General features: G+C 53.9%; 10 protein-coding genes, 2 long non-coding RNA genes and 1 pseudogene across 33 annotated transcripts in view; 4 read left to right on the top strand and 9 right to left on the bottom strand.

Moving 5' to 3' along the window:
• Positions 1–15,376, top strand: part of LOC131505647 (ATPase family AAA domain-containing protein 3) — a 23,472-nt gene extending 8,096 nt beyond the window's left edge. Inside the window, exons 8-16 of one of the 2 annotated variants that reach the window (XM_058719445.1) lie at positions 2,026–2,181; positions 2,842–2,898; positions 3,127–3,252; positions 3,455–3,579; positions 4,559–4,610; positions 4,958–5,028; positions 5,833–6,000; positions 7,354–7,462; positions 14,566–15,374. In XM_058719445.1, coding sequence (XP_058575428.1) covers positions 2,026–2,181; positions 2,842–2,898; positions 3,127–3,252; positions 3,455–3,579; positions 4,559–4,610; positions 4,958–5,028; positions 5,833–6,000; positions 7,354–7,462; positions 14,566–14,709 — 1,008 coding nt within the window. In that variant the 3' untranslated portion in view covers positions 14,710–15,374. Of the gene's footprint in view, positions 1–2,025; positions 2,182–2,841; positions 2,899–3,126; positions 3,253–3,454; positions 3,580–4,558; positions 4,611–4,957; positions 5,029–5,832; positions 6,001–7,353; positions 7,463–14,565 lie in introns of both variants that reach the window. The other variant, XM_058719446.1, reaches the window with a different exon arrangement.
• TMEM240 (transmembrane protein 240) lies at positions 7,999–22,029 on the bottom strand. 2 transcript variants are annotated; one of them, XR_009258501.1, is made up of 5 exons: positions 21,746–22,029; positions 21,279–21,385; positions 16,776–16,984; positions 16,014–16,264; positions 7,999–8,840 (listed from the first exon to the last, which is right to left on the bottom strand). XR_009258501.1 is itself a non-coding variant. In XM_058719449.1 (4 exons), exons 1-4 carry the CDS (start codon positions 21,800–21,802, stop codon positions 16,116–16,118), a joined length of 522 nt encoding a protein of 173 aa, XP_058575432.1. In that variant the 5' UTR covers positions 21,803–22,029; the 3' UTR covers positions 15,508–16,115. The 2 variants fall into 2 exon arrangements, 1 of the variants encoding a protein (XP_058575432.1); XM_058719449.1 differs by lacking the exon at positions 7,999–8,840 and having other exon boundaries at positions 15,508–16,264.
• Positions 22,030–22,896: 867 nt separating this feature from the next.
• SSU72 (SSU72 homolog, RNA polymerase II CTD phosphatase) lies at positions 22,897–49,206 on the bottom strand. Its single transcript, XM_058719448.1, has 5 exons — positions 49,031–49,206; positions 39,557–39,700; positions 25,591–25,730; positions 24,885–25,003; positions 22,897–23,401 (listed from the first exon to the last, which is right to left on the bottom strand). The coding sequence occupies exons 1-5, from the start codon at positions 49,108–49,110 to the stop codon at positions 23,300–23,302; spliced, it is 585 nt and encodes a 194-aa protein (XP_058575431.1). The 5' UTR covers positions 49,111–49,206; the 3' UTR covers positions 22,897–23,299.
• Positions 49,207–56,396: 7,190 nt separating this feature from the next.
• Positions 56,397–58,558, bottom strand: FNDC10 (fibronectin type III domain containing 10). The gene has a single exon (XM_058719444.1). The coding sequence runs from the start codon at positions 58,441–58,443 to the stop codon at positions 57,745–57,747; it is 699 nt and encodes a 232-aa protein (XP_058575427.1). The 5' UTR covers positions 58,444–58,558; the 3' UTR covers positions 56,397–57,744.
• Positions 58,559–62,746: 4,188 nt separating this feature from the next.
• On the bottom strand, positions 62,747–67,149 carry LOC131505644 (uncharacterized). The gene is made up of 2 exons (XR_009258500.1): positions 65,604–67,149; positions 62,747–63,143 (listed from the first exon to the last, which is right to left on the bottom strand). It is a non-coding gene; the product is annotated as an uncharacterized LOC131505644 (long non-coding RNA).
• A 6,235-nt stretch (positions 67,150–73,384) lies between these two features.
• Positions 73,385–85,602, top strand: MIB2 (MIB E3 ubiquitin protein ligase 2). Of its 3 annotated transcripts, XM_058719425.1 has the most exons (21): positions 73,385–73,691; positions 74,675–74,828; positions 78,686–78,816; positions 79,011–79,280; positions 79,471–79,642; positions 80,412–80,518; positions 80,604–80,798; positions 80,956–81,098; positions 81,205–81,312; positions 82,227–82,331; positions 82,408–82,570; positions 82,654–82,787; positions 82,885–83,033; positions 83,136–83,292; positions 83,399–83,559; positions 83,656–83,782; positions 83,860–84,093; positions 84,523–84,701; positions 84,824–85,011; positions 85,093–85,158; positions 85,235–85,602. In XM_058719425.1, the coding sequence occupies exons 4-21, from the start codon at positions 79,034–79,036 to the stop codon at positions 85,471–85,473; spliced, it is 2,874 nt and encodes a 957-aa protein (XP_058575408.1). In that variant the 5' UTR covers positions 73,385–73,691; positions 74,675–74,828; positions 78,686–78,816; positions 79,011–79,033; the 3' UTR covers positions 85,474–85,602. The 3 variants fall into 3 exon arrangements, with proteins under 3 accessions (XP_058575408.1, XP_058575407.1, XP_058575410.1); XM_058719424.1 differs by lacking the exon at positions 78,686–78,816; XM_058719427.1 differs by lacking the exons at positions 78,686–78,816; positions 81,205–81,312.
• An 830-nt stretch (positions 85,603–86,432) lies between these two features.
• MMP23B (matrix metallopeptidase 23B) lies at positions 86,433–89,583 on the top strand. 2 transcript variants are annotated; one of them, XM_058719443.1, is made up of 8 exons: positions 86,433–87,383; positions 87,809–87,879; positions 87,957–88,096; positions 88,162–88,329; positions 88,705–88,869; positions 88,947–89,057; positions 89,152–89,278; positions 89,364–89,583. In XM_058719443.1, exons 1-8 carry the CDS (start codon positions 87,225–87,227, stop codon positions 89,536–89,538), a joined length of 1,116 nt encoding a protein of 371 aa, XP_058575426.1. In that variant the 5' UTR covers positions 86,433–87,224; the 3' UTR covers positions 89,539–89,583. The 2 variants fall into 2 exon arrangements, with proteins under 2 accessions (XP_058575426.1, XP_058575425.1); XM_058719442.1 differs by having other exon boundaries at positions 86,445–87,383; positions 87,740–87,879.
• A 675-nt stretch (positions 89,584–90,258) lies between these two features.
• Positions 90,259–109,360, bottom strand: LOC131505640 (cyclin-dependent kinase 11B). 4 transcript variants are annotated; one of them, XM_058719428.1, is made up of 20 exons: positions 109,243–109,360; positions 108,600–108,723; positions 107,677–107,792; positions 106,536–106,663; positions 104,395–104,533; positions 96,450–96,586; positions 95,810–95,932; positions 95,396–95,491; positions 95,149–95,313; positions 94,792–94,857; positions 93,974–94,149; positions 93,456–93,546; positions 92,419–92,540; positions 92,095–92,200; positions 91,631–91,752; positions 91,442–91,549; positions 91,252–91,368; positions 90,995–91,143; positions 90,706–90,895; positions 90,259–90,612 (listed from the first exon to the last, which is right to left on the bottom strand). In XM_058719428.1, the coding sequence occupies exons 2-20, from the start codon at positions 108,708–108,710 to the stop codon at positions 90,520–90,522; spliced, it is 2,355 nt and encodes a 784-aa protein (XP_058575411.1). In that variant the 5' UTR covers positions 108,711–108,723; positions 109,243–109,360; the 3' UTR covers positions 90,259–90,519. The 4 variants fall into 4 exon arrangements, with proteins under 4 accessions (XP_058575411.1, XP_058575412.1, XP_058575413.1 ...); XM_058719429.1 differs by having other exon boundaries at positions 93,974–94,143; XM_058719430.1 differs by lacking the exon at positions 109,243–109,360 and adding an exon at positions 108,481–108,527 and having other exon boundaries at positions 108,600–108,724.
• On the bottom strand, positions 98,921–100,995 carry LOC131505643 (CDAN1-interacting nuclease 1-like; annotated as a pseudogene).
• A 584-nt stretch (positions 109,361–109,944) lies between the features above and the next one.
• On the bottom strand, positions 109,945–138,134 carry SLC35E2B (solute carrier family 35 member E2B). Of its 9 annotated transcripts, XM_058719437.1 has the most exons (11): positions 137,018–138,131; positions 134,279–134,395; positions 130,516–130,607; positions 124,742–125,179; positions 124,371–124,506; positions 123,796–123,923; positions 121,407–121,527; positions 119,522–119,575; positions 118,942–119,014; positions 116,218–116,363; positions 109,945–114,121 (listed from the first exon to the last, which is right to left on the bottom strand). In XM_058719437.1, the coding sequence occupies exons 4-11, from the start codon at positions 125,061–125,063 to the stop codon at positions 113,884–113,886; spliced, it is 1,218 nt and encodes a 405-aa protein (XP_058575420.1). In that variant the 5' UTR covers positions 125,064–125,179; positions 130,516–130,607; positions 134,279–134,395; positions 137,018–138,131; the 3' UTR covers positions 109,945–113,883. The 9 variants fall into 9 exon arrangements, with proteins under 9 accessions (XP_058575420.1, XP_058575416.1, XP_058575415.1 ...); XM_058719433.1 differs by lacking the exon at positions 130,516–130,607 and having other exon boundaries at positions 134,279–134,404; XM_058719432.1 differs by lacking the exon at positions 130,516–130,607.
• Positions 138,135–139,635: 1,501 nt separating this feature from the next.
• On the top strand, positions 139,636–144,458 carry LOC131505638 (uncharacterized). The gene is made up of 2 exons (XR_009258499.1): positions 139,636–143,758; positions 143,797–144,458. It is a non-coding gene; the product is annotated as an uncharacterized LOC131505638 (long non-coding RNA).
• Positions 143,462–176,464, bottom strand: NADK (NAD kinase). Of its 4 annotated transcripts, XM_058719419.1 has the most exons (13): positions 175,162–175,315; positions 164,831–164,890; positions 156,467–156,685; positions 154,886–154,969; positions 149,958–150,087; positions 148,871–148,979; positions 148,626–148,711; positions 147,724–147,826; positions 147,230–147,384; positions 146,906–147,005; positions 146,670–146,827; positions 145,848–145,930; positions 143,462–145,472 (listed from the first exon to the last, which is right to left on the bottom strand). In XM_058719419.1, exons 3-13 carry the CDS (start codon positions 156,643–156,645, stop codon positions 145,274–145,276), a joined length of 1,386 nt encoding a protein of 461 aa, XP_058575402.1. In that variant the 5' UTR covers positions 156,646–156,685; positions 164,831–164,890; positions 175,162–175,315; the 3' UTR covers positions 143,462–145,273. The 4 variants fall into 4 exon arrangements, with proteins under 4 accessions (XP_058575402.1, XP_058575400.1, XP_058575401.1 ...); XM_058719417.1 differs by lacking the exons at positions 164,831–164,890; positions 175,162–175,315 and adding an exon at positions 176,312–176,464; XM_058719418.1 differs by lacking the exon at positions 164,831–164,890.
• A 3,431-nt stretch (positions 176,465–179,895) lies between these two features.
• GNB1 (G protein subunit beta 1) lies at positions 179,896–270,767 on the bottom strand. 3 transcript variants are annotated; one of them, XM_058719421.1, is made up of 12 exons: positions 270,578–270,766; positions 228,771–228,819; positions 212,850–212,952; positions 207,189–207,227; positions 205,332–205,438; positions 200,416–200,479; positions 199,318–199,480; positions 187,288–187,354; positions 185,188–185,389; positions 184,107–184,323; positions 181,865–181,980; positions 179,896–181,620 (listed from the first exon to the last, which is right to left on the bottom strand). In XM_058719421.1, exons 3-11 carry the CDS (start codon positions 212,904–212,906, stop codon positions 181,874–181,876), a joined length of 1,023 nt encoding a protein of 340 aa, XP_058575404.1. In that variant the 5' UTR covers positions 212,907–212,952; positions 228,771–228,819; positions 270,578–270,766; the 3' UTR covers positions 179,896–181,620; positions 181,865–181,873. The 3 variants fall into 3 exon arrangements, with proteins under 3 accessions (XP_058575404.1, XP_058575406.1, XP_058575405.1); XM_058719423.1 differs by lacking the exon at positions 228,771–228,819 and having other exon boundaries at positions 270,578–270,767; XM_058719422.1 differs by lacking the exons at positions 228,771–228,819; positions 270,578–270,766 and adding an exon at positions 216,994–217,123.
• Positions 270,768–277,407: the final 6,640 nt, after the last annotated feature.

Here is a 277,407-nt window from a genome sequence, read left to right as displayed (position 1 = left end):
CAGAGCTGCTTAGTCCTGCAACAGCCTCAGCGTGGAGTGCTCACGCTCACGGTTGAAGGTTATGGAGGGGAGCCCGGGTGGCTCGGTCCGTTAAGTGTCTGACTCTCGGTTTCGACTCAGGTCACGATCTCACGATTTCATGAGTTCGAACCTCACGTTGGGCTCTGTGTTCACAGTGCAGAGTCTGCTTGGGATTCTCTCTCTCTCCACTCCTTCTCCACTCATGCTGTCTCTACCTCTCTCAAAATAAATAAACTTAGTTCCAAATCTTGGGAACTTGTTTGCTAGCTTATTTTTCTGAACTAGGCCATTGAACGGTGAGCATCGCAGGAGTGAAGGGGCTAATGAACCCGCCTGAAAAACCGAGGTCCTGTCACTGGAGTTTGTAAAATGCGTGGTGGCTTTTTACCCCCTAGAGCACGTCTGCCTTCTTCCTCATAACCCTGGGTCCTGCTTTTGTGGCATGACCTTGTTTGTGGCTGGTCAGAGGCCCTTGGGGCCGGTTTGAGCAGAGCCCCAGCAAAGCAGTGAGACCCTTTGAGTGAAAAACATGTGGTTTGCTTCCCCACCAGCAAACCTGGTGCTGCTCTCTGTTTTTGTTTGTTTTTTTTAATAAGAAAAGTTTTTCTTGGGGCGCCTGGGTGGCTTGGTCAGTTAAGCGTCTGACTTCGGCTCAGGTCATGATCTCGCGGTCCGTGAGTTCGAGCCCCGCGTCGGGCTCTGTGCTGACAGCTCAGAGCCTGGAGCCTGCTTCAGATTCTGTGTCTCCCTCTCTCTCTGGCCCTCCCCCATTCATGCTCTGTCTCTCTCTGTCTCAAAAATAAATAAACGTTAAAAAAAAAATTTAAGAAAAAAAAAAAAGAAAAGTTTTTCTTCAATGTTTATTTTTGAGAGAGCAGGGGAGGGGCACAGAGAGAGGGAGGGAGGGAGGGAGACACAGAATCCGAAGCTGTCAGCACAGAGCCCGCTGGGGGGCTTAAACCCACAAACTGTGAGATCGTGACCTGAGCCGAACTCAGATACTTAATAGACTGAGCTACCCAGGTGCCCCTTTATTTTACATTTTTTAAAGTTTATTTATTTTGAGAGAGAGAGTGGGACACGGGGAGAGAAGTTGACTGAACCACCCAGGCGCCCCTCCCTGGAGTGTTTTAAAGTGAATTAAGGGCATTCTGATTCCTCTTGCGGTGTGAGTACCCCGTGCACTCAGATCTCTCCAGATCTACCCAGCTGCTGTAGACACCTGTGGTTAGTGACTGAGTCTCGCGTGCATCTCAGTCCAGAATCCCTGTCGGGCTGGGGTGGTGCAGTGGGCTGGCAGGCAGTCCGGGTCTGCCCACTGGCAGGGCTCCTTGGCTGGGAATCTGGGCACATGAAGGAATCTGTGGGAAAATGTCCCTTGCATTTACTTTCCAAACAAGCTGGGTAAACGCGCAGAGGGCTGGTTGCTGGAGAAGGCTGGAAGACATCAAAGGTTGCTGGGTTTGGGAGCCGCGGGCTGCCCTGGGGCCGGCCCAGCCCTCCCCCCCGCTCCCCTCCGGCCCTTGTTTCTGTCACTGCGGTTGCCATCTGGTCTCCTGGAACCTCATTCATGTGGTCTCAGAGTCCTCGCTGCCCCTGTGGTAGCCAAGCTGTTGGTCTTGTGGGGAAGAGCTTTTAATTTCCAGGAGCCTCTTGTAGGTCTTGGTCGTGTGCCCTGTAATTGTGGTCCCACCACAATGTTTGGACTGTCCCCCACGAGCCTGAGGGTTCCTCTCTTTACGGTTGGGGTTCCTGTCGCCTGGAAGCACCTCTAGTCCGGCCGGAATGTGTTCTCCAGTAGCTTTGTGAGAAAGAGTGCTTGCGATAAGCTTTTTGGTATCTTTTGCGTCTGGAGATATCTACAGTCTCGTGTAATTGAGGATTTGGGCTTGGGGCTGCTCCTGTATGACCCTTGCCATCACCTAGCACGGGACGGGATGAGGAGGGCGCGTTGCTGGCTGCCGAACAGGTGGTGGGTGCCACTCACCTTCTGCCCTGCTCTAGGTGGCCGGGCTGACACTGCTGGCCGTGGGGGTCTACTCTGCCAAGAACGCCACATCTGTTGCTGGACGGTACATTGAGGCCCGGCTGGGGAAGCCGTCCCTGGTGAGGGAGACGTCTCGGATCACAGTGCTTGAGGCCCTGAGGCACCCCATGCAGGTAACTGTGGGTCTGGTCCTCACTGGGCGTGTCCTGCCCGAATCCTTCTGGTGTTTCAGCCAAGTTACGAACGTGCGTCTTCATTTCCCCCTTTTACCCAAACACCATCCATCCTTTCTTGCACGTTGGATTTGCTTGTGGCTTTTTCCTCTTTGATGCTATCCTAGGGGCCCGTCCACATCAGCACTGGGAAGACCCTCACCCTGGTTTGTCGGTTGCCTCTATGTGTCTGTTGATGTGACTGCCCCCTGGGTAGATTTTGGGTCATTTACAAAATCCTCGGCTTCCTGCATGCCATCATCCTAGGAGAGAAGTTGCTGGAAGCAGTACTGTGTCAGCTTCCTCCCCCAAGGGGTCCAGGCTTCTGCCTGGTGCAGTGTCACTCCTTCCGTGGGCTGTGGCTGGACGTCCACGGCAGTCGCCCGTGTGCAGTGTGCGACTACGGAAATAAAGGTCAATGAGGAATCTGTAAGTTGCCTGGCCCAGTCCCACGGTTGGCTCTGTGTGCCCGCCTTCCAGAGCGAGGCCCAGCCTGTGTGTCCTGGACCGAGGGGTGCCACGGCAGTTCTGTTTCCGTGTGGTGGCCTAGCTGCTCCCGGTGCCCCGTGGCTGTCATGGGCTCTGCCGATGACCCTGACCGTCCCCCGTGTCCCCCCGTAGGTCAGCAGGCGCCTCCTTGGTAAGCCCCAGGACGCACTGGAGGGCGTCGTCCTCAGTGTAAGTGGTGCCGCCCACGGGGGCCGGGACAGGCGTCGGGGTGGGAGGTGCCCTTCTGCCCGCAGAGCTCTTCTCCCCCCCCACCGGATCGGGCTGCTTTTCTTTCCTAAAGTAGAATTTGCTGCCTGAGGCCCAGCCTGGGATAAGCTGCCTCCTGGGGCCAGCCCAGGGGCTCAGGAGGCACACGCTAGCTGCAGAGCCAGTCCCAACTGCCCCGTTCCCTGGCAGCCCAGCCTGGAAGCGCGCGTGCGAGACATTGCCATTGCGACAAGGAACACCAAGAAGAACCGAAGCCTCTATAGGAACATTCTGATGTATGGGCCTCCTGGCACCGGCAAGACGCTGTTTGCCAAGGTGAGGGCACACGGCGGCACAGGTGCGCGGGGTGCCGTGCTGCGGCTCTGGGGAGTGGGTGCAGGGCATCAGGAGCCACGTGGTGGGGCCAGCTTTCCAGGCGAGGGGCATCCCCAGGGCCACTGGGCAGTGGGGCCCGAGCACGGTCTGTGCAGGCTTTGGGGGGGACGAGAGTAAACACGCTTTGCCCTTTCTTGCCCAGAAACTCGCGCTGCACTCGGGCATGGACTATGCCATCATGACAGGTGGGGATGTGGCCCCCATGGGGCGGGATGGCGTGACTGCTATGCACAAGGTCTTCGACTGGGCCAGCACCAGCCGGCGAGGGTGAGCCGGGTCCCTTCTGGGGTGGCCCTCCATGTGCATGCGTTTGCGTGGCCTGGGTTCCTGGCACCACTGGGCTGCAGATGGCTGGGTGGGAGGGGGTGTCAGTGACTTTCCCCACAGTCTGTTCCTGTGGGCGTGCACAAGGCGGGAACAGCTCTGTGGTCTGGGGTGGGGGTCTGAGGGAGAAATTCACCCCAGGTATAGATTCCTGGGGGCCTGTGCTCCTCTCAGGAGTCTCTGACTTTAAAGAGGGGCTGACTTTAAAAACACTGGAGAAAAAAGGGCGCCTGGGTGGCTCAGTCGGTTGAGCGTCCGACTTCAGCTCAGGTCACGATCTCACGGTTTGTGGGTTTGAGTCCTGTGTCAGCCTCCAAGCTGTCAGCACAGAAGCCTGCTTGGGATTCTGTGTCTTTCTCTCTCTCTGCCCCTCCCCTGCTCATGCTGTGTCTGTCTGTCTGTCTCTCTCTCTCTCTCTCTCTCTCTCTCTCTCTCTCTCAAAAATAAAATGGGTGGGGTGTCTGGGTGGCTCAGTCGGTTAAGCGTCTGGCTTCGGCTCAGGTCATGATCTCACGGTTTGTGGGTTTGAGCCCTGCATGGGGCTCTGTGCTGACAGCTCAGAGCCTGCGGCCTGCTTTGGATTCTGCATCTCCCTCTCTCTCTGCCCCTCCCCCAGCTCGTGCTGTGTGTTTTTCTGTCTCTCAAGTGATAAACGTTAAAAAAATTTTAAAAACTGCAACACTGAAGATCAGGGGCTGCCAGCACTGGTATTTAATTTAGTGCCAAATTAGCATGTTTGGCACAGTCCGGTCGCTGTCCTGCCATGCTGGCACGCAGCATGCCCCTGTTGGGTCTGGAGTCCCAGACTCTGCTGAGAGCAGCCTGTGCTTCTGGTTCGGTTTCCGTGTGCACAGCCCCTTAGCGTTCCGGCTGGGCGGCCTCACCCATCCTCGTTCAGTCCTAAATTCCCCTCCCCTCACAGCCTCCTGCTCTTCGTGGATGAAGCAGATGCCTTCCTCAGGAAGCGAGCGACTGTGAGTATTCCGGAAGCTTCTGTGTGGCCTGCTGTGTCCAGCTGGCCATAGGTGAGCGAGCAGTCAGGGGTGGCGTGTCCAGTGGCCGCATCTGTGCCTTGTGGGGAAGTTGCTGTCCCCCCCCACCCCGCCCCGACTGAGTCTGACCCAAACCTCGTCCTCGGCTGCACTTTCTTCATAAATCTGGCCTGAAAAGCAGGAGTTACATGTGTGGCATTTTTAGAGTCTTTCCTTGAAATTCAGGGTCATGGAGACACTGGCACGTGTGGCTCCTGGAGGGATGGAGTGGGGCCTGTGTTTAGCTTCCCCCTGGAAGCCTTTGCCTGATGCCGGGACTTTTTCTGCAGGAGAAGATAAGCGAGGACCTCAGGGCCACCCTGAATGCATTCCTGCACCGGACAGGGCAGCACAGCAGCAAGTGAGGGCCACCTTCTGGTGCGAGGCCCCTTCACAGAGGGAAACTGGGGCTCCGCTTGAGCTCATAGGGCTGCTGTGGGGCAGGGCGGGCACAGGGCAATGGGAAGGGCCCGTGGGGGTGCAGAGGGGGTGCACCTTTTTTGCACCCTTGTGGGGCCTTCTGAGAGGACGCGCTGGGGTCTCAGGAGGGCTGGGCGGCAAGTCCGCATGCACAGGGCGCGGCACTGGGCGTCTCTGGCTGCTCTCCCGTGATGGGCCATCAGGGTGGTCACCCCACGACTAGGTGTCCTAGGGTGCAGGTTGCCCTGGGAAAGGGCTCACTCCTTACGAGTCCTCTAATCCTGCTCTCCTCCATTGTCAAGGCCCCAAGTCAGCTGTGTGGCCACCAAATCATGTGCATCCTCCTTGCCTGCTGTGGCTGTTGCCTGCAGAGACCCCTGACCCTGCTCAGGCCCCCTAAGAGTCTGGTCTGGTACCTGCAGAGTTGGCGCTTCCGCTCAACCAGCTAAACCCCAAACCCTGCAACTCAGGTTGGGGGAGGGTGTGCAGAGATCTGTATGGTACCCCAGGGTCCCTGTGCTTCCTGCGCACAGCAAGGCTTACATGGCCACCCCATCGCGCTGGCCCATCGGTCAGGGAGGTGTTGGAGGGAGGGATGGGTGGTAGAGGGCAATGCTGGGTCTGGGTTTTTCTGGGTTAAAAAGCTGCCAGATAGGTCCTGTTAGAAAATAGTCCTGTGTGGGTTGAAGAGGCCCCCTATCCCAGGGGCAAGCCCCTCAGCCCCTGCTGTCTCTACTGGCTTCAGGTTCATGCTGGTTCTGGCCAGCAACCAGCCCGAGCAGTTTGACTGGGCCGTCAACGACCGCATCGACGAGATGGTCCGCTTCGATCTGCCGCGGCAGGAAGAGCGGGAACGCCTGGTGAGGATGTATTTTGACAAGTATGTTCTGAAGCCAGCCACAGAAGGAAAGCAGTAAGTGTCCTGATGGCCTGGGTGTGTGGGGCCCTCCGTACCCCACCAGCCTCTGGCCCAGGTGCCACACCCAGTCCTAACCCTGTGGTTTTACCTGGGGCTCAGATGTGCTCACTTGCTGGCCCTGTGCTTCCGTCCCACTCTTTGCCAGGCTTTTGACTCAGCGGCCCATTGTCACGAACTAGCTAGCACCTCCATCCTTTCCTGCTAGGTGAAGCGTCTTTTAACGATGTGGGGCTTTTGAGGAATCTAGGCTGCAGTCCTGCCCTGGGAAGTGCGGGGCCGTGACAGTGGTTCCCAGACCTTGGCTGAGCTCTGCTCACTGAGGCTGTTGGTGGCCGTCCTGGACATGGGCTCCCTGCTCACCCTGACTCCCGGGAGCCTGGGGCGCCTCACCAGCACGCAGCAAGGCCCCCATTCTGCAGAAGTCACCGGGCGATGGGGGCGCCCTCCACATTCTGTCCGGGCCACTCTCTCCCTCACTGCTCTCTGTCCACAGTGCTCCAGATACGTGAGGGCTGGTCTATTTTTAACTATCCCCAGGGAGCCAGACCTCGCAGCAGCATTGACCTGAATCCTTCCTGTCGCTGGTGGCAGTGAGAGCTGTCTTCTGTTCTGGGACGGGCTTTGCCTGCCCCTGCTGTCCCCCTGCCCCCTTGAATTCCATTATCTGGGCCTCCTTTCTCCCGTGTGCCCGGATGGCCCCAGTACCCCCCACCCTCCCAATCGTCTATTCTAGCCTGACTGACACCGAATGTGGTCTGAGTTCCTGAGGCCTCTTTTTCCATGAGTGTTTGACTCTCCTCCTGTGAGCTCATCTCCTGGGTCTTCAGCCAGACCTGACTAGGAAGGGGTCCGCACATGAACCAAAGCAGTGACATGTCACTCTAACCTGGAGGTGTTGGCTTTTCTCCCTTTGATTTCCCACGTGCTTCCCACGCCTGACAGGGCGTGGCTGCTGTGCTGCTAGTTTGGGCGCTGATGGAGGTCTGAGGGAGAAGGATGCGGTCCCTGCCTCCGAGCCTGGTGGTGGCGCTGTGTGCGAGGCTCCGAGAGCCCCTCTGCTTTGGCACATCCTGACCAGCCCTCCACCTGTCTCTGGAGTGGTCATGCACTGCTGTCCGTACACAGCCCCACACGGACCCCACCTGGGCTCCAGAAGGGAGGGAGGTGCCCAGCGGGTAGAAAGGGCAGGAACCAGGAGCAGATATAGGGCTTCCCAGTACAGGCTCCTGCGCCTGGCAGATACCCAGTCCTCCTTTCGCGTAGGAGCCGAGGGGTGGTCCCAGACCCCCAGTGTCACCCTGGGCCCCTCAGGCCCCCAGGGCGTCATGTGGGAATTGCTCTCCCCAGGCGCTTGAAGCTGGCTCAGTTTGACTACGGGAAGAAGTGCTCAGAGATCGCACACCTGACGGAGGGCATGTCGGGTCGGGAGATCTCCCAGCTTGCCGTGGCATGGCAGGTGAGTTGGGGACATGCACCCTGCAGGCGTGAGCCCAACTGGTTGGGAGACACTGAGTCACCTGAAGGCAGCCCGTGCAGGCCCCTGCCCCCCTAGGGTGCTTCTGTTGAAGGATTTTCTGCACACAGATGTCACGCCCTGCTCTACTTTGCAGCCACCACCTGCTTCTGTCCCCACTGCAGGGAGCGTGTGGAGAGGTGTCCCTGGCTTCCCACGTTACGGCCTACCTTATCGTCATCGTGGTTTTGGTCTAAATCAGATAGGGCTCTGAAATCGGTTGGGGCTCCCTGGAAATGAGCCAAGTGTCACATCGGCATCAAGGTCCCACAGACTCAGGCTCAGGCACCACTGGAGTTGGGACACGGTCTCAAGCCTAGCGCGTTTGGGGCAGGTGACTCTACAGATGGTCGGGGAGACCGCGGGGGCATATGGAACTTCCCATAAGTGGTCTGTGAGCTCATCGCAGGGCGTGTGAGATGAGCCAGGGGGTGAATCTGACCTGATAAGGGTTGGGCGTCTCCTTGCCAGCACTGTGCCAGATGGAGACTGCTGGTGTTGAGGATGTTGTCCGCTCCATACAGAATCGGGTTTGCTGTGGGGTCTCGAGGGCGGCATAGAGAATGCGAGTTGACTTTAGCCTTGTGCTGTGCTGTGACCCAGGGCACACAGCCCAGAGTGGTTCTTGGCATTACCCAATACCTGCTTCCTCTTCTGAAGTGCCCACAAGCCCCCCGCCCAGGACAGGGAAGCCATTTGACCCCCAAGGGTCCTGGGTGCAGCCATCTAGAAAGCATTTGCAGCTTGGTGATTGCTGAGGAGAAAAGCTTTATCGGGTGCAGGGTGCTCAGTGGCTCCTGTCTGCAGCCGCCCTTGGCTTTGTGCCGCCATCACTGCCTCCATGGGGCCCGCAGTCAAATCTGACTGAGGCTGCGTGACAGTCTGGTCGCTAGAAATGTGACAGTGCTTTTAAATGGATGTGTATTATGTTAATTAAATAGACATCTACTGTGACTCGAACACAGCAGCTTGGAGACACAGGAGCCTGTATTAGGATGAGCCGGGTTATGCCCAGCTCCAGACTGTAGACTCTGCTCCTACGTGTGATCGGGCAGCCAGGCGTTCTGCTCCAGCCGTCCTCACTCAGGACCCAGGCCTGACGAGGGTGGCTCCGTTTCCACAACCAACAGAGTGGAGGATAGGATGTCTGTCAGCTTCGGCTGCTGTGACGGTGCCACAGCCCAGAGGGCTTAAACACGGACGTGTATTCCTCAAGGTCCGGAAGGCAGGAAGGCCCGGACGAGGGTGCCAGTATGGTGGAGTTCTAATGGCAGCCCCCTTTCTGCCTTTCAGACGCTTGTTTTCTCGCGGTTTCCTCCTCCTGTGGCAGAAACAGAGATCTGTCGCATGAGCCTGCTGGTCCTGTAGAATCAGGGCCCCACCCCTACGGCCTCCTCTGACGTTGCCTACTTCCTCAGAGGGCCCACCTCTAACCACAGCTGCTCTGGGGGTCAGGGCTTCGCCGTATGAACGTGGGACGCGTCTGTCTCTGACTGCAAACCGTGCCCTGCAGTCCGTGCCCACGGTTTCCACCAAGAACCCGCACGCCTCCCTTCTCTTTACGTCACATGTCACCTGCCCACGTGAGGTGACAGGTCTGCGTGCCTGGTGGATGGAGAACCGGGGAGACCTCCGGTCTGACCCCTGACCGCTGCAGGAGGCAGTGAGTAGGTGCTGAAGCCCACAGGGTGCCCTCCCTGGGGGATCTGGTACCTCACCAGAGCGCGTCCAAGTCATTGACTGGTCAGCCCAGCCCAGCATGTGTCCGGGAGTCCTGTCGTGCTCATGGGAGAGGAGAGTGAACCAGGGTGCTTCGGGCCTCGGCATCTGGGAGGGGTGTGGTGGCCTTGCTGGTGTGCCCTCTGGCTCAGGGTGCTTGTGGGGCTTGTCCTGCCCGCCTCCCCCTGCTTCCAGGCTGGACTTGTTCCCCGAAGCCCACGTTACTTCTGTTTGTTTGTTTTGTGGGAGAGCAGGGGAGAGGGGCAGAGAGAGAATCTTCAGCAGGGTCCACGCTCAGCGCAGAGCCTGGCCCAGGGCTCAATCCCGTGACCCTGAGATCGTGACCTGAGCCGAAATCTGCAGTCGGATCCTCAACTGACTGAGCCTCCCTCCCGCCCCCGTCCTGGCACCCCCGCCCACGTTGTTAGTATGATGATGTTGTCGGTGGGGTCCGTGCTGCCTGTTAGTACACTGGAGTCCTCTGGCGTGTGAATTTGCTGCCTTTTCTTTTTTTTTTTAACCAAAATTTGCCACTTTAACCATTTTTAGGTGCACGACTCAGTGATACTAAGCACATTCACGTTGCCGTGCAGCCGTCCCCACTGTCCGCATCCGGAACATTTTCACCTTCCCAAGCCAAAATGCCATCCCATTAAACACCAACCCCACCCCTTTCCCCAGGCCGTGGCACCCGCTCTCTCCGAACGTGACCGCTCTAGATCCCACATGTGAGGGGAGTCACGCACGATTTGTCGTTTTGTGACGGACTGCCCTCGGTGTGATGTCCTCGAGGTCCGTCCGTGCCGGACCAGGTGCCAGCATTTCCTTTTCAGGGCGGAGTGGTGATCTGCCGAGTGGGCCGGTCTCATTCTGTTCGTCCGCTCATCCCCCGAGACGGACGCCGGGTGACTTCCACCTCTCGTCTGTTGTGAATAGTAACTGCTGTGAACATGGGTGTGCAGGGGTCTCCGTGGAGCCCCCCTCTTCACCCCTTTGAGCGTACACCCCGAAGTGGAGCTCTCGGATCACATGATGATACCGTTTTTAGTTTCGGGCGAGCTGACAGGCCATTTCCACAGCGGCCGCAGTTTCCCGTTGCCACCAGCTGTGCAGCGGGCTCCGGTCCCTCGCCCCGCTCACCCGCACTTGTTTTCTCGAGGTTGGATAGCAGCCGTCTTGGGGGATGTGAAGTGTCTCCTTGTAACGTGGATTGCATTTCCCTGCTGGTTAGTGACAGCATCTTGTGTGCTTTCTGGCCAAGCATGTGTCTTCTTGGAGCAGTGTCTATATGGATAGACACTGTATGGATAGTCCTTTGCCCAGTTTCGAATCGGGTTGTTTTTTGTTGATTTTTAGCAGTTTCGTATTCCGGATACTAACCTTTCATCAGCTGTGTGATTTACAAAGATTTCTTGACCTTCAGTGGGCTGCCTTCTTTACTCCATCGATAGTGTCCTTCGATGCACACAAGGTTTGAGTTTTGATGAAGTCCGGTTCGTGTTTGTTACCTATGCTGGCCGTGTCATAGCCGAGAAATCATCAGTAAATCCAGTGTCTGCAAGCTTCCCCCATGCTTTCGTCTAGTAGTTTTGTACTTCGAGATCTTACATTTAGGTATTTGATTCATCTGGAGTTAAGTTTTGTGTGTGCTGTTATTTAGGGGTCCAACTTTATTTGCATGTGGACGTCCTGTGTCCCAGCATCATTTGTTGAGGACTGTCCTCTCCCCATTAGAATGTGCGTGGCACCCTTGTTGAAAACCATCTCGCCCCACATGTGAAGGTTTCTTTCTGGGCTCTCAGTCCTACTTCATCTGTCTAGATGACCGTCCTCAGCACTACTCTGATTGTGTTACCGTGGCTCTGTAGTAGATTTTCTTTTTAAGTGTATTTATTTATTTTGAGAGAGAGTGCACGCAAGCAGGGGAAGGGCGGGGGGGGCGGGTAGAGAATCCCAAGCAGACTCTGGGCTGTGAGCACACAGCCCAACACGGGGCTCAAACCCATGAACCCGTGAGATCATGACCTGAGCTGAAGTCAAGAGTCAGATGTTCAACCAACTGAGCCACCTAGGTGCCCCCGTAGTGGGTTTAAAAATCAGGAAATTTGAGACTTGAAAATCTGTTCCTATTCAAGACTGTTTTGGCCGATCAGCCTCCCTTGAGATTCTGTATGAATTTCAGGATGGATTTTGATTTCTGCCAAAAACACCATGGGATTTCTGATAGGGATTATATGATTCTGTGGATCCACTTTGGGTAGGTAGGACTGACATAACTCACATGTCATGACGCATGATGCACATGTCTTCCTAACTTTGGTGTCTTTAATTTCTTTCCTTTCGGCAGTGTTTTGCAGTTCTGAAGATACCACTCTTTGGCCTTCTTGGTTAAGTTACTTTCCTGCGTATTTGATTCTTTCTGATGCTGTTGTAAATGGAATTTTCTAATTTCCTTTCCAGATTGTTCATTATGATATAGAAAGACATAGAAAGACAAATGGTTTTTGTGTGTTAATTTTGTTTCCTGCAAACTTCCTGAATGCATTATTCTTAACAACTTCCGGGAGGAGATCTTTAAGATTTACTACATATGAGATTATATTGTCTGCAAACAGATAATTTTACTTTTTCCGTGTCAAACTGGATCCTTTTTATTTCTTTTTCTTGCCTAATTCCTCTGGCAGGGACTCCCAGTACCGTGCTGAATAGAAGTGGTGGGAGCGGGTGTCCCGGTCTTGTTCCTGACCTCAGACGAAAGCTGTCAGCCTTTCACCATTGATAATATATTTGCTGTGGGGGTTTCATATATGACCTTTAGACCGTTAGGGAAAATCTTCTCTGTTCCTGGTTGGTTGAGTGCTTTCACCAAGGAGGGGTGTTGAGCTTTGTCAAATGCGTCTTCTGCATCAATTTGAGATGATCGTGTGGGTTTTGTCCTTTATTCTGTTTGTGTGGTGTGACACGTTGATTGATTTTCCTCTTTTGGGTCATCCATGCATTCCAGAAGTAAATCCCCTCAACCTGCTACTGAATCTGGTTTGCAGGTATTTTATTGAAGAATTTTGTATCAATATTCATAGAGGGTATTGGTCTGTAGTTTTATTGTGGTATTTTTATCTGCTTCTACTGTCCGGGTTATGCTGGCCTCAGAACGAATTAGGAAGTGTTCCTTCCTCTTCGGTTTTTTGGCAAAGTGTGAGAAGGATCCGTTTCATAAGCGTTGGGCAGAATTCACTGGTGAAGCCGTTGAGTCCAGGATTTTGCTTGCTTGCTTGCTTGCTTTCTTTCTTTCTTTCTTTCTTTCTTTCCTTTTCTTTTTTCTTTTCTTTTCTTTTTTCTTTTCTTTCTTTTTTTCTTCCTTTCTTTTTCTTTCTCTTTCTTTCTTTCTCTCTCTCTCTCTCTTTCTTTCCTTCTTCTTTCTTTTTCTCTCTCTCTCTCTTCTTTCCTTCCTTCCTCCCTCCCTCCCTCCCTTCCTTCCTTTCTTTCATGAAGGTTCCTGTTTCAGTAATTTCCTGCTCACAGGAAAGTTGCAAGGGTAGCGCGGAGCCTCCCCCACCGTGTATGAGTGACCCCTCTTGACCCCTCTCCCGAGGCACGTTTGCCACGTCAGTGTTGACTCCACTCGGACTTCGTCTTTTCCAGGACCCCATCCACAGTCCCCCGTCTCATTCGGTTGCCCTGTGTCCTCAGGCTCCTCCAGGCCATGACAGCTCACAGATAGATGTTTCTGGCTACTGATGGTCCTGACAGTTTTGAGGAGTGCTGGTCAGGCGTTACATAGATTCCCCTTCGGATGTTTTTCTCACAATTAGACCAAGATTGTGGGTTTGGGGAGAAGACCCCAGCGATGAGGTGTCCTCCTGGTCATGGCCTCCGGTCTGGGGGCACCTAGTGCCGTACAACATCACAGGGATGTTGACCTGGTTAGAGTGGTGCCCGCCAGGGTTCTCCATGCAGAGTTACTGCTTCCCCCTTTCCTCGGAAGCCCATCGCCAAGTGTAGCCATCTCTCAGCAGGGGCCCAGCCCCCCTTGGGCAGCTGTGGGATTCCGAGAGGGGCTGCTGCACTCCCTCTACCTTCCCACCAGGGAAGCTTCCAGCCACTTCCAGGCCCTGACCCACGTGGGCCCCTAGGCCGGTGTGCTCCCCTGGCGGTCCCTCTTGCCTCTCCTTCACTGCTTTTCTGAGCCTGTGTGCTCCCCCTGCAGCCCCCTGGCTCCATGGTTGGCCACGGGGTCCTGAGGGTGGCCGTGTCCTAAGGGTAGGGCCGGCCTGTGTGAACAAAGTGACCGGCCATCTCAGATGGCAGGGACTTTCTCACAGTGCCCAACATGGGCCGAGGCCACTCAGGTAGCTGGAGAGAGACAGGTGAACTGGCTCTGGCCCCCCTGCCCGGCGAATGCTGAGGCCGTCTGCACAGCCACCTCGGTCAGAGTGACAGGCTGGGTGACAGGAAGCAGGTGAGACAGTGAGTCACCTGGGAGGGGTGGCGGCCTGGCCGTAGGTGACCTGCCTGGTAGCCGAGGCACGTGGACCACCCTGGGGCCTGATCTGATCGGCACACTTCGGTGCTTCCACCCGTGCGCGTGGCCCGGTTCGGGGCTGAGGAGCCCTGGGCAGCGGGGGCTCGTGAGAGACGGAGCCTAGTGTGCTTTGGGGGTGGTTGGGCCTGGTGGGATACTCTCTGACCAGGTTGGGATCGCTGGGGGCTCCTGGGGAGCGCTCTGCCTAGGGGCCCTGCCCTCCCTCCGGTGTCACAGTGGCGCGTGTGCCCTGGCCCTGAAGCCAGCTCCGGTCTCGGGTAGAGGCCCTCCAGGCCTGTGATGGGGGCGCTGAGCTGCTTCCTGACAGCTGGCCTCAGACCTTCTATTTTTAGAAAGCCATTGAGAAACTCAGTGATGTGAGAACGTGGCACTGGTGCCAACTGGGGATGTGGGCAGGGCCGCGGGCATCGCGGGGACGGCAGCTGCCGCGGTTGTGGGTTCCCTCGTGAGCACGCACGTGTGGGGGGGCACGCTTGCACGCGCAGGGAAGCAAGGCGTGGGCCGTGGGCCCGTGGGCCCGTGTGTGTTGTGAGGCCAGGCCCTTCCTGAGACGGAGCACGGGCCCAAGGTTGAGGGTAGTGGGCTTGGCCCCCGCCCCACAGGAGGCCATCAGATTCTCCAGGGTGGGGCCAGCCTGGCTGCCTCGTCCCTGGGTCTGGCCCTGGCCTGCAGGGCGGGCCGTTCCTGGGGGCTGGTGGGAGCCGAAAGCCTGAGGCTGGGCGACCCTTTTCCCCTCGGGCAGACCCTCGGGGTGCCCCACATCCGTACTCTCTTTCCCCGCCAGGCCATGGCATACGCCTCTGAGGATGGAGCCCTCACTGAGGCCATGGTGGATGCCCGGGTCCAGGATGCCATCCAGCAGCACCAGCAGAAGATACAGTGGCTGAAGGCTGAGGGAGCCGGGCCTGAGGGTGGCCAGGCCGCGTGAGCGGCCCTGGTACCTGGGGCACGCGAGCCAGGTGGCTTTGCCGGGAAGAGGCCCCAAGATGCCCGCCTCCCCCTGTGGCGGGCCTACACAGCCGCCCACCTCAGCACTTTTAAGTACTTCCCCAGTCGGGGCCAGGACAGCATTGAAGGCCTCTCCTTGGGACCGGCCGCAGCTGCGGCGTCTCTGTGGCGGGGCCGGCTCCTCTCTCTGCCGGGCCGGGGCCGCCCCCTGCCCCTCCAGGACACAACTGGGAGACGGGAGTCCCCAAGCTGGGCTGAGTGGGGGAGAAGCCACTGTCCCCGTGCCCAGGGACAGTGTCCAAGCTGCCTAAGCTCCCGTGGCCAGCTGCCGCATCTGTGACCGGCAGTACAGGGGGCCTGGCTGAGAGAGCTGGGCCCGCATGGGGGGCTTGACCCTGCCCAGGCCCACCCAGCAGGCGAGGGGTGAGCAGAGTAGGCCCCCGTGCTGCCTGGTGGGAGTCGCTCTCCCCTGTGCTAGGGAGGAGGACGTACCCTGCGCACGTCTGACTGTGATACACCCCGGGGGTAAGAACTAGCTGCCAGCAACTGGTGGGGTTGCCCACGAGGCCCAAGACCCCCTGGCCAGGACCATCGTGGGGGGCGCTGCCCTAGTCCACAGGATCTGCAGCTCTCCCCCCATTGGGTGGGGGTCTTTTTATCCAGAATCTAATAAAAACTCTGACAGGATACCTCACAACGTGTGTATCTCATGGCTGATTTCAACGGGCAGGGGCTTGAAGGGGGTCACAGGTTCAGAAATGAAAGAAGAGGCAGAGGCTGGAGCTTTCTGGAGAATTTACTGACCAGCAGGGGTAGGGGTCACAGTGAGGCGCCCGACCGGGGATGCCCTGGGCAGGGTGGCCGCACTTGCCACAGTGGGGCTCAGGGGCCTTATTGCTGCTAGGCCGGGGCCTCCCCCAGACCCCTGTCTCCCGCCCCCCACCCCCAGTGCGGCCCGCGGACGCACACGCCCCATGCACATGCTCCCGTGTGCAGACGTGGGCGCGGCCGGGGGCCGGCCCCCTTCCCCCTTCCCTGTCAAGACCCTCTCCCGGCTTCGCTTCCCTCTGCCGGAACTGGCCCCGAGGAGCAGCCGGGTTTAAGTAACAGACGTGGTCCCAGCCCAGGCGCAAGTGAGACTGCAGTGCGCGGGGGCGAGCAGGTGGTCCCGGCCGCCCGTACAGGTGCGCGCGCCCTATGCGGCCGGACAGCCGGGGTTCTGTCCCCAGGCCGGCAGCCTGCCCCGCCCCGACCCCCTTTTATAAAAAGAAGAGGAGACAGCACCTTCCGCTGGACACGCCCGGCGGGCGCCCTGGCCCGGGGCGGCCGTCCAGTCCCATGTGCGTGGGCGCGTTGGCCGAAGGCCCCGCGAGTCCTGCGCGCGGCTCAGAGGTGCCGCGGGCTCGGGTGGCCGTTGTGGTAGAGTTTCTGCTTCACGTGCACCATGTTGCCGGCCGCCTCCTCGAAGGGCCTGTGCGGCCGCCGGCCCAGCTCCCGCAGACTGCACAACTTGGGCAGCCAGGTCCACGAGCCGTCTGCGGGGCAGGGGCGGTGTCAGAACGCGGTCGGGTCGGAGGCCCGCACCCGGGAGAGGCGCGGCGGGTTGGGAGCGCGGGGCGGAGCCAGGCATAGACGCAGAGGGTGAGTGGGCGGGGTCCTTTCGGGGGCGTGGCCGGGGCGGGGCGCGGGCGGGGTCTCCTGAGGGGCGTGACCGGCCTGGGGTATGACCTGGGCGGGGCGCGGCTGAGAGAGGGCGGGGTCTTCGTGAGGACGTGACCGGGCTGGGGATATGACCTGGGCGGGGCGCGGCTGAGGCAGGGCGGTGCCCCGTGGGGGCGTGGCCGGACGGTGGGCGGGGGCGTGGCCGGGCGAGGGAGAAGATGGGGGCGGGGTCTTGGCCGGGGCGAGGCCAGGGAGGGCTCGGTGGGCGTGGTCTGTCGGGGGCGGGGCGCCGTCGGGCGGAGCCGGAGAGGGCGGAGTGGGCGTGGTCTCGTGGCCGTTGGGGTGGAGGCGGGGTCGCGGGGGGGTGGGGCCGCCCTCACTCACCGTAGCGCCGGCCGGCCCTCCAGGCGCGCACGGCGCAGTGCAGGACGCCGTCCATCCACACCAGGAACCAGCTGATGCAGAAGCCGAGCAGCAGCCCCAGCATGAGGTCGATCTCCTGCTTGGTGACGTTGTCTGTCACGAAGTAGTTCTCGGAGGCGTCCACCACCGACTGGTCCCCGTCGTAAGGGATTACGTAGTGGATGTGGTGCCTGGGGGCGGCAGGGCGGGCTGGCACCTCTCCCGCGGGGCGGGCAGCGACCCCGGCGGTAAGCGGCACCCATTCGCCCCGCTGGTCTTAAGAAGCAGCCCTTGTGCGGAGCTGAGGTCAGGAGGGGGCCAGCGGACTCGCCCAGGGCCCAGTCACCCGGCCGGAGGTTGCCCAGCGGGTGGAAGTGTGCGAGGCCAGGGGTCAGAGTGAAGCCCCGCGCCTGGCCAGGGATGTGCCTGCCCCTCGTATCACCCTCCTTCCTCCTGCCCCGGGGCTCAGAGGCAACCCTGTGGGGGTCGCGGGAACACAGCGCAGGTGAACAAGCTGTTCCAGTGCGAAGGCCCCGGTCACGGTGTCCCCATCTGGTGGCAGGGTCACAGCCCACTTGAGGGGGCCTGCTGGTTCCTAGAGGTCCATTCTTTTGTCCTCCCCTCCCACTGGCTATGTCCTTTCATTACCTTCTCTGCGGAGAGCCTAGTGGGTCAGCCCTGCTCTGGGCCTCTGGTCTTCCTTCTCCACCCTTTGCGGGCACCTCCCTTTCCTCAGTTCTCTGTGCCGGAGGGGAGGCTCCCGGGGCTCTGCCGGGTGTCCATCTCCCCCCCCTTTCCTGGGGGAGCTCTCCTGCCGGTGTCCCCTCGGAGCCGCACGTCTCTGCCCTGCTCGGCTGCTCCTGGGATGTTCCAGCTGTCCGGGGCTCCCTCCCACGTGTTCCATCGTCCACCAAGGTCTGTGCGGTGTTTCTCAGCCCCCCTTCCCTCAACTGGCCAGGCCCCGGGCCGCTGAGCCCTCTGAACTGCAGCCCTGCTTACCTCTGCGGAACTCTGAACTCTCCCCACAAGGCTCTCTCCAGCCTCGGGCCTGTCTGGATTCCCTCCTCCTCCAAGAAGCCCTCGGGGCTCCCGAGGTCCTGGGTCAGGCAGCTCTATCCTGGAGATAAGCACCCAGGACGACCCAGGCCCGTCCCCACTCCCACCTCTGCTTCGGCCTGCAGGAGAGCCCAGGAGAGGGACCGTGGGGCCCACCCTTGGCCCCTGTCATCCTCACCGGCTGCAGCCCTCTCTCTTGCCTGGCAGTGCAGGGACCACTCTGGGGCCCTTCTGCCCAGGAGGCCACCTCTCCCGGTGGCCCTCCTCCTCGAGCCCCTCTGCTGGTCTCCAACTCTCCAGCCCCACCCCCCTGAAGTCCCCGCTGCCCCCCACGTCTGTTCTGAGCTCTAGCTGCCTGTGTGGCGTCTCCACGTGGGATCTACAGACACCTCAAACTCACACCTAAAAATAGCTCCTCCCTCCCCAAACCCCTCCCCATCCTCCCCTCAGTTACTGGCACCTCCGCCTGGTCTTCAGCCAACACAGGTCCCTGTTCCCCACCCCAGCCTCTCGACTGGCCACATTTGCTGCCCCCCAGAGGGACGGTCTCGAAACCAGAAACCGCACCGCTCTTCCCTGATCACAGGTCCCTGCTGCTCCTTCCCTGCTGATGTCCCTGCACCAGCGGCAGCCACACAGTGCCCTCCTCCCGGCAGCAGCCCAGCAGGGATGGCAGCGGGCAGGCCTCTGCTCACACCCCTTCCTGCTCCTCCTGGGAACTCCTGGAGGCCATCCCGCTCCGCATGTCCCGAGTGGTCCCACCTCGGCCACAGCCCCACGGAGCAGCAGGGGCCACCAGCCCGGAGTCAGTCAGCAAGGACGGCCCTGCTCCTCTGTTGACAGTTTGTCAGGAGCCACCATGAGTCACCAATAAGTGGCGGAAGACTGTTAATCACCACCCGGAACGTGCAGCCGCTGCCGGTTGCCCAGGAGCAGACTCATGACCCTTTCGAGGTGCCCGTCACTTGGGACGCATCGGGCCGGGCAGGCTGCACCGGGGCTGTTAACAGGGAGCGGCACGGTCGCCTTCTGCTCTACCCAGCCTTCTGGGTAGACCCCAGAAGACCCCCGGCAGGGCCTTCCTCAGCATGCTGCCTCGTGCCCCTGGACACGCAGCCGGCCAAGGCGGGGAGCTTGAAGACCAAGCTGCCACGGAAGCCAGAGACGCCCCCGGTGCCCTGGGGCCGGGTGAGGCCAGGGCCCCAACCAGCCCTGGTGGTTCGGGACCTCCAGGGGGTCGGAGGTCACAACCTGTGCCCCCAGCCCTGGCCTGGGCTCTGCGGTTCCTCCCTGCCCCTTACCCTCCTCCTTCCTCCAAGTCAGGCCCCTGGGGACAGGGGCTCGGGTCTCCCGTGTGCCCACGCGTTTTCACGATGTGTACACACATGGGTCTTGTCTGGGCCACGCATGCTGCCTGTGTCTGCCTGCGGTCCGATGCATGTTGTGTATACACGCCGGCCACATGCACAGGACGTGGCGTGTATACGGGGGTTCAGGCCACGAGCTCCGCTGTGCATGTGCATGCTTGCCCGGGCACGAGCACGGTGCGTATCACATGGACGTGCGCATGCACTCAGTTTTGCACACAGCCATCCTCTGTAGGTGTGCGGCCTGCTCACTGCACACGGGGAGTCCGCCGTGGCGGCTCGTGTGCGCGGTTTACACACGGATCCCTCGCGTGCAAAACTGTTCTCTGCAGACACGTTTGCTGCGCCCACACGGAGCACCCGCTTTGCCGCACTGTATGATCCGCACGTGCCGCGCGTCCACATACATGGCGTCCACACGTACCACGCCGTACACTGAATTTACATATCCCGTATGAGGTGATGTGTACACAGCACACACGTGGACATGCGCACCCGGAAACTGCGGCGGGTGTGACTCTCCGTGTCTTCTGCACCCACAGACACGCTGACCTGCACGCACGGGACCAGGAGCTCCAGCCGCACCTCCGTGGGCACTCGCTTTACCTGAGTCCGGACGCTACGTGTGACGCGCACACACACCCTGGGCAGATACGCTCGGAAAGCAAAGCCCGTCTGCCCAGACGGGCCCTCGGCGGGAGGTCACAGGCACTTACACGCTGGTCATAACACAATGGCCCACACACACACGTAAAATGTGCATTCCTGACGTTTATGGAGCTCGGAGCCCGGGCCTCACGGGGCGCCCACTGCCAGCCACCGGGAGGGTCTCAAGACCGCCCCGGTTTATACCCACTCGTGGCCGTGGCTGTCTTAGGAGGTGGCGGGGCTGACCTTGTGCCTTTCCTTAGCCTGGGGCCGCGTGCACCGGGAAGGAACACAGGGATCTCTGGGAAAGAGCAGCCACCCGCCCAGCAAACGCTTCTGACGGTTCTTGGCCAGCACCCGTGAGGGTCATTCACACGCCCCTCTCTACCTTCCTGGACGTCTGTGTTCTGCTTTCCACACACCGGTCTGCACCCACGGGCACGTGGCATGCATAGTGAGGCATGAAACTATCCTCTCGTACACAACCCCCCACACCCACTGTGTGCGCACACAGGTCCGTGGAGCAGAAGTACAGGACAAGGGTGAGGAACACAGAGTCTGGGCCCACGCCCCTCGTCCCTTACTAGCTGTGTGACCTTGGGCGAGTCTCTACCCACCCAAGCATCTTTCTGCTTTTTTTGGCCCCGGCAAGAGGGCTTCCTGTGGGGATGGCGTGCATGCGAATGTGTACGTGTGCTATGTGTACGCACATGTATATGCACAGACAGTACACATATGCGCGTCTCATGAGAAGATGTTTATTTTGTACATGGACGTACAAACATGCATGGCCAGGAAGACTCCATTACTCATGTGCACAGAATGGGGGCGTTCACACGGTGGATGTGGGGGCCTGGGCTCTCCCATCCCTCTCTGAATGACCTTGAGCAAGCCACACCCAGCTCTCCCCCAGTCCCTCCTCTGTTTAAGGAGAGGGTGGGACCAGATGGTCTGCCCACCTTGACCTTCTGCACTTCCCCGTACCTGGCTCGCAGGAAAGTTCACGAACATTAGTGCAGGGCCCGGGGAGGATGGTGTACTCTGTGGGCACGGCCGTGCGCAGGATCCTTCCTGACACACAGGACTGGACTGTCGCCCTCCTGGCTTCCAGGCCCTGGACCCGGAGGCCCAGGGCCCATTCCGCTCATCGCCCTGGCACAGGCCCTTTCTCTAAAGGCATTTTGGGAGGGGGTCCTGACTACCCGGGCATGCTCCCCCTGCTGGAAAGCGATTGGCCAATCCCCAGGTGCCCAGCGGAGGCTGGTTAGTCCTTCCCCCCCGCGGGCCTAGCGCAGTCCTGCGGCCAGGCCCGCTTGGGGCTCGCCTGCGCCCCAGTGGGCCCTGCCGCCGCCGCCGCCGCCGCCGCCGCCGCACATGTGTGATCACGCGTGTGCCCAACCGGGCGCGGACTCACCGGCCACAGTTGCAGTGGCAGACGCGGTCCTCGCCCCGCAGGTGCGGGAGGATGTAGTTGTGGAATCGGTCCAGCAGTGCGTTCATGTCCATCAAGCACGCGATGGCCTGGAAGAGCCCATGACCGGTCAGCGCCGAGGAGCGGGGCCTGGCCGGGGCCCCGGGGCGGGGGTTGGGGGACAGGGGTGCGGCGCGCTGAGGGTGGGGGAGCGCAGGCCAGGGGTAGGGGTGCCCGGGGTAGCCCCAGAATCGGGGAGCTCAGGGCAGTCGGGATGGGGAGCGCAGGCCGGGAAGGGGGAGCTCGGCGCAGCCCGGGATGGGGAGCGCAGGCCGGGGATGGGGAGCGCGGGGCAGCCCGGGAGGGGAGCGCAGGCCGCGCGGGCCGGTAAACAAGGCGCGGGAGGTGGGGGGAGGCGGCGCGCGGGCGCGGGAGGCGGGCGCGGGCGCACGGGAAGCCCCTCCGCTCACCATCACGATCGACGCCCCCAGAATCATGAAGATCATGGTGTTCGCGCTCATGGACATCGGGCGGGGCCGGGCCGGGCCGGAGCGCCGCCCCCCGGCCCCGGCGCCCCCCCGGCCCCGGCCCGATGCTGGGCCCCCGCCGCCTCCGCAGAGGTCAGCCCGCCGCGCACCCGCCGGGGAGGAGGCGCGGGGCGGGGCGGGCAGGGGACGCGGCCGCTCCCGGGGTCGCTCGGCCGCCCGGCCGCCGCGCTCGCCGCGCCCGCGCGCTCCGCTCCGCCCTCGGCCTCCTCCCTCCGCGCGCTCGGCGCCGCTCCGGCCTCCGCTGCCTGCCCGCCCTCCGCGCCCGCCTCCCGGGAGGGGCCGCGCCGCCCGCCCCGCCCCGCCCCGCGCCGTCGGCCGGACCCCTCCCCGGGGACCGCAGGGCGGGATCTCGTCCCCGTCTGGCCTGCCCCGACCAGACCGGTCGTTCCTGGGGAGGGCCCTGCGCCCTCCCGGACCCTCCGCCCCAGCGCTCAACCGAAGACCCCTCCTCCCGGGTCGCGGGGCCGCAGGCAGGTTGGTTGGCACCCGGCTTCCTCCAGCAAGTACCTGCCTTTGGTGGAGCGCCCGCCCTGCAGGGCCGCTGGGGAGCTGCCAGGGAGGTCACTCCAAAGCCATGGCCACATGGCCCAGCAAAGACCAAAAGGGTGCCCCACAGTGGCGGCAGGGCCAGCCTCAGGCCCATCTTCCCTGAGGAGTCTGCACCAGGCACCGGGACCGGGCACCTCGAAAACCCAGGCCAGTGTCTGTGGCTCTGCTCAGAGTGCCCGGGGATGCTGGGGGTCCGGGAGAGAGTCCCTGCGCCAAGGCCGCACCCACAGCCCCCAGAAGGGCACTGCCGGTGTGGGAGCCCCTACCACCTCCCCATGGTGACCTGAGGTCTTCCACAGATATGGGGGTCAGGAGGATCACGAGGAAATAAGGCTTCTTGGGGACAACTATCTGAGCCCCAGGAGGTGCCACAGGGAGGGCTCCATTCTTCCAGCAGTCCCTGTGGGTAGCAGGACCTCAGGGTCCCACCAGAAGTCAGGCTGCGGTCCACGGGTCCCAGAGCACCCCCTGTCCCGCCCCCCCACCCCCCGGCAGGCCAGGTGGGCAACTGAGGACAAAGCAAAGGCAGCAGCATCTATTTATTGGACGATTGCAGGTTCTCTCCTAGTGAGACAGAGTGCACGGCTTCATTCAGGTTATCTGCACATTCCAGCAAGTCTGGGGGGCACGGGGGAGGAACCACAATGAGAGCCACAAATGTATGGGGAAAATGTACTATAAACCGTTGTTCACATTTTTGGTTAAAGAAAGAAAACTTCCTAATTGACATCCCACTCATAAGGAGAAGTGGGAAAGAAAAGAATTTGGTTTAATCTGGTGTCTGTGTATCTTCTCATTTTGTATGTACAGTTCATTGGGCACTGCTGCTGTCCGCCAGCAGAATACCTTAAAGTAAAAACAGGTATCAGGGAGGAAAAGTATTAACAAAAGGAAGCTCAGAAAGTCGGCTTCAGGAGGGCGGGCGGCTCAGTAGAAGCAGACCGTGTGCAGGAAGGCTCGGCCGCTCTTCTCCTCGAATTCCTGTAGCAGCTCGTCGATCTCGTTCTCCATGTCCTCTGTGTGCTGAATCTGGGGGGAGGCACAGGCCGCCTGAGCGGGTGCGGAGGTGGGCGATGGCCTCGGGAGTGGGGGGGCGGTGCCGGGCACCCAGCCGCCCGTGCCCCGACCCAGTGCTGACCTGTGCTCTGGAGACTCGCTGGCACCCACCCCCGCGGGGGCCTGAGAACAGAGGGTTCGGGCAGTCCCCGGCCTCCGCCTGCTGTAGCCCACCCGGGAAGGGGCCGGGCTCTGACCCCAGGAGGCCTGCCCACTGATGTCCCAAGTACACGGACTGGGGACCTTCGCCGCCTCCGCTGTCCCCGTTCCGTAAAGGCTCGGTCACTTGCCCAAAGCCAGCCCGTGCTCTGCAGCGGTGGCGTCACGTGCACGGCAGGGTGTTGGGACATCTGTGGCGTCCCACCCCCGCCCGCCACTATGGTCCCTCCCAGTTGTGAGAGCCAGAGCTGTTAGCAGAGAAGGCCAGACGTCCCCTGGTGGAGACCCTTCCTGGAAGAAATAGGTGCTGTTGGCGGACGGCCCAAGGGTGGCCCGGGGCCGGCGCGGGCCGCACAGTGGCCGAGGCCGCTCACCGGCCCAAGCCTCGGCCTGTAAGCAGCGCCTCTCTGACACGAAGAGACCCCCTGTACCTCGCCTCTCGTCGGGTGACCCAAATGGAAAGCGCACGCGCAGCTTCTGGGCCATGCGCTCCCCTTCAGCCCTTTGTCTCGCACGATGGCCATGCTGGGAACAGAGGCTGGCTGTGTGGAACAAGACACCAGGGCCCGGGCCCTCACAGCAAAACATTCCGGGCCTGCCTGTCTCTGGCTTCTTGGTTAAGCCACACGTTTCCCTCATTTCGGCCACTCCTAGCCAGCTGACCTAAACGCAGAGCTTGTGGGCAGAGGACAGGACGAGGCGCATGGGTTTCTGCTTGGGTCAGTCCTTTTGTCACATCTGAGAGGGAAGGTCTTGCTCTGAGCACAGCTGCACAGTGGCTGCAAAAGTCCCTGGGGTTTTCCACTCAAGGGAGGTTTGCCCAGGGCCGCTCGGGCAGGCCAAGGATTGACAGGTCCTGAGGGTCAAGAGAGGAGGACCCACCGCGTCCACAGAGCTCTGACGGCACCTCTGAGGGCCCCAGGCTCCCTTCGACGTCAGCCGGGTTTCGGCAGACAGGTCTTGGTGGGCACGCACGGCCATCTCCGCGGAAGCCGGACGTGGAGCAGGGCACCGCGCCTCCATCAACCCAACGAAAGGCACAGAGGCAAGTTCTTAAGCCAGAGCCATGTGGTTGATCCACAGATCTGTGGGCGCCTCTGCACCTACTTTAACATTTGAAAATAACCCGAACGTGAATCCGAATCACGTGATAGCCACCTTCCTGGTAAAACCCGTGTGTCAGGAGAAGGTGGCCCTGGTCAAGTCCCTCTGGCAGAGACTGCTCCTTGGGGCCCTGGGTCAGGCAGACCTGGGCTCCTGGGCCAGAGCAGGGGACAGGAGGGCACAGGGTACTCACACACTGGCACAGCTCGCAGATGAGGAACGCCCCCAGCGTGGCCTCTTCGTGGTTATCCTGGATGTCCACGTTGATCACGTGCACCGGCTGGCAGGTCTCCTGCTCTCTGGAGTTCAGATCTAACAGGGACGAGACACAGCGGTCAGAGGCTTCAGAACCAGAGTGTGAGGGGGCCGACACGCTCCCTGCCTCTGGCCTCTGGGTAACAAGCCAGGCCCGAGCACTTGCACGCCAGACATGGGGTGACTCAAGGAGACCCGGCGACGGTCATCCTCAACGAGCTGGCCACGTGGTCCCACTCACCGAGCACCAGGCCCCTGGTTCCTCTGCTTCGCACATGCTCGTCATGTGCCCAAAAGACTTAAAACCCGCACCATGCCGTCAGCCAACACACAGGTGGGTCTGCTCTGACGAACGTGGCCACCCGAAGGCCGCCACCTCCCGCCCCCACCCCCACCCTCGGCATGCAGGCTGGGGGCCGAGGAGGAGGGAGGGCCCCATCCACCCCACCACGGCCTTGACCGCTCTCCCCTGCCCACAGGAGCCACAGGAACCCCGCGCCACGCCCCGGGCCGGGAAGCGCGAGCCGGGCGCAGGGCAGCCTGGCCGTCCGGGGACCGGCTCTGCTTCACAGCCAGGGGCGCCCCCGAGGCCGTGACGGGCAGACGGCCAGCAGGTGTGCGGCGCGCCCAGCCTGCATCCTTACCCTCCACCACCTGGTCGTACACCCTCTCTTCGCAGGTGAGGATCAGATCGAACAGGTCTCTGCAGTTCTGGAACCTTTCTGGCCGGGGCTTGATTCTCTTGTTTCTGTCCAACATATGTAAAATGCCGTTCTGCGTATAGCTAAGCGCCGGAGTCAAGGAAGCTTAAAGACTTGTAGTAAAGCTGGGAGCGCCTACAGCCCAGCCCAGCACCTCGGCGTCTGCAACAGCAGAGCTGCTGGACCCCTTCCCGGCAGGTGCATCAGAGCCACGGAGGGGCTGAGGCCATTTTAGGGTGGACCAGGCCAGTCCCTGGAGCCCTGCGGAAGACAAGCCGGGTGGGGGACGCGCTTGCCCTACACCCGGCAGCCCTTCAGACCAACCTTTTCTAGAGAGCAGAGACCTAGTGTCTACAACCTGCTTTTTGACTCATCCCCCGGCAACTCTGTAATCACTCACACTGAGCACAGCCCTTCAGCAAAGACAAAGCCAGTCCCAGGTCTGGCTCAGTTGCTGCAGTTTAAAAAAAAAAAAAGTCTGGAAACCCACCAGAGAAAGGGAAGCATGGAGGAGGCTGGGGGGTGGGGGGAAGCAGGGGGCCAACTGAAAATAGAAGGTGGTCCAGGCCCCGCAGGAGGGGCAAGCACCTCACGTGGGACCCTCGAGACAGGGCCACACCCGACCCAACCCAGTGACCCCAGGGATAGGGTTCACCACCTCAAGAGACAGGGACAAAGTCCCCAAAGATGAGGTCCATGGTTATCACTAAAGGGCATTCCAGACCGCTGGGAATAAGCATCTTTAATTCTGTTTACGAGACAGATTAGCTGCTGGAGGACTTCTGAGTGATACATTTTAGGGCTCCCCCAGATTTTAAGTTAGGGCAATTTAATCTCCTATTACTCAAAATACATTTCCTACCTCTTTGGATAGTGGAAAGAGCTTCTAGAACATCTGTGAGTGGCCCGTGTCGAGTTTTACATTGAAAAGACACCAGTCAGCTGCCAGACCACCGAACCCCCGTGTGCGCCCCTGGGCTGGGCCCGCAGCCCCTCCTGCCCCCCCCCCCCCCCCCCCCCAGCCGGCTGTGCTGCCACTCGGAGGCCTTTCAGCACCCGGCCCTTCACACGCTCGGCACCGAAGTCCAGCGTAAAGAAACGGCTTCAGGAAGGCCCACACGCTGGTGCAGGGCGGACAGAGGCGGCTCAGGCGACCGGGGCGGCCCGTGGTCTCGCTCCCCCGCACCCCTGCTGGCAGGGTGAAGACCACAGCGCCCGACCGTGTCCTGTGTGTCGTCAGACACACACCTGTCTCGGGCGAGGCCGAGGCTTGAGGCTCCCAGCCCCTGGGGACAGGTGGCCACCAGGCGCTCAGGGAAGGCCCCTCATTGGGGCCTGCAGCGCTCAGGCCTCGTGAAACCGTTCCTCCTTTACTTCAGCCTCAATTACTTACAGAGAAGAGGAACAGATGAAATGATTCCTGTAAGGAGAAAAATGCCTCGTTCAGGGATCAAACCCTAACCTTCATTAGTGTCCAAGGGAAGAGTGACGGTGGCCTTTCTGGACCGTTTCCTGGCAAACACCAGAGATGCAAGGCTGGGTTGGGCAGGAGCCTCTGAAGACTGACCACAAACCCACCTGCTTCTCCAAGTCACAGTGGCCCGGGACAGGGACAGAGACAGGATGTGGAGGAGCAGAGAGAGGCCCCGCTGAAAAACTTATCTGGGCACAGCGAGGCCAAAGCAGAGGTCAGCAGAGGGCCCTGCTTCTGGAAGGAGGCAGCACCGTCAGAACCCCCATGACACACGGTTCTCCTGTGGCTGGCAGCGACGGGGGCCCGGAAGCGGCCACCAGCTTAGTAAGGGGCCGGCCAACTCCCAGAGGCATCTCCAAGGATGGGACAGCAGCAGGCCAGAGTCTCGCCCTCAGAAGGGACGAGCTCCCTTGTCCAGCTGGGGAACGGGTTCCCGGGGGGGTGGGGACATGGGACGTGGCATGCGGGCTGCCACTCTCCCCAGCACCCTGACCGGAAGCGCCCTGGGATAAATGGGGAGGCTCCTAATGAAGCTTCCGCCTCCAAGTGAACCCTGAGATCTTTCTAGAAGGCCAAGTTGCTGGGGATGAAGCCGGTTACGCCCTCTCGCTCTTGTGGCACAATGCGGACCCGCAGCGAGGTTCCCACCTGCCGAGCAGCGTGGTGTGACGCGAGGAGCCACCGCACACTCCCGGCTGACGGCCTTGTTGCCTCACTCTTGGCCTTCAGAAGGCAGTTGTCTTCACCGCTCTCGCCTGCAACAGGTGAAGGCAGCAGGTTCCCCGCCCCCCCCCCCCCCCCCGCCTTCCCCCCGGGGAAGGACCTGGTGTTCTGGTCACATCACAGGAAGTACAAAAGGAAGGGTCGTCTTCAAACACTCTGGGGTCTCAACTAGCAGACGACTTAGACCTCGCCAGCACCAGCGCATAGCACGTGCTCAAAGCTGTTATGTAAACCTCAGCAAGCAGGCCAAACGAGACTCAGGGGAAGCCCATGGGATACAGGATGGGAGACTGTCCCCAGAAAGAGAGCAAGGCGATGAGGGAAGGAACAGGGAAGCCACGATAACTCGTCTTCTCTGCAAAGTTGAAATGCGCACGGCAAAACACTGCAGAGACCACACCAAGCCCGGAGGGAGCCCCGGGGGCCTGGGGCCAGCCTTGCCTCAAGGGGCCGCCCTTTGAGGGATCTAGGCTCTCCCTGAGAGCAGAGCCACACGGCTCTCGTTCTGATTCAAAGCAACTTTTCCAATGCTAGGTTTAACCTAAAGAGGTTTAGCCGAACTCTTTTCTCTCTCCAGTGATTTCCCAAAGACGAGGGCTTCCACAGCCATTTTGTGGACGTGTACCCTGGGCCCCCCGAGTTAGACCCTCACAGCCCCAGGGGAAGCACAACTTGCTGTCCCGTGAGGAGGGTGAGGGAGGGGATGGAGGGAGCCAGGGACTGCCACAGAGCAAGGCCTGTGCCCCTTGGAGCACCTGCGGAACCTTGGCTCAAACAGAGAGGTTTCCATGAAGGACGGAGGGAAGGCGGAGGTTTACGCTAAAGACAAGTGACAGGAGATGAGCCATCTGCAGAGCTCGCACAGGAAAGGCGCCGCGGGAGCACGAGGGCCTGACGCTCGCTCACCAAGGCCACAGACTTCCCAGGGGAGCCTCACGCTCCACACCCTCACCAGGCTGCCACCAGGCACCAGTGTCCCTGCTCCCCAGCCGAACAGAGGCTCTTGCCAAGGATGGGGAAGCACAGCCCAAGCCTCGTTTCCCCACAAATGTCACCAACCAAACGTAATCAAGACAAACCCTGGTGAGAGGCGGGGCATGCTGGCCCCACAGTGCCCGTGGATCCCAGAGGCTAGCAACCAGGCCAAGTCAGAACCTTCACCTTGGGGCGGGGGGGGGGGGGGGGGGGGGGCGGGGCCTGGGCCAGTATACCCAGGCAGGGGTGCACTGGGCTCCCCTTCCACCCCCCGTGGGGGTTAGCACACCCCAGGCGGCTGGATCAGGCCCTGGTTCCACTGCTCAGGCTGTGTTAACAGAGGACGCCCCGCTGAGACGATGGGTGACCAGACCCCTGTCAACACCTGCTCCGGTCCCCAACACTACCATACTTAGTTTAGGTCTTTCCACTTGCTGGCCTTGGATGCAAACCCAAACCCTCCATAGTTAAGGCTCCCCAAGCGTGGGCCACACCTAGAGAACCTGCTCATCTTTTTAAATCCTGCATCTAGGGTTGATTATATGCAAACATAAGATACGGAGCAAGAATTTTCAAGTGGGGACCCAAGTCCTCTCTGGGGAAAGACCCTCAAGGGCAGCTCAGCTCAGAAATGCCCAAGCACCGCACCCCCCCCCACCCCACCGCAGGGTCTGGGCCACCACAGGTGCTCAGCATGGGGGTGGGTGACGGTGAGGAAAAGGCCCACCGCCTGGCTGAGCCCAGGTCCATGCTCCCAAGCCGGAAGACAGCCAGCCACGCCCCAGGAGAGGACTGGGGCTTCTGAAAACCCCCTGAAAGGCACGGGGACAGAGCACAGTGTTGAAGTCAGCAGGGCCATGCTTCCAGGAAGCCCAGGGTACTATCCCGACCCCAAATCCACCACGAGGGACAACTCCCTGGCCCAGGAAGTTAGAACTCCCAGTCGGCGGCCCTCTTCTCTGCTGTCCTCAAGAACCCCCTGGGCGCCCCTCCTGCCCCCAGGGACTTTCCTTTGGAGTGTGTGACCTGTCAGAAGTGGGGAGAGGCGTCCGGGCGCCCCCACCGTGCAGCTGGAGCCTCTCAGGTGCCTGCTCCCCTCAACGCACCTAGGGAACAGGCAGGGAATGAGCCTCCCCACCCATCTCAGAGAGCATTCAAGAGCTCAGTTCAAATTCAGGATTATGTGGTGGCATTTCTGCCTTCAACTTAAAATCAGCACCAACTGAGGCCTGTGGCCAGCGAGGTCTCGCATTTGCTGAATGCACGGGCTGGTGCCCTCCCTGCCCCGGGAGCCACAGTGACGTGGCTGTCAGCCTCACACACCCAGGGCCAGACGCCGCAGGGTTTCCCTGGATCCTAGATAACATTAGAACAAAACCTCCAGGGTTTAGTTTAAGGCCTCATTCAAAACACAAACCCAAGAGCCGAAGCAGGTCAGGAGCACTTCTGTCTCTGTGGGGAGCCCTCAGGGTAACTTAATGTTCAATGACCATGTCCACAAACAGAATACTGAGCACCGGGTCCTGCAGACACACAGGTGGCAACGGGGGGGCTGTACACACAGCACCCCCCAGAGAACACAGCTCCCAAGAACCCACCAGGAGAGGTCACTGGCACTGTTCTTAGGAACAGGTGTTACTTACGTGAAAGATAAAGAAAACGAGAACAGGCCTCTGCGGTAGCACGTTCTGAGTGTGGGGACCAGAGGCCTCCCGGGAGGCCCAACCTGCAACCCCACAGTGCAAACGCGCTAAGTGGGGACACGGGACAGCAGGGCACACGGCAGGTGCACCAAAGCGGAGGCGCCCGCAAGGCTCAGAATCCCACAGCCGCGGCAGGGTCGCCCTTGCTGGGCTCAACCTGCAGAGCGCGTGGAGAGACCTGCGTCAGTAGTCACACTGAGTGTGCCAGCCGCGGAGACATTTACGCCCGGCTCCCGGGGCACACGAGTCAGAGCGTCCGTGAGTACAGCTGGCACCTGCCAGGCGAGCTCACCCGGCATACATGGGCCACCGCAGCCCAGGGGCACCAATGGCCTCCCCACAACTCACTGGGGAAGTTTCCAGTTTGGGGGGGGTGGGGCGGTGCGGCTCACATCCTGTTGGTTTACTCAGCGCAGAAGGGTGCCGTCGGAACTACCCTGGCACTCGGCTTCTGGAGCGGCTGCCACCCCACACCCCTGCACAAAGAGGCAGCAGACACTACGGAGGGAAGGGTTACATCCTCTCGTTTCTTCAAAGGAAACACCCCCTTTAAAGGGGGCGTACAAAATGCAGCACTGGCATGACAATTCTTCCATCCTGCGGGCCACGCCACCTCCTCAGAAACCTGGAGGTGGGGGCAGTGAGGTCACTGACCACCCCCCCCCCCCCCCCCCCCGCCCAGGCTGCTCCCGGCTTTAGCGAACGCGTGGGCCTCACCCCTGGCCACCTAGAGTCGGCTTCAAGTAAACAGACGACAAAGGTCCACCGTAACACGCTGTCCAGCATGATCAAACCTTAGCGCTTCGTAGGAGGCTTTTACGTAATAAAGAGATGACGGGGGCGCCTAGGTCAGTCGGTTGAGGGTCCAACTCTTGGTTTCAGCTCAGGTCATGATCTCACAGTTCGGCAGATCAAGCCCTACGTCAGGCTCTGCACTGCCAGCACAGAGCCTGCTTGGGATTCCCTCTCTGCCCCTCCCTGCTTGCCTTCTCTCTCTCTCTTAATAAATACACAGGAGAGAAGAGAAGAGAAGAGAAGAGAAGAGAAGAGAAGAGAAGAGAAGAGAAGAGAAGAGAAGAGAAGAGAAGAGAAGAGAAGAGAAGAGAAGAGAAGAGAAGAGAAGAGAGAAGAGAAGAGAAAAGAGAAGACGAGACGAGACCACTTGTCCAAACAGGTTAAACCACTGCATCCACTTAAATTTGAGGAAGTTCAGAAAACAAATTTAAATAACTTGGCCAGATAAATAAAATTACAGTGGGAAAAATATCTTCAGTCTTTGTGAGTGTGTGTGTTTTAACAGTAGGCTCCAAGCCCTACGAGGGGCTGGACCCTGTGACCCGAGATGGAGTCACATGCTCCACCGACCCAGCCGGCCAGGCACAGACACATACCTACCCCCAGCTGCTTAATTTTATACACATTTCAACCTCAACGCAAAAAGCTGAGCCCTAGGATGGAACATTTTAGTGAAAGTTAACTTACTTTTTGAACCTTTTTTAAGAAAAAGTTTTAAAATTATGAATTAGACTATCATCACGTCTAGTTTACATAAATGGTTCCAAACTGGACTAAATCCCAGGTGTGCCGTGGAGACAGGAGGGCTGAGCCCAGCAGCACGAACAGCAGACACCCTGCTCTCTGGGCCGCCTGTGTTGACCACCTACATCCGTGACACGCGGGGCTTTGCCATCAGAAGGCAGCGTCCCACAGGCTGAGCAAGGGCTGTTACTCTCGACGGCTGACACTTCCGTGAATGAGTACAAGGAGAAGTAAAACGATCCCTCTTCCTCACTGAAACTCTAGTTAGTGAGCTAAGAAAAAAAATAGTTGAGGGTGGCTGGGTGGCTCAGTCGGTGGAGCGTCCGACTTGGGCTCAGATAACGAGCTCATGGTTTGGGAGTTCAGGCCCCGCGTTGGGCTTGCCGCAGGCAGTGCAGAGCCTGGATTCGCTCTCTCCCTCTCTCAAAACCAAACATTTAAAAAAAAAACAAAACAAAACAAAACAAAAACAACCCTTGTTTTATCACAAAATTTAAGAATCCCAGAAGAAAAAAGCCCAAAGCAGGAACAGGACACGATGAGTAGACAAAGCCCACGGTGGTCACCAAGCTGAAACCGCCCCCACCCCCGTTGAGCACTCAGCTTCTATAGCGTCGAAACGTCTGCCGAGGGAGGCGGCCAGTGTTCACTGCACAGCTGCGCACCTGCCCCCAGCAGGGCTCCTCGTGGGGATCGAGAGCAGCCGGGTCCACAGGCCTCGAAGAAAACAGCCAGCGGGGAAAACAGCCGTGGCCACGGGACAGCCGACGGCGAGGTTCACCGCCAGCAGAGAAGCAAGCTGTGCAGAGGCCTCTGGAGAGAAAGGCCTCACTGAGCATCCCCCCGCCAATTGGGACGCGCCCAGAACGGCACGCAACAAGGCCCGGTGGGGATGCTTTTCCCAGACTTGGAAATCTTACTCTGGAGGGTAATGGTGATGCCCAGCATGCTCGGAGCGGGGCCGGGACAGGGACGCATCGGGGAAAGGCGGACAGGATTCCAAAGCTTCCAGGTGACCTGCAATCCAGGGGGCCATCCTGGCAGAACACGCCGCTCAGACCTGCTCAGAGGCCGGGGCAGGGAGCAGGACCTCCTCGAGGGTGCCGATGGCAGCTGCTGCCTGCCCTTCAGGATGTGTCCTCAGAGCCACCCTGATGAAGTCCCTTGTTTTAGAGGCCACACGCCCACTGGGAGCCCCTCTCGGACAGAGGGCCCGGGCATCTGCCGACGACAGCTTGGGCAGCTGGAAGACCCAGTGGGGCCTCAGGCCCTGCGTGTGCATGAGCCCCCCTGCCGCACAGCTCCAGCTAGTGGTCAGTACCAAGGTGGGCGCCGCTGGACCGGTGTCTGCACTCGGGGCTCCCTCAGGGGGCACTCCACCCCCAAGGCTGGTGGGAAAGCCAGACTGATGCCGCAAGGACCCCCGGGACCCCGGACCCCCGTCTGCTGCTCAGCCTGGCTGTCTCCCTGGAGCCCTCCCTGACCCCGCACTTCCTCCTGGTCAAGGCCCGGGCAGGCTCCCCAGCCCGGGGAAGAGGCCCATTCCCGTGTGCCCATCCGGCCCCCCCCCCCCCCCCATCCAAGCTCGTGGTGGCTCACCTGGATTCCCACTGTCCAGCACTGGCTACGTGCCACGGGCCACACCATCTCGGAGTTTCGATTCAGGGGAGAAAGGCCAAAGGGAACCACACGGAGGAATCACGGAGCACGCCAAGTGCTACCACGCTGAGGACTAAGAGGAAAGGCCCCAGGAGAGGAGCACACGTGGGAACCCAGACCACCCCTCACCCACACGGATACAGGAGACACCCGAGCCCATGTTGTCAGGGCAAAGCACTGAAGCAGCACGAAGCAAGGGGTTTCTTGTGGCTGCTCCTCAGCCAGCAGGTTATCAGGCTGGAGTGGGACACGGCGGCCTCCCTGGGCCCCCGGGGTCTGGTCCCCACGGGCCTCACAGTGACCTACCGCACCTGGCGGTTCTGACTGTCCCCCTTCCTCCCCATCCTGTGAGGAAGAAAAGCCAGCCGGAGAGGGTGAGCCCAGTGCTTTGGGGGAAAGGGCAGGTTTGGGGCATCTTCAAAAGCATTCAAACAGCCTGTCAGCCGTCAGAGGGAGGACTGAGAACGGTGGGCAGGGGAGCCTCTGCCAGAGCCCTCTCCACACTTCGGGGAGAGGGAGAAAGGTAAGCTTTAAGCATGGGGTCTTCGGGAAGGGCCGTAGGGAGCACTGGGACCCTGGGACCATACTCAGAACCACCACATCAAAAGCTTTTGAGTTGGGCCTTCTTTCATATGAAGAAATTCAACTCAGAAATCAGAGCGGTTTTTCCAGAGCATACAGGCTGCACAAATGAGAACCTGGGAACCCCCGGAGGAAATGTCAAAGTCAGCTCCCGAGCCACCAGCATCCAACCTAACTGCTGCCCCAACACGAGGCTCGGCGGCCAGTTCAGGCCAGTCTACAATGTCCTCTGACCACCCTTCAGTTTATACGCCCGGCATCAGCAAATCACCTCCCGCAGGCTGGGGAGACCAGGCCTGCCCCCAGCCCTGGGTGAGCTCTGGAAGCAGCGGGCGAGGTCAGTGTTGGCTCTGTCACGCCCAGACACACAAGCGACCCCTGGCAGCTACCCCAGCCGAGGTGGCACACACTCTCCGACACGGTGGTGGCTGTTCCGGCTCCTCATCTGTAAACTTCAAGCACGAGTGCTTTTCTAAGACCTGAAAGCTTAGATACCAGCAACGCTAGATCAGAGTTTCTCTAGAAATCAGTGTTTGGCTTAAGAAGTAGACGTTTGTTAAACAAACACTGTTTTCAAAAACTACTTAAAAACTACTTTAAAAAGCTGCCAACCAGCATGAAATGAGACAAGGTGCAACGCAGCAGAAGCGAAGAGAGCCTCGGCGCGCCTTGAGCGCAGCGAGCCAGGGGGCAGCCAGGGACCACCAGCCAGGTGAGCGCGCTCACCCGACAGTGGAGCTGGGCCCGGGGCAGGCACGAGAAAGCTCTGGCTGGAGCTGCGGGAACCGTTCCCGCGACGGGACCGGCAGGCGGGCACCCCCCCTCCTCCCCACCGGGCTCAGCTGAGCTGGACACAAGAGCCGGAGGAGACCCAGACCACAAGCTTCTGGAAAAGGGTAGAGGCCCTGTCACACGGCAACAGGGCGTCAGGGAGGACAGACCCCCTCTTGAGCTCCCGTGTCCACCGACCTCGGACCCAAGACAGAGGTCAGGAGGCTGTGGGGATTTACGATCTTAGAGATCATTTTTATTTTCACCTTTTACCCCAAGACAAGTACACAGTAAAGAACGGGGTATACAGTGGCCTCTGGAACCACATGGGGGGGGCGGTGAGGGGTGCTCCCTGCAGGCAAATATTCAGGTATAACTCGGGACCCTCCAAGAACTTAACTACTAACAGTCCGCTTCTGACCAGAAGCCTTACTGGGAACACAGTCGATTAACACATATTTTGTATGTATCATATACTGTATTCTTAGAACAAAGGAGCTAGAGAAAAATTTAAGAAAATCACAAGGCAGAGAAAATACACTTACAGCACCGTACTGTATTTATCGAGAAAAATCTGCGCACCAGTGGACCTGGGCAATTTCAACTCATGCTGTTTGGGGTCAACTGTACACGTGAATTAACCCAAGGCCTAAAAGACAGTGCAAATGAGGATGAAAAGGAACAAATGGTTAAAAAAAAAGCTCACCCCAGAAGGTAATTACAACAGATGGAGAAAAATGAGAAGAATATGGAGGATCCAGGATCCAGGAAGTGAGAGCTCTATTTGCATTTCAAACCCATGTTTAGGGGGCAACTGGTCTCCAGTTAAAAATGTCATTGAGGATATTTAGAGCCACACACTGACTTGCTTTTAAAGACAAGTGATTGGGAGTGATTTTGTAGTTCACAAAGCATGTAGCTACTCAAAGGTTTTAAACAGGCACTAATTTGAACGCACATAACTCTCAGGCCCGAGGAGGACACCGCAGCCCTCCCCTCCACCGGGTCCAGTGATCCGCTATTGTCGCAGAAGTTACTTCCGGTTCAGGAAAGGTGCTCCAGGCAGGCCCAGGGCTCTTCACCGCAACCCCCCCCCCCCCACCAAGGAAATGCCGTGGGGGCAAGTGCGAGCCGAGCCTCCAAGCCTGCCCCACTCCAGCCCTGGAGCCGTGCTCAAGCCCACAGGGCGAAACACTAACTTTAAAGCTGCTCCATATTCAAAATAACTCCAGGGCAAAGGAAGACAAAACTTAAGGTTAAAGGAGGGGGAAAAAAAAAATCATGTCTAAAAATGGACAGTTGGATACACGCTCCACGAGCCTCGAGGACATGCTGAGGGGCGGAGCCCGTTACAAAAGGGCACAAGGCCCAGGACTCCACTTGGATGAAGCGTCTGGACAGAAGGTAGCCGGTGGGTGACAGGGGCGGGGGACGCTGTGTGTGTGTGGGGGGGGGGGGGCGGGGGTGAAAACGGTCCACGATTACCGCGGTGATGGTTGCACGGCCCCATGAAGTACACGAAGGCCCACAAGACCGTGAGCTTCGTGTGCTGCATGGATTCTCTGACCACAAAACTCTTCTGTAAACTTGACTCCCAGTACTATTGGTAGATAATTCCCACAGGAAACTGGTGACCAGACCAGTCCAGCTTTATGGACTAGTTTAGGGTTAGCCGAACAAGGTCCGTATCCCACCTCACGCCCCTGCCCTGCTGCACCTCCCACGGCAGGTCCTACAGGGACAGCAGACCAGGGCTTGGCCGCTCAAGCATCACCGGGAGCCACAGGCAAGAGGCCCCCAACCCCTCGAGGCCCACCCTGCTCAGAGAAAACCACCTACCTATAAAGTGCTTTCACACTAGCAGGCCTGCCGGCCAAAACTTAGCGAGAGCCCCGCGCTCAGCACTGCGTCCTGACTCTGCCTCGGGAGCACTGTGCGCGCACACCCATAGGGCGCCCGACCCATGCCACTGGGCCACTCGGCCTCACCTCCCAGCTCTGCTCACCATGTGCCATTTTTCTCCTGTCCAGTCATTCTCTCTCTTGAAAATTCGAGCATGTACTGAATGTGGTGTTTTATCTGTGGGTTACATCCTAAAATACCTTCCAGCTCTCCACAGCAGGTTCTAAACGTCACTTCCGTAAGAGCCCTGGCAGTCTAGGCTACAGATGTGGCTTTTTAGCTCTTATCTGCGCACAAAAGCCAATGGAGGAAGCAACCAAAGCGGCAGGCCCCCTGCAGCTGGATGTGCCCCATTACCGGCCAAGTATCCCCTCCCGTGTTATCAGGGCACCTCCCAAGCCCGGTGTCTAACCCCAACACACAGCTGATCCTCCGCCATCGCCTCCTTCCCTGTTCCCTTCATGCACGAAGACTGATGCCCCTGTCCTGAGTCTTGCCAGTATCCACGGGGAACCCCTGGATCACGTGTCCCTCCTTTACTGGCCAAGGGCTGTACTTGGGCGAGCTAACCAACTACAACCCCCTTCCTAAAGGACAGAGATCCCACCCAAGAGAAGTGACTAATAAATCGACAAAGGTGTCCCTCCCAGAGCCTCACGAGGGGCAATCAAAAGGGGAGGTCTGTGAAGATGACCTTCCCACGCAGGGTCTCAGGAGGCAAATAGTGCAGTGACAGTTGGAACAGCCACGTCCCTCCCAGCCACACCCTCCCCACAATGCAGCAAAGGCACACACGTGTGGCTGTCTCCTGGACTGGATGCTTTGTGGAGAGACTGTGCCTCTGTACAAAGTCAGCCTACAAAGGAGATTCTGAATTCGGAGCAGCTGGTCTCTGCTCTTTCATTCAGAACTGCCAGGACATCACATCAACCCTCCTACTCCAAACCCTCTCATTCTGGTCTTTTAAAAATGTGGTTACGTGCTGCCTGTTCCTAGAAACAAGAGGATCATGGTCAACTCCATGGTCAGAAGGCCTAATTTGTAATGATTAAGGGAGTACGAACAAATAAATGTTCTCTGATTTCATTTCCCTCATGAACATAAGAGTTTTAAAGATGCATGGTGCCAGCTGAAGAATAATCTTCAAAAACAGAGTCTCAAGATAAGCCTAACGACACATGGAGAGTTTATAACAAGCTACAAAAACCTGGACTTAAGGTCAAAGGTTTTTCCAGGGTAAAGGGGCTGTGGTCAACACTTCTCTGCAAGACTTAAGAGCAGCTCTCCACGCAAGGGAGAAAGCCTTTCTGAGATGTTCTCGGTGAGCCAGAGCCCAGCCTTCTTTCTTGGCCCAAGGACACAAGCAGAGCACGTCACTGCAATGCAGGGACCGGGGCACGGCTCACTGGAAACCCTCGGGGTCTCTTCCCAGAGCAGGCTCTGGGCTTCCGAGAAAGGGGGCACGCAGGACTTCCCAGGAAGACGCCGGGTCCACTGCACCACGTGTCCTGGACTCCTGGGAGCGGTGCGTCACAGGCGACCACCATCCACAGCGACTCACAGACAGCCCCACGTGCCAGGCTATGGCACCGTGGCCTCAGTGCCCTCCGAGAACGTTCTCATTGTAGGTGAGGAAGGAGCGCACAGGGGGCAGACGGAATAACCGTCAGGGTCCAGTTTTACACTTTGCTAGAATGACATGTGGAGCCACACTCCAGCTAACTAATTAATCTACAGATTTACAAAAAACATTTATAGTTTATTAAAAATCGTAAGAGCACCAACACGAAGACAAAGTTCTCCGTCTGGTGTTTATATTCCTTGCGCTTGGGACATGTCTGGGCTCCATCCTGAAAACTGTAAATCACTCACCGTAACAAGGCAGGCCCCGAAGTTTTAAAGCAGCACAGGGTGATCATGAAGCGCCCTGGACAAAAGCCACGCAACAATGATCTTAACCACTGCACAGCCGGAGGTCACGTTCATAAAACCGATTTAAAAAATACCTTTTCTTTCACATGAGTCTTAAGTAGCAGATCCTGTCTGTTCTGCCTCTTCTCGGAATGAAATAAAGTTCTCTCAGGTTATTTGCTTCTGACATGCTTCCCTCGGTAGCAAACCTGGCCCTCTACTAATCTGACCCTGTGGAAACGTGGCAGAGATGTGTGAAGCGGCCTGTCTACATACGCATCAGTGCACACCGCGCTCACACGTGTGCGCACACACGCACACCCACGCACACGCCTACCTACCTGCAGAGGACAGCAGTGGGCAGCCCTGCAGTGAGAAAAGCAACTTAATTCTGTGGTTTCCGCTTTCCTCATCTAAGCTGTTCTGCTTAACGTTACATCGGAACTTTCCTCGACTCTGTCAAGGTGCGCTCCACACTTCCATCTGCACACCCTACGTGTCCGCTTCTGCACCGCGTGTGGGGTGACTCCACACACCCCACGGAGGCGGCCACTACGTGCCCACCTCACGGACGCCCCTAAACCGGAGGTCAGAGTGACGTACACGTCACAGATTACACCTGCCAGAGACCAGCACATGGGGTTTGTAAAGGGGCGGCCCACTGGGATACAGTTCTTTGTCCTTCCTAAGGAGATCATTGTACATCTGGTCGTATGTAGTTTTGAAATCATAAACATTCGGCTTGTCTGGTGCTGGTCCTGGGAGCTTCACGTGGGTTCCTGTTCCAAAGGACCGGACACTGAATCCCCGTTTGCTGAAAGACACAGAAGGAGAGAGAATCACAGTTGGATTAAGACACAAACCTCTCAAACTAAGGGATATGACACGGGAAACAGAGTGACTGCTGATGCTACAGAACACGCTTTTACGTCTGCAACTTTTGGCATCGTATGCACAAACCGTCAGCAATCCTGCAGCATACTGCGCGAATCTGGATGAAACCCACCCGGACGGAAGACGGAGGGTCTCCGCCCAGTTACAAGGTGGCGTCTGAGCACCACAGCTGTATACCACGTCCCCCTAAGAAACTTTCTGACCCTCAGGGGCCTGCCAGACATGCAGGGTTAGAGAAGATTTCTTCTGGAACATTCCTGATGCCTGACCACTACCCTGACCTCTGTAGAGGGCTCAGGTTCACAGGACCTCTATCTCCTGACTCCTGAGAGGCTCCCATGGACTTAACAGCACACTCTACCACGGGGAGTGCCACGCGTCCCGTCCCCAGCATCTTGTGGTGTGGGGCTTGCCGGGAAACCAGAACCGAGAGCCCAGGGGCGGCCGGCAGCACCGTGTCGGCTGTGAGGGCCGAGAACAGATAGTCCCCAAGTGGTGGAGACTCTTGTAACCTGGATCAAAGATAAGGAAAGGGACGAGCGTGTCTCCTAACCAACCGGGGGATGTACGCGAAGCGCAGCCCCTGTGACAACCCACACGGGGACAGAGGTCCTCTCACAATAAACACCAGATGTATGAGGGCCCACGACGCTCTGTCACCACCGATAACCACTCTCGGGTCTGTGGCGGTCATGTGTAAAAGTCAGTCGGCATAGAACTTGAAAGCTTCCAAACTCACGGTGAGTAAAAGTAAAAAGTTTAAATGTTAAAAGCGTCTCGATAAATGGGACTTCTCATCATAGCTGTCTATCTGTAAACCATTACCTTCTGCATCTGAAGGGACTTCCCCAGCTGCAGGCCTCGGGAGAGCACGTGTGTTTCCCACATCCTTCGCGCAAGCCCCGCCTGGCAAGAAGGGTCTCGGGCTTTTCTAGAAGTTGGGCTATTCGACTATGTCTGGAGATATTTTTGTTTGTTTACAACTGGGAGGTGCTACCGGTATCTAGGTAGCAGGGAGGCCGCTAAGCCTCCGACAGGGAACAGGACAGTCCTCCAGGCCAGAATGTCAACAGGGCCGCGGCTGAGCATGCCCTGATGTGGAGGAGGAGACAGATAACCCAGAGGAGCAGGGCACAGGCATGAAAGTTACAGGAAGGAAACGGCTTCATCTCACTCGTCACAAGACAGACGCATCAGACGAAGGACGGGGAGTCTGCTCAGGGGTTAGCGCTCTCCCACTGCCACGTCAGCGCCACGCAGTGAAGACGTGGTCCCTCTTGCTTGCCGCCGTGCCCCTGGCACCTACAGTACCCGACGGACGGCGAACGAACAGCAGTTTTACAAGGGAGAAAAACCTCAGACGGCGCTGCTGCAAGGACTTGTGAGCCTCTGGACAGGGCACCGACATCCGTCAAGCACAAACCGCCCACCCTCTCCAACGTACACACTTCCCTCTGGAAGTCCGTCCTGCGGGCTACGTGCACACATCTGCTAACGGCCCGCAGGACACTCCCCGCAACCCTGACGAGAACCAGCCCGTGTCCCTCCACGCAGCGGGACACGGACTGCCACTGTGAAAAGGGCGAAGGGTGCCACCCACACAAAATCTGGTGCAATTGTTCACAGAAAAATCAAAGAGTGGAAACATGCCCAACTGTGGTGGCACAGGGGCCTGGGAGGGGCTGTGTCCCCAAGGGAAGAGAAGCCTCAACAGCCAGTACCTACTCGGGGCATCAAGTTGGAACAGGGGTGGCCTGGGGGGCTCTGTCGGTTAAGTGTCTGACTTCAGCTCAGGTCACGATCTCAAGATCATGAGTTCAAGCCCCGCATCAGGCTCTGTGCTGACAGCCTGGAGCCTGCTTCACATTCTGTGTCTCCCTCTCTCTGCCCCTCCGCCACTCACACTGTCTCTCACCTCACCCGAGTCCTGGGAGTTTGGCAAGGGTGGAGTCACCTGCCTGCGTCCCTAGAAGTCCAGTCCGAGCTGTGCAAGCAGGTCCCCAGGACATCACCCACCCACGACAGAGAACATGATGATCAGCAAACCAAGGCCCACACGTACCCGAACCGTTAAAACCCTAAAGACAACCAACATTTCCGACACTTAACCACAACACACCCTGTGCTGTGACCAGAGAGTGACCGGCACGGACACACAGACACCTCTACTCGTGTGCCCTGAGGAGGTACACGCAGACCGTCTTCACCCCAAATCCAAACCCGACTCCTCGCTAGTTCAGATCACGCACGATCAAGTACTTCCTGCCAGATCACCGACACGCCCACGATGAAGGTCACCTCAACAGCTGACAGAGACAAGCTGCTACCCAGGCGCCAGCCACCTGCTGATCTCTGAGCAAGGAAGGTCCATGGGCACCTGCTTCCGTGCGGGGCCCATTCCCCTGAAGAGGGTCCTGAGCGAGCAGGTGGTGGCCACAGAGCCCTGGAGGACACACAGCGGTGAGCCCGAATCTGCCAGGAACTGCCCGCAACAAGCAGCCTGCTGTTTCAGCATGGAGCCACTTCCCCCGAAGTGTCCTCAGGATGCCCCAGCGGCTTAGAGCCTGATGCGACGTGGAAAATGCACATCACTGAAGGAAAGAGGGAGGGATTCCTGAGACCAACCCTGGCCAGTGGCATAACCCCCCTTGTTGGTGTGCAAACCCATGCCAAGCCTCAAGTCTCCTGTGAGTTTACCCTGTGGCTCCTGGAAAGGCAGGCTCCCGGAAGCGTCACAAGTATCCGGGATGCGGGTAAGCCAGCTCCACTGACCCCTCACCAGTGTCCAGGGGCGCTGGGCCGCTCACATCCCCAGCATCTGCTGGCCCAGGCACCGCATCTCTAGCCGGCAAGGGAAAGGACAGAGGTGTGCTATGAAACCACATCAGCCACAGAAACAAGACCCCGGAGGGCACAACTCAAGTTTCAAAACATGAAAAACCACCACCACTTCCAATGGCAGGTTTATCATTCCATTTTGATGCAACAATGTTTCCTGGAGCTTACTGTGCACGGGGGATACAGCAGTGATGAAAACAGACCCAAATCTCTCTTCTCAGACGGTCAGGAGGTCAGGAGGCCAGGAGGCGGGCGGAGGGACGACAAAGCAGGTGAAACAGTCCGTGCACACCACAGACAGGCCAGCGAGAGGACAGCAGTGGAGAAAGCTGTGGGGCAGGAGCAGAGGGGAGCGGGGGGAGCGGGAAGACAGGGCACCTCAAAGATCTTCACATCCTAGCCCGTGATGCAGAGACCCTGGACCGGACCCCAGGGTGCTCCAGGCAGGCCACCTGAAAGCTGCCCACTGAGTTCCCAGGAGGTTCCAACCAGAGACCCCTCGGTGCAGGGACTCCCGTCCCCCATCCTGCTGGGGCCGCCACCTGGCAGGCCCACCTATCTCTTCTACCCATCTTCCATCACAGGGGGGTTCGAGGTTTGCATTAGGTGTCCAAATGGAACATTTTCCACTTTTGTCTGTCCACAGCCGTGAAAGTAGATACCCTAGGCGTCCGAGGGGGTGACTGCAGGATCCCCAAAGGGCCAGGTGGGACTCTGAATGGAGGAAGCCAGCCCCCACCGGGAACAGCCTGGGGCCCATCCTCCACACCCTCCCCGACTTTCTGAAATGGCAATCCAGCGTATTTTGAAACAAAATGAAATGCGGCTTGGTCTTCCCCCAACAGAATGTTCCCAAGTGGCAAAAAGACTAATTGGCAACAGAAGCTCCCTTTCTTCTCAGCTGACGCAAGTGACACAGGAGCCCATCTTGTGCTGTGACAACACTGCGGTGTGACAATGACCTTCCATAAGAGAACTGAACGCTATAAAAACATTCCTGACAACCAAGAAGCTTCGTCTCAAGGACCAACTATTTTGTATGTTAAACTACCCTTCATCAAATGTCTTCCCAAGTATCAAAAAACCTATCACAAAGAACCTATCAAAGAAAATGTTAAATTTTGGGAAACGAATTGTTTCAATTATCATCCCATGACTAAAGGTAAGATAATGGTGTTAAAATGAATACCAAAAAGGATCATAAGCTAACATCCAAGTTTTCTACAGTATGGTTATTAATCTAATTTCAAGCATTACTGTGGCTACGACTGGAACCCTAGACCCACCGCCAGCCTTCTGAAGGCACGCCCTGTGTCTAAGTAGGGCGCGAGGCACGCACGGGCCCAGGTCACCTTCACGCAGGCACATCACTCACTGCTCACCGGCCCGACGTCTAGTATGTGATGACCTCATATGTACAGAACACAAATCAACTGCTCACAAGCATCGCACCCGAATGCCCGCCTGCAGTGTCACAGCGCGAAGACTGCAAGATGAGCTCTTCTGGAACGTTAACACTCCAGGAAGATTCGTCATCGTCTGCTAAATGTTGGCTGAAAACATATTCCGGTAAATATTTTCTAGGGTTTACACCTTACTCTCACCGTCCCCCAAGGTCGACGACAAAACTGAACGGCTAAGCGTGAGATCACCGTGCCAGGCCTGCGACGAGTGAGCCATCACGTTTAGCCCCCGCATCAGCACCTCTTCTCCGGTGTTCCTCCCTCCACAGCTGCTTTTCCTCAACCCCGGCTTCTGGCAGGCCACCTTGCTCTGCTGGTTCCTGTCAGCCTCTCCTGTCCCTGCCCACCCACGCCACGCAGTGCCAGCAGAGCTGACCCTCGAGACCTGGTACTTCAGACGGTCCAGCGACAACTGACCACCGATGTGCTGCTTTCCTGCTCCAACACTAACTGGCCCTAAACAAGAATGTGTTCCTCATAGATGGGAGCCTGCTGAACTATTCCCCGCTCTGGGCTCCTCCTGTTTTCATCTATAAAAGATTGAAGATGATCCTTTATGCAGGGAAGAATATTTTGGCTCTGAGAGTGGTTACCATGCTTGGTCTACCCTGTTCTGAACCCATGTTTGTATTCAAACAAAAATCTACGTTCCTCCATCACCCTCACTTCAGTTCTGCCTCCTGAAGACAAAAAACAACGCAGTCCCTTAAAATCTATGAAGGCACATGTGTTCCCCTGGAGGCACCTCCCTCTTTAAGTTCATTTATTTATTTTGAGAGAGAACATGTGCACGTAAGTAGGTGGGGGGCTGGTGTGGGGAGAGAATCCCAAGCAGGTTCCACGCAGAGCCCCACACAGGGCTCAATCCCACGAACCATGAGATCACGACCTGAGCTGAAATCCAGAGTCAGACTTAACCAACTGAGCCACCAGGCGCCCCATCCTCTGCCATAAAGATGTGATTTCAAATCCTTTCACCCTCCCAAATGGTTTCCATTCAAGTGTGCTCAGAACCAAAATATCAAAAGATACAGCCAGAGAGGCTGCAGAGCTGACTATCCCTCCCTGGTAAAGGACAAGAGACTACTGGAAATGAGGATTTAGCACAACTGGGTGTGCTGTTATGGTATAAACACAGGCAGCCTGAGACTCGGTCCCATCTGGGAGAGGATGTCTAATTGCCCCTGTCCCAGGGTGGCCGGAGGCCCACATGATCCAGTCATGACACTAAGACTTGACTGCCTCACCCCAAATCAGAAAACCACAGGACCTCACCCAATTCCATTGTCCTCCCCTCAGCCGGGACCCCTCTTCAGCCCATGATTTTCCCATCTAGAGTCTCGGTTTATACCCAGAGGCCCTCGTGTCCAAATCCCTGCTGTCACTCGTGAGCCAGGGCTTCCTGCGCTGGGTTCCATCTCCTCACCTGTATTAAGTGTGGACCTCCTAATGGTTACGAGGATGAAATCAAATGGCATTTAGAAAGCGCTTGGCAGAGAGGAGCTCAAGAGATTGACCCCCACCTGGTTTCCTTCACATCTGCAGCCTCTCTGCTCATCCTCCCCAAATCACACTGCCTTTCACTAAAAGCAAATTGAGAACTCAGTTCAGCAATATATAAAAGTCTGTCCTTAAAATCGGTTTTGAATGGCTACCATCAGAGAGCTTCCTAAAAATCAACATGGCCCTTAGGGTGACTGGGTGGCTCAGTTGGTGAAGTGTCCGACTCTTGGTTTCGGCTTAGGTCACGATCTCATGGTTTGTGAGTCTGAGCCCCGCGTCACGCTCTGTGCCAACAATGAGCTGTCTGCTTGGCATTTCTCTCCCTCTCTGCTCCTCCCTGGCTTGCACTCGCGTACATGCGCTCGTGCTCTCTGAAAAAATAAACAGACGAAAATTTTAAAAAATCAACATGGCCACTGACATCTAGGAGACAGCTTGGAACAAAAAATAAATTAATTGACCCCAAAGGGCAATCTCAGTCTACAGTGTACAAAGAACAGAAGCCTCTGTGGAAACACTCCTAAAAACCTAAAGCGCTCCCAGGACTGGTATCTGAAACGAGTTAGTCTCAAAGGATCAAAAATGATCACCCCAGGGAACACTGTGACTAAAAATGCCAACATTTATTACCACTAATATTTGACCTGTCAAAAATAGTCAAAACTGATTTTCAATAGGGCAAAAATAAAGAATAAAATAAAATAGGGTTTCACTAATAAAACTACCTACTGTGCAGGTTCAATTCACTGCATTCCTTTTGATACTATGCCGTCTCAGGTGGTTGTAACTGAGCTGCAGTTTTCCTTTCTCACTTATCACGCCATTTTCCTAGGCTTTCACAAATGCCCCCTTTATAGGCCCTGACGTTCATAAGCTCTAAGGCGGTAAAAAAACCACCACATCAATTTCTTAAAGATGTTTTAAAAACCTGTAAATAATCTAAATAGAAAACCACAAATAATTGTCAAAAGTGAAAATGGCATGAAAAGTTGGTTCATCTCAATAGCAATTTTAAAACCAAAGGAAGGGGGAGATCCTCTTTTGCCCCAGCAGCATGAAAAAATGAAATACCCAAATTGAGAAACTGGGAATTCTCTAACAGGTACTTTTCTGGGAGACAGTCTGGCAAAATATATGAAAACGTACAATATGCCTATCTTTTGACTTAGCAATTCTATCCCTAGGAATTCATGCCAAGGAAATCAGAAAACTGTGCGAAGATATTCATACGGCACAAGGATGTTGACGTTTTAAGACTGAAAGACAGAAAACAGCCCCAGTGTCTCCTAATGAGGAACTGGCTACAAAATTAATTGCTGCACAGAATTCCTCTGGATTACTGTGTCCTGATTTTGTAACCACTGCCATGACTCAATGTGGATACAGGTATTCAAATTCAGTACATCAAAACAAGAACTGAAATCAAACACTATGTGAAATTACCAAACAACATTTTAATCTCTTAGGCGTCTGTGCACACAGAAACTTCCAGAAGGTGGTACACGGAAAGGGTCCTTTGAATCATCGCCATCGTCTCCATCTTCTCTGTATCTTTTACAATGAGAACTTTGTTTGCACAAACACTACTTTCTAACAAAGAAATATATTCCCCAAATGTAAGTATTTTAGACCCTAAAGATTCATGTCTAAATTAATGTCACATTCACATCAATAACACAGGTTACCTAAACTTACCTCCTTGTATCCTCATTCTGAATCTCTTTTTGAGTAAAATTTTAACAGTAAAACAGGTAAAAACACACATAAGAATTCCTTCTTGGTGATTATTCGGAGGGGCTCTTCTGCACCCCGATTTCCAGGGGAAACAGGAGACGCAGTGCTGAGCCGCTACCGCCGCTTTGAACTAAACAAGGGCGCTGTCGTCTTGCGATGACCGTCTCAGGGAAGTTATCAGACAGGCAAGACTTTTGGAACTGGTTTCATTAACAAAGTTGCTTTAGGTAACTAAAAAAAACATTTCCTTTTGTTACATTTCATCTCAACTTTGTTATGCAGATCACCGCCCAGAACCAGCAGGATGAGGTGGTCTCCAAATAATGCGTTCTTAGAACTCAGGACATTAAATTTTATTTTCCTTGAGGAATCATCCAGGAATGTTAACCTTACATTCTTTTCCTCAAACTCACCAAACATTTAATGACTCTGAACTTAATTCTAGCACATTCCTGGTTTTAAAACAAGTTCGCAGTTTTAAAGGTTGTAGTTTAAAAACCACCTTCACAATGAATTGTTAGGTTCAAAGCATCCCATGCTCTAACAAAAAACATTAAGCGAATACTGTGGGCTGTGTGGCATAGATTAGAAAAAATTAAACTTCTAAATAGCAGATCCTGGACATCTGACACTCCTACCTTCGTTAAGAAACGGGGGAAGGTGCAGGATATTCTAAGTTTTCCAAGTTACTGGGGAGAGTTAAAGTTGCGCTGTGAGAACTAGGAGCAGGCACTGTTGTTATCCCTTGTGGAAACTTCCGGGAGAAAAGGCGGTTTCAACTTTGCTTTACTACCAAAGTTGACATGTATACCAAACTTTAACTGTAATGTGAGAGATCAAGTTCACGTTTTAACAAGTGATTTTGAACGAAAAAAATTACCAAGCGGGAATAAACTTTTATTAAATACATACAACGCCACGATCACAAAAAAGAGTGCTGACACGTCGATTACAAGCGCACAAAAAGCGAATTCACGTGGAGTGCAGAAATTACTGACTGGAGGCTTTGGGGAGAGGGGCATTTTTTGGCATAAGACTCGAAAATGCAGTCGGGGCAAAAATACAAATCCATAAAATTAACAAAATAGGCGTTTTTTTGTTTTTGTTTTTTTCTTAAGCCTTCCTTTATCCTGAGGTTACGTTGTGTACGTTTTCCAGATCTGATAAATGACGACACCCCCTGGAGACAGTCGTCTGGTCACTACCATCTCCTAGACCCTCACCTGGACTTGGCACTTACCGCCCCACCGATGAAAATCTTACAGAAGATCGGCTATTTTCAGATGCACAAACATACGTGCAAAGTGGATGCAACAGCATCAAGCATCTGGGTTTACCGGGAACTTGGAGGTTTGCGCGAACGGGAACCTCTGGGCTCAGAACCTGAATTCTCCCGCGACGCTAGGAAACCTGTGGGGGTACCGCGCGGACCAACGAGCCTCGTCGACTCCTCGCTGCGCTCGGCCCGGAAGCCAACGAGCCCGGCGCGGCCCACCCGGCGTCCTTCGGCGGCCGCCGCGCACCGCCTGCCCGGCCGCCGGCGTCGGGCCTGCGGGACCGGGGATTGGGGCCGCCGCCCAGCACCGGCCGGGAACCGGGGCCGGGACCGCCGCCGCCCAGCACAGGCAGGGCAGGGCGCGCGAGGCCGGAGAAACAGCCTGTCGGCCGGCATCGGACAGGGCGCGCTAGGCCAGGGCGGAGGCCCTAACTACCTGAGGATGTTGTGCGCCTCCATGCTCCGGTTCTGGTTGCTCGAGCACACCACCGCCACCCGCAGCGGCGACGACGGCATAGCGGCGGCCGCACCGACCGCGACGCGCCGGCTCCGGGACGCCCACCCAGCCGCGGAGCTTCCGCGCGAGCAAGATGGCGGCCGCGGCGCCCGGAAGTCATGACGCCAAGGCGGCGGCGCCGCGACGTAGCGCGTCGAGACGCGCGGCGCGGGCGGGCGGGCGCGCGGCGCCGCAGCGGCGTTTCGCGCGGGCCCTCAGCGCCCGGCCAGGGGAGGAGGAGGCCCCGCCCCCGGGCGCCGGGCCTCCGGCGGGCGCTCCGCTGCTCCGGGCGTGTGCGGCCGCGGCCCGCGGCCCTCGTCCCTCGCAGGGGCTGCCTTAGGGCCCCCCGGGAGCCTCGCGCTGGCGTCCTACGTCACAAAACCCCGCCGCCGTCGCCGGCAGTGTCGCCCCTGACGCCCCGCCGCCGCCGCCGCCGCCGTCGTCGTCGAGAGTGACGCGCCCGCCGCGACAGCGGCTGGGGTCGGTTGTGCGCGTTGTCCCCGGCCTGCCGGACCGCGGGCTCTCGCTCCTGCCGCCGGAGCCGTTACGCGCCCCCTAGACCCGCTCCGCGCGCACTCTGTCAGTCCCCCAGTGCTCCGGGTCGCTACTGTCGTGGGCCCCCGCCGCCTCCTCTGGAACCGCCTTGCGGCCCGGGGCGCGCGCAAGCGTCAGCGCACGGCTCTCCTCAAAACCCTTACAAGTTTAACATTTAGGTGAAGTTTCGAAGCACTTGGGGAGAGGACCCATGAAGGACCCGCGGGAGAGCAAGTTGACTAGGTCCTCGGGTCGGTTTGGAGGCGCTGCGGGCTCGAGATTTAGGGTCACGGTGTAACAGACTAGGAACCCCCTTTGTTATTCTCCAGCCCTGTCCACCGCCTGGATCCGGGTTTAGAGTGGGCAGGGAGTTGGTGTTTTCTAGGGGAGCACGACAAAGGGGGTGGGGCAAGCGGAGGGCGATGCTCCCCCGTGGGAGCCGCACTGGGTAAGAGGAGGAATCAGGCCATGCAAGGGTGGCGACAGTGGAGGGGCACTCTGCGTTGACCTGGAGATCCCCCTGGAGTGGAACAGCTGTGGTAGTGGGGTGCCTGGAGCTGTCGACGTGGGGGTGGCGGCTTTTTGAACTGGGTATTCGAAAGGCTAGGTGTGACCGTAGGCACGGTGGAAGAGAGGCTTCCTGTTGGAGAGGACGTGTGAAACTCAGAAGCCAGATGGTGAGGGACCACCGTCACCGATACTGAAGTATCCTATCCTTGCTCATGCTGTCTGCAGGGAGAACAGAAGCTGAGAACCCGGCCCCTAGACTCTCGGGACTGCTGGACATAGTTGGGGTGGGGGAGGACCGGGCAGACGGCAGCAAGGAAGCATTTACTTGGAAGAACTTGAGGGTTTGGGGTGCCTGGGTGGCTCAGTCGGTTAAGCATCTGACTTCGGCTCAGGTCATGATCTGGCAGTCCGTGAGTTCCAGTCCCGCGTCGGGCTGCGTGCTGACAGCTCGTAGCCTGCAGCCTGCTTCGAGTTCTGTGTCTCCCTCTCTCTCTGCCCCTCCCCTGCTCATGCTGTGTTTCTCTCCCCCTCTGTCTCTCTCTCTCTCAAAACTAAAATGGGTGGGGCGCCTGGGTGGCTCAGTCGGTGAAGCGTCAGACTTCGGCTCAGGTCATGATCTGGCAGTCCGTGAGTTCGAATCGCGCGTCGGGCTCTGTGCTGACAGCTCAGAGCCTGGAGCCTGCTTTGGATTCTGTGTCTCCGTCTCTCTCTGCCCCTCCCCTGCTTATGCTCTGTCTCACTCTCAAAAATGAATAAATGTTTTTAAAAATAAAAAAAAAAGAACTTGGGGGTTTGAGGGATGAATGAGGAGGAATGAGGACACTTTACCCACCTGCTGTCTACTTATTTGAACGTATGCAGAACATAAGAAGGACACACACCAAAATGTTAAAAGTGAGGTGGCAGGTATTTATGGGTGGTAGGATTAAGGGTGCTTTGAATGTCCTTTATATTTTTTGGAATTCTTTGATTCAGTTTTCTTATGATGAACATGTACTTTCTTTTACATTCACAACAAATTCGAGTTATTTACATTTTAAAGACCAAACTCCTCAGTGGCTTCCCTAGCGTGCTCAGAACCTACTAACCGGAATTCAAAGACTTGGTCTGACAGTAGCCAGCTCTCTTACCTCCTTCTTCCTGCTCCCTGTTTAGAACTCAGTGGCCCAACAACTAAACAACAACAACAACAACAACCACCTGCTTGTCTCATGCCTTATATACCTCTGCATATACCACCCCCCAAATTCAAGTCTTAGTCCACGGACTGAGATTCAGATAAATGTCACCAACTTGAAAAAACGTTACTCCCCACTCCCCCCACCTTCTCCCATCGGCCATTCTGTGCTCTCAACACCACATTCAACTAGTTCTTGGTGACTCTGAACGTTGTTTTTAGCACTCTCTGCTCTGCCCACCACATTCACAGACTCAGCTCTAAAGAGCTAAGACCTCTGTTTCCAGCTGAGATGGCTTTTTTCTTCACATCGAGCTGTTGTCCCTATTGGCACTTGCTGAGTGCCTGTAGGGGAGATGTTGCATGTATCAATAGTGGGTCATTCTTATTTTTTATTTTTTTTTAACGTTTATTTATTTTTGACACAGAGAGAGACAGAGCATGAATGGGGGAAGGACAGAGAGAGAGGGAGGGAGACACAGAATCGGAAGCAGGCTCCAGACTCTGAGCTGTCAGCCCAGAGCCCGACATGGGGCTCGAACTCACGGACCGTGAGATCGTGACTTGAACTGAAGTCAGACGCTTAACCGACTGAGCCACCCAGGCGCCCCTGGGTCATTCTTATTACGGGGCAGTATTCCATTGAGTGTGTGGGCCACACTTTATCCCTCTGCTGACATTTGGGTTTTCACTTTTTAGCTATTACAGATAAAGCTGTTTTGAACATGCATAGGTGAGCCTTTGTATGGACAGTCTTTTATTTCTCCTGGGTTAATACCTAGGAGTAGGATGATTAGGTCAGATGTTTGTATATTTAACTTTCTAAGAAACTGCCAGATTGTTTTCAAAGTGGATGTGCTATTTTCCGTCCCCACCCGTAGTGTTGGAGTTACCTTGCCAACACTTGATATGATTAGTCTTTTTAGTGTTAGACATTTTAATAGGTGGTATCTCGTGGTATGTTAATGTAGTCTTAATGTATATCTACTTAATGACTAATGAAATTGAGCATATTTTAACGTGCTTGTTGGCCAGCTCTACATCTTTGGTGAAGTGCCTAAATCATTTATACATTTATCATCATGTTACATTTCAAGCTCTATATGTTTATACGTATATATACACACACATATGCCAGATATGTAATTTATAAATATTTTCTCCCTCGGGGCGCTGGGGTGGCTCAGCTGGTCGTGTCTGACTCTTGATTTCAGCTCAGGTCATGATCTCACGGTTCGTGGGATTGAGCCCCGAGTCAGGTTCTGCGCTGACAGTGCGGAACCTGCTTAGGATTCTCTCTCTATCCCTGTCCTTCCCCTGCTTGTGCTCGCTCTCAAAATGAACATTTAAAAATAAATATTTTCTCCTTTCATCAATTTCTTTTGAAGGACAAAAGTTCTGAAGCTTGATAAACTATGCTTATCAATTTGTTCTTTTATGGTTTGTGTTAAAATATCTATATGAAAAATACACTGGGTGGAATTAATGGTAGATTGGACATTACAGAAGAGAAAGTTAGTGAAATTGAAGACATACAAGGAGAAACTATAATTGAAACCAAAGAAAGGATAAAAACAAACCACATCAGTGAGCTGCACAGCGACGTCAGGCAGCATATGTGTGTGTGACTGAATCGCAGGAAGCAGGCCTGCGCTCTGGCTGGTTGGTAGAGGCTCCTGGCGCTGCTTGAACTCTAGAAGTTTGCCCTCTGATCCTTTTTGTTGGTTCTTTGGCTGGCCTCATAATTCCCTCACACATGCTAGTCTGTACTAAGCTATAGATCTACGTGTCCTCTTTCTTCTTCAGGGTTTTGCCCTTTGAACTTACAACCCTGAGATCAAGAGTTGCATGCTATACCGACCGAGCCAGCCAGGCGCCCTAGGAAAGTATTCTTGTAGTATCTGGGTGGGCAAGGACCGCTTAAGAGCACGATTGAGGATTTGCATGGAAACGTCGTGATTGTATTGCACCTACCCGTGTTCTCCCGAGGGGTGAGGACACTAGGAATCGTATGCGGCAGAGAAGCCGTCAGACGTCTGTGCATACTGCAACATGACGAATCTCAGACGCGGAGGTGGGTAAAGAGTAAAGATCAACAGCACAACTTGGAGGTAAATTAAAAAGCAGATTATCTGAGGACACGTGAGAGTGCTTGCTAACGAGGGAAGAAGGGAAGGGCGTGGAAGAATTTGTGGGACTAGAATCCAAATTGAGCAGGACAGAGATGCCGGGGTCAACGGATGAGAAAGTCCAGATAAAAGTGGACGGGGCACAGTGCCTCGATGGCTCAGTCGGTTCAGCGTCCGACCCTTGGTTTCGGCTCAGGTCGTGATCCCAGGGTCATGGGATCGAGCCTGGTGTCTGGCTCCGTGCCGAGCGTGGAGCTTGATTCTCTCTCTCCCCCTGTGCCCCGCCCCCCCAAAATGGACAAGGGGAAAGAAAAGGCGGATCCCAGATTCTGTGAGGCCACGTGTTGAACACCGTTAACACACTCGGGAAGTCTGGAAAGCTATCTCAGCCCACCCACACTCAGCGAGGAGCCTGAGGAAACCAGTCTCGGTCCTACATGACCAACAGAACAGAGTGGCAGTTGAATCCCAGGAAGACTTACCGCGAGAAAAGCAGAGAACAAGAAGCACAGTGACATCCCTACAGATAAAGGAAGCGTGGCAGAAAAAGCCAAGTCCAGAAAACATGAAAATCTTAACTGCCTAGGTTATCAAAGCTAAACAGAAAATGACAAGTGAGGAACGAAATGGGTGCAGCAGAGAGGTGTGGCGAGTCTGGGGAGGCTCTGGGTGTCAGGGTCCCCGGCCTCTATAGACCCAGGCTGAAGGGGCCAAACTGCTGGTCCCCGAAGCCGGGGTCCTCGGCAGCTCCCGACTGTCCCTGAAAACCAGATCCACCAGCCCTGACCTCCAATCCTGAGATGACCAGGGAAGTGCCAGCGCCACAATGTGCCCATCAAGAGACTTTTCCTCTATCGCCTTTCATCCTGTCTGCCACCTTGTGTGTACCTCCCCCCCCCCCCCCCCCGCCCCCAGCTGAGCAGCCTCCGAGAGTAGGACATCCTCACGGGGGCCAGCGCTGAGGAAACCTGGCGGCTCTCGTGAGGCCTGACGCCTGAACGGCCTCCCAGCGCCCGAGGAACCCGGGCCCCGGGGCGAGCCGCTGCTGCCCGGGCCGCGTCCCGCGTCGTGCAGTCGCTGCAGGGGCCGCAGAGCCAGGCCCCCAGGGGCACTCAGCGCGTGTTCACAGAAGGACGGTGGGCCACTCCCGCCCGCTAAGCAAGAAGTAAAGGCTGTGAACCAGCTTTGGCGACTGAGCAGGGGATGAGGAGTCGTTTTGCACCCAGAAGGCATCGTAATGGGAGTTTCAAGAAGGGCCGCATGTCTACATTTTGCGTGCGGTTCGGCTGGGGACGTGGCCCCGGGGGTCTCGGCCCAGAGGGCACTCCAAGTGGGCGCGGACAGCGAGGCGAGCCTTGAAACAAGCCTGTGAATTAGGTTCTGTGACGGTCTCTATTTTATAGATGAGGAAACCAAGGCTCTGAAGGGCCACACGGCTGTTAGACGGCACGGCCAGGACGACAGCCAGGCAGCCCTTCGGCGTTTCGGGACCAGAGCGGTTACTTACGTTCCACGTCAGAAAGTCAGAAGCTTAAGTATCTCCGGGCACTCGCGAGACTGGCAGTCTCGACCGGCAAGTGAGGCATCTGGACCCCACCTGCAGGACACAGGGAAGCCGTGGAGATTACAGGAGGGTGGCGTGTCTGCCCATTGGCCAGTCAGAACTGGAGTGGCCGCAAGGAGAGCAGAGGCCACACGAGAGGGAAAGGGAGAGAGACAGAAGGGGGCAGGAGCGGGAGTCTCCTCCAGGAGATGGTAGGGGTGGAGGGGAGGGGGCGCCCTGGACACGGTACACCGGTCAGTCTTTCAGGCGGACTGGGTGATGCCAGGTGGGGTAGGAGCCTGAGTGTCCCCCGTGCCCCTGGAAGGACGGTGGGGCCAGGTGGGAAGGGGGCACTCGTGAGGATGACGGTGAGCTCAGAAGCAGGAGCGCTCCACCCAGACACCAGCTCCGGGGCAGCCCCCAGGCCGAGGCTCGCCGACTGGACCGCGCCGACCGGACCGCGCCGGGGCAGGGCCGCTCGCCTCTGCAAACCCACAGTCGGACTCCAGTCCTTCAAGGAGCCCCTGGAGTGAAACCGTACGGAGCAGAAGGCTGCAGGTCAGTGCTGACCAGCCTGGCCAAGCGGCGCATGGGACCTGCTTGTGGCTCCGGCTGGTATGAGCTGGAACCCACAAAGGGGCCCCAAACCAGGTGGAGCGCCAAGGAAGGGGGAGAACGGGATGAGGGCAGGCCTCACAAAGCCTCCCAGTGGCTCCAGTCCCGGAACCCAACTGCACCCAGGAGCTGAGGGCAGACGCCAGGCTTCTTCAGACCAGAGCTGCCAAGGGCTCCCACCTCTACCCTGTCGAAGACGCCCAAGCACATGACCGGTGGGGGGCGGTGGGGGGGTGCTGCAGCAGGCAAAGGGCCCCCAGGAAGTCAGAATGAAAGCTTCTAGAGGCAGAACCCACTCCTGCCCCAGCTGTCTAGACAGACACATCACTGCACCCTGCCCCCTCCACAGGGATGAGTCACTCCTCACAGCCTGGCCCGCCCCCAGCTGGTTTTGATCTTCAGGGTCACAGCCAGCTCCAGCATCTCAAGGACAGCCAAGAAGGGGGAGGGCTCTTGGGAGGATGGGTGGTGATCCAGTGCTCGTTCCACTTGGGGCCCCCAGGCCCCCCTCTCCCCGGCTCTAGCGCTGCGTGGGGAGGCCCAGGCTGGGGAGAGGACCCTCCTGGAGCTGCATTCGCACATGTCACGGCTCAACTGGGTCACCCGTGAGACTGGACTACTTCCAAGTGTAGACAGTGCCATACCCACCTCCCCCCCCAAATACCACAGGCCCAGGAGATACTTTTTCAGCCCCAAATTGGAAGGGCAGGGTGCCCTGGAACTGGGAGGAGAAGCCACCTCTTCCCCTCACCCTGCACCCTTCCCTCCCTCCTCCCCAGTAAGCACACAAGACAGTGGTTTTGGTCTAAAATGATGGACGTTTAGACATTGACGCCAGGCTTGCACCTGACCAGCGCCATGCCAAGGGCAGGCAGAGCAAAGACAGAGAGGTAGGGAGCGGGCACTGTGGGGGCACCAGCCAGGACCTGGGGTGAGGGCGGGGAGGGGTTGGCCACAGTGACTCCAGAAGTGCCAGGTCCAGGATGGGGTCACAGTCAGGGGCTCCTGGAGAGCTAAGTGAGCTTTACCCCTCCTGGGGATGCCCGGTGCCCAACTCAGGAAGCAACCTTGGCCAGGGGGTTCACGTCTTCCCAGAAAGGGGCAGGGCCGGCCTTCCATCCACCGTGGGCAGCGGCATCACCAGCCAAGTCCTTGGCTCTTGACTGCCAACCCAGGGAAGGGGTGGGGCGGTGCTGTCCATCATGCTGTGGTCCAGGCTTGGGACCCAGACCACAGAGGCAAGTCCTGCTGGGCGAGGCCGGCCTCCCTTCTTCTGCCCTCTGGATACAACGCCGTCCTTTCCAACCAGACTCCTCTTTCCAGCCACTTGCCCTCACTCACCACGTAAAGCCCTCGACAGAGGCAGTACCCACAAAAGAGAATGAGGGGCAGCCCTGGAGAGCCGCCAGCTTCACACAAGGTAAGAGGACACTCACCCCTGGACGTGGCAATGAAAGGCTGGGCCTGCCTGCTGCTACATCATGGTTCCGGCGTGTCAGACACCAGAGTAGGAAGACAACACAGGACAACGCTCACCCACACTTGAGGCTCCTGCGAAGCTTGAAGGGGGGGGGGGGAGTTCCCCAGGGGGCCCCGGCCGGAAGCACACACAAGCCGGCCAGTACCAGGGCCACCGGACACCCTCAGACAGCACAGGACAGGTGGTTGGCTTCCGCAGTGGGCCAGAGACACTAAGGCACGAAGCTAATCTAAGCCCACTGGGGTGAGATGGGGAGAGGACAGGCTCCAAGGGACCTCGTCGAGCCAGCAAAGCACACAGTGACCAAGCGATGACGACAGCCTGTTCCTTTTCCAACTTGGCACAGGCTGGAGGTGCAGGGTGATGACCCGGGGGTGCCAATGGCTCTTGCTAGAAGGGGCTGTATGTCCCGGTGGCCCCTATAAAGGCCTCTGGAAAGCAGGGAGAGCCCTGGACGAGGCTGGCACCCCTGCGCAGGCCCAAGGGTCAGTCCCGAGTTGGAGTCTGGGAGGCAGAGGCCGGGCTAGGAAGGTCGTGCGATGACTCCAAGGCCCTACCGGTCTCCGGTGGGCCCCGCGTGAAGATCCTAAGGAGGGAGCAGGAGCGAGGAGTGGGGAGCGGGCGCCCATCTCGAGGAGGCAGAGCCCCGGTGGGCCGCCCGGAGCTTCAGGGCTGCCTGCGCAGGCCGGGGCGCCCAAAAGCCGGGTGCATGAGGTTCTCGGTGATGTAGGCCACGAGCAGGCAGATGACCACCAGCATGACGCAGATGGAGCCGCCCACCGCCGTCATGGCCACCACGATCTCCCGCATGCCGGCCGGCTCGGCAGCGAACTCCACGCACTCGGCGGGCCCGGCAGGCTCCGGGGCGGCGGCGGCGGCGGCGGCGGCGGCGGGCTCGGCGCGCAGCGGCAGCGGCTGCAGGCACAGGCGGTAGCGCACGCCGTCGTGCACGTCGGGCAGCAGGTAGTCTCGGCAGGAGGCGCCGAGCAGCACGCGCTCGCACGGGAAGCGCGTGTAGGCGCCGCGCCACGAGCAGTTGAGCGCGAAGGCGCGCACGCGGCGCGCCTCGGCCGGCGCCAGGCGCCACTGCAGCAGCACGCTGCGGTTGCGCAGGACGCTGGCGCGCAGCGAGCGGCCGGCCGAGGCGTGCGCCGCGCAGCCGGGCGCCTGGCAGCGGAAGCCGCGCGCGGGGCTGCGGAAGCACAGGCGCCCGCCGCCCGCCTCGGGGCCCTCGGGCAGCACCTTGTAGGGGCACCAGGGCGCGTCGGCCGCCGGCTCCCAGCCCGGCGGCGTCGGGGCGGCGGCGGCGGCGCGGGGCGGCGGCGCGCAGGCGGCCAGCAGCAGCAGCAGCGGCGGGGCGCGCATCCTGCGGCTGGGCGGCGCGGCGGGGCGCGGGCTCGCGGGCTCACGGGCGCGGCGGAGGGTCACGCGGGCCGCGCCGCCGCCGCCGCCGCCGCTCCCCGCGCTCCCCGCGCTCCCCGGGCGCGCCGCGCCCTCCGCCGCCGCCGCCCGCTCCGACCCGCCCCCGCGCCCCGTGCGCGCTCGGACCCGGCGTGGCGGCGGGGGCGGGGCCGCCCCACGCCCCACCCCCCTTAACCCTCGCGGGCCCGCGGCCCCCGGAGGGTGGATCGCCGAGGGGAGGGGGTGGCCAGCGCGGCTTGGAGATCCCGGCCCCGCGCGTGGGGCGGGGTGAGATGCGACGGGCCCCGCGCGCGCGCGCGCGCGCGGTCCACGCCGCCTGTCCCTTCTTTTGTCGCCGTGTGAGCGGCTCTCCGCCCGTTCCTCGCCCCCTCTAGGCCTCTCCGAAGGCTCTCTGGGGACCGGGGTGGGGGGGACGGGGCGGGTAGTGGTGGCCTCCGAGAGCCGCTCTTCGACCGCCCTTGGCAGTGCCTCCGGACAGGGAGAGGAGGCAGCGCCGTGGAACGCTGAGGAGTCCGGGTCACTCCGCCCTAGGCTGCCCCATTCCCCAGATACGCGGTGGGGACCCAGGGTAAGTGTCGGCCTGTAGTGACGAGGAGGGGCCTAAGAGGACACTTGACTTCACCGGGTTAGAGACAAGGCAGCGCCCACGCAGGAGGGGCACCGGAGAGACGAGGATTCCTTTGATGAAAACTTGAATAGAGCTTCTCATCAAAGAGCATCCCGTGCTCTAATCAGTCCTCTACTTCTCTCCTCCCTTCACGCGCATGGCCCTGGGCTAGCCCCCCTCCCCCCATGCCCTGAGGAGGGGGTCAGGGCTGGGCAAAGGGAACAGCCCCCAACAAGTTCACCTGGCGCATCCCCAGGGAAGGAGGGACACATACCTTCTCCTACTCTTGTTTTTAGGACCAGCCCAAGACAGCAGCCCCTCAGGGCTGTCCCTGCCTAGAGGACCCGGTTCTCAGGACACCCCTCCAGGGCTGGGGGTCCGCCTGACCTGAAGGGACCTGAAGCAGAAACACGTCAGGTGCAGGGGACATGTCTCTGTCTGAGGGGCTACTCTGTCCTGGGAAGGGAGGTGACAAGAAGTCCCTGGCAACTGTCTCATGGACCCTGTGTTCCCTGTAGCACCTCCCACGTGCTGTTTTCACCTGGGGGAGAGAGGAGGGACTATGTGGGCTGCAGCACTCAGAGAATCCTTGCTCCCCGCACCCCACCCCCAGCCTTAATAATTCCTGGTCATCCCAGAAAGTCCTAGGGCAGCGCTAGATCTCAAGGCCTCTACCAAAACCTGAGGCCGAGGGTCAGAAGCCCTGTACCCGGCATGCCTCATTACCAGCCTGGAGGACCCTGACCCCAACACCAGGCCCCTCCAGCTGGTTGGGACCCTGCAAGGGTCTCCCCAGGCCTCTACACCTCGTGGGGAAGGGTTGTGGGTAGATTTGGGGAGGGGTACTTGTTGGCATGGAGGGCCCTGGGCTCGGACTGCCCCAGCTCGGTGGGGGACTTGAGCGCTTCCACAGGGAAGCAGAAAGTGATGATGATCTAGGAACTTCTGTGTCCCTACCCCTAGCTCCTGGGGCTGAGGTTTCCCATGGAAGCCTGAAGCTCCTGCAGTCACTTTGCCCCAGGCGACAGTGTGGAGGTGGGGGAGGCCCCATTCTCTCCAGTGGCCCAAATCTCCACTACTGTGGCATCTCTGGGCCCGAGGACCTACGGGTAGCCAATCTGCCAGTCCACCCCACGGAGAAGAGCCAGGCAGAAATAGGAGGGCCGTTCAGCATTTTGCAAAGTGGCGAGGTGGAGATCTGGTTAGATCCAGCCTGATGCCTCTCTGGGGACTCTGGTGCCCGTGACCTGAGCCTGTTCTGAGGCTGGGGGCTCACCACTGCAGAGCTTTTCCTGGTCAGGGCAACTCCTGGCCGGGTGGAAGGGTTGACCATGAGGCTGAAGGCTCTGCTGTCCCCCCACGTGGGCATTTGCTCCGTCCAGGGCATCCTGCCTGCTGTGGGCAAAGAGCGAGTGAGGGAGGGGAGACCTGTGCCCACGTGTCCCTGTGTGAGTTCTGTTGAGATGCAGCAGGATTGGGGAGGGCAGACTTGAGAAAGGCTTTCTTCCCATGTGAAGTTCTGGGCCCTGGAAGCAAAGGAACTGTCCCCAGAGACCACAAGGGACACCCCCCCAACCAGCCTACACCCCACATCAACCTCCACACCCACCTCCATGGCTGCCCCTGCCAATGGCCAGCAGAATAGCTACTGTACTCTTCCTGACACCCAGTCCCAGGGCGTGGCTCTGTGTTGCCACCAGCCACAGCCTGAGGGGAAAGTGGAAGGATTGGGGCCCTTTCCTCTGGCCCCCCAGAGGCAGTCCATCTGTGATCCCGGATCCACCAGTCCTGAGAACTTCCAATGAGAACCCCCTTCAGCCGCCCCCTGCCCAGAAATATAAGGGCTAATGGGGATTGTGGGAGCATCTGGGCCTGTTGTAATCTCTGCTCCATTAAGGGGAGGGGAGAAGGAGGTCGAGGGTCAGCACGCTCCCTCCCCAGGTAGCTGAGTGCAGCTCCGGTGGCCTCCCTGCCAGCAGAAAAGGCACGTGGGCAGGACCCGTGCACATCTATCAGCTTAGCCCGCCTGCCTCCCGTGCACAAACCACATGTCCCATCGCTCAAAGTCCCCCCCCCCCGCCGACAAAAGCGCGCGCACACACACACACACACACACACACACACACCAGCTTTCCTTTCACCAACCTCTTTCAGGACCCCCAGAGGCAGGGTGGGGTGGGCTGGAAAAGGTGGCCCCCACTTCTGCCTGGGGTCACCTTCTTGGGCAGGCTCGTGGGAAACCAGGGGAAGGAGCCTGGGCGCTGCACGCACGGAGGCTGGCCACTGGGGTGCAGCCAGGCTGAAGTGAGAGAGACGCCAACTGAAGCTGAAACCCCGGTGGTGCCCACCTGCCCCCCCTTCCGACTTCCAGGAGTAGTGACCCCTCATTTCTCTTTGGGAACCTCCTTTCTCCGTCCTCACCCTCCCTCCCCCGCCCACGGGCTGGCGGGGCACCCGGGCCTGGTCTCTCAGACGATGATCCCCTTGGCCTTGAGGCCTTTGCCGAAGGGCGCCGGAAGGGGCATTTGCTCCGCTGCTGCAGCCCTAATGAGGTGTGGGAAGAGCTGGTCTGAGAACGAAGCCGACCCCTGAGAAGTGCAAGCAACCTGGACAGACTCTTTGCTCCGAGTCTCTGGATCCAGCCTTGCCCGAGGCTAGGAGTCCCCCGAACTTCAAGGCCACTGGAGCCAGGAAAACTCCTGCCTAAACATCGACACACCTATTTTCTTTTTTTTTTAAATTTTTTTAACGTTTATTTATTTTTGAGACAGAGAGAGACAGAGCATGAATGGGGGAGGGTCAGAGAGAGGGAGACACAGAATCTGAAACAGGCTCCGGGCTCTGAGCTGTCAGCACAGGGGCCCGATGCGGGGCTCGAACTCACGGACCGCGAGATCGATCATGACCTGAGCGAAGTCGGCGCTCAACCGACTGAGCCACCCAGGCGCCCCTCGACACACCTATTTTCTAACTGTGCACCTCGGAGTCCCCTGGATGCGTGACCTGGAGGTCCTAAGCGGGCCCTGCCAACCTCACCGACTTCACCTCCTCCTCCTCCACGGACCCCTTCTCTTTCCTAGGACCCACAGGTCATTCTTTCGGCCTCACGGCTCCTCCCTGCAGATCTGAGCATCTCTGCCTGGTCCCATCTCCCACACCCCGGCTGGGTCCAGAGGGGCCTCAGAGGCAGCACGGTGGGTAGCCGGTCCCGCCGTCCCTTGCCTCCAGCTGTGCCTGGGGGGCCTAGACACAGCCCTGGGACCGAGCTCCTGGTGAGGGGTCAGTGTGAGGCACCAGGGGCCGGCAAGGCAAGGTGGGGACCACAGCCTGGGGCTGTGACCAAGAACCGCTTCTGTGACAGGAACACGTGGTTTCCCAGGCCTCCTGTGGAGTCAGGAGGGACTTGACTTGGGGAAGTTCAGCTGGGACTGGCCTTTGGGAGGAAGGGAGGGAGGGAGGGCGGCAGGCCTCTGTTCAGCTCCCGCAGTTCCGGCTCAGGGCTGCCCTTTTGCACACGCGCACTTCTCCATCTGAAGTGCCACACTCCAGTGGCTATCTGTTTATATTTTGCACAGATTTCCCATCGTTTCATTGAGGGCTTTCAAGTGCCAGAACCCACCTTGTTACTGAAAACAGGACTCTGCTTTCCTAATTGTTGGTTTATTTCATCATTTGATTTTTTTTTTTTTTTTTTTGCTTGCAGTGGCAAAACCTGACTCACATATACAACATTATAAAAGTATGGTGAACCTTGTCCTACGGCCCAGCCAGCCACCGTGGTCAGCAATGCGTGTTTCCCTCCACAGGCGGTTAGCGTGTCAGCAGATGAGGGTGTGCAGGCCCCTGTTTACAGTCGTAGCATACTAAATGCTCTCTCCTCTTGCCTTCTCTCCTTGATGATATGCCTTTGAGATGCACGCAGGAGCTACGTGACAGCGCCCTGTGGATGGCAAGCTGCTTCCGTGGTTTGATACCGTCCACACTGCCGCACACGCAGCCCTAGAACGGACGCCAAATGCACCTGCGCCAAGATGCCCTGGAAGCAATGGAACTAACTGGGCTTCAGGACCCCGAGCGAGCGCGTCACGCCTGCTCCGGGAGGGGGCGCAGCGCTGGGTATCGCCACCTTCCGGCCGTGCGGGGTACTGCACAGGCGCCAGGACGTGGGGCCCAGCAGCCTCCCCCTTTTGGAAGTGTCCCGGGTGTGTGTGTGTGTGTGTGTTGGGGGTGGGGGGGTGGGGGTCTTGACTTTAAAAAACTACAGGAACCTTCACTTAAAATTTTTTTTTTCTGTCCTTTTTGTGTCCTTGACCCATTTCCTCTCCATCTTCCCAATTTGTGTCGCCCCAGCCTTTTATCTGTAAGGTTAAGTTGCAAACACCTCTCCCAGTTTGTGGCCTTTTGGATCTGCTTGTAACGGTTCCACCAGGCAAAAATGCTTTATGTGTATGTGGTAAAACGTAACGCCCTTTATCATTTCTGGATTTGGGGTCATATTTAGAAAAGCCTTCCAACTTGATGTTAAAAAGGGATCCTCAGGGGGCGCCTGGGTGGCGCAGTCGGTTAAGCGTCCGACTTCAGCCAGGTCACGATCTCGCGGTCCGTGAGTTCGAGCCCCGCGTCAGGCTCTGGGCTGATGGCTCGGAGCCTGGAGCCTGTTTCCGATTCTGTGTCTCCCTCTCTCTCTGCCCCTCCCCCATTCATGCTCTGTCTCTCTCTGTCCCAAAAATAAATTAAAAAAAAAAAAAAAAAAAAAACGTTGAAAAAAAAAATAAAAAGGGATCCTCAGGAGCCTGGGTGGCTCAGTCAGTTAAGCATCTGACCCTGGATCTCAGGGTTGTGAGTTCAAGCCCCATGTTAGGTGCAGAAATTATTTAAAAATCCAATCTTTAGGGGGAAAAAAAAGTGTGGATTCTCCTTTGGTTCCCTGTCCCCACCCCCTGTGCTGTTTTGGTTTTATTTATTCCAGGCCTGATTTTGATCAACTTGGGATTGGTTCTGGTGTAAGGCACAAGCCTCCAATCAGCTTCATTTATGAAATGGTTTATGGTGTGGGAGGAATCCCTAGAGGAGTCCCATTCAGTAGTGCTGGGTTCTGCTCTGTTGCACACTGTTTTAAGTATTTGGATCTGAATATGCTTTATCATCTGGTAGGGCTCATACCCCCTTCATTTAGTTTTTCATAAGTGTTCTGGGTATTTTGCTTTTTAAAAAAAGTTTATTTTGAGAGAGAGAGAGCTCGAGTGAGCAGGGGAGGGGCAGAGAGAGAGAAGGGAGAGAATCCCAAGCAGGCTCTGCGCTGTCAGCTTGAAGCCCAACGTGGGCTCGATCTAAGGAACCGTGAGATCACAGCCCAAGCCAAAATCAAGGATTGGACACTTAACTGACTGAGCCACCCAGGAGCCCCTGTTCTTTTTTAAATGTATGACTTTTAATTATCTTTTTTTTGTAACATACATTTATTTATTTAAAAAAATTTTTTTAATGTTTTATTAATTTTGAGAGAGAGAGAGAGAGACAGAGTATGAGCAGGGGGCAGAGAGGGACACAGAATCCAAAGCAGGTTCCAGGCTCCGAGCTGTCAGCACAGAGCCCAACGTGGGGCTCGAACTCACGAACGGTGAGATCATGACCTGAGCCGAAGTCGGACGCTCAACCGACGGAGCCACCCAGGTGCCCCGACTCTCAGCGTCCTTATCTATAAAACAGGACTGGGGATATCACCCAGCTTGTTAGGCTGAGCAAGAACTATGTGTGAAAACACACAAGGCAGTTAGAACACTGCCTGCCGTGCAGTGAGCCCTGAGAAAATACCGACGTTGATGATTTGACTTGAATTGTGGAGGGAGGTTAGGTGGAAATCTGCACCCTGTGGGGCGTGATTTCCAAGCTTCTTTCCCCCCTGCCAGGCATGCTCTCCAAGGGCCGAAGTGGAACAGTCCCAGGAGAAAGAGAAAAGATATTCTGCTACAGGCTGTGGAGGCTTCACCAGCTCGCCCAGCAGGACCCTGGACGACCTCGGGACGGCGAGCTCAGGCAAGCAGAGCCCCCAGTCAGCTCTGAAGTGCGGAGACTGCCAGTCATTCCCAATATCCATTCTGCTCTTCTTTTCATTTAAATGTTTACTTTTGAAGGGCGCCTGGGTGGCTCAGTCGGTTAAGCATCCGACTTCGGCTCAGGTCATGATCTCACGGTCTGTGAGTTCGAGCCCCGCGTCTGGCTCTGTGCTGACAGCTCAGAGCCTGGATCCTGTTTCCGATTCTGTGTCTCCCTCTCCCTCTGCCGTTCCCCTGTTCACGCTCTGTCTCTCTCTGTCTCAAAAATAAATAAACGTTAAAAAAAAAAACTTTTTTAAATGTTTACTTTTGAGAGTGAGTGAGTGGGGGAGGGGCAGGGAGCGAGGGGACCAGAACTCACAAACCGAACCGTGAGATCATGACCCGAGCCAAAGTAGGAGGCTTAACGGACTGGGCCCCACCAGCCGGCGCTGCTTTACCTGGAAACGTGTCTCCCACAAAAACTCTGCCTTCCAGCCTTCCTTGCAGCTGCGTGTGCCAAGTTCTGGTCCATGGATACCAGCTCCAAGGTCTCACCTTCCTGACCCTTCTTCCTTTCCGGCGGGCTCGCAGGCACGAGAGCTGCAGCCTGGGAGGCCGTCGTGGCCCGTGAGGGCGGTGGAACAGCAAAGGGGAAAAGATGGGGTCCCTGAAGATTAGGGAACCCTGACACCAGCCCTCGGCCCCCCACTAAAGGGAGCGACCACCCTCTGTCTTGTTTTAACCACTTTTGCTTGGAGGTTGGGGACACGCTTGTTTGAGCCGGAGCCTACCCACTGCGGTGTCTCCTACATTCAAGCAGGGAAAGAAGGCTCATCAGACATTTGAGGAAAGTTTTCAACATGGAGTGGAGAGACTGAAGCACACAGAGGAAAGGAAACTGGACTGAAGAGAGTGCAGCAGAAAAAATAGGCTTTAAAAACCTGTAATTGGGGTGTGTGGGTGGCTCAGTCATTTAAGCCTCTGACTTCGGCTCAGGTCATGACCTCAAGGTTCATGAGTTAGAGCTCCGCTCGTGTGCTCTCGCTCTCTCTCAAAAACAAACATTAAAAAAAATCTATAACTGCAGAAATGATAATTCTAATTTCTCTATAAGTGAGAAAAAATTTACACTTATGAGAGAATATTATCCAAGAAAAAGAATCAGAAGAAATGAAGTCGGAAAGACAAAACATGTGAGAGCTTCTGGCGTCTTTTCCAGCACCACCACGCAGCTCTGTGCCTTGCAGCGGACGCTCACCGGGGACAGACAACCAGAAGAGAAAACAAAATTAGCAAAAATGAACTAAGCGTAAATTCCAGAATAATTTTAAGAATATTACAGCTGAAAACGAATGGCCTGTTTAAAGTCTGATTGTACTATTTTTTGAGAGAGAGGGGGCATCCATGCAATCGGGGGAGGGACAGAGGGAAGGAGGGAGAGAGGGAGGCGGGGGGGGGAGAGAGAGAGAAAGAGAGAGAGAACTTCAAGAAGGCTCCAATCTGTTGTGAGGCACCCAACGTCTCACAACCCTGGGATCACGACATGAGCTGAAATCAAGAGTCCAACGCTCAACTGACTGAGCCATCCAGGTGCCTCTGCACCATTTCTTAAAAATTTTTTTTAACGTTTATTTTTGAGAGAGAGAGAGAGAGAGAAAGAGAGACAGAGCGCGAGTGGGGAAGGGGCAGAGAGAGAGGGGGGGGGGACACACCATCTGAAGCAGGCTCCAGGCTCCAAGCTGTCAGCACAGAGCTTGATGCGGGGCCTGAACTCATGAACTGTGAGATCATGATCTGAACCGAAGTTGGACGCTTAACTGACTGAGCCACCCGGGGGCCCCACCATTTCTTTTTAAATGCAATACAAAGAAATCTTGTTAAGAACTTGGAGAGTATTTGGGGAAAAGCACACCCACTCATAGGTTCTTAAAAAAAGATTATGGTTTCACATACACAGCCACAAAGTGCCTCTGCTGGGGGTACAAGCCCTTAGAACTCATGGACATTTTTTTTTTTTTTTTTAAGAGAGAGAGACACACAGAGAGAGTGGAGGAGGGGCAGAGGCAGAGAGAGAGAATGCTAAGCAGGCTCCATGCTCAGCGCGGGGCCTGATGTGGGGCTCGAACCCACAAAACGTGGTAGCATGACCTGAGCCAAAATCAAGAGTCAGACACTTAACTGAGTCACCCGGGCGCCCCAAACTCATGGACTCTTTGAAACATCATGCCCTTGTTGCCTCGTCCTTCTCCAGCACTCATGACAGGGAGGGCGACTGGTCTTGGTGCTATGGCTGCTCCCACTGGGATGTCCACCCTGGTCATCAATTTTGCACCCATATCAGCTCCTCGGCCCCCGGGCCGGTCGATCCGCCTGTCCCCTCAGCGAGTTCCTCTCTGCCTCTCTCGGAAAGGTCCATGATGCCCTTGGCCTTCTCCCCGACCTTTACTCCTACTGCTCAAGACTGTGGTTCTCGGGGAGTTACTTGCACTCCTACTACGTGTAGCTTTCGTAGTTGAAGATCAGCTCCTACAATGTCTCGTTTTCCTCGAAGGGGAGAACATCTAGAAGTGTGACACCTACCTGGAGAGTCCCCTTTCTGGAATGGTGTGAAGAGCTGGAGATGGGATGTGCTCCTTCCTCGTTTCTCTCATGCCCTTTTTCCCCCCGATTCTAACAATGACGTTTCACTGGGGGTCCCTTCCTTTAATCAAATCACTGTGTGCTTCTCCTGCTTCCAGGGGCGACAGGTGACTTGGCTCTTTATGGACTTCTCATCCGTGTTTTCTGTTTGTTGCTTTTCTTCTCTTTGTTTATTAAGTAACAGCTGCTGTTTCTCTTTTCTCCAAAAACTTCCTGTTTCTGCTGGATCCAGCACCAGAAGTTCCCCGGGCAGGCGGACGCCTGTCGTGGCCTGGCCATCGGTCTCCTGACCCAGAGGCACTGTCGCCCTCCCACGGAGGGAAGCCAGCGCCCGGGCCGGGTCAGCTTTGTGGGGGCTCTTGTTGCTGGCAGGGTGCGTCTTTGGCTCCGTGACACATTTCATCTGTGGCGCCCAGGCGAATTTCAGTCAGAAGGACTTTTGTCAATGGCCTCGTTTGATTCTCTCTGCTCTTCCTTCACCTCAGGTTTCCTCTGCTCTTCTTGGGAACTGGGTGTGACTTCTGGTGGCGCTTCCCTGCTTGAAGCATTTTCAGCGTCTTGCTCTTACCCATCATTACAAATGTACTTCCCTCAGGTAAACAAAGCCACCTCCTCTGCCAGCCTGTTCTGTGGCCTTCTTTTCTCTCTCTGGACGCTGCTGAACACTCTCGTTCCAGTCTTCCTTTCTCCAACTTCCTTTCACGTTCCATCTCTTTCAAAACCTTCTTGAATCCAAGCTGGAAGAGTCCTGTGTCTTCCTGCGGCAACTTGTGGAGGCTCCTGCTTCACAGGGAGGTCATAGGTGAGCCCTGCTGGTCCCCAATGATGATGGCCTTTGTTTTCGATTCTAGGCGGGGCCAGAGATCCTGGCGGTTCAGACTGCCAACGGGGAGGAGGAAATCTACCCGACGGGACCAAAAGCAGCCCCATGCTGACAGTCCAACTGGTGTGCTGGCCCCAGTGCAAAATTAACGGGTGGCTCACCAAAGCTGATTGTTCTGGGTAATGACATGCCTGTTGTCAGGGGCAATAATCCGCCACGTCTTGACTGCAGCTGTCTCCAGGAGCACTGTCCGCTGGGCCTGGTGCTGATGACTGTTCGGGGCGGGGGGGGGGGGGGGGCGGTGTAGGTACGTTCTTCTTTGTGGTTGCCACATTCTGTTAAACTCTGAATCCCCTTGAAAACACCCACAATTGTTTGGACCAGATCTCATCGTGGACAATCTTGTCAACTTGGCACCATTCCTAGCTGGTCTACCACAGCGGTTTGCTCTCCTGAAGCTTCTCTTTGGTCAATCCACGCTTGAGCCACTATAGAGTCTGGTGGGTTTGGATGCTTACCGGGGCTAGAACAGCAGCATCCGTTGCGGTTGCTTCAGGGGCCGTTGCTGCCAAGGCTGACGTCCTCGACCCCATATTCTCACTTCTCAAATGTATTTACTTTCCTCAGCACCTTCCATTTACATGTAGGCCGGTCCAGACGACATTTCGGAAGCACGGCAACCAGGTCACTCACGGCCTCTCTGGTGCTGGACCGCATTGCTACCACGCTTCCTGTGACGCCTCTCTCACCTTTTCAGGGCTTCTACTTCTTCAAGACCAAGACAAGATCCAATTTGACTCCCTTCTGACGCTACCTGGAGACAGTGTCAGATCCCACAGGCTAACGGCTCAGTCCCACAGGACTGCTCCCCCCACCCCGCCCCACGCACGCACACACTTTAGATGCCAGTTGAAAGCCCAGGTTCTCACCTGTGTTTCTAACCAACTGGCTAAAAATTAAAGGTTCCTACAACCTCCTCCTTGGGTTCAATTAATTTGCTAAAGCAGCTCACAGGACTCAGGGAAATATTTTACTTCCTGGATTCCTGGTTTGTGATAAGAGGAGATCGCTCAGGAACAGCCGGATGGAGGAGGTGCACGGGGCCAGGGCTGGGGGAAGGGGGCGGGGTGTCCGTGCTCCGTCCAGGCCAGCTCCCCGTGTCACCAACCAGAAGCTCTCCAGACGTGGTCCTTTTGGGTTTGTGTGGAGACTTCCTAACAGGGGCGTGACTGATGAGTCCTTGGCCATTGGAGAAGGGGCCCAACCCCGGTCCCTCTCCCCTCCCCGGAGGTCAGGGGGTGAGGCTGAGTTCTGACCAATCACATGGTTGGTCCCCCTGGCAACCAGCCCTCACCCCTAGGAGCATGAAATGAATAAAGGGAAACCTCACTAAAGCGGACTGGGGATGCTAAAAGGAAAGGCTGGAAGGGGGAGCCACCATTCAGTGTCAATTATAAGAAAAAATGTCTCCCCTGGGGCACCTAGGTAGCTTAGTCAGTTGAGTGTCTGACTTCTGCTCAGGTCATAATCTCGTAGTTCAGGAGTTGGAGCCCCGCATCGGACTCACTGCTGTCAGTGCGGGGCCTGCCTCAGACCCTCTGTCCCCCTAACTCTGCCCCTCTCCTGCTTGCACTCTCTCAAAAATAAACAAACATTAAAAAAACAAAGCTCATGTTTAGAAGAGAGAGAGAGAGAGAGGGAGAGGAGAAGTGTCTCCCCAAGGGAAGAACCAACAGGAAGGACATCAATTATAGGCTCCAACAGGAAAAGATGTGCACTGTGTCTCCTACGGGAAGTCCACCACACCTGCCCCTCGGCCAGTGAGAAACCTCATCCCCCTGGACCCCTGCTTCTCTCCAGTGGGCTTTGTTTCCAAACAACTCCCCTAATTTCCCCTTTCTCCATAAAATCATGCTCCTCTTCTTTGTTCTCTGGACTTGCCTGTGGTTTTGCCATAACTTGCCTATCCTGAATTACAGTTCTGTTATCCCAAATAAGCCCATTTTTGCAGGTAAAATAATGGTTTTATTTTCAAGGTTAACAGAGTTTTTCCAAAAGCCATCTTATTAACAGAAGCTCAAGTGTGGTTGAAAGAGGCTTGTTGTATCAAAATACCCCTTTTGACTCTTTTCGCTTAGGAAATTCAAAGGTTTTAGGAGCTCTGTGCCAGAAACGGGATGAAAACCAAAGGCACATTTCTTATTATAAGTCACAGAATCACAGAACTTAACCAATCGACAGAACGGATGGATGGTAAATTTAAGGATATCAACCAGAAAAACACTAGGTTTTCTGAGTAATAGAAATCCCATCGAGAGCAAACACAGAAAAACAGAAGGATTTTTTAAAAAAAGTTCCCTAAATTGGCACCTGGCTGACTCAGTGGGTTAAGCTCGGTTAGGCAACCGGCCCTTGATTTCTGCTCAGTTTCATGGTTTGTGAGATCGAGCCCCGAGTTGGGCTGCCCACTGACAGCAGAGAGCCTGCTTGGGGTTCTCTCTCTGCCGCTGCCCCACATGCACGCTCTCTCTCTCTCAGAATAAATACGGAAACTCATAAAAAAAACCAATGAAGTTCCCAGACTGAAGGAAGGCTAAGAGCCTCCAGAATGAAGAGAACGGTGTGCTCAGTACAGTCAGGAGAGGCAGCAAGGTATACCTCCATGGCATTTCGGAGCACCAGGGATATGGAGAAGATCCTAACCCCTTTCAGAGAGAGAACCCACAGAGAGCAGACCGCTGACCAGGCATCAGAATAGCTCTGGACTTTTCAACAGTGTCCCTGGAAGCTGGAAGCCGGAAGCCGGAAGCAAAATATGTGACGTCAGAAAATCCGAAGATAAAGCCTTCCCAAGCTAGAATTCTAGACTCTGCCAAACTGTCCATCAGAGCCAGGCATAGAACAAGCACCTTCCAGACATGCGCCCTTTCCAGAAAGCTCCGGAGGGCCGACTGAGCAAAACGAGCGAGTAAACCAAGAAGGGAGATGGAGATGCCAGCGGCGCCAGGACACAAGAACTGCAGCCCAGGGAGCACAAGGACGACAGCGGACAACAGCTCTAGCCGGGGAAGGCTGGGCAGCAGGTCTGGGGAGCAACCAGGCTGGACCGGAACAAGGGACAGGGCGCACCGGAGGGAGGTATCCAGGAGCTTGAGCCGAGGGAGAACGTTCTTGACAGGCGTGTGGCCAAAGTGTCTGAACGTCTGAAAAAGAAGACATGTGGGCGTGAGAAAAGACGAGGAGAGACCAGAGCAGAGGCTGCGCCAGGGGGGCCGCGGGAGCCGGCGAGAGGTGGTGAAAGCCGACCGACAGCTGCCGCCCCGGGGACACCGGGCCACGCGCGGCCACGCGGGCGGGGCGGAGCTGCGGGGACGGCGGGGCCCGCGGAAAGCTGTCACACGGCCGCGTCAGAGCCTAGCAGCCGCCGCTTCACACACGCGGCTTTCCGTCACCAGGAAGCTAAGAGCGCCCAACGTACTTGCCGGGGAGAAGCGCAGCGGCCCGCCGCGTTTCGCTCGGGCTTCGGTTCCGCGAGGAGGACGGCTCAGACTGGCGTTATTCTGATTTTTAAAACCAATCAAGTCAAAGGAGCCGCCGGTGAGGCCTCCGCGGCCCGCCGCAGCTTCCGTCTCCATGGCAACGGGCCGCGTCCTCGCACGGAGCCGCGCCACGTAGGGCCGGCGCGAGGTCGACGAGCTTCCGGCGAGGGTCACGCCCCCCTCGCGGGGGGCGTGGCCTCAAGTTCAGCGCCCCGGCAGGGCTGACCTCCCGGCCCCGGTAGAGTGGCCCACCTTGCTCGGCCCGCACGAGCTCGGTCCTCGGTGGCTTCCGGGGCGCGAGGGTCCCCGCGCCTACCTGGACGAGGAGCCCGGCCCCTTCCCGTCCAGGCGCACGCTGCTTGGCTCCGCGTCCTCGGCCCGCAACGTGGTGCGGAGTGCGCCGAGGCCGCCGCAGCCTTTCGACGACGTGTGGCACACGCTGCCCGATGTGTACGCGCCTTCCGTCCGCGTTTGGCGGGGAGCCGAGCTCGCGCCTTTCCCGGGAGCAATGCAGCAGGCTTCCCCGTCTCTGTCAGGTCACTGGCCGGGACTCCCTCCCGCACGCCCCGCCTCCTGCGGCCGCGTGCGTCACCACCGCCGCGGGTCCTCCTGGGAGTTGTGGTTCGGACCCTTCCCCTCTAGCTCCGGCCCCAGCGGGCTGCAGACTACAACTCCCGATAGGCTCCGCGGCGGCCCCGAGAGCCCCGAGCTTGGGGTCCTCGCCTGCCTCGGCCGGTGGTCTCGGCGCGGCGGGGCGGCCTGGCTGGCGGGCGCTGAGCGGCAGAGGGGCCACGGGCAGGCTGCCGCGCACACCGAGGCCGCTTGGCAGGTCACTAGCAGATAGAATCGGCGCTTCTCGGGCCCCCGGAGCTCCCGCGCCGAACGGGCGGGACGCAAACTTACGGGCAAGTGGAGGGGTCGACGGGGGCACTAGGGTTTGGCCTCAGTCGGGGCCCGGGGCGGCTTCCCGAGGAAGGGGGATGGGGTGGCAGGAGGCGGGGCGGACCCGGGCCGGTAGGGCGGGGTGACGCTCGGGCTGCGCGCCCGCTCTGCCCAGTCCGGCCCGGCCCGGCCCACCCCCGCTGTCCCCCGCGGAGCCTCGGCCGGGGCGCAGCGCCGGGCCCTGACGTCTGCAGCGCCCGGGCCGCCAGCCCTCTTGCTCCGCTCCCGGCCGCAGGTCGTGTTCGGGCGCTGCGGCTCCTGCGCGCCTCAGACAGTGACTACTGCAGTAGGAGCGAGGCCGCCAGAGCCCAGGGAGCCCGGCAGGCCTCTGGGGCAGCGCCGGGTGTCGCGGTGTTTGCACGGGAGTGGGCATGTAGACAGCGGGCAACCCAGGAGCAAACCGGCTAGCTCAGCCCGCTCGCCGCGGTCCCGTCGGAGGTGCTAACTGTGCGTGTTGGCATCTCCCAGGCGCCACAGGGTTGGATGGCTCAGGGCTTGCGCTGAAGCTCAGCGAGGCTAGAGGCCGGTCCCCACGTCTCCAGGCATCAGGGCTGCCCACCAGTGTCCAGGCGGGCAGGGGGGGCGACTGGACGGCCAGACAGGTGAGCTCTCGACGGGCTTGTGGTGTGACAGTTTGGAGCTGGCTGTTTCATGCTGTGGATTCTATCTGATGCCATGTCAGAGGAGTTTTAGTTGTTTTTGAGTGTGTGTGTATGTGTGAGGGTGATACGTAATTCTGCTGCGGCATGCTCTGGATTCATATCTAAATGAAGAAATAAGGAAAGGTGACAAAAAGGCTTCTTCCTGGTGGGCATGAGCGGGGCTGGGGATGAGGCAGACCCAGTCCTTCCTGGCAGGTCCCCTCCTGTCAACAAGTATCTGAAAGCCTTGCTCCCACTCGGCTTGGCCCTGGGCAGTGGTTGGGGCAGGACGCCCCGGTCTTCAGGGTTCTTGAGGCCTTTCGTCTGGGGGGCGGGGGGGGGGGCAGGAGTCAGCTGATAAAAGTCCTGTACTTCCTCTGGGCGTTTGGCAGGTCTTCCCGCTGGGCCAAGCTGGGCTTCCTGGGCTCTCATCTCAGGGCTTCACCCTGGCCCCTAATGGGCCGGACTCCCCAGCACCCAGGATGTCCACGTTTGTCTTGGCCAGAGCTGCCACATGACAGGAGCCTGTGGTTCACCAAGTTTGGCCAGTTGAATGTGCGCCACATGGTGTTGATTCAAACGGCATCATCAGACACAGCCGGAGGCACAGGGGAAGGAGTGGCAGCTGCCTGTCACATGCCGTGTCAGTGTCATGTAACTGTGTTCCTTTGAATAAAGGCAGTTTGCCCGTTTCTTAGCTAAGTGGTATTTGATCTTTATGGCTTTTAAAAGTGTTTCCAATAAAATATTCACAAATAGGGAAGACACCTTATTTCTACACTGTCCTCGTGCATATTTCGGAAATCGTTTTGCCTCCAAGAGCTGACAGTTCCTTGAGACACGAGAAACTAGAAACCCCCGAATAGACCCCGGGGTCCGCCTGCTTGGTTGAAATGGTAAATGCTAAAAGTGTAAAACTGCCTTTTAAAAAACATTCTCTCCAGACTTGCTTCGCTGGCTGCCTGTTTGGTTGCTGCGTTCTGTGTCGGCATGGTTGCTAGTTTCCAACAGGAAATCTTGGAGACTGTCAAATTTGTGACCCAAGAAGTAGCAGCTAAATGTCTGGGATGCTGACTCGAGGCTGGTTCGTGTTCTAAGGTAAGTTACGGTTCTGCTGATGTGCATCTGTCACCCGGACCCTGCTGCTCTGACGTTCCTAGCGACAACCTCTGAGGGCATTTGGGTGCCAGGCAGGGGTGTGGCCTGTGAGCTCTGAGGAAGATGTCCGAGTGTAGTGTTTCTGGTAAAGGAAGTAAAAAATAAGTCTCTGGGCGAATATCCCACCGAAAGGGTGCCCCCTTTCTCTGTAACCCCTCTGGGTTTTGTCACTGCCTCCTAACTCCTGACTCTGGTCCATTCCCCACTTGCCATGCCCTTCCCGAGCCCTCTGGTGGGACTGTCTAAAGTGAAGTAGAGAGTCCTGATGGGGGGTTGGGGGCTGGGTACCTGGGGGTATGATCAGCACGTGCTGGGCCCCCAAGGACAGTGACAGAGACCAGGCAGAGAGGTGGGAGGAGAAAAATGATGGAGAGACCTGGAAAGCTACCGGCCTCCTCGCGAGGGTGCTAGAATGCTGGGCCAAGACATTCCTAAGGCCCAGGAGCCGGGTGTCCGATCTCTGCGGTGGATATGTAGGAGGGGACAGCAGGGAGGTGTTGCTGGAGGCTCTGCTCAGGCCTGAGATGAGGCGACACCATGCTGGATGGAGATGCTGAAGCAGGGGGCAGACCTCAAGACGTGCGGGGATCAGGTGCTGGGGACGGGGAGACAAAGAGGCTCCCAGAGCCGTGCGTGTCTCCAGAGCAGGCCGCTTCTCTCTCCTCCATTGTCTTCCTCAAGGGGTGCTGGTCTGGGTGCACATGGCGAGGGGCAGGAAGAGGCCCACGGCCTGTGTGTCCCATCGGGCTGTGTCCCACATGGGTTGGTGGGTTCCCGTGAGGCACAGCCCTGGGGGGGTTGGCAGCCCACCTGCCAGGCCTAGGGGAGAGCCAGCTGTGCTAAAAATACCGACCGCGTGTGTAACAGGTGCTGGGCTGCCCTGGGGACCTGCCCTGCTGCCCCACGTGGGGCTGGCGGCGGCTCAGGCCTGGTCCTGGTTTCCCACAGACCCTTCCGGGCATCCCCCACCCCCCTCCTTGTTCTCTGCCTGTTCCCGTAGGGCAGGGCCAGGCACGGGCACAACTTGCTCTCCTTCTTGGGGTGCCCCCCCCACCGTGTCTTGTTGGAAGTGCTTCCGCAGCACGTGGCTGGTGGGTCCCTGAGGTCAGTAGGCGGGCAGGTGTGGCTGGCTGGGCAGGCTGACAGGCTGGCCTCACAGAGGACAAGCCACCCTGGCCAAGGAGCGGCTCATGGCACTGGTTCGTGGCACTCGCAGGGTCCCTTCCTGCGCCGAGTCCTTTATTACAGTGTGGGGCCGGTTTCTGGGCTCTGCAGGCAGGGACCTTCCTTGGGCCTGTCTGCCTAGGCTTGTCTGGGTCTGCGGTTGCCTGGAACGAGGCCCACTGTGGCGGAGTGTATGTCGGCAGAGCATTTGGGAAGGGCAGGGAGCAGCTCCGTGTGACCCGTCTGTCACAGCCAGCTCTGGTGGCTTCCCAGCAGGCAGGAGCATCTGGCAGGGTAGGGGTGGGGCCTGTACACTAAGGGGCCGGCCACTGCTCTGCCGGCAGGCCACAGGCTCAGGCCGTGCTGCTCCGCCTAAGAGACACATGTGTGGCAGCTGCTGATGGGGGGGCAGGAGGCTGAGGCTACATGTGGTCGGCCCACTGGACCTGACCCCCAGGATGCCTCCCCTCCTCTGGAGCTTGCTGGCACCCAAGGGTGACAGGCATTCTCGGGTGGCAGGCCTGGGCTCGTGGAAGAAATAGGAAGCTCTTGGGGCTGGAGTCTGCTGCGGTCTCAGGCCCGGCTGCCCCATCTCAGCAAGGGCCAGAGACCAGAAGGGAAGGCAGCTGAGAGGCGACAGTGCAGGGAGTCAGGGTGCCCTGAGAGGTGAGGCCCTCGGGGTGAGTGAGCAATGAGGAGTTTCCTTGAGGAAAGGCTGCTAATGAGTTCATGGGTTGGGAAGGTTTATCTTTCCGAAATGTGCACCTGTTTCTGTGGAAGCCTTGGAGGTCCTGCCTGGGTGGGGTGAGGAAGCAGCATCACAGGGAGCCCATCTGGGAGGGAGAATTTGCAACAGTCAGACCTGGCCGGGTGGTTCCTGCCTCTAAGAGTCCGAGGGGCGCACTGGCTTGGACATGCAGGCCAGGCACGGACTGAGGCCCTAGCCCTATGGGCAGCGCCCCTCTGGTGCCCACCCTGGGTGGGACGTGGGCCTCGGAACGGAGCTGGGCAGAGGGTGGATGTCAGATGGCCCGTGGGGCTTGGCCCCTGCCTCTGGCAGTCTGACCACCGTCCCTCCTCTCTGCCCGCCTGTGGCCTCGGCTGGATGGCACTGTTTCCTGAGCTGTCCAGGCCTGGGAGCGTTGGGATGGGGATGGGGGTGGGACTCAGGACCTTGGAGAGGGCCCCAGGTGGAGGAGCGACCTGTGGTTTTCCTCCCTTGTTGCTGGCCGGTGTCCTGTGGCTGAACGGGGCCACTGGGCCCTAACGGAAGCTGGCAGTAGCCTGTCTGCTTCTCAGCTTCGCCCCAGCCAGCCTCAGTGTCCCTATGGCCTCCCAGGTTCGCACCCAGCCCTGCCTCGGACAGCGCCCCAGGCCAGCTGTTGTCACGGCGCCGGGGTCCTCCTGGCACCATGGCATAAGTGGAGTGGCGAGTGCTCTCTTCCAGGCTGGGAGTCCCCGGGGCCCTCTCCAAGTGCTGTTGGTTTTCTCTCTTAACGGCCATTCAAATCCGTTCTTGTCATTAGTTAAGAATACTTTATTGAAGAAACACGTAATGCAGGTCCCAGGTCAGAAGTGCTCCAAGTTTGCAAAGGCACATAAGCATCAGGAAATAGTACGTCTCTGGGTCCCAGAGCCCCATGTCTGCCTCCACCACCATGAATTTGCTTGTCCTGGTTGTGAACTTCTTGTAAATGGATCCAGGTAGCGGGTACGTGGCTGCTTTCCTTCAGCACCTGTAGAGTTTTGCCTCCCAGCGGCTTCTGCGTACGGTGTGGTGGCTGTGTGTTCCTCTGGGGATAAATCATGCCTCATGACCCAGTGCACCCTTGAGCATACGGGGGAGGGTGCTGCTGTGAACACAGGCACCACCTCATCTGGTACAAGTCGAGCGGGCAGACCACGGTTCTGCAGAGAAGACCCCAGAAGCGGGGCCCGGAGTGACCTTGAGGCACTGCCTATGACGTAGGATAGTGTCACACTCGAGCAGTGGCCTGGCGACCAGACGTGTTTTTTAGTCTTGGCGGGGGGCGGGGGGGACCTGTGCCAGTGCTTTGCCCCTTTTCTTTTGGGCTGTCTGCATTTGCACGTTCTCCCCACACCCCAGACACAAGCTCGCCGTGCTCTGTGTGCGTGGCTACTGCGTCCTCCGGGCCTGCTGGGTGTTTATTCTCTTAGTGGCGTCTCGATGGACGCTGGGCTTCAGTGCAGCCCAGCTTCTAAACTGGCTGCGCAAAAGAATGTGTTTTCTTCTGATAGTTTTATTGTCTTACTTTACATCCATTAATTTTTTTAATGCTTATTTATTTTGAGAGAGAGAGAGGCAGAGAGAGAATCCCAAGCAGGCTTTTCACCGTCAGCCCAGAGCCAGAAGCTGGGCTTGACCTCAGGAACTGTGAGATCATGACCTGAGCCGAAACCCCGAGTCAAACGCTCAACCGACTGAGCCACTCAGGCGCCCCCCCCCCAATCCATTAATTTTCAAAGATGTGCTGATGGCCCACTATGTGCTGGCCACCCAGAACTGGACCCCCTAGCAGAGGCAGACGCTCCACGAGCATCTGCTGAGGGTCCCTACCTTGCCAGGTCTCGTTCCCTGGCGATCCAGTGTCCTCTTTCCAGGCTCACCACAGGGCGGCACCTCATAGTGGCTGGAGAGGACTTTCCAAAGGGGCATCCCACCCTTCCTCGAAGACAGGTGCCATTTGAGCCTCTGTGGCCCGTGTCCCCTTCCACCAGCCGGTGGCCAGTTGAGCCTCCTTTGGTCTGTAGTGCACATGCTCACCATGCTTCTCGCTGCCCCAGGGCGTTTGCGCATGCTCCCCCCCCCCTCACCCCCACACACCATGCCTAGCTCCCCCAGACCTGTTCCCCACTGTGTCTCTGGCAGCCCTCCCAGAACTGGCAAGAGCCTGTGTGGCCTTCTTCATGTGGCCTGAGGGTACCATCTGCCTGCAGGTCCCGGAGCAGTCCTGCCCACCATGGACCCAGACCCCCAGGCAGGCGTGCAGGTGGGCATGCGTGTGGTGCGCGGCGTGGACTGGAAGTGGGGCCAGCAGGATGGCGGCGAGGGCGGCGTGGGCACTGTGGTGGAGCTTGGCCGCCACGGAAGCCCCTCGACCCCTGACCGCACGGTAGTCGTGCAGTGGGACCACGGCACCCGCACCAACTACCGCGCAGGCTACCAGGGCGCGCACGACCTGCTGCTCTACGACAACGCCCAGATCGGTGCGCGTGGCGGGCCCTGGAGGGGCAGGGGGCAGGTGACAACGCCCAGATCTGTGCGTGGGGTGGCGGCGGGCCCTGGGCGGGGGGAGGGCGGGGGACAGATGACAATGCCCAGATGGGTGCACGAGACAGCGGCCCTGGAGGGTGGGGGGCAGAGGCCCCGCGTCCCCTGACCCTGCCCCGCCCCCAGGCGTCCGCCACCCCAACATTGTCTGTGACTGCTGCAAGAAGCATGGCCTGCGGGGTATGCGCTGGAAGTGCCGCGTCTGCTTCGACTACGACCTGTGCACGCAGTGCTACATGCACGGCAAGCACGACCTCACCCACGCCTTCGAGCGCTACGAGACGGCCCACTCGCGCCCGTGAGTTCCGCCCGCCTGGCAGGGTCGGGGCCCTGGCCTGTGACAGCCAGAGCACCTGCAACACCTTTCCTTGAGGTGTGGCCGAGGTCACGGTCACTCCAGAGGCCTGGTCACTGGCACCAGCGCCCCCCCCCCCCCCCACCTCCGTGGAAGGCAGCCTGTCCGCTCTGTCCTGGCACCGGCCCTAGAGCCAGGCGTGGCTGGTCCCCCGGTGCAGCCGTGGTGGGGGCACTGAGGTGGCCTGCGTCCCCTGGGGAAGCCCCCGGGCGGCCTGTGCTGGGAGCTGACCCAAAGGCGTAGCTGGGGAGGCACCGTTGCTGGGACGGCGGGGGCGGGGGGATGGAACTAGGAGTCCCCTGGGCTGGGGTGGCCCCCCAGAGGCACCACCCACGGCTCCCTGACGCTTCCCCTGCGCGTGGAGGGGCGGTGTGTGCTCTGGCTCCCGGCTGCCTGCTGGCCAGAGTGGGAGCAGGGCCAGCTGCCTGGGCACTTCTGAAGGTCATTCTTCCATTTCTACGTTTCTACGTGCTGAGCCCTCTCCGGGCCAGGCTGTGTGCAGAGCTCCGGGAACAACCCTAACAGCGCTCAGCCCGGGAGGAGGCGCTGGGTGCCAAGTGACTGCATACAGAGGCCCTGCTGTGAGGGGCCCAGAGCGGAGGGCAGGGACCTGCTGGGCCAGCCGCCCTAGGGCAAGAGAGCTGGGTGGGCCGGAGGGCTTGCACATCGCCCTGCTTCCCATGTGGCCCAGCACCCACTTGCTCTCTTGCAGGGTCACGCTGAGTCCCCGCCAGGGCCTCCCCAGGATCCCGCTGAGGGGCATCTTCCAGGGGGCGAAGGTGGTACGGGGTCCCGACTGGGAGTGGGGCTCGCAGGACGGTGAGTGGGGGACCAGGCCGCCCCTGGCTGTGGCTCAGCTTCACGGCACAGGCTTAGCCTGCTGGTGGGACCCTTGTCTCCCCAGGCGGGGAAGGGAAGCCAGGCCGAGTGGTGGACATCCGTGGCTGGGATGTGGAGACAGGCCGGAGCGTGGCCAGTGTGACGTGGGCAGATGGCACCACCAATGTGTACCGAGTGGGCCACAAGGGCAAGGTGGACCTCAAGTGTGTAGGCGAGGCGGCTGGTGGCTTCTACTACAAGGAGCACCTGCCAAGGCTCGGTAGGGGCTGGCCCCGAGTAGCCCACACCCGCCTGCCCTGCCACCCTGCCGCCCTCCTGCCCCAGCGGGGTCCTGGGGCGGCGCCGGGTGGGGGCTGACCTCTGGAGGTGCCGGGGAGGAGGGATGCTGCTGAGGGGGGCCTGTTGCCCGCCCCCAGGCAAGCCGGCAGAGCTGCAGCGCAGGGTGAGTGCTGATGGCCAGCCTTTCCAGCACGGGGACAAGGTTAAATGTCTGCTGGACACAGACATCCTGAGGGAGATGCAGGAAGGCCACGGCGGGTGGAACCCCAGGATGGCGGAGGTGAGCCGCCCCACCTGCTGAGCCCCCTGTACCCTCCCTTCCCCACATCCTCTGGACCCCTAGCCCTCCCGCTCCACCCAGCCACGGTCTCCATGACCCGCCACAGTTTATCGGACAGACGGGCACCGTGCACCGCATCACGGAGCGTGGGGATGTGCGCGTGCAGTTCGGCCATGAGACCCGCTGGACCTTCCACCCTGGGGCTCTCACCAAGGTGCATGGGGGGCTGGGCCGAGCCCGTCTGTTCGCTTCTGCACCCCCTCCGTGTACCTGCTCAGCTCTGGGAATGCCTTTCTCCAACCCTGAAGGGAGAGGGGGGGCTTTACAGGGTCTAGAAGGGACTGAGTTCCACGGAGAGGGATCCAGGTGTAAAGGGATCCAGAGGGTGAGGCACTGGGGGCTGGCGGAGGCTGGGGGCTTGCTCCTGGGCCTAAGGAAGCCACTGCTGCATTACAGGTGGGAGGTGACTTTCTAAACAGTGCTCCCTATGGGTGTGGGGAGCACATGGGGGCAGCAAGCGGGAGCAGTGGGAAGGCCCTTCAGGACGGAGGGTGGACACTTAGCCGGGGGTGGGTGCGGGTGAACACTGGGAAGCAGGGTTGTGTGGGTGGGGCGGCTACCCCTAGCATGGTCCTGGACCCGGGGGTTGGGTGTTGGTGGGGGGGAGGTGTATCACAGGACAGATGGTTTGTAGAGCAAGACTTGTACAGAGAGGGTGCAGCCAGGAAAGGTTTGGGGACTGGGGAGGAGTGGTTCCTGATGCCCCTGGTCGTCCCAGGACCCCACCCCCATCCTTGTGTTGGTCTAGATGGGCCTCAGCCACACTGCCTGCTTCTCCAATGGTGCATAGGGTCAGGCCCGCCTTGGCCTTCACCCCAGAGTTGGCTTTGGTCTGATCTGGATGTCACTGCCTGGGTGCCTCTCTGGCTGTCGCTCCCACGGCTCTGGGGCTGGCCACCCAGGGTGGCCCTGGTCACTGTGGCCCTCATCCAGCTCTCAGTCAGGTGCCGGGGTCAAGTTGAGGCTCGCCTATCCTGTGGAGTTCAGTGGAGGTGGCTCCCTGCTCTAAGGCCCCGGGCAGCCACCCTTGCCTGGGGGGTGCCCCTCACATGCCTGTCTGTCACTCAGCACAACGCCTTCTGGGTGGGTGACGTGGTGCGGGTCATTGATGACCTTGACACGGTGAAGCGGCTACAAGCTGGGCACGGCGAGTGGACAGATGACATGGCCCCTGTGAGTGCCTCCACCCACCCCCGCCTCCCTCACCCCCTGGGAGACCCGCCTGTGACCCTGCCCTCTCCCCACTCAGGCCCTGGGCCGCGTCGGGAAGGTGGTAAAAGTTTTCAGAGACGGTAACCTGCGTGTGGCAGTCGGCGGCCAGCTGTGGACCTTCAGCCCCTCCTGCCTGGTGGCCTACCGCCCTGAGGAAGATGCCAACCTGGACGTAGCAGAGCGTGCCAGGGAGAACAAAAGTGCGGGCACCCAGCTTGGGTGGCCGGTGGGAGGCAGGGCCGCCCCCTGGGCCACCACTTAACTCGAGCCCTGCCCCACCCAGGCTCCCTGAGTGTTGCCCTGGACAAGCTTCGAGCCCAGAAGAGCGACCTTGAGCATCCAGGGAGACTGGTGGTGGAGGTGGCCCTAGGCAGTATGGCCGGGGCTCTGGACCTGCTGAGGAGGCACCCGGAGCAGGCGAGCTCCCGAGACCCCTGCCTCTCCGCCCCTCCGCCAGCCAGCCCCAGGGAGAGGGACAGAGGGCTGGGGACTGACCTGCTGGCTCTCCTGGCAGGTGGACGCCAAGAACCAGGGCAGGACCGCCCTGCAGGTGGCTGCCTACCTGGGCCAGGTGGAGCTGGTGCGGCTGCTGCTGCAGGCACGGGCGGGCGCAGACCTGCCCGACGATGAGGGCAACACGGCGCTGCACTACGCGGCCCTGGGGTAAGGCCCCGGTAGGGGCGGGGCGGGGCGGGGCGGGGTGGGTCTGCGGGTGGACCCACGCAGATGGGTCTGCAGTGCGCCTCCCGCTCCCTCTTCCGCCAGGAACCAGCCGGAGGCTGCCCGGGCGCTCCTGAGCTCCGGGTGCGGGGCCAATGCCCTTAACGGCACCCGGAGCGCAGCGCTGCATGTGGCCGTGCGGAGGGGCTTTCTGGAGGTGGTGAGGGTCCTGTGTGAGCGCGGCTGTGACGTCAATCTGCCTGTGAGTGCCAGGTCCCCTGGCCCTACCCCCGGGGTCAAGGATGCAGTGGCATTCACCTCCCTGCCAAGTGACCGCTGCCCCCCTCCCCCCACACACACCCCGGCAGGACGCCCATGCGGACACACCCCTGCACTGTGCCATCTCGGCGGGCGCCGGCGCCAGCGGCATCGTGGAGGTCCTCACTGAGGTGCCGGGCATCGACGTCACCGCCACCAACAGCCAGGGCTTCACCCTGCTGCACCACGCGGCCCTCAAGGGCCACACACTGTGAGTTTGGGGTGGGCGTGGCCGGTGGCCAGCCTCCTGCGCTGCTGGGCCGCTCTGGGGACACGACCGACCCCCGATGCGGCTCCCTGCTCCCAGAGCTGTCAGGAAGATCCTAGCTCGGGCACGTCAGCTGGTGGATGCCAAGAAAGAGGACGGCTTCACGGCCTTGCACCTGGCCGCCCTCAACAACCACCGGGAGGTGATCCAGATTCTCATCCGAGAGGTGTGGACGCAGCCGAGGGACGGGGGCGGGTCCCTGGCCGGAGCCTGTGCCCACCCTCCCCCCTTCCCTCTCCCCAGGGCCGCTGTGACGTGAACGTCCGCAACCGGCAGCTCCAGTCCGCACTGCACCTGGCGGTGCAGCAGGCCCACGTGGGCCTCGTGCCGCTGCTGGTGGACGCTGGCTGCAGCGTCAATGCCGAGGATGAGGAGGGGGACACGGCCTTGCACGTGGCACTGCAGCGTCACCAGCTGCTGCCCCTGGCGGCCGATGGGGCCGGGGGGGACCCGGGGCCCTTGCAGCTGCTGTCCAGGGTGAGGAAGTGTGGGTCTGGGTGCGGAGGAGGTGGGCCGCAGGGGCTGTTCGCCTCCGCCTCGGGCGCCGGCCCAGGGAGCCAGGCCTTCCTGGGGGCGGGGCGGTCTGGGGGACTGCGGCCAGGGGCGTCCTTGCGGCCCCGGCCGGGGCCCTGAGTTCCTGAGAAAATGCGCTGCTGACCAGCCTGGGAAAGGGCCCCGCCCCGCCCCGGGCCCCGTGGGGGCGGGGCGGGGAGGGGTACTGTCTCCGAACCCCGCCCCTCCCCCTGGAGTCCCCCGCTTCTCCTGCCCGCCCGTCTCCCGCTCTAACGTTCTAACGGCCTCAGACAGCGAGGGGTGCTCAGGCCCCTGACCCGAGGCCCGGGCGGCCGGGCCGGTCCTGAGACCTGCCCCGGCGCCCGCCCTCACTGGCGTCTGTCTGCCGCGCAGCTACAGGCCTCCGGCCTCCCGGGCAGCGGGGAGCTGACGGTGGGCGCGGCGGTCGCGTGCTTCCTGGCGCTGGAGGGCGCCGACGTGAGCTACGCCAACCACCGCGGCCGGAGCCCCCTGGACCTGGCCGCCGAGGGCCGCGTGCTCAAGGCCCTGCAGGGCTGCGCGCAGCGCTTCCGGTGAGCCGGGCGGGGTGGGGACGGGTCCCGGCGCGCGCCCCTCCCCGCCCCCCCCCCTCCCGGCAACGCCTCCCCTCCCCGCCCCCGCCCGGGCCCTCTCGAGCCCCCTCCTCCGACCGCAGGGAGCGGCACGCGGGCGGCGGCGGGGGCGCGGCCCCGGGCCCCAGGCTGGTGCTCGGCACCCCCAACACCGTGACGAACCTGCACGTGGCCGCGCCGTCGGGGCCCGAGGCCGCCGAGTGCCTGGTGTGCTCGGAGCTGGCGCTGCTGGTGTTGTTCTCGCCGTGCCAGCATCGCACGGTGTGCGAGGGTGAGTGCGGGGGGGAGGGGGGGCGCCGGGGGGCGGGGCCCGCGCCGGCCCGCCCGCCCGACCGCGCGCTCCCCCCCGCAGAGTGTGCGCGCAGGATGAAGAAGTGCATCAGGTGCCAGGTGGTCATCGGCAAGAAGCTGCGCCCAGGTGGGTGGGGAGCCGGGCCTCCGGCCCACGTCCCCCCGCCCGCCCCGCCCCTCCTGACCCCGATCCCCGCCCGCAGACGGCACGGAGGTGGCCGGCGCGCCCCCTGCGCCCGGCCCGCCGCGGCAGCTGGTGGAGGAGCTCCAGAGCCGCTACCGGCAGATGGAAGAACGCATCACCTGCCCCATCTGCATCGACAGCCACATCCGCCTCGTGTTCCAGTGCGGCCACGGCGCGTGCGCGCCCTGCGGCGCCGCGCTCAGCGCCTGCCCCATTTGCCGCCAGCCCATCCGCGACCGCATCCAGATCTTCGTGTAGTCCGCGCCACCCACCCCCCCCGCCCGCCCCCGCCCCGCGTCCCGGCCGCGCCCCGCCACGTTCCGGAGCCACGTCCCGCCATCGCCTTCGCAAGCCCCCACCCCGTGTTTTATAAAAAGATTCTCGGACTTTTCCGCCTGGTCCCTGCCTGGGGCGGGGGCCGGGCCGGTCGGCACCCGGGTCCCTCCCCGCCGCGCCGCTGCCCCCTACGCGGACAGTCCAGACCGGGCCCCTCTGCCGCCGCTGCCCCAGATCCAGGCTCTGCGCTTTGGCCCGTGCCCCGCGCGTCCTGCTCTTTGTGGCGCTCACAGCACAAGACGCCTGCCCGGACCCGTTCTCTGGGCCAGGCACGGGCCGCCTCTCACGACCCTGGCCTGGGGGTTCGGGAGCGTGGTGTCCTCTAGAAGCCCTGGGTCAGCCAGAACCCCTGTGTCCGCCCAGCTGGGGGTCTTCCTCGTCATCTCCCCGGCCCCTTAATCTTTTCCTGGGCCGACTGTGTAGTCACCTCCGACCCTGTTCTCTCGGTGGCCCTTGGGGGTCCCTGCTGAACAGGGAGCTGGGGAAGGGGTCTCTTTGGGGCCGGCGGCACCACTATAGTGCGTCTTAGGACCGTTGAATGTGGAAGGGGGGTACAGGCGCCGGGGAGAGGGCAGGACACAGGGTGGGAGGGCCAGTCTGAACGGGGCAAATATTGAACCACGAAGAGCTTAAAGCTGCGCTCAGCGGCCGGGTGCTTTTCAAGAACCACCCGAAATGCTCCCCCGGAGCTGTCTGCCAGCACCTTGGCACTGACCCCGTCGGCTGGGTGTACTTGCTGTCACTCGGCGCCAGGCCCGGATGGAGAACGGGGAGGGTCAGACCCCCCAGCCCGGCCTGGCCTTCTGCCTCTCGGCTCGCTCCCTCTCTGCACCAATCCCTGTTGACTCTGCCTTCTCAGCCCCCACCCACCCACCCCCAGATCCCAGGTCCCCCAACCCGGAGGAGCCCTCACCAACATCCCTGCCTGGCTCAGCTCCTGCAGCCTACAGGCCGTCCCGTCGAGGCCTAGGGCCTCAGGACACCACTTCCCTGCCTGCCCCGCCAGGCCCCTTCCCGGCCTTGGCCCTGGCCACGGGTCCGGGGCTCCCACAACCCCGGCACCTCACGGGCTTCCCCCCAAACCCCGATGGGGTCCCTTCTCTCCCGCTCTGACAGCTTGGTCCTCTGCCACACTCCCCTGGCCACCAGCCCCCTCCCCTGCCTCTCGCCCCGCCCCCACTGCCCCAACAGCGCCCGGTACTCACTCTCCTAGTCCCCTCCCCTTTCTCCGGGACCCTGTCAGGCGGCCGCGTGCTCCGGCAGGGGACTTGTCCCAAGTTGGCTGGAATGGAGCTTCGCTCCCAGGCTTCATTCGGTGGCGAGGGAGCTGAAGAGATTCCATCCAGGGAAAAAGCTGGTCTCAGGACCCCAACTGACCTCCCTTCCTTGAGCCCGAGACTCTATCCCTTCTCTAGCTGCCTGGCCCTCCTCACCCCCCCTCCCCAAGTAACCCCGCCCAGCAGGCCCTGCCCAAGCTGCTGCCACCGACCCACAGGCCCCGGGTCCGCACCCCACACTGGCGGCAGGGCTGTCCTGACAGCGGGGACGGCCAGTTGGTTCCCTTCAGGGGCACGCGCCTCCCCCTGCACCCACCCCTGTAACCCGAGCCGCTTCAGCGCCTCCCCGCGCAGCCCCACTGGGCCCTAGGCCCCGACAGCGAGTCCGCAGGCGCCATGGGCCTCGGGGCCTGCGTGTCCTCGGCGGCGTCGGGGGCCCGAGCCCAGGCTGGCCGGCTGGGAGCTGTGCTGGGTGCCTTGTGCCTGCTGCCCGTGCTCATGATGCTGGCCCGGCTGGGGACCCCCTCGGCCCGGCTGGCAGCCAGCGCAGTGCAGGTGAGAGCAGGGCGGGACTGGGCAGAAGGGTGGGCGGCCCGAGGGTCCAAGGGCCTGCGTGTCGGGGGAGGGGGGAAGCGGGGGCCGGGGGGGGGGGGGGGGGGGGGGGAATGGCAGCATCAGGCCTCCAGCCCCGCCCACTCCGACCTGGCCTGTGGTTAGTAACGTTTTTCATTCTGGCTGTAAAAGTAACACTGACCAGGGTAGAAAACCCAAAAACACAGCCCAAAGGAGGGAATTTCAGCACTCCCTGAACCACGAACCCCACCCCCGTTTCCTTGAGTCTTTTTTCCGAGTGTTTTCAGACACAAGTCTGGTCCCGACTGCCTCCCCACGAGCCCTTGCTTTCTTTGAAGGGAGATCTCGCCGCACCCAATCCCGCGGGTGTCCTCGCTACCCCGGGACCTGGTCCTCTGCCCCTCCAGGCGCCCCGCAGACGCCGCTACACGCTGACCCCCGCCAGGCTGCGCTGGGACCACTTCAACCTCACCTACAGGTGTGACCGTGGGCCACGATGTGGAGGGGAGCGTGCCGCAGCCTGGCCGCCACCCCTGACCTTAACCCCCACCCCAGGATTCTCTCCTTCCCACGGAACCTGCTGAGCCCCAGTGAGACCCGGCGGGGCCTGGCCACGGCCTTCCGCATGTGGAGCGACGTGTCCCCCTTCAGCTTCCGAGAGGTGGCCCCCGAGCAGCCCAGTGACCTCCGCATAGGTGGGCACCGTGCCCCTGCCCCCGCCCAGCCCCGCGGCCCCCTCTCAGCCCCTGTGCTCCCCCAGGCTTCTACCCCGTCAACCACACCGACTGCCTGGTCTCTGCCCTGCACCACTGCTTTGACGGCCCGACAGGCGAGCTGGCCCACGCCTTCTTCCCCCCGCACGGGGGCATCCACTTCGATGACAGCGAATACTGGGTCCTGGGCCCCACGCGCTACAGCTGGAAGAAAGGTGATGGCCTGGCCTCCTGTGGGGCCCTCTGCGCCACGGTGGGCACAGCAGGAGGGCTTTGGGGGTGGTGGCTATGATTTGGGGTCAAGTAAGCAGGAAGGGGGAGGCTGGGAAGAGGCCATAGGCCTGGGTTCCAGGAGCCCTGAAACCCCCCTGCCCCCCCCCCGCTGCTGGAGACAGAACCGGAGCTACATTCCTGGGGGCCGAGCTCACTGCCTCTGCTGGCCTGGAACGTTCTTATCTTCCCATGGCTGTGCCGAGTGAGGGAGGCTCCGTGGCCGCACCGCAGCAGATGTGGCCACGGCAAGCAAGGCTGGCGGGCAGAACGGGGAGGGCTGGGCCAGGGTCCGAGGGCCTGACCCTCGGGACCTGCAGGCGTTTGGCTCACCGACCTGGTGCACGTGGCGGCCCACGAGATCGGCCACGCGCTGGGCCTGATGCACTCGCAGCACGGCCGGGCTCTCATGCACCTCAACGCCACGCTGCGTGGCTGGAAGACGCTGTCGCAGGACGAGCTGTGGGGGCTGCACCGACTCTACGGTGAGTGCCATGGGTGGGTGGGCGGGCTGGCGGGTGGCGTGCCGGGCCGGCCCTGAGGACAGGTTGCCCTCTCGCAGGCTGCCTGGACCGACTGTTTGTGTGCACATCCTGGGCACGGAGGGGGTTCTGTGACACCCGCCGGAGACTTATGAAGAGGCTCTGTCCCAGCAGCTGTGACTTCTGCTACGGTGAGGCCGGTGAGGCAGGGTCCCCAGTGCCAGCTCGGGTCTGGCGGGGGGGGCGGGGCACTGATGTGGCCCTCCCTCCCTGACTCCGGAGCAGAGTTTCCCTTCCCCACGGTGGCTGCCACTGCACCGCCACCCAGGACCAAGACCAGGCTGGTGCCCGAGGGCCGGAACGTGACCTTCCGCTGCGGCCAGAAGATCCTCCACAAGAAAGGCAAAGTGTAGTGAGTGGCCCTGCGTCCCCGTGACCCCCCGAGGGTGGGTGGCGGGTGCTCGGGACCCTGCCCAGCCTCCCCACCCTCCCCGCAGCTGGTACAAGGACCAGGAGCCCCTGGAATTCTCCTACCCTGGCTACCTGGCGCTGGGCGAGGCGCATCTGAGCATCATCGCCAACGCCATCAACGAGGGCACGTACACGTGCGTGGTGCGCCGGCGGCAGCGGGTGCTCAGCACCTACTCCTGGCGGGTCCGCGTGCGGGGCTGAGCGCCCGCGGGGCCAAGACGGCCGATAAAGCACTTTCTCTCTCAAGTCTGTGCACCCTTTCTTGGGAGGGAGGGCGAACAGCCTTGGGTCCTGCGGGGTGGGGCCATCCAGCCTGTGCTCAGCTGGATGTGGGGAGCCTGGGGCCCGGACGCCCCAACTTCCCCACAGGCCAAGGCCAAGGAAGGCTTTTTCCAGCTGGTCCTGGAGAAGTGGGGAAAAGGGACCCCCACACGTGAGCAGCATCGCTGGGGACATAGGCTGAGCTGGTGGAGCCCGGGGTCCCTGGCTGTGTCTCAGGGTCACTCAGGGATGGGAAGGCAGGAAGGCTGGGAAGGGCCGGACCACTGTGCCCGTGAGGCCTCCAGTGGGAGCGAAAGGACCGACGTAGCAAAGCTTCCCCCCAAGAATATCTTATTGCGTCTTAAAACATGTTAACCTTGGTACAAAACCGGTCTCACTGTGGCCAAGAACTCGCATGCTGGCTCTGGGGGGCCTGGGGCTGTGGATGCCCTGAGGGTAGGAAGGTGCAAAGGAGCCTGAAGATTAAATAGAAAAATCCCCCTCACAGCTCCATTCCAGGGCCAGTGTCCTAACAGTGCAGTCCCCAGTGGTCACCGTGCTGACCTTGTGTGTTGGGGGACACGTGTCCGCCCACACTGGCCACCTACAGATGCCCCCCTCTTCGCAGGGCGAGTCTGACACATCCGAAAAAATACGGCCTTTCCTTCCACAACAAGGAAAATGTGATTTAATTCTACAAATTTACAAGCCAAGATAAAAATGAAATGTTGGAAAAGCGAACGAGACGGGCAGTCTGAGATGTGAGGTCAAGATCGGTGGCCACACTGGCCTCCAGCGGCTGTGCTCAGTCAGGGCCAGGCCTCGGTCTGGACCCACATGCTGCCTCTGGCGCCTGCCCTGGTCCCGACTGAGCCTTGCTGGTCGGTACCCGCAGGGCTGGCACGGGCTCTGCGCCGAACCTCAGAACTTGAGGCTGAAGCCGGGCCCCGCGGCCGAGGCCCCCTGGTTTGTGGTGGTGAGGTGGAAGCCTGTCTCCTTCAGGTCGTCGTCGCCCTGGGGAGCAAGCGTCATCGGGGGGCTTCGGCTGGGCTGGCCCCACCTTTGGGGGGGACCCCCACAGCCTCCCCCCCGCGGCACTGTCCTCACCAGCTGGCTATAGCCCAGGCCGCCCTCGGGGGGCCGTGGGCTTGTGCCGCGCTTCACTCTCTGCTGCTCACTCTTGGCGGGCCACGTGGGGAACATCGAGGGGTCAATGGGGAGGGGGGTCTCTCGGAAATACTCGTGCTTCAGGCCGTCCTCCGCACTGACCCTCCGCCCGGGGAAGTAGGTCAGGAACCTAGGAGAACAAGAGCACTTGGCACCCACGTGGGGGTGGGGTGGGGTGGGGGAGGGGGAGGCCCAGGGCCGGAGGGGCACAGCCTGCAGGTTCACACACTTGTTCATGAGGTCAAAGCCCTGGTCTGAGAGCAGGGCCCCGAAGCGTTTGCGAAGATTATTATAGGGGTACTCAGTGAAGGTCATCTTCTTGACCGCAGGGAGGTCATTGTAGCCAGGCCAGATTTTCTCACTGGGGGTCCCTAGGTCCTGAGAGAGAAAGAGAGAGAGAGAGAGTTTTGGAACGGCCACGGCCTGCAGGGAAGGGTCTGGTACAGGTGTCTGCACGTGGCTTGCAGGGCGAGAGCACAGACCCACCTTAAACACTTTGTTGATCTGGTCGATCTCCGACTTCCCGGGGAACAGCGGCTTCTGGGTCAGCAGCTCCCCAAAGATACAGCCCACCGACCACATGTCCACAGCCGTGGAGTACTCCTGGGGGGCCAGGGGCACGCTCAGGAGGCTGGGGGAGGGCAGCGCGCGCAGGCTGGCCGCCCCCCGCACTCACCTTGGCGCCGAGCAGCAGCTCTGGGGCGCGGTACCACAGGGTCACGACGACTGGGGTGTAGGCCTTCAGGGGGGACCCGTACTCCCTCGCCAGCCCGAAATCCCCCACCTGCGAGGACAGAGGCGGGCTGTGGGCAGGCCCCTGAGGCCCAGGTGCCAGGCCCCGGTGGGGCGGGCCCCGGGGGCTCACCTTGAGGATGCCGGCGTGGCTGAGCAGCAGGTTGGACGTCTTGAGGTCTCGGTGCAAGATCCAGTTGTCGTGCAGATGTTTGACACCGCGCAGCAACTGGATCATCAGGGTCTTCACCTCCCCTACACGGCAGCGCCTCGGGTCAGCTCCCCGCCTCGGCGGCAACCGGGATTCTCAGGGTGCGCTTCTCCCGGGAATGCCCTCAGCTTGGCACGGCCCGCGCGCACGCACACGCACGCACACGCACAGAGACCGCACATGTGCGCGCACGCACACACTCGGATACACGGCGCGGTGGGGTCAGTGCTCCTTCCGCCCCAGGGACACGCTGCCTACACCCTGGGCAGCCCGAGGGCCGTATGTTCCTTGCGGGGGACACCGGTCAGAGGGCCCTGTCTGTGGGAGTACATCAGGGCTGTGGGAGACCCTCCCTGCATGGCCCCCGCGGTGCCTGCAGGCCCCACCTGGCAAGAAAGGCTGCTTCATGGTCTCCATCAGACTCTTGAGGTCATGCTCCACGTAGTTCATCACGATGTAGATCTTGTCCATGTTGCTGCCCACGACGATCTCCTAGCAAACAGGAGCGGGTCCGTGGGTGCCGTGCTCACCTCCAGGTCCCGCAACTAACTGCTGGCTCCCGGGGCACAGACAGTGGGGACAGCAGGTACCTATAGGTGTGACGACCCTAAGGGGGCTGACATTTTGGGAGGCTGGTGCTCAATTTTTGCACAACACTGGTGCACAGGAATCACAGGGTCCCCTCGGGGCACAGGCCCGGGCTGCCTCACCCTAACGGTGACAATGTTGGGGTGCTGTGCCTTGAGGATGGTGTTGATCTCCCTCAGGGATGTGATTGGAAAGCCCTCCTTCTCCTTCTCCATCTTTAGCCGCTTCAGAGCCACAATTTCATCTGAAAACAGTTCGAGGATGGGCTGAGAAAGCACACATTTCGTTGGGATTCAGGGAGCGTTTCTTATTTGGCACTGGGAAGCCTTGTTGTAAGTGGGAAGCCCCATGTTACATCAGCACCAAGAAAACAAGCCCAAACCTGTGGCCCAACAGACGCACAAGGCAGATTTCCATGCTAACTTTTGTCCAAACAGCTAAGGAGAATTTTCCTATTTATCTCTATATCCCTACTGTGATTTGCCAGGAGACACAGCAAACCTCAACATCCCAGGACAGACACAATCACCGGGGTCTGAGGCTCTCAGGTGGCCTCCCTGACTTTCCAAGACCCAGCTGCAGGCGCTGGGGAAGCTGCCAGTCTGCGGCTCACACACCTGCTCAGGTGCTATCGCTCAAAGCACACGACACACTCCGTCCCAGAACGGAGGCACCTGCTGTCACAAGTAAGCGGCAGAGCCTCACGGTCCGACTGACCTCGGGCCTCCACAGGTACCAAGGAGTCCACTGCTCAGGGGCCCATGAGTCACTAGCTGGTGCTGGCCAGGTAAGGCGAGGCCACAGCCGGGCACCCGGGGAGAAGAGACTCCTAGGAGAGTAGGAACTGTGCGTTCAAGGACCTTGACACCGAGGGTGCCGAGGGCCAGGATGGCCTGGGCTCGGTCTCAGTCCCTGCGAGCTGGCTGTGGCCCGGGCAGGACACCCGGCCTCCCTCCTAGAGCCCAGCCCGCACGTGGGCCCAAGAGGCTGCGGACAGCAAACCCTCCGGGCCACGGGCTCGAGATGGCGCAACGGGTACACCCACGGACAACGCTCTTCAGCACAAGTCCCTTCCTGCACAGGGACGGGCTCTCTGTGCCATCTGGTTCCTGCCCGTCTCCCCTTCTCCCTTTGGGGGACCACTCGGCACCGCACCCACCTGTTTTCTTGTCCTTTGCTCTGTACACCACCCCATACGTGCCTTCTTCAATCCTGTTGAGGCACTGGAACTCCTCCACGCTCCGACAGCCCTGGAAGGAAGCCTGCCGTGAGGACCCAGCGGCCACGGCCGCACACACACCCGAATCAGGCCAGGGCAGCAAACCCTGCCCAGGGGTCTCCAGAGGGCGCCGGATGTATCTGGTGGCGGAGCCAGGAGCAGCCCTCTTCTCCGGTTTCTTCGGTGACCACGGGCTCCTCAATTACGGAATAAAACTAATGTGGAAAAGAGCTGGTCCTGGACGCATCCCTCTGAGCCAGGCCTGGCCCGTCTGCCCGGCGCTAAGAGAACACTGAGGACAGGAGCGCCCCCTGCACCACACCACCGAGGCCCTGGCACCTTCCCTCACGGCATACGTGACCCTGGTGACCCACACCCCGGGGACCCAGCTCCTGCTCTCAGCCACCATCCTGTTCGTCATCAGCAGAACCAACCCCGGCATGGGGAGGACGCCTGACCTGCAGGGCAGGGAGGTACTTGGGCAGCTCCTGTTTGAGTTCGATGGGTGACAAGGCGGGAGAGTCGGGCACGAAGTCCCCTTCGGTCAAGGCGCTGCTCTGTGGAGTGCCCTCACCGGCTTCTTCCTCCCCTTCCTCACTGTCTCCGGAGTCTCGGTCAAATCGGGACTCTGGAACTTCAAAAGTTAAACACAATTATGGAACCAAAATAAAGCAACCGTCATCACCCCTCTCCTGTTCTGGGGTGGGGGTGGGGGGACACTGAGTGCACGCAAGAGCCACACGAGAATGACCCCAGGATGCTGTGCACAAGCGTGTGTCCCACCGTCCTGGACAGAGGGCACTGGGGTCTGGGGGCTTGCCAGCTCAGCCACATGCACTGTGAGCCCCTGGCCGGAGACCGAGCTCAAAGGCGGCACACCCAGAGCTCCCGTCAGGCCTTGAGGGCAAGGCCTTGAGGGCAAGGCCTTGCTGCTGTCTACAGAATGGTGATGGGCCTGTGGTTGGACCTGAGCTAAGAGGCCGGGCCCCGGCTGGTGCTTCCCAGCCACCTGCAGTGTCTAAGCCACGGTGACGCTCACGAGGACGCTCAGTCAGGACTGTCCCCAGTAAGGCATGCTGGCCCCTCACGGTCGCAAGTGGCCGGGGGGGGGGGGGGGGGGGGGAGTGGGGGTGGTGGTGCTCAGGGAACCGGGTCTCTCAGTGACTCAGCTGTCTGTGTCTCTGGGGTGGGGTGACCCTGGAGGAAGCCCGAGGTGCCAGCTCTACGAAGGGCCACAGCACGCAGGAAAAGACCAAGCCCCGGGGATGCCTCTCACCAACGAGGACGTGGTTCTCATTCTCGCGCTCCCCATCCTCACTCATTTCGTCTTCGCTCACTTCCTCTGCAAGAGACAGCAGGCGTCTGCTCAGATCTGCGGGGCTGCTGGCCCTGCGCTGACTTGGGGTCTGCCTCTTTCTAGGGCTCTTCAGACCCTCCGCCAGCACAAGCGAGGGTCTGCTTTAGCTAACAGAGAGCAAGAACCGCCGTAAACGATCAGTTCTGGGGTCTCACGTGGAGTCCCAGGTAGCAAGGCACCGTCCACTTGGAGACATTTTCAAACCGAGACTTCCCGTGACCTCTGCGGTCTGTGGAGTCCAGCAAACTAAACCGTCGCGCCCGGTGCCCTCCTCACCAGCCGACTGTCCAGACGCGTCCTCGGAGTTGCTCCCTGTCTCCTCTTCCTCCTCCTCCTCCTCCTCCTCCTCCGATTCTTCACTGCTGCTGCCCTCCTCTTCCTCCTCTTCCTCCTCCTCCTCCTCCTCCTCTTCCTCCTCCTCCGAGCCCGACCCTGATTCCGCTTCAGAAGAAAACGGCCGGGAGTGACCGCAGGCAGGCACCGCAGGCAGCGGTGACCTCACGGCGGCGGGGCCCGCACTCACCTGACGAGGACTCGGCTGAGCTGGTTTTGCGCTCGCTGTCGCTGACGTCTTGCAGGTCGGACAGCAGGTCTCTCTCTTCCACCTTCTCTTCTTTCACTTGTGACACAGACCATCAAAAGTGAACGTGTTTACCATCAACGAGATCACGTGGTATCTTCCACACAGAGACAAGCTTCAGTGTGTAGGATAAACCCTCATCCACACTCAGCTGGAAAACAGCTCTCAAAGACCCGTAACAAAGGTTTCCGCTGAGAAATACAAATGTGCTCCGCACAAATGCTAAAGTCCTGCCAGGTGACACGGAAGTACTTTAGCATACCGTATCGTCGTGCAAAAAACAGTTTTTGCCCGTAAAAAACTGTCAGCAAAGAACCGCGCCACGCTGGCCCCCAGGCAGGCGCCGCGGGCCCTCACCTGGTTTCCGGCCGTCTGTCAGCTCAAACCGCTCTCGCGGCGGCCGCAGCGGACTGCGACTCCAGTGGCTCGCTTTGACCTTGTCGCCATAGTCCTCCCTCATGGTCCGGTGATGTGCAGACACTGGGGCACAGAACACAGCAGGAGGCAGCGCTGGCGGCACCCTCTCTCTGGGAGGGCCCCACCTCGGTCAGAGGTGGTCCTCACCCGCACCCCTGCTGATGACAACCCACTACACCTGCTGACAGCTCTGTGGCCACAGAGGCGTGGAAGCCGTGAGACGTCCCGGAAGACCCACGTAGGCCTTCCAGACTCTCTACTGCCGGAAAAGAAGGGGCCACGACCCACCTCTCCAAGCCTGTGCCTAAACAGCAGCGGGCGGCAGCCCGTGTGTGGCCCTGACGGCTGTCCAGCACCAGGCCCGGGTGCGCCCCGGCCGCACACCCTCACCTCAGGCCTGAAGTGACCACTGCCTTCTTTGGCAAGGAGCTACGCGGTCAGGCTCAACTCCCGAGCCCCACGGCCTGTTCCCCCTTCACTCAGCCATGGCCCAGAGCACCTCACCCCTCAGTGTCATTTGTGCAGCTCTGGGCTCACCCATGGGAACAACACCCCAACCACAGGGTGCGCCCACGCGCACCTTCCCTTCGGGCCTCGCGCTCCTTGCGCCGCTCCTCGGCGCGCCGCTCCCGTTCCTTCTGTTCCCGCTGTTCCTTTTGCTGTTCACGCATCTTTCGTTCTCGCTCCCGCTTCCTCTCCAGCTGCTCAAGGCGGTCCCTGCAACAAGCACAGGCCAACTCTCTCTCTGCAAACACGAAGTTTTCTTTTCCACCCCAAGTGTTTTTTGCTCAAATTTAGAAACTGCCCACTTAGATTGTTCAAACCATAATGGGCTTTTTATTTATTTTTTTAAATTTTTTTTAACGTTTATTTTATTTTTGAGACAGAGAGAGACAGAGCATGAACGGGGGAGGGTCAGAGAGAGGGAGACACAGAATCGGAAGCAGGCTCCAGGCTCCGAGCCGTCAGCCCAGAGCCCGACGGGGGGCTCGAACTCGCGGACCACGAGATCGTGACCTGAGCCGAAGTCGGCCGCTTAACCGACTGAGCCACCCAGGCGCCCCATAATGGGCTTTTTAAAAGTAGAACATATACGCGCACACAGCCCAACAGCCGCAACAGAATGTAGCAGAGTACTGGCACGATCAGATATTGCCAATGAGGGATGAGCCCATTGGTTCCAGAAGGCTTCTGTTTCGCAGTCCTACCGAATGTGGATGGCGGTACAATTTAAATCCACCTTTATCACTAAGTGTTCAGGGGCACTGAGGGGTGGAAGGGCCCACCTGGGGAAGGTGGAGAGAAGGACCTAGACTTGGGCCTGAGGCCCTGTCCCACCCTCCTCACTAGATCCTATGGTAGACGGATGCCCAGCCGGGCCCGGTGGGGAGCTAAGCGGGTACGAGTGTGGTACACGAGGGGCAGCAGGGAAAGTTGCTTCATGGAGGGGACAAGACTCATCTGAAGTGCAGGAACTATTAGCGACCACGGTGTGCATGGCTGATGCACCACAAAGTGGCCAGGTGGTAAAAACTGATGAGCAGCGGTTAGTTTTCAAATCCCGATAGAATCAGAATTAAGTCCAAATCTAACCAGAAGAGCTATGACCAAAAAAACCAAAACAAAACCAGAAAAGAGCACGGACAAGGGTGAAAGTGGAACAGGGCCTGTGGTATGGTCGCTGGTACCGTGCCAGCTTTGGGGCCCATCAGAGGTCACCACGCTGTGGAAGGCGTGGATTCTGGGAACTATTCTGTAAATGCCTAGAAGTCCAAACTATTACAAGATAAAAGTTGTAAGTTAACACATAAAATCCAACCACTGAGGGGCACCTGGGTGGCTCGGTCGGTTAAGCATCCGACTCTTTCAGCTCAGATCATGGTCTCGGGATTTGTGAGTGTGAACCCTGACGGTGCAGAGCCTGCTTGGGATTCTCTCTCCCTCTCTCTGCCCCTCCCCTGCTCATACCTCTGTCTCTCTCAAAATAAATAAAAACTTAAAAAAAATAAATCCAACCAGTGAATTCAGTTTTTCGTAAATTTACAAAATTGTCCAACTATCACCATAAGCCAGTTTTAAAACATTCCCATCTCGTGCCCATCCGTGGTCAGCTCCTGGCCATCGTCCCCCATCTGCTTCCTGTCAGAGCAGGACTCTCGGGACATTTCTTCTGCTTCTTCCTCCTGCTCTTGGGGTAGCAGCTCAAGTTGCTGACTTGACAACTTCCTTTTCTGGTATCAGTGCTTAAAACAGCTCATTCTGGGCTCAGCTTTTTGTGCACCCCTACCTTTTGGCACGTTGCTTTTGTTTTCCCTCAATTCAAAATATTTTCTATTTTTCCTTTGAATTTCTTCTTTGGGCCACAGGTTAATCAGAAACGGAAGAGCTTTGCGGCGTGGCAGTATCCTAGCCAACGAGGTTTATCTGAGCTGCGATTATTGCCGTATGAAAACTTTTCTCAGAAACGGGTGGTTGGATTTCCCAACATTTTGAGGATTTCCCCAGGTTTCTTTCTGTTGATTTCCACTTTCTTTTGTGGAAAGACGGCGTACTTTGTACTACTGCAACTATCTTATGTGTGACACCTGTCGTATGGCCCACATACGATATGCTCGAAACGAGCGTGTCTTCTGTGGCTGTGGGTGGAGTCCTGCACGCAAGCTCAGTCAGATTGAGCTGGTGCAGGGTATTTTCCAAATCTTTTATATCCTCGTTTCCTCTCGTTCTATTAACAACTAGAGTGGGGTACCGAAACTTCCAACTATAATTGAGGAACTGCCTATTTCTTCTTTCAACTGTCAGGTTATTGCAGCCCAGATTTCTGGACTCTGCTGTCAGACTCATACACGTTTACCGCGGTCACGTGTTCCTGACGTATGTACCCTTCCTGTGGTTGTGAAGCCCGGTCTCGGTGCTGGCCTCACGTCCGGCCTGGCGCTGAGCCACTCGCGCGCTGTGGCTGCTGTGTACATGTTGCACCTTCTTCCATGTGTTTAATTTCATGCTTTTTTGTTTTCCGAACATATACAAAATCCCTTTTATTTTGCTCACTTGGAAATCACTCTATGTTTACTTCTGGTACACTTAATTCATTCAAAGCTGAACATTTCTAAGGACTAAATTATTTGAGTGTTATATAATTATGTGGTATAAAATGCGCATATAGACCAGTGCATAGAATGTGCTTTTAAAAAATTGTACTCAGAAAGATACTGATTACTGTACATACTGACAAGTAGCTGTATTTAAAAATGAACGTCTGGGGCACCTGGGTGGCTCAGTTTGGCTAAACCTCTGACTTCAGCTCAGGTCATGATCCCATGGTTTGTGAGTTTGAGCCCCGCGTCGGGCTCTGTGCTGACGGCTCAGAGCCTGGAGCCTGCTCCGGATCCCGGGTCTCCTTCTCTCTCTGCCCCTTCCCTGCTCACGCTCAGTCTCTATCTCTCAAAAATGAATAAACATTAAAGAATAAAATTAAAAATGAACTTTTGCCCAGGCTGGCACCATGTTTCAATGGTCTCCCCTTGGCCTCCAATCCAAAGGAGTGTGGTTTCCAGACATAATGTAACCGATACTTTTATATGAAATCAACGGAAAGTCTTTGGTGTTCAAATAAGTACCGTAAAAAGAAAAACCTCTCGTCAAGTATATTTTCTCAGCTTGGCTTAATGCCACAGAAATCAGAAAATCGTAAAGACTGGACAAAACAAGCCCAGGTTACCATCAAGGTCTACTGGAACCTTGCAGGTGAGAGCAAAAAGAGTTTCAACCGCCATGTTTTCCACTCTGCTAGGATTGTGCTAGATTATTCCAGGATGCTAATTCAACACTGAGGACCTGCGAGGGTAGGAGAAGAACAGGGGAGGCGGGAGAATGAATGGAGACTTAGGAAAAAAAATAGAGAGGGTGGTTTGGGAACTGGGAGAATTGAAAAATCACACCTTTCAGTCTCCACATTTCTGCTTTTTGTTCAGTATATGAGCAGAAACCATCTGGAAGGAAGGAAGACTATGACTATCTGTAAACTGACAGAGAAACGCTTATGATAACAAGTGGTGATGTATGCAGTTCTTGGCTGTTCACATCAGCAACGGATGAGGAAAGCTAGAAATTCTTGATATGTTTGTCTCAAGAGGTAGTGACGTGGCTACGGGCAGCACGAATTCAAGCTGAAGTTCAGGGCAGGTGCTGCCAGGAGTTTACACTGCAGAAAAGTAAAACTGCTTTGGATTCAGCCTCGTCCCCCCGGCTTCTCTTCCAGGATCATCAGGGTCAAGCTATGCTATGACACAAGGCGACAATGTCCATGGGAAAACAGGCTTTGAGCAGGATGCCCCTTTCCCAGTTACAGTCCAGTTCCCGGGTAAAGCTGTCCCAATAAATGACGAAGCCCAACCCAAACCTATTCCAGTGCGTCCAGACCTGGTCAGTCATGTAGGTGGGCACCGTGGCTACATTCATCACCAAATGAGGCCCCGCTTTCAATCCGGTGAATTATGTACCCTTCCACAGCAACTGGAACTCGTGAAGTTTGGGGTTTTGTCATAACCCTCTGCACGGAGCTGCTCTTCATTTAGGAAGGACAGGTTTTTCTCTAGAAGGCCTCTCAGTAGGACTTCATGCTCATGACCAAGGGCATGTCTGATGCAGTCAACCAGTGGTCCGTAACAGCAGTTGTTTATAGTGTGCTGACACAGGGGTATAGCTCAGGGGTAGAGCATTTGAGTGCACGGTGCACGGACAGCCCTGATTTGCTAGAACTCCATCTGGAATCTGAGAAGGGTCCTGTAGCATAGTATTTGTAACAGACTTGGAGGGTGGAATTTCCTCATGCTCTTGTAGAAACCTCTCCAGTATAATCCGAGCCATTAATGAGGGTGCACAGTCCACCTCATTGGCTAGCTCTTCTCCCCACTCCATTCAGGTACCTGGGGAACCTCTGCCTCAGTGTTCTGGCAGGCGGCACAGACACCAGGCACTGAGCTGTCTCGTCAGTACTGGGCTTTGGTCGGTCAGTACCACGTTGGGCCAGGGACTGGGAGGTGGCACAGGCAAGGGAAAAACACCCTGGGCTCAGCCTTGGTGTCAGGAGCCAAAGGGTGGGCACACAGTGGCACAGCGTGAGCTCCTAGTCTGTTTTGGCTTGCTCCCATACCCTCTTTACCACTAGCTATGCAGACCAGGCTTCACACGGCAGCTCCCCATACGTTTACTTCCGACCTATTTTTGTCCTGGTCTCTAATGTGTTCTCCTTACAGACAACAAAATAGATCAAGCTTTGCTATCAAAGAACCTCTCCTTTGGGTACAGAAACCACTTCACATTTCATGTAATTATGGATTTGGCTTTACTTTTGTTGTTGTTCTTGGTTTTTCTTTCATAGGTCTTCCTTTTGGGTCCTGTTTCTCAGTTTCTGATTGTCTGTGTGTGTATGTATATAATGTTTATTTGAGACAGATGGTGGGGAGGGAGAGGGATAGAGGGGAAGAGTGCGGGGGAGGGGCAGAGAATGAGAGAGAGAGAGGGGGGTGAGGGAGAGAGAATCCCATGAACCATGAGACCACCACCTGAGCTGAAAGCAAGAGTCTGATGCTTAACTGACTGAGCTGTCCAGACGCCCCTCTGTGTTTGGTATAAATAAATATTTGTAGCATATAATTTTAATTCTTGTTTGCACTATTTTGTTAAAGTTACTATTTTAGAGGTTGTTTTAGTCATGGCAGCATGCATCTTATCAAATTACACTAACTTCATTCCACTGGACATAGGTCTGCTCTGCCACAGCCACAGCCCTCCCTTCTCAACCCTGTGCACTCTACACATGCTATGTATCACACATCAACACGGTATTTTAATAACTACTGTTTTACGCAATCGTGTCTCGTAGAAGCTGAGAAGACGTGAAATGAAACATACATAAGTTATCTTACGTTAACCTACACTTTTACCATTTCTAAAGCTTGTCTTTTCTTCCTGTGAATTCTATACCTTCTGGTGTCATTTCCATTCAACCTGAAGATCTTGAGTATTTTTTAATTATTTATTTTTGAGAGAGAGACAGACAGTGAGCGGTGTAAGGCAGAAAAAGAGGGAGACACAGAATCCGAAGCAGGCTCCAGGCTCTGAGCTCTCAGCACAGAGCCCGATGTAGGGGCTCACATGAACTCACAGACCATGAGATCATGACCTGAGCCAAAGCTGGATGCTTAACCGACTGAGCCACCCAGGCGTCTGCCCTTGAGTATTTAAGGCAGGTATTACTAACGATGAATTCCACCGGTTTGTTATGTCTCCTCACTTTTGAACAACAGTTTTGCTGCACAGATTTCCTGGTCGACGGGTTTTCTTTCAGCAGTGTGACTACGCCATTCCACTGCCTTCTGACCTCCACTGTTTTTCTTTTTCTTTAATTTTTGTTTTAATGTTTATTTTTGAGAGAGAGAGAGAAAGAGAGAGAGAACGAACAAGCAAGGGAGAGGCAGAGAGAGAGGGAGACACAGAATCCAAAGCAGGCTCCAGGCTCCACGCTGTCAGTACTGAGCCCAACAACGCAGGGCTCAAACCCACAGGCCATGAGATCATGACCTGAGTTGAAGTCGAACGCTTAACCGACTGAGCCACCCAGGCGCGCCTGGCCTCCACTGTTTCTAATGAGAAGTCAGCCACCAGTCATACCTTCTATGTAGATTTTTTTTCTCTTGCTGCGCTCAAAATCTATTCTTTGGCTTTCACCAGTTTGACTATGATGTGCCTTTGTATTTACCCTGCTTGGGGTACACTGAACTTCTTGGATATGCAGATAACTGTTTTTCATCAGATTTGGGAAGATTTCAGCCATTATTTAAAAAGACATCTTTGTGCCGCATCACTCTTCTCTCCTGGTATTGCCAGTTACATGGTGTTGGTGAAGCAGGTGCTGTGCCACAGGTCTCGGAGGCTCTAGTTCTCCTCCTTTGACTGTCTGTTCTGAAGAAAGCACAATTTCTGTTGCTTTGTTTCAAGTTCCTTGATAATCTGGAACACTTGGTTTCTACTGATGCTTGTCTTCCTTAACAGGAAGTCATACTTTCCTATTTCTTTTACATCTCAAGACGTCCTGTTGAGAATTGGACATTTCAAATAACATACGGTAGCAATTGAGGATTCTCATTTTTCCTCTCACCTGTTGCTGTTTGTTTGGTAACCTGCTCTGCTAACTCTGTCAACTCTGTCTTCCAAAAAGAGTGCGGCCACTGCTGGTTTTTTCCCTTCGTTTCTTTTTGTTTTCAAGCTTGGCTTCCTTGGGATCAACACCGTGTCCGCACAGCTGTGCCGTCAGCCCATCCTAAACGGTCAGCACTGGGCTCGGCAAACACGGGGGTTTCACATGCTAGCAGCGAACCTGGACACACAGCTCTGCTCACCCCGTGATCTTTTACCTTAGGAATCAGCTCCCCCCCATACCTCCTCCTCATGAGAACCAAGGCTCTCGTCACACTTTCTTCGGTGCCCGTGTCATTCGGCCTGCTGGGAACGCAGGCACCATCTACCCCTCCTACTTCTCCGTTCCGTGTAGCAGGCCGGTACCAAGCTTTCTCTGGAAACACCTCAATACACAGAGATGGCCCCAGTAGTCACAACTAGCCCAGATGAACAGATCTGGAGCCACACAGATGTCTTCTCCTGGGAATCTGAGCCCACAGAGATGTACTTGGAGACTAATGTCTAAGAGTCTGGTGCCTCAGCTCCAAAGCTATTATAAGGCCTTTGGGATTTCCATTTTGTCTGAAAGAACCACAGTCTATTTCTGCTGTGACCTAGAGAACCCTAAGCAATAGATTTCCTTAGTCTTCCTCGCTTAGACCACCTGGAAGAGACCTCGGTACAGAGCAGGCACTCAAAAAATACTTGCCCAGTGACCAATGAATCGTCCTAGAACAGATTTCTCTTGGGCGCTGTGTGGGAATTTCTATACGCGCCCTGGGCTGAATCTGAGAGGGCCCTCCTCCCCCATCCCCGGCGTCAACTGACAGATGGAGGAAGATCGTCTCTCCCTGCGCGACCACCACCCTTTCCCTCTCCACTGCTATGTTTTTGGCCCCAAACTGCACTCCTTGTGTCTGACTTCCTTTGTCAGACTTCCAGCTCCCACCAGAAATGCTCCTTCCAACTGGCCCAAATCACACTCTTACACAGGGTCTCAAGCAACTGCTGGAATGGCCTGGCTCCCGAGTACCTCCCCCACCAGCCTTCACCTGGAGGAAACCGACACACGGATTTCCATTCCCTTCAGATCTTCTCTGAGGAAGACTCACACCCACGTCTGTCTTCAAGATGCAGCAAAAACTTAACCTCTTCAGTCAGCACCACCCCACGTTTACCGTGCCAGGACCGTGGACTCACAAACCACTTCTGCCCCACATCTCTGTTATACTGCCGGGTTCTCGTGTGTGCACCAAAATGGCGGTCTCCATCGCCGCTCTCATGGGGTGTTGGCTACCAGCAATGCTCAGTTTCAGGCTCCTTTGCAGACCGCACCCACTCACCTCTCCCTCCTGGAATGCTCCCGGGCCATCTCCCTTCTCTTCTGCCTCTCCCACTCTCTGCGAGCCTTGTCTTGCTCCTCCCGGTGTCGCTTCCGGCGCTCGTGTTCTCTCTCTTTTTCCTTTGCCCTAGCATGCTTCCCTAAGAGGAGAGAGAATGTCACGCAAAGGGGCCCAACACCCAAAACTTAATTTAAAAATATTGAAGGGGCGCCTGGGTGGCTCAGTTAAGTGTCTGACAAGGGAATGATCTCACGGTTCATGAATCTGAACCCCACATTGGGGTTCTCTGCTGTCAGCGCAGAGCCTGCTTTAGATCCTCTGCCCCCTCTTTCTGCCCCGCCCCCGCTTGTGCATGCTCTCTCTCAAAAAGTAAGTTAAAAGATTAAAAAAAAACTTCAGGGGGGGCCTGGGTAGCTCAGTCGGTTAAGCGTCTGACTTAGGCTCAGGTCATGATCTTGGGGTTCGTGATGTCGAGCCCTGCGTTGGGCTCTGTGCTGACTGCTCAGAGCCTGGAGCCTGCTTCGGATTCTGGGTCTACCTCTCTCTCTGCCCCTCCCCCGCTCACACCCTGTCTCTCTAAAATATAAACATTAAAAAAAAAAATTAAAAACTTTTTTTCAAAGAAAATACTCAGTGAAGAAGAAAACATTTAATTAATGACTTCGGAGAAACAATCACTTTATGTTAAAAAAAACCAAAGAAAATCCTATGGAAGTAAGCCTCAAAGTGAGAGAAAAAATAATGTGATTATCACTGAATAGAACTGTAACTTTTGGGACGCCTGGGTGGCTCAGTTGGTTAAGCGTTCGACTTCGGCTCAGGCCATCATCTCGCGGTTTGTGAGTTTGAGCCCCGCATCAGGCTCTGTGCTGACAGCTCAGAGCCTGGAGCCTGTTTCAGATTCTGTGTCTCCCTCTCTCTCTGACCCTCCCCCGCTCACGCTCTGTCTCTCTCAAAAATGAATAAACGTTTAAAAAAAAAAAATGTAACTTTCATCTTCTTTCTGTATTAAGCTATGATTAGACTATAATTGATCCTTAAAAACACAATGTTGAATAATTGACCCCGCAGCGCAGTCAGAAATCCATGTATAACTTCTGATTCTCTAAAAATTTTACTAAGAGCTTACTGTTAACATAGCCAATTAACACACACTGTGTGTTTTATGTTGCCTACTATACTCTTGCAACCATGTCAGCTAGAAAAACACCTATTATTCAAAATGTAAGGAAAGAATGCCTGGGTGGCTCAGTTGGTTAAGCATCCGACTCATGATTTCGGCTCAGGTCACAACCTCCCAGTTTGCAAGACAGAGCCCTGTGTCAGGCTCCGCACTGACAGCATGGAGCCTGCTTGAGATACTCTCTCCCTCTCTCTCTGCCCATCTCATGCTTGCAAGTGTGCTCTCTCAAAATAAGTAAACTTTAAAAAAACCTGCATATAAGTACCCTATATTTGTTGAGTTTAGACAATATTACGTTTATGGGGGGCTCAGTCAGTTAAGCGTCTGACTTCTGCTCAGGTGATCTCATGATCTCACGATTTCTGAGTTCAAGCCCCGCGACAGGCTTTATGCTGACAGCTCAGGATTTGGATTCTGTGTCTCCCTCTCTCTGCCCCTCCCCCGCCGATGCTCGATCTCTCCTTCAAAAAACAAACATTAATGGGGCGCCTGGGTGGCTCAGTCGGTTAAGTGTCTGACTTCAGCTCAGGTCATGATGTCACAGTTCGTGAGTTTGAGCCCCACATCAGGCTCTGTACTGACAGCTCACAGCCTGGAGCCTGCTTTGGTTTCTGTGTCTCCCTCTCTCTCTGCCCCTCCCCTCCTTGTGCTCTGTCTCTCTCTCTCTCTCTCTCTCAAATAAACGTTAAAAAAAAATTCAAAAAACATTAAAAAACAAAACAAAACAATATTACATTTAAACAAACTAACCCAAAACAATGTAACGAGGGAGAAAAAAATACCAGGAAGAAAATGAATTAACTACTCAGAATGATCTAGAAAAACGTATGCTTTTGGCTAAGATTTTACTTTCTCTTCTCTTTCAATTGTGCTCTGGAGGAGACGGTAGAGTATGACACAGGAAACAGACCATACTTGAGCATGATACAAAGAAAAAAACCAATAAATGCTTCAGTACCCCCTTCTGCTGAATGGCTACGATGCCTACGTTTCTCTTTCCTCTTTTCATCTTTCCTGTGATGAGCCTTTTCTTTCCGAGACATTTGCTGGGGTGGTTTGATAGCCAAAGAATCATCTTCCTCTCCTCTGAAATAAGACACAAAGCATCACGTCAGGTAATGGAAGAGCCATGAGGGTGCCGTGGAGCTTCTTCAGCCCGGAAAAACGCAGCGTTCAGAATACAAACAAAGTTGAATCTAGAATCATTTTAAACCTTAACTATGAAATTGAAGCCAAAACTGCTTATAAATACAGACACAGATGAAAAGGGTAAGCGAAAAATCAATGTGTATATGGAACGAAAATGCCTCTCTGAAGAAACTTCAGGGCATGATGCGCACGTTCATCACCATGACCATGGTGATAGTTTCACAAGCGTGTACAAACATGTCAGACTGCACACTTTATATACATATGCAGCTTATCGTTTATACACCAATAAAGCCGTTAAAAAAAGTATCACAATTTTAACAGAACTTGATGACCTCAAAAGGTCACTCAACAACACTTTTCACTGACTATATGACCAAAAAGTTGTGAGAATTCACAATCTATGTGTCCTTGCACCTTAATTTCTGGTTAGGCTGGCTTTAATGATTTGATGACGGATAATTTGGTGATGATGACGGATACGAGAAGGAAGCAAGTGAGGGGATACCGTGGTGCAGGAAGGGATGTTAGCGTACACGGGCCTCGCTAGGACCACCGCTGCTTACGGGCCTTGCTCGAGCACACTTCAGCACCCTAGTGTGGTTCATCCGTGCAAGATTTGACACAGTAATTTTACGAGTCACTAAAAGCACACACACACAATCATTTAAATGCAACTTGTGAATGCGAATTCACTGGGTTGAAGGATAATTGCCAAGAAGGGAATATGCACCCATTCAATCTTCTCGCAAGAGGACTCAGGTGCCAACTGGTACCACACAAAGCCCATGTCAACTGTGAGGTAAACCCAGTCACCGCTTCAAACGTTTTCAGAGGAGCCCCGAGGAGGCTCGGCCAGGACCACAGCTGTGCTGTGGGACCCCGCCTGTCTCCGCGGGGAAGCGCACGTGCCGCTGGATGCCCTTCCTCCTCGTGCACCTTGTCCCCACCTGTCTTCCATGGAGTCCTCTCTTCTGTATGGCGAGTTCCTGATCGTTATCTCCATGCGGTGGTCCCTCAGCTCCCCCTCCTCAAGGGAATCCCGCTTGGAATCCCGGTCATCAGACTGAGAAGCAAGGAGAAAGTCATTTCCTCACAGACAAAAGTCTTGTTAACGATCTCAAACCTTGCCAATGTCCAAAGTCTCACATACGCTTTGAATGGATCAGTGTTACGAGGTACAAGAACCTTCCACCCAAATCGTATGACGTTAAAATCACAACTCGCTAGAACCCAGGGCCTCAGGTGAAAAAACTTGAAATCAGCATATTCGACAAGGAACATTAGACTCTATGCCAAGTATGTTAGTTGTTTACATAAGCCAAACTTGAGCCTTACGCCGTGTTTTATACGCCAAATACTCTGGGACACCTCCTCCGTGACTCGGCAACAGCTAACAAAGGTCAGCTGCTAGCAAGAGCAGAAACGAGTACTTCTGCCGACGCTCTCGCCAAGGTACCAAACGTTTCCCTGATTACGTTACTGTGCAAACCAAAGACCCCGCCAAACACGAGTATTAATCCCAGGGCGACTTCCTACTGCACTAGACATACTTGGAAATGGTGCCACGGACACAGAAACGGTGACATGAGAAAAATTAGTCCCCCTGCACTAATGGATTCAGGTTCAAAGTACTTTATCTCCACGTGGATCCCGCCATCTACACACAGCTTTAGTATGTTATCGATCTGTCTTCAACGAAAACCGAGTATTTGAACGTTTTTGTTAATTTTTAGAAGAGATTTTGCGCTCACCTGCGACATTTGGAAGTACAAAAGAACTTCACCGAAGAAGCGTTGTTCTAATGGAAAAACGAGGGCAAAGAAATTAAATCTCCTTTAAGAAAACCACTTACTTAAAAAACATGGCTTACGTTTTTTAAGCGTTTTATCTCTGCTTTCTCCTCTTGTTCCTTCCGTCGTTTCTTTTCCTGAAGAATTTCATCTAAAGTTTTCACCTTCCAAGAGTCCTTTTCATCACCCATTTGAGTCGAACCGCTGCAAAGAGAAAGAGCTCGAGCCAGGGCAGGACACACGGCAAGTGGGCTTTGGGGCGCTGCGGCTCGCGTCTTCGCGGACGGGGCGGACGGGGCGGGCCGGGCTCCGAAGAGCGACCGCCTGGATTCAAATCTCTTTGCCGTCATTCCCGGGCGAGGTCCTTCGCCTCAGTTTACCCTTCGGTCACAGACGAGAACACCCCCCCGCAGAACAACACCGGTGGGGAGGGAGCTCATCCGTGGAAAGCTCGCGGCTCAGTCCCGGAGACCCCACGCCCGGGGGTCGCGGTCACCGGATACGACGCGGCCGGGCCGCCCGGCCCCTCAGCCCCCCGGGCGCGGCCGCTACGAGTCGGGGTTCGGGCCCGCAGGGGCGGGCTCCCGGCGTCTGCGCCCGACGCCGCCTCAACCCCCGGCTCCGCGCGGGGCGAGGCGGAACGAGGAGGCGGGAAGCGACGCCCAGGGTCCGCCCGGATCCGAGCGCTCGCCGCCCGGCCCGGCCCCGCCCTCCGCCACTCACCCCTGCGCCTCCGCCGCCGCCGCCGCCGCCGCCGGTCCCGGAGCCCGAGGAGAAACAGCGCCCGGCGCGCGCCAGCAGCGTCGGCACTTCCTGCGTCGGCGCGAGCTGATGACGCAGGTCGGCGGCGCCCGCCGGCGACTCCGCCCGAGCAGGGAGGGGCCCGGGCGCGCTCACGTCACTTCCGACCCGGGCGCCGCCGCTGCCGGTCCCTCCGAGCGCCGGGCGCGGAGGCCGCCGGTGGTGCCCCGGGGGCGACGGAGGTTCGACCGGAATTCTAGAAGGGCGTGTGGCGCGAAGGCGCGCCTCCCGGGGTCCCTCCCGCCCCGCCCCCTTCCGCGGTTTGAAAGGGCCGTGGGAATGTGGTGAACCCACGAGCCGCAGCCCAGGGAAGAGAGCGGGAGACCGACATGCGTCCTCGTTAGCCGGGTTTGAAGTGGGAAATGCGGAATGGGACAAATTTGGGCACAAAAAGGGCGAGTGGAATTGAGCTTTCTTTTCCTCCCCAGGACGGTGTTTACTTTCTGTACCCACACTTATTTTGCTTCCTGAGCCCTTGGGGACAGGAGAACCATTCTTCTCTCTTCACGAAGGGAGTTTTCAGCATGAAGGCGACAAGAACGACCCTCCCCCCCCCCCCCCCCAGCCCCGTGACCATTTCAGTAGCACAAACCCGGGAGGGTTACAGTGAAGACAGCAACGGCAGGCACTGTTAACATTTATTGTATTTTGAGAGAACCAGAGTCCTAGGTAGTTGCTACCAAGTGGCTTAATTTGGACAAAAAGAGCCAAGAGGCATCAGTTTATTACCACAGTAGATTTAACAGTGACTCACTAAATTATTTAATAGAACCACTTTCTAGAAAGTACTGATGTAGTCACTCGAATACTGAATTAGGTGAAATACAAGAACACGATACACATCTTGTACAATGCGCTTTCAGTTGTCCACAGTTCTGTTTGGTATGAAGCAGATCTCACTTGGTTCTGATGTAGACAATTACTGATAGGATTTTCAAGTTTTTCAGTGTGGGAAAGTCACCGTGACTGTGGCCCTCCTCATGGGTCCCACAACACCCCCTGGGCAGGTTCAGACTCCACTCACACATCTGCAAAGACTAGAAATGGCCAATCAGGTGAATGCAGGTTTTACTCAAATGAAAACAAAACAAAGAAGACAACGAAAGATTCTACCAGTTAGGACAGTTTCCAGCTGTTTGGAAATCTGGGCATGGATCCAGTGGCCATCAAACTCAGAATCAGAACCCTCAGGAAAACTGGAAGAAACTCTTCAAGGACAGCAAAATCAAAGGTTTTCCACCTGAGCCGGAGGGTGGTCAGCACAACGTCACCTCTGCTCTTGGCTCACGAGCCAGGACACAGGGAAACAGGCAGATTCACCAGGGGGGCTGGGACATTTTTAGTTGTAAACTAAGGAAATGAAGACGCCTCAGCCAGAGCATGTACGGATTTTATGAAAGAATAAAGCCCTTAGTATGACGGTCAAAGGCAAAAGAATTCTATCTGCAGTAGCGTCCTTGATTAATTTTTCCAACCCAGGGAAACGGAAAATGCTCCAGGCCTTAGGAAAGCACGACACTCAGACAGATGTAAAAAGCCATGATATGCGTCTGTCAAACCTACTGGTCTGTCCAAGTGACCGTTCACAAGCAAAAACCCACTGGTTTTGGGAAAAGAATCTCCAGCATGGGCTACGAGCACAACTTCGTTCGATACTCTTTGTGCAGCATTTTACCGCTTTGGATTCACCATGCCTATTTTTCTCAAATTAAAGACACATTTTTGGATTGTGCAAGAATATTCTCAGCTTTCCAGGGCAGATTATTTTAATGATGACATGCAACTGTGACTGTCGAAAAAAAAAAAAAAAACAAAAAAACCCCAAGGTTTTTATGCCACTCATAGTGGAAGTTTCCTTGAAAGTCAGATACATGTATATTTAGAAGTATCAACGTAGGTAAGGTATCGACCCAACCCGACCTGACACCTGTTTGAAGTGTTTCTTTACAAAGGCACAGACAATGACCATGGACATAGGAAATGACCCGTGTAAGTGACGACAATGACACAAGCATGTTTGCAATGTATTATAAACATACTATAAACACTACTACACAAAGTTAATAAAAAACGTATGTCTGTACATTCATTAAACAAACGGCCACGACAGGCCATGTTTTGTCTCCTGGCAGGGTTGTCCCGGACATGCAGGACATGGACGGCTTCAGGGTGGAGACCATACAAAGAAGGAATGTAAGCCCCAGGCACGGGCAGTGCTGGCCACAGCCTGGGTTCTTAGGAAATGTTTCAAAAGCAGCTTTGTTGGACATTACCTCATTTACTAATAATTTGGCGAAATCTTCATTTTGTTTCTGGTCCAAGAATATGGAAAATCAAAACCGGCAGAAAACCACTTGTGACAGGAGGCGGGGCACATGTGGTGTGCAGGGCGCTGGTTCCAGAGGAGACTCGGACCCGGGTCCCTAACGAGGCTCAGAAGCAGGTGCCGCCTACCTGGTTACTCGGATGAGGACGTCTTTGAGAAGGCCAACGTGACAATCTTGCAACAGGATGACCGCAGACGTGTCTCCTTCTCTGCTCACATCTTGTCAGCAGCTGGCCACAGCCGGCCACAGCAGCCACACTGTCAAGGGCAGAGGCAGGGCCCTCTGGAAGCCGTCCTTTCCCACTGGGCCTCACAGACCCAGCACATCCCGCTGCCCAAGCTGCCTCCAGCAAGTACTCTTCGGTGTTTTTTGTGGAGGAAGGAGAGAGGAAGGGATAGAAACCTGGGGAAAGTCTCAGGAGAAACGTCTTCACAGTGGAGGTGAGCGTAGCGTGCGGGCGAGCACACCCCTGCCTGTGCTCTGGACATAGGAAGTCAGCTTCATAAAAAGCTTACAGTTTTAAAGGCCTCAGTTTAACCCATCATCATGGCAAACTTTTTCAAGTAGGCAGAACTTAATGAGACTTATTATTGCTCTTTGTTTCCAAGAGATTTGATCTCCAGGAGGGCCTTTTTTAATATATTTTCCAGGTGACCAGTCAACTGGAAAACCAGTGAAAAGGTAATGGGAACCAAGGACCTGAACGACAGGGAGGGGAAATCAGATGAGGGAACCACCAGTGCCTGAAGCGCTCCTGTCAGCTGGTTCACTCAGCTGCAGCAGGCAGGCCTCAGCCGTGTGGCCAACCTCATCCTGTGTCGGGCTGCACATGACACACCCCAGAGCTTGAACCTGGTGCCACGGAGAGGTATTAAAGCCTGGCTGGCAGCGGACGTGCCCCGATCAGAAACCCCACCAGGATGTGGGATGAGGAATAGGGTGAAGAGGTCAGGAGCCTCAACCCGACACAGGGCTCAGATACCCAGCGTGGTGGGTCCATCGCTCTGGGAGGGGAGAGCCAGGCTGAGCCAGGCTGTGGGTTCAGTACGGGTTACTTGCCGTACAGGGTGCTTTCCAGAAGCCACCCGTGCCTGGGTTTTCTTCTTTAACACCTTCGCAGTCATTTTAAATGCAGTGTGACAAAAGCCATAAACACTCCAAAAGATCTTCCCAGCACTCCACCTGCTCATTCATTCATGAGAGAAAACCTTAACACCCTTGTGCTTGAGACAAAATATGGCGTGGCTCCCGACCAGGTGAGTGACGGCAGGGGCACCTGCAGGGAACCCTTCCGAACTGCCTCTGTTACACACAAAGGCCCAGAAAACAAAAGGGAAGGTCAGTATGTCCCCATCCTGAGTTAAACACTACAGATGTCTGTCCTCTACCTCTGTGACCAGCCATCACCACATCGGGGGTCCCTGACTGAAGCGCCAGCCACAGGTGAGGGTTGGGACTCTCGGGAGGTGGAGGGCCTAATGCGGTGGAGACCCTGAAAGGGGCGGGGCACCTTTCCCTAAGTGGTGCTGGATGCTGGCAGCTCTGGGGCAGGAAGGCAAGGGCCCAACATCCTGCCCACAGGAGCAGGGACCCTCATTTCTGTGCCCGTCTGATCCCTTCCCACTCTACTAGCCCTGTGCACTCAGCTGCTGTGGCCTCCGGCCCAGGCCGTGGGCGCCTTGGCCCTCTCTCAGCAGGACAGACTCCCCAGATGGCCCAGGAGCAGAGTGTGCCTTCACGGGCCTTTGACGGCAAGCAGGGGGAGCTGAGCTCTCTGTGCTGGCACCGAGCAGCGGGGAGCGGCGCGCGCTGGCACCCGGATCCAGCTGTCACTTCACAGGGGTCCCCAGTAGCAGTCACACACAGAGAACGAGGGCGTGGCCTAACTGCAACCAGACCTGCAAGCTGGTGATGGGGGTGCAGAGGCCATCTGGAAGTCCCGCCCCCTTGCGAGTGCTCAGCACAGGGTCAGCAGGAGGCAGATTTCACATTGTCTGGCCGTGGCTCAGCAGCAGCTGGCTCCGGTCTCCACCCCAGGAAGCGGACATCTGGGATCCCCGTTCAAGCTCCCGTTGGTTTTCACTGAAAACCTGAAATGGGAGCAGCGAAGGCGGCCCGTCCCATGGCCTCCTGCACCCCACTGACCCAAGGAGGCCGGGTGTCTGCATCGGTGAGGGGGACAGCAGCAGTGGGCAGCGGCTTGGGGGCCCTGGCCACCTGCCGCAGCTTCCAGAGCTCAGTGGTGTGGTCTGGGGTCCTTGGGGGTCAGTGGCTCCGCTTCGTCCTCTGGCGTTGGGCTGGCGGCCACAGCCAGGCTCTGCATGGCCTCCCGCTGGCGCTGCTTGGCTTTGTTGTAGAGCAGGACGCCAGCCGTCACTAGGACGGTGCCGATGGCTGACAGGCTGGTGACTCTGTTGCCAAACACTATAATACTGAGCCAGATGGATAAGGCGTGCTTCACGGTGCTGGCGACACTGCAACGACAGGGGGTTACGGCCCGGGCTCGGCCCGCTGCCCAGCCGGCACAGGCCCGGGGCTCCCTCGCTGGCTCCCTCCTGCTTTCTGGTCATTAGCAAAAATGTCAAACAGAAAAGCAGGGACATGTTATAATGAACAGCCATTATTCCCATCTTCTAGACTTAATTAACATTTCGCTCTGTTTGCTTCATCCTTTTTCTTGGAGTGAATTATTTTTAAGCAAATTACAGACGTGATGACATTTTACTCCTAAATAGTTCAGCTTGCCGTCTAAAGAACAAGAGCACTTTGTGCACACCTATGGTAAGGACAGCACTGCGTTCGAGGCTTGGAGCCCGTAGAAATGAAGTTACAAAACACACTGGAAAGTTAATAGTGCTGGTGTTTTGGGGTGATGGTGACTTCTGCTTTATTTCTGGAACTGTCCTGCCTTTTCCAAATTTCCTATAATGAGTAACTGTTGCTCTTATGATCTGAATAAAACACAAAAAAACCTATTTGCTTTAAAAAGAATTAGGGGTGCCTGGGTGGCTCAGTCGGTTGAGTGCCCAGCTTCGGCTCAGGTCATGATCTCACCATTTGTGAGTTCGAGCCCCGCGTCGGGCTCTGTGCTGACAGCTCGGAGCCTGGAGCCTGCTTCAGATACTGTGTCCCCCTCTCTCTCCGCCCCACCCCTGCTTGTGCTCTGTCTCTCTCTTTCAAGAATGAATAAACATAAAAAAATTTTTTTAAAGAATTGGTTTTCTGCTTTTTGCCTTTTGTGAACCATCACTAAGGATCACTGAAAAACAAGGTTTCGGGACTATCCGGAAATAATTCCCGGCTCCAAACAGAAACCAGGGCACGTGACAGAGACAGTGACCACCATGCGCTTCAGAAGAACTTAAAAATCACGGCCATTCTCAACATTCTTGCAGACCCTCCCCATTCAAGACCCAGGAAACGTGAGGGCTGCACGGGTCGCAGGCCAGGGCACCGCGCTGGTGCCACCTGTGCCCGCGTGTGGCGGTGCTGCCCTTGGACCTCCGAGCTGCAGAATGTGACCAGTGCGGGGCACGGCTGCTGTGCTGACCTGGGCCAGACCGACGTGGGCAGGAGGAGCGAGAGCCAGCCAGAGAGGCCGTGGGGAGACAGAAACACGGCTGGCACGGCTCGACAAGCCTTCCACGCAGCGTGGTTCCATCAGGCCACTTCTCGGCCAGTTCAGAAGTTAGAGAAAGTAAGGCCCGCTAACTTACACGACACGGTGTGGGCAAAGAATAGACTTCTAGGCCGCCGGAGGCGTTAGCTCACGCTTTTCTGCTTGTTATTGAAAACGTCCAGTCTGGAAATGGTGCTTTCATTGAACTTTTCCAGTTACAAAAATGAAGAGAAGGCAGTGAGGCCTCTGGCTCACCTCTCAGTTTCCGGAGGTGTGCCTCCAACATGGGAGCCAACGGCCATGTGTGGCTCCTCAAATTTAACTCGTTTAAGGGGCACCTGGGGGGGGCTCAGTCGGTTAAACATCCGACTTCGGCTCAGGTCACGATCTCACAGTTCGTGGGTTCAAGCCCCAGGTCAGGTTCTGTGCTGACAGCTCGGTGCCTGGAGCCTGCTTTGGATTCCATCTCTGTCTCTCTCTGCCCCTCCCCACTCGTGTACTGTCTCTCTCCCCTCAAAATATGAATCAACATTGAAACAATTTTAAATCGCTTAAAATGAGATAAAATTAAGAATCCCGTCTCTTGTTGCACTCACCACACTTCAGGTGAACCACCTGAGGCACACGGCTCCCCCACCGGACAGCCCAGAAGCGAATGCTCCAGCTTCACAGGCGAGTCCACGGACATGCTGTTCCCCACGGAAAAATACTTGAACCACTGCAAACACTTCCTGTGCTAACGTGTCGATTGCTGGTGGGGATTTCGTGAACTTTGCTGTGTTTCAAGTAGCACCAAGACAAAACAGCCTGGGAATCACGCCATGTGGCCACAGTCCTCACACTAGCATTTTACAATCATAAATACCTTCTGTAAAAACACCTGGATTTAAATTCTTCTCCTCTGTAAATGACCTGGACACACCTGGTCTCCTGGGAAGTCACCGTGCTTACCTGAAAGTGACGGGGGAGATTTTGCCCATGAGGGCATAGGCCGTGACACTCTGCAGGTGGAACAGGACGCCGTCCATCATCAGCAGCAACACGACATCCTGACTGTAACTGAAGCTCTTCCCACTTCTCCCGATCACCGGCAAGTCCTATGCGCAGAACAGAAATGATGCTCTGCGGGTGCCTGTCTTCCTTCTACTGATCACCGTCAGGAAAGCGCGGGGTCACACGTGCCCAGTAATCTGGGTAAACGAACTGATGCTGAGGAGTGCTCTGAAAATAGCCTTCTAGGGTGACAACCAAACAGTGCTTACCAACATTTTCAACATGCGTGTACACGTGGCCAATAAGCACAGGAGAAAGCACTGGACATCACCGATCATCAGGGAGACACAAATCAACAGCACGATGAGACCACCCCATACCCATCAGGATGTCTACCACCAAAAACAAAAAATCAGGGGCGCCTGGCTGGCTCAGTTGGTTAAGTGTCCGATTTCCGCTCAGGTCATGATCTCACGATTCCTGAGTTCGAGCCGCACGTTGGGCTCTGTGCTGACAGCTCAAGAGTCTGGGGCCTGCTTCGGATTCTGTGTCCCCCCTCTCTCTCTGCCCTTCCCCCTCTCACACTCTCTCGCTCAAAAATAAACAGAATTTTAAAAAATGAAAAAATAAATAAAAATGACAAGTGCTGACGAGGATGTGGGGCAGCTGAAGCCCTGAGCACGGCTGGTGGGTATGTAAAATGGTGCAGCCATTGTGGAAAACCGTCTGACTGCTCCTCAAAAAGTTAAACGGAGAACTACTAGGAGAACCAGCAATCCCGCCTCTGGGTACACGCCCCAAAGAACCGAAGGCAGGGTCTTGAACTGGTGTGTGCATGTTCACATTCACAGCAGGACTGTCCACAAGAGCCAGAATGTGGGAGGAACCCAGGTGTCCGTTAACAGACGGGTGGATGAACAAAACGTGGTCCCAAAACACAGCAGAATATCACCCAGCCCTAAAAAGGAGGAAATGCCAGCACCTGCTACAGAGTGGATGGACCTCGAGGTCATCATGCTCAGTGAAATAAGCCCGTCCCCAAAGGACAAATCCCATAGGATTCCACTTACACGAGGGACCTAGAGTCGTCAGATCCATTGGGACAGAAAGCACAGGGTAGGTGCCAGGGGCTGGGGGAGGGGTGAAGGAGTTCACAAATATGCCACTTCGGCATCAGGGTTATTTTGAGCTGAAGACCCTCAAAACACAGGAGCAAGAAGGGCTCTGGAGTCCCTTTCTCTCCCTGAGAAGCAGGGACAAAGGCCCCACGTGGAGGACGCCCACGCAGCAGGGGGAAAGGAACGCGCGCGTCGCCCGGGACCCGAGCCCGGCGGACCTCGTTAAGGTCGCCCTCGCCTGCCTCCACCCCACACACAGCCTACTTTCCCGCAGTCACCTCTCCCTGCTCAGCCTGGCGCGTGAGCGCTCCCGTCTTGGCTTCTTTATGAGGCTCCCGTGTCACATAAAGCTTATGTTACTCGGGCTGTGGGCTTGTCCCCGTGAATCGTCCGGCCGGACACCCTAGGAGGAGAGGTAGAGTCTCGCTTCCCCTATGGGGGAAATGGGGAGTTAGTGTTTAACAGAGACAGAGATTCAGTCTGAGATAATTAAAGTCTGCAAATGGATGGTGAGAATGCTTGCGTGACAGCCTGAACATACTTGACATATAGTTTAAAGCGGTTAGAATCATAAATTTTACATTTACATAGATTTTACCACAGTACACATATTTTTAGATATGCACATTCTTTCAATCATTCCAATTCCAAAAGTGGATCCCAGAAAACCACCTTTTTTAAAAAAAGGTAATTTAGTTTATTTATTTGTTTTTAAAATTTCGTAACGTTTATTTACTTATTTGAGAGAGAAAGAGAGAACAAGCAAGGAAGGGCAGTGAGAAGGAGAGACAGAATCCCAAGCAGGCCTCGAGCTGTCAGCACAGAGCCCGACCTGGGGCTCGAACTCATGACTCGGATCATGACCTGAGCCAAGATCAAGAGTCGGACGCTTAACTGACTGACCCAGGTGCCTCCCAAGAAAAGCACCTTTATCTGCTAAAGACACAAGAAACTTCCAGTTCCGTGTGAAATGCACCAAGCAGTCAGGTGTCTGTCGAGGGGGCAGTGACAGGTCAGGGCATAGCTGGGCTCTGGAGCACAAGAATAGGACAGAACAGCCCAGTTCCATTTGTGTTTAAAAAAAAAAAGGTCTGCTCGGACAGATACATATGCTTTTATAAGACTGGTGGGATCACATGACATACATGTACCTGAGTACGTTCCTAGCCACGCAGACCCGTCTGGAAAGGGGCTTTGTAGGAGGGGGTCCAGGAGGGCTCACCGGACAGACCTCCTCTCTTGTTCATGTACTCCTGCCCTGCTGATTGCTCTAGGCGGGCCCGCGTGACTTTGAAATAATAATACCAAAACGAGCAAGCCGAAACACCCTGACACAAAGATTTTCAGGAAACTCCCTCAGCTATGGCTTGGCCTCCTGGGGCACCAGGTTCGGCTCCCACCGGTCTCCCTCCTCCTCAAGTGCACCCTGCTGACCCTTCGTGAACGGTGCCACGAAGCCACCACGCCAAGGAGCTACCCACGGGACCGGAAAGTGAGACCCCTCCACCCCCGGATGGCTGGTGGCAACGGCAGCCTGGGTGCCGAGCGGCGCCCTGACACTCACCATGAAGAAGATCCAGGCGGGGACCAGCATGGCCACGGCCGCCGCGCTGGTGTAGAACTGGAGCTCCGCGGCCCTGCGGGGGCAACACACAGGCCTGACGCTCTCTCCGCACGGCGGAGGCCGGCTTTCAACCAGACAGTTCACAGCGGGAATGCTCTAGAGAACCCGGGCGCCAGGGAGGGCCCGTGTGCCTGCCGGCCGCGTGCCTGGCGCACCCTGCAGGGCAGCCGCGAACGAGCCGGCCGTTGGGGTGCCTTGGCAGGGCAGCTGAAAACAGGTGGGGTTTTTCTTCCAAGTTTCCACAAAGCACTTTTACTTACTTGTTTTTTTAAGTTTATTTATTTCTTTAGTAATCTCTCCACCCAGCGTGGGTCTCAAACCCACGACCCCGAGATCTCAAGAATCACAGGCTCTTCTGACTGAGCCAGCCAGGCGCCCCCCGTCCACAGAGTACTTTTAAAAGCCACTTAAGCCAAAGGGGGAAAGGTGTCGGGTCTACGGGGGATTCTGAAACTTCAAAAGGGCAGGGAGTCCTCTCGGGCCTATGAAATGGGGAGTTTCACGGGCTAACGATACTTACGAGAACCTGTATTTGTCCCCGCTGAGGAGCTTTTTTGAAAAAACATTTTGCAAACTAGAATAAAGAAAAGAAGAGGTTACCCGGCGATACGAGAAGTTAGCGCAGACCTCGACTGGACCAAGTGTTTGCGTCCTTCCTAAGCAGGGACAACGACGGCGGCCCCTCGGGGATGGCCCCTGCATGTCCGCTGTGAGCCGGGCCCATGCTTGGGGGGCTCCTGGATGTCACTTCACTGTGAGGGGGTCACCAGGCCTGGCCCCTTTACAGAAAGGTAAACTGAGGCACTCAAGTTGAGCAATGTACCTGACGTTACCTAGCTCTCAGGTGTCAAAGGATCCCAAAGTCCCTGCTCTCAGTGCTGCACAAAACCCCACCTTGAACCAAGAGTTCCCATAAATCAGTAACTGCCATGGGCCGGGCACCTGGGGACTCCACGTGTGAGAGCGAGTGAACAAAACAGTCTGAGCACATGAAGACTCCGGTGGAAAAAATATGGACAAAACTCCAGAATGGGACAAACCACAGGGAAAACCCACACGTGGCCAATGAGAAGATGAAACTGGGCCCAGCTTCCCCAGACACCAAAGGGCTTGGCACGCCCACTGGTGACTGCTCTCTGGGCTCCAGAAGGCGAAGCTCTTGCTCCAAAACAATCGCTTTGGGCAACGCTGGCAGTGAGGATCGAGAGCCCTGATCCACGTCATGGGCTCGTCTCCCTGATGGGAATTTCGCCTTCGTGATGGTCAAAGACCTAAACGGAGCCTCGTGTGAAGAGACGCTCCATGCGCATCTAAACAGACTCGTTAACTCGCAGGCATCTGTACGCCATACGAGGAGGCGGTCACAGGGTCCAGGCTTCTGAGAGCCCCTGGTGGCAGCACACGATGCCCACAGGGCCACGCAGAGGGAGTAGAGCATACCCCTCATGAAAGCCGCTCCTACTTTAATGCAAAAACAAGCAGCTACTGGGCCTTTCCACTGGAGGAGAAATACGGACAGGATGCATGATGAGCCTGTATTGGATTTCTAGGAACTATAAATGCAGGCAGAAATAGCCGGAAGGAAATACATCTGCGTGTCAGAAATGAAATTAAAGGTGACTTTTAAATGTTTACTTGGCGGCGGAATGGAAAACCTCAGGGTGAGGCTGTCCGACTTTAACAGTAAAGCAATGATAAACTCCTGGACGTCCGTGTGGTCGCTTCCTCTCTTTCCCAGAGACAGGACAGACCCTAGAAGCAACTGGCAATTCTCAAAGAGCAGGTCTAGCCGGTGCCTAAGTATGGACTCGGACAGCACAGCCTGGATGCAGGGTGGCAGCTGTACGCTATCCAAGGAGCAATCCAGAACACAACAGCCGGCCCCTTCCTGCTGCAGGACAAGGAACCTCCCATGTGGTGCTCTTCCTCGGGCACCCGACACGGGCTGCCCCTGTGGGCACGGCCTCTCACGGCCCTCGGGGCACAGACAGCCACCAGGCCAGAAACTGCCCCTTTGTTCCCGCTGTAGGACGGCCTCTTCCACTTGGCTTAGCTGAACACCTACATGTTTACTCACAAGGGGCGTTACTCTTGTAACGTTACTCACAAGGGGCGTTACTCTTGTAACGTTCCCCGGGGCCCGCTAGCTCTGTGCATTTGGCCTCCGTTAGCTGACCGTGTCCCTCAGATGCGTGTTCTTAATACCAAGACCATGTGTTGTCAAATTCTGGCTGTTTTTTTAAGAAAAGGTTACCTTACTGGGATACGAGGTATTTTGGTATTTAGGAAAAGGCGGCATCAGTTGGGCCCGGCTTTGAATTACGGGACATAATTCTCAGTCAATCTGGATTTCAACGTCCATCATCCCCATCACACCACGTGTCCCCATGCTCTTCCTGACTCACCAGTCCATGATGTTGGTGGACAGCGCGGCCGAAAACCCCAAGACGTTGAAGCTTATCTCCGTTGCCGTGCACAGTGCCAGGCCTCCCATGACGGGGATGAGCGAGAGGTTGACCAGCAGCCCTGGAAAGGGCAAAACACACAAGGGCTGCGGCCGCCAGCCTGCCCGCTGCAACATCGCTTCTGGGTGCCGAGGCCATTTTTATGCCCCTCGTGAAAGCCTCTTTCACTTTAATTCGAAAACATGTAGCTACTGAGTCTTTCACTGGAGAAACACAGAGGATCAAAGTGCACGCCTGCCCCAAGCCATCACCCTCTCCCAAGCCAGGCACCGCACGAGCCCTTCCTCGAGGCACGACTGCTGGGCCTGGGGCCGGGGGGCGGGGGGAAGGGGGCGGGCAGGACGCATGAGGCTGGGGCCCTGGGCCCCAAAGCCCCTCCCTGGCCAGCACCGAGGATGACGAGGGTGGATGAATGGTCTTTGGAGCAGTCTGTCAAAAAGGGGAGCTGGGGGCGGGGGGCCCTGCTGCAGGGAGGCCCCTACATGGTCTGCGTTCTACACTCTAAGTGGAGGTTACTCCTCTGCTGCATTCTGAAATCCAGGAAACTTGACCCAATGGTAAAAAAGCCCGTGGAGCATGATGGAAAGGCACAGCCACTTTGGGAAGGGTGGAGGGCCTCCTGGTACTTTGATTTCAGATACTATTTAGTTTACTCTGAAATTCAAAATAGACGAGGGAAAAAGTCTTCCGTGTTAAGAGGTCCATGCTGACCTTTGGAGACCAAGGCCACCTCCCGGCACAGGACAATGCTGTCCAGACTCAGGTCCCTAGGGAGCTGCCAGCGCCCTCCCGGCTCTGCACGTGGTCTTGTCCTCTGGCCGGCCTGGCAATGTGTGTGGTGTGACAGACGGTCTGTGTGGCTCCTAGAGGGCCAGTGGCCGTGAGTGCCGTTTCACCCTTAGAAGGACTTGCTTTCGCTGCTGGGAGGCGTCCATGGGCATCGGCGTGCTCGGGGTCCAGGGTAAGAGCCCAGGGCTCTGCCCCCTCTCCTGGCAGGCCCCGCCTGCCCTCGGCCCTGCAGCCCCACGAGGCTGGTCTACCTGGAGTGCCAGCCAGTGCTCGAGAACCAGCAAATGCCTCTGTGGGGAGGGCGCCACACATCGGGATCCCATCTGCAGGTGACCCTCGGCTCTGAAATCCTGGTCCCTCGGTCATTCTCCCCAACTGATTCTTTTTGCTAACTATCACCAAGATGTTGCCATTGACCTCGCTAAGGGAACTAGCTGACTCGCTACAGGCTTAGCCACCACAGCTAGAGGCCAAATCATGGCATTTTAAAGTTGCCGGAATAAAGTTTTTAGTGTGGCTGAGCCACTGGCTTGATATGAAACCCAGTTCGTTTGTTTCATGTTGCTTATGACTTCTAGGAGCTGCTGTTTACCCTCCGATCAGATTGTCTCACATCACCTAAAACGCCTGTGGGGCTCCAGAGGCACATCTGGGAGGGCGCTCAGCCCTGTCCTTCCTCCCCCATCGGCCTTTTTGTGGGATCTTGTCCTTTTCTTTCTTTTTTTTTAAAGACTTTTTTTTTAAGTTTATTTATTTTTGAGAGAGAGTGAGAGAGAGAGAGACAGAGAGAGAACACAAGCAGGGGAGGGGCAGAGAGAGAGGGAGACACAGAATCCGAAGCAGGCTCCAGGCTCTGAGCTGTCAGCACACAGCCCGACGAGGGGCTTGAACTCACTAACTGTGAGATCATGACGTGAGTCGACTTTGGACGCTTAACCGACTGAGCCCCCCAAGCGCCCCTAATCTTTTCCTTTTCTTAATTGAAGCAGATGTGCATCTGCATCTAAACACGTGTCGGTACTGCTCCTAGATGCGCACTATTCTGCACTCTGGTTATTTTCACGGAACGATACTGGACAGGCTGCGTTTCAAAAGGCTGGCAGGAGAAACGGGGACACGTGTGTGTGATGTGTAGTCAGAAACAGTCTGCCGGTCATTGAGGGTTGGGATTTGTGGATAAATCCGATTTGATGGGCCTTATGGAGGATGGAGAAGTGAGGCTGAGAAGCAGTGATGAACGGGAGGCTGTCGGAGGAGCCGGGGAAGGACACAGGAGGTGGCTGACCTGGGCAAGGGTGTCACCAGGGGCCACCTCGCATGACACGGAAGGTGGTCTTCCTGGGACAAGTGACCATTACTTCTTTCCCCAGCTCCCATGTCCCCACCAACCAGAGGCCTCTGTGCGTCAGCCAAGGTGAACAAACACCTGCTGAAGTGAACGCGTGAGGCACTCATGACCGGGCTAGGAGAACGTTCCGGGGGGGGCTGTGGAACCGTTCACCCTGGCGTAGCGCCCCAGCCCCCACCCAGGCGGGCTTACCTGTGTGCTCCCCGAGGATCATCCGGGACATAATCACGGTGAAAATGGGAGCAGAGCTCTTCACTGTTTCAGCAAACGAAACCGCCACGTTTTTCAGGCTGACCAGACCCAAAACCACCGTCGCAAACCTGCAAATAAGCCCAAAGTGTCATTAGGACTGAGGAGTCCATTTGTAGCTGCACAACAGACCTTCTGAGGAGCTGGCTGTTCTCCTCCCCCGCTCCCTGCCCTCCTCCCCTGCTCCCCACCCTCCTGGCCTCCCATGAAGGTGAAGGTGAAGGGCCCTGTGGGAAGTAGGTCCCACCTGCAAGGTGCAGCAGGCCCAGGGAGAGGAGGGGCGTGTCTCTCAAACCATTATTAAATTACACTCATGGCTGTTCCAGAAAGAATCTGATTGCACCCAGAGCCACAGAACCAATACATTTGTCGTCCTGATATCTAGACGGCCCTGATGGTTATATAAAGCGTGCAATGAAACACACGTGATCACCAGCTGGTCTCCCACTTAGTGACGGCAAAGACAGTTTATGCACATAAAAAACTTCAACTCTCAACCAAAATGTCAGATTCCTTACCTCATCAGACCCACAAACAGCATGATCATGATGAAATTGGGGGGATAAGAAAGCCGGGTTTTGTGTTGATATAAACAGCAAGGAACAAATATTTTAATGCATCCAATAAACGTAGTTGACAACATTTGCACAGCACCTGAAGGAGGCAGAGAAGAAGGCCAAGTTCTAAGGGGAGAACTAGTTCCCTTGCTGGTGTGCAGGCAGACAGGACAAGCCGTTCTGCGGCGCAGACACAGCTCCCATCCCGAACCCTCGGCGCCCTCCTTCCCAGGGGCTGTGGGCTCCTCCGTGTGCTTCCCGCGGGGAGACAGCACCGACCTGTGAGCACGCGGGCCTGGCCCTCAGCCCCGGAGGCGGGGGACCCGCCTTACCTAGCATGCTGGGCTCCCCTTCCAGCAGGGACAGGATGTACTTGTTGAGAAAGAGGGTGCAGAAGCTGAAGAAGAACCACAGCGTCAGGTAGAGCAGAGCCCGGGAGCTCCACACGCCCAGGTCCGACTCGATGACCGTGGTCTCCGTGATGGTGATGGTGAGCACGTTCTCCTCGGGGGCGCCCTCGCTCCTGCTGAAAACAATCTTCTCGCTGCGGGGGCTGAAGAGAGAGCCCCAGCCGAGGAGCGGCTTCCCCTTGGGCTGGTCCTCGGGGCCAGGGGCCAGCTCTGCCGGCGCCGAGGGTTTCGCTGAGGCTGACATGCTTGTCTCCTCCGGACCGTGGGCAGCATGGGTCGGGCTGGCTCCCGGGTGAAGGCCTGCACCACCCGGGGAGTGGTGGCCGTCACTCGCCCCTCGCCAGGGGACGCAGGCTCAAGCTGTTAAGGAAAGACAACGCGTTCCTGATGGTGAACATTTGAATGTCCTTAAAAGTTTCAGGCACCGATCTGAAGTAACTCTGAAAATGCAAATACGGAACTTCGGTCTTGTTTTCACATCTGCTTGCTAGTCTAACTGCCACGGAAGGACGGGAGCCCCGACAGCTCCCAAGCCTCCTCCCCAAGGTGCTGAAAACCAAAGCCCCCACACCTGGCCTTCCCCACGGAGACCTGGACGACCCCGCCCCGGCCTTTGCCACCAGGTCCCCGAAGCCATCCCGAGGGCTCTGCCCCTTCCCGCCCGTTCTGCGGTCCCCGCTGCTGTAATGCACACTGCCGCTCTCCCGCACCTCACCTGGCTTTTAATATTTTATCCAGCTTTAAAAAAAATTTTTTAACGTTTATTTATTATTGAGAGACAGAGCATGAGCAGGGGAGGGGCAGAGAGAGAGGGAGACACAGAATCCAGAGCAGCTCCAGGTTCCAAGCTGTCAGCACAGAGCCTGACGTGGGGCTCGAACCCACAAATCGCAAGATCATGACCTGAGTCAAAGTCGGACGCTTAACCGACTGAGCCACCCAGGTGTCCCAACTTAAAACAATTTTTATTTTTAAGTAAACTCCATGCCCAACGTGGAGCTCAAACTCACAACCTGAAACCAAGCGTTGCACGCTCCGCTGGCTGAGCCCGCGGGGCGCCCCTGGTGTCTTGTTATTTCCTTAAGCTTTCGATCCCTTCCTGTATCTTTTGTTTTACGGCCTCTCACAGCTCATCACCCAGGACCTTAGCGAGGTCACCCTGGTGTCTTGTGTGTGCCAGCAGACTCTGGCCTTGGGGCTGGACTGCACTTTACGGTCACCTCCCGTCAGATCCTGATACGCAGGGACCCCACACACCCTGGGCCGGGGGGGTTACTTCCAGAGTTGAGGGCTTGGGGTCTGCTGCTGCTACGTGCCCCAGGGGTGTCACTGGCCCAGGACCCATTTTATGCTTTCTATCTTTTTTTACTGTTTATTTTTGAGAGGGGGGAGGGGTAGCGAGAGGGGGAGACAGGATGTGAAACAGGTGCTGCGCTGACAGCAGTGAGTCCGACATGGGACTCGAACTCATGAACTGTGAGATCATGACCTGAGCCGAAGTCAGGTGCCTAACCCCTGAGCCACCCAGGCGCCCCTTTACGCTACTTTCTAGATGAACCCTGCGGCATACGAAACCCACACCTGCCAGTCTCAGACCTGTGGGCATGGCTCCTGAGGTGAGCCTCCGGCCTCTCTCCAGGGATCACAGGCTGAGTCACACCCGGCTTCTCCCATGGCGGGCTGGCCAGTTCTCTAAGCCCCTGCTTTAAGCAGAGTCCTAGTGACAACTGCCTGCCCCGTCTCAGGAGGGCCAGGGTCCCATCTCCTTCCCCAATGACATCAAACCCGGGACCCCAGGCGGCCTCCGATGGGCTGGCCACTCGGATTTCCTGTTCCCTCAGTTTCTGACGCCCGGGGTTTCCTCTGTTTGGGGGAACTCAGTCACACATCTAAAAGGATGTCCGTCGTATTTCATCCCTAACATCCAGGCGTGTGGAGCAGGGGGCGGCCGGGCGCTGAGGTGGCCGCACCGTCAGCGGGGGCCGCGCCCCCCTCTCCGGCCCCGGCCCCTCCAGCAGGACATCCCTCGGGGCTCAGGCTGCCCACTGCCCCACCTGCCCCACCGGCCCTGCGGCTCTGCAGGCAAGGGCCCAAAGGCTCCTAGCACTTCAGATTCTGACTTCCCCTGTCCTGCCCCCAGGCAGAGGCAGCACCAGAGACGCGGCCATCCTCCCCCTGCCCCGCCTCAGCCCCTGGCATCCCCTCCCCCTGTCCACGAGCCCGGAGCCACGAGCCCCAGCGAGCGCCCTCGTCTTGGCCAGTCTGCCCGCACGCACCCCAACCCCCGCTGCACCAGGACAGCCTCCCCAGAGTGCAGCGGAGGTCGTGACGAGGGGTGCCGGCCCTTCCGTGGGCCCCCACCGCCCCCACCGTGTTCTGCTTGCTCTTCCCCAGCCCGGTCCCACTGTTTCGTTCAGGGTGACGACGTGTCCGTGGGTTCCGTGCAGCTAGACTGGCCGGGCCAGAGGCGACGTGGGGAGTCCGTGCTCTACCCCCACCCGCCTGGAACCAGGGTGTGGCTGCAGGTGCAGGTGACATGCAGGGACAAGCCCACTGCTGTGCCACAGGGTCTCTGAGAGCAGAGGGAGCACCGCAACCCCAAAGGCCTCCAGGCCGCAGACCCTGGCTCCTTACGGAGGGAGTGAGGAACCCTTCTGCCCGGGGCCTGGCTGCCCGGCCTGTCTCCCTGCCCCTCGCCGCCTCTGTGATCTGGGGGCAGCATTTGGCACAGGGGCCCTGAAGCCGCTGCTGACATTCCAAGGTCGACCCAGTTTGCAGGGCAAGGGGCTACCGATCCAGAGGCACCCACGGGACCCACAGTCCCAGCGAAGAACAGGCTGGCGGGGAGAGGACCCCTCACAGCATCCATCCCCCACCCCCCCCACCGCCCGCGCTTCCCTCTGAGGATCTCCCAACATCCTAGGAGGAGCTGTGGTGCCGCCCTCACTCTCCCCCTTAATAAAGTCCAGTCTCGTTCCCACTGAGAAGCCGGGGCCATCCCTGCCCCCAGTCACCGTCAGAGACCTAAGAAACCAGAAACAACCATTTGAATGACACACATATTCTCTTTGTATATAGACCTTTAACAAGAAAGATTTTTTTTTTTTTTTTAAATTTATTTTTGGGACAGAGAGAGACAGAGCAGGAACGGGGGAGGGGCAGAGAGAGAGGGAGACACAGACTCGGAAACAGGCTCCAGGCTCCGAGCCGTCAGCCCAGAGCCCGACGCGGGGCTCGAACTCACGGACCGCGAGATCGTGACCTGGCTGAAGTCGGACGCTTAACCGATGGCGCCACCCAGGCGCCCCAAGAAAGTAGATTTTAAATGAAGGAGGACACGGCTCCATTCCTCATGCCTGAATCACGCCTGGACACAGCCCTCTGCTAACAAACATTCACACTGTGCCCCCGTGAACATTCTGTGCGCGTCTTTCCGTGTGTTTCTGTTGGACCTGCACCCGGGAGTGACACCTTGGTCATGGGTGCCTATGGCGTCCAAAGACACAGCACCAACCTGCACCTGGCCACTTCACTCGCCCTTGCTGCTCCTGTGTCCTGCCACTCCGCTCCCGTAGGGTCACACGGGGAAGCACCCTTCCGGCAGGCCAGGGGAGGCCCTCAATGCTGGCTGCACACGCACACGCCCAGAGCTCAAACAAGCTGGCCACAGGGGGCCCAGCTCTGCGCACACCAGTGAGCACAGGGATTCATGGGTGCGGCCCAAGCACCAGAATGGTTTCTAGCTCCTTGGCTGATTCTCAACCGCGGCCAAACAGAGAGCCACCGCGCTCCCACCCAGGCACCCACAGTTGTCACTGACTGTCCCAGGCTGAAAACACCCACAGCACAGACGCAAACAGGTTGCAGACCTAACCGGTGTGGATGTGTCCTTTCTAGAGTCTTTGCGAGTGACAGGAAGCAACGAAAGAAGGGACAACCCACGAGGCCGTGGCCGGGGTCGGCTGCAGGAGCAGAGGTGGTGGTCCTGGGGGGAAGGGGGGGTGCTGTGAGCCCTTCAGGCACCTCAAACACATCGCCTGAGGGCGGGGTTAATGCCGCAGTTCTGTTACTAGCAGAACAAAAGCAAAACACAACCTAAATGTCTCCTGAAGCAGAAACAAGTGAGAGCACACAGCGGGGCCGAGGCGCACAGCAGCGGGGTGCGGGCCTCCGCCACCACAGCCAACGGGGAAAGCTTCCAGCTGCCGGAGCCCCGAAACGACAAAACCAAGCGGTGGAAGGCAATCTATGACACGCTTACCCACAAGGCTGTCCCCCCCCAAGACCATCCACATTCTTACATATTCTTACAAACAAAGAGTGTAAAAGAGTGGTGAGCAGGGAACTCAGGCCCCGTCCCGCAGACCAGCGGCCAACACACCAGTGATCCCATCCCCCATGTCCAGAACAAGGCACGGGCAGCCAGGGGCAGAGGCCCAGGCCACCACAAAACACTCACCTTCCAGTGCATGGTCTTTTTAGGACCATCAACATCTCCAAAGACAGTCCACCCAGTCCGGTGACAAACCAACGTGACAACTGGGCACAGGGACGGGCAGACCCCTGACCTCACGTCCGGCCGGGGGGATAGAGGGGCAGGGGCCCTCCAAGTGCGCAAGGCTCCCACACCAAGTCCAAATATGAACACCAGGTCTGGGGCCGTCCAGGGCAGAACAGACGCTGGCTCTGCCTCTGTCCTTCACATCAACACTCGCTAATCACACAGGGATTCCCAGACTTGCTTGCTTCCGTTTGGTGGGGCGGAAACCCGCGGAGGTGGGGGACAGAAGAAGGCAAGGGTGTCAAGGGGCTTGGTCAGGAGAGTGAAGAACTCAACTCCTCCGGGGGCCTGGGGTGGGGGCTGAAATAGGCGGGGGAAGCAGGGGCCGAGGACCACAGAGTGGCCAGGCAGATCACCAGAGGAATCTTCTCTGGAGAACTCAACAGGCAAAGGAGAGACCTCAAGTAAGGAATCGAGGCCCCAGGGAGAGGTCTGAACAGAGACTGCAGCTGAGCCGCCTGCTGGGACATGAGCAAGACAGGAAACGTGAGGAAGGGGCTGGAAGGAGGGCAGAGCGGGAGGAAGGTCAGTCCCAGAAGGGGGGCACCAGAGAGAAGTGCCCGGCCACAAGGAGATACAAGCAGGAAAGGGCCCTTGGAAATCCAGAACAGGGCAGCAGGAGCAAAGTCTCACCAGAAGCTCCTAGGAAGCTCCAGCTCAGGGCAGGACCCCCCCAAAAGGAGCCGGGGGCTGCTCCCAGCTACACCCACAGATCTGCTCCCAAGAAAAGCTTCCTCAATTCAGGCCTGAAGACCTTGGCAGGTTGAGATCAATGGATGCAGATCAAAGATCAAAGATCAAAGATCACCGCTGAGAGGGGGTGGCCAGTGGGGGAGGGGCGGCAGCCTGGCCACTGCAGGGAGGGACAGGGCCTCAGGGCCCCAGGTCCTAAAGTCCTAAAGCTCTCAGAAGGACAGGAGGGCCAGGCAGACGCCACGGGGGGGGGGGGGGGGGAGGGAGGGGGGACGGGGGGACACGCGGTCACTGAATGCAAGGTGGGATTGTCCCCAAACAGGACCACCCACCAGAAAAGGGACACCCGTGGCATATTGGCTGAAGTTGAATACAGTCTGCAGATTAGACAGTGGTCTTGTCCCCAAGTTAAGATCTGGGACGATACTCCTGGACTACTCACTAAATCGAACTAAGCTCATGTAAGACGTCAGCGGGAGGGGCTAGGAGATGGGTACACAGGTAAAGTTTTTTCTTCTGCAAGTCTACAAGTTTCTTAAAACAAAAAGTTTAAAAATTTGAAATAAAAAACTCGAGTGATGGGTTAAACAGAAATGATTAGAGCTGAATAAAAAGTTATTTGAAAAAAATATCTGAGGAAATTATCTGGAATGCAGCACAGAGACATGAAATTAAAATCTTAAAGAGACGTTAACCCAAGCATGGAAAAAAATAAGAAGAAAGAAATTTCCAGCAGAGAAAAAAAGAGATGGAGAAGGGGTGCCTACTAGCTCAGTTGGGGGAGGCTGCAACTTTTTTTTTTTTAATTTTTCATGTTTATTTATTTTTTATAAGAAGGAGAGAGACAGAGCATGAGCGGGGGAGGGGCAGAGAGAGAGGGAGACACAGAGTCCGAAGCAGCTCCAGGCTTCGAGCCATCAGCACAGAGCCCGATGCAGGGCTCAAACTCACGGACTGCGAGATCGTGACCTGAGCCGAAGTCCGACGCTTCACTGACTGAGCCACCCAGGTGCCCCTAATGGGGAGCGTGCAACTCTTGATCTTGGGGTTGTGAGTTCAAGCTCCACATTGGGTGTAGATATTACTTAAAAAAAATAGATACAAAGAAGACAAAACTTTGAGAAGTAACAGAAAATCTGAGTTCTGGAGTCAGAATATACCTTAAAAAGAATAAATAAGAAACCCACATGGAGACACACAGTGGTGAGCCACAGTACGCCACAGAGGGAAGGTTCTGACGCACCCAGGCTGAGTATAGATCACGCACAAGACAACAATATTAAAATTACACCGAGTAGGGGCGCCTGGGTGGCGCAGTCGGTTGGGCGTCCGACTTCAGCCAGGTCACGATCTCGCGGTCCGTGAGTTCGAGCCCCGCGTCGGGCTCTGGGCTGATGGCTCGGAGCCTGGAGCCTGTTTCCGATTCTGTGTCTCCCTCTCTCTCTGCCCCTCTCCCGCCCGTTCATGCTCTGTCTCTCTCTGTCCCAAAAATAAATTAAAAAAAAAAAAAAAAAAAAACATTAAAAAAAAAAAAAAATTACACCGAGTAACTAGAAACGTGGGAGGGTAAGCCCAAGACAAAGGAGACTGGTGGTGGGCCAGGAGGGGGCACGAAGAGGGACAACAGAGGACAAGTTCTCAAATGTACCTGTTTAGATAGTTGTGACTTCTGGAACTATATGAACGCTTAAATGCTTAAAAACCAAAAACAGTCAGGGGCACCTGGGGGGCTCAGTCGGTGAAGCGTCGGACTTCGGCTCAGGTCATGATCTCGCGGTCCGTGGGTTCGAGCCCCGCGTCGGGCTCTGTGCTGACGGCTCAGAGCCTGGAGCCTGTTTCAGATTCTGTGTCTCCCTCTCTCTGTGACCCTCCCCCGTTCATGCTCTGTCTCTCTCTGTCTCAAAAATAAATAAATGTTAAAAAAAAAAATTAAAAAAAAATACGATTAAATTAAAAAAAGTCAAATTGATGGGGTTTTGCGGTGATAGGGGTTCAGAGCTGACGGCCAAGAAAGAATTCTTGAGACATCTTTGGGCAAAGGTGATTTTATTAAAGCTCAGGGACAGGACCCATGGGCAGAAAGCACTGCACTGGGGTCGTACGGAGTGACTGGCTATATACTGTGGAGTTGGGGGAGGGAAAGATGAGAGGAAGTTTCTAGAGAGATTTTCATGTACTAAAGAAGACTCCCGGGATACCAGACGCCTTGCTATTGTCAAGCTAGGGCTGTTTTCTCTCTAGTGAAACATTAACATTAGGACAGTAGGGGTTTCTGGAGAAATGTCCTGCTCTGTATTTGCCACAAGTATCTGTCAATGGACTGCAGGTCATAAGGACATTTAAGGAAATTTAACGTCACCTGCCACTTCCTTCTTGCCTCTGTTCCCACATCACCACGGAGGGGAGAGTGATGTTGGGGCTCCAGGGAACTGAGCCTACAGGTTTCTGGAGATTAGGCTATTGGCAAGATTGCTTTTTTCTTGTAATTTACTAAGATATTTGTAAACTGATGGAGACTCCGGTCCTGCAGGACTGTGACCTCTATCAGCTACCATTGGTTTTCTGTCCTCTCCTTTGTCCTTGGGTGGTCGGCAGTGCCTGAGGAACGTCACACGTATCTCACCTGGTGCCGGAGGAGGGGCGGCATACTAGCTTGTGATTTGCCCTCAGCTTGCCTTATGCTCCCTCATCACAATCAATAAAATTTCTAAAGTGTGATACGGGGTCACCTCGGTGGCCAAATCAGTTAAGCATCCTACTCTGGACTTTGGCTCAGGTCACAATCTCAGGGCTTGTGAGTTTGAGCCCCACATCGGGCTCTGGGCTGACAGTGTGGAACCTGCTTGGGATTCCCTCTCTCTCTCTCTCTCTCTCTCTCTCTCTCTCTCTCCCTCTGCCCCTCCCCCACTCACACACACAGGCACACATACTCCCTCGCTTTCAAAATAAATACGAAAAATAAAGTGAGATGCAAACAAAAATATATGAGCCAAACCACAAATCAAATAAATAACACAGTCACACTGAAGAGAGGAGATAAAGAACCCACCCAAGTACCTTCTGAACATGGTATTTAAAATATACGTGCTCAGATTCAAGACCAAAAGAATCCTGAGCAAACACTGAACTCTAAACGGTAGGCTTTTTTCTTGAGGCATGGGTCAGGAATTCTGGGTTGAGCAATAAGGCAGTATATTACAGCTAACGGGAGCGAGACCTCGGGTGTCTTCAGACCCGGCACAGACACAGGGAGCAGGAAGGGTGAAACGGACAGTGGCGTTGAGAGGAGCGGAGGAATCAGGCAGGCACTCAAGGGTCCGGACAGATAGAGGCCGAGTCACCGTGCGTGTCCACAACAGACACATCTCTGCCTCTGTTGCGCAATCTGGCCGCTGAGGGCCCCGAGGCAGTGACAGCCGAGTGGCAGCAAGCACCCTGGCCCAGTGTTTGTTTCTAAATCTCATTCTCCACTGAAACGAACCAGCCTCCTCGGAGAAATGGCCGATTCCAGGGCTGGGGCATTAGTTGGGCCAGAAAAGGAAGCGCTCAAACAATGATGGGGACGCGTCCAAAGGACACAGAAGGAAGCACAAGAGAACGCCCTCTGGAGAAATCCAGGGGCAGCGAGAGAGAGAAAGTAAATAATGGTAGCACAGGATTAGAGCCCACTGAATAGAATCAGCACCCAAACATCCACAGTGATAAACAGGCATGAGGAGAAAGCCCTTCCCCACAGGACACAGTCAACAGGCCCACGGAAGAGGGAGGGGAGAATGAGAAAATCAAAATCACCCTTTGGCAACCTTCACCATGATCCCACTAACAACTGCACCCTACAGCTCTCTCTTCAGCTCGAGGAAGTCCTGCTCATGGGTACCACGAGACACACGTGGGAATGTCCACGGCAGAAACCCAACGGTCTCTCCACAAGAGAATGAATACAGAAGCCACGGAATTGTCACACGGCGCAACATCAGACAACAGTAAAAATGAGTAACGCACAGTAAATATACAAAGGACAATGACATGCTCTTCTCAACATGGATCAAATGACATCAATGTCTGTCATCAGTAAAGAGCCTGCAGTTCGAATCTTGAACAGAACACACGCTCCAGGAGGCAGTGAAAACCCTCAGAAGCTGTGCTGGGCATCACACACGGAAGCCGGAAGTTAGCTGGCCCCGGGCTCAGAAGGTCCCACTCACCCAAGTCCTGGTGGGGTCACAGATGCCTTCCTGGACTCCAGTTCGTGTTTCCACGGCCTGTTCTTCTTTCTTAAACCACGCGACTCGAGGAGCTTTCAGAGAGAAGCAGTTCTTGTCCTGCAAAAACTAAAGGTCAGCAACCCTGATGTGACGACAAGGAATTGACTTTAAGGGCCAAGAGTGGATTTCCAGTCGCCCTGGAAGCAGGGTGGGGCAGGCTGGACCAGGTGGCTGTGGAGCACTGGCTGTCCCCAGGTCACTGGTGAGAAAGGTCTCAATGCTCTCTCTCTGATTAGGGTACAAACAAGAACGCAACCATAACCTTTTCAGCCCAGCATGGAGTAGGTGGCTAATGAACTGCCTTTAGACCAGCTCTTAACTTCTCTCTTGCCCAGAGTTGTCCTCAGAATGTTCACACGGCGTGACTAAAAGGAAACTAGGTCGGGGTGCCTGGGTGGCTCAGTTGGTTGAGCGTCCGACTTCGGCTCAGGTCATGATCTCACACGGTTTGTGGGTGTGAGCCCCGCGTCGGGCTCTGTGCTGACGGCTCGGAGCCTGGAGCTGCTTCGGACTCTGTGTCTCCTTCTCTCTCTGCCCCTCCCCATCTTGTGCTCTCTCTCAAAAAAAAAAAAAAAAAAAGTAAAAAATAAAATAAAATAAAATAAAATAAAATAAAATAAAATAAAATAAAAAGGAAACTAGGTCTACTGAAATGTGGGGACACCCCACAAGAAACAAATCTGTGGTAGCTTTACTTTGTAGGAGTCTGGCACTAGGTAACACGTCCTAAATAGGGGGCTGGACTCTGCTCGATTTTGCAGTGAGGGGCCCAGGATCAGCTGGGAAGGTGCCTATGCTCCAAAATGGGAGACCAAGCCACGGGTGCTGTTTAGTGTCACCTGCTAATGCCACCGTGGTACGTTCACCACTGAAGAAAAGTTCAGCTGGAGGCTAATAAAAATAAAGATGCCAATATTTCCCCATACAATTTTGCAGACTCCTAAATTCTAAAGCCTGAGGTGAAGAATTCCTGTTTTAGAACAAACAGCTCAAGATGTTCTCAAACACTTGGTAAGGAAATCTAGATTGGTTCAAATTGTCAACAGGGCATTTTAGATAAAATGTACTGAAAGTCTGCCAGTTTTTACACAGTATAATTCAAAAATTCCATCTCTGGGAATCTATCCTGAAGAAACAATTGAACAAAGGTCTTGTTGGCCCTCTGTACATAGAGGATAGACGTGGTTTTAAAATAACTTTGTTTTTAAGACCGAGACACAGGACGCTATCCAAGTATCCAATCCAACGAGGAATATATCGGGGCGCCTGGGGGGCTCAGTCGGTTGAGCGTCCAACTTCGGCTCAGGTCACGATCTCAAGGTCTGACTTCGAGCCCCGCGTTGGGCTCAGTGCTGACGGCTCAGAGCCTGGAGCCTGCTTCGGATTCTGTGTCTCCCTCGCTCTCTGCCCCTCCCTCGTTCGTGCTCAGTCTCTCTGTCAAAATGACAGGTTACCAACTGTGGTCAACTCAGGCGGAGTTCCACATTCATCAATATTTTGGGTTTTGTTTGGTTTTTCTTCATTTTCTAATTTATGCTCACAGTGGATTTCTTTAACCTAAAAACCTTTCTATTTCCCTTTTCATACTATTTAACACGGTTTCATTCTGCTTTAAAATGTTACTTGCAAGTTCAAATACTTTTGGTAAAATACATTCTACTCCATTAAAAAAAAGACTTTTAAAAAGCCACCAAACAAAGAATCCATCTCTAGACAGGTTTTTTGTGTTTTTTTCTTTTTCTTCTCCCCCTTTCACAGCCTCGGTGAGCACTGGGTCAAAGGCCCAAGCAGGAGTACAGCACGGGAGTCACCTGGACAAGGCCCAGCGAAACCAGGGAAAGATGTCAACCGATGACTGGAGGGAAGGAAACCCTGAGCCTGAACTTCCCACCCCAGTTAACAAACTAACAGTCCGATAAAACCAGCACTTGGCAGGAGGCCAGCCTTTATCCTTGACAGTTTTCTAAAATCCTAGGCAGAAGAAACATCAAGTGCAATAAAATACGTGGGCGACCGTGCCTTTAGGCCCCGGGACAGATGAGGCGTCTTTTACCTGGGTTCGCTCCGGGGCCGTGTCCGCCCCCGGGGGCATAAAACTCGAGAAGCCCGGGAACCGTGACACGCTCCCCCCCATCGGCCCCCGCAGAGAGGACGCGCCTTCGGGTGTGCGAGGCGGGATTTAGGAGTGGGAGGGCGACTCCGGGAGCCGCAGGCTCGTGGGAAAGGGCGGGCCCGGCGAGGTGGAGAACAAGGGCCGGTGCTACCGGCCCAAAGGCGAGGGGTCTCTCGGAGCGGGGACGTGAGCGGCACGGCGAGCGGGAAGGCCCCGGGGTGGGCCGGGGCCTCTCGGAGGAGAGGGACTGGGAACAGGCCAGAGGGGCGGGCTCGGGTCCCGACAGCAACAGGCGACCATCGGAGGCAACCTTTACCGTTTGTTTTATTCAGCGTTTTCCGCGTAAACTGGCCACCCACCCCTAGACAAAGCCCGAGGCATCGAGGACGCCCCCCGCCCCCGACGTGAGCCCGGAAGCTAGAGGGCCGGGGGAGCCTTCCAGGCGCGAGCGCGCCCGAGCCTCTGCTCTCCGGCGGGAAAACGGCCCCTATTCCGGGGCGCATAACGGGACGCCGCGCTGCGGGACCAGGGGGCCCCTTCCCCCACGCCGCGGTCTCTCCACCCACCGGTCGCAGCGGGGCCGCGGGAAGACAGCCAGCGCGGGGTCTCCGTGCACAGCCGGGGGTGGGAGAGCGCCGAGCATCGGCGACCGCGCAGGCCGCTCGCAGCCGTGGACAGGGCGCCCACCCCACTACGTGGGCCGCCCGACTTCGGGGAGCGCCGAGGGGGCGAGGTCTCCGGGCAGGGCGGGTGGGGGGCGCGGCGCCTTCTCGACACCGGGCGACCCCGCCTCACATCGGGGCCTTAAGGCCGCGCGGCGTTTAAAGTGGGCCGCGGACCGCGCGTCGGAGAGGGCGGCCTCCGGGGAAACGACCGGGGCCGCCTGCTGCTGGCCGGGGCGCGCCCGGCACGGGGCCTGGTGGCCGCGGAGGGTGGGCTCCCACGGCCCGAGGGCTCGGCGTGAGGCTGGGGTGTAGGAGAGGCCGCATCGCGGAAGGAAGGCCCGCGCAGAGCCCTCCGTCCCGTGTGGAGCGGAGGCCGGGCGGGCAGCGCCTCACCGTGGGGCGGCCATTGTCCCTCCGCCCCGCTCTACGCGGCCGCCGGGCCGGGGGCGGGCCGCGCCTCAGACGGAGGTGCCCGCAACCGGCCGGAAGCGACGCGCCGGAAGCGACGCTCCCAGAGCCGACAGCGGCCCCTGTGGCGGCGCGACCCGCGCTCCTCGAGGTCCCGCGCCCCAGGGCTTCCCGGCCGCCGAGTCGGAACTGGAAACGCAGTCGCGCTGCTTGGCGACGGGGACCTTCGACCATTGTTTTAGTCCGGACCCTACCATCGCGGCCCAGGCGGAGGGGGGCCCAGGCGGGAGGGGGTGTGACTGGGGACGGCATCTCCCGCCCACTGTCCTAGTCCGGACCGTACCACCGCGGCCCAGGTTGGGGGAGGTGTATCGAGCGTCAGCGTTCCCCGCCCTTTGTTCCGGTTCGGACCGTAGGACTGCGGCTCAGGTTGGGGGGAGGGGACGGTTGTGTTGGGCGTCAGCGTTCCCCGCCCACTGCCTTAGTCTGGACTGTACCACCGCGGCCTTGGTAGCGGGGTATGTTAGGCGTCGTCGTTTCCCCCCCGCCATTGTTCTGGTCGGACCGTACCACCGCGGCCCAAGTGTGGAGGGGTGAGTGTGCCTCGGTGCCCTCCTGCTCCTCCTCCTCCCCCTCCCCCCCCAACCTCTTTGTTCTGGTCCGGACCCTAGGATCGCGGCCCAGGTTGCGGGGGGACGGAAATGTTGGACTTCCGCGTCCTTCGCCCCTTGTCCCGGTCCAAATCGTACCATCGCGGCCCAAGTGTGGAGGGGTGAATGTTGGGCGTCGGCGTCTTCCCCCCCACCTTTTTGTTCTGGTCTGGACCGTACCACCGGGGCCCGGGTGGCGGGGGGAAATGTTGGACGTCGGCGCCCCTCGCCCATTGTCCTGGTCCGGACCGTACCACTGCGGCCCAGGTCTGGGGGGGGTGTTGGGCGTCGGCGTATCCCCCACCCCGTTTGTTCTAGTCTGGACCGTACCACCGAGGCCCAGGTTGGGGATGTGCCGTGAAGTCCCGGTAGTCTGTGGAGGCCCTGGCCTTTGAGTTCCCCTCGCGGCTGCTGATCAGGTTTTGATTTGGAGGGACAGCAGTTGCAGTCCAAGCTGGCCAACTTTAGAAGAGGAAGACGAAGGGAGCGTACTGGCTGGTGGAACTAGCAGCCCGGAGGCCTCTGGCGCAGCTGGGTCCTCTCTGAGGCCAGGAGCGGAAGTGCTGGGCTACACCTGGAGGGCTGCACCTGTACCTGCCCACATAATTTACATAATTTTCAGGAGCGAGGTTATGGCCAATGGGCTCTCCTTCCTGATGTTAGGTTTCATATCTTTTCTGTATGTATGTATTTATAGAGCGAGCACAGCGAGGGAGGGGCAGAGAGAGAGAGAGAGAGAGAGAGAGAGAGAGAGAGAGAGAGAAAATGAGAGAGAGAAAATCCCAAGCAGGATCCCAACGTGGGCTCCTGATCTGAGCTGAAACCAAGAATCAGATGTTTAACCAACTGAAACACCCCGGAGCTCTCACTGACTTACTTTTCTTTATCATGCTTTAAAATTAGCGTCTGGGTGGCTCAGTCACTTAAGCATCCGGCTCATGACTTCGCTCAGGTCGTGATCTCATCGTTCGTGAGTTCAAGCCCCACATTGGGCTCCACGCTGACAGGATGGAGCCTCCTTGGGATTCTCTCCCCTCTCTGCCCCTCCCCTGCTCATGCTCTCTCTCTAAATAAATTAATTAATTTAAAAAATAATTTATTTTTAATTTTTTTAAATATTTATTTTATTTTTTTTTTAATTTTTTTTCAACGTTTTTTATTTATTTTTGGGACAGAGAGAGACAGAGCATGAACGGGGGAGGGGCAGAGAGAGAGGGAGACACAGAATCGGAAACAGGCTCCAGGCTCCGAGCCGTCAGCCCAGAGCCTGACGCGGGGCTCGAACTCATAGACCGCGAGATGGTGACCTGGCTGAAGTCGGACGCTTAACCGACTGCGCCACCCAGGCGCCCCTAAAATATTTATTTTTGAGAGACAGAGAGCACGAGCAGGGGAAGGGCAGAGAGAGAGAGAGAGAGAGAGAGAGAGAGACAGAGACACACACAGAATCTCAAGCAGGCTCCGTCCAGGCTCTGCACAGCCCGTCACAGGGCTTGAACTCACGAAGCATGAGATCATGACCTGAACCGAAGTCAGACACTTAACTGAGTGAGCCACCCAGGCACCCCTAGAAACTTACCCTTTACACATCTTGCAAATCCTGAAGGAGGAGAGAGTTGTCAGAAAGGGGTCCTAGAGTCAGAAGACACCCCCGCCCCCCAGCTTTGTGGAGGGAGGCAGGGCTTGGGCGGAGCACCTGATGCCCCAGCTAGAGCTTTGTAGGCAGGTTTCAGGGGAGCCCCAACTTCAGTCCTTTTGTTGGTCAGGCCTCTCCCTTGTGAAGACTGTGTCCTGATTCACGTCTTCATTGGGATCTACACTGCAAATCAGCAGAGGCATTATTTAAATGGCCTTATTTGAAACTGTGCAGAGTATGGAGAATCCTGGCCGGTCTGTAGTCTTTCTCCCAAAATTCTGCTTCCTGGAATCCAGTTAAAGGAAGAAGTTGTTGTGATATCTGTCGTGAATGACCCAATGACATGGCCCGGTGGTAAAATTGCTCATGCGACCTTATTAGGCAGCAGTGTTTCCTTTGGCTATTTAGAGACAAGCTGTTGACGGGACAAAGAGAAAGGGACAGGATACCAACTCTGGGGTGTGTCCATGCAGCAAGGCTTCCTCAGGCGGTGGCTGGAGGCCTGGACGGCACTGCTCAGTGGCCGACTGGAAGCTCAGGAGGGAGGGGAAGGTCCCCAGAGTCACATGACATCATTTCAAAACCGTTTCCCCAGATGAAACCTAAGACAGATTTTGCTGTAACAATTTTGAGTTTTTATAAATTTGCTTTTGAAGTTATTTGGCTGCAAATGACTCACTGACCCCTAAACCCCAGGACCACTGGCAGTCATCAAGCATCTCAGGGTTTTGTGCAAAGAAAAACCTACTCTGTGAACTTTGTTCAGAAGGATGGGGTGACGAAGACAGCGCCATGGTATGTTCTGAGGTAGGCACGTAAGCGAGCAGGAATTTCACTTCTGCTTTCTTTGTGTATTTGTCACCTCTGGGCCAGGCCCCTGGCCAGCCCTGGCCAGCCCTGGCCGCTCCCAGCCCCACTCGGCCCGCCCTGCAGACTTGCCCAGGAAAAGCCCGGCCTGCGGGCACTGTTCACTAGTCTGAGGGAGAAAATATACTCATTTTAGAATTATTTTGGGGGGCACCTGGGTGGCTCAGTCAGTTAGGTGTCCGACTTAGGCCCAGGTCATGATCTTGCGGTTCATGGGTTCAAGCCCCGCGTCGGTCTCTGTACTGACAGTTCGGAGCCTGGACCCCGCTTCAGATTCTGTGTCTCCCTCTCTCCTCTCTCCCTGCCCTTCCCCTGCAGTCTTTCTGTCTCTCAAAAGTAAATAAACATTAAAAAAAAGTTATAAATAAGTACAGGGTGATTTTCTAGAAAGCGGGAAGGCACGCGTCCACAGCAAGCTCTGCTGCACCACTTTCCTGGGTCCTTCCCAGATGGCTGGGCTTCTCTGTGTGCACCTCCTGGCTTCCCAGCCCTCCCTGCTCTCACCAGGCTTCGTCTGGGTCTAGGCTCTGGTCTGATGGCCCCACCTGTAGGCCCAGAGGAGCCCTATTCCCAGGCGACAGTGAGGACAGCAGAGAAGTGCAGGCAGGGACCCAGGATCCCGAAAAGCCCACAGAATAGGGCCTGGGTCACATTCACTGGGGGGAAAAGGGCTGGGGACCCCTGTCCTGTGCCGCCAGGTCCCCTGCCGAGGTTGCCAGGAAGCACCGACCGGCAGCTGGTTGGGAAAAACCACCTGTCCCCAAACCAGGGATGTGAGCCCTCCTTGGGAGCCCTTGGCCCTTCCCCACGCCCCACGGTGCGACCCCTGTCCTGGGCTCACTCCGCCTCATCCCCTACCTTGGCCTCGTCCTGGCGGGGGCACCTGCAGCCTCTGTCCCTGGGGTTCAGCCTCTGGGATCCGTGGGGTTAAAGGTCATGGAAGCAAGACCACAGGGTTTGGGAGCAGCTCCCTTGCTCCGTCAGGCCAGTGTCTGGGGAGAAGTGCTGGTGAACAGGGCCCGGCCACGCTTGGCCTCGCTGCGCTCGCGGGGAGCCATGGGCTGAGGTCAAACCGGCCTTCGTCTTCCATGCTCCTGGGGAGGGAAGCCAGCCTCGACTGGAGGCCTCCACGGGAGGCACGTTCGCCAAAGAGCCTGCGCAGCGTCCCTCTCTTTCCCCCCACCCCCCCACCCCATCCTCAACCCACCTCTGCTCTTCCCACCAAATCCTCAGTTTCCATGATTCTGAAAACCACCCAAGCTCTGGCCTCGATCTTTCTGAAGGAGAATGTGCCAGAAGCGGCTGCTCTCCTCCATGTGGTGACTGTGCATTTCCCGCCTCCTCTCACGTCCCTGTCACCCCCCCACCCATCCTCTGTTCTCCTCCAGCTGGTCCCCCCGACCGGGTCTCCGTCACCCCCAGGCAGACTAGCCGGTTCCTGGTACCCGGTGGCTCTTGGGTGGGGGAACCGCTGCTCTTTGGGACAGCACTGCTGTGACGTGGCCTGTGGCTTGGCCTGGGAGGGAGGGGAGGCCAGCCGGGTAGGGCACTCAGCAGAGGCCACGGCAGGGTCTGACCTTGTGCTCCTCCGAAGCAGCCAGCAAAGGGCAGGTGTCCAAGGCTACAGCCCCGAAGACCGGACGCTTGGGGTGGCCTGAGACCTGAGCCCACAGAAGTGGCCCACAGCCCGGTCAGGAGGTGTCCTGGGGTACCTGGCCTGTGGCCTCTGTGCCCCCCACCTCCCTCTCCCCAAAGCAGGAAGGTCCAGGGCTCACAGGTCAACAGCCATTATTGAAACGTGCGGCCTTGTGGGCAGAACCGGTGCCCACCAGTGAGCCAGCCCTTCCGGCCAGCTGGTTCTGGCCCTTACCCTCCAAGTGGGCCCTCTGCCAGCCGAGGAGACAAGGCCCCGCCTGGGCTCCACACACACTGCTGGCTCGAATCCCGAGAGCCTGGGCCTCAGAAACCCCCTGATGCCTGGATTGAGTTCCAGCAGCTGTCCCGCCCTGCTGCCCATGACACCTGTGCAAACTTGACCACAGGTGCCCTTTTCCAGGCGGAGGCCAACCCAGGGGCAGCGGGCACCCGAGCAGTAAGGTGATGCGCCCCCACGCGTGTGCCAGGAGAGCAGCAGGCAGTCACGGCTCGGGCCAGGCCAGGCCAGGCCAAGACCACACAGGGCCCAGGAGGCCGATGCTCCAGGGCTGGCCTGGGAGGAAGGAGAGTTCAGCTGCTCACTCCGGGCCTCTGGCCTCTGCAGGTGGCTGGGGGCGCCCAGCACGCGGTCTGTCCGTGTCCTCGCGGTCTGTGTCCTCGTGCGCACCTGCAGGCACTTTGGCTCCTGGCGAAGTTTTGCAGCCTCCCCCCCCCCCCCCCCCCCCCCCCAAAGCCTGGTCAAGACCGCATGGAACCGGTCAAAAGGACAGGGGAGGAGGGAGGTGAGCATGCCCCAGGGCCTGGCCCGGCCCGCCCGACCCCAACAGGCCCAGACTGAGCTGTGATGAGGACGTCACAGCCTCTGGGGCTCCTGGGTCCAGCCCTCTGATTTCCCCAGGAGCCAGTCCTCGCTGTGGGCTCCGCCCCGCAGGGCTTGGACCGCCCTCCGAGCTCCAGGCACGTTGGGGGCCATGTGGGGTGGGATTCAAGGTGGAGGCTGCCTGGGTGGGACCCTGCCCCTCCCATGCTCGCCACAGGGTTCTCAGGGGGTCGGCGGGCTCCAGAAGCCCTGGGCTGGGGCTACCCCGCTAGTGTCTGTGCACTGGTTACAAAGAACCAAATACCAGCTGTAACTCAATCCAACTTTTTAAACAAGTCTGTTTATTGAAAGAATCTGAAAATAGTAATAAGGCTTTCGACAACATTTAACAAATTTTCAAGATATTAACAATATGAAACATTAAGAATTACTTCAAAAAATCCCAAGTTTTCTAAATCACTCCAAATCATGCTCCTTTCAGACTTGCTTTTTTTTTTTTTTTTTTTTTTTTGGTCTAAATGAACGACCTGAATTCCGAACGCCACTCTCTTTTGGACCTAAAGCCAAGTTTTGGTTCGGCCCCCTCTCTGCCCCAGGGAGGCCGGGTGGCGGGCCTCTGGCGGTGCCCCGTGCCCGTGGGCAGGTGGCGGTGAGGGCCCACCTCCCTTTCGAGCCCCACGCCGACTGCCGAGCTCCACAGACGCTGAACCACGGACGCGGCAGACGCAGGCACCCAGGCTGCACAGCCCACCGCGCGGAGACCCCCGGCCGAAGGTGGTGGCACCCAGGGCCCCGGAGCCTTTCTAGCAGCTCCAGAACGAGGCCTGTGACCCTCCAGGAGAGCAAGGCCCAGCCCCGTCCCTTCCGTTCTTGCCACCTTAACAGGTTAACGATGTAGCTCAAAGAGACATCAGTCACTCCGAAACAGAGGCCCGACTGGAGGACATCTGTCAGGCAACAACCAGCAGGGGCCGGAGCCACGCGCACACGCCCCGCGCGGCCTGAGGGGCCACTGGAATGCTGGCAGTTTCCTCGCAAGCCCAAGACGCCCAGGGAGAAGCGAGAGCAGAAAGGACACAAAACGTCCCAGCACCGCCTTCCTCGCTGACCGGTGGCTTCCCGAGGGAGAAGCACCCTTCGCTCCTGGACCGTCACCTCTACGGCGACGATGCTGAACACAGTGGTCCCAGCACACGGCGTCACACAGAACGCGTGCAAACATCGGAACAAGGCTCCATTTCCCAACAGTACAAATCCCCCTCCCTCTTAAATCTTCAGAGTGTACAATAAAATCTGTACATAGCAGTTCAGAAAGTTTAAAATCATCTCTACAAAGTAGACACAGGATTTAAAATATCTTCCAGGGTGCAGAGGACGCCGTCCCGGCTTCGTGAGGAATGTGTGTGGGCCTGACCCCCTACCAGGCGTCCTCCGGGCCGGTGGGGCCACAGCGCTGGCACCTGTCACCCCACAGCAGGGAGGAGAGGAGGGCTGGGGGCCACGGCGGGGAGGCCCAGACGAGGCGCAGGAGGGAGAGGGGACCCTCCGCTCGTCAGCCGATCAAACCAAACCGCTCTCTGCAGAAGCGTCCCCTCCGAGTCCTTTCGGCGAAAAAGGTGCAAGATTTAAGGGGGAAATCGTGGTAGCTTAAAGTGAGATTTTTGGCTACGAGACATTTATTTTCGACATGGAAAGACAGATCAATCCATTCTGATCCCCTCTGAATTTCAATAGACTGATTTAAGCACAAGTTTCCTGACAAGAAATTACAAAAAGCACATCCAGCCGGGTGTCCCTGCCCCAGGACCCAGGCTCTGACCCACAACACGGGTAAGCATGGTGTCTGCTTCAGAGTCCCCCGCCGTCACTCACTTTTCTTGTTTAGAAATGCAAAAAAGAAGTCAGATTTAAAATGTTAAAAACAGCTGATCTGGTCGACGAAAGGCAGATCCCGGCTCTTCCTCTGGCTACAGACCAAAGCGCCGTGACCCGTGACGCCTGCGCGCGGGGCGCACGGCACACGTGCTCAGGCCAGCCCGCTCCCGGAGGGCGAGGGGAAGGAGGCAGCAGAACAGCTTTGGGACTCTGGGGTCCCGGGTGTGGACAGCAGGAGCTCAGGCCTAGCCCTCCTCCCCCTCCTCCCCCTCGTTCTCCTCCTCCTCCTCCTCCTCCTGTTCTTCCTCCTCCTCCTCCTCGAAGTACGCCTGCTTCTTCCGCACGTTCCAGTGCAGACACTGCGCCAGGCTCTCAAACCAGTCGCTCACGGGGTCTCGGACGCAGATGGAGGGAAGTGGGTAGCAAGAGGTAGTGATGCTGATGCTGAGGCAGGGGGGCAACGCAGCACAAACAGGTGAGCCCCTGGCACCAGGCCGAGACCCCTCCCCAAGGGCCATGTCCACCCCAGCCCGGCTGGGAACCCTTTCTGTGCTGCTCACGCTACTTGCTTCACAGCCCGGGGCCTGTCTCACCTTCTAGACAGCTACGGGCCGGGGGCTCAGCGGAGCACCAGGGCGGGCCGGGGGGAGGGACCGTGGGTCTGTCGCCCGCGTACAGCAGAACGTGGGGCCACATGCTGCGCGTGCGACCAGCTGCCCGACAGGCACCAGTCCGCATCCCCTCCCCGGTGACGGAGCTCTGCCTACGGGGCCTGTACCTCCCGGGCCCGCCCTGCCCTTGGCCCTACGGCGCACACACCTGTCTCCGTGGCGGATCTCCTGTCTCTTCCGTCCATCGAAGGACACCCACGCAGTGTTCCTGGCTTCCGGTGACAGCATGATCTGAAGGAAGGGGTCAAGCGGGACAGGTAGGTGTGGGCTCATGAGTGCAGCTGAGCACCTCGACCCCCACACCGGGAGGGCAGCACCGGTCGGGAGGAAGGCGTCCACAGCACCCACACTATGCCAAGGAGGCGTCCACAGCACCCACACTATGCTATGCAAGGCGGTCCGAGGCCCTGAAGGGATTAGTGTATGTCTCGCCGACACCAGCCCTGGGAAACAGGACCGGCGGTGGTGAGGCCCAGCTGCTGCCCATCCGCCCAGGGTTAGGGACACTGGCCAGGGGTCTGGGTCCAGTCCTCTCTGTGACCTGCAGACATGGCCCTGTGCACCAGGGCTCACGGCCGGGGCTCTCGGCCAGGGCACACCGGCCTAGGGCGGACCGAAGGAGGGAGCGTGAGGCAGGCAGGCAGGCAGACAGCGGAGACGGGGGAGCAGCAGCGGGTGCCATGTGCACGCCAGGCCCAAGGCCCCCAGTCCTCGCTCGGCGTCCCTCACCCTGCCCCCACCCAGTAGGGACTGTCTCTGCCCCGTAAGGGCCCACAACCCGGCTCTCAGGGCTGCCCCTGCCAACCGGACAGACAAGGATGAGAGTGAGGCCCCCTCCCGCGCCCAGCAAGGGAGGAAGGGCCCACGGCCCAGTATGTGCTGGGGTCCCAGCCGGGGGCGCGGGAGGTGGTCAGCATCGCAGGTCCCAGACGAGAGCTCAAGCCAGAAAGGGTGGAGGGTGGACTCTGACCTTCAGCTCGACCCCCGCGGGGACCACGATGGGCCGGAATGACAGCGAGTGGGGGCAGATGGGCGTGATCATGATGGCCGGCACGTTGGGGTGGATCATGGAGGCCCCGGCGGCGGCCGCATACGCCGTGCTGCCCGTCGGGGTGGAGACGATCACCCCTGGTGGACAGGCCGCAGGGTCACTCTCCGTGGGCTCCTGCCCACCCCCACCCCGCGGGACCCCGGGCGCCCACCTACCGTCACCCTGTACCGTGGTGATGAGATGCCCGTCCAGGTAGACATCCACATTGGACAGGTATGAGGAGGGGCCTCTGTCGATCACCACCTCGTTCAGGACCTGGGGGGACGAGGCCACCGCACACTGGGAGGGGCCGGCAGGGCTGCCCCGGGTGGTCTGCCCAACAGGCACCCGCACTGTTCCCGGACTCTCTGGAAGGCCCTGAGGTCAGGCCCCTCCCACCCCTCACCCCACTCCGGAGTCCTCCCACCTTGTGCCTTTCCCCGCGGCCACGTGACAGGCAGGGCAAGGCCTGGGGTCCGCGAGGGCACGTGCCCACACACCTGGTACTGCATGGCCTGCTTCCCAGCCTCCGCGGCCAGGTCCGTGGCCAGCACTCCGTTCTCGCTGACCCCGTTGGGGACGGCCATCTTCTTCCCTCTGAGTTCCTTCACGACCCTGACCTTCAGCCGGCTCCGAAGAATGACAGCCGCGTTGCCTAGGGGCCAGCAGGGATGGGGTGGCGGCACCCACAGGAGGCAGAGGCACCCCTGCTTGGCCGGGGGCCGTCCGCCTTCTCCCAGCTCCAGAGCAACACGTCTGTGCCTTCTGTGAAAGTCACTTCGCTGCTACCAACCAGCACACACGTACCTTCACGCGTGGCCTCAACTTCTCAACGTTAGGCAGAAATGTCTGAACCATGCAAAATTTTTAAATCTCTGAATCCCGAAACACTTACGAAGTGTTGTTCTGTATGTCGTTGAAAAACCCAAACACCAAGTGAGAAGACAATCCCATATTCAGAACTGCTTGAGGGTTCCAGAACATTCCCACTTACCCTGTATCACCTGAGTAACTTGGGACTGAAAGTTCTCAAAGTTGAAGGGGGTCAGGAAGCCCAGGGAACCCAGGTGGAACGCCATGACCGGAGGCACGCTGCCCTGTGAGCCAACGAGGCAGGTCGGTCAGATGGCCAATCCACTAAGAAGCCCACCCGACTCGACCCCGGCACCGACAGACCCGCCCCTGACCGTCTCCGGGAGGGGACAGGCACACGAGTGCATGGTCGGTGCCGACTCGAGTGACCACACGGGAGGTCAGCAGGCGGTCCGGGAGGCCGGGGGGCGGGGGGGGGAGGTGGGCGTACAGAGCCAACGAGAAACAAAGGCGACAGGACCGACCTGCCTGCTGGCCACGGAGGGCAGGGGGAAGTGCTGAGGGCAGCACGCAGGACCCTAGGGGAGCCCGCATGCCTCACCTAACACACCCCAGCCGGGGCCCTCCGGGGCCTGCCTTGCGGAGAGGGAAGGTGGGCTCCTGGGCAGACCCCCACCTCTGCCGTGGCCCCGTCACCTTGGCCACGAGGCACCAGCTCTGCTTTGTGGGCGCCACGTGCCTGAGGAGCCGCAGCAGCCCCCCTTCCTCTGGCCACTCCCTCTGCCCAGCCCGGGCTTGTATGCCCACCTCTCCCATGGACCCCATGCCCCCCGACGGAGGACGGGGATGCCGGGCCTATCTGGCCGGAGACCTGGACGGAGCAGAGGCGTCATTTGCCGTGACTTGCAAACCTGCTCTTTGGCCAAATAACCCAACTAATAAATATATCTGGTCTGTGTCAGAGTAAGAGCACCAAAACTCCTCGCCCCGTGGTATAAAGCCACAGGTACAAGGGATGGAAACCCTCACTGGGGAAGCGCCTCCTCACGCAACACCGAGACTGGAACCACCTGGAAACCTCACCTGGAAGAGGGAGGAGGCATAAAGCAGGGTCCCATCCCCTCCCAGGCATATGATGAAATCGATCTGATTGGAAATGTCATCATAATCTAGAAAACAGAACAACAAACACAAGAAAAGGAGTCACAGTAGGCCTCGAGGCCCCACAGGGCGCTGCTGCCCATGATGGGGCAGAACACTAGAAGCTTCCGCCAGGTCCAGGGCAATGATGCCAATGAGCTGCGTGACAGAGCCGAGGACAAACTCACCTTCTCTGAAGGTGCAGAATTTCTTCTTCACTGGTCCAAAGTTGTCATCGCTCACTATGGCAGGGTCTTCTAGAACTTTCTTCTCCACATACACAATCATGTTGTTCTCCTGGAAGGGAGACAAGCACGTCAGCTCAGCCAGCAAGAGCCAGTTCAGGTCACGCTGCTCTTGCGTAAAGCCTCCTTTTAAGTCTTAGCATCTTATTTTTAAAAATATATTTATTTAGGGGAGCCTGGGTGGCTCAGTCGGTTAAGCGGCTGACTTCAGCTCAGGTCAGGATCTCACAGTCCGTGGGTTCAGGCCCCGCATCAGGCGCTGTGCCGACGGCTCGGAGCCTGGAGCCTGCTTCGGATTCTGTGTCTCCCTCTCTCTCTGCCCCTCCCCTGCTCATGCTCTCTCTCAAAAGTGAATAAACATTAAAAAAAATTTTTTTTTTTTTTTTAATTTATTTTTGGGACAGAGAGAGACAGAGCATGAACGGGGGAGGGGCAGAGAGAGAGGGAGACACAGAATCGGGAACAGGCTCCAGGCTCCGAGCCATCGGCCCAGAGCCTGACGCGGGGCTCGAACTCACGGACCGCGAGATCGTGACCTGGCTGAAGTCGGACGCTTAACCGACTGCGCCACCCAGGCGCCCCGAAAAAATTTTTAAAATCATACCTCTTTATAAAAAAAATAATAAAAATAAAGTTATTTATTGAAATTCAAGTTAGTTAACAAACAGTGTAGTAGGTTTCAGGAGTAGGCCTTAACATTTTATGATGAAGGGAGAAAATGATGCCTTAGTCCTGGCCAGAGATTGCTTCCGACCTGTTCATCCAGATTTCCCTCTCTCTGGAGGCTCTGTGACACCCGCCTATGGAAGTCACTTCCCTGAAACTGGCCTCCTGACTTGGCCAGCCCTGGGATCAGAGAGCCAGAACCTGGGCAGGAGGCCAGCTCCCCCCCTCCATCTACGGCCCCAGTGAGCACGGAGCCTTGGCAAGCATGTTCCCCAATCTCCAGAGTGGAATCCAGCCAACGTGAATGAAGCGGGGGTGCAGAGGGGAGTCCTGGGGTCGCCACCCCCCAACCTGGCTCACTCGCCTCCATCAGGTACACACAGAGCTCCTTGAAGGGCTGCAGCAGGCTGGCGTCCCGGATCTTCTTGATGACAAGAACACTCTTTGGGGACTTGTTCCACGTCAACCGCTGGCTGGCAGGGTCCTGGATGTGCCTGTGAGGGGAGAGGAGCGTCTGCACAGGCGCACTGCGTCCGAGGACACAGGTCTTCTCGGGCCCCGGGCCGAGTGCTGGAAGCCGCCTGCTCACGCCGCTCAGCCAGGGGCCTGTGTGGCCAGTACGGGCCTGACCCCCTGGAATGCTCGCAGGCTGCCCTCCTTCTAACTACCCGCCCCTCCTCCCCCCCCCCCCCCCCCCCGGGCCCTTGCTGCCCGCTGCACCCATGACTCGCCTGTGCGGCCCTGGACCTCACGTGCGCCTGCTCTAACGATACTCACGGACTGATGGCTCCTCTGGAGCAAACATCGCCCACGGACGCTCGAGAGGAGACCCAACCAGAGCTGCTCTTTGCTCCGTACCCTCCCTGCATCGAGGACAGCAGGCTTCCCACAAACACTCTCACCAGCCGACTGGGGACTCTGTCCCCGGGGACCACTGAAGAGCCCTCCCCGCCCCCCCCCCCCCCCCACCGCCCCAGGACACAGGCTTCCTGCGGACTTGTGTGGGAGGGATATGGCCCCGTAGCTACACCATGGCATGAACGACTCAGGTGACCCTTAACTTTTACACTTAAAACTCACACTGTTAAAAACTGCATGGCAGGGGCCCCTGGGGGGGCTCAGTCGGTTGGGCGTCCAACTCTTGATTTCGGCTCAGGTTGTGATCTCCCGGCTTCATGGGTTTGAGCCCCGAGTCAGGCTCCATGCTGACAGTGCGGAGCCGGCTTGGGATTCTCTCCCCCCCTTCTCTACTTTCTCTCTCTATCAAAAATAAATTAAAAAGGTGGGTGGCAGGATCCCAGGGCAAACTACTCAGTGTGACCCCAGTAGTGACCACACATCATCACACCTTTGTCCAAATCACAGAGCACAGCAGCGAGTGACCCTTTGTAGACCAGGGAGACCACACCATGTCCCCGTCCTTCGTCCGTGGCCACAGACGGCCCCTCGGAGGGGAGGGTGATGGGGGGGGGGGGGGCACGTGGGAATCTCTGCAGCCGCACGCACCTCAGTTTTCTGTGAACTGAAAACTGCCCAAATAAGAGGGTCTGATTCTTTTTTCCTTTTGGGAGAGAGAAATGTATGAGCTGGGGAGAGGGGCAGAAAGAGGGGGGTGAGGGAGAGACAGAGAGAGAGAAGCAGGCTCCACACTCAGCACAGAGCCCAACAGGGGACTCGATCCCACGACCCTGGGATCATGACCTGAGCCGAAATCAAGAGTCGGATGGTCAACCGACGGAGCCCCCCAGGAACCCCAGGGTCTAATTTTTTACACAGCTCTCGAGCACCCTGCCCTCTCAGGTTCCCAGAGCTCTGACTAGGTCACGGCCGGTACAGGGGACGTGGGGAGGCCGTGCACACCGTGGTGCATGGGTGGGGGGTCTGCGTTGAGGGCACAGCGTCCCACGGGAGGTAGACCCCCCCCCCCAGCTGGGACTCCGGCTCCTGGTAAAGCCTCGGCGAACACCCATCCCCACCCGCCTGGAACCGGCTGGGACTCATGTGGCAAAGGAGCTGCAGGGAGCAGAGCGCCCACAGGCCGGCCACGACCCTCAGCCGGGTGGCAAAGTCCTCAAAGCCACACTGCATGTCGGCAGAAAGACTTCCCTTTCCTACCAAGTCCCCAACTTAGACACCTGCTCCAAGTCGTGCCTCGAGGGGCAGCGGCTTCCCTTGAACATTTCAGAGCCCCACAAATAACCTCCAAAACCGCGACCCAGACCAGCAGTATGAGAGGTGTGGCATCCGATCTCATCCGGTTACTGACGGACCGTCACTCACCCTTTCCAGGCGTCTCTGCAAAGGGAGGGGTCGCTCATAACATCCTCTATGAGCTTCATCGCCCGCCCAGGTCACACGCATGGCTCACGAGCAGGACGCCACTGCTTTGTGCATAGCATTTCGGTCACACCGGCCCCCAAAACTCTCCACTGCACATCTGCACTATCAACTTAATTTCTGCAACCTCGGCCCTGAAAGCCCAACGGTCCGAGAGTGACTTCTGAGAGGCTGTATAAAACAACGAAGGCCAAAAAGCTCCCTCAAGTTAAAAATCAAACAAATCTTATTTAATCTCTTCACCGTTCACACAATCCTCTTGGCCAATCGTGTATCTGAAACAAAAAGTCGTTGGGATCACTTTCAACGGCAAAGCTGGACCTGAGGGGCCCTGCTCCCCACTAAGCTGGCTGGTAGTGCTCGGCCGCCCTCAGAGGTCGGGACGTGCTCTGTCCAGCGCCCCGGGTGCAGTGGCACGTCCCAGCCACACAGGAATCCGAGCTGGGCCGTGGAACCGGCTCAGCCCCGTGGGAGGAGCTGTCAGGCCTCGGTCAGGTGGAGGGGGGTGCGCTCCCCCAACACGGTCACCGTTTGGCTGCGGGCCTCAGGAGAAGCAAGGGCGGCTCGCATACCGCTGCCCAGGTCAAAGCCCCCTCACCGCTGACTCAGGTGGGCACGGCCCACGGCCCCTCTGGCCCTCAGACTCGGCTGTGCCCAGCCGAAGCCACCACAGTGCGTCCTGGGCGCCAACCGTGACTCAGCTTCCTGCTGGGTCACCTGCAAGGTGGGATGCTGACCCTTCCCCAGCACACAGGCCGTGGGTGTCAGATGGGAGTCAAGGACACCTGACCAATCTGAGCCACTGCCTAGTAAGCCAAAGGCAATCAGTTGTTGGCAATTCCACACGTTTCAACATAAGAGAAGACGCACGCACGTTCACGGTGAAATTTTAGACAATAAAACAGGAAGTAAAATTTCTTTGTAATCAAGCCCTCTGCGCTATCTTGTTTTCACACATTAGGAAAGATGTTAGGTTAGGACACGCGGAGACCCGCCCCAGCCAGGTTCCACGCCAGAGAGGGGCAGGTACAAGGTGGAGAAAAGGAGCCCTGTCCCCCAGAAGAGGCCGTCCCACCAGACTGTGCTGAGCACACGGGCTAGAAAGGGCCGAGAAGGCTGCTCACTCCTCAAACCCAACCTGCAGCCCCAGGGGCACTTCTGGGGTATCTGCCCCTCTGCCTGGAGTCCCCCACTGAACCACCCATCTGACCTGCCTGAGGCCCACAAGGCCCACACACACCTCCCTCTGTGGGGGGGGACTGTGGCTCAGCTGGAGTAAATGACAGCTAATCAAGGCTACACAGTGAGAGGCTGCTCGTGGTGGCACTCAGGCCGAGCTGAGTGACAGGGAGAGAGAACAGTTCTTCCAAGACCAGGAAGTGCAGGGAGGGGCCCTCAGGCAGCTGGTGAAAGGCCAAGGCGGGGCCAGGCTGGGCAGAGCACACAGGAAGGCCTGGGGAATGGGAGAGGCGGGGCTGGGGCAGCAGCAGGCAGCTGGGGCTCTGGGTTTGGGGGGGGCGCCTGGGTGGGCCCACTGCCCACGGGGCTGCGGCACGGAGTGGGCTGCGGGGTGCCAGAGGGGCCGCAGCAGATGGGCAGAGGTCTGCGTCCTGAGCCCGGCTGCAGACAGCACCTGGATGGAGCAGAGACACTGAGGCCTCACTCCAGTGCCCAGGCTTGGCCCCCAGAGTCGGTAAGAGGCAGGGCCGCCACATCACTGGGTTTCATGGGTCACAAGATGTCCCGGTTTGCACAGCAATTCCCTTGGGCAGCCTGGAGGTGGCAGTATAGGTGCCGTCCTGGTCCCCTGTGCTGACGGCCCGGAACCAGTTCAGAAGGGCTGTGACCTGAAACCTGGGGTCCCCACTGCTGGGGCTGTGTCACAGACAGCAAAGACCCCCAGACCAGCCAGTCGTGGAAGCACACCTGGGCCCACGGGCCTCACCCCTGTGTAAAATGTGGGATCCCCACAGCTCGCCCTGAAGGAGGGGGTCCCGTTGGGGTTTCCTCAAGAGGCCTGGACTGCAGGGAGGCTGGGAAGCTCGTCACAAGGTGCAAGGCACAAGGGTCAGGGTGGGATGGAATTCTGACTGCTTAACAGAAAGCACTAACATCAGTAAGTGTATGTTTTTCACGAGGTATGAACCAGACCCAGACCATCTCACAGAGCCCCCCACAAAACTCTCGCCCCTCTGGAACCCCCCAAGTACTAGATGGGAGAAGCTGGAGACTCACTGAGAGTCCAGACAAATAACCTCGATTGCTTAGTTTTTACAGTGTCTCATCTGGGCACCTCGTGGCCACCACAGAGGCACCGGGAGTCCTGGCCACACGCCCCCACCCAGAGCGCCAGGAACAGCCGCACCCGTATGGTGGGGTGTCTCTCAAAAGCGAACACAGGCTTTTGAAAAATCCAACTGATGTCTCTGTATTTTAAAAATAATTAGGGGTGCCTGGGTGGCTCAGTTGGTTGAGCGTCTGACTCGATTTCAGCTCCGGTCTCAGAGTCGCGCTCCGTGTCGGGCTCCGTGTCGGGCGTGGAGCCTACTGAGGATTCTCTCTCTCCCTCTGCCCCTCCCCCACTCACACGTGCACTGTCTCTCTCTCTCAAAAAAAAAAAGGATAATTCAAGGAGAAGCATGTCTGAGCCAGCCAGTGTAGCGTGTGAAATATACCGGATTCCTCCCAGACTTTTTACTATAGAGAACAAACCAGTAACCCTGAAGATCACAGTCGAAGCCCACCCGGCCTGCGGTGCCTGAGAAGCAGAGCCTGGCCGGACCCCCGTCCGCTGTCTGCAGGGCAGTGGGGCCCCTCGTCCGTCGGAGCCGGTGGAGATGCCCCGTGGCTCCTGCTGACTCATCAAGTCGACCCCTCACTCCCCGTGTCAGGACACCCCACGGCACGGCGATCCCGCGACAGCACGAGCTCCCAAGGAGCAACCCCAGCACTCACATGATGGTCTGGGGGTTCTGCAGTACGCAGGCCTTTGGTCCAAACGTGGTCACCGGGCACGGCCCGTGCAGAGAGCGTGTCCTCCTGTGTGGAGAGGGGACACGGCAGGTGAGCAGACCTAGGTACAGATATCAGACCCTCGGAAAGATGTGCGCTCCATCCCTTGCCCGGCGTCCACGCGACGGACCCTGGTGGTGCGCGGTGCTGCCTCCGAGCCTCGCACAACTCTCTGCGTGGCATCAGCAATCAGAGGTGCCTGGGGCGCACCCGCAGCGCTCCTTAGGAAAAGGACCCCAAACCAGCGCAGGTGCCCAGGCCCCACCCCAGAAAAAGGGAAGGCGACCTCCGGGGACAGGTCTGGAAATCTGAACTGGAGCGGTCTCTCTCAGCGAGTCTGTCTGAGGACCAGTCCTCGGGTCCATACCTGGGAATCAAGACCTGAGAGGCCCTCCCTGAATGATCTCGATTAAAATGATCTGGATTAACAATCTAGATTAAAACTCGAGGGAGTGAGGAGGACACCCCCATGGTGACAGCGCATGGAGTGGGCTATGAGAACCTCGGGGAAACACAGGTCACGGTGGGTCTTACTCAGCGAGTGTTTAATTTAAGTTCGCTGCTCAAGAACCGGGATGACTGGGCACATTCCTCTCTCCTTCCTCCGCCAATACCCACAGGCAGAGGCTACCCTTGACCTCTGTCACCATGCCAGGGTCTGCGGTCTCTGAACGAGAAAGGGTGTGGACTGAACCCCACAAAACCAACAACCAAAAGCAGTCCTGCCGGGAACACGAAATCCCTGCGCTGCGTGCGGTGGCCGGGAAGCAGACCGACGGAAAACTCAGGCCAAGGCCAAGGCCAAGGCCAAGGCCACGGTGCTGTGGCCGCCTCTCCCACGCGTGCGGGTTACAGCTGTCCACACAGAAGACCGTACCAGCACTGTGCACCATCGAAGAGAAGGGTGCTTCGGGTTCGTCCCCCTCTCCTGAGAGAACTACCCGCTTTTTACCAAAATCTCCCCTGGCATTTGATAGATGTGACCCTTGCTTGCTTCTACCTGAAACTCACCGCACTGATTGTTCCAGAAGCCAGGGCGACACCCACAGGCGCATCGCAATGCCGCCCGGCAGGCCGCTCCACGCGAAGCTCTGAGCGCCGTGACCTGAGCGCTCTGTGCGACGACACGCACGGCAGGCTTGCGGGGGGAGGGCACGCCGGGCCAGTGCTCGCCTGACACCCCGCGGCCACGCTCAGCCCTCCACCAGCCCTGCCACAGTGTGGGGCCTGCTGACGCCTTGGGGCAGTGCCCACACCCCCAAACACCCAGAGTTAGTGCGGGCACTGGCTGTTAAGGCAGAAAAGGACAGTCACGCTGTGCTGGTGCCATCTGGGGAGCCGCGCCAGGTGGGCGTCCGTCCCCTGCTCTTGGGACCCGGCCCCACCCCCCCCTGCCGACCACACGTACCAGTCAGCATCCACCGCCCCATCCGCATCCATCCACTCCTGAAAAGAGCCTCGGTCGCGGCTTTAGGAAGTCAGAGTGTGCAGGTGAGGACGGGGGCCGGAGGGGGGCCTTCGTACCTGAACTCTTTGGTGCTCGCCAGGGCGGGCGAGGCCGATAGGCTGCGGGACTTGGCCCGCCCCCGGGTGGGATGGCCGGGCCCCCAGGCCTCGTCCCCATGGCATGCGGAGCAGCGGTAAGAGGCCGAGTCTGTGCCAGGCGCCTTGCTCACGCTGACTTTCTCTTGTTCCGTTTCCATGGTGGGTAAATGAGGCCTTGGATCAGAAGAACACTGATGCCTTGATAAAACAAAGAAAGTAAGTAAACACATATGCACAAAACAACATATACACACATGCATGCACCCATTATGCATGCATAATGCCAAATGGCTCGAGTCCTATTTGCCAAAGGACTTGAGATGGTCTCTTTCTATCCCATTCTACCCTAAAGATATCTAAGAATTCAGGAACTTGCCTGTGGTTTTTAGTGAATGTAAAGGTCAAAGAACAAGAAAGAACTACCTGCTGGGGTCGTGCCAGGCTTCTCCCACAGACAAGGAGAAGAGCCAACTGGGAGGAGAGGTCCCAGGCAGGGGAGAAGGCGCGTTACCGAGCGAGAAACCAGTAACTGAGGGTGTCCAGTGTTACACGCCCCTCAGTGTGGGACAGGTACATGGACACACTCAGGGAGCCCAGTGAGAAAGACACACACTGGGCCCTGGGCCCCGCGAACAAGCCTCAATTTTCAATCCAGCACCAATAAAACATTTGTCAAAACTGACCTATTTTAGTTTTTTTTAATAGCTTTTTTAAACGTTTATTATTTTTAAGAGACAGAATGTGAGCAGGGGGAGAGACAGAGAGAGAGAGAGAGGGAGAGAGAGAACCACAAGCAGGCCCACGAAGTGTGAGATCATGACCTGAGCCCAAGTCAGACGCTTAACTGACTGAGCCCCCCAGGCACCCCTGACCTATTTTAGTCTTTTTGTTTTTTAATTTTTTTTTAATGTTTATTTATTTTTGAGACAGAGAGAGACAGAGCATGAACGGGGGAGGGTCAGAGAGAGAGGGAGACACAGAATCCGAAGCAGGTTCCAGGCTCCGAGATGTCAGCACAGAGCCCGACGCGGGGCTCGAACTCACGGACCGCGAGATCGTGACCTGAGCCGAAGTCGGATGCTTAACCGACCGAGCCACCCAGGCGTCCCCTGACCTATTTTAGTCTTAAAGAAAACTCAATTTCCAAACTCTAGTGAAGGTAGAGAAGCTTATCTTCCGACAACAGTACAATAAAATCAGGAAAAGACAAAAAAGTAGGAACAAAGGAAACAATCCTGCAACACTCGGGAACGCGTGAGTTTCCTCCTAGCCGACTCACTGTTCAAAAGGAACATCAAGCCAACATCGCAACATATCGCAACGACAAGAATAATGTAAACACGAGCCAAAGTCTAGGCTGCTCCAGTGAGCTGTGCTGAAGTGTCTGAGAATGAAGGGTAGTGAGCTGAGATTTAACTCTGTCAAGCTAGGAAAGGAATAAGAGCAGCCTAAGAAAGGTAGGAGAGGGGACAAAAGTAGAGGAAATGAGCAGGACAATCTGCAGAACAGCAGAACTGGGGGAAAGGAGGACGCCGGGGGCAGCGCAGACCAAGGGGCTACACGGGCAGTGGTCTACGCAAACCGTGGCCAGCCCCCCTCCGGGCCAGGGCGACGGGGCCCCTGGGGAGACCCCTGAAGGGGACACCCCGGGTGGAACCCAGCAGGGGAACCAGCCGCACAACCCACTTCACAGGGAGCGGGAATGAGATGACAACACACATGACAGAGCCACGCGTTCCACAGAAGAGGGTCGAGGACAGCAGAGGCTGGCACTGGGGGCGGGGGGGCACGAGGGAAGCTCCGAGCCCACGGACAGGAGGGGCCTCGGTGCTCAGGGCAGAGGTGACGGTGTCCCTGCACTCCCACCCTGGCCGTACCTTCCAACCCCCCGAGGAGCTTCGGGAAATAATCCCTACACCCAACCCAGGCCAAAGGCACCAGTAATTTGTTGCAATTTTTTTTTAAGTGGGCCTCATGCTGGGCACAGAGCCCAGCCTGGGGCTTGAACTCACGACGCTGAGAGCAAGACCTGAGCTTAGATCAAGGGTCAGACGCTTAACCTAGGTGTCCCAAAAGGCATCAGCGGTTTTTTGGTTTGTTTGTTTTTTTTTTCAGTGTTGACTTATCCTGATACAGAGCACGCATAGGGGGCAGGGCAGAGGAAGAGAGCAAGAGAATCCCAAGTAGGCTCCACACTGTCGGCGCGCAGCCTGACGTGGGGGCTCCCACGCACGGCCCTGGGATCGTGACCTGAGCCGAAATCGAGAACTGGATGCTTAATGGACTGAGTCACGCAGATGCCCTGGCATCACCTCCGCAAGTGATTCTGAATTTTAGCTGGAGTTGACAACACTACCCTAGTAGATTAATATCCTCCTAGCTTGAGAAGCACTGATGTTTTATCCAAATATATGAAAAAAAATTTTTTTTAATTGCTTTTTCAATGTTTATTAATTTTTGAGAGACAGAGAGAGTCAGAGCATGAGTGGGGAGGGGCAGAGAGAGAGGGAGACACAGAATTCAAAGCAGGCTCCAGGCTCTGAGCTGTCGGCACAGAGCCCGATGCAGGGCTCGGACCCACGATCCGTGAGATCATGACCTGGGCTGAAGTCGGACGCCCGACCAACTGAGCCACCCAGGCGCCCCGAAAAAAATCTTTAATAAAAACCAAAACTTACAAAAACATGTCTGGTATAACCACTCCTATTCGATACTGTACTGGAGGCCACAGCCAGTGTAATATGGCAGGAAAACAAAGTACAAGGCATAAGAAAAAAAAGAAACAAGTAAAACTCTACCGTCAGGGGTGCCTGGCTGGCTCAGTCGGTGGAGCGTGTGACTCTTGATCTCGGGGTCGTAAGTTTAAGCCCCACACTGGGTGCAGAGACTACTTTAAAAAAAACCTGTACTGTCAGATGACATGATCTTCTACGTAGAAAATCATAAGGAATCTACAAAAAGAGTGACTACATCTAATAACTGAGTTTATTAGCAAGGTTACAGAAGAAAAAAAATCAATATACAAATGTCAACTATATTTCTGTGTACTAGCAACAAACAATAAGAAATCTAAATTTAAAAACACCGTTTACGATAGCATTGAAATACAAGATATGGAGGGATATGGTCGACAAAAAAAGTACAAAACCCAATTTGAGTTCTAGGTCACGAGATGTAACATACAGCAAGGAGACTTTTCGCTAATAGTAAGAGCGGACGTTTGAACGTTGCTAAGAGAAAAGAGCTTACAAGCTGTCATCATAAGGAAACAATCTGGAACTGTGTGTGGGGAGGGATGTTTAGAGACTCGCTGTAGTGGTCACTGCGCCACATATAGACACCGAATCGTTACGTCGTACACCTGAAACTAGTTGGTTACGTGCCACTTACACCTCAATAACAGTAAGAGGTGCAAACCCTGTGCACTGAAAATTACAAAACGCTGCTGACAGAAGTGAAGGAAGCACGTAACGGGAGAGACGCGCCGTGTTCCCAGACTGGAGAAGGTGAAGGTCTCCTCAAACCGGCATATAGACTCTTCTCAATTCCCACACACAAAAACCCAGCAGACTTTTCCAAAGAAAATGGCAAACTGATTCTAAAACTCAAATGCAAATGTGGAGGACCTGGAATAACGAGAAGACTGGAAAAGCACACTACCCGACTTCGCGGTCGGTACCGTAACCAGACCGCGTGGTACTGACACAGACACAGACTGAAGGAACAGAAGAGGGTCCACAATGACGCCCTCACACGGATACCATCAATGGATTTTCTTTTCTCTTTTTAAAAATGTGCTTGGGGCGCCTGGGTGGCGCAGTCGGTTAAGCGTCCGACTTCAGCCAGGTCACGATCTCGCAGTCCGTGAGTTCGAGCCCCGCGTCAGGCTCTGGGCCGATGGCTCGGAGCCTGGAGCCTGTTTCCGATTCTGTGTCTCCCTCTCTCTCTGCCCCTCCCCCGTTCATGCTCTGTCTCTCTCTGTCCCAAAAATAAATAAAAAACGTTGAAAAAAAAAATTTCAAAAAAATAAAAAATAAAAAAATAAAAATGTGCTTAATGGGGCGCCTGGGTGGCGCAGTCGGTTAAGCGTCCGACTTCAGCCAGGTCACGATCTCGCGGTCCGTGAGTTCGAGCCCCGCGTCAGGCTCTGGGCTGACGGCTCGGAGCCTGGAGCCTGTTTCCGATTCTGTGTCTCCCTCTCTCTCTGCTCCTCCCCCGTTCATGTTCTGTCTCTCTCTGTCCCAAAAATAAATAAAAAACGTTGAAAAAAAAAAAAATTAAAAAAAAAAAAATAAATAAAAAAAAAAAAAATGTGCTTACTTATTTGTAATCAAGTGATCTCTACACCTGACATGGGGCTGCAGCTCATCACCTTGAGGTCAAGAGTCGCCTGCTCCACTGGCTGAACCACAAGCAACGGATGTCCGACAGAAGGGTCAAGGTGATTCGACAGAGAGATCGTTTCTTCAAATAGTTCTAGAAAAACTTGATAGCCACGTCTAAGAGAATAACGTTAAGTTCTTTCCTCACACCACATACAGGCGTAAGTCATTTCATAGTACTTGGCTTTGTTGTGCTTTGCACACACTGCGTTTCTTACAAGCTGAAGGTCTGCGGTGACCCTGTGGCGAGCAAGTCTCCGGGCACCACTTTGCACGAGCACCGGCTTACCTCGTGTCTCTGAGCCACATTTTGGTAATTCTCGCATGTTTCAAACTTTTTCTCTATTACCGTACTTGTCATGGTGCTCAGTGATCTCTGAGATTACAATTAGAAGTCTCTTGGGGCACCGCGACCCTGCGCCCACCTAAGACAGCAAACTGGAGAGATGAGTGCTGTGCGTGTCCTGAAGGCTCCACTGACTGGCTGGCTCCCCGTCTCTCCCCCTCTCCTCAGGCCTCCCTGCCCCGAGACACAACAATGTTGCCAATGGGCCAATCACTAACCCCACAATCACCTCTAGGTGTCCAAGTGAAAGAAGTTTGTTTTAAGTAGGCTCCGCCCAGAGTGGGGCCTGAACTCACAACTCTGAGATCAAGGGTCACTTTAAATCGAAGCTAGAAATGACCAAGCTTGGTGAGAAGGCGCATTGAAAACCGAGACAGGCTGACAGCTAGGCCTCTGGCCCCAAACAGCGGAGCCGTGGCCACAAAGGAAGAGATCCCGAAGGGCATTAAAAGCGCGCTCCAGTGAACGAACACACAGAGACGAGAAAGCAAAACGGCCTTTTTGCGGCTCAAACCAGCCACAACACACCCTCAAACCGCAGTCTGATCCACAGCAAGGCCCCGACTCTCCTCAAGTCTGTGGGGGCTGAGGGAGGCAAGGAAGCTGCAGAGGGTGAGCTGGGAGGCAGCGGGGGTTGGTTCCTGAGGGTGGAGGAGAGAAGCTGCCTGCCTTCCGTGAGCCTGCAGGTGAAGAGCGGCAGGTGCCACTGCAGAAGCTGGAGCGAGGTCTCCAGATCGGGCTGAGGTCGTTAATCAGGCTGCTGTGCCAAGCTACACACTGTCGATGTCGGCGCAGCAGCCTCATTTAGGAGATGCCACTGAGGACAGTCAGAGCTGGAGAGGAGAAGTCAGTGCCTGGCTTCAAAGCTTCAAAGGACAGGCCGACTCTCTCACCAGTGTAACACAGCTGGTGACTTTTGGTTGAAGTCAATGCTCAGTGGCCATGGAGAAAATCCTTGGGCCCTAAAGAATTATGCTAAGTCTACTCTGCCTCCACTCTAGAAAAGAAACAACAAAGCTGGATGACAGTCATCTGCTTACAACGTGGTTGACTACATATGTTAAGCCCACTGTCGAGATCTACTGTTCAGGAAAAAAAAGACTCCTTTCAAAATATTACTGCTGACAGGGGCGCCTGGGTGGCTCAGTCGGTTAAGCGTCCGACTTCGGCTGAGGTCATGATCTCGCTCGCGGTTCATGGGTTCGAGCCCCACATCGGGCTCTGTGCTGACAGCTCGGAGCCTGGAGCCTGCTTTGGATTCTGTGTCTCCTTCTCTCTCGTGCTCTGTGTGTGTGTCTCTCTCTCAAAAATAAATAAAGATTAGGGGCGCCTGGGTGGCGCAGTCGGTTGAGCGTCCGACTTCAGCCAGGTCACGATCTCGCGGTCCGTGAGTTCGAGCCCCGCGTCAGGCTCTGGGCTGATGGCTCGGAGCCTGGAGCCTGTTTCCGATTCTGTGTCTCCCTCTCTCTCTGCCCCTCCCCCGTTCATGCTCTGTCTCTCTCTGTCCCAAAAATAAATAAAAAACGTTTAAAATAAATAAATAAATAAAGATTAAAAAAAATAATTAAAAAAAAATTACTGCTGAGAGTGCACCTGCTCACCCCAGAGCTTTGAGGGAGACGTACAGCAAGGTTAAGGGTGTTTCGATGCCTGCTAACACCACAGCCATCCTGCAGCCCCTGGATTAAGGCACAATTTCAACTTTCAAGCCTTATTATTACAGAAATGCATCTCACAAGGCTATAGCTGCCGCAGATAGTGATTCCTCTAACGGATGTGGGCAAAGTCAACTGAAAACTTTCTGGAAAGGATTCACCAGTTCACCATCCCACATGCCATTAACACTTGTGATTCATGGGAAGAGGACAAAATACCAACACGAATGGGAGTTTGGAAGGAGTGGACTCCCGCACTCATGGAGGACTTTCAGGGGGTCCAGCCATCAGGGGAGGAAGGATGCAGGTGTGTAGAAGCAACAGGGGGACTACGATCGGAAGCGTGGTCTGAAGAGGTGACTGCATCGCTGTGGTCTTGGGACAAAGCCTGAATGGATGAGGATCTGTTTCTTACAAACGAGCAAAGAAAGTGACTTCTTGAGCTGGAATCTACTCCTGGTGGAGACGCCATGAAGACTGAAGTGAAAAAGGATTTAGAATATGACGTACACTTGGGGCACCTGGGTGGCCCAGTCGGTTAAACGTCTGACTCTGGCTCAGGTCATGATCTCACGGCTCATGGGTCCAAGCCTCGCACTGAGCCCTCTGCCGTCAACGCGGAGCCCCTTTTGGATCCCTCTCTCTTTCTCTGCCCCCTCCCCTGCTCACTCGCACATGTGCTCTCTCCCTCTCAAAAATAAATAAACATTAAAAATAGAATATGACATACACTTCGTTGATAAAGCAGCAGGAGGGTGAGAGGGGATGGGCTCCAATTTTAAAAGTTGTTCTGTGGGTAAAATGCTATCAAACAGCAACACGTACTGCAGAGAAATCATCCTTGAAAGGAAAAGTTAATCAGTACAGAAAGCTGATTGTTGTCTTATTTTAAGAAATTGCCACGGCCACGCCAGCCTTCGGCACCCGCCACAGTGCCCAGTCAGCAGCTGTCCCTTGAGCTCACATGATGGTTAGCATTTTTACCAATATCTATTTTTATTTAAAAATATTTTTTTAACCTTTATTTATTTTTGAGAGAGAGAAAGAGACAGACAAACAGAGTGTGAGCAGGGGAGGAACAGAGAGAGAGGGAGACACGGAATCCAAAGCAGGCTCCAGGCTGACAGCACAGAGCCTGATGCGGGTCTCCAACCCATGAACCGTGAGTTCATGACCTGAGCTGAAGTCGGACGCTTAACCAAGTGAGCCATTCAGGCGCCCCAAATTTATTTTTACTTTATAAGATTTCATTTTTAAGTAATCTCTACACCCACCACGAGGCTGGAACTCAGGACCCTGAGATCAAGAGTCACGTGCTCCATCGACTGAGCCAACCAGGTGCCTCAGCAAGAAAAGTATTTTTATTTTTTTTTTATTTTTATTTTTATTTTTTTAAATTTTTTTATTTTTGGGACAGAGAGAGACAGAGCATGAACGGGGGAGGGGCAGAGAGAGAGGGAGACACAGAATCGGAAACAGGCTCCAGGCTCCGAGCCATCAGCCCAGAGCCTGACGCGGGGCTCGAACTCACGAACCGCGAGATCGTGACCTGGCTGAAGTCGGACGCTTAACCGACTGCGCCACCCAGGCGCCCCAAGAAAAGTATTTTTAATATTTTTTTTTTTTCAACATTTTTTATTTATTTTTGGGACAGAGAGAGACAGAGCATGAACGGGGGAGGGGCAGAGAGAGAGGGAGACACAGAATCAGAAACAGGCTCCAGGCTCCGAGCCATCAGCCCAGAGCCTGACGCGGGGCTCGAACTCACAGACCGCGAGATCGTGACCTGGCTGAAGTCGGACGCTTAACCGACTGCGCCACCCAGGCGCCCCAAGAAAAGTATTTTTAAATTGAGGTGTGTACATTGTTTTTTTAGACACTTCACACTTCAGAAACTACAATACACTATCAACACAAATTTTATGTGCACTGGGAAACCAAAAAGATTCATTTGACTCACTTTATTGCAGGATTTGCCTTACTGCAGTGGACCCCAGCCCACAATATCTCCGAAGTGTGCCTGGACAAAGGTTAACACAACATGGATTATACACCTAAACGTAAGAATCAAAACTACACAACTTTTACACTGAAGAAAATCTTAGTGGCCCTGGATCTGGCAAAAAGTTCCTTAAATCAAAGATCACAAAGTATCAAAGAAAAAGACCTGACAAATTCATTACAATTAAAATCTTTTACCCTTCTTAAAATAACTGTTCAGAAAATGAAAATAGAAGCTACAGGTTGCTACACACATATGTTACAAAAGCCTCGCATCCAGAATGCATAAAGGATTATAAAAACTGAAAGAAAATGGGCAAAAGATCCCAACTTTGGGCAAGTTCCCCAAAGAAGACGTATCAACTGGGAAGAAGCACATGAAAGGATGCCCGAGGGCATCAGCCATCGCGGAAACACGAGTTCGAGCCACAGTAGGAAAGCACGTGACACTGCTGGACCGGCTGAGGAAGTGAGAAGGCCGACTGACCACGCCAAGTGTCGCCCACACCGTTGCTGGGAACGGAGCCGGTACATCCGCCACAGGCTCCTGCCTCTCCGCTCCTGGGCGTCGCCAAGAGAAACGAAAGCGCGGGTCCACACAAAGACTTGTGTGGGACCCTACTTGCGATGCCCTGAAGCTGGAAATAAGCCGCCACTGAGATCTTTGCTTAAATGCCACTTTCTCAAGACTTCCATATTCCCCCACACTCATTTCCTTGTCTCTGTGGTTGTCACTACCTGCCCTCACATTGCTCTCTCATTTGTGGCCTGTCTTCCCTCCCCATCTGATGATGGAAGCTACAGAAATCCTATTTTACTGAGGGTTCTAAGGGCCTTTTGAAAAGTGCCTCACCGAATTCACATGGCTATTACCAGCCAAGCAGGCTACACGTTGAAGGCCAGAGTTCAGGGGACAGGCTGGTCTGGGCACAGAGATCTGGGTTCCGTCAGCACCTGGTGAACGCTTACAACCACGGAATTGGATGGGCTCCCCGGGGGTGGGTGGGCAGGAGACCCGAGAGCGGCAAGGGTTTCAGGATGCAGAGCTGGGGGGTGGCGCCAAGTGCCGGGAGGTGAGGACAGAAAGGCCATGCAGGACCCAAAAAGGTGCCAGGAGATGCTGGTAAGAGATACAAGATGGCAGAGTTTGGCTCAGTATGTGAAAAAAAAACCACATGCATGTGTTTACCTCCTTATTACATTAAGAACTGTCTAAAGGGGGACCCTTGGGGGGCTCAGTCAGTTGGGCATCCGACTTCAGCAGAGGTCGTGATCTCATCGCCGGTGAGTTCACGCCCTGCATCAGGCTCTGGGCTGACAGCTCGGAGCCTGGAGTCTGTTTCGGATTCTGTGTCTCCCTCTCTCTCTGCTCCTCCCTTGCTCACACTCTGTCTCTCTCTCTCTCTCTCTCAAAAATAAACAAAGATTAAGAAAAAATTTAAAAATCCATTTTGACCATCCCATTTAACCAAGGAGGTAAAATATCTGTACTCTGAAAACTATAAAACACTGATGAAAGAAATCAAAGATGACACAAATAGAAAGATATACCATGTTCATGGAAGAATATTGTTAAAATGTTCATACTACCCACAGCAATCTACAGATTTAATGCAATCCCTATCAAAATACTAATAGTATTTTTCAGAGAACTAGAACAAATAATCCTAAAATTTATATGGAACCACTAAAGACCTGCCACAGCCAAAGTAATCTCGAGAAGAACAAAGCTGGAGGCATCACAATCTGAGACTTCAAACTACACTACAAAGCTACAGTGATCAAAACAATATGGTACTGGCACGTAAACAGATACACAGACCAATGGAACAGGATAGAGAGCCCAGAAATAAACCCACACCCATACTGTCAATTGATCTATGACAAAGGAAGCAAGAATATACAATGGGGAAAAGACAGCCTTTTCAATAAATAGTGTTGGTAGAACTGGACAGCTACATGCGAAAGAATGAAACTGGACCACTTTCTTAAACCATACACAAAAATAAACTCAAAATTCATTGAAGACCTAAATGTGAGAACTGAAACCAAAAAAAAAAAACAAACTCCTAAAAGAAAACACAGACAGTAATCTCTGGGACATCACCCTTAGCAACATAATTATGTCTCCTGAGGCAAGGGCAACAAAAGCTAAAATAAACCACTGAGTCTACACCAAAGGAAAAAGCTTTTTCACAGCAAAGGACATCATCAACAAAACAAAAAGGCAACTAGTGAATGAAAGGAGATATTTGTAAATGATATATCTGATAAGGAATTAATATCCATAATATATAAAGAATTTATACAACTCAACAGAAAAAAAAAAAAACACTCTGATTAAAACATGGACAGAGAACTTGAATGGACATTTTTCCAAAGACCTACTGATGGCCAACGGACACATGAAAAGACGCTCAACATCACTAATCATCAGGGAAACAGAAATCAAAACCACAATGAGGTATTACCTTACACCTGGAAGAATGGCTAGAGCCAAAAAGACAAGAAAACAACTGTTGGTGAGAATGTGAAGAAAAGGAAAATCTTGTGCACCGTTGGGAGGAATGTAAACTGGTGCAGCCACCATGGAAAGCAGAATGGAGGTGCCTCAAAAAATTAAAAACAGAAGTATCATATGGTCCACTAATTCCATTCCTGGGTATTTACCCAAAAAAGCACTCGTTTGAAAGGATATCTGCACCCCTATGTGTACGCAGCACTACTTACAATAGCCAAGATATGGGAGCAGCCCAAGTGTCCATCCACAGGACAATGAATGACGAAGATGTGGAACATACAAGAGTATTAGTCATAAAAAAGGATCAGATCTTGGGGTGCCTGATTGGTTGGGTCGGTAGGGCGTGTGACTCTTGATCTCTGGTTCATGAGTTCAAGCCCCACACTGGGTGTAGAGCTTACTTAAAAAATGAACAAAATAAAATAAATGCTTAAAACAACAACGAAGGATCAGACCTTGCCATGTGTGACAACATGGATGGAGCTAGAGTATTTAGCTAAGTGAAATAAGTCAGAGAAAGACAAATACCATATACTCTTACTTAAGGTGGAATCTAAACAAAACAAACGAACAAAAAACACTTTCACGTATGGAGGACAAACGAGTGGTTGCTATGTGGCCAGTGGGTGTGGGGATGGATGGAACAGGTAAAGGGGATTAAGAGGTACAAACTTCCAGTTATCAAGTAAACAAGTCAGGGACGAAGAAGGACAGCATGGGAAAAAAAGTCAGTAATTCTGCAATAACGTTGTACAGGGACAGACGGAGACTGTCTCTACCATAGTGAACACTGAGTAAGGTACAGACGTTGTTGAATCGGTGTTGCACGTCTGAAATTAATATAACATTGTGCGTCAGCTACGATGAGAGAGAAACTCTCTACGGGCCTCGCATACAAGGGGCTCCACTTTAGATTTCTAAGTCAGCGTGACTGTACGTAAACTTTGTTCGAACCCAAGGCCTGGTTTATGGCTCACGTGCACACTGTGCCTGTGCCTCGTGAGAGAGCAGCCTGAAGGAAAACCATCTTGCCCTGGAGACATCGAGCAAAGCTCCTGCCCCTGAATTCCTTCACGATACAACTCGGGATGCTGGCCTATGTGCTGATCTCTCATCTTTTGAGCTTTTACAAGATGTAAAACGTATATTAACTCTGCGAAAACAATTTGTGCCCTGGAGTGCTTTCTTCCCTGTGAAGACGTGGAAGCTCAGACAGGGGGCTCAGATAACTCTTGTTGGGGAGCCTGGGGGCTCAGTCTGTTAAGTGTCCGACTTCCACCCGGGGCATGGTCTCATGGTGCGCGGGTTCGAGCCCCGCGTCGGGCTCTGTGCTGACAGCTCGGAGCCTGGAGCCTGCTTCGGATCCTGTGTCTCCTTCTCTCTCTACCCCTCCCCTGCTCGCACTCTGTCTTTCTCAAAAATAAATAAACATTAAAAAAAAAATTTAAAACAAAATTAACATTTTTTACTAATAAAACCTCAGCAAAGGAGGGGAAAAAAATCCATCGTGCGCTGTTACCAAGAGGCGTGTGGCAACCTCCTCCCGCCACCCTGATGGGGAAAACAAACCGCTGCTCTCCTCTAATGTACAAAATCAGGGCAGGGGTGCCCGAAATGCCCCACAAGGTGTGGGACTCAGAACCACCTGCGGTGAAGAAAGGGCAAAAGAAGCAGTTAAAGGAACCTACTAGGCAAGTTGTAATGAGTCGTAAGCTCTGAAAGGAAATTATTACCATTGTGGGAACAAACGATGTCTGAGAAAAAAAGGGTTGACAAATGACACCGAAGCCGGCTGTGACACAGACAAGGGTGAACAGGGTAAAATACGTGTCACCGCCAGCTCAGGAGGAGGGAAGCGTCTAGATAAGGCCGAGCCAGGTCCCGTGCGCCTGTGCCTCCCTCGAGCTGCCCGGAAACGAAGCAGCAGAAGCAGGAACGGTTGCAGGAATGTGGACAGTCACCCGAAACTGGGACGACCGACGGACAGCAGGAGCACATCCAGGGGAACCAGGGCCCTTGGCCAGGCCCAGTGCCCACCCTGGCAGGCCCCGGCCGGGGGCTCAGGTGCCATCGCCTGACTCCCCCTCACAATAAGCCGCACAGGGAGCGTCTAGGACACTTCAGTCCAGGGTCACATGGCTCGGACGGGGCAGAGCTGGCATCCGGGCCCATACTCTTAAGCCCCTGCTGACAACCACAGTGCCTACAGAACAGGACCCAACACGGCAGGGGGGCCTACAAGAGGGGCCCAGGGTCCTAGAGGAGAGAGGACCCTGCAGAGCCAGCTCCTGGTCAGCGCCCCTGACGTCCTTTCTAAATGACCATGGAGAGCACACTTCGGTTTCCAGGAACACATGAGGTAAGTGGGCGGCTGCAGGGAATGGGTCCAAAACTCTGTTCAAACACATATCGAAGAGCACGCTTGGGGACACTGCAGCAGGCTGCAAGGAGCTGACGGCCGTGGGTAAGGAAGTAACGCCTTAAAAAGCCCCACTGAAGAGAAGTTCAGGAAACAATATTAAACAATAATGCAAATGCTCCACACGGGGCTCTGCAGCTACGGTCACCAGGGGGACACACATGGTCCCGAGCGTCACGCATCCTTACGCTGACCCCGCACTGTGAGCTGGGCAAGGAAGGCCATAATCCTAGGACGTGGAACACTATCACTCCAGGGAGGCATAGAAAGAACTACCTAGTAAGCTTACTATGGCCCTGAGAAGATAAATAAATTAACCCCTACAATGCCGATATTTTCGAAAGGCTTGTAGTGAATTTTATAATCACCGGATTTTTACATATTTTGTTTGCCATCATGGGTACCATATTCAAAGGAACAAATCATTCTGGGTAATTCTCATTTAAATGGCAGAGGGGAACGTCAGGTCTGTAATCAATGCTGAAAGTTTAATTTATAAGTTTTATTAGTTGAGAAGTCAAGGGACACCTGGGTGGCTCAGTCGGTTAAGCGTCTGACTTAGGCTCAGCTTACGATCTTGCAGTTTGAGCCCCACATTGGGCTCGCTGCTGTCAGTGTAGAGCCTGCTTTGGATCCTTTGTCCCTCTCTGCCACTGTCCCGCTTGTGCTCTGTCAAAAATAAACGTTAAAAAAAAAAAAGCCAAATAAAGGGCTCCTTCCCAAGCACCGAGACCCGTTGGGAAGGGATGATCCATCAATCATGACAAAGGTCGTTGTCCAGCATGCGGTGCATGGCCTTCCAAGCTGCTTCCACCAGGTCAAAATCACTTCCCACCAGCTCCTCAGCTGTCCGTGGGACAAGTGCCGACTCCAGTCCCCTCTGCAGCCAAATGTGCAGATCGTGCTATCTCAGCTCCCACTTGCAGCTCTAGAATTCTACAACACTGAGTCTTAGGGCAACACTTTGTACCCAACAAATGCTGTCCGCCTTAAACTTACATGGTGACATATGTCAATTACTTCTCAATAAAGCTGGGGAAACAAAAGTGAACCTCAACCTGAACTTCACACCTTAAACAAAAATTAACTGAAAACAAATAAAAATGGACTGTATCAAGTGTAAGACACAAACTATAAAGCTTTCATTAGAAAATGTAGGAGAGGGACACCTGGCTGCCTCAGTCGGTGGAGCATGTGACTCTTGGTCTCAGAGTTGTGAGTTCAAGCCCCATGTTGGGTGGAGAGATACTTAAAAAAATAAAACCTCAAAAAAAAAAAAAAAAGAAAGAAAAAAAGGGGACGCCTGGGTGGCTCAGTCGGTTGAGCGTCCCACTTCAGCTCCGGTCATGATCTCATAATCTGTGAGTTCGAGCCCTGCATCAGGCTCTGTGCTGACAGCTCGGAGCCTGGAGCCTGCTTCAGATTCAGTGTCTCCCTCTCTCTGCCCCTCCCCTGCTCATGCCTTGTCTCTGTCTCAAAAATAAAAACATTTTAAAAAAAAATTAATAAAAAAAAAAAAAAGAGGGGCACCTGGTGGCTCAGTTGGTTAAGTGTCTGACTCTTGAGCTCAGCTCAGGTCTTGATGTCAGGGTCATGAGTTCAAGCCCTGAGTCGGGCTCTGTCCTGGGTGTGAAGCCTATTAAAAAAGGGATGGAAGGGGGGGCGCCTGGGTGGCTCAGTCGGTTAAGCGTCCGACTTCAGCTCAGGTCACAATCTCGCGGTCCGTGAGTTCGAACCCCGCGTCGGGCTCTGGGCTGATGGCTCAGAGCCTGGAGTCTGCTTATGATTCTGTGTCTCCCTCTCTCTGCCCCTCCCCCGTTCATGCTCTGTCTCTCTCTGTCTCAAAAATAAATAAACGTTAAAAAAATTAAAAAAAAAAAAAAAGGGATGGAAGGAAGGAGGGAGGGAAGGAAGGAAGGAAAGAGGGAAGACGGGAAGGAGGAAAAGAAACACAGGAGGAAGTTTTTAGAACCTAGGACTAGAGAGAATTTGTTATACGTGATATAAAAAGCAGTCCATAAAAGGTAAAAAAACAACAAAAAACAATACATTGGACTTAATTAAAATGAGAAGCTTGCTCTGTGGAAGACCCTATTAAAAGAATAAAAACAACAAGCTGCAGACCGGGAGAAAATATCTGGAAACCAGATATCCAACAAAGGTTTTCTATCTAGAATATGTAAAGAGATCTCAAAATGCCACAGTAAAAAACTCAAGATTCCAATTAGAAAATGGGCAAAAAAGATTAAACAGAGGATGTGCACGCAGTAACCAAGACGTGAAAGACCCACACCGTCAGCTGCTCCGAAATGCAAATTCAAAGGACCGTGTCCCTACACACCTGCCAGGTCGGCCAGGACAACCAAAGGCCAGACTGTAGAGAAACCAGCACTCATGCACTGCAGTGGGAACGTGGAAGGTATATAGTCTGGAAGCCTGGCAGTTTCTTATAAAATCTTAAAAACAAAACCATACAAGCCAGCAACTGCAAGTTGGTGTTTATCATCTGTCCACAGCCACTTTGCAGGCCACAGCCAAAGACTGCAACCGGCCGCCCCCACGTCTCCCTGCTAGTTAATTAAACAAACTGCCAACCATCCATCCACACAGTAAAATACAAGCAGGGACAGGCTATGAATGCCGGCAACAGTTCGGATGGACCTCGGGGGCATTATGCCGAGTCAATCGGTGACATACTGAATGGTCCCATACACATTCTCAAGATCACGAAATCACAGAGGAGGGGAAGAGTGGAGGGTGCCGGGAATGTGAGCGTGGCAGGGGGCAGCAGGGGATCCCTCACTGACAAAGAGTTCCGAGTCTCGACTGTGGTTGTAGGTACACCTGTATATTAATGGGGTAAAAGTGCAGAGAATTATACACACATAAAACACTGGTAAAATCTGAATTAGGAGTGTAGTATAGCTAACGTTATTTTTCCAATGCCGATTTCCTAGTTTTCGTATTACTGTACTACAGGTATGTTAAATGCAGCTGGAGAAGGTTACAAGGGTCTCTCTGTACTACTTTCACAACTTCCTGTGAATCTGTAATTATTTCAGAATGAACATTTAATAAAAAAAAAAAAGAAATCAATCAAAATCACAAAAGACAAATGTATTTCAAAATCATCTATTTTTGGGGTGCCTGAGTAACTCAGTTGGTTGAGTGTCTGACTCTTGATTTTGGCTCAGGCTGTGACCCAGGGTTGTGGGATCAAGTCCAAGTCCTTGTCAGGCTCTGAGAGCAGTGTGAAGCCTGCTTGGGATTCTCGCTCTCCCTCTCCCTCCGTGTGTGTGTGTGTGTGTGTGTGTGTGTGTGTGCGTGCGCGCGTCTCTCTATCTCTCTCCCCCGGCTCATGCTCTCTAAAATAAATAAAATTTAAAAAAATATTACTCATTGTCTAGAAGCTATTAATATTTACTTGCAATGACTAATTTGATGATTGAGCAATAAACTACATAATATTAAATATTAAAACCAACTTTTAAGATTTAAGTATTTTTTGACAATTATAAATCAGGACTCTCATTTAATTCAGGTTGGTTTGGTTTTAACTGTTTTAAAAGGATGAAATCCTGGGGCGCCTGGGTAGCTCAGTCAGTTAAGCCTCTTCGGCTCAGGTCATGATCTCACAGTTTGTGGGTTCGAGCCCCTGCATCAGGCTCTGTGCTGACAGCTCAGAGCCCGGAGCCTGCCTCAGATTCTGTGTCTCCTCCCTGCCCCTCCCCCGCTCACGCGCTCTCAAAGATCAATAAACATTAAAAAGGAATTTTAAAAAAAAGCAACTTCGGCATTGAGACGTTTTATTAGAAAAGTATTCACAGAACCCACACATGGTGGAGAGGGGACACACCGAGATGCCTGAGGCAACCAGGACACAAGTCCCACACACGCCCACAGACGCACACGACCCACATGATGTCCACTGTGAGCTCTCCATCCGTATTTGCGGAAATACTGAATGGAAAAGGAAAGCGTATATGGTGGCAGAAACAGGCCCATCCTCACTGGATGACACTGAGTTGGACGATAAGTACCTATTAAATCGCCCCTCCCTTCTCCCTCCATACAGAATGCCCCAGGCTGGCAAGGATGTTGTAACAGTGGGTATTTGCTCTGGCAGCAGACCGTCCAAGACTTTTTGGAAAGTTCTCTGGGAACACGAACCAAGAGCCTAACGTGAAGCCCCATAAACTGAACAGGATTCGAGACCCGAAGGGGGCTTTTATAGACAGGCGGCTGCACCCGGCCGTCAACAGGTGTAATAGTATGGCAGTGACCCTGCTGGAGGCAGCCCTGCAGGTCTAAGTGCACTGTCCCTGCACATTCCCTCCCCTGGGAGCTGGGCCTGCTTCCTGAAGCTCCCTCTGGCTGTTGGAACATCCACGCTTTGAGAAAAGTGGTGATTTGGGTAATAAAGACATGGGGCCATCAACTCCCATAATAAAACACCCGCCTCTTCATTCTGCAGGTTAAACCGACCTTTTCTCAGGTGGTAAACTCAATAAAATCAACTGTTTCCCCTTTTACTTATCAGCCACCTCCACTGCCCAAGGAAGGACTGACTGCTGCTGGGCCAGCGTCTGGGAGAACCTCTACCATCACGGGTTTTGTGCTGGCAACACAGACCTGCCGGCAAGTTAAAAACAAAAACAAAAATCCCAGACCCATCAGGAGGGCTCACCTCCAAGCGGCGCCACTGGGCTAGGCACTGCACTGGCACCCGTCCCTGTCCTCAAGTCGCCAGGTGGCGGGGGCAAAGGTCCCAGTGAAGAAAGGCCCGGGGTGTGCAATGCCCGGGGACGGGGAGGTGCGGGGGGCAGGCGGAATTGGGGGAATGAGTCCTTGAATGGCGTCATCCGGAAAGATGGGAAAGCAAGTCACTTGGTTAAAGCCAGGGGGTATTCCCAAAACGAATGAGGAAGTCTTCCACGTGAGACAGTTGCGCCCCAAGACGGGAAAGGAAAAGTAACCTGTTACTCAGAACCAAAGGCATCCGTTTGCTTGGAGCGACCCCGGCCCGAGACGCCCGCGGGTTCCAGCCGCCGCGGGTCCCAGCCGCCGCGGGTCGCCGGTGGGTGTCCGGCACCGAGTGCGGGGCGCTTTCCGGTGACCCCGACCTGCCGGCGAGGGCCGACCCGCCAGGCTGCCCGCCAAGGGGCCGACTCAGGAGGCAGTCGTCGCGGGCCAAGTCGGGGGTCGCGCTCCCAGGCCCACACCCCGTCGGCCGGCGGGATCGCGCCCCCAACACCTCCCCCCGCCGGTCCCCGGCCTCCGGGCGGCCCCGCGACCACGGGCGGCGGCGACCGCGGGCGGAGGGCAGGGCCGAGCGGCCGCGCGCACTCACCGTTCGCTGCCCCGGGCGCCTGCGGGGCCGTCCCCTCTCCGGGCCGAGCCCGCGGGCCCCGCCGCCCCGCCGCCGCTCGCCGTCGCTAGCCGGCCCCCGGCGCCGCGGCCTCCCCCCGCCCCATGGCCGCCCCCCGCCCCACGGCCGCCGGGACCGCGGCGCCGGCCCGCCGAGCAGCAATACAGCCAGTGCGCACGCGTGCGCGTCCGCGCCACGCATGCGCCACCCGCCGCGCATGCGCCCTTCCCGCGCCCTTCCCGCGCCACGCCCCCGCGCACGTGATTCGGCCGGCAAGGACTTGGGTCTGGGATGGGGCAGGCGGGGCTGGGGTCGGGGGCCTGGGATCTGGGGTGGGCCTTCGGCCGCCGCGACCCCGACGGCGGCCTCCGGGAGGAAGAACCTTGGATCTCGGTCACCCCGCCGCTTCGGATACTCGTCCGTCAGTCCGCTGGGCTGGCACCCCCTGCCCCTGCCCCCTGGCTGTCCCAGCTCCCCACCACCGCGGTTAGGGTGGGCTGGCCTCGGCCCCGCGAGTGGTGACAGCACCCACCTAGGATTCCGTAACTGACAGGGTGTGAATCTGCGGAGAAGGAACATGTTTGGGGAACCAAAACTCGTTGTGAGCAGCTGCGGCAGCACTGGCCCCTCCCTGCCAGGACAGCTGGAAGGGGGCGGCCTGGGCCGGCTACCAGGGGCCTCGTCCACCCCAAGCAGCCTGGCAGGGACTTGCACACCACTTGGACTGCAGGGGCTCTAGGCTTGGGATGTCAGAGGGGCCACTGTATGGTGACCTGCTAGCACTGTCCTCCCCTCCCCCCTTTCCCACCACCACTGCAGGACCCAGACAGGAGGGAGGAAGGGGACCGAGGCCACAGTGCCCACTTTGTACCTTCGCTGCAGGCCTTCCCCAATCCACCCAGGAGTCAAGTATCCCAATAGTGTGCCAGGCTCCTGGGACACATCTCTGAATAAGCTGATGCGGGTCACTGTAGAGGAACCCCCGGGCAGTGCACTGTTGGGTGCTTGGTAATCTGCCTGGGCTCCCAAGTGCCAACCATTATTCCTTGTGTACACTCAGGTGTCCCACACCTCGTATAGACTGGAGTACTCCGCAAACCGCCTGGCTTCCAGGTTTCCACAACCCCCATACCTGCTGTTGTCAGTCTTCTCTGGCGGGGTCTCTTGGCCCTGTGTCCAGAGACTTGAAACACAGAGGGGCACAAGACAGGACATGTCTCACTGCTGTCTTGGGGCCACTGGGCAGTGGGGTCACCAAGAGTGAGTGGAAAGGGGGCCAAGGATGGCAGGAATTTGGGGTGATTTCTCAAGCTCTGTAACTTCCTTTTCTGGTTGTTTTGGAAACCCCACCACTTCCCTAAAGTGACCGCCAGCCACACCCACAGGAGAAGCCTTTTGAGCTGCACATCTGGGATATGGTCATTAACATAATAATACAAATGCTTGAGCCAGCTCTTACTATGTTCCAGGCATTGGGCTAGGCCTCCCAAGAACCTTCTAGATCAGGAAGAGTCTATAGAGAAGGCACCAAGGCAGAAGAGCCAGCCTTGTGACTAGCCGAGTTCACACAGCAGGGCCCTTCCTGTGTGTCCCTCTCTAAAGGGAACTTGTGTCAGTGTTTGCAATAATGGAAAGCCTCTGTCCACCCAGACCTCAGAGGGTGCTTCCCCATTTCAGAGATGAAAAAACAGGGGCTGTGGCTTCCTTCACCTGACCCGGATTGTGCAAAATTTCCCAGTAGGCCCGGGTCCCACTCTGCCCCATCAAACACTGGTCAGTAGTAATGGAAACCCCCACCAGGCCCCCCCAAGGATGGCCAGTAGTAATGGGAGCCGATGCTGGGAGGGGTGGGGTGCTTTAAGGCATCCGGAAGGTTCCTAGAGGCCGTTTGGCTTGGGCTGAGTCCAAAGGCGGAGTAGGAATAAGCCAGGCTTGGTGGGGAGAGGGAAGGGCCAGCGCCAAGGACAATGGCTGGTGTGAGGATGGGGGTGGGGGGTGGGGGGTGGGTGGATGCTAGGCAGGCTAGTTTGGGCTGGGCTGAGGAAGAGGGTTCTGCCTCAGAGGTCTCAAGGGTAACCTTTCCCAACACTCGTATTTGTTTCTTTGTATTTTCTTAAATGTGACTTGTGATTCCTGTTTTATTTAAGCCTCAGACCCCTAAAACCTAGACGTACCCTCTTCGGAGGGTTGAATGGTGGGGGATATCAGGGTGGGTGGGTTAGGTGGTGGAAGAAGGCAGCCTGGGCCATGGAGGGTAGAGCCAGGTAGGCTGCCTGGCTAGAGCTGGACTCATTCAGACAGGGTGGGGGGTCCTGGATTTTAAGTGCAGTCTCGAGCGCAGCTCTCAGGTGAAGCGGGTACTCCTTGGAGTCCTGCCCCCAGCTCACATGGAAGTTGGCCTCAACTGTGCTTGACGGGTGAGAGGGTGAACAGAGATTGCCCAGCACCCAAAAGGGGAAGCGGCCAGGAGCCTGGGTGACAGGGGTGGCAGGGAAGGACCAAGGCTCCCTGTGGAGGCGGGTGTCTTGGGCTATTCAGAAGTCATCTTGTCCATACCCCCAGCCCCAGGCCTCTAGCCAGCGCGCACAGGGCAAGTCCAGCCCCTCCTTACCTATTCCTCTCCAGGGGCCAGTGTCTGGAATTGCCAACTTGGCTCCCTCCTGGTGGGAGTGGTTTTGGGTGACCAAGTGTGGAAGGAAGCCCTTCTTCCTGCAGGCCTGCTAGGTGCCAGGCACACGGTCCAGCAGGGGACAAGGCCTTGGAGTAGACCGTGAACTTCTCACCAGGGTGGTTAGCAGAGGGACAGCCCCCTCAGCCCCCACCAGCTAGGAGGAGCTGCAGAGGGGCAGAGGTAGTGCCAGCTTGCGGTGGGTGGGGTCTGGCATTTGCACAAAGGGGCTTGATGAATTCTCACAAGGCCTCTAGGAAACAGGTGCTTTTGTTGTCTGAGGTTTTTACTCAGGGAATCTGGGGCACCGGCCGAGTAACCTGCAGCGAGGACATGAGGGGCAGAGTGTGGCCCTAGCTCCAGGAAGGCTTTGACTGGACTCCAGGAGTGGGGGGCTGGGGGAGACGGAGCACTAGGAAGAGGAGGGCCCCTGCCTGGACAGCACACCCCTCAGGGCAGCCCGCGGGGCTTGTGGGGCCACGTTGAGGATCAGGCACCGTGGGGGGTGGCAGAAGCCCCCAGTATCCATCTGGGACACAACACTGGGCATGGTGGGGACAGAACCCTAGAAGTCACCGAGAGGCCCCAGCTCAGTCCGGCCTCCCAAGGGCTCCGAGTGGAGCTTGGACAGCACACTTGCAACAGGTGCCCACAAGGGCAGGGCCATGACTAGGACAGGAGGGGTGGAAGTCTCAGGGGAGACTGGAGGAAGGGGAGGGAGCACGGCCAGCACCCTGGAAGGGGATGCATGGCAAAGAGCGAGAAGTCACTTTCCGAGGGCTGTCCAGGCAGCAGAGGTTAAGTGCTAAAGGGTCCTGCTCGGTCCGTGCAAGCTTGAGTTTTGTGCCTGAAGGTTGAAAACGAACACAGTCCACCCTGGTTGTGCAGGTGTCCCTTCATTTCTGCACAGCGAGCTGGCCACTTTCTAGATGCCCCTACTGGTACCTGTTTCCAGTGGCTGCTTTGCTGAGAAAGTGGGACAGTGATCTGAGAGCTAGCTGCACCATGCAGGGGCAGGTCAGGGAGCAGGGGACATGCCGGGTGCCAGGCTGGGGCACTGAAGGACAGAGGGAACACGTGGGCATCTGTGGGCTACCAGTCCTTGCTGAGGTTCCATTGTACCCCATCCCAGGGTGTACCTCTGTGCAGGATAACCACCTGCTTTCTGCTGATGGGGTCATCAGCCCCAGGAGCACCTCAGATGCTCCCTGGCATTTTGTAAGACAGCCGGCAGGGTCTTTCAGGGAGCAGTGGGGGAGGAGGTTGAAGCCAGGCAAACCTAGCATTCAGGCTGCCAGTCCCTGGCGAGACGGCACCCCTGGTCCTGGCAAACGCCCGGGAGAAATGCACCCCCCCCCCCCCCCCCCCCCGCTGCTCTGTCTTGCTGGTAATTGGAGAAGAGAGCCTCAGGCGGGAGTACTTCCCATGGAGAGCAGTCTTCACTTATTTATGAAAAAGTACCAGCATTTAACCCAAGAAAAGTACCAAGTCACCTTTTATAACCTTGTAGAATGAGGAAGGGACGGGGCCCTGGTGGAGGTCCTTCAGGGGTATGCCCGTTCCGAGTGGTTTCTCACACTTTGGGGGAGATATTCAGTTTTTCTTACAAGATGCCACTCTTTTTATCCAGATGGAGATAAAAACCTCAGTCAGAAGGAAAGCATGTGTCTGGAGTAACGTCCTAGATCTTACAGAGGGAGGAGGAGGTAAGGGCCTCAGGCCCCGAAGATGAGACACACTGGCAGGACGGCGCCTGGGGACGCTCCTCGCGCGCTGGGCAGTGGCCTGAGAGGTGGGGGAAGGGCGGCTGGGCCCCGACGGTGGCAGAACTGCTGGGGCGCTGCTACTGCGTGGGGCCGGCCGAGGACCCGACCCTCCTTTCAGGGACTCTTGGCGATGGGGACAAAAGGCATGGCAGAAAAGCAGGCAGCCATGCCACTGCCCACACGACCACATCCAGCCAACGTCACCGAGTAGGGCGGCCAGGGGAAGACGGCTGTGTCACGAGCCCAAACAGCCTGGCAAATAAGCAGCCACACCCAAATCCCTCATGTCAAACCGCTTTATTACATCTTAAATAACAGTACAGTTTAATATAGTATCTATCTCGCATCCAGCCTCCTTGCAATACACTGACTTTAAAATTAAATACAGTGAGGGCACGGGGTGCAGAGAGCTCCTACAGAGGTGTGGATGGGAGGGAAGGAGGGCTCGTGTTTCTTCTCCCTGCCAGCCCCTGGCCTACTGCACGGCACAGCGCAGTTCTGTACAGGATGCTGCGGAAACAGGACGGAGAGAAGCCCCGGCTGCTGCTGTGGAGCGGGCTCGGGTGCAGGGAGGCAGCCCACGGCGCCGCTGTCCCCCGGCCTCCAGCGGGACCGGGGAGGCGTGGGTGTTACACGACGACCCGCCTCAGATGCAGAAGGCTGGTCCCACGGCAGAGACAGGCCAAGAGGAGTTGGCAGAGGAAGGCCGGGTCTCTACCCCCTGCTCCCCCCGCCCCCGAGTCCAACGGCAATCCTTTGCAACAGGGCTTTTTTTTTTTTTTTTTTTTTTTAAAGAAAGAAAGCAAACAGTGACTCATCCTGCCACCCAAGCGCGAGGGGCTGCTCGCTGTACTGCTTCCGGTGCACAGAATGGCAGCAAGAAGTGGACAGAGCCGCGATGGTTACAACTTGAAAGAGGTTATTTCTTAAAAGAAAAAGAACATCTAAGGACTGAGTCCTGGATGCACTTTTGAGCATTTCTACAGCATGCGATTCTAAGAGTAAACCCACCCAATATGGCAAACGATCAAATTTTTTAAAATTTAACTTAGAAAGTTTGAGATCATTATTTTCAAAACATTGATTTGTACATGGTTTCATACACAAATAATTGACTGACTATCCAAGCACGGGACGGGCGCCTCTCTTGAAAACAGAGGTTCCTGACGGCTGGGGGCGGGGCACAGGGTAGCGTTAGGCTATTATCATGGACTTCCTTCCCTCCAACTTCACAAGGAAACCCGCTGTGAGATTAAGAACTGAACTGAGAAGGCAGGGAGGATGGGCGGGGAGGAACAGGTGCCTAACTGGAGTAGACTTCATCACGCGTTCAAGACCATCCACGGCGTGTGCTTGCTTCCTTTCCTGATTAGCGTCTGTCTTCCTTTCTAGGCCGTGTTTGTGCGTAACAATTACGTGACACAGGACAAAAAATAAAAAACTGAGGGACTCAGTTTACGTCATTAACAATTTCAGAGAGGCTGCACCAGACCCTCTTCCTCTGTTGAACTACTGAACGTAAAGGAATATATTTTAAGAAGGAAATATGAATGTTTGCAAAATCCTGTTACAAACACAACCTGAAATTTAGAACCAGTTACGAGATAAAATCCTCCACTTGTTTTGCGTGAACAGCACAAAATAGGGTCACTGACCTGAAATTCAAATGAACTAGTGAAAAGGTGTGTCTGTCTCACAATTACACTCAAGTTTACCTTCTGGTTAACATGTTTATTATGGTATTTCCTTTTAAATTCATTCCAGACAAAAAAGAACAAAGACGATGGTCCCGGAAGGAATGCACAATTTTGTCTCAGTTTACAGCACAGAGGTTCTCTTAATGGGAATTGTGCTCTTGGTTTCAGCAATAAGTGAAGGAAAAGGCCTTGCCCTTTTGAAGTTCTGAGGGGGTGCAGGGCGTCCACGTTAGTAGGGGTGGAGAGGAAATGCTATCACTGTAACGCTTCAAGGTTGGAATGGTCTTCCAGTCGCCACGACGTCCACCTGCTGTTTTAAACAGAGTTTAAAGCAATACAAACAGAGAACACCCACACTCACTGCTCCTGCTCTCCCCACCGTCCCGCCCGTCTGCCCTAAGGACACGTCACCTCAGGTGGATGTAACGCTCACCTGAGCACAGTTCCAGATCAGCTCTACATCGAATTAATCTAGCAACGGTGACATCCTATGTGCCGTGTGAAATACATACACATACGTGCATGCAGGGAGGGCACCTTGGCTGCTGCATTACCTGTCGACGTTAGTTCCAGATCTTGAGGAAGCTGTCCCAGGACCCTGTCGCCACGGCCATCCCATCGTCAGTCACCCCCAGGCAGCTGACGCGGTTGTCATGCCCGGCCAAGACACCTGAGAGCAGATGACAGCCCAGTCACTCCAGGACCCAGAGGTGCCCCACCTGGGGGCGACGCGTTGATGCTATGCAGGGCTGGCTGGCAGGGCCACCCGCGGAAGCACACCCAGAACGCCAAGGCCCCTCCTCTGCAATGTCCCAATGGCAGGGAAGGACACTGGGAGGCAGAGAAACCACGCTGGTCCAAGGCGAGTACAGCTCACTATACTCCTCTCTTAAAAACAACATGGACCACACCTACAGCCACAGGGAAGTATTCATACACAATAAAGACGCACTGGAGCCCCTGGTAAGAAGTCTGTTTTTAAGACAGCCATGATGACAAGGAACATACACAATAAAAAGGTACAGACACACACAGTGAATAACTTAGGACCTTTGGCACCAACTCCTGAATGTATTCACTGTGGTAAGAAGCTTAAATAAAAAATGAAATATAGGGGGACCTGGGTGGCTCAGTCAGTTGAACGTCCAACTCTCGATTTCAGCTCAGGTCATGATCTCATCACGTTCGTGACATTCAGCCCCAGGTCAGGCTGTGCGCTGAGCATGGAGCCTGCTTGAGATTCTCTCTCTGCCCCTCCCCATCCCCTCTCAAAATAAATAAATAAATATAATAAAAAAGAAAAAAAAAGAAAGAAAGAAAAGAAATCTAAATCACAATAAAAAAAGCCAACCATTCCAATCTCAGGGCAATTAGAACCCAAGAGTGTAAGCCTGTGGGCTGTTCATCTGTTTGTAACCCCTGGAGCCTAGCACTGGGCACAAAACACAGAGAGCTGGACACTGAGGCAAGAGGGGCCAATGGGATGTCACACAGTGACTCCATGCTGACCCCACAGTGAGACAAGCCTCCTGTTGACATTCAGTCACCTGTGCTTAGATATCATCAGCCAGGGGCACCTGGGTGGCTCAGTTAACCCTCCAACTTCGGTTCAGGTCATGGTCTCACAGTTTGGGCACTCGAGCCCCGCATCGGGCTCTGTGCTGACAGCTCGGAGCCTGGAGCCTGCTTCCGATTCTATGTCCCCCCCTCTCTGCCCCTCCCCCACTCGTGCTCTGTCTCTCTCTCTCTCAAAGAGAAACATTAAAAAAAAAAATTAGAAAAAAAAAAGGTAATTATCATCCAGAACATTCCACGTCTGATCGGAAGAATCTGATGGCTAATTTCAGAGAATCCATGTCCATTTCCTATACTCCTTAGTGTCACAGCTGAGTAAAGAGACAGACTCAGCTGGATGGAACAGTGTCCTCTGCTGTGGCACCAGGACCAGAAAACTGTTGGGGCAGCGGGAGCAAGAGGTATGCAAGAGGGAGTGGGGAGCAGGAGGGGAATTCAGCCCAGGGTGGGTAAAGATCCATCAGAAAGTGGGATGTCAAGGTAAGACACCCCCAAGAAGACCCCAAGTCACGCTCCCTTCTTCCCCCTGCCAAGATTAACTGGGTTGAAAGATTCTGAAAATGTCAATTCAATTCAGCTGCCTGACTGTCCACGTTTAATACAGGATGTTTCTCACCTTTTGTACAATTTATGTTTTATTTCCTAATTTTTTTTTTTAAGATTTTATTTTTAGGTAATCTTTACACCCAACATGGGGCTTGAACTCACAACCGCAAGATCAAGAGGCACACTCTCTACTGACTGAGCCAGTCAGGCAACCCTGTACAACTTGTGTTTTAATGCCCTTTACAGCCACACACTTGCCTTTGATGTGTGAACTTGAGACTTTAGACCTGCCCAAGCCTGTGCCCCATAGATGACACGGTTCCACCACGTACAGCCGGTGGAGAGAGAAAGCAAGGTGAGGGCCTTGAAGACCCAGCAGCTGTCCGCCCACCGTGGTGGTCTCCATGCACCCCACACAGTGCATGTAAGGAGATCTGGTGCCAGGGAAGCCAACGTGCTGGAGACCCTGAGCGCAGACACCCTGGCCTGTCCCCTGTCCTTCCGCCGGCCATACCACAGGGCAGGCAGATATACTCGGGCACAGCCTGTGCTTCTTACCAGCATCATGTGCGCAAACCTGAATATTCCAACCTCTGGGAGTCAGGTCCATCCTCAAAGGTGAGCCCTCAGTGCCTAGGAGGCCCAGGAGGCCCAGGAGGCCCAGCAAGCACCCACCTGCCCTGTCGGCCTTGAGCGCGTCCCACACGTTGCAGTTGAAGTCGTCGTACCCTGCAAGGAGCAGGCGCCCACTCTTGGAGAAGGACACCGAGGTGATCCCACAGATGATGTTGTCATGGGAGTAAGTCATGAGCTCCTGGTCCGCACGGAGGTCGAACAGCCTGCAGGTAGCATCATCCGAGCCAGTGGCAAACGCATTGCCATTTGGAAAGAACTAGAAAGAGAAAGCAAGCCGAGAGAGTAGGCAAATGCACAGAGAGAAGTAGTGGAAACAGGACCGGCCCACAGCAGGGCTGCTGCCCGCACAGGAGGAAAGGGTCAGCAGGGGCCGGACTCTGGGGACACAGGGAAGCAGAGCGGCAGCTGCCTGGGCATCCGGAAGGGAGGGCGTCGGTACTGGGGCAGGCACAGCGGCCGTCTTCCCCAAAGAATAGCCTTCCTTTCATGATCAACTGTTTCCCAAGGGGGCAGGAAGAGTGTGGTCACCCCTGAGCACCACCAGCAGCTGGACTAGCCTCGTGGAGGAAAAGCGGGGGAGGAATGCCCAGCCCTGACCAACCAGATACCGCCCTCCACATCTTCCTGCAACCCCCATCACGTCAGGGTGACGTGGCAACGGGAAGGCTCCTTCAGCTGGCTGCGCCCCAACCATGGGGAGGAGGCTGAACGTGTAAGGTTCCTGCTCAAGGTTCAGCCTCTGCCCCCCCTCCGCCCCCCACTCCTAAGAGACTGTGCTGACTGGGTCAACTACTGCCTTGTCTGTTTCCCAACTAGAGGGAAGCCCAGGACACCAATCGCTGGCTCGCCCCAGGGACTGCACACTGTAGGCCCATCGCCAATGTCTGTGAGATGAACAGTCAGCACAGAATCAGCCGGCCTCACAAGGACAACAGAGCACATCACATCTAAGCTTTCTACAGGAGTTTTTGTAAATTAGGTTATAGTTACACAGAGGAGACAACATCTACTCCTGAAAACATTTTAAAACTCAATGGTGTGTTCCACGGTATACAGAAAGCAATCTAACTCGCTAACAGCTGGCAAAGGACCCCAACCCACAGCTGAACCCCCAACTCACACAGATGGCATTGATGTCAGACTCGTGGCCGGTGAAAGTTTGCCGGCACATCCCTTCTCGCACATCCCAGAGTTTGGCTGAAGCATCACAAGCACCAGAGACAAACAGTCTGGTGTCAGGAGCGAGAGAGAGGCTCATAACATCCCCAGTGTGTCCAGTGAACGTGGTCGTCTGCTGGCCGGTCTCGATGTCCCACAGAGCACTGCAGCAGGAACACAAAACATGCAGTCACCTCACTTTGTCAGACAAGCAGTCATGTGACAAACTGTCCTTCAAACCACCCCAGGACCACAGTAAACCTCTGTGCTTTTACTGAAGACAAATCTAAATGTCATAATGTGGCTTTGTTTGGAAGGGAAACCAAGCACCCAAACAAAACACAGACGAGAATGTGGCCACAGGCTTTGGAGTAGTTGTTATCTCTACACCAACTCAAACACCAACAAAGGGGGAGCCAGTGACCTGTGCCCCATGTGGGCTTGCAAGGAGCAGCAGGGGCTCCTGGCCAGTGCCCCACACGGGCACAGATCTGCTGCAGCCAGCTCGCTGCCCTCCGGGGTGCCACGGGCTAAGACACGGAGACGACACCAGGTCAACAAATGGCTCAGAGCAAGGCGCGGGTCCCACGGCCTTCCTCGGGAGACACAAACGGGAGAGTCCCTGAGTTTGGTGTCCCGTGGATGTCTGATGAGCAGCTATGTAAGGGGTACAAAGGTGAGACGTCGACTGTGCTGCGGGTGGAGCGTGGGCCACTTCTGTGTTTCAAGCCCCAGGAAGCAGCAGCACCGAAAGCTGCTTGGTTCTGGCTCAGATGCAAATCCGGTTATACCATTTACACGTTGACTGTGCGGCGGGGGGGGGGGGGGGGGGGGGGTTCCTTGCTAGGGCCTGGAGGGACTACAGCAAGGAAGGAATCACGTCCAGGACTCCAGCTTTAAAAAAATATCTTCGGGGCGCCTGGGTGGCGCAGTCGGTTAAGCGTCCGACTTTAGCCAGGTCACGATCTCGCGGTCCGTGAGTTCGAGCCCCGCGTCGGGCTCTGGGCTGACGGCTCGGAGCCTGGAGCCTGTTTCCGATTCTGTGTCTCCCTCTCTCTCTGCCCCTCCCCCGTTCATGCTCTGTCTCTCTCTGTCCCAAAAATAAATAAAAAACGTTGAAAAAAAAAATTTTTTTTTTTAAATTAAAAAAATAAAAAAATATCTTCTAATAAAGAAATTCTTCCGAAAATGGACAGGCTACATTATAAGTCTTTTGTGAACCTATACGATTTATACAAAGAGGACGAGCTGGATAGGGGAGTCGGGACCCGGCATAGGGCATGCCGCCACATCGTGCCACAAAGCCCAGAAAAGCCCCTGACGATGGTTTAAGTCTAAAATGACTCCTATCTGATCATTTAATGTTCTAGAGGTTAAGTGGGCTTCTAACTGTAAGGTAGAAGCTCAAACCGAGGCAGGCTGAGACAGTGCACTTGACATGGGAAGCCCTGCTCCTCCTCAGTTCTGCTCAGAAGTCCACAGTGACACGGCGCTCAGAGGGGACCCGCTCCCCAAAGGGATGCCAACAGTTGCCCAGACAGAGCGTGGCCAGGGGAAAGAAAAACAGGCATGTCACCTACAGCTGCGATGCCTATGAGTCAGTCCTTCGTTGTTCAAAATTAAACTCTGAACTTTAAAATCTATCAAGAGTGGGGCGCCTGGGTGGCGCAGTCGGTTAAGCGTCCGACTTCAGCCAGGTCACGATCTCGCGGTCCGTGAGTTCGAGCCCCGCGTCAGGCTCTGGGCTGATGGCTCGGAGCCTGGAGCCTGTTTCCGATTCTGTGTCTCCCTCTCTCTCTGCCCCTCCCCCGTTCATACTCTGTCTCTCTCTGTCCCAAAAATAAATAAAAAACGTTGAAAAAAAAATTAAAAAAAAAAAATAATAAATAAATAAATAAAATCTATCAAGAGTACAAGGAATTTGCTCATCGCTCATGAATTTGTGTTTGACACCTCACGGCCGCTTCAAATTAATAAAAGATGGCCTGATTAATGCCAAGAGTCTTATTTCCTACACGTCTAAGGTGAGCAGTATGAGAAGGCAGGGCGCACAGGTGCTCACCAGGTGGTGTCCCCAGAGCTGGTGACGATCTGATTGTCATCCAGGAAGCGGCAGCAGGACAGGTAACCTGGAAAACAAACCAGAAGATGGCCCTGATCTGCAAGCCCCCGCCCGCAGTTCTAAGGTCCTGTAAATAGAAAACACACTGGCAGAATGAACACACCTGGAAGTTCCACATCTAGGTGTAGACCAATGCTTGCCAGCCGCCCCCCGCCCTGCCCCACATGCAGTAATGAACAAACAAGGTGGCACAGCCCACAGGCCGGGAGGAGCGGATGCCAGCTCAGAGGAGAGGCCGAGAGCCCTCTGCCCCGCACCCTGGGAGGTGTCTTCCTGTCTCTCTTCCTCTGATCTGTATGTGGGGACAGGGGTTCCCTTTCCGCTCACACATCCACTCATCCCACAAGAACTTATGCTGGTGCCTGGAGGGCAGCCCTGTGGGCACCTGGAACATATCTGTGATCAGAGTGCTGTTTCTCTCCCTCCTGGGGTGTGAGCTCACATCCCAGGAGGGAGAGACAACGTATGTACATGTCAGGGAAGGAATGGGAAAGGGTGGTCTGCGAAGGCCTCCCGAATCCTCCAGGAAGGCACAGCCAGGGCTGGGATCAGGGCGCCAAGCGGGGCGGCGGGGTTTTCTACAGGATGCCAGCTAGAGTACGCAAGTTGGCGTGGAAATGGCTGGATGGCGCCTGAGCGTGTGGGAGGCGAGGCAGAGCTGCGGTGCCGACGCCGGGATGCTGGCAGTGGGGCACACTGAGATCCCCAACCTCGATCAGCTTTTGGTATGAGGAAAGGTAAAACAGAAAACCAGTTTTTCAGTACCTACACACTAGGATTTCTACTTAATTAGCTCTGTGGATCATGGTTTATAGTTCTGTTCTACTGTAAGTGACTCGGAGAATTAGAAGTGCAGGACACCGCCCTCCCCCTGCCTGCCGTAAGGCGTGTGCCCAGTGGGCTGGTGGCCAGGATGGTGCCAGAGCCGCACCGCCCCCTCCAGCCAGGCGGTCACACAGGTGTGCTCTTACAAGGACAGGGCACCCCTGCCAGTCCACGTGAGGGCCCTGGGTGACGCTGTGAAGATCGGTAAAATAAAAACAAATGCACAAAGAAGAAACCCATGGAACGGTTTTGGTATGGAAAGTATAAGAATACAGGGAAAACGAAGCATTTATCTGAGAGATGTTACCAAAATATTTGGAGAGGACAACTTTTGTAATGCTTATTTATATTTGAGAGAGACCGAGAGACAGAGACAGGGTACGAGTGGGGAGAGGCAGAGAGATGGAGACAGAATCTGAACCAGGCCCCAGGCTCGGAGCCTCGCGAGCCGTCGGCAGAGCTCAACGCGGGGCTCGAACTCACGAGCAGTGAGATCATGGCCTGAGCCTAAGTCGGACATTTAACCAACTGAGCCACCCAGGCGCCCCTGGATGACAATTTTTAAATATCAGCTATGTGCCTAGAAAAGGATGTGTAGGGGCACCTGAGTGGCTCAGTCAGTTAAGTGACTGACTCTTGCTTTTGGCTCAGGTAATGATCTCATCACGGTCATGAGATCGAGCCCCAAGTCAGGCTCCGTGTTGAGCACAGAGCCTGCTTGGGATTCTCTTTCTCTCTCCCCCTCTCTCCCTCTCAAAATAAACATTAAAACAAAGACAAGAAAAGAATGTGTGGTCAAGCACTTCTCGAAGGCCATGTCATGTCTGTCCAGAGGGACACTAGGGACCCCACAGGTGATCAATGCCCAGCTAGGAGAGGATCAGCCTGTGTGGAAAGATCACCTGATAACAAATCCACACTGTGCATGTGACCCTTGGTCCCCAGCTGCTCAGTGCACCCCCAGGTCCCGTCCCTCATACTGCTGAGGCTCTGCCCAAGTTCCTCTCCAAGAACAGCATCTGCTTCCTGGCTACTCTGCCATCGCTCAAGTCAATTCAAATGTCCCTCCCCTTCCGAAAGCCAGCCCTGGGCGTGCGACACCGTCCTGTGAGGTGGCCCTCATGCTGCACCATCACAGCCTCAGCCTGTCTGACTTGGGAGCACAAGGAGGTCAGGAGAGAAGAGCCGTGGAGACTCGGCACCAGCAGTGTCCCGTGCAGGGCCAGGCAGGGCACTCCTAGGTCAAAGACCCAAAGAAACATGACCTCCAAGACGGCCTCTGTCCACCTCGTGTATCACACAGGTTGTGGTCCAGCCAGGTGGAACCCATGAGCTCCCCCCACCCCACCAAGAACCAGAGACGGCATGCCGCGTCAGCTGGTAAAGTGCTGGGGACTCTTCAGGGCCTCTGATGATCAGCAAGCAGCAGTTAGTAGGAGCCAGGAAGGCTGTGGGAAATGATCCCACTTACAAAACAACAGGTGGCACCAGGAAGTCACAGAAGGTCTTAAGACTAAGACCGATGCCGTGAGGAGGAGGGCAGGGTGGTCCTGAGAGGCTGTGGCAGCACAGCCGGGCTCAGAGTGGGGCAGGGGCAGTGCTGGGGACGACGGAGTCTCCCACGTTCATTTCCTAACTTTCCGTAGTCTGAGCTTTCAAAACACATACACAAATATTACTTTTAATTAAACAAAGTCAGGGCTTCCTGCTCACAATCTGATAACTCATTTCTGTGGTCCGCTTTGTATTTATACATCGAGAGGAAGAAACAATAACCAGGTAGATGTTGTTTTTTTATGAATTTTTTTTTCCTCCGCAAAGAAAAATTGGACCGAGGCTAACAAGCTTCAACAGCACCGTGATGGGGCCCTTCTAACACAAACTCCGCATCCCAAGGCCTGTGAGCGTGGAAGGGAAGCCTGCAGAAGGGCCCAACGAACAGCACTCCGTGAACTCCGACACCAGGACGGTCTCACAGGAGCCATCTGGCTGGGCACAGTCAGGCTTCAGAACGTGGGCTCGCAAATCAGAAACAAGCAACTCAATCCTCACACGGTGGCTAACTGGCACCGCGTTCTCTGATGAGCTGCCGTCCCCCTCTGTGGACTGAGGATGCTGCCAGAGAACTGCCGGGGGGACAGAGCCGCCGGTGCACTAAGTCCTGAACGACCAGTGGCAGTTACCATCTTTAAAACTGAAGAATGAATAAATTCCCTGGGAGGGCTGTTTGTGTACACATGTGTGTGTGGGGGGGGGGGGACGGAGTCACCTCAGGTAGAGATGAATCCCATCGTGTGTGTGTGTGTGTGTGTGTGTGTGTGTGTGTGTGTGTGTGGTAGAGGGCGAGGGGGCTACCTCGGGCGAACATGGCCCCCATCAGGTGTGGCCGTATGCTACACAGTGGCCAGCCAGTGGTGCTGCTGGCTCTTGAGAGCCTTACAGAGGGGCTGGGAAAACAGACCCCGACACACATGGGTGCCAAATCTGGAGGTGCAAAGGCACAAGAGTGTTCCTTTACGCCTCATGGAGACCACGGATAACAGTGTCAGGACATGCTGGGGGACAGCCCAGTGCAGGGACAAGGGTGCCACACAGTCCAGAGAGAGGAGGCTTGACATGAGACAGTGCAGAGAACAGGTCCCTGGGTCAAGGACCATGGGGGACACCAGGGTGTGCTGTCGGCTGAGGCCTGGAGGACAGAGGCAGGACACGCCGACAGTGTGCGCTGCCTGGCTGGGAATCTGTTGCCAGAGGAGCAGAGACGCCTACTTCTGCATCTGGAGAAGGTGCCGATCCAGAGAGAGCAAAACCGAGACTATCAACGTGCATAGAAAAGTGACTCATGTGGCCCCCGAGACCAGAGGGCCTGGCTAGCTAATTTATCCCAAGAAAATGGCTATAGGCTTGAGGGGTCATTCACCTGCAAGAATGTTCACACTACTGACAAACCGGAAACTGCCCAGACATCCAGCAACAGACACATCAGCACGCACTGAACTCTCTCAACTCTTTAGAATAGTTCTGGGTGAGATTGTAGGTTAAAAACACAAAAGAAGAGGGGCAACTGGGTGGCTCAGCCTCTTATGCATCCGACTTCGGGTCAGGTCATGATCTCACGGTTCGTGAGTTCAAGCCCCACGTCGGGCTCAGCGCTGACAGCTCGGAGCCTGGAGTGTGCTTTGGATTCTGTGTCTCCCTCTCTCTCTGCCCCTCCCCTGCTCGTGCTCGGTCTCTCTGCCCCTCAAAAATAAACATTTAAGGAAAACACACAAAGGAAGAAGTTCAAGGTACTTCCCCGAATTTCTACAACGAGCACATGTTGGTGGTGTAGCCGAGCCCACCCCTAGAGAGCACTGGGCCCTGCTGGGCACTATGGCTAAGTCAAAGTTGGGAGCTGGAGACACAAAGCCTACCCCAGGCACCCACGCAGCGCCAGCTATGGCTTCCACTCTGGGAGGGACCACGTTCCAGCCCGGACCTGGATGAAGAGCCGCCTGCCCCACGCTGAGGGACGCACCGCAGCCAGGCAGCAGAGACAAGAGTGAGAGCACAATGTTCAAGAAGTCTGCTAAGAAGGAAAGAAGGCCTGTGAAGTAACTCGAAGCTGTGGAAGTGAGGAAATGCCAAAGAAGGGTTTTGTTAAGAGTCAGGAGGGTTGACAACACCCAACGAGAGGCCAATGTGAAAGGCGAATGCCAGAGCTGGGAATCCGATGAAGACAAAGCAGACTTGAAACTCCTTCAGATGCACCCACAAGGCTGCGTGGCCTCGCCCTCTCGGGTCTTAGGGTTTTCAGTAGAGCCTGCCATTATCCTTCCAGGACGGTCTAAGGTCTGGATCTAGGCAATCGATCCAAGGGCTAGATGGGGCGGGTGCGGAATCCAGTGTGGCCAATGGCAGGCCTGGCCACGACCTGTGGCTCTCTCTCTCTGCCGGGGCTGCTAAGCAGGCAAGATGGAAAGGAGGTCCAAGGAGCCATCCGGAGGGAAGCTAAGGGGCGGCGCACGCCCACTGTGCGGACAGCACTGTGAGCCCCTGTGTCCAGTAGGCGCCCCAGGTCAGGCGGCCTGACCACCACCCCCCCACCTCCTGCCCGTACGGTCCATGCGATTCGTGAGTGAGCAGTGGGACCTGTGCTTCCCAGACTGTGACAAACACGCAAGAAGCCTAGTGCCCATGTCACATTTAACCTGCCAATGAAAAGGGTACTAGAGAGGAGCCCCATTATGACTCCTTCTGCAGAATTAGGGGGAAACATCTCCATCCCCCGCCCCCAATATCCAAGTTCACTAGACAATGGGTCTGGTCCGCTGTGCTTTCACACGAACAGAAAATACCCTGCCTCAGACTATATGAACAGATCGTCCCTAGAAAACGAAGCTTCAGCTACCACAGCTGGTTTGGCAGGAAGGAAAGGCAGTCGCTGAGCAACCACACCAGGCTATGCCCAGGACGTCTCTGGCTAAACTCCTGACCCAAATGTTTATGCATGTGTGGCCATCTTGACCAGAACGACCTCGGGAAGGGAAGAGTGTCCACACTGCAATGAGAGGTTTATGAAGGAAGGAACCTCGCAAAGCCGGCGTCGCAGCTTTCCTAGCAGCATGCAGGGACCTGCTCCAAGAACAGTCTGTGACACCAGGCCTGACACTGTCATCAGATGGGAGTCTTTAGGGGAAACCCCTCATTTCTCACGTTATTATTCCCACCAAAACAGCACTTGGAAAGTTATATTCTGCATGTCATACATTTATAACAATGATAATAAGTGCCCCACCTCAATCACTGTGAATTCAGTCCAGTGGCCGTTTCCAAAGGGCGTCTTGACTCTGCAAGAGCGAATACCATCTGAGGTTTCCTGTCTGCGGTACTGGCAAAGGGTTTACAAACCCTGGGTAACTGACTCCAGAGACAGAAACTTGTTTGTTCCGCGTGGGCCGTTATATTTCACAGAAACAACAGCGGCACACAACTGATTCCCAAGAGCCTTACCCCTGAAGGTGAGCGAACTGAGCCCCTTTGGACTCTCAGACATGACGAAGACAAGACTGACTGGTATGACTGCTGACAACAGCGCTCACGGGTGTGTTTTGTGCAACCGAGTTTCTAAAATTCCACAAGAAAATGTCCCAACCGTGGCTTAACCAAGAGTTCTCAACCTCACGCCCAGGCCAGAGAAAGGCATCGTAAGTAATAAACACCACACTGATTATACAGACACTCAGGTCAAAGACAAGACAAAGACAGCGAACACTCAAGTGTGTTGAATCCACTAATGGTTCACACCTTTACCCTCTGACTAAAACAAGACTATTTAAAAATTTTTTTAAGCTCATTCATTTAAAAAAGTTTTTTTTTTCTGTTTGTTTATTTTTGAGAGCAAGAGAGACAGAGCATGAGCAGGGGAGGGGCAGAGAGAGAAAAGGAGACACAGAATCCAAAGCAGGCTCCAGGCTCTGAGCTGTCAGCACAGAGCCCAACTCAGGGCTCGAACTCATGGACTGTGAAATCATGACCTGATCCGAAGCTGGACACTTAAACCAACTGAGCCATCCAGGTGCCCTAAGTTTATTCATTTTTGAGAGACAGACAGACAGACAGAGAGAGAGAGAGAGAGAGAGAGAGAGGCAAAGCGTGAGTAGTGTGGGGCAGAGAGAGAGGGAGGGAGACACAGAATCTAAAGCAGGCTCCAGGCTCTGAGCTGTCAGCACAGAGCCCAATGAGGGGCCAGAATCCACGAACTGTGAGATCATGACCTGAGCCAAAGTCGGATACCTAACCGACTGAGGCACCCAGATGCCCCAAACAAGACTATTTTAAGCTTATCAGATTTTAACTATATTGACTTGAAGCCAAAAATGATATATCATGTCTGAAGAAAGTTACGCATATTCTTAAGCAGCCAAATGCTTTTAAGAAACTACTCAACTCCCAGGAAGTAAAATTTCATGACATACGAAGGAAACAAAAACTTTTAAGTATTTCCTCTAATCCAAATTTTGTTTTTTGTTTCAACAAACATAGTGTTAAAATATCTAAATCCTTAATTATAAATGGAAGTCAATACCCTGAATCTGATTATAAATCAGAGACTGATAAACAGTAAGAATGTATTTTTTTTAAGGTTTATTTATTTTTGAGAGAGAGAGAGAGAGAGAGAGAGAGAGAGAGAGAGAGAGAAAGAAAGAAAGAGAGAATATCCCAAGCAGGCTCCGCACTGTCAGCCCAGAGCCTGACATGGGACTCGAACTCACGAACCAAGAGATCATGACCTGAGCTGAAACCAAGACTCGGACACTTAACTGACTGAGTCCCCCAGGTGCTCCAAGGATATATGTTTTTAAGTGTTGGCAGTTCATCAATGCTATAAACCAAGTGACTTCTGAAGTGTGCTCACTGGACAATCACACGGCTCACGAGGACCACACAGGTGGCCTATGTGGCTTCCAGCCATGGGGCAGCAGTTCTGGCCACAGGAGCAACTCAACTCCCCCACAGAAAACAACGATGAGCTCCAGACAAAAAACAGACGGGGTGCCTGGTGGGTTCAGTCGGTGGAGCGGGCGGCTCTTGACCTCAGGGTTGTGAGTTCAAGCCCCACACTGGGTGTGGAGATTGCTTAAAAATAAAACCTTTACAACAAACAAACAAACAACTAAAGGCACAGGAAACAGAAGCAGACAGAATGAAGAGGAGCCTACACTTGGAAGAAAAGAAAGGCGCTGATGGAGCCTGTTTCCAAGGCAGGCCCCCATCTATGACACCACGTGGGTAAGATCTGTGTCCAACCTTCTTCAACAGCCAGTGGACAGATCTGTGGGCAACCATAGCAGGAAAGTGAAAGAAGAAAACCTAGAAAGGAGAAAGCCACAGAAGAGGAGCCCTCAATCACGCATCGAAGTGCCCAAGGCTTCTATCTGAACCACACGGGCAAAGAGCAGGCTGCACACGGCCTGGCTGATGGGAAAAGGACAGACGAGGCTCCTGCTGCTGCCTGACAGGACACAAGAGCACAGAGGGCCTACAGCACAGCACTTCACGACGTCCAGGATACAATTCAAAATTACTAGACATACTAATAAATAGGAAAACGTCACCCAGACTGAAAAGAGTCCTCAAGACCAACCTCAAAAGGATTAGCTGCTGAAGTGCCAACAAGAATTCTGAAGGCAGGGGGCGCCTGGGTGGCGCAGTCGGTTAAGCGTCCGACTTCAGCCAGGTCACGATCTTGCGGTCTGTGAGTTCGAGCCCCGCGTCGGGCTCTGGGCTGATGGCTCGGAGCCTGTTTCTGATTCTGTGTCTCCCTCTCTCTCTGACCCTCCCCCGCTCATGCTCTGTCTCTCTCTGTCCCAAAAATAAATAAAAAACGTTGAAAAAAAAAAAATGAAAAAAAAAAAAAGAATTCTGAAGGCAGTTCTCAGAACTGTGATGAAGGATACCAGATATGTATGTAATAAATAAGAAGAAAATCTCAGTAGAAAAACAACTGTTTTTCTGTTTTTTTATTTTTTTATTTTTTTTTTTTTTTAATTTTTTTTTTTTTCAACATTTTTTATTTATTTTTGGGACAGAGAGAGACAGAGCATGAACGGGGGAGGGGCAGAGAGAGAGGGAGACACAGAATCAGAAACAGGCTCCAGGCTCCGAGCCATCAGCCCAGAGCCCGACGCGGGGCTCGAACTCACGGACCGCGAGATCGTGACCTGGCTGAAGTCGGACGCTTAACCGACTGCGCCACCCAGGCGCCCCTGTTTTTCTGTTTTTTTAAACAGCAAACAAAAGAACTGTTTTTTTAAAAAGCAAACAAAAATTCTAGAACTAAAAACAGAACATCTCATATACATAGGTTGCTGGGTAGTCAGAATACTAGAGGTGACAAAAGTCACATAAACCTGAGGACAGGTCTGAAAGGACCAAATCTGATTGCAAAAGGAGGAGACTACAGAATAGAAAATGTACTTGAGGACATGACCTAAAATGTCCCAAATTTAGTAAAAGTCAAAACTTCACAAATTCAAGATGCTGGAGCAAAGTACAAAGAAAAACCACATAGAGGCACGACACAGTCAAACTGCTACAAAACAAAGAAAAGTCTTTAAAGTACAGAAAGAAAAAAACTATCAACCCCAGAAACCAATAGATCTAGCAAACAGACTCTTTAAGATGAAGGAAAACTGGGGCACCTGGCCAGCTCGGTGAGCGGAGTGTGCAATTCTTGACCCTGGGGTTGTGAGTTCAGGCCCATGTTAGGTGTAGAGATTCCTTTAAAAAAATAAAATAAAATCTTAAAAAAAACCAAAACTCTTCAAGAATGAAGGAAGGGGCAACTGGGTGGCTCAGTCGGTTGAGCTTTGGCTCAGGTCATGATCTCGTGGTTTGTGGGTTCGAGCCCCACATCAGGCTCTCTGCTGTCACCACAGAGCCTACTTGGGATCCTATGTCTCCCTCTCTCTGCCCTTTGCCTGCTTGCGCCCTCCCCCAAATAAATAAATATTAAAAAAAATTTTTCTTCTTCAAATTTTATACTTCCAGATAAATGAAAATGGAGAGTAATCACTGCTAGCAGACCTCCACTAACTGTGAGAAACCTTAAAACAAACGCATCAGGCCAAAGGGAGCCCTTCCTTCCATCCTCGGACAGGAAGAAGGAGCACTCAAGATGGTAAATATTGAGAAAATGTAAAGGACAACTCAAATCTCTTCAAACAGCTAAGAAGGTGTATCGGAAAAAGTAGAACAATGTTTTATGGGGGCACATAGAGGCAAGAGCTATGAAAATGTCATAAAAAACGAGGAAGGGCAGAAAAATGGGCCTTTACGGCTGCAAGGTTCTTGAAGTTTATATGAACTGATACAATATCATCTCTGAATGGACCTTGAAAAATTATGAATGTACACTGTAATCCCTAGATACACCACTCAAAATTAATGCAAAGAGGAAACTAAAAAAGCCAACAGATAAGCTCAACTAGGATTCTAAGAATTTGGGTTAGTATTCTAACTGAAAAGAAGGCAGGCAAGCAAAGCAGGTGGTGGCATGACAAAGCTAAATCCAACTCTGCCAACACTACATGACACAGAAACGAGCCCCATGCCAGTGAAAAGGCAGACACCTTTAAAATAGATAAAAGCAAGACCCAACTGTAAGCTGTCTATAACGGACTCTATTTATAAAGATGCGGTCGTGCTGGAAGAAAATGGATGGAAAAAAACATATGGAAACAATAAACAGAAATGTGGAGTGACTCTATTCACATCTGATGAAGCAGACTTACAACAAAGAATATTCTGAGAGAAAAAGGGACGTTTCATCGCGGTAAGAGGATCAATTCATCAGGAAGACAGGACAACACAAACGCATACATTTCTACTAACGGAGCTCAAGATATATAAAGCAAAAACTGACAGAATTAAAGGGAGAAAGATAAATCCATAATCAGAGACTTTAACATCCTCTCTCAGGGGCACATGGGTGGCTCAACTGGTTAAGCAGCCGATTCTTGATTTCCACTCATGGTTCGTGGGTTTGAGTCCCACCTCAGGCTCTGCACTGAAAGTGCAGGGCCTGCTTGGGATCCTTTCTTTCCCTTTCTCGCTCTCTCAAAATAAACGAACATTAAAAAAACAAAAACAAAAACAAAAACAAAAAAAAACCTCTCTCAGCAATTTACAGAAATAAAGATATAGAAGATTTGAACAGTATCAAGAATTCTGGCTCAAAAGCCTGGCTCTAATGAACACATCGAGAACGCTGCCCAGCACTTACAGAACAGACTCGATTTCCAAGTGCATGCGGCGCGGTCATTGTGACAGATTATCTGCTCCTTTAAAAACAAGTCCCAATACACTGAAAAGAACTGAAGTGTTGCAGAATATGTTCGCTGAACATAATGGAATTTAATTATAAATCAATAATAAGTTATCTAAGAAAACTCCAGGTACTTGAAAGTTAAGCAACATACTTTTAAGTAACCCATGAATCAAAGAAATAATCAAAAGGGTTTGAAGATACTTCAAATAGAGCTAAAGCCATGTTTAGAGGGAAATTTATAGGTTCAAGTGCTTAAGTCTGAAAAAGATCTAAGTTTCCACCTTAAGACACTAGAAAAGTAAGACGGAATCACCCCCAACTAGGCAGAGGGCAGGAGACAATGCAGGACAGAAATGGAGAAAATATAGGGAGCCTATCTTTGGAAGGACAACCAATACCATCACACTGGTGGCTGCCAGAGGGGAGGTGAGTGGGGAGAAATGGGTGAAATACAGGGGAGCAAGAACACACTTACCATGATGAGCCCTGAGCAATGTGTAGAGTGCTAAATAATTATATTGTGTGCTCGAAACTGGTACCGCTGTATGTTAATTACACTTCAACAAAACAACACAAGAATTCACACGAATTAAAAAAAAAGGAGAATGGACATACTTTTATCTGACTAAAATCAAGTTAACAGAAGGCTTACCTAGAGTCAAAAGCAGTATTATTTACTCCTTTAGTTATGACCATTTCTTTAGTTGCACGTAAAACAGGTGAGCCTAGCAGGGTGTAAGTTTGAGAACTGAGAATATAAGGAAAATATTAGGAAGAGACCAGAAATACTATGCCTTTTGTTATGAATAACAAGTGTCGCAGGTAACCTAAACTTGGCAAAATAATGTACCACCGAACTCTTAACGCTGGCCGTGTTCAGCACTCTATCCCACAAGAGTGCTACTTGGCGTCAAGTGGCTCGGATGACCAGTCCGGACAAGCAGGCGCGGGAACGCACGGTACGTATACACGTGGATAAACGTGCGCGTTCAGACTAGGAAACCCCTGTGGAAAGGCACTTAAGATACAAGGTGGCTTAGACGGAGGTAACAGAGTCAACTGTGTTCACATCAACTCAAAAAGGTGGCTGCCAGCTACTCAGGCAGTGACCTAAGTCCCTGCGACCCTTGAAAACAGGATGCCACAGCAACTTCAATCTAAAGGCTTCTTAATGGTAAAGGCGTATCCAAGCCTGTCTTTGATTTCATTTTCAGAGTGTTTGTGGCCATTACTACAAGCAACCTCATTGAATAATTATTGACAAGAGGGGAGAGTCCAAAGCACACAATGCAACCGTCTTCTACAACTCGGAGCTTACTGATGACAACAGGTACCTGTATGTCCAGCCAGTTCACGGCTCACACGTACATTCCCTTCACGAGTTTTCAGATTGTAAATGGAGCAAATGTTATCCAGGCCACCGCAGGCCACGTAGTTCCCAGAAGGCGCGTATGCACAGGTCATGACCCATGAGGAGCGCAGAGGGATGGCATGCACCTACACGACAGAACACAGAGATGCAGACACACTCAAGTTCAACAACGCCAACTGTGGACTCCAGGGCTCTATTTCTAGTCTTCAGCTCTCATCGCACGGAAGGTGACAGAGCAAAACAATAGCCAAAAGTATTCTGAAAGTAATTTATATGCGTGGCCAGTCAGTAAAGTACTAATTTAACTAGCAATCCAGCCCTGCACACCAATTTAATCTGCAGCCTTAATAAAGTCACAATCTACGGTTAGATGTGCACATAAGTAACAGCCTTAGAGCCTCCTGACTCAAAGTCGATGTCAAAGAAAACATTTCACTGGCGTGTCAAAATGGCTATAAATTGATCTGCAAAATGTTTCCAGTGAAGTAACCGAACTACACATTGTATTTGATCCTGCCACAGACCTCCCTGTGCTCCAGATAAATTTGTTAAAAATACGGTAATCGTCTGTGCACGCTTAGGACTCTCCAGTAAAATACGACTGAGTCTGGTCTTTTCATACGCTTGGACCCAGTGACAGTACTTTCTCATCCAGCACAACCTTGGATTAAGTTTTTAAAATAATTTCGTTTCTTATACTTCAAAGTATACTGCCTTTCAGGCTATCGCTCATAAAAACTAACAACCAAATGAAAAGCTGAATTTCTACATTTTTAAATAAAACACGAAATTTCCCAGACGAGGCTAAATCTGGAATCCAGGTCTCTCAGAACCATTCAGGAGGCATTTAACCTCCCACCTGCCCTGTAAGGAGATAATAATCTGTGCAGACGAGACTACTAACGTGTGCTAGCCATGTGATCTGCCTTCACGCTAAAAACAGAAAGCACCACGGCCCCCTCCCGATCCTGTTAGAGGTTTTACACAAGTGAACCAGAGTTCAAAAGGCCGCCTCCCCCGGGGTCAGCTTCTCAGGGAGGGGACCCCACACAGCCCTTACCTTATTTGTGGTGTAGCTGTCCCAGATGATCAGTTTGCCGTCCTGTGAGGCGCTGACTAGAAGCCTAGAGGGAGAGGACAAGAGCAAACTGATGGGCACCACACACATCATCACACAAAGGCAACAGTACAAACTAAACCTGTGACTCAACACACACTTCAGTGTCACATTTGCTTGGGACAAAGCATACTGATGTATGAGAAAACACAAAGGGTCCGATTGTTAACTCAACTTTGAAAGCATGGAAGAAAATACTCCCACAGATAACAGTGCAGATTCAAGAGCACTCGCTTTCAAATGCAAACTAGATCACTCAAGTCACACTCTGCTGAGATATGACAGGCTGAGTTCTTCTACCTGCTTAGGTTTGGTTTCTGTTCATCAGATTTGAGACCTACAAATCTCCCCTTTTCTTTTTTAAAGTTTATTTATTTTGAGAGAGAGACAGACAGTGGGCAGGGAGGGACAGAGAGAGGAGGGAGGGAGAGAGAGGGGGAGACAGAAAGAGAGAGAGAGAGAATCCCAATGCGGCCCGAACTCACGAACCATGAGATCGTGACCTGAGCCGAAACCAAGAGTGGACGCTTAACCGACAGAGCCATCCAGGAGCCCTGAGACATACAGATCGTTCAAAAACCAAAGATGGCAGAAAATACCTAATACACAAATATACTTCCATTTAGACACGTAGAAAGCTTACATATAAAAGAATAATATAAGCTTTTAGCTATTCCAAATTTATGAGACAAACAAATCATGGAGATTTCCTCGGCTGAGCTAAATCTAGTCTCCAGGTCTCCTGGAAACATTAAGGAGGCACTTAACCTCCCACCTGCTTTTAAAAGAGATGACTAACTATAGCGGAACCGTGCCTCGTCCAGCAGAAGAGACTAGTAACTGTCATGAATTTTCTTCAAGACTATTTTCTTGCTTTGGATAACTGCTAAGTTTGGGATCTTGTGCTGAAAGGTGCACTGTCTATATCTGCAGCATTAAGACAGGATACTGCAGAAGGAAAGCATGAGTAATTCTGGGAACCACAGCTATTCATAAGATACCCTAAGAACTCTGTCCTACAAAATGTGCTGTTTTCAAGGAATGGCAAGGAAGCTCTAGAGATACGCTGCAGTATGGTATGTGATGACAGATTTTTTTTCTTTCCTGTTTTTTAAGTAGGGCATCCCGGCACTGCCCCCAGGGGTGAGCTCAGGTGCTGCGCAGGCGCCCAGGATTTCCCACCTCCCCCAAGGACACGTGTGCAGGGCCAGTCTTCCGCGGGCCCCTCCTATCGGAGGAGAGGACAGTGGCAGGGCCAGACCTCAAGGAGAAGGACCGCATCTCTGGACTCCCCATGGACCCAACAGCCCCAACTGAGGCTGACAGGTGACCCCCAAGGGTCTTTAAATCTCTGCCGGGACACACTAGGTATGTGAAAACGGGAGGATGGGTTAGGTGTGGAGGGGGCCACATGGCCACCACCCCAACAGATTTTTAATTTGAAAGATTCTAATCAAACACGGGTTAAGCATATTTGGCTTAATGAACTGAACAAAACCTGGAGGTAAAATTTACTCAAGACACTCTCACAACTGTGACACTGTGACACTTTCCATCAAACTCTAGGTTCTGAAGCACAAACTTCCTTCACAAGGAGTCAACAATGAGTCTGGCAAGGAACACAAACATTTTCAGTGGTGCGCTGCAAAATGTATCACAGAACCAAACCAAGTGCACGTCCGGTCCTATCAGTTTTCAGATGCAGTTTCTTAAAGCAAAGTCCTGCACCTGGTTCAGTGACAAACACGTGAGGCACTTAAAGCTATTTCCTTCCAGGTAACGAATAGCGCTCACGGTGCGGCTCAATCTCTGGCTTTGAACAGACCACCCGAGCAAGGCAAAGGAGCGCGTCCTCTGGGAGGGTCACCTCTAGAAAGCTCTCCTGGTCAGACAGCTTAATATTTGCTGACTCGCCCAGGGGTTAGAGAAACGTTAAGCTGTCCGATGATCCTCTAGAAGGTGAGTAAAGACACCTCTTAATCCGAGACAGGACAACCGCCGGAGAACTGGGGTGATTCTGCCCCTGAGCTGTCAGCTGTGCACAAGTCAGTTCCCATGAGGCACTGTCCACCCAGAACGCACAGGCGAGAGCCGGCGAGGAAGTGAGAGCTCCGGGAAGCCGAAAACAGAGGTCACACAGGGGCCCACATCCTAACGCGTCCGGCCCTTCATTTCCTTGGAGGAGGGAGGGCTCTCAAGCCTGGCTGGGCTAGTTGTGTCTCGCTCTCAATTACAACAAGACTCTAGCAGATTTTAGCAGGGGGAGAAAAAGTTTTACGTTAACTTATGTAACTGAAAGAGACTCGCCAATGTAGAAAGTAGACTTTAGCCACAAACGAATACGTGTGTTGATAAACACAAGGGTAGACAGAATATACACCGACACAGGCAGACACACAAACCTCTTATCGTGGGGTCTCCTGTGGCTCTGAAAAACAAACTGCCACTCAGTGCAACATTTGAGAGCATCTACAAATTACACAAACGTGGTAAGATAACTGGTATTCATGAATTAGAGCCCTGAGTTATGGAAAAATCTTGTGCAATAACCTTTATTTATTATGAAGGAGGCAGGAAATATAAAGACAATGTAAGCAAGATGCACATCCAAAATTTTCAAAACTACTTTGGACTTTAAAAAGGCAAAACTTTACCTACCCAGAAAACACGGCTATCTAGAACAAGTAATCTCTGAAAGGCTCTGAAGAGCATAGATCCTCCTTAATATCATGTTTTGTTTTCGGGGCACCTGGGTGGCTCAGTCGGTTAAGCATCTGACTTCGGCTCGGGTCATGATCTCGCGGTCTCTGAGTTCGAGCCCCGCGTCGGGCTCTGTGCTGACAGCTCGGAGGCTGGAGCTGCTTCAGATTCTGTGTCTCCCTCTCTCTCTGCCCCTCCCCCACTTGCACCCTGTCTCTCTCTGTCTCTCAAAAATGAATAAACGTTAAAAAAAATTTTTTTTTAAATATCATGTTTTGTTTTCTACCGTCTGTGATTCCAAAATAAGGCCCCCATAGAAGGGCACTGCGGACAGAGCCGTGCAGTTTCACGAGCAGTCATAAAACAGGTGCGTGTGTCCACCACGCCCTCCACGAAACAGAACAAGACTTGCACAGCAGCCTCCCACAGGGTCTTCCACGTCACCCTTCTTTAAGGGGTGCCCAGGACCCTGAATTCGGTGCTGCTCATTCATGCCTTTGCTTTTCTTCCTGCTGACTCTGAGGCTTTCAAAACACCATCTGTGCTCTGAACCTGACGGCACATGCCTTGCACACAACTATCAGGAAGCTAGAAGGTCTGGTGTCCGCCTGCCCTCCTGCCTCACCCTCAGCCCCGATCCTCATTTCCACTGCTCTGGCCACACAGTTGCCTGCAGGTCAACTTCCCCTGGTCACCCTGATGTAGGAGGAACACGTCCTCTCTACCACTCCCCACACTAGAGCCTGACTGCTGCAGGAGAGCAACTGCTTAGGGAACTTGGCTACTGGGCACCAAGTACCAGGTCCCTGAGTACCGGGCTCCAGCTGCCGGATCCCTGAGTACTGGGCTCTGAGTACCAGGCTTCAAGTACTGGATTCCTGAGTACCAGGTTCCAAGTACAACCCGGCTGCAGGACTGTCTATCAAACGTCCTGTCTAATCAGGACACTGATGTTGCTACAGATGGAGGAGAAGCCCTGGAGGTAATATACCATTTGGTTACTGTCTACTTTTGATAACAAATTCCAAGGTAGATTGATTAGCAAGGGTATTTTTCTTTCTCCTTTCTTATTCTCTCTGATTACTGCCATCATTAAAATGATTGAAGTTAGCTCTCATTTGCATCTGAAATTGTACAGAACATTGTATAGAACAAACTAAAGATAGATTCTTTTGTTCTGTAGCTGTTTACACTCTGAAGCAGACAATTTCATGAACAAAGAGAAAATCAAGCAATTCCTCTCTGACAAACACACAAAAAAATGCTACTCAAAGAAACGCATTTGAAGACTCATGTATTAGGTATCTGAAACAGTATGCTATAGTCACACAGCACTTTATTTATTTGGGTGGAATAAGTAGAAGAGACAAACTTTCTAGCAGCCTCTAAAAGAAAAAGAAAAGAGGGCGGAATAGGGTTCACCTAAGTGATGCTGCAGGTTAAGGGAAGTGGGTGTAGAGAATGACGGGGGAGAAGGACCCAGAACACGATGGAGATGAACCACTGAGAGGAAGAAGTCGTGTGAATAAGGGCAGAATTTAAAGCTGACACAGTGAGTCCTGTGCAGGCAGTTTTCTCGCTGGGACGGTGGATAAAAGGAAGGTGGGCAGACGGGCCAGAGGAATGGACAACGGCAGTAGCTAAGTCGTGCGTCGCCACGTCTGCTGGGGCTCCGAGCAAACCAACAGCAAACCCACGCGCGGCACTCGGGATGCTGGGGTCACTGCTGTAAGGTTCCACACACTTAACCTTCCCTACAATGTAGGGTACGTTTACGATCCCTGAGCCCGGACACTGAAACCTAAGAGGGTATGGGCCAAGGAGTCGTGAGGCACGGCTGGAAAGACAAGGCGCCATGAGAGGTTGTATAACCTCCCCAAGTCACACAGGCACCGCACAGTGGAGCTGGGAGAGCAAGGGGGTGCGGCGAGGTCAGAATCGGAGCTCATGTCAACACGACGAGGGTCGTGATGAAATGTGAGTGGAAATACGGACAGGGAATGTGCACTGTGATGCTATACCTGGCCTGCCCAGATAGCTAACAACCTCATGGTTTCTTTACAAATGACAGCAAATGACTTTAGATTTATCTTCCTTCAGAAAAACAGAACAATCCTTGAAAGTACCAAGCACTATGTTCTGCTCATGCCCCCACACACCTGGAATCCGTGCCCCAATGCATGGCATAGATTTTGGCCAAGTGCCCCCTCAGCGTTCTCCTGGTGCGCATCTGGATTCTTCCCACCGGGTCGATGTTGTTTGTGATCTTAAAAATAAAAGTTACCGCAAATTAAAAGTCTGTGATGGAATGACCTCCCCTGGGGCCTCCTCTCCTCCTCTCCCACCCTGCTTGGCGGCCCCAGCTGCCTCGGGCTGGCTGTGCCGTTCACCCAAGGCGCTGTGCCCACCCATCTCCCGCCGGTCACCCGGCTGGCTCTCCCTGTGACTCCTCCTGCTTACCGTGGTACCTACCTGCCTTTCGTGGTCTGTAGGAAGTCCACTGCTCTACCTGCTTTTCAGGAGCTCCGTCCCCCCCAGAGCGCACACGCGGCGCCCGTCCACAGGTGTGCGGCCCGCCCGAGTCTCCCCCACTTCCTCCAATTGCTTGTCCAGGCGCAGCTCCTCCCGCCCTCCTTCCACATTAGTCTCAGCCTCCATCACAACCGAACACAGGCCCGCGGCTCACACACTGTCCGCAGCGACCAGGCCGTGCACTGATGAGGACTACGCTGCTGCTTACGGCACAGAGCCAGACGTGAACACCCGCGGGTTCACCGTGACACGTAAAAACGGACAGTAACGATTCGGAGCTGACAGACAGACTGAGTATTACTGCAATAATGGGGCCCTTTTAAAAAAGATTCTATTTTTAAGTAATCTCTGCTTAAATATCTAACATGGGGCTCACGCTCACGACTCCGAGACTAAGAGCTGTGTGCTCTACCGACTGAGCTGGCCAGGCACCCCAACTGTGGGCTTCAAAAATGCACAGTCCCAAGTATATCTGAGAATTCAAATTTAGGAATTCTATGAAGGGCAGTTTTTTCTAACTTACTGTTTAACTCCAATTACAGCACGTCCCCAAAGGCACTGGGACAACGTAGCACACTTAGCCATCCTCAGTACAAGTACGGACATAATTTTTGTTCACGTTTGTTTAATTCTTTGGACTTTTCATGAGGTGCAATTCACCGTTTTAAAGTGAACAAGCCCGCAGTGTTCAGCACGTTCACACTGCTGTGCAAGCACCGCGCTGTCTCGAGTCCCAGGACGCCCTCGCCCCCCGAGGAAACACCACAGTCCCCCCGGCCCGCCCGAACTCCCGGGGCAGCCCCCAACCTGCACCACCTCCGGGGGTCTGCCTGTTCTGGGCAGCCCCGCACCGTGTGCCCTTGCGTGTACGTCCGGGCTTTCACAGGGCATCCTGTTTGAGGTTCATCCCTGCCACTAAATACACCCCTAGTGCCTTCCTGGTCACGGCTCAGTAATATTCTGCTGTGCGAAGGGACTGCACTGTGCTGATGCGGTCATCCGTTCACAGAAACCGTGGCTGTCTCCACCTTCTGGAAACCGTGAACAGGGCAGCTGAGAACACACAGGTGCTATACCTGTCTGAGCACCAGGTTTTGATTCCTTCGGGTGTGTATCTAGGAGCAGACCCGCTGGCTCGTAATTGGTGTGCAACTTTCTGGGGATCTGCTAAACTGGACTTTTAGAAAGCCAAGTTCTGAGGCAAACTGTGTTGAGAAGAGCTTCAAACTATGTTAAGACTGTCATATTTTGCAATTCTGACCTCCGTAATAGTAATTACCTAAGGCTTGTGAGACATTAATCTTTCATGTAAAAAACCTCTACTCCCTGTGCCTTCTGAGTGCAACGCTTCCAGCAGTGTTTATACCCTCGCTGTGTGAGAGGAGAGGGCCAGAGTGCAGCTCGCCCTCGAGGCAACAAATGCAGGTGCCGCCGGGCACCAGCCTCAATGCCAGGCAGGCGACGCTGTGTAAATGGGTCCTTACCTGAGAGAGAGTTGCATCTGCACACGCTTTTCTAGCATCCTAGGAAAAAGAATGACAAAGGGGGAGTCAGTAACGCGTCACACACATTCAATCCCAGGTCCTCGCGCCAAAGCTTCGGAGCGCCTCCACGGACTGCCAGGAGCAAAAGCAAAAAGCAAGAGGATGACGCCCTCTCCCCATTCCTCTGCTCCAACACAGCACAGGGCCGCTGGCAGTCCTGCTTCCCATGCTCCAGGTTATACCCGCTTCGTTCGAGGCCGGCGGCTCACCTCCTAGCCAGCACCGCACCCCTGCGACCCCGGAATCGCCCTTGCGGCTCCCCCTCCTGCTGGCCAGGGCGCCTGCGCTTGTCCACAGACCTGCTTGTGCACCTTGCTCTGTCTTTCTAACAGCCCGGGAGCTGTGAGGCTCAGAGAAACAAGTCCAAAAAGCACTGGATATCTAGCCCAAAGAACTTTCCCTCCAGATCATGTTATCTTAAGATTCTGTTTTCTTTTTTTTAATGTTTATCCATTTTTGAGAGAGAGAGAGAGAGCGAGCGAGCACGAGCAGGGAAGGGGCAGAGACAGAGGAGAGACACAGAATCTGAAACAGGCTCCAGGCTCCGAGCGGTCAGCACAGAGCCCAATGCGGAGCTTGACCCCACAAGCCGTGAGATCATGACCTGAGCTGAAGTCGGACGCTTAACCGACTGAGCCACCCAGGTGTCCCTGGGTTTGTTTTCAAGCCAAACAATACCTAATGCTAAACTCTACGAAAAAGAGCAAAGGATCTGGAATCAAGACAATGAAATTCAACTAAGACTTTCCGGCTCTTGCATCTGTTATCTATAAAATGACCTTGGGAAGCAGGTATGAACAGGGATATGCTAAGGCTAATGAAGATGTTTTTGTTGTTCCTCAGTGACCAAAATTACCAGGAAATATAGAAAATTATGAAGGAAAATGAGACAACAGCTTTTTGTTAAAAGGGTCAAAATTTGAGTGTAGGAGTAATTTCGAAGGAAATCATGAGAAATCTCTAGTAAGAAAAATGTTTCCATTACGTAGCCATCTGATTAGCTGCCTTCAAAATGACAGCTGGCCACATGACAGCATTTACACACGTGCACAGGCTCCAGTGGGACCCCAGGACGCCATTCTCTAGGGCAGACTGCCTCACTGCGGGGTAATCTTTATTTCACGAAGCTGGGAGGAACCAACTGAGAACACGGAAACAGAGTCAGAAAGACTGTGGTTATAAATGTACCCAAGTTCCAGATTTCAAATTCAGGTTTAATTATCCAATAGAAGTCATTCTGCTTGATTAATTCTACTTAATGGATTAAATAATTAAAACACCAAAAAATTACGCCATGAAGTATTTCTATGCCAGCGCCTCGATCTGGGGTAAGGGACGAGCAGAGGGAAGGTCCAGAGTAGAAAGTCTTTCATTGGTGGATTCTACCTACCAAGTACAAGTTTAACATTTATTTCCCAATACCATTCTTATCGATGTGATACATGGCTTTAAGTTTTAAAAAAGAATAATGAGAATTTTTTACGTGGGGAAAAATAAACCACGGGACTTAAGCAACCTCACTTTGGATAGTGTACGGAGATCGAACTGTATTTCCTACCATACCACACAATAGACCATGGGAATACCATTGGTAAACGGAGGGAACAGCCATTTTATTTTACTTGTTACTTTTTAAAAATGTTTTTATTTATTTTTGAGAGAGAGAGAGACAGACAGACAGGCAGGGTACTAGCGGGGGAGGCCAGAGAGAGAGGGAGACACAGGCTCCAGGCTCTGAGCTGTCAGCACTGGGACCGATGTGGGGCTCGAACTCACAAACCGTGAGCTCATGACCTAAGCCCAAGTAGGGCGCTTACTGACTGAGCCACCCAGGCGCCCCAGGAAAAGCCACTTTAAAAAACTAAACAGAAACTCCAATTCGGGCTTCATCTGAGCCAACAAGTGCTGGACGTCGCCGAAGGCAGCATTTCTCAGAACGAGCATCTTTGACTTCCTATGCCACAGGAAGAAGTCTTCTAACGGAGGCAGTCTCTGTGACTGCTTCCTAAACACAGACAGCCCGCCCATCCTGCAGATTAACTTCCAGTTTAACGGCCTGGTGAGAATGTGCGTGACGGCTCCACTACTTAGTGCGACGGCTTCCATGCCGGCCTCGGAGAGAAACGGCCCTGAAGGTAGCAGGTCATCCCTTGTCCCCTCAAACCACGGCACCTCCAAACCAGCGAGCACACAGGGAGGCCTCCTCCTGCTCGGGACCCGGAGAAGGCGCCTACTCTGCTCAGTCGGACCTGGGACTCTGTCGTGCACTGAGCCTTCGCACTGGTGACGGCTGGCACGGTCGCCTTGTCAATGGTCTGCGCCTGTACTTGACGGGTTTCTCCTGGATCCATTGATTAGCTCATGTACTTTGAGACATGCCACAGTTTGATCAGCATCCCTTTGCGGGCCCCTGTTTCCTCACCATGTAAAGTAGGATGAGATGGTCCTTGGGCTCCTTCAGCTCAAACACAGATCTGAGAAAGCAAACCTTCTTAGAGTCACCGACCATTGCTTGTTTGACTCCCTACGCCCTGCATTCTTTAACACGTATGTATTCCTTGGGCAGTCAGAAAGAAAAGACTTTTTTCTTTTTGAAAGAAAGCCTTCTCTTCCTGTTTGGTGTAATGGACTCGGGACAGTCTTTGCTGCCCGTTCCTGGGCTGTACAAAGAAACCGCACAGATGTGGCTCCTGGGACTGGCCCAGGGCAGATGGGTGTACAAAAGGCTGTGGTTCAGGTGCTCTCCTCGGGGTGGTCCAGTTCGTATATGAGACACAGCAAGACAAAGTGAGGCCTGTACGACACACTGAATTCTCGAGGCCCAGTCCAAAGAAAGGAATATAAAATAATAAAAATACTATTTTTAATTTATTTTTATTTTTTAAACATTTATTTATTTTTTTAAGTTTATTTATTTGAGAGAGCACAAGTGTGTGTGAGCCAGGGGAGGGTCAGAGAGAGGGAAAGAGAATCCTAAGCAGGTTCCACACTGTCAACGTAAAGCCCAATGTAAAGCTCGAACTCACAAACCATGAGATCATGACCTGAGCCAAAGTCAGACACCTAATTGACTGAGCTACCCAGGCGCCCATAAAGATTTTATTTTTAAATATTCTCTACACCTACCATGGTGCTTGAAATTACAACCTTGACATCAAGAGTTGCGTGCTCCACGGACTGAGCCAGCCAGGCATCCCAAATACCTATTTTTTAAAAATATTTATCAATTGGGGCATCTGGGTGGCTCGTCAGTTGGGCGTCAGACTTTGGCTTGGGTCACGCTCTCCTGGTTCATGGGTTCGAGCCCCACGTCGGGCTCTGTACTGACAGCTCAGAGCCTGGAGCCTGCTTCGGATTCTTTGTCTTCCTCTCTCTGCCCCTCCCCCACTTATACTCTGTCTCTTTCTCTCTCTCTCAAAAATGAATAAACGTTTAAAAAAAATTTTTTTTAAATCTATTAACTGTATGCTGAAATGACAATATTTTACATATACTGGTTTAGACACAGTCTGTTAAAAACTGATTCCACCTGGGGGCATGTGGGTGGGTCAGTTGGTTGAGCATCTGATTCTTGATTTTGGCTTGGGTCATGATCCTAGGGCTGTGGGATTGAGTCCCGCATGGGGCTCCGTGCTGTGTGCAGCTTGCTTAAGATTCTCAATCTCTCTCTCTCTTTCTCTCTCCCTCTGCCCCTCCCCTGCTCACACATGTACTCTCTTGCTGTTTCTTAAAAAAAATTTTTTTTTTAAATTAAAAAAAAAATTGATTCCACCTGTTTCTTTTTTTAAAAATGTATTTGAGAGTGACAGTGAGAGAAAGTGAGAGAAAGAGAGAGGGAGGCAGAGAGGGATAAAGAGAATCCCAAGCGGGCTCCATGCCACCAGTGCAGTGCAAGCCCAACATGGGGCTTGACTCCACGAACCCTGAGATCACGACCTGGGCCAAGATCGAGAGTAGGACGCTTAACTGACTGAGCCACCCGGGCGCCCCTCCGCCTGTTTCTTCTAACACTTTCATTTTTTAATTTTATTTTTAAGTAATCTCCATGCCCAATGCGGGTCCTGAACTCAGGACCCCAAGATCAAGAGTCTCACGCTCCACCAACTAAGCCAGCCAGGAGCCCCTCTTTTCACACTTTCAAACCCCATGTGTGGCTCCCACACTCACGCTGTCCCCCGGGGGGCTGCCTGAGGCTCACGACATAACCGGCTCCACAAGACTGGAAGAGATGCAACATGAGCTCTCAGGCTATTTGTTTTGCCTGAAACCAGAGGTCTCTCTCCTGCAACACGCAAACTTTCTGCATCTGCTGTGAACAGGTCTGAATCCACTACGAACAACATCTTCTACTTAAACAATTTATAGCTGTTAGAAACACAAAGTTCTGATTTCTCTACTCTGGAGGATAGAGGTAGACAGACATATTAAACAAGTCTGATCAGAGCAAACAATTAAAAACACGAAATCTCCCTCATTTTTATTGAGCTATGTATCCGATCTTTTAAACATTAAGATTTAAAATCTGAATTTGAAAGCTACTTTGTTTCCTCTTGGCTGTAACTGAAAAAACTCCATTATCTTTTCTCAAGCTTAAGAAAAAAGTTGGCTCCAATGATGACGATTTCCTTCTCCAATGGCCACCCAGCTTTCTGAACATACAGCTGGTCACCTGAAAGGAACCAGGCTCCCATCTCATCGTGGACTCCGAAAAACAATTTGTTGCTCAGACACACATTGAAAATGAAAACGGTGCTGTGGGACTAGCTGGGCCTTGAGGAGCCCCTGCCTCAGGTGGACATGGACCTGCTTCAGTGTCTTGCGGATAGGTTTTCCGGGGTCCGCCCTCCTGTCTCAGGCCTTCTTATCAACAGTCTGAGAACAGGAGCAAGTACTGGCACTGAATGTTCCTCCAGAAAATGTTCGTCAAAAACACGGTCTCACAAAACCGGAGGAGAGCAGAACTGATGCCTTCAGACCCTCCTAGTCCTGCCTTTCCAAAGCGCAAGGGCTCTGCTGTGGGACAGCACACGCCAGGGCCGGGCTGGGCTTCACACCTTAAGAGTCGGGGAGCTCCTTGCTGTCCAGGGCAGGTGAACGATGTGTGGTGTTTTCATCTTCAGCCAGATGCACCTGCTCTCATGTAACAGCCTGTGAAAACTTGCAGACGCCCAGGTCCACGCCGGCACACCGGACACACTTGCCATTGTTGTTGTTAATACCCTTATTTTTAAACCAGAGTCTTGTCCTCGACTAAACAGTCACAAGGGAGGGAAGCAGACACCACACTCCACACAGTAACCAAGAGAATGTCATGAAGCAAATTCCCAAGGTTAAGAAAAAATATACAGAAGAGATGTTCATAAATTGAAAACATTTTTGGTATATTCAAATAATGATATACTAGAAAACAAAACCCTGAAAGCCATGTGCCAGGCCAAATATGTGACTCTGTAATCAGCCCATCCTGGGCCAGCGAAAATTCAGTTTCAATCCAAAACACTCAGCAGCCATCCTGAAACCCACCTTTCCCCGAACAGGTAACATCTGACCTGAAATCCAAATGATTTACAAAGTAAACTAAACACACATGTAGCAACATACCCTAATTTGGTTTTTAAGCTGCTCGGCCTCCTGCCGTAACTGGTCAAGTTCACTCATTTTCAGGTCCTAGTGCTCTTTAATGCCACTTCAAGGAATCTGAGATCTGAAACAGAAATGCAAGCATAAAAAAAATTAATAAACAGTGGTTGAGGAACTTAATGAAGCAGACGAGAAAAGGAACCAAATTTGAGAGCTAAGATTTTATTATAGATCAGAGCACCTTTCTCCCGCATTCATCAGAACTTATAAAATGCCACCAAGGGCGGGATTAATAAATTATAATTACTACTATTCACCAGCTCTGTACCTCACCATCATGTCAATGATCTTGCACCCATGACCCCCCTTCCCCCCAACGATGTCAGAATGCCCACACAGCAATTCTAAGAAGACTCAATATGGCATCCAGCAGGCCCCTGCTTTAGGGACATCTTGCTCTCCCACCAAAACAGGTCCTGGGATCCCAGTAAACTCAGAAGCAGTACCTCAGTCCTTACAGGTCCACGAGCAGCCATGCCACCCACCCTTAACCCCGCTCCACCCCAGTCTTACTAGACACCATTCCTTAAATCAGAGTCCAAACAAAATCATCCCATTAAACCAGAGACTTATTTTCCCAAGGGAATGTCATAATTGGGGGTTGCATTTCCGACCAAGAACATGACTAAGTCAGTCATAATTATGACCAATGTATCCCCACGCTGAGGATATATCAACATCTCTTAACAATTGGCTCCCCCGTGCAAACGTGGCTTATCCAGGAGCCTCAACGTCCTCTGCAAACACACACAGGAGATTTTATGCAAAAGTCACAGAGTTAATATTATAATCACCAGATACTTAATGAACAATGGCTATTTATTTTCTTGAGATTGAAACATATCTGGGGGAAATTGTCTGGAGGACCCAGGAAGCATGTTTGTTAGAGTTCCCAGTCTAGATAAACTTCCCTATTCTGCACATACGCACTCAGAATAAATTGACGTGGTTTCCATTACAGAAACTCCGTGTATACTTACTGATGAAAACAAAAATATCTTTCCCAAGAAGAAGTATCTTTAAAAAGCGTGTGTGGGTTCTTAGTTCCTGCTCTCAACCGTGCCATCTATTCACAGCTACAGAACAGGCCAGGCAGAGGACAGAGGGGCGGGCAGGGTGCACGCTAGACCTCCAGAAAGCAATCTCGTGTCACCAGCACTGACCTGCAGTGAAAGTCCGCAGAACCATCAGGAAAGGCCTTACAGGGACAGGACAGGAGGTAAAGGCACCTCGGGAAGGTGATACACAGTGACACAGCTTCAGAAGTATTTCTGACCAAACTAGTTGTTTCTAAAGGCATTACTTGAAGTGGGTGCCGGAAGCATGTGGAAAGCTTCCAAGAACACCTCGAGCCTCCCTGATCAAAGGGAGCACCGGGGAGGCTACACTGCAGGCACTTTAGCCTGTGGCACACAGGCTGATGCTCACTCCAGCCCTCACCTACAAACTCTTTCGGACTGCAAGCTGTGAACATTAATGTATGTGACAGTAAGAGCACCAAGAACATACGAGAGAATTTTCACAAGAGGAAGCTAGGATGCTGTGTCCTCTGAGCTTGTAGACTGCCCTGGCTCTTCCTGCCGGCCAGGACGTCCTGCCACCACTCACGTGCACACACACATGTACATGTGATCATATCACATCTCCTACACGATTACGCAGAGTTGGGAGTAGCTGGATTCCAGCAACATCACCCACCCCCCCATGTTAGAGAACTGTTCTTAGTCTACAAAGAAGTCACTTTATTCCATCCTTCTGAGAACTGTGAAGAAAAATAAGTTAATGGTTTTCATGATGTGAACTGACTTGTTAGTTTTAGTCAACACATGTAACTTCTTATTTAAGCACTAAAATATTGAGCCAGTTTTTATTTGTTTTAAATTTTTTTTTAATGTTTATTCGTTTTTTGAGAGAGAGGGAGACAGAGCATGAGCAGGAGAGGGGCAGAGAGAGGGAGACACAGAATCCGAAGCAGCTCCAGGCTCCGAGCTGTCAGCACAGAGCCCAACACAACGCTCAAACTCATGAACTGTGAGATAATGACCTGAGCTGAAGTCAGACGCTTCACTGACTGAGCCACCCAGGCACCCCTTTAATGTCTATTTTTGAGAGAGAGAGAGAGAGAGAGAGGGAGACATAAGGCTCCAGGCTCTGAGCTGTCAGCACAGAGCTGGACGCGAGGCTCCAACCCATGAAATGTGAGATCATGACCTGAGCCAAAGCTGGACGCTCAACCTACTGAGCCACCCAGGCGCCCCATCTTAGATGTTCTTTTTAAATATATTATAGAATTATATACATGGTAATCACCTAGTTGCATTGCTTTAAACCACAGAAATGAATTAACTGAAAACCTACGTGTCTTAAAAATGAGAAGATCCATTTAACTCAGTTACCCCACAAGATTTCAGAAGCAATAATACCAATACTTTTTGATTTGAACCTTTAGTCACAAGCAAAGAGAACAAAACCAGATCTATTTCTCTTTCATCAGTAAGTAGCATAAATTATTAATACTGCCTTTTAATTACAGATCCTTCTACAATCAGTGCCTACATCTGAGTCTCAACAAAGAGACTCAAAACCCACATTTGTTCATTTTTAAGAAAAGAGGTATTCCTACGGCTACTAGAACTAAAATAAGTGTCCTGTGAGACCTATTTAATCTACGTGATTGGCCTGCAGAGAAAGAGAAACCTGTGGTTAGACATTAAAAAATTTTTTTTTTTAAATTACATTCTCCATTCTCCACCTCAAAGATGTTATCTTCTGGGGCGCCTGGGTGGCGCAGTCGGTTAAGCGTCCGACTTCAGCCAGGTCACGATCTCGCGGTCCGTGAGTTCGAGCCCCGCGTCAGGCTCTGGGCTGATGGCTCGGAGCCTGGAGCCTGTTTCCGATTCTGTGTCTCCCTCTCTCTCTGCCCCTCCCCCGTTCATGCTCTGTCTCTCTCTGTCCCAAAAATAAATTAAAAACGTTGAAAAAAAAAAAAAAAAAGATAAAAGAAAAGATGTTATCTTCTGAAATCAAATCTGGAAAAGGAGTTTTTTATACATGGATGGACTTTCACTGATGAAGGGGCACTCAGGGTCTCCAGCATACTGGCCTTCCTGTCACTAGGTGGGCCCTGTCCAGGACCACCTTGATGAGATGTACATGCGCATCCACAGAAGGATGGCCCCCTTCGCTAGAAGCTAACAGGACACCGACCCTGCACCACAGGCGGAAAACCAGCCAGTCCGTGCTCACCCGAAGACAAAGTGGCATCCCACGGACATCGAGGACGGAGCGCGCGCACTCAAATACACAGCGGGACTGAGAGGAAACAAAAAACTTTCTTATTCCTATCAACTAAAAGTTCACCTGAATGCTCTTCTATGAGGATAAAGTAAGTGAAATAAACAAGGTACAGAATAGTGTATAAATGATGATGCTTTTCTTTTTGTGTATTTAAAAAGAAGAAACATCTTTTTTAAATAAAAGGTTAACGGGGCGCCTGGGTGGCGCAGTCGGTTGAGCGTCCGACTTCAGCCAGGTCACGATCTCGCGGTCTGTGAGTTCGAGCCCCACGTCAGGCTCTGGGCGGACGGCTCGGAGCCTGGAGCCTGTTTCCGATTCTGTGTCTCCCTCTCTCTCTGCCCCTCCCCCGTTCATGCTCTGTCTCTCTCTGTCCCAAAAATAAATAAAAAACGTTGAAAAAAAAAATTAAAAAAAAAATAAATAAATAAAAGGTTAACAAGTTATCTGGGCTCTGAAACCAAGAAGCATAGATTTTTTTTTTTTTGTCCATACTTTTCAGTTTTCAAAATAAGACTAGTTAATGTCAACTTTTTACTGGGAGAACTATTACATATCACTAAGAATAGTACGATGGTACAAACATCTGGGAAAATGCTTGTCGTATATTAAATCAAAACAAATTTGTGTGTAATAATTTTAGCTATTTTAGAAGAATCAAAACACATTTTAGTTAAAGACATTTAAAAAGACTAATAGCATTTTCATCAGAATTATTGGTTGTATTTTCCTCTTCATCTTCCAAATATTGATAATGCAGTTTATATTAGTTTTGCTAATTTAAAAACTGTACATTTTAAGTGTTACTTACATGGGATCACTTTGCTTTTCTCTTCACTACCCTTGGTTTCCCAGTGGCTTCTGGAAGCCCCACCATCAGGTTCCGTGGCCGGGGCACAGTCTCGCCTTCCCCGCAAAGTCACTGCTAAGCTCTGGCTGTGCTGACTCAGTGCGTTCCCTAGTCTAATCCGCTAAGACAGGACCTGCTGAGAATCTCACATCTGTTCTTTATGACCCACATCTGCCATTAGCTTTTATGTAGAACTTCTGAAAATACTTTTCATAGAAATTTAAATAACTTAAAAGCAAGTATATGATCTGCCCTAATTTAGATTGTATCCAACATCTTTGTAAGTCAAAGCATCAACCCAAATTTTTTATTCAAATATTCCACATTTGCAATATAACGTGCTTCAGGTAGCTCCCCCTCACTTCGTGATAAAGGCAGCATCATTTCCCTCTCCTCAAGACCCCGGTAAAGTACGGGAAGGAACTTCAACGGTGCCCCCAGCACCCTACAGTTACTAACAATGACATTCATACTGCAAGTCTCTTAATGGCAAAATGGGGTGATGGTATAAAAATGATTCCAAATTTAGGGGGCACCTGGTGGCTCAGTTGGTTAAGCGTCTGACTCTTGATCTCAGCTCAGGTCTTGACCTCAAGGTCGTGAGTTCAGGCCCCGTGGTGGGCTCTGTACTGGGTGTGAAGCCTGTTAAAGAAAAAATGATTCCGAGTTTTGGTTCTGCCACATACCAGGAACATGACATCAAGTCACTTTGTACTCTGGCCCGTCTGCTACAGAATGGGAATCCTGTCACCTACACCACAGAGCTGAAATGAAAATTAAGTAAGACAGCTGGAAAGTGCTCTGTAAGCTTTTCTGCGATTAGACCATGAAGTCCACCTTTCAACAGAGCACACACGTGGTCTCGCGGCCAAAAGGAGGGCAACCCAAGACATGAGCTGCCGGCACAGCCTTGGGCCCACGGTGCGGCACTGAACCGAATGGCAGGAGCACCTGCTGACCTTCAGAATAAAGCTGCCCGTTATTTTACCACCAAAAGACAGGTTTATTCAGGAACAGCAGAGAACTGCAATCCCGGACAGGCAAGCTACAGCAAAACCATAGGCAAGTCCAACAAATAAAGGAAAGGAATGTTATGTTATGGAAGGAGGAAGGAAGGGAGGGAGGGAGGGAGGGAGGGAGGGAAGGAAGGAAGGAAGGAAGGAAGGAAGGAAGGAAGGAAGGAAGGAAGGAAGGAAGGGGAAGTTGGGAGGGTTGTTCTGAACGAAAGCCCACTGGAGAGAAGCAGGGGTTCCGGGGGACGAGGTTGCTCACTGGCTGAGGGGCAGGGGCGGTGGACTTCCCGTAGGAGCCGCAGCGCACACCCTTTCCAACTGGGGCCTGTGCCTGACGTCGTGTGGCAGCGGGTCTATCAGCCTCCCCTTCTAGTATCCCCAGTGGACTTTAGTGAAGTTCCCCTTAATTTTCACACAACTCTCAAACTTCAGAAACCGAAACGAGCGCCGCTGCGCATCCAGCGTCACACGGGGCAGCGGTTCGTTCTAATTAGCTCGGCCACAGAAGCGCCCTCCCTCATCTCCAAGACAACGAAGCATTTTGAGAGACAGGGATTTACACCAGTAATTTAAACCCATGTCTCCAGTTTTTCTATTGTTCTGTCATTCCCAGATCCAAGTTCATCTCCAAAACTGTAAGTGTGCAAATCCAAAGGGCGACAGAAACAACTCAAACCCTCCCCGCCTCACATACCACGCGAACACCACGAGCCACACCGGGCAGGCCGCCGCCGCCACGATGGGTCACTGTGGCTGTAGCAGGCGCCCCGGGATGCAGTGGACACTGCATCCAACACGACCCACCCACAGCCCGTCATCTGAAGCACATGCTAACGGAGTAAAGACCTGAATGACGTGTCTGAAGTTTGCTTTAAAACAAGGAGGAAAACAGGCAAAGACGTACATAAACGAGACCGGCTGTGAGTTGGTAATTGCTCTAGTTTGATGACAAAGTTCTTGTACTATTAACTTTTGTATGCATTTCAATTTTCCATTAAATCGTTTTTAAAAATGTTAGAGACTTCTTAGAGAAAATCAAGAAAATCTGAACATGGCCTGGGGGTCTGGTGACATCTGAGAGTTGCTGTTCTTTTGTTTGGGTCACAATGGGAGTAAAACCCTCAAAGGTTAGAAATACTTCCTACTTCTGGTGAAATGATGTGATCTTGGGATTTGCTTTAATTTTTTTTTTTTTTTTTTTTAAATTCTTGGGACACCTGGGGGGCTCAGTTGGTTAAGTGTCCAACTTTGGGTCAGTCATGATCTGCTGCTTCGGATTCTGTGTCTCCCTTTTTCTCTCTGCCTCTCCCCCGCTCCTGCTCTCTCTCTGTCTCTCTCTCAAAAGTAGATAAAAATTAAAAAAATCTTTTCAATAAAAAAATGAAATAAATAATTTTTTATTCTTTTTTTTAATGTTTATTTTTGAGGGAAGCTTATATATCCATGTTTGAAAAGTAATAAACAGGGCACCTGAGTGGCTAGTCGGTTAAGCGTCTGAGTCTTGGTTTTGGCTCAGGTCATGACCTCACGTTTCAGGAGTTCGAGCCCACGCCCGGCTCCACAGCTGGTAGCACGGAGCCCACTTGGGATTCTTTCTCTCTGTCCCTCTCTCACTCCCACTGTCTCCGTCTCTCTCAAAATAGGGGGCACCTGGGTGACTCAGTCAGTTGAGTGTCCCAACTTCGAGTCAGGTCATGATCTTACAGTTCACGGGTTCAAGCCCCACGTCGGGCTCTCTGCTGCCAGTACAGAGCCCACTTCGGATCCTCTGTCGTCCTCTCCTCTCTTCCCCTCCCCCACTCACACACGTGTGCGCACGCGCGTGTGCACTCTCAAGAATAAAAAAAAACTTTAAGAAAGTGATAAAAACGTAATTGTTTTGATGATAATTACCACCCAATCAGCTTCTATGAAGTAGCAAATATCAGAACATTCAGTGAAGGGGCGCCTGGGTGGCTCAGTCGGTTAAGCGGCCGACTTCATCTCAGGTCGTGATCTCGCGGTGCGTGAGTTTGAGCCCCGCGTCGGGCTCTGTGCTGACAGCTCAGAGCCTGGAGCCTGCTTCCGATTCTGTGTCTCCCTCTCTCTCTGCCCCTCCCCTGTTCACGCTCTGTCTCTGTCTCAAAAATAAATAAACGTTTAAAAAAAAAAAAAATTTAAAAAAAAGGAAAAAAAAAAGAACGTTCAATGAAATAAAAAGTGAACTGTAACTAGTCTTTATACGGGTAAGCAAATGGTAACGAAGACGAACACAGGAAATGTAATCACACGACATCCTCATTTGGCTCTGTGTTAACGATCCGGCAGACTTTTACATGTTATTTGAAAAGGGATGATGTGCGTGCGCCACTCTGCTACGATACAGTGTGTTTAAATAATCTGCCCTCAGCATCTCCCTGGTCCCCTCAGATTTTCCTGCTCTTAACTTTCTGATGCAGATCGTAAACAGCCCCACTCAGTTAAGTGGCTACTGTCAGATAATGCACCCGCAAGAGACTTCTACTTTGCATGGTTTGCATTTATGGGGGATGCGGTGTAATTTTCTCAGTTTACTGGTAAACGCCGTTTAAGGTGCATCCCCTAAAGCACTAGGAGAATGTAAAAACTTAGTCATCCTCAGTAGAAATAAATTCATACAACAAGCATGCTAGTTCTGTGAACAAAAAGTAAGACCCAAGAAACAATCTCTACAGAAAACGAACACACCTGGTAGCCCTACAAATGGTCTGACTACCCTGAGGTCCCCAACCGACATTCTAGAAGGCAGACGAGGAGCCTCACTGACTTCTGTTGACTTTTTAAAAATAAAGGTTCTTAATGCTTTTCAAATGACAAAACCTATACAGGCAATTCATAGAGAGTCACTGATAGCCAAATGCCACTCACACTCAAAGTGCATTTGTGGGAACCTAACATGTCCTTCCAGAAGTCTGTGCTCAACCCCAACATCGGGGCAGTGGAAAAGCCTGCTGCCCCGTGAATGGCCGCAACGCCACTCTGGCACTCACCTCCCTGATTTCCCAGCTCTCTGCCAGCGCTCCAGCAAGGGGTCGGAACAGGCCCACGGACACCAAAAAGGATACACTATCTGACAAAAGTTAACCATGAGACTCACAACAACAGGAAAGCAACGCAACATGGACAGACTGTAAAGCACACAGTTTGTCTTATGACAAAAAGTAAGACTTTTTATCAAAAAAAAAAATAATATGGGGCGCCTGGGTGGCTCAGTCGGTTGAGCGTCCGACTTTGGCTCAGGTCACCATCTCGCAGTTCGTGGGTTCCAGCCCCGTGTCGGGCTCTGCGCTGACAGCTCAGAGCCTGGAGCCTGCTTCAGATTCTGTGTCTCCCTCTCTCTCTCTCTGCCCCTCCCCTGCTCACACTCTGTCTCTCTCTCTCAAAAATAAATAAACATAAAAAAAATAATAATCATCACTTTTGTAAACCTCCCTATTCCCCTACACGGAGACGTGCCTGATTGAGAAAGCAGCCAGATCAACAATTACAGATTCCAAGGGTTATTTATGGACTTAAACCCCTTCCTCAGAAGGCACTATCTCTATCTCCACGCAGAAGTTACTTCCAGGCCGCCGTGCAGTGCCACATTTAAAAATTACCAGAGGGGTCCCTGGGGGACTCGGTCGGTTGGGCATCCAGCTCTTGATTTCGGCTTAGGTCATGATCTCACGGATCACGGACTCGAGCCCCGTGTCAGGCTCTGCGCAGAAAGCTCAGAGCCTGCTTGGTGCTCTCTCTCTCCTCTCTCTCTGTTCCTCCCCTGCTCTTGCATGCACACACTCTCTCAAAATAAACATTAAAAAATAGATAAAAAAATAAATTTTTACTCTAAACAATTTATACTTTAGAACATATTAAAATTAAATCTGGCAAGATGTATGTCACTGAAAACTTCTTTAAAAAATTTCAGGGGCGGGGCGCCTGGGTGGCGCAGTCCGTTAAGCGTCCGACTTCAGCCAGGTCACGATCTCGCGGTCCGTGAGTTCGAGCCCCGCGTCAGGCTCTGGGCCGATGGCTCGGAGCCTGGAGCCTGTTTCCGATTCTGTGTCTCCCTCTCTCTCTGCCCCTCCCCCGTTCATGCTCTGTCTCTCTCTGTCCCAAAAATAAATAAAAAACCTTGAAAAAAAAAAAAAATTTTTTCAGGGGCGCCTGGGTGGCTCAGTTAGTTAAGTGTCCGACTTCGGCTCAGGTCCCGATCTCACGGCTCGCGGGTTCGAGCCCCGCATCGGGCTCTGCTGACAGCTCAGAGCCTAGAGCCTACTTTGGATTCTGTGTCTCCCTCTCTCTACCCCTCCCTCACTCATGCTCTTTCTCTGTCTCTCAAAAATAAATAAACATTAAAAAAAAATTTTTTTTTAATTTCAAATATAGTTGACCCTTGAACAACAGGGGTTTGAACTGCACGGGTCTACTTGCACATGGATCGGTTTTGATAAATACAGTACAGTACCATAAGTCTATTTTCTCTTCCTTGTGATTTTCTTACTGATGTTCTCTTTTATATTTATTTTATCCTAAGAATACAGCATATGACATATGTATACAATACATGCTAACAGACTTATTCTAAGCTTCTGGGCAACAGCGGTCTCTTCATAGTGAAGTGTTTGGGAAGTTAAAAGCTATTATGAGGATTTTCAACTGCCCGAGGTGGGGCAAGGTTGGCGCCCCTAACCCCCATGTCACTTGAGGGTCAACTGTATCCTGTGATTGCACTAAATCATTTCTTTTTAAGCGAGAACACTTATCGTGCGACGTCTCCTCGAAATCCTTGAGAGGAACCAGGGGCTGAGACAGCTGCCCTTGTGGGTCGAGGTGCTGCCCCTCCCGGGATCCAGACCTGGATCTGCAGCACCCCGTTTCTAGGTGCCTCATTCACCTGGTCCTGATGGGTGTTTCATCTTTCAGCCTTGATGCTCCGGTGCAAGTTCCCTTCTGCTTGGCAGGGTAGCCGCGTTTGCCACAGGTCGACTTCTGAAGGTGGTGGCACAGCCTGTGCATCTTATTGTTACACTTCCCAAATGACAGCGTCCCCTTCACCACCTCGCTTCTGCAGCCGAGACCAAAGAGGCCGGGGGAGAAGGCATTTCTGCTATCTATACTAAATAATTTAATTTAAAAAAAAGTTTTAATGTTTATTTATTTTTGAGACACACACACACACACACACACACACACACACACACACACACACAAAGCGTGAGTGAGGGAGGGGCAGAGAGAGACAGAGACACAAAATCCGAAGCAGGTTGCAGGCTCTGAGCTGTCAGCACAAAGCCCCACGCAGGGCTTGAACTCACAAACTGTGAAATCATGACCTGAGCGGAAGTCAGAGGCTCAATCGACTGAGGTAGGTCCCCAGGCGCCCCTATACTAAGTAATTTTAAATTCAGACTTATTTAAACTGTGCGTACTATTTTGTGCCTGTTTAGGAAAATTCTTGAACTAGACAAGAACTTGAAACTTAGCCCACCTCATATTTCTAGCTGACAGAGCACCAAACCGAACCTGGAAGACACCCCTGGGGACCTTACAGCACTTGACAGAGCCCCAGGGAGCTGAGCCCAGCCCCTCCTCTGTGGCGCTGCCTCTTGTTGGAAGGGGCCTCAGAGAAGCGGAGACCGCCCGCGCCCAGTTCCAGCCTCGGTGTCTCACGCGGCACTTGCCCCCGGAGTCCAGGAAGCCGAAGGAACGAAGACACGCTGACGGCAGCTTGTCTCTGACCAGGACGAGGGGTGCCCTTCTTCTCTGCCGCTCCTCACCAGATGCCCCTCATCTGGTGGCAGCTCTTCCTCCAGAGCCTCTTCCAGAGTCAGGCGCGTGTGCGTGCGAGCTGGTCTGTGGGCACTCTCTCCACCTGTGCCCGGCTTGCCCTTACGCTTCCTTCCGAGGCCATCGGATTCTTCCCTCCCACCTGAAGGCAGTGGCCAAGGGGTGTCCATGATTTGAAACGTAGGCCATGGGAGCGGAAGCACATACGACTAGGATGCAGAACCACATTCTAGGTGACAGCGGTGAAAGACAGTCTGACCGATACCCCAGGGAGCTGGTGTCTTCCGCTTGGTGAGCAGAACCGTCCTAAGCCGTCTTCTCACAGCAGATTGTAGATTCAGACAGTCTGTAGCTTTGCATCTCCCCATAAGGGTGCAGAAACCAGAAGCACGACTCACACTGGCAACGCTACCTTCTTCAGAACGTGTCTTGACTTCTACCAGACGGCTCTGGTAGAGGCTCCAGAGGCTCTAGACGGCTCGCTCTTCGACAGCACATCGTTTCGGCTGCAGTGGGAACAGGTGCAGCCTGCTCACTCTGATCGGGTGTGATGTCCAGCCGGAGAGCAAAAAACTAGAATTCTTGAGTCAGCAGCACTCCTGGCCTCACTCTACACACACCTTATTCCTTCACTCACATCTGTTTATTCAGCATCTGCCATGGACAGAGGACACTGTGGTGAAAAGACAAACTCCCTGTCTTCCGGCACCAGAGTCTAAAAGAGTGACAGTCAAACGTCCTTCCGCGGACCTAGGTCTCCAGGATTTTACCGCTTGGATTCCTAACCACTTCAGAAGTAAAAAGGGATTGATGATCTACTCCCCGGTCACAGCTGTGACGTAGGAGCACATGCTGTTGTCCTCACAATCTCGGGAAGAGGTCCTACCAACTGTCCACACGGGAAACAAGAGAAATAGAGGGAGTCACAAAGGGCAAGACCACAATTCGGACTCAGGTACCTCTGGAGTTAACCGTGCCAGGCACTATAAGCACTCTGTGGCTGGCTGGGTACGGTCACAGGACCATAAAAAGACGTTTCACTTCCCGGTCACCTGCACCCACGTGTCACTCCGCCAGGGCAAGCAGACAATGATGCAACAGAAGTTAACACGTCGGGCCGCCTTCTGACCCGGGAAGCACAGAGACCTTTCTCCTTCCTGCTGCAAGTGCTGCATCGGGGGCAAGAGATCTTGCTTTCTCCATTTCTAGAGGAAGCATCTTAGAATTGCTTTCCAGCTAGGTCAGGAGAAGCCACTCATTAGGAGTAAGAGTTTCTGGGTCCCCCATCCCCTCCAGCCCCCACGCTCACAGGCTCCTACGTCTCTGGTCCAATTGGCTCGCTGTCTCACAGAGACCCCACGTGAACCACTTTCAGAAGTTTCCGTTTTCTGGTACACGTAGGGAAAAAGTAAAAAGAAACAGGTCACCATTAATTTTAATAATGTATTGATTTAACCCAATATATCAAAAATGTTATCTCAATACGTAATCAATAGAGAAAATTATAAATGGATATTCTACATTTGTGTGTCATGCTAAGCTTCTACAATCCAATGCGTGGTTTACGCTCCGATCTGGACCAGCCTCACTCACAGTGCCCGACGGTACGACTGCCACAGTGGCCGGCACAGCTCTGAGTCCGTCCTCATGTCTTCGTTCACAAGGAAGAGACTCAATGGGGGGTGCGGGGTGGAATTCACTTTATCATGTTGCTAGAAGAGCAGGAACCAGGCTTTCCCTGCATAAAGCCAATCCTCGTCCTCCCAATCAGAAACAGAGAGAGGTGTGGTCCCCATCCGTCCCTACCACCCTGCCTCCTGTCCCCACATCACTTCCCTTTCGTCCCCTGACAAACCAGTCACCCACCCAGCAGATGACAGCAATCAGAGGAACAGTGGGGACTGCGGTGGGGACCGTAAAGTACTTCGGGGATGGCAGCTCAGGCAACGTCATGGAAAGACCAGGATGAGCCAGTGCTGGACAGCAGGTATGAGTTACCCTCACTGAGGGCACCTCTCCGTCTGGAGTCACAGGAAATGGCCAGTGAGCCTCTCTCCTGAATCTTATGTCTGGTGGAACCCACCTGTGCCATCATGCTCTCCCTCCGCATCTCGTCTTGTTAGCCTAGGTCATCTTTTTTGCTTCCAGTGTCGAGCACAGAACCTAGCACATACTATGTGATCAAAAATTGTTCAATAGGGGCGCCTGGGTGGCCCAGTCAGTTAAGTATCTTCGGCTCAGGTCACGATCTCACAGTCCCTGCATTCCAGCCTCGCGTCAGGCTCTGTGCTGACAGCTCAGAGCCTGAAGCCTGCTTCGGGTTCTGTGTCTCCCTCTCTCTCTGTCCCTCCCCTGCTTGCACTCTGTGTCTCTCTCAAAAATAAATAAACATTGGGGCGCCTGGGTGGCTCGGTCGGTTAAGCGTCCGACTTCGGCTCAGGTCATGATCTCACGGTCCGTGAGTTCGAGCCCCGCGACGGGCTCTGTGCTGACAGCTCAGAGCCCGGAGCCTGTTTCAGATTCTGTGTTTCCCTCTCTCTCTGCTCCTCCCCTGTTCATGCTCTGTCTCTCTCTGTCTCAAAAATAAATAAACGTTAAAAAAAAAATTTTTTTTAATAAATAAATAAACATTAAAAAAACCAAAAACAACTATTCAATAAACCCAGCCCCTGCAAACCTGTTGAGGCCAAACAGGAAGTCCCACCTTTATTTCAGAGCCAGAACTCATACGTGATTAACGTGGTCTAAGAAACAAATGGCACACATCCAGAAGGAAGGTCTAGCAGGGAAGGTGGTGGGAGCTGAAAATCAATCACACGCACCATGGAGGGAACAACTTCATGACCTCAAGCACCCGTGAGGGGCTCTCACTCCCAAGTTCCCTGCTGTGCCATTTACACTCCCTGCGAACTATGAGGGACACCCCTGGGTTTCCCGGCAGAAACAGTTTTTATTGGCCTCGTGTGCACATCCAGCCCACCTGAGCAGGACCGCCAGCTGGAGGCAGTGTGGTGGCCACGTGCTTCGGGCTTACTCACCCAGGGTCCCATTCTGACCCTCTCATCACCAGGCAGCCTCCACTAAGCTCCTAACCTCTCTCTGACTCTGCTTTTTGGTCCAAAAATGGAGACAGTAATGGTATCCACACCTCACTTGCTATGAGGAGTCCATGAGAACCCACACAAGGCCCTTAAAACCTGACTGAACTATTGTAAACACTCACTAAATTGAACTTGTAAAAGTAGTAGTAAGATTTTTTAGCCTGAAATGATTTAAGAGACAGAAAATTACCTCCTCCTTCACCCACCAGACTTCCTACCCAGAGTCAGTCAGTAGAGTAGGCCCCATTGCAGAAACCAAGAACACATCAACAGTGGCAACCGTGAAACACAAGGGTTCACCAGGTAGAGGTCAGACCTGCTCACACCGCTTTCTAATTGTTCATTTAGTATTTAAAACATAATTGATCTTCACTGAAGTGTAGGTCACACGACACATATGCACAACTTGACATCTGACACACGCACAACGCAGCTCAGATAACGAACACCTCCACCACGTGCAGGCGTCCCCCCGTGCCCCGCTGGGATGCTGCCCCACCCCAAGTGACCACTCATCTGCCTTCCGTCACGACACATCAGCAGCATAACTACACTTCCAGGAGCGTACACCCATGGAGTCACAGAGTATGTACTTTCTCGTGGTCTGGCTCCACTCACTCGGCACTGTCGAGACTCACCCGTGTTGCTGCCCGTACAAGTCTTTATGTGCACACCTGCTTTCGCTGGTCTCGGGTGCACACCGAGGGGTGGAGCATACATGGTAGGCATATGCTTAACACCAGGAAACCGCCAAACTGTTTTCAAAGTGCTGGCACCATTTCCTCTCCCACCGGCAGCGCCCACGAGCCCTGCTCCCGCACGCGCTCCTCGGCACTTGGTGGGATCACCTGTTGGTCCGTCTAGTAGGACAGTGGTGTCTCCTTACAGATCTAATTTCCATCCCCTGATAACTAATGATTTTGGCCATCTTTTCAAATGCTTATCTGCTGTCTCTACATGCTCTTTGGTGGAGCGTCCGTTCAAATCACTTGCGTCCTTCATGCTGAATGTTGAGAGCTCTTTACTCGTCATCTAAGGCATGTCACACGCTAACACTTTCTGCCAGCCTGTGGCTGGTCTTTTCCTTCTCTTAATAGTGTCTTGGAAGGAGCAGAAGCTTTTAATATCGACGAAGTCTAACTTACAAATGTTCTCTTTTATGGACTGTTAACTTTGATGTCACAATTAACAAACCTGTGCCAAACCCAAAGTCTTCACAACCTTCTATGTCCTCTTTTTAGGGCCAATATTTAGAGCCTGTGATTCACTCTGACTTAGTTTTTGTCTCTAACCCTCTGCACAGGGACAACCAATCGTTCAAGCAACGAATTCATTCAATTTAGCTCCGCTTTTTAATTTAAATTCTCTTAACTTATCCTGAGTTGCAAGAATTTCACAAGGAACTCTGTACCCTCAACCAGATTCACTGACCCCTGACTCTGTGACACTCTCACTGCGCACACACTACGGGGATTTTTCTCTGAATCGCGTGGCTTCACCTCTATCTGTGCCATCTGCTGGTATTTTAACTAACATTTGATTTGGAAAAAGGGCCCTCTTGCTTTCTAGTTAAAAAAGCTGGAGAGATTCTGCTCTTGCTCTTGTCCAGAATGTGAACGACCATCTCTGGGGCCTTAACTCTTCCTTCTGAACACTGGATGGAGCCTTTCAAAGCAACATGTTTCTCAGGAACAGTTTGTTCTGAAAACCAACTATGGGCTTAAAAAGAGGTGGGCAAAACTATACAAAAATTAAATTATTAAAATAAGAAACCCTGAAAAAATTTAAACATCGTGCTTTAAAAACTGACAAGGATCAATTACTTCAACATTACCTTAATTCAGAAGTGCTTCTGGTCTGGTCTCCAACGCATGAAAAATTGTCTGCAACAGACAAAGAAAAGGCTATATATGTACTGCGTTCAGGTTGAGAGGAGTAACACTGCATACATTTGAAGGAGCATATAAATCCCTCCCTTCTCCATCGCCATTTCTTGCCCCAAACTGTTTCACTTGGTACTCTACACTAATTTAGTATTTGGCTTTCCAATGTGCGAAAGAACTCTGATCTCAATTTCTTTCTTTCTCTTTCTTTCTTCTTTTTTTGAGAGAGAGAGAGAGAGAGAGAGAGAGAGAGAGAGAGAGAGAGAGAAGGGGAGGAAGCGGGAGCAGGGGAGAGGGGCAGAAGGAGGGAGGAGAGAATCCCAAGCAGGCTTCACATTCGGCGTGGAACCCAATGAGGGGCTCATTCCCAAGACCCTGAGATATGACCTGAGCCAAAATCAAGAGTCAGACGCTCAACTGACGGAGCCACCCAGGTGCCCTCGATCTCATTATCTTTTTTAAAAAAATGTTTTAATGTTATTTATTTTTGAGAAGGAGAGACAGAGCATGAGTGGGGGAGGGGCAGAAAGAGAAGGAGACACAGAATCCGAAGCAGGCTCCAGGCTCTGAGCAGTCAGCACAGAGCCCAACGCAGGGCTCGACATCACGAACCCCAAGATCATGACCTGAGCCTAAGTCAGACGCTTAACCGACTGAGCCACCCAGGTGTCCCTCAATTTCTTTAAAAAAAAAAAAAAAAAAACTTAGAAATGCCTCATGGAAAATACTCTGAATCCAACTGAACAATACACGGGGAAGACCTACTTAGAATCCAGTTACTAGAAAAATAACATTATGGTAAGAACAATCACTGCAATTCAAGAAGCTTCTAAAGTCCTGTCACCCAGACTTGGCCATTTGACATGTAAAGGACCTCATCTGCATCTCAAAGAAGGCACGACTGCTTCCAAGTGTGACTGCTCCACAGGGGTGTGTGTGCAACCCGCCAGCTCCGCACCACTCCTGCGGCAGCAGGGCCATCCAGAGCCCCAGCTCTGGCATCTGGAAGAATCCCCGACTCTCTTCCTCTCTCTGTACTGCAGCCAGAACCGAAGTACACTTAATTCTAGATTTCTTCTGAAATCTCTGCTTGTCCTTTCTCAGAAACTAAATTTGAAAACATTTAAATAGGCTTTTGTGATCTCTCCAAATTATGTGAAAAGACCAATTCTGGATGATTCACAGATTACCACCTACCTGCCTGTTGACGGACTCACTACCTTGTGCAGCTACAAACCCCCGGGCACACATCTAGTCTGGAGGTCAGGAGAGGTAGTAACAAAATGAAATGTCCCCCAGTTGAACTGTGAATTCTAGTATATGTGCTGCCGAAGCGAGCACTAACTGTGAATTCTAAAACACTCACTTCACAAAATACTTTTATTTGGGAATTACACTGCATAAGTTGTAATAAGCACAAGCTTTCCTGTCAATAAAAGTTAAGTGTGGAAAGAAAACCGTACGGAGTTTCCTCAAAAGGTTAAACACAGGTTCGCCATGTGATGCAGCTCGGCTGCTCCTAGGCATGTAGCCCCAAACAACCGAAAACAGGTGCTCAGTGCATGTCCACACACTTCACTGCAGCACTATTCACAATGGTCAAAGGTGCTAACAGCCCAAATGTCCGTCCATGAATAAGTGGATAAACAAAATGTGGCACAGCCAACAACGGAATGTTCTCCAGCCACGAAGAAGAGCGCAGCACTGACACATGCTACAGTGTGGACGGTCCCCAAAAGCATTATGCTGTGTGGAGAAACCACACACAAATGATCACAAAGTATATGCTTCCATTTACGTGAAATAGAAAATATTCTGCTTCTAGGAAAGAGACAGACCCACACAGGCAGAATGCAGTGGTTGCGAGGGGCGCTCTCTGTGTACATGGATGTGCGAATGAATACTGCTCAAAAGATACAGGGCTCCCTTTGGGAAGATGAAAATGTTCTGGAACTAGATAGACGTGATGGCTGCACAACACAGGAAGTGTGCTAAATGCCACTAAATCGTTCACGTTAAACTGGTTCCCTGAACGTATCACAAATTTTATTTCAAAAAAGAGGGTGGGGGGGGGGGAATGTGCCATTAAAGGTACTTAAAAGAACAACCAAACCAGTAGGTGTGGAGGTGGAAGAGGAAGCTGAAGAAAATTAGTGAACAGGTGGCCAACTGGCCTTCACAAACCCAAAGAGGGGAGCTCTCGGGAGGGCACACCCACTGTGTCAGTGAACGTGTCAGTGAACTACCGAGTCTATAAGCAGGCAGTGGCAAATTCCGGCAGGACTGGTTAGATTGGGTCATTCTCACGGGAGGGGGCTGTACTGCCCACTGTGGGATATTCAACAGCACCTCCTTCCCCAGTGTGACAACCAAAACTAACTCGGGACGCCACTAGGTGTCCCTGGGGAGAATATGGGCTCAGGTGAGAGCTCCACCTTCAGACTGGTTGTCACAATTAATCCCAGTCTCCAAATACAAATCCTTTGAGGTACTTTCCACATCAAGAGACAAGAAGGAAAAAATTAAAATGGAAAAATGTATCACAGTTTGCTCTGATTCAAACACCTAGACTGCCGTGGCTCAAGGCATGAAAGCAAACTCCCTATTCCTTTTCTTTGGAAGAAGAAAACGGGGAGCCACGCCCCCATAAGTATTTCCCTAGCCTGCAGTCCCTATGGGCACAGTCACGGTGGGAGAAAGGGTGTGGACACCAGAATCAAACCGCCTCAGCCTGGATTCACACGTACAGCTGTCTGGATTTGTTTCTGGCTAAAAATAAGACCCAGGTGGGGCTCTTTTACTGACTATTCGGCGCAGAAGACAAGACCACTGTTCCAGACACAGCCATGTGATCCTAAGCCAGGAGCATCACTCTTATAGAAAATCAGGAAACTGGGGATTTAATGAGACCAAAGCCAAAGTCTCACGATGCTACTCTGCCTCCTGGAGGCAAAAGTAAGTGGAGAGGCAATGCACATCCTTAGACTCCTAGGAGCTGGTAACACTGGATCCCTTCCAGCCAGCAGGTGTCTAGGGCCCACAAGCGGGGCGGGGGGCAGTGCCTGCCCAGACCTGAGAACGATGGTTCTCAGACAGGAGGAGAAGGGCCTTCCGGGTTACACCGAAGCCTGGCTACAAGGGAGGGCTGCTGCTATGAAGTGGAACTAAGGGGTGGCATGAGGACAGGCTGAAGTTTTCTCACATCTTTTTAGAAAGCAATCCATAACGGAAGTTGGAGGAAGATAAAGGAAGACATAGACAAAAATTCAAGAAAAAGGTTAACAGTTTATAAAGCCAATCCTAATCAAAATTTAAAATATGTAAAATTCAAGTGATAGATTTAACAGAGTAAATACAAATGTCTCAGCAATCTTATGAACAAATCAAACTTTTTAAAGTTTATTTACTTATCTTGAGACAGAGCACCAGCAGGGGAGGGGCAGAGAGAGAATCCCCAGCAGACTCCGAGCTGTCAGCGCAGAGCCCAATGCGAGGCTCCATCCCGCAAACCGTGAGATCGTGACCTGAGCCGAAATCAAGAGTCGGACGCTTAACCGACTGAGCCACCCAGGTGCCCCGTCAAACATTTTTAATAATTCGAATGAACAACTCCTTACCCACCCAACAACACTGCTTTGAGACCCCCTTCCCTTGGTGGAGGCAGCTCTGCTAGAAGGCAGGAGCCCTACTCTGTGACCCTCTGTCTCCTGTGGACAGGTCTACTGTGCAAGTCAGGTGCAAAGTTTCCAGACCATTCCCTCACAAAAGGACCAGACTGCTGCACACTATACGCCCTCCTTTCCAGCACTGTCTCAGGCTGCCTCTGGCTACACCTCAAACACGAGTCTTTGAAGTCTACCTGAGTACCTTGGCTTTAAATGATTTATGGGTCAAATTCCCTAAACATCTATCCGTTCACTCAACAAATACATTTTAATACCTAGGATATAAGACAGTGTGCTGGATGCTGAGAACACAAGCCATCAAAACAGCTTAGCCTAGGGGCGCCTGGGTGGCTCAGTCGGTTGAGCGTCCGACTTCGGCTCAGGTCATGATCTCACGGTTCGTGGGTTCGAGCCCCGCGTCGGGCTCTGTGCTGACAGCTCGGAGCCTGGAGCCTGTTTCGGATTCTGTGTCTCCTTCTCTCTGTGACCCTCCCCCGTTCATGCTCTGTCTCTCTCTGTCTCAAAAATAAATAAACATTAAAAAAAAAAAAAACAGCTTAGCCTAGCTGCCCCCACATGGGTCTCCCAGGCCAGGGGACATTAGCCTATAATGTACGGGGGGGCGGGGGGGGCTCTACCAATACAAGTAAACTTAAGGGCTAGTTTCACTCAGGCCCGTGTGATACACACAAAGTCCTAGAAATGCACACACAGGACACCCTGCACCACAGGTGAATGGCCAGGACAGGATTTCAGGGATCAGGGAGGAAAGAGCTCCTGTTCTGGGGGTCAGGGGGAAAGACATGGGCCATTGCAGAAAAGGCCACTTGACAGAAGAAAAAGGGGAGGGGTGGTAGCTCAGCGATTCTCAGCAACTGTGGGCATCATAGCTCACTTAGCTGAAATACCCAATAGCCAAGGTCATTATGATTCCCTGGCTGAAGAAGGTTAAAATCCTAGAGCAGATTTCTAAAGATGGAATTATCATTATTTAAAAAAAAATTTTAATGTTCATTTTGCGGGGAGAGAGAGGGAGAGAGACATCATATGCAAGAGTGGGGGAGACAAAGAATCTGAAGCAGGTTCCAGGCTCTGAGCTGTCAGCAGAGCCAGACGAGGGGGATCAAACTCGCCGGCCCTGAGATCATGACCTAAGCCAAAGTCGGACACTTAACCTACTTAGCCACCCAGGTGTCCTGTAAAGATGGGATTATTATGTCAAAGGTTATGTGTCTTTTGAAGCCTCTTGGAAAAAAATCAGCTGAGCCTACAGTTGACTCTACAGAGTTGTTAACTTAGCAATATTAAATATTGCCTTGACATTGATATTGATATTAATATTTAATGATAAACTCTCCTATACATATATATTCTAATACATCATGAGGTTTTAAGGACCAAATACTAGTATTTATGAGTATTGTTATTTTCATATTTTTCAAAAGCTAAAAACTGAATCTTCTTGAGACATATCTAGAGGATTCCTTTACTGGCTGCATTAAAATTTCAAATCGAGCAAAGGTACATCTCACGGGAATGATTTCTTTTATATCAACATAACCCTAAGACAGAAAGAACATTCGGGTGTACTGTCACCTGCAATCCTGACATCCCCAGACCAGAGCAGAACAGACCCAAGGACATTAATTAGTCCTTACCCTGTTAAGTGTGGGCAGTCATGTTTTATCACAGGCTTTAAGGTGTTTGATTACAAGCCCTACTGGAGGTAGTGTGCATCCGTGATATATACACCACTTTTTCTTCCTAAACCCTGAAAAAGGCGGGATTCCAGAACACATCCAGTCTTAAAAGTTTGCATGAGGGACTGGGAAGGCTTGTAAGAAACAAAGTAAACTTCTCACTTCTGAATAATTCTCTAGTACAAGATGTTCTGGGGATGCCTGGGTGGCTCAATCAGTTAAGTGTCCGAATCTTGATTTCGACTCAGGTCATGATCTCACAGTTCACAGGTTTGTCCCCGCAGAGGCTCTGCACTGACAGAGCCTGCTTGGAATCCTCTCTCTCTCCATCTCTACCCCCCACCATTCATTCTCTCTCTCTCTCTCTCTCTCTCTCTCTCTCTCTCTCTCTCTCTCTCTCTCTCAAAATAAATAAACAAAAAGAGATGTTCTGAGCAAGAAGGTGAAATGATAATGTGAAAGAGTCCCCTTGCCAAATTTAGGAAGATCTGAGGGTAAAATGGAATATATCTCATTGAAAACACACACACACATGCGCGCGTGCACACACATGCGCACGCGCACACACACACAAATACTCAAAAAATAAACAAGAGGAAAGGTAGAGCTCTTCTTTACAAAGGAATGCAATGATGTATAAGGAATGACAGATCTAGGAAACTACTATTTTGGGGCCTTGAGAGTAGTAACACATGCAAAGATCACCAATGGATGCTAAAATGTGTTGTTAGAAGACATTCACAAGGTCTAACAGTATCACTCATAGATAATTTCCTAATTTTAAAAACCAAACGTTATTATCTAATAGATACCACCTTAATCAAAGGATGATACTTAGTATTACCAAGAATGGAACAAACTAACATTAGGTACCTCATGATATGATAAAATGTGAAGTCTTGGTCACCTACCGAGAACTTTCGCCAAAAACTCGCCTGAATCCAATTACGAGGAAACATTTATTAAAATCCAGAATGTGAGACATTACAAGAAATTGGCCTGAACTCTTCAAAAATGTCAATGTTGTAACAAGCAAAAAAAAAAAAAAAAAAAAAAGGTGGGAAGACCACTCAAGATGCTGTGAGCCTAGGTAGAGCCACGAGTACCAAACTGCAACACATGAATTTGATTAAATCCGGAAGGTGAAGGGTATGAAGACATTTGGGTGAACGCTGAAGAAACTGACATGTGTACTGGGTTAGGTGTCACTGAATCCATGTTAAAGCTTGGCATGTAATGATACTATTGTGGAAACACAAAAGAATGGCCTTGTCCTTGAGACACCAGGCTGGAGTTGTAAGGAATCAAGTATCATGACATCTACAACATTCTAACAATTCACCAAAAAGCACCAAGAGACAGAAAATGTGGACCCCCCAAAAGTTACAGATTACTTGGTAAAAGGTACAGAATATTCACTCACCTATTTTTTCAACTTCCTGTAGCTTCAAAACTAAAAGTTAGGGGGTAGGAGAATACTAAGGTCAATGAAAAGCAAATATAAATCTTCTTTTAAAATGCCCTTGACATTCTCTAACAAAAGATGAGGTTACCTACAGATCAATCAGAGGAAATTACTGTGTTTTCATAACTCTGTTGACTCTTCCCTGACCGATGCAGTGAGAGGAGCTCCTTCAGCAGCCGGGAAACTAGGCACAGCACATGTTCATTACTTCCTGACACCATCAATGCTCTTTGGTTTCTAAGGCCACTTTGAAAAATAGATGAATTAATATTTCATTTTTACTTTTTATATTTAATTTTTCTTCATTTTAACAGTGTTTCAGTGTTCTTTTTCTCAGGCTGGCTAGAGGTTTATCAATTTGATCTTTTCAAAACACCAATTTTTCAGGGCACCTGGGTGGCTCAGTTGGTGAAGCATCTGATTCAGCTCAGGTCTTGATCTCAGGGTCCTGAGTTCAAGCCAAACACTGGGCTCCGTGCTGGGCGTGAAGCCTACTTAAAAAAATAAAATAATTCGCAGTCTCGGTGATTTTCTCTGTTGTAGCTGTTTTCACTTTCATGGATTTTCCTCTTACCCTCATCATTATTTCCTTCTTGCTTTGTGTTCAATGTGTCCTTCTGGCATCAGAAAGCAGAAAGCTTAGACCGCGAAGACTTTGTTTCTACAACAAGCACATCATTCCTTCATGGTTCCCGTGGCACTGCTCACACTGTGCCCCAGAGATGTCCATGTGTTTGTTTCACTTCCATTCAAATTCAAGTATTTTCAAATTTCCCTTATGATGTCATCTTTGACTTGCTTAATTTCCAGGTATTTGAGGATTTTCCAGATGGGGTTCTACTACTGATTTCTAATGCAATTCAACTGCCACCACAATTATTCTGAAGGCCCATCCAACAGTCCCAACATCTGGGTCACCTCCAAGTCCACTCCACTGATTTACCTCTCGACAACAGACCACCTTGTGTGTACTACATGATTTTTTGCTGAGTACCAGAGATGGATCAACAGAACGGAAGTAAACAGTGACTGCACAGAGGAACGGCACACCTCTTCCTCTGCCAGGCCCCGTAAACAGATATATTCTAAGCCACGAAACAAGATTTTGAAAGTATAACTGGAGTGGCACCTGGATGGCTCAGTCGGTTAAGCATCCCACTTTGGCTCAGGTCATGATCTCACAGTTTATGAGTTTGAGCCCTGCGTCGGTCTCTGTGCTGACAGCTCAGAGTCTGGAGCCTGCTTCAGATTCTGTGTCTCCCTCTCTCTCTGCCCCTCCCCTGCTCACACTCTGTCTCTCTTCCTCTCAAAAATAAAAGTTAAAAAAAAATTTTTTTTTAATAAATAAGAGTATAGCTGGAAAAAAGATAAAGCTTAAATTTTTACTCATCCTTAAAACTGTATGTTCTTGTACTTGTATGACAGGTGTTATGGTGCTAAGTACTCTGTGTATCACCAGATGAACCCCTCTGTAACCCAATGATATATCAACTACCATCACTCCTTGGAATTTTAATTCTGTAAAATTACAAAAAAGATATCCACAGCAAAGAAAGGTCAGTAACTAGCTCAAAGTTGTACGAACAGTTAGCATTATACCCACCAACCAGACGAGCCCAGGGGAGTCTACTGATGCTATATTTACTCATTTTAAGACAAGGAGTCTATGTAAATTTTTTTAAGAGAAAGAAAACCAGATACAAAAATTAAGGCTTGTCCCTTTGTTGAGACTTTTCCCCTCAGCTCTGAATTTTCTTTGTCCTCTCTCTCCTTCTGCCAGGAAATACCACTTAACCTTAAATTCAGAGCTTAAAGACACATTTCATTAAAACTTCCTGACTGCCGCTCTCTCCCCAGCTAACCGATCTCCCTTGCATTCTCCTGCTCTGTTTCTATTTCTCGATCCTACTAGACTAGGAGCTGGGCCTGTGCCTTGCCTCGCCTGCCATTTTGGATTGGGGGCGGGGGGGGGCGGGGGGAGGCGGTTTGTTCAGCTTATAAACCACCTTTTCCAGGAGCTACCCCCATGGATCCTCCTCCCAACCCATCTTGGGATGATCCACTGTTTCCTGGCACCGGGTTCACACTACACAAGCCTGTCTCCCCGCCACTGACCCCAATCATCACTGACCAGATCAGGAAAAGGTATTCAGCTCAAGAGACAGAACAAACTCGATCCCCCAATAATGCGTAAACTGAGACTGTCAGTGGGGCAGGCTCTCCGCGACTGGCAGTGGGACATGAACTTGAAAGCTGTGGCTGGCTACCCTTCACAACTGGGACATAGCTTTCTGAGCAGCCGAGAGAGCGAGAGACCCACGGGAAGAGCACGCTCACCGCCGCCCCTGTTCCCGTCCCTTCTCAGGCTCCTCTACATGCCAGTCCTTATAATTAATTCTTCTTGTGTTTCGTTAATCTAGAGCGTCAGCTGTGTGTTTCAGTCTGTACCCTGCACCTGTGCCAGCACCAAGCACCCATTCCCCAGGTGCTTGCAAGTAAGTACACGAACTCCTGGTTTTAGGGCTTCAAAATGGCCTCTGGAAGAGGTCTCCCAAATTCCTTTCCAAGATGGAATGCTTTGCCTCTGATGACATACCCTCCACCGGTCTCCCCACTGGACCACGGCAACAGAACCCAGCCCTCCTCCCCACCTGACCTGTATTAGCAACACAGGCTGCTCATCACTTCCTCCTCCTCCTCGAGCTCCACCCTCCAACTGGTCTAAGGGACACCATGCTTTCTTCTCCTTCCCCTCACTGCACGCAGTTCTTAGAACCCCAAACACTGCAGTGTTCTGAGGGCTCAAGGCCCTGCTCTTTACAGGCCTGACCTCTCCCAACCAACTGACGCTGGGCTCACCACTCTCCTCAAAGCACACTCTCAAAACACCCTTCCCACCGGGCTGCCACTCAATTCTACCCATCCCCTCCCCGCTCTGCACTCCAGCCCCGAGGCCCCTGGCCTCCAGCCCTGCCTAGCCTGCTACAGACTCGTTCCCCCAGCTGTCTCCTTCCCTCTTCAAGCCGCCCTACACATCACTGCCTCATTTATCTTTCTGAAGGACAGCTCTGACATCTGACTCCTCCGCTCAACTCTTCAAACACTCCTCCTACGGAAGAAAATCAAATTTTTTAGCCCAGCCTGATTTAAAGCTCTCCACCTCACCCACCGTGTCCCAGGTGCCCTCCCCTAGGGCTCCGATCACGAAGTCTGAGGAGGGCTAGATACACGTACACAAACACGCCAGGAGAGTCTGCTGCTCTCTGCCACGTATGGACCAAGATCCAGACCACTTCCACAGAATTTCTCTTAAACATAAATCCGAGAAACATGAATGCATTTTTGCCTGGAAGAATAGAAACAATTTTAAAAAGCAAAATATCCCCCACAGTCAAGAAAGAGGATGTCCTTCCAACAAGTATGAGCTGAAGACATGAGTATCAAATTTCCTCTAAAAACTGCAAAACACGGAAAGCACTCTGCACTGGAAGTTTCTGTAACTCCTCTTCCTACTCACGTGTGACTTACAGTGGGAGCTGGAAAGGACAGAGACTCTGTACCTTCAGACTGCTTAGAATTACGTGGCGCCCTTTCCAGTAAAGCTTCGGGACAACTATGTTTACCACACGGTCACTGTCAGAAAAGCACTTAGTGAGCCCATCCTTGTGCCTGGCACCAGTTTAGGCCAAGGAGGTAAACAGGAATACTTACTTCCAGTTTGAGGGCATGTGCGGCCATACTACCCAACAACCCTAAAAGTGGATGAAAGTTTTAAATCGCTGACAAAAGATTTAACAATAAAATGGCCTTGATATCCGGGTGCATATGTGTGAGCCTAGCTCACACATTCATTCACTTCACTCAACAAAGATTCACCAAAACTTTATCACGTGCCAGGCACTGAAGCAGAGGTGTCCCTCAGGAAACAAGACACGGTTCTTGCCGCCGGGGAGCTTCGTTTCTAGCTGAGGAAGGCATAAGTAAATAACCCAAGTATGCAGTTTTGACACGTCAGGCGCTGGCCAGTATGAAGGAAAAACAAAACTGCGCGAGGTGGGGAGGGGAGGAGGGGTGCGGGGATCCTCTATGAAGGCGGCTAGAGAAGGCATGGAGGTGTCTGAGCAGAGTCCTGAGGAGAGGGATGAGCAGGTGCAAAGTCCCTGGAACACTGACTTCTTCCTGCTACTTAAGCCTCCTACCCCCTTAGACACGAGAAACCCTGCCACTTATCTCTGGAGGTGACAGGAAGCTGACAAATCAATTTTTTGTCCCTCCCTGTTTAGTGCAACGGCTATCCCTCTCTTAAAAGAAACCTTGTTGTTACAAAAAAGGTTGGTCATAAAAAAGGGGGAAGGTGGGGGAACACAGTAAAAAAGCAAATACTCAAGTAAGATAAAATTCCTTGATCAAAGAATCCTTAGTCATTAGGAATTCCCAAGAAGCTTACTGAATGTCAGAAAGCCAAATTCCACCCAAGTTACTCATTCCTCAGGAACGTTTAAAAAGCCAAGGAGACCAACAAGACCCCGGAGAAGGAAAAGCAGAGTCACCACGAGCTATGCAGTGAGGGAAGCACTGGAAGGTCACCTGCTGTTTGCGTGCTGGCTGCGGGGCAGGGGGGTGGGGGTCCTTCCACAGAGCTGGATAATGCTAGGTGAGTCAAGTGACTCTTGAGCTGGTGGAGACAAGAGGACAGCACCTGGATGTACGGAGCTCAGGACCGCGACCACACCGGCGCATTCTTCCTGCGGTTCTTAGCGCCCAGGTCTGGTACAAAGCTGCCTCCCAAACGTCTAATATCAGTTCATTCTTTTATTCAACGAATGATTTTTCCTCCTCCCAATCCTACCTAATACAGTAATTAACAATCTGATGATGCATTGGGACGATCACAAATAAAAATTCTAACAACCAGTCATTTTTCTTTTAAAGCGACAAATAGCGTTAATTCAGAAAGCATAAGAGGCTCGGGTACCATTGAGCCTTCTGAGAGAACTGTCCCAGGAAACAATGACATAGAGAAGGCATCCAAGAAAAGTTACATGGACAGCATATTCTGATTTAACTATGTCATATACTTTCATGGGATAAATTCATCATCTGATTATCTGTCCTGTTTGCAAATAAAAAACCTCACAGGAAAAAAAAAAGAAAGTTGTTACTAACAACTACATCTTTTAGGAAGTGGTTAACTCTACAAGTGAAAAATTACAATGACTCCTGATTCCTCCTAACTACCCTGCCCTGCCCCCAAAAGTTTGACTGATCTAGTCAAGGCTCTTCTGTTTGCCAAAAAAAAAAGAAAGACAGAGAAGGAAAAAAAAGCCTTACTGGGAAGTGGAGAGGATCTGACAGTTCCCAAGGACAGGGAGAACGGGGGCTCCAGGAGACATAAAAATGAGGAAGAAACAGGAACCGGAACCCAGTCTGGGCTGGCTCCTGATGACCTTTCTGTTTTTCTGGGCGCGCTTTCTCCATCCTTCCACCACCCTCTCTCCGGACCATCCGCTGTCATCTTGTACGCAGCCCGAAACCAGCTAGAATCCCACATCCTAACCGGTACCCAATGTCAGCCATGTCTGTTTCCAGAAAAATTCCTCTGCACCAGCTCGGTGGTTGACTGTCCTCAGACCAGGTGGCCAGCCAGCTGCAGCACAGGAGAGGATGGCAGCCCCTGCCACAGGCACTATGGCTGTGACACAATGACCGGTGTCTTCAACAGAGTAACAAACATCCCCCTGTAAGTTATATAAGCGTTTATTCCTTTACTCTGTCACCATTTTTTAGTCAGCTCCAAAGGATGAGTCATAAAGCGTCACACACGAATCCAAATACGCAATAATTTCGTTCCCCAAAACTTACGGTCAACACATACATGCGGCCCTAAAAAATAAAACAGACAACGACAAAATCTCTTTAATCTCTGTCTTCTTTAAAAGCATTCAGGAATATCCCCACAGTCTTATCCGCTTACGGTGTCAGAGCTAAGAGAGCATCTAAGAACTGGGGCCACTGGCTCTTTTGACACAACACACATCTTTAGTTCATCTCTCCCAAGTGTCAAGAAGAGCTGCTACCTCCCAAGGTCCATTTTTAAGTAGAGTTTCTTAGAAGATCGATGCCACTTTTCTCTAGAAGCCACATTATGAATGCCGGTGAGGCCTCTTTAGTCGACATCTGTGGGTTGCCTCTGTGTGTCCTCCAACTTCTCCTCTGGTGACATCACCAAGAGGGCTTACCTTTGACTCCGGGTGAGGGAAGAACCCCTCCTTCCGCCCTCACCCAGGCACTTCCGGTGGGGAAGCCCTTCTCCTGGGAACACGCTGCCCACCGGGCTGCAGTGACTGGTTCAGGCGGACCCACGAGCCATTGAACCCCCAGCTCCCAACACGCACGGTGAGATGCCCGGGACGCTGCAGCGAACTCACAGGACACCACAAGATATTTTAAAGTGGAGACACACACAGAGAAACCGGACAGCGGACAGACACCAAGGGAGCAGTTAGCTCGAGTGGCTAGGTCACAGTTCCACCAGCAGATGGCACTACATCCTTTGTGATGACGTCACATCCTTGCAGAGCGAGGTTTTCGGCGGTTGCTTCGAGAATAAAGTAAGCACTACGAGAAAATCAACATGGAACAGGAAACGCGGGTGCTGGTATCCAGTCTCATACTGAAGCCTGAGAAGCTACACAGCCCATTAGTTAACAACAGCGGTTTACTTAACAATAAAGTATATATTTTTTTAATGTACTGATACTCCTTTTTAAAAAGACTACTAAGAGGGCGCCTGTGTGGTTCAGTCAGTTAAGCGTCTGATTTTGGCTCAGGTCATGATCTCCCAGTTCGTGAGTTCGAGCCCCACATCAGGCTCTGCACTGACAGCATGGAGCCTGCTTGGGATTCTCTGTCTCCCTCTCTCTCTGCCCCTCCCGCACTTGCTCTCTAAATCCCTATCAAAATAAATAAGAATAAACTTGAAAAATAAAAAGACTACTGGTAAGTTCCAGGGACATAAATATTTAAGTTCTTTGGCTCTAATGACTCAACGAAGGTAACTTTAGGTATTTATCTTGGTGTAGGGGCTCTGTGAAAATCCTAGAAGCACTACACATGCCACGAATTTGGGAATCTTTACATTAAGATTCAGACCGGGGCCTTGGGGGATAGAGAGGGAGTAGGATGGCACCTCACCAGCCTACACCACCACACTTGGCCCCACTCCACCCAGAGAGCCTCGCCTACTCTCTGCCCCCACCTCAGGTGTGAGCCATAAAATCAGACAAGAAGCTATAAATTCATTAAGGGTAGGAACTGATTTCCTCATCGTTGTGTTCTCTGAACGAAACCCAAGATGAACTTAGTAACTGCTTACTGAAAGACCTGTTCCCACAGAAAGCAAGTTCTGAAATGCAGCCTTGAGGATGGGTGCATCTCAGAGACCTTGGATCCCTGGGGCACAGAGAGAGAAAGAGAAGGGCAGGGGCAGCCACAGCAGAGCCGAAGCCAGCTTCCCAGTGGGCCTGGCATGCGCAGGGCAAGTGAAACTGAGAGCTGGTGCAGAGGGACACAGCAGACACAGCCCAAGCCTTGACGGGGTTCAGACAGGACCCTCAAAGCAGTGCAGAGCGCCAGAAACGCTCACCAGAGAAGGCCCAGGACACAACCCTCCCGTGGTATTCTGCCCAAAATGCAAAACCTGAATCTAACCATTACCAAGCCCAGACAGACCCAAAGTGAGGGTCATAACTAGCCTGTTCTCTTGGAAATGTCAAGGGCAAGAAAGACAAAGAGGGAAAGGTTGTTACAGATTCTCAAAGAATGCAGATGACCTCCAAACACAACACGTGTTCTGGACTGACTGGACCCCGGACACCAGGGAGAACAGCTGTAGAAGACATTACAGGGACAATTAACGAAACAGGAAACAGGAAGCAACTTGGTATCAGTGTTGAATTTACAAATTTTGATGAGTGAACCGTGGTTTTATAAAAACACGTCTGTGTTCTCAAAAATACACACTGATGTATTTAGTGGTGAAGCGGGAAACAGATGTGAGAAACTGATGTGAATTTTACATTCTACTTCTTTCTCTTTTTTAAAGTTTATTTGAGAGAGAGAGAGAGAGAGAGAGAGAGAGAGAATAAGCAAGTGCGCACGGGAGCAAGCATGGGAGGGGCAGAGAGGGAGGGAGAGAGAGAATCCCAAGCAGGTTCCTCGCTGTCACTGCAGAGACCAACGCAGGGCTCAATCTCACAAACCAAGAGGTCATGACCTGAGCCAAAATCAAGAGTCAGACACTCGATCGACTGGGCCCCCCACGCGTCCTGCCTTCTACTTAAACTCACATCTGTGTGAGCATAAAAGTTGCACGTGCCCATCAGGACAACACCCTGGCGACCACGTGTAGGGTGAAATGGGACACAAGGAGCACATTCCCTGTGGCCCAGTCTGCCATCAGTGATCACTAGGGACACCCTCACCTCTCCCAGGTCTGGCAGGAAGGAGGATCTGAGCCAGAGGGGCTGGCTCTTTGGCTAAGAGTGGAATGCTCTGAGCCTCCAAGGTTTGGCAGCCCGGGCAATCAGGAGACTGACAAGCATCTAACTGGGGTGTGGCCTGCCCATTAACTCCTCTTCACAGTGTGGGGGCCGTGCTCCCCGCTTCCTAAGTTTACTACCCAGTGGTATAAAGTACTCCATTTTTATGGAAGTACAACTAATGAGCCCCGCAGGAAGATAAAGAAACGAACGAGAGCTCAGTGGAGTGCAGGGAATCACCCCTTGGGGACATTCGGAAACACCATGGGGAGGGAAGGCAGCTGAGTTCGAATCGCAGCGGGCCAAGGCCACACAAACTGCCACCATAACCTAAAAGGGGACCCTACACAGCCCACAGCCCTCGACCTTCCAAGGGTGTGGTGCTAGGCTAGAGATCGGGGGCGCTCACACCAGGCAGCCCTGTGCACCGCGGGGTGCCGGGCAGCACCCCAGCCTCTACCTAGGAGATAACAGTAGTACAGCCCACACTGTTAACAACCCTAAATGTCCCTCTGAGAATTCAGTCGCTGTTCCTCCCCACTGCCTGTCGACAGAGTCCATGAATGGCCTGTAGGTTTTCCAAGCCATCAAAGCAGTTCAGCGAGAGCAGCTCCTGGTGGGCAGGCTCCGGAGCAGTGCGAGCTTAGAGGCAGCGATGAGGGCCGCGCAGGACAAAGAGACTAAGTGACAAATGCCCAACCACGTAAACCGTGCAAGAACTTATGACTGACATAGGCAATATTCAAGGTCATCCCCCAGTGAAAGCACACTGGACAATTCAGACAGGCGACGCCGCCCCAGTGGCTGCTGCCCTGGAAAGGAGACGGGCGGGGGCGCTGGCCACCTGAAACTGACACTACACACAGTTGTACACGTAACAACCATCTTTATAGAAATGCCTCCTCAGAGATAGAAGTGCCTTTCTCGTGGCTAAGCCCACACTGATTTAAGTCCCAATATGTCCCAGGTGTCCTGAGAACTACAAGAGAATTAAAAAAAATAAACCCAAAGAATTTACGCCTTATCCTCAGAGTTCATCTCTAGACCCTCCTCGGTACAAGTATCCATCCCAGAGAAATTCTCCTTCCAAGAAGGTACTTCCAGTACATAAACACCCGAATTTCAAACATCACAGTGAGACTCCAGAGGGAATTTAAACTGGAAGAATTTAGAAAACCTATCTCTATGTATCTTGTTTGCGGAATACTCGGTCAGCTTAGCGCACGTCAGCACATGACTGACAACAGGAACACCGTTAAGGAAAACAACCCGTGTTCCTGGGGAACCATGTTCAGCAGTGTTTCTGCAGAGGCCGTGCTGAAGGTCAGTTGCACAAAGAGTCTGGGATCAGAGGGTGAGTCTGGGTCCCAGCCCTGTGACCTCAGGTCAACTGCTTCACCCTCAGACCCGCTGCTTCTCTGCTGGTAAGAGGTCAAAAGATGCTCTGCTGGTCAAGAGCTCAGAGCAGGGGTGGCAATTTTTCCCGTGGACACCAGGCAGCCAATGTCCTGGGCTTTGTAAGCACAGACTCGGTTCTGCTGTTGCTCCTGCTGTCACAAAAGCAGCCACAGACACGCATGAGGACTGAGGCTGTGCTCTGATACAACTGCCTATGGGTACAAACTCGAATTTCCCTGAACTTTCCCATGTTGCAAAGTACGCTCCTCCCAATTGGTTTAACCATTTAAAAATGTAAAACACATTCTCAGCTCGTTCTTAGCTCCTGGGCCACACAGAAAGAGACAGCAGGTGTAGCTGTGCCAACCTCTGGCTTAGGGTACAGTGCTGGGCACATGGCTACAGTTACCATCCTGAAATACAGGCCACAGTAGCTACATGCTGTCAATCTCCACTGTCTTAGAACCAAAAGCTGACCTCCTAATTTCACTGAGAGTTGTCTTTTCTCACCTACCAACTCTGTTCCAAGCAGCGGCTTCTGCTGTCCTGGAGAGCGCACTCACACGTCAGATACCCCGAACACTCCTGCGCTCCAAGAAATGAACTCGGCTTCTTCAAATCAAACTACATAATCTCGACAGTCAATTCTGAAAATCCATTCGACAGAAGATTCCCCCCACGCACAAATTTACACTTGAAGTAGAATTCTACCCCTTACAATTTATATGTTAACCAAGAGGTTATGAGTGTAGCTGAACATCTAGCAGTATCTTGCCCTCCACATCTTGGCATCCACTGAATGGTGTAGACGCCTCCACTCTTTCCCAGGACCTGAAGTCCACATCAGCTACGATGAGCTTCACTCAGTAAATCCCACCAGGTCTTTGGTTTTGCCTCACTGCCTGAGACAAACTGCAGCGTTACCGTCTGACATCACTTTAACGTACTATTACTAGGGGCATCTGGGTGGCTCAGTTGACTGGGCTTCCGACTCTGGATTTTGGCTCACGTTAAGGTCTCATGGTTCATGAGACTGAGCCCCACGATGGGTTCTGTGCTGACAGCACAGAGCCTGCCTGAGATTCTCTCTCTCCCTCTCTCTCTCTCTCTGCCCTTCCCCCACTGCACATGTGCTCTCCCTCCCTCCCTCCCTCTCTCCCTCTCAAAATAAATAATAAATAAATAAGGATTTTTAAAAATAAAGTACTGTTATCGAAAACCACCAGATGCGCCTGACTGGCTCCACTGGTAGAACATGCGACACTCGATCCCGGGGTTGTAAATTCAAGCCTCACGCTGGGTGTAGAGATTACTTAAAAATAAAATCTTAGGGGCGCCTGGGTGGCTCAGTTGGTTGAGGGTCCGACTTCAGCTCAGGTCATGATCTCCTGGTTCGTGGGTTCGAGCCCCACGACAGGCTCTGTGCTGACAGTCCAGAGCCTGCAGCCTGCTTCAGATTCTGTCTCCGGCTCGCTCTGCTCCTCCCCCACTTGTGCTCTGTCTGTCTCTAAAATAAAGAAACATTAGAAATTTTAAAAAAATAATAAAAAATAAATAAAGTCTTAAAAGGGGCACCTGGGTGGCTCAGCCAGTTAAACATCTGCCTCTGAATTTAGTCTCAGGCCGTGATCTTGTAGTTCACAGAATCGAGCCCCGTGCCAGGCTCTGCACTGACAGCCAGGAGCTGCTTGGGATTCTCTTTCTTTTCTCTCTCTCTCTCCCCCTCTCCGTTTATGCTCTTTTTCTCTCTCTAATAAAATAAATATTTTAATTAAAAAAATAAATTCTTAATAAAAAACACTTAGACTGCAGTTGTTATATGTCAATTATAACAATACCCGTGGCATTAAATCTTTTACAAAAAATGAAAAGATGCAGGAAAAAACAGCAAACCAGGAACATAAGATGCTACGAAGGAGCAGACTACAGCACCAGTAAAAATCATCTACCTCAAAGGTGAACTCAGTCAATTACACTTCAATAAAAAAAGCTCAAACTACCGAGATTTCTGTAATACGCTTACTTCAGTTATGCTATCTTTGAGAAGCTTCTAATACGTTCAAACGTTGTCATTATATTTCGTTACATTTCCTCCAAAATGAAAATTTCTTTTCCCTAATTATCATGATGTTGGTAAATTTTCCACAAAAAATACTGAAAAAACAGTCCCTTACTATAACGTGTCCCTTGCCCCTATCAACCCACAGGGGTGAAAAGGGGCATGTGTTTCTTCTAGACCTCGATACGCAGGTGCATAATTTTTCACAGATGAGTCAAATGACACTATACATAATCCTTCTCCCCCCCTCCCAATTTACTGCACTGTGGCCATCTCCTCGTGACAAAAAAGGGCCACCTTGGGGCGCCTGGGTGGCGCAGTCGGTTAAGCGTCCGACATCAGCCAGGTCACGATCTCGCGGTCCGTGAGTTCGAGCCCCGCGTCAGGCTCTGGGCTGATGGCTCGGAGCCTGGAGCCTGTTTCCGATTCTGTGTCTCCCTCTCTCTCTGCCCCTCCCCCGTTCATGCTCTGTCTCTCTCTGTCCCAAAAATAAATAAAAAACGTTGAAAAAAAAATTTAAAAAAAAAAAAAAAAAAAAAAAAAAAAAAAAAAAAGGGCCACCTTACATGTTTTTTAAACAGATGCACAGTATTCTGTGAGTGTGCCTCAACGTAACCAATCCCTAGTGACAGGCAGGGAGATTCAACCATTTATTCATTCCCCAAATATTCCGAGACATACTACCGTGTCAGAGCACATGTCATGGAGCTCTCTGCCCTCACTGAGTTTATATTCTAGTCACCATTGACAAATGTTTTCTTTTACCTCCAAAATTCAAGGTGATGGTTTCTAACAGAGACTGTTTTTAATACTGTTTTTATAACTAACGTTGTAATAAGTATTCTGTTATTTTCTCCTTTGGACAAATTCCTAAAAATGAAATTGCCAGAATAATTTATTTTGAAATTTTCTCTTTTATACTAAGGATATCAACCCTTTATCATATACATTTCTAATATTTTCTCCAATTTGTCTGCTTTGGAGCCTCAGTTCAAAGGTCATCCATCAGGTGTCTTTTGATATAGACAGGTTCTGAGTACTTCAGCAGATAATCTTTTTATGGCTTGTAGCCTTAGTGTCAGGTGAAGAAATCCTTTCCTCACACACCCCACCTCTAAGGTTATAAAATATATCCCCCAATATTTTTCTAGTACTTTCATGTTAATTTTATATTTAATCCTTTAATCCACCCGGAACCTGTATGTGCTGTGGAGTGTGGAGTTTTCAACTTTATTTTTCCCAGCAGACTGCCCCTTGATCCAACATCTTTCACATTAAAATCCATCCATTCCCAACTCATTTAAGACGCCACACCAATCGTGAAGTAAATTCCCATAAGGTGACAGGTTGTCAGCTAGCCTACTCTGTTCCATCTACCTATGCTTTATAATACTTTTAAAATCTGTATCAAATAGAACACTTTCCCCCCTCATCTTCATAGAACAGCCTCCTCTCAAATATCCATCCCCCCCCAATAAGTGACATCTTTAAAATACGTCAGCATGTGTACGCAGGTAACCCGCATTCAAGTTCTGCACTCACACCCGTTCAAGCCCTCTCTTGTCTTCAATAATGCTGCTTAAGTGCCCTTCATATAGTCTTACAACTGACTTAAACACACTTTTCTCTTTATAAAAAGAAAAGGTTCAGACCTAATAGCCATAAAAAAAAAAAAAAGAAAGAAAAGAAAACGGCATTGGTCTACGTGCCTAAGAACTCAAAAAATTATCTTTAAAGTTAGTTTCTATAAAAGAATAAGTTATTTGCAAAAAAGCATCTTATAAGGACTCATGGCCCTTGTCATGAACCTTCACTCCTTTGTCTTTTCTATTCATTATTTGATACTCAGGACTCAAGTTACTGAGTTTTGTAATAACACTAAAAACAGAACTTCACTATAAAGCAACCACACAGTTTATTACAGGCATGAGTTGTGGCCGGGGCCCCACAGGCATCTTGATCCTCCCGGGGATCTCTAAGGTAGGATAAGGTCAAAGGAAGGGGCAGGAGCAGCAGCACAGGTGCGTGGAGATGGAACTTTCTTATTGTCCCCGCTTCCTCCCCTGGTGAATCTCCGCCGTCTCACTCACAGGACTAATGAGCCGGAAAGACGAGGGGGTGGCAGTGAGAGGAACCTGTTTGTCTAATCACAGTTATTCATCATGTAGCTGGTTCCTCCTTTCTGCCTCTTCTTCCAGATGACCCAATTACCCTCAAAACTTTCTCCCCCAAGAATGTCCCCGATTTTGTAACAGGTCACTACGTATAAAGCCTCAGAGCTACTTATATTCAGTTCATCAGGGAGTATCTAAGTTAACCTGCACCCACTTGTCATGCTGCTTTGCTGGGAGTCTTAGATTTAAAAATCTTTTGTTTTGTTTGAAATCCAATCCCACTCCCTCCCAATCAAAGCCATCTTCTTCTTTTCTTTCTAAGGTAGGCTCCACGCCCAACGTGGGGCTCAAACTACCGACCCCAAGGCCAACAGTAGCATGCACCACCGGCTGACCCAGCCAGGCGCCCCTCAAAGCCATCTTTCTTTTTTTTGTTTTCACATTAAAAAATTGTATTTATTTATTTTGAGAGAGAGAGAGAGGGAGGGAGGGAGGGAAGGGCAGAAAGAGGGAGCGAGAATCCCAAGCAGGCTCTGCACTGTCATCGCGAAGCCTGACACAGGGCTTGAACCCACAAACTGTGAGATCATGACCTGAGCCAAAATCAAGAGCCAGATGCTCAACTGACTGAACCACCCACGCACCCCTCAAAGCCATCTTCCTTGATGTCACTCTGTCTCTTCCAAACCTTCAAATTCTGAGCTCGGCAGGCATTTTATGCAGACTCCCGCACAGGAGAACTGCTGAAATGACACTAAAGTGTTGTTTGCTGAAAGGTAACTGGTTCAACCCATTGCTCGGTTAGCAAACAAATCAAATTTTATACTAAGTCAAACTGCTGTTTAACCTCACAAGAGTTGCTGAAAGCCGGTCGATCACGTGTCCTGGGTCACAGCTAACTTGCTCAACTGGACAGAGTAGCATACTGATTAGGACAAATTTTAAAGCCGTGAGAGCAGCTGAAGTGAAAGGCCAACCAAACGGCCGGCACAGATGAGGAGACGGGCCTGAGGCAGTACCGATGGAGGAGAACCCCTGGCTCCCAGGGTGTCAGCCTTCTGTGACCGCCTCTCTCCCTTGTACCAATGTCCTCCACCACTGTGGCTTCTCAGCACACGGCCCAGGGACGGCAGCAAGGGAGGCGCTGAGGAGCCTGGCGGGGGGCCTGACAGAGCCCCGCCTCAGCCGCACCCACCGCCTGGGTCAGGGTCTGCACTGATCACGACCCTGGGGGATTCGCATGCACCCAAATAAACAGAAGCTTAGAGTCTCCCTATTTAAAAATACAACTCTCCATTGGGCCCACCTGATCTTCCAACACGCCTAAGCCCTCCCGCTGCCCCTCCATGGCAAAGCTTCTTGCCACCCCATCTCCATGGCTGGCGTCTCCTTCCTCACCTCCCATGTTCCAACTCACCCCAATCAGCTCTACCTCACAGGTTCACCACCTAGTACCCGCGGTCCTTCAGTCAAAGAGACCCTTCAACACACTCTCTCAGAGCAGTTACCCACCCACCCTGCTTACTGAAGAGCTGCCCCTGTGCATGCCTCTTCTTTCAGACCGCTGATGGCTGCCACTCCTGCTCCCATCGCCAATCCCGTGCACAGGCGACAGCATCTATCTCTGACTTCCAGACTGGACTCCTGGAGAACACACTGATGAGCCAGCACTCGCTCGTCTTACGGCCATTCGGAACCTCAGATGTTCCAAGCAGAGCTCCTGATCCCCGCTGGACAGCCAGCAAACCTGCCCCACCCATGCGGCCACATCCCAGTGGCCCACATCACCACCCTGAAGTCTACAAAGCAAACACTCGGGAGGCAGCCTAACTCTCTCCCTTGCCCCTTCGCCCAAACCACCAGCACCAGCACTCTGGCTGGTTCCACCTCCAGAGCAGATTGAAATCTACCCCTCTCTTCCCACCTCCTCACTCCACCCTTAACCAAGGCACATCATCTTTCATTAAATCCCTCCTTTAGCGGCGCCTGAGTGGCTCAGTCGGTGAAGCGGCTGACTTCGGCTCAGGTCATGATCTCGCAGTCCGTGAGTTCGAGCCCCGCGTCGGGCTCTGTGCTGACAGCTCGGAGCCTGGAGCCTGTTTCGGATTCTGTGTCTCCCTCTCTCTGCCCCTCCCCCATTCGCACTCTGTCTCTCTCTGCCTTTCAAATATGAATAAATGCTTAAAAAAAAAAAAAAAAAAAAAAACTTAAAAAAAAGTGCCTCCTTTAAATGACCTTTGCCTCTATTTCTTCCCCCAACAATCCATTCTTCATTCAGCAATCTGAACAATCTTAAAATTCACATCTTGTCACTTCCTGCTTAAACTCTTTCAATGGCTTCCTGCTGCACCAAGGAAAAATCCAAACTCTCTTCCATGGTGTGGTAACCACAATCTGCACTGTCCACACCAGGGCACTTCTGAAAGTCAAAGGCACTGACCAGACAGAACCACGGCTCGCCAAGTGCACACTGAAACCTGTTCTGGGCAAACTGGTGACCGAGGACATCTTCCCTCCAACATGCATGTCCACCACTCTGCTCCCTGGGCACTCCCCTTTGGCCAGGCGTCCTCCCCACCTCAAGAACTCTGCAATCACTTCTTTCTACCCTCACCTACTTGGCTCCCTCACACCCTTGAGGTGTCATCCACTCAGGAAGGTCTTCCCCAACTGCCCTAAACCACGCCCCTCTCCATCTAGTATCCGACAACACTCACCATAACGGTAGAAATTTGTTGTCTCCGCCATCAGAATAAAATCAGAAACTACTGCCCAGTACTTATTAACAAGCACAGTGTCTTTGCTCACAGTATTTGGCAAATATTTGCTAAATTAATTGAAACAAATTAATGTTCACTTTTAGAATTCATTCCACAGAAATCTTAATATTAACTGGACATCCTAAAGCAGGCAATTCTAAATGCCACTCTATCGAAAGATCTGTGGGTTTTAAAAAAATGCACCAATTCTTTGCAAGTCCTTCCATCAAGATCCAGAGTCTATTTCCCTATACTTAGAGTGTGGACTGGACCTTGTAACTTGCCTTTAACCAACAAAATGCAGCTAAGGTGACGTTGTGTGACTTCTAAGCATGGCCTCAAGAAGCCTAGCAACTTCTGCTCCTGCCCTCTTGAAACTCAGCCACAGGACGGCTGGGCTGCCTGCTGGAGAGGGCATGCGGAGAACAGAGGCACCCTGGCCAGTAGTCCACGCCGGTAAGGCCCAGGAAGCGCAGACCCCAGCCCACCTGCCAGATGACTGCCAGTGCAACCGTGGGCACGGCCGACACCATGCAGAGCAGAGACGAGCTCTCCTGGCTGAGCCCTGCCCTAGCACAAAGGTGAATGCGTGGTCATTGTTTTACGTCCTTACATTGGAGGGCAGTTTGTGGTCGTGCAGCGGTAAGTAACTAACGTACGCCATGATGAATTTTTCGTCACTGCAGAAGGCATATCAGTTTAAGTCAGAGCTTTCAACACTGGCACTGCTGACATCTTGAGCTGCCCAACCCTCTGATGTGGAGTAGCAGTCCTACAGCACACCCCAAGCTGTGACAACTACAAACGTCTCCAGACAAAAAGCAAGAGCAGAATGTTGTCTGCACCTCGAGGGGGACTGGCTCTTCCACAAGGGAAGGAAGGATTCATTACTTTGGGGGCATTCCTTGTGCAGTCTTCTGTTAACTTCAGATCTGGGTTGATACCTACGTATTCTTTTCCTCCTCGATCGCCAAAGGACAGTTAGTGAAACAGACACTCGTGGTGGCCTCTACCCAATCCTGCAAAGATTACCCACAAGGACTTTGCTCCTCTGTTCCCACAGGAGACACAAGACAGATGCAAAACCAAAGTACCTCAAGGGCCCTTTCAGTTCAGTGCCTGACCCCTAACAGAGACTCAAATCCTAGCTTCTGGGTGAGCTCCAAAGACCACAAGAAGACATAAGTAGCTAAAACTAGCCAAAACCAAGATCCCAAATACTTTAAGTACAGCAAGTTTAGGGACTGTGTATATTTTTTAAAAAGGGGGGGGGTGTAAAATATTTAAAAGTAAATTTGACTGGGGGCACCTAGGTGGCTCACTTGGTTGAGCCTCCGACTTCAGCTCAGGTTGTGATCTTGCAGTTTGTGGGTTCGAGCCTCACATCGGCTCTCTGCTGTCAGCGTGGAGCCCTCTTCAGATCCTCTGTCCCCTTCTCTCTCTGCCCCTTCCCCTCTCACGTTCTCTCTCGATCTCTCTCTCAAAAAGAAACATTAAAAAAAAGTAAATTTGACTAGCAAAATTCCAATTCTATATGCAATATAAACTATTCTTTTTGTTAATGTTTATCTTAAGAGGGAGGGGGAGAGAGAGAGCACGCAAGAGTGCATGTGAGCTCGACAGTGGGGGAAGGGCAGAGAAAGAGACAATCTCAAGCAGGATCTGCACTGTCAACGCAGAGACTGATGAGGGGCTCGATCCCATAAATTGCAGTATGACAACCTGAGCCGAAATCAAGAGCTGAACACTCAACTGACTGAGCCACCCAGGCATCCCTGAACTATTCTTTTAAACATACATTTATCGCATCTGACAAGCACCCCAAGATTCACACGGTATAGTTTCCCAACTAGACAGGCAAGGGTTGCTAAACAGAAGTACTGAAAGGACTTTAATTTCCCAAATTCTCACTCTGTATATGGAGACTTTTCCTCAAACCTCCCAAATTTCTACTAATGGCAGCCCAGACACTCAGTCTAGGACTGTGCTATCCAGTAGGGGTTGTTATTAGCCACATGTGGTTTTTTAAACTTAACTGTATTAAAACTAAATAAAACTAAAAGTTTCTTAGTCACCTGAGCCACATCTCAAGTGCTCGATAGCCACACATGGCTAGAAGCTACCATACTGAACAACGCAGATCATAAAACATTCCCATCACAGAAAAGGAATTCTATTGTACAAGGTTGATCTGAAAGATCAAAATTAAAAGCAAAGTAGAAAAAGCTTGTACTGGAGATGGAGAAACGTACCACTTCCAGGAGCAGAGCAGTCTCTCTTCCATCCAGAGCGCTCACTGCTACAGACCAACGCGTGTTCGGCCATTTAAAAACTAACATAGATGGGGCGCCTGGGTGACTCGGTTGGTTAAGCATCCAACTTCGACTCAAGTCACGATCTCGCGGTCCATGAGTTCGAGCCCCACGTCGGGCTCTGTGCTGACCGCTCAGAGCCTGGAGCCTGTTTCAGATTCTGTGTCTCCCTCTCTCTCTGCCCCTCCCCTGTTCATGCTCTGTCTCTGTCTCAAAAATAAATAAATGTTAAAAAAAAAACACAAAAAACTAACAGAGTCAAGAGATATATTTATTATGTAAATACCTACATGTTGCTAAGTTCTTTGTTTTTATTTTTAACATTTATTCATTTTTGAGAGAGAGCGAGGAGCGAGCAGGAGCAAGGGAGGGGCAGAGAGATAGGGAGACACAGAATCCGAAGCGGCTCCAGGCTCCGAGCTGGCAGCACAGAGCCCCACGCGGGGCTCTAACTCACAAACCGCGAGATTGTGACGCGAGCTGAAGTTGGCCGGCAGCTCAACTGACTGAGCCCCCCAAGAGCCCCAAGTTCTTTGAATAAGTACAGGAACAAGAGAAGTTCCTACAAGGCTGCTCTGCTGTTAAAAAAAAAAAAAGAATCGTGGGGTGCCTGGGGGGCTCAGTCGGTTGAGCGGCCAACTTCAGCTCGCGTCACAATCTCGCGGTTTGTGAGTTAGAGCCCCGCGTCGGGCTCTGTGCTGCCGGGAGCCTGGAGCTGCTTCGGATTCTGCGTCTCCCTCTCTCTCTGCTCCTCCCCCCATTCATGCTCTGTCTCTCTGTCTCTCAAAAAGAAATACATGTTAAAAAAAAAACAAACTTAAAAAAAAGAATCGTTTACCCACTGACTTACAATTAATTAATTAATCTCAACAATTTTAGAAGCTTTCAATTTTATTACTGTTTTTAAGTTCGCCTTATCTAAATCTGGGAGCAAAATGTTTGGACTACAAGAGCTATTTTAAAGCCCTTCTTTCACAGCCTAAGGGAACTTCCTCAGAGTGCAGCCTGTTCCTCAGCAGCTCAGCCTCTTCCTGAATATGTCAAGTTTTAAGTGACAGGAAATGTGTGTTGGTCAGTTCCTTTATTTTAAGAAAATGTAAAGAGAGCATGATGGCCACTTACTGATTTAAAAAGCACGATTTCACCGCGTTCCCAATCAGCATCTGGCACCAAGACTCCCGGGCTGACTCTACCAATGCCTAGGAGATGCCCTCCCCACCCCCATCTCATCTCTCCGGGTCCACAGCAGCCACCCCAAACCCAAATCCCATCAGCAGGAGACCCGCAGTCTTGCCAATAATAACTCTCTTACCCATTCTTTTTTTTTTTTTTTTTTTTTTTTCAACATTTTTAATTTATTTTTGGGACAGAGAGAGACAGAGCATGAACGGGGGAGGGGCAGAGAGAGAGGGAGACATACAGAATCGGAAACAGGCTCCAGGCTCGGAGCCATCAGCCCAGAGCCTGACGCGGGGCTCGAACTCACGGACGAGAGACAGAGCATGAACGGGGGAGGGGCAGAGAGAGAGGGAGACATACAGAATCGGAAACAGGCTCCAGGCTCCGAGCCATCAGCCCAGAGCCTGACGCGGGGCTCGAACTCACGGACGGCGAGATCGTGACCTGGCTGAAGTCGGACGCTTAACCGACTGCGCCACCCAGGCGCCCCTCTCTTACCCATTCTTGAGAAAACCACCCAGAACTTCAGGTCCTGGCTACATGGTCTCATAGGCCACTGTCCCCAAGCCTGACCATGTGGCAGATTCGCTGGGGCACTGGTCTAAAATCCCCGAGTCCTGGGCTTACAGATGAACCGATGGACACTTCCAGGGAGTCAGATGCACAGAACCAGCCCTGCCTACATACACAGCCCGATGGAGGTGCCCTCTACTTCCAACCTGGGCCGGTTAGGGAAAAAAAAGAGGCAGGACTTTCACTATTCTGTCACTATATGAGATGAAATGCCATAAAGGTGGTTAAGTGTGGCCAATCAACGTGACTAGGAAGAGGGGTGACCAGGAAAAGCCTATGTGAGGAGGTGACACTCAAACCGAGACCTAAAAGTGTTAGTGACTCAGCACTGAAAACGGCAAAAGGAATGGAGATGTGGGGCTGACAAGCGGATGGATGGGTCTGTAGGTCAGAAAGGCTGGAGAGATAAATTTGAAAGTCATCAAAACCATCAGTAAACAGCCTTTAAAACAGACAACTGGGGTAGCCACCTGGGTGGCTCAGTAGGTTAAGCATCCAACTTTGGCTCAGCTCATGATCTCGCGGTTTGTGGGTTCAAGCCCCACGTCAGGCTCTGTGCTGACAGCTGACAGCCTGGAGCCTGCTTCGGATTCTGTCTCCCTCTCTCTGCCCCTCCCCCACTCATGCTCTGTCTCTCTGTCTCTCTCTCTCTCTCTCTCCCAAAAATAAATATTTAAAAAGGAAAAAAAAAAGACAATGGGGGCACCTAGATGGCTCAGTCAGTTTAGCAGATGACTTCAATTCAGGTCATGATCTCAGTTTATGAGTTTGAGCCCCACGTCGTGTCGGGTTCTGCACTGACGTCACAGAGCCTGGCTGAGATAGGGCTCTCTCTCTCTCTCTCTCTCTCTGCCTCTCCTCCATTTGCTCTCTCTCACTCAAAATAAACAAACTTAAACAAAAAACAACAAAAAAAAAGACAACAGATGGGAACAGACATGATCACCGAAGGAGAGCCAAAGAACAGAAAGAATCCTAGACTCAAGATTGAGAAATGCCAGACAACTGAGAACATGCTGGCCAGGTAAAAGAGGAAACCTGGAAAGAAATCAAGAAGGACAAACAAAAGGTAAGAAGGAGCCAGGAACTGAGAGAGGAGAGTGGTTTTTTTTGTTTGTTTGTTTTAACATTTATTTATTTTTGAGACAGAGAGAGACAGAGCATGAACGGGGGAGGGGCAGAGAGAGAGGGAGACACAGAATCAGAAGCAGGCTCCAGGCTCTGAGCCATCAACCCAGAGCCCGACGCGGGGCTCGAACTCACGGACCGTGAGATCGTGACCTGAGCTGAAGTCGGACGCTCAACCGACTGAGCCACCCAGGCGCCCCGAGAGGAGAGTGTTTCAAAGAGGTGGTGGTGTTGGTCAACCCAGTTCAATGCCAAGAGGCAGAATATACTAAAAACGGGGGGAAAAAAAGTAAGACCATTTCGGAGTGCACTGTTACCTGAAGCAGAAGCAGAGAGGTGCTTACCAACAAGGAAAATGGAAATGAGATGGACAGATTCTCAAATGTCTTTTTCATCCCTTGACTCCACATTGACTGAAAAGCCCACCTCTATTCTTGAACTTTGGTTCTGTGAGAGACATCAAGAATCCTTATAAAACATTTAACTTTCCACTTAAGTTCTCTTGTGTTGGTTTCTTCAACTTGCAACGGAGACTTCAGTTTACAAGTTTGGCCATGAAAGGAGGGTAAAGACATGGCAAAGAAGGAGTTAGGAACCCTCAAGGAGAACAGGGTCAAGGATGAAGCTATAGGTAACTGCGGTGGCTTTTGGAACGGTATCCCCTAAAAATCACTATCCACCTGTAAGTGTGACTTTATTTGCAAAAGGGTCTTTGCAGATACCATCAGTTAACTTCAAGTGAGGTCACGCTGGATTAGTGTGGGCCCTAATCCAATGACTGGAAACCTCGTTAAGAGCAGAGACGTATGCTGAGACGAAAAGGCCAAGCGAAGACAGAGGCAGAACCAGATTGCCGGCAACCACCAGAAGCTAGAAGGAAGCATCAGAGGAAGCTGCCCAGCCAACACCTTGGTTTCAGACTTCCAGCCTCCACAACTGTGAGAGTAAATTTGTGGTTTCAGCCCCTCAGTTTGCGATAATTTGTCATAGCACCCACAGCTAAATAATGGAGTTAACATTTGAAAGCCAAGCAGAGGAAGCCCTGAAAACCTTAACGAAGACGGCAACCACAGAGACAAGAGAGCACGGGCAGCCTGGAGAAGCACATGAGGAAAGGGGAAAAGCCAAGGGGTCAAACATCCTAAGCAGCAGTGATACTGGACGCCAACGTGCCAGTTCTCGCACCTGCTAAGCAGAAGGGTGAACGTTTTGTTTGCACCATCTCATTTAAGCCTTCCAGGTACCCCAAGATGAGAACATGCGATAGAAGTAACTCACTCAAGGCCTCAAAGCTAAGCAGAAGCAGAACCAGGATGTCCAACACATGGGTAGAGCTAATCTGCAGTGGAAAGAAAGGACAGTCTTTGCCAGGTAGTTCATGTTTTCAAATATGAGTAACATTGGGGCGCCGGGGGGGCTCAGTCGGTTAAGCGGCCGACTTCAGCTCAGGTCGTGATCTCGCGGTCCGTGAGTTCAAGCCCCGCGTCGGGCTCTGGGCTGACAGCTCGGAGCCTGGAGCCTGTTTCGGATTCTGTGTCTCCCTCTCTCTCTGACCCTCCCCTGTTCATGCTCTGTCTCTCTCTGTCTCAAAAATAAATAAACATTAAAAAAAAAACAAAAACAAAAACCAAATATGAGTAACATTCAGAAATACACATAATATGCAACAAAGTAGAAAAATTAGAATGAAAATATCCATGCAGTGATCCCCAATCTGGGGGAAAAACATCTCTGCCCTTCTACGTGTGAACAATGCAAAACAAACGTATGAATAGGATACACATAGGGGTGTCTGGGTGGCTCAGCTGGTTAAGCAGCCGACTCTTGATTTCAGCTCAGGTCACGACCTCATGGTTCATGATATTGAGCCCACGCGTCAGCCTGTTTGGGATTCTCTCTCTTGCTCTCTGCCCCTCCCCCACCCACATTCCCTCTCTCTCCCCCCACAATGAATAAACTTCTAAAAAAATGAATATAAATAATACATAACAAATGAAATATAACAATCTTATTTCCTGATAGGGAAATCATATTCTCCCTCATTTTATAGTCCTAATTTTCTATAATAAACATACTAAACATTTTATTTTTAAAATGTAAAAGTTAGGGGTGCCTGGGTGGCTCAATTGGTTAAGCATCCACTCTTGATTTTGGCTCAGGTCATGATCTCAGGGTTGTGAGATGGAGCCCCTGCTTAAGGTTCTCCCTCTCTCTCTACCCCTCCCCAGCTTGCATTCACAAGGTCACTCACTCACTGTAAAAATAAAAATAACATAAAATAAAAAAATAAAATAAAATGCAAAAATTAAAGATTAAAATGGATTTACTGAAAAGGGCATCTTTATAAAAACAATGGGAACGGGAAGAAAGATCCTCAGAGGATGAGGACAGGATACAGAATTGAAGCAGTGGAAACAGATCGCCTGCCTGAGGAGTGGCCACAGAAGATACCAAGATTAACTAGGGGGTTAAGTTATATAAGACTCAGTCACGTTAGGGGCGCCCGGCTGGCTCAGTAAGAACAGCATGCAACTCTCGGTCTCAGGGTCATGAGTTCAAGCCCCGTGTTGGGCGTAGAGATTATTTAAATAAAAATAAAACTTAAAAAAAAAAACCAGACTTGGTCATTTAGTCATGTCTGAAGGTCGAACAGAACCCTTGAAGAAGAAACTAAAGATAAAACTGTTGGTAAATATGTTTTCAAGCGGAAGGATCTTCCCTTTAATAATACATGAAGGAGCAGATGCCCACACAGAAGTCTTCTGAGATGAAAGGGGAAGGGAAACAGCTCATGCTGGAGGGTCCACAGTGTAAGAATTAAGAGCTCTGGAGGCAAATGACTCAGGTTCAAATATGGGTTCCACTGCCTGCACCCCCCCATCCATTAAGCCAGCTCTGAAATGTGGCTATTCACAGTACCCACCTCCGAGTTGATGTGAGTTCTTACCACGGTGCCTGGCACGGGAGGCACCCACAAACCTGAACTAACAGCACCAGGATCATCACCAACAGGGCAAAATGGAAGGCCATCTACTGCCAAGGGAATGCCAAGTGGAGGTCCCGGAGGGTCAAGGTTTGAAGGAATTCATTTCAACACGGAAATCCTAAAGTACTTCTCCCAACATACTTCATGTAAACCGTGAGCTCATGACCTGAGCCGAAGCCGGCTGCTTAACCGACTGAGCCACCCAGGCTCCCCATCGACCTCCTTCCTTAAAATGAAATTCTAAAGGGGCACCTGGGTGGCTCAGTGGGTAGAGCATGTGACTTTTGATTTCAGGGTTGTAAGTTAGAGCCCCAGGTCGGGTGCAGAGATTACTTAGAAGACTTGACTTTCGCTCAGGTCATGATTTCACAGCTCAGAAGTTCGAGCCCCAAGTCAGGCTCTATGCTAACTGGGCAGAGCCTTCTTGGGATTCTCTCTCTCTCTCCGCCCCTCTGCTCTTGCTCTCTCTCGAACTAAATAATTAAAACAAATTTTTTCATAATAATAAAATGAAATTCTAGGGCCCTGCTCTCTCTGCCTTCCTTCTCAGCACAGCCTTTCCCACCACCTGACAGGCGTCCCTCTCCCAGGGTGGAGTCATGTCTCTCCTGGCCCCAACAGCAGCTGCTCCCAGGCACCGCTCAGCCCCCAGAATAAGCAGACCACCGCCGCTCCCCGCTCCCAGCCCCCTTCCTCTCCACACCTGACAATGCCAGGCTACTCTATCCGAAATCAGGTGGAACGGAGCCCTCCCTCCTCACACGCCTCTCCACCCCTTTGCTTCAGAGCCTCCCACACCCCACTGTCACTCCTGGGCCCCGGGGAATCTTGGCATTGAATAGTCCCAGTCTACTTCTCAGCCAGATTTGCTACTCTGTCCAACCCACCCCACCCCCACCCAAGACTGTCCTCCGTTCCAATGCTGTATTCTGATATTCTCCCAACTTCCGGTCACTCCTTCAGGAGCTTCTCTTCCTCTCCTCAAGCTGCACCAATGGGTTTTCAACCTTTACAGAAATCTCTGGGTTCTTCTCCCCAGAAAAAGGCACAATCCTACACCTGTAATGCTGCAAACAGCAGGGGAAAGGGGAGACACAGTGCCTGTCTCCAGTCCCGCAGTCACCCTGGGCCAGTGCCCTAGATGTGGCCCAGCTGGTTTAACCACTACACTGCTCTCCAAATCCCTGCTGTTCAGATGGCTTGGTCTCAGGCTCCCTCCACACTCTTAATTACTGAAAATCAGAGGCCTTTTGTCCCTGTGGGTTATATCTATATATACTTACTATGTTAGAAATTAAAACACAAAAGTTTTCAAAACGTTTAATAAGCCTATTACATGTTACCATAAAGAACATTTTTTCGAAAAATAACTAAGAAGTAATCTGATGAAAAGACAGCAGTATTTTACATTTTATTTAGCCTACCTGTTTTAATGTCCACCTCAAGAGGAGAGAGCTAAATTCTCACATCTGTTTCTTTCTTGTTTAATTTTTGTTTTATTTGAGAGAGAACAGGCACAAGTGGGGGAGGGGGAGGGAAAGAGGGGGAGAAAGAGAATATCCCAAGCAGGCTCCACACTGTCAGTACAGAGCCCCACGAAAACTCACGAACTGCAAGATTGTGACCCGAGCTGAAGCTCAACCAACTGAGCCACCCAGGCACCCCTCTCACATCTGCGTCTGCAATCTGCTGCAGTAATGTCTTGCTTTGGTTGCAGTATATGAGGATAATTCAGTCTCACACAGACACATAGTTGGAAAAGGAAGGAGTATTTTAACAGACATTTTTTTCTTTCTTTTTTTTTTTTTTTTTTAATCTTTAACGTTTATTATTTATTACTGAGAGAGACAGAGCGCAAGCAGGGGAGGGTTAGAGAGAGAGGGAGACACAGAATCCGAAGCAGGCTCCAGGCTCCAAGCTGTCAGCAAAGAGCCGGACAGGGGGCTCAAACTCAGTCCGCGAGATCGTGACCAGAGTTGAAGTCGGATGCTTGACCGACTGAGCCACTCAGGCGCCCCAACAGCCATTTCAAATAAACATGCAGTCTTCTCTGATACTACATCAAAACTTGACAAGTGGGTAAGCATCCTAAAGGGAAGTTCTGATGTGGAATCTGAAACTGTGTCAATTAATTTTTAATACCATTACATCTTAAATTCCGTGGGATTTGTGCTCTGAGTGGATCTTTCACAACATCTGTGAGTTTGCAGCCTCACACACAGGCCACTGGGAAACTACCAGTTCACTGAATTAAGCAAATCTTCCAAATGTTGACACATTTCATTACATAATATTAAAAAGAAACATTCCTAAGTACCATCACCTACAAGAAAAGTCTTTAAATACTGGGAAGCTGTCAAGCTCATGATAGCAGAATCAAGTTTTCCAAAATTCTAATTTCCATCTGAAAGCTCAAATTTCATCACTGCCAACAATACTGTCAGTAACGTTCCTTGAAATATCTGGTTTGCTTCGTTAATTTTCAGAAAGTGTCTGCCATACAAAAACCCTGTCTAAACGGCCATCTCCTTCCGCCAGCTCTTCCTCCAATGCTGCGTGTGGCACAGTCCAGGAGAGGCTGTTGTAGTTGGGGTGCACGCGCGTTTAGGCCTAGTTCCCATTTTGCCTCAGACGGGAAGAAAACAGGTATCGGGGTTAAAGTATAATAATATTTACTTTTATGCTTCATCAGATGTCAAACTGGATTTCTCTAAACACAAGTTCATGATGAGGAAGAATACTACGACTACAATAAATACTGTAACTGGTTTCATCCCACAGCCCTGATTTGTGTTGAAGAGCTAGCAGTTTAACCTACCACTGCTCGTGTGCCATCAATGCAAACGTCAACACAGTGAAAGTCAAGTAGCATCTTAATGACTGTATAAGTAGCTTTGATGGAATGGATCCTGAAAGGGGTTTCAGGGACCCACAGGAGTCACAGATCAGACTTTGAGGGGGCACCTGGGTGGCTCAGTCGGTAGAGCATGCAACTCTTGATCTTGGGGTTGTGAGTTCAAGCCCCATGTTGGACGTGGTATTTACTTAAGAAAAATCTATTAAAATTAAAAATAAAAAAATCTGGGGCGCCTGGGTGGCTCTGTCAGTTAAGCTTCGGACTTAGGCTCAGGTCATGATCTCACGGTTTGTGGGTTCGAGCCCCGCCTTGGGCTCTGTGCTGACAGTTCGGAGCCTAGAGCCTGCTTCAGATTCTGTGTCTCCCTCTCTTTGCTCCTCCCTCCCCTCGCTCATGCTCTGTCTCTCAAAAATAAATAATAAATGTTAAAAAAAGTTTAATAAAAAAATAAAAAATCACAGATCACACTTTAACCCCCCCCCTCCGCAGCTCCTAGTAATCTTTATTTCCAAAACTTCAATCACCATCTAAATACTGTTAACTCTGAAAGGCCAGCCTCCAATTCAGACCACTCCTCCAGAGCTCCACATTCACATATTCAAAATCCAAATATTTTTCACGCGTCCTGTTTCAGAGACTTGGTAATACTGTAGTGTACCAAACTTCTAGTCTTCATGGAGCTTAGAACTGGCAGGGAGATCAGCACAAGGACGAGGAAAGCAGAGCAGGTTAAAAATGGTTGAGATTAGTGGCTCTGTCTCTCTCTCTCCGGAAAATAAACATTAAAAAAAAAGATTTTTTTAAATGGTAGAGATTCATGAGATGAGAGAACACCCTCTGAGGAGGGAGTCTGCGAACAAAGACCTGAATGAAGGAGTGAACAGTACAAGGAACCTCTGGGAGAAGAGCTTCACAGCAGAAAGCTTAAGGGCTGAGCCACCCTTGCTGGAGGCCATGGGAATGCCTCAAGGGTCCTCAAACTCAACTCACGCCCCACCCCCCCAGCTCCTGCTCCTTATTTCAGTAAATGCCAAACAGCCATCCAGATGCCCAGGACAGACTCCTGAGGTCATTTTCTCTTGTTACCTTCCACTCAGTCGCCCCGTCTTTCAGCCACCAGCTTTACCACCCCAGTCCAGACGCCTTCATCTCTACACCAAGCACCCCATTCGGGAGCTCTGACCATAGTCTTCCTTTCTCATCTGAACACGCTCCAAGCTCAAGTGCCATGCCATGGTCCTGATTAGGTCAATCTGCCTTTTTTTTTTTTTTTTTTTTTAATTTTTTTAATGTTTTTGTGAGAAGGGGGCGGGTGGGATATGGAGTGTAAGCAGGGGAGGGGCAGAAAGAGAGGCGGACACAAAATCTGAAGCAGGCTCCAGGCTCTGAGCTGTCAGCACAGAGTCCCATGAGATCACGACCTCAAAGTTGGATGCTTAACGGACTGCGCCACCCAGGCGCCCCTCAATCTGCTCTTTGAAACTTTTTAAAGGCTCCCTAGAGCCCTTGAGGTACAAGTGCAACTCTTTCCTAAGACTGTGAGCTCTCAGTGTCCGTTTCTTACCACCCTCCAGCCCTTTGGAACTTCCATCCCTGGATGAGCTATTGTGCTCTCTTTCATTCTGATACGGAATCACTGAGCACCTACCACTACCAGGCAATAGACGCAGCTCTGGGTGGAGACACAGGGAGGGAAGGTGGCTGCATGAGAAACACAGCATCTCCCCCACCTTGGAACACTCCTTCCTTCCCCTCCACCCGCCAAATGCGTGACAGACACACTCCAGATATAGGGTGCTTCAGGTCTCAACTTAAAACACACTTTATTTCTGAGAAGCAGTCACTGAACCCTAGCTGACCCTGTAACCCACTGCCCGTGCATTTCTCCTTTGCATTTCTGCTTGTGAGGCTCTCTATCAAACAATAAACTCAGTGAGGCCCTGGGCCACGCCCACTCTATGGCAGTTTATAGCCTCAGCACCTAACAGACAAGGTACTGAATAAGCACTTGTTAAACCAATTTCCAGTTATAGTATTCATAAGGATATATGAAAAATATTTCATTATTACTGTCATTAATTGGCAAATCAAGGGACACCAAAGTTTTGTAAAATCAAAACAAGTCATCATTCAGGCTGTGGTGAAATCTTTAAAAAAAAATAATTCTGCCAGTTTTCAAAATGGATCAAAATTCAAATAGGATCCAAATTTCAAATAGGATCAAAATTCTACTATAAAGGTAAAGAAAGTCCTTCAAGAAAAGAAAACAATGTGAGAAAACTCAGGAGACGGTGTGGTGGTAAATAAATGACAGGGATTTGTAAAGACAGCTGACACATATGCTCCGTACCCCAAATTAATGATATTCCTCGGGAACCATTTGGAAGAAAGAAAAAACAAATCTTTCAGTAAGCTGTCTTCTTACATTATCTAACATGATCACGGTTCAGGAAATTTTTACAAAGCAAGGCCACCAGCAGCAGAAATGGCTAATGGGTGTCCTGTGGGCAAGGCGCTGCTCGAAGAGCTTCACACATCTGTCAACTAACAGCCACCCTAGGAAGGAGGGCCATTATTAAATCATAACCTTTTATCAGTGGCAATATAGGTTCAACTGAATAATCTCTTTAAAATTACCCCAGATAACCCTGACTTGATCTTTTATTTACTTTTTTTTAAATTATTTTTTAAATTTACATCCAAGTTAGTTAATACATAGTGCAACAATGATTTCAGAAGTAGTTTCTTTTTTTTTAAGTAAGCTCTACCTCCAACGTGGGGCTCAAACTCACACCTGGAGATCAAGAGGGGTGAGCTCTACCAACTGAGCCAGCCAGATGCCCCCTGTCTTTTAAATCCATGCGTGTAGAAATGGTTTTTCCCCAGGGGCACCTGGATGGCTCAGTTAGGCATCCAACTTCGGCTCAGGTCTTGATCTCAGAGTTCATGAGTTCGAGCCCCACATCGGGCTCTTTGCTGTCAACACAGAGCCCGCTTCGGATCCTCTGTCCCTCTCTCTGCCCCTCCCCCGCTGGTGTTTTCTCTCTAAATAAATAAATAAACTTAAAAAAAAATGGTTTTGCCCAGAAATTCTAATTTTAAAAAATTTAAAACTTCAAAAAGTCAAATAAGCAGATACTTAAGTCTTAAAAAAAGAGAGAGAGAGAAAGAAAAAGAAAACACTGCTCTACAAAACGGGAAGCTTTTCTAGATCACTGGAGGCCAGCAGTAATTTCTTTCCATCGATTACTGTGGCACCTACTGCCAGGCAGGCACTGCCACAAGAACAGGAGGGCTAAAAGGTTTAAAAAGCTTTTAGCATTCCACTAAATCCTCTGACCAATTTGAAGGTCTATAGATTGTCTATAGTTCCTAAATAAGAGTTCTGGAACAACACCCATAGCTTTAAAAAGAAACGGTATTCCTTTTTTTTTTCCCCCAGAATAATCAACATGATGTCGAGTTACTCAATGTATACACACCCCCCCACACACACTTAGACCGCCCTTCCTTCCAGTGTCACAAACGCATCTGTCCGTTTGTGAAATGCGTATGTGACCTGTTTCAATCTAAGCTTGCTTTTACCCCTTCACTTCATGTTCACAAAACCAAACACTTAACTGGCCCATCTGCTTCATAATTTCTCTAACCACAGAGCAATGAATGCAAACCTGAGATGAGAATTTTTCCCAGCGTTAAAAGAGTTGAAGATTTTTTGTTCATTGCCTTACTGGACTTACACTAATAGGGGTTTCAAAATAATATAGCATGCCATATGGTCAAGCCCAGATAATAAAATTGAGGATATCTGTTACCAATCCACTAATGCTTTTCAAAGCCAAAGTCTGTAGACAGTAAGAATTTAATCCAATTTGGAAAGCAACATGAGCCAGAAAAACCAACACGGGCAGAGAGAAAAAAACAACCCAATGAAGATAGATGCCAATACCGCAGGTCTAAAATCAAATCAGTGTTACTCATTAAAGTATGTATTCGTTAAAAAGCCAACTGATGGTAAGTCTACAAATATCCTAAAGACCTTTCTCAAAGCTATTTGGAGAAATACAACTTTTTCAATCAAACCAATGGACAACAGAAATTTTTAGCAATGTAACAGAACAAAGCTTTAAAAATTAAGTTAACTCCTCATAAAATCAGTCCCTTTCTTTCTCAAGCTGTCACTAGAAGTCTACCAAGGTGATTCAAGCTTTGCAATCAAAGTCACTAAGCATGAAAAAATCTGAAGAGGTTTTAAGTTTTAGTCCTTAAAAAAAGACAGCACATTATTCTGCAGGCTTTTAACACTCTTTTAAATCTGTTTAGAGATTAAAATTAAATTTGAGGAAACTTACTTCCCCCCCCCCCCAAAAAAAAAACAGAAGTAACTCAAAATATCAAACCAAGAAATCTTTCCTAAGGTATCATGAATGTTCTTCAGTGGATATTAAGTGACTGAGCACCTCTTTGGTGATTTAAATACAGCCCTGCTGTGAACTCCAGTACCTCACTGGAGAGGCTTTTGTCTGATAGGTGTGTTCATTTGAGAAAGTGTCAGTTCTGAGTCAAAACTGCATGAACGATCTCCTCCATACACATTCGTTCCAGCAGATGAAATGTAGCCCTAACACTGGTTCCCCAGCAGAAAGAAATGGGAATAAGCCACAGGCACGGTCACAAAACTTAACTTTGCTTTCCCAAATTCTCACTAAGAAAACCTTGTAGCACTTACAATGCCTGTGGGGCGGGGAGCACTAACCTCCTTGCAGTCGGGCCTCACAGCCACCAAAGACTGGAGACCTCACCCCCAACCCCCCACCCCCCACCCCCCACCCCCTACAGGGTCTGACCAGTTGGCCTCTAATGGACCATCCCAGTTGCTCTCCATTTCTGGCCAACTCTAGTCGTTGGAGAGTTCGATCAAGCCGAAAGCTACCATCCAATTGTGCTGTGTGGAGGTTCTCAGACTGTTTCCATGTTGGTGGCACCAACTCTGTCCCCACCCACACACCCAATATTAGTAAGGAAGCAAAAAAGGAACTGCCTATTCACTTTCTTGTTGCAATATATACCTTCCGGAAGAATCTAGAATAGACTCTATCTACCTTAGCACAATTCAGACTAAGACCTTACTTCTCTACCTCCAAAAAAGATTAAAGCTTCAAATTCAAAAGCAAAGAATTCACGTAAAAATCTTACTGCTAACACTCTAAAGACCTCACCCACTGTCTAGACTTAAAAGGAAATTCTTACAGAGCCAATACTACTTCCATTTATTTGGTAATCATAAAAATAATCTAGACGTTTTCTTAGTTAATAATCAATCTCATAAGCAGCTGCTTAATCATCAAATATTGAGATCACTGTTATCAGATGGATTGTAAAACGAAAACACACACAAAAAACACCCCCCAACTAAAACCACAGTTTAAGAGGTCTACATCGTTGACACACAAATTCAGTCATGTATTCTGTAGCTGTCAATGTCCAGTAACTTCCCTTCCCAACATAAAAATTCATACATCGCTGTTTTTCTTCAGTAAATGAAATCTCACAATCCAAACTAAAAAGCTTCCACAAAGAGGAATTAAGTAGATACAGCCAGTACTACTTCCGTATGCTAACTACATAATTTAAAGGACTTAAGACACGCTTCGATACCTTCTGAACCTAACATAATTCGCAAGGAAAAATACGGGGGGGGGGGGGGGGGTGTCTTCAAAAGTCCAATGGCTCAGCCACCACCCGGGTGGAATTTTCAGCTCAACTCCTCCCCCACCCCCACCGCTGCCACCGAAAAGCTCGCAGGACGAAGGGCGACACGCAGCCCGGGGTCACTTCCTCCCTCCCTCCCACCCTGTCCCTTCTAAATAATGTAAATGGGGCCCAAAGCACAATCGGGGCGCAGGAGGCCGGGAGCGCGCGGCGGCTGACAATGGCAGCGGCGGCGACGCGCCATCTTGTAGCGGGGCCTGGCCCGAGCCATTCATTCGGCGCGGGGGCGCGGGGGCGCGCGGACCCCGGCCCGGCCCCGCCGCGGGGGGCCGCCGCCGCCCGGCCTCCCGGGCCCCCCGCCCCGCCCCGCCCCGCGGGCTCCGCGCCCGGCGAGGGGAAAACGACGACGGGCTCGCGACGGGGCTGCCTCCCACTTTTCGGTAAAAACGAAAATAGCCGAGGATCGCACCGTTCGGTCCTCCCGGCACAGCTCTTTGTTTCTGCCTTAAATCCACCCCGAATTGCCACCCGCGGGCAGCCGCCGGCCGGGCCTCAGCTTCCTCATTTCACTGTCCCCCTTTCTTCATCGTGTCACCAGCAAGCACCAACTTCAAAGTCCCCAGAAAAGGTGTATTTAAAACGGCGTTTCCCCGAGACAAGGGACGAGCACCTCGACCCCCTGCAGAACCCCGCCGCTCCCTTTGTTCTCGCGGCCCGGACCCGGCCGGCCTGCAGACCCCGGCCCAGCGCACCTCCTCCCCGGCCAGCCTCCCGCGCACAGCCCCCCGTGAGATCGGGCCGGATCGGACCGCGGACCCCGACCCAGGACCCCGGACCCCGGGTCCCAGACCGCGGACCGCGACTCAGGACCCAGGACGGCGGACCCCGACCCGGGACCCCAGACCGAGAACCCAGGACCGCGGGCTTGGAACCCGGACCCCGCAGAACGCGGATCGCAGACCTGGCCTCAGGGTCCCAAGCCCCCGCCCCAAGACCCCTAGCCTCCAGCCCCTCCGACCCTGGCCCCAGGGCCCGAAATCCGGACCCTGATCCCGGCCAGAGAGCCCAGACCCCGGCCGCACATCCCGAACCCCGGACCTGGGCCACCGGACCACCGCCCAGACCCCGGCCCCAGCCGAAGCCCGCAGGGTCCCCGCCCGCTCCCGGCCCGCGACCCCACCCGGGCGGGGCAGGAAGACGCGGCCCCGCGACGGGGTGGGGGCGGGGAGGGTGGGGGCGGGGCGGCTCCTGGCAGGCGACTGTGGGGAGGGGCCGTGGCCCGGGTCGCGGGGCAGGGGCTGCCGCGCTCACCTCGTCCCGCCTGACGCGCCCGCGCCCCGCCGCCTCAGCCGCCTCAGCCGCCTCAGCCGCCTCGGCCGCCGCTCTGGAGGTGGTCGCGCTCGGGCCGCTCCGCGGGCGCTGCGGGCAGGTGCGCCGGCGAGGCTCGGTCCGGTCCCGCGGCGGCTGTTCCACTCCCGCGCCCGCGCCCGCTCCCGCTCCCGCTCCCGCTCCCGCTCCGCCGCCGCCTCCGTCCGCCCCTCAGACGCCTCCAGCCATCGGGATGGGCGCGGCGGCCCCTGCCCGCAGCCTCGGGAAACCCCACGCCGCGTCACCGCGCACGTCGCGCGCGCACGCACGGCCCGGCCGCGGCCCCGGCGCGCGCACGCTCGCGCGCTTCCTCCCTGCGCCCACCCCGGGAGCGTGCGCGAGCGGCTTAAAGGGGCCGCGCTGGCCGTAGGAGAACGGGCTCCGGAAGGCCCCCCAGCCCTGGTGGCCCAGGCACCAGCCTCGCTGGTGGCCCAGGGACTGCGCGGGGAGCCCTGAGCTAGCCTGGGCCGACCCGCTCGCTTCCCCGCCAAGTGGATGTGAGTGGAGGCCGCAGGACCAGAGGTGGGGACTGTCTCGACCCCACACCCGTGTCCCATACGCGCATCCCGCACACGTGCCGAGTACTCCCGCCTGGCATCCTGCACCCTGCATTCAGTACCCTGCACTTGCACTCTTTATTCGGCACCCCACATCTGCACTCTGCACGGGTACCCACATGTGCACACACCCAACCCAAGCCAGCCCTCAGGCCTGGGGGTGCAACCGAGCTGACCAAATCCCAGAGGGACCCCTGCTCGACCGGGTCCGCCTCCGCAGATGCCCAGCCTCTGCTCACCCAGGAGTGGACGCCCGCCACCCGGTGGACGGGGCCAGTCCTGGGGCTCATGGGAGCTTGGGCAGGTGTGAGCAGTGTGGCCTCGGGAGGTCAAGCCCAAGGCACTTCTCTTGGGAATGGCCGCCTGGGCAGGGACGTGTGACCACCGAAGAGTGTCAGTGTCGGGAGGGAAACGCATGGCCGACCTCCGCGAAGGCCGCTGAGAAATGAAGCCCCTCAGGTGGGGTCAGGTAGGAGGAGGACATGGGTCATATGTGCGCAGCCTGTAGACACCCCCAGGAAAGTCAGTGGAATAGTCCCCAACCACCACCTCTTTCTCTCCAGCTGGCCCCTGGCTCCCGGGTTGCAACAACCACGCACCCACTGCCTTCCTCCCTTCAGAGCCTGCAGTCCCTGACCCTAATCAACCCAGGCCAGATGCAGGCCTCTGCTCCTCCCAGCCTGTGTGGAATCCTTCCAGCAGGGAGCCCATACCTTCCCACCCAGGTGTGGGCTGCATTCGTGGTCCCGCCCCCTCCCACTCTGTGGGGCCTTCCTATCAGCATTCAAGCATGTCCCCATCATTCCTAGAGCCCTTCTCCTCTCCTGGCACAGGATATTCCCGGTTCAATTTAGACCCTCCCTGCCCAGCCCTGAGCTCAGCCATTTCTGCGAGAAGTCCTGGTTCCTTTTAGTGGGGAGTGGTGCTTAGAAGCCAGGATCAGGGCTGCAGGTGTACTCACTGTTACCGGAGTACCATTGCTTCAGCAGCAGGAGCTGAGGAGTGTATATATGCACAAGCATACATGTACACGCACACACACAAAGTACCCCCCCCCCAATATAACCAATCTCCCGTGATTGCCGCCACCCTCCTCACCCCACACGGGCTCTGACCTCCTCTGGGTCACCACAGTCCCCACGGCAGCAGGGATGTCCACCTTGCTCAGCAGACATGACAGTTCCCATTGCCCCTCCCACAATGTCCAGGTTCCTCTGCCCTTGCTGTCCTGCACTCTGACCCTCTCTGCTCCTTAAACACACAGATCACCACATCTACCCTCTGGCCTTTTGCCCTTGTGACTCCATCTGCCCCGGAGGGTCTCCCCCATAACCTCCCGTCACCTCCACAGAGAGGTCTCCCCCGGTCTCTGCCCCAGTGGCTCGTTGGCTACATTTCTCTTCAGAGCTCTCATTCCTGAGACCTCACATGGTTCGTTTGTGGGCTGCTTTCTCCTTGCCCATCTCCCCGGCTGAAGATGGCACTAAGTCCCTTGCCCGCAGTTCTACCTGACAAGTAGGGCATGAGGTGCACAGTGGGTCCTCGGGGAACGTTTATGGGATGGGTGCAAGGTGTGTGGGTGATGCTCTGTGATCTGAATGAGACGGACAAGGCTCAGCATGAGGACCAGATGGCAGGGGAGTGGGCAAGGTTGGAACCGAATGGTCACTGTGTCCAGGACAAGGCCCTGGGGACTCTGTGGCATTGCCCTCTGCTCCAGAGGAGAGGTGCATGATGCGTAGTCGGAAAGATGAGTGTCCTGGGTGTTGGCAGGTGCGTCCCAGAAGCAATGGACCCAAGGCCGCAGACTCAGGGTCAGTGACATTCCTCTGAATCCAGCAGGTCTGACGCCAGCTGTCAGTGCCCACCTAGGTCCAGGACTTAGAGAAGTGGAAATGTGGAGGGAGAAGAGGAAAATGAGGCAAGAAAGGAGGGGGAAAGGAGAAGGAGGAGGAGGAGGAGGAAGGGGGTGGGGGGGCAGGGCCAGCAGCAGAGCAGAAGGAAATGGGCAAGGGGGGGAGTGGTCTCTGTGAAGACCCGAGTACTCCTGCGGGGATGGGAGAGGGCCTGGGGGACCCTCAGAACGCCCACCTCACCAGCCGGGATCCCTTCATGCCTGCCCAAGGTGCATGGTGGGCACCAGGCTGCAGGCCTGACTCTCCTATCCCACAGGCCACCACAGACCCGATTGGGCCCGTCCCCGGGTACACCAAGGCCACAGAACAAGGCCACACACGAAGACACCAGGCCAGTGCCTACACCAGCCATCTGAGGGTTTGGAGCCCCAGCTAACCTTAGGTCTGTGGGGTAGGGCAAGCCCTTCCCTGGAATTTGACCTGGGGCCCAGGCCCGGAATCCTCCTTTGTGTGTTTATGGATGAACGTGATGGCAAAGTTGAGGGGGAGGCCGGAGGAAAGGAGGAGAGAGCCCTGGGTCCTCATTTCCAGGTCCCCTGCACAGCCCAGGGCCTCCTTCCCCTTCAAAATACACAAGCCACGGGGCCGGGGCTCTTCTCCCAGCTCTAGTCCCCAGGGAGCAGAGGGACACCCGCCCTGGTCAGCCATCAGGAGCCCTGGAGCTTCTAGCTTCCAGCCAGAGCCCTTTGGACCTTGAGGGCAGGAAGCATGCTCTGGGGAGCTGCCCTCCCTCCCTCCCCTCCACCCCCCTGCCCCGGCCTTCTGCAGTTAGGGCCCTCATCTGCTGCCAGCGCCCTCCTCAGTGGGGCATAAATCAGGGCTCACGGTGGACCCGCTGCCACTGCCTGGAGAATTTGTGCTCAGCTGGCCAAGAACTTAGGCTTCTCCTGATTTCCTGGTGACACTCCCTCCTTCTCTAGATAAGTGGCTTAGAGATCAGCCTGAAGTCCTGAGTCCGTAGCCACACCCGTCCGCTGCACCCCGCCCTGGGCAGGGCCGTCCCGGGGCTGCAGGGCTGAGCAGGGCCCGAGGGTGAAAGCGGTTGGCCTGGTGCCTGGCTCAGTGCCCAGCCTTCACTGAAAACCTGGGGTGTGCAAATGCGTTGTTCGGATGCCCCCGCCCCATCTGCTCTGTAGCAGGAAGTTGTCTGACCGGAAAGTAGGTCTTTTTAAATCTGAATTCTTCACACAATCTGTGCACGTGACCCGGACCCAAGCCCAGGGGCCACGCTCTGAGCCTGGCTTCGAAGGGTCTCCGGAGCTCCCTTCCCGCAGAGCACCGTCTGTGCCTCTATCACAAAGCCATCCTGTCTTCCCTTCTGGCAGGTGAGCCAGAGCCTGACCCTGGCCCCTGGCCCCAAAGGACAGGACTGGGACAAGGAAGACAGGGCGAGGTGCAAAATGTAGGTAATCCAGAAGAAGCCCTAATTAGTTCGCAGGCTGCCAGCGGCAGGGTCTGGTGACAGAACAGGGTCAGGAGAGTGAGGAAGCCCGCCCCTCCTTCCTTCTCTCGGCAGACACTTCCCAAGGGCCCACGGGTGCCAAGAAGACCCATGTCCCTGACCACGGGTCCACCGTGATACGGGTGCCCGCAGGGGCTGCCGGGAGGGACACAGGGAGAGCAAAAAGGTGACTGTCAGCTGAAGCAAAGCCCGTGGAGGTGCAGGGGTGGGAGGGGTGCACAGCTTCAGAGCCCAAGAGAAGGTCAAGGCCGGGGCCGGCAGGGGCAGAGTGTGCCTTGTCGGCCTTGGGGAGGGTGCTGGCTACTTCGCCCAGCTGCCGGCAGACCCTCCCCCTCACTCTCCCAGGTCTGTCCCTTGTCCCCAAGTCCCCTACCATGCCTCTTGTGACCTGCCCTCCAAGCCCATGATCCTCCCGGTCACCTGCCTTTGGTCACAGATGAGACATCCCTCATGGGGGCTCCCCAAACCTGAGGGGGTAGTGGGGAATCAGGAAGTGCCAAGTGAGGGGGGCGGCAAACACAAGACATGTCTCCCCTAAGATTTGGAGCAGACATCATCCGAGGGAAGGTCCAGGTGGCATCCTTGCCACTCCCAGAGGGCGCCGTCCCGAGTGGGTTGAGCCCGTGGGGGCGGTGCTCAGCTCCGGTGTTCGCCGGAGCAGCCTTCCCGGGGCGCCGGTAACAAGAGGGCCCTTCTTCCTCTGTGGGGCTCTGTGTGATGGGCACGTCTGGTCTCACCGCAGGTGGCAGACCTGTGCCAGCACAGCTGGGGAGCCTGGCTCCGTCCGGTGGCTCTGGATGCCACAGGTGAGCCCAGACAGAGGCTTTCCGTGTCGTTTGCGGAGCGAGACACCTTGGGTTGAAAATACAAACCCCTCTAATAGAGAAAAATGTGGCTATTATCGAGGAGAGCAGTATCCCCCACGTGTACCCCAGAAACGTGTGTCCCCACAGATGTGCACTAAGTGTCCATGTGCCAGTGGGGTCAATCGGGCTCAGGGTAGCAAGTCACAGAAGCTTAAACCAGTTTATGTGAAAAGAGGCGATTGACTGGCTCAGGGGACGAGTCTATGAGCAGATGTCCGGGCTTCAGGTATACACGGATCCAGGCGCTCGGTCAGGCTGTTGAGGGCTCCCCTCCTGGTTCTGCTTCCCCAGTTCTGGCGCCTCCTTTTCTCTCTCTGCCTGAGAGAGACTGTGTCTGCTAGGGCGTGTCTTCCTATGTCTCCAGCTTAGCAGTCACAGGGCTCCCAAGACTGAGATATCTGTATGTTGACCCCAGGAAGGCTCTGAAGGGCCCCAGTCACATTCATGCGGCCCTGGAGGCAGGGAATGGAGGGGCCACAGCTTGTGCCCCTGTTGGGACACCACCCAGCACCCAGAGCAAAGGCAGGTGCTGTCACCAGGAGGAGGAGGGCTTCTGGACGGAGACAAACACAGGGGTCCTTACCTGCTTCCTAGCCAAAAGCAGGGTTTGGGCAACAGTTGAGCTACTCATAGAGGAAAAGGAAGCCTCTGTCGAGTTCAAGGCCTCCAGAGGCCTCAGTTCCCGGCTCCTCCTGGCTGAGGCCCGTCTGCCCCAGCCCCTGGCCTGCTCCGTCCTGGAACTGACTGCTGGGAACAGAGCCCACCTTCCTTGGCTGCTGTGCCCCCAACCCCAAAGCAGCCTCTGGGGTTTTCTGGGGCAAGGCGCATCAAGGGTGCCCCAGGGGATAGTCCGCGCTCCCACCCACCCCGGCCCCATTTCCAGTCCTGGCCTGGGTGGCTCCCTTGTCGGGGAGGCCACAGCTGTTCCCCACATCTAGGCCATCACCTGCCCAGCCCTGGAACGTAGCTGCCAGCAATGACCCGGGGCATCCTGGGCCAGGGCTGGGAGCACTCACCAGAGACCAAGAAAGTGTGATGCAGACTTAGGAAGAGCCAGGGGTCCGAGGGGGCGTACCCAGACCCTCACGCCCACGATCAGGTGAAAGAGGGGAGGCCAGGGAGGCACAATGCCCAGAATGGATGGGGTCTGGCAGAGGGGACCTGCCGGGTGGGGGGCTGGGGGCGGCCGCTGCCTCAGCTAGGCCTTGGGACTCTGGGCACCCCCCTCGGCCCTGGCCTGGCCAAGCCTCCTGTCTTGAGGTGCCACAACAGGCCTGAGGATGCTTGGAGGGGGGTCCCTGAGGCCAGGCGGTGGGGACACAGCCCCAGTGTTGCACATACCAGCATAGGCCACACCGGCTTGGTGGGCTGCAGGTCCGTGCAGGGTGACTAGCCTGAGCCCAGGCATGGCACCCCTCCCCCAGAGTGGGGGAAGCCTGCACACTACCCCGTCTCCTAGTTTCTGCTGCAGACATGAGCAGGGACTGATGGGGACGTGGTGGGGTAATCACAGGGACCTGTCCAGGGAAATGGGACGGGGGCTGGTCTCCAGTCCCCCTGACCTGCCACTGCCGGTGCCCTGCCGGGGGAGGGACACCCTGTCTGTTCTGGGGATTCACCTCCCCATGGATGGTGCCCTGGGACTCAGTTCCACCAGCACCTGCCCGGTAAACAGCTTGCACCTGTGGCCCCAGCAGGCAAGTGGGGAGGGGTGGGCAGCCCAGCGCCTGGGGTGCCTGCCAAGCCTTCCCGAACCCACTGTCCTGTCTCAGGCAGCCACTGAGAAGCCTCTCCTGGAGCTGGGGAAGCAGGACGGAGCCAGGACAGCGGCACAGAGGGAAGGGCATGTGGGTCCCTAAGTCACACGGCCCCAGATCTCCGCCCTCACTAGGCATCCCGTCTGTCACGCCCCGTCACCTACCGATTCGTGCCACGTCCCGTGCCACGTCATCCACGGACCGCCGGGCCACAT

This window comes from Neofelis nebulosa, chromosome 2 (genome assembly GCF_028018385.1).
Source record: "Neofelis nebulosa isolate mNeoNeb1 chromosome 2, mNeoNeb1.pri, whole genome shotgun sequence".
Lineage (NCBI taxonomy): Eukaryota > Metazoa > Chordata > Mammalia > Carnivora > Felidae > Neofelis > Neofelis nebulosa.
Note: the sequence above shows the minus strand (reverse complement) of the source record. Positions and strands in the feature narration are given on the sequence as shown.

What these genes read in the sequence shown, in the direction of transcription:
- TMEM240 (XM_058719449.1), bottom strand. Translation starts at nt 21,802, where the DNA reads ATGTCCATGAGCGCGAACACCATGATCTTCATGATTCTGGGGGCGTCG. An exon ending in TGCCACTGCAACTGTGGCCG is followed by an intron (nt 16,985 to 21,278) that starts GTGAGTCCGCGC and finishes TGCCGCCCCCAG; the next exon opens with GCACCACATCCACTACGTAA. An exon ending in GAGGGCCGGCCGGCGCTACG is followed by an intron (nt 16,265 to 16,775) that starts GTGAGTGAGGGC and finishes CCTGCCCCGCAG; the next exon opens with ACGGCTCGTGGACCTGGCTG.
- FNDC10 (XM_058719444.1), bottom strand. Translation starts at nt 58,443, where the DNA reads ATGCGCGCCCCGCCGCTGCTGCTGCTGCTGGCCGCCTGCGCGCCGCCG.
- MIB2 (XM_058719424.1), top strand. Translation starts at nt 79,034, where the DNA reads ATGGACCCAGACCCCCAGGCAGGCGTGCAGGTGGGCATGCGTGTGGTG. An exon ending in GGAGTGGGGCTCGCAGGACG is followed by an intron (nt 80,519 to 80,603) that starts GTGAGTGGGGGA and finishes TTGTCTCCCCAG; the next exon opens with GCGGGGAAGGGAAGCCAGGC. An exon ending in CTGCACTACGCGGCCCTGGG is followed by an intron (nt 83,034 to 83,135) that starts GTAAGGCCCCGG and finishes CTCTTCCGCCAG; the next exon opens with GAACCAGCCGGAGGCTGCCC.
- SLC35E2B (XM_058719433.1), bottom strand. Translation starts at nt 125,063, where the DNA reads ATGTCAGCCTCAGCGAAACCCTCGGCGCCGGCAGAGCTGGCCCCTGGC. An exon ending in GGGGACAAATACAGGTTCTC is followed by an intron (nt 119,015 to 119,521) that starts GTAAGTATCGTT and finishes TTGCCCCCGCAG; the next exon opens with GGCCGCGGAGCTCCAGTTCT. An exon ending in ATCTCCCCCGTCACTTTCAG is followed by an intron (nt 114,122 to 116,217) that starts GTAAGCACGGTG and finishes CTGTCGTTGCAG; the next exon opens with TGTCGCCAGCACCGTGAAGC.
- MMP23B (XM_058719442.1), top strand. Translation starts at nt 87,225, where the DNA reads ATGGGCCTCGGGGCCTGCGTGTCCTCGGCGGCGTCGGGGGCCCGAGCC. An exon ending in TGGCAGCCAGCGCAGTGCAG is followed by an intron (nt 87,384 to 87,739) that starts GTGAGAGCAGGG and finishes CTTTCTTTGAAG; the next exon opens with GGAGATCTCGCCGCACCCAA. An exon ending in GGGGCTGCACCGACTCTACG is followed by an intron (nt 88,870 to 88,946) that starts GTGAGTGCCATG and finishes GCCCTCTCGCAG; the next exon opens with GCTGCCTGGACCGACTGTTT.
- GNB1 (XM_058719423.1), bottom strand. Translation starts at nt 212,906, where the DNA reads ATGAGTGAACTTGACCAGTTACGGCAGGAGGCCGAGCAGCTTAAAAAC. An exon ending in ACAGCTACACCACAAATAAG is followed by an intron (nt 199,481 to 200,415) that starts GTAAGGGCTGTG and finishes TCTGTCGTGTAG; the next exon opens with GTGCATGCCATCCCTCTGCG. An exon ending in GCTCAAGGCCGACAGGGCAG is followed by an intron (nt 181,981 to 184,106) that starts GTGGGTGCTTGC and finishes ATCTGCTCTCAG; the next exon opens with GTGTCTTGGCCGGGCATGAC.
- SSU72 (XM_058719448.1), bottom strand. Translation starts at nt 49,110, where the DNA reads ATGCCGTCGTCGCCGCTGCGGGTGGCGGTGGTGTGCTCGAGCAACCAG. An exon ending in CTTAGGAAGGACAAAGAACT is followed by an intron (nt 25,731 to 39,556) that starts GTATCCCAGTGG and finishes TCCGGCGCTTAG; the next exon opens with CTATACGCAGAACGGCATTT. An exon ending in TCTGCGAGCTGTGCCAGTGT is followed by an intron (nt 23,402 to 24,884) that starts GTGAGTACCCTG and finishes GCCTCCCCCCAG; the next exon opens with ATTCAGCACACAGAGGACAT.
- NADK (XM_058719417.1), bottom strand. Translation starts at nt 176,394, where the DNA reads ATGTCCTGTCTTGTGCCCCTCTGTGTTTCAAGTCTCTGGACACAGGGC. An exon ending in TCTGTGTGTACCTGATGGAG is followed by an intron (nt 148,980 to 149,957) that starts GCGAGTGAGCCA and finishes TCTCCCTTCCAG; the next exon opens with GAGAACAACATGATTGTGTA. An exon ending in ATGCCTCCTCCCTCTTCCAG is followed by an intron (nt 147,827 to 148,625) that starts GTGAGGTTTCCA and finishes GTTGGCTCACAG; the next exon opens with GGCAGCGTGCCTCCGGTCAT.
- LOC131505640 (XM_058719428.1), bottom strand. Translation starts at nt 108,710, where the DNA reads ATGGGTGATGAAAAGGACTCTTGGAAGGTGAAAACTTTAGATGAAATT. An exon ending in TAGCCATTCAGCAGAAGGGG is followed by an intron (nt 104,534 to 106,535) that starts GTACTGAAGCAT and finishes CTCTCCTCTTAG; the next exon opens with GGAAGCATGCTAGGGCAAAG. An exon ending in GCGCGAGGCCCGAAGGGAAG is followed by an intron (nt 95,933 to 96,449) that starts GTGCGCGTGGGC and finishes TCTGTGCCCCAG; the next exon opens with TGTCTGCACATCACCGGACC.